Consider the following 288,358-nt stretch of genomic DNA (forward strand, 5'->3'; position numbering starts at 1 on the left):
TTTTTTGCTCCTTTATCCATTTAGTTTGTATTTTCATTCTACCTACTCCACTTGTTCTGTCTTGATTTCATTCATTTCCCGTTTGACCTCTCCTGCTTTACCTGTGACATCACATGATGGACCGCTCCATTTGAAAGGGTGGGGGGAGGTGATGATGGCCACACCTGCCTTACAGTATAAATAGTCTACTGTCAGTTTTGGGACCGTGTAACCCCCAATCAGATGGGCCGTTCCAACATCAGATGGGCTGCAATCGGCCAATCTCTCTTTCATTTTTTTCTCTACAGTTTTTTCTCCAACATTGTTTGTGGTGGCCTTGCAACCCACAAGGTGGGCCTGATTGCCCATGGCCAGTCCAAGCCTGCATAGGTGGACCAATACACTGGGAGCTTTGCCTTCCAGCTTTTCACCATGACCATTCGACACAGTGCCCGCATCAGTGCTAGCGCTGCGCCAAACCGCCTGTCCATATCACACTCCATTTTGCCCTCACTTCTGAACAAAACCCTGAGATGCTTGAACTCATCCGTTTGGGTCAAGAACCCTCACCAACCCAGAGAGAGTAATGCATTGATGCAAAGAACCGTGGCCTCAGACTTGGAGGTACTGATTCTCATTCCGACCACTTCACATTCAGCTGATGAAGTCAACAGAACCACATCATCTGCATAGAGTGGAGATGCAACTCTGAGGTCCCCAAACCTGTTTCAATTCAGATAAACAGTTGCATATTTATCGTACAGACGAGAGAGCTTTATTGGTCTTCTCGTCTAACTCTCAACAAGAAAGCAAATAAGTGCATTTCCCATAATGTCAAACTATTCCTTTAATGCAAGGCTGGTACTGGTAGACTGGTTTTAAGTGTGTATGCAGTATTAGAACTTGACTCCCGATTGAAAGAGTCTGAAATAAATGAGCTCACTTGTCAAGATTATCATGATCAATAATGGAGATAAACAGTACTGATGATGCTCTAAGGTCTAGTTTCGAGTTTGATCAAAATGCTAAGGATCTTATCCAAAGCTATGTCTCGTGAGTGACCTGAATCCAATGCAGTCAGCTCATTTAAAACACTATCTCCTTCAATATGAATGTAATTTACTTTACATTTGACTATTTCACTGTATCTGATGTTTTTGAGCAATCCTAGCTGTGAAACTGTTTGTCACAGGTACTGTAACAGTGTATTTTAGCGACCAACAGCATCAGCTATTCCATTCTTGAGGGCCTTTTGTGTTGACAGGCTTATTTTTGAAAACCTCGACGATGGACACATAAGTATATCAGGTGTTGTAGCACTACCTGGGACAAAAGACCACACATGTCGTGTCAGGCAGGGACAAGGACGGCACAGAGCAGGGATAAGGTGACAGAGACTCATACACTGTAACTGTGCTCTCGCCGCCACTCATTACTGATACCTAATCTAGGGCTTGATTATACAATGGTAATCTACACCAGCATGAGATCCAAAGGGAACGCCGTAGCCATACGCCTGCACTTTGGCCCAACATTATACCCTGTGACTCTGAAACAATGAAACAAAGTGTAATGCAAAGTACCAGTTGAGGATTTTAAATTATATTTGTGTAGTTATTAGGTAGCACTTAATGTACTTGTACCCTATTAAAACTCCCAGTGAATATAAGTATTATTAAAAGGCTATTTGTTTAGGTTGAAGAGGATTAATAGTCTCTGAAAAGCCTTCTTTGTGTTTGAATGTATTCCCCGTAAGCTACAGTGTTGTGATGATGAAGGTTTCAGCCTCTTCAGCATATTTTGCATACTTAACTCAACATGTAACCTCACTTTGCCTCACTTAATCCATGACAGGGACTGGAATATATATTGAATTATATAGATAAGGAGCACTTGTATTCGTTAAGGTGGTTTACAAGGACATTTTTATTCTGTTTGAATTCACGAAATTGTGAAATATCTTGTTTATTTTTCCATCCTGTTTACAAAAAGCTGTTTAAATTCAGATTCTAATGGGGCATGTATACTGTGCATTTGTTTATTTCTAGAGCCCGATTAAGGTTCCCATGTTAGCGTACACACAAGTTAACAGTCACTGATATCAGTCCTGTGTAGTAACTAGTAGGCCAGAGGTAGTATTGAATAATTAAGGGTCTGTTTGCATTCATTTTTTTATTCAGATACTGAATATCTTTTCAAGCCATTGCAGTTAACAATAAGAAAGTTTGGGTGCTGATAAAAAGCAGTAAATCAGATAAGTAATAAGCTTGTTAATTGTTGAAATTCTTCTAGCCTTAAAAAACAACATTATACTCTACAAGTGCTGGAAATTTCCTTTTCAGTGTTTTAGTTTCTCAGGGAGTAGAGAAGAAAGTGTTAATAAGCAAACATGTTTATAAAAATCTGTTTATTTGTTGCTCTAAGAACAAAAGATTAATTTATGATTAAAAACGTATAGATGTTTTTGAGAGGTAATTAATGTATCTGGACTCCTGAAATTCTTTGAGATCAAATTCTAATCCGCTAATGCTTTGTGATTAGGAGTCTAAAGTTCTGCGAGCTTTACTCCTTCTGATGCTACAAGTATTAGAAATGTAACAGAGGAGATTTTTAATTTACTTTAACTGTCTGTGTACCTGTAAAACTTCCATGGAGTTTTGTGCAATAATGAAATGCTGTACACTTGATATGATGTGAATGAGATTTAAGGTTAAACAGGAAGAAAAACTTGACATTTTACATTTTCAGGGATGTGAATCGACCCAGATCACCAAACATAGAGTTTTTTAATGACATTTTAAAATGGTATTATGGTTTCTTAACCAAATAAAACGATGAGTTGTTGGGACTCTGACTGACGAATATGCTACTTTTTTTCCTTTTGTGGTTTGATGTATCTTGGGTGTGTGTGTGTTTTTGTGTGTTTTAATTAAAACTCTCATGTGTAATTCATCAGTGTAACAGGAATATAAAGCCATTATCTGATTAATCTGTTTCTGTTGTGTGTTTCACAGCTGCAACTCTAAATATATAGTATATATTACATAATTCCTTTTAAGGATCATTTAAGCTCATCATAAAGAAAACTGAGACGAGTCTAAAAAAGATCTAACAAAATAAAATATAAATATTAAAAAAAAATATGGAGTGTATAAGAACTGATGGAAAAATGGAAATTTTAAAATCTACATTTCCATGACAACTGCCCTTATTTATTTATTTATTTATTTATTTATTTATTTATTTATATTTGGTAACAATTTATGGTAAGGGTACATGAATGATCTTAAATTCATGCAAGATATGATGCAGGAAAAAGCATGAATGTACAAGAATTAGATAGATAGATAGATAAATAGATAGATAGATAGATAGAAGGGTGGGTTGGGTAGGTAGGTAGGTCGATAGATAGGTAGGTTGGTCGATAGGTTGGTTGGTCGGTTGGTCAATAGATAGGTAGGTCGGTCGGTCGATTGGTCAGTCAGTCAATTGAAAGATAGATAGCCTACATAGGTAGGTTGGTTGGTTGGTTGGTAGATAGATAGGTAGGTAGGTACGTACGTAGGTAGATAGGTCGGTCAGTCGGTAGATTGATAGCTAGGAACGTATGTACGTAGGTAGGTTTGTTGTTCGTTTGGTAGGTGGGTTTTTAATACGGTTCTTAAAAATATGAATCATTACATAAATATATGATTTAATTATAGGGATGAGCGAGTATACCATTATCTGTATCTGCATCTGTATCTGTACAACCAACTAAATTATCAGTACCTGCATCTGTACTCAGAATGGGTGGGATTTTAACCAGACATGGGTGTGGTTTAAACACGAACTGGGTGGGACAGAACCAGAGGTGTTAATTTTAAACCTGAAACTGATCAGACGTTCCTATACATATTATTTATAGCAAAACTATTTACACAACAATCTCAGGATTGAGCTTCCGATCAGTTTTGATCACAAGAGTAAGAGACTGAACACAGCTACCCAAATGAGGATTTTCCTTCATCACCAGTACAGATATTGGCACAGTTTACTCAGTTGATACTTGCTCTCGTAAAAAATACATCATCTGTATTGAATAATCGTTTAATTAGAGCACTCAGCTCAACCCTAGTAAATTGGTGAATTGACAGAAAAATCATCAGCAATTATTTTGATGAATAATTAATCATTAAATGTTTTTTAAGCAAAAATGCCCAAATGAGGAGCTCTGAAGCTCCTTCAAGGGAATGCAGGTGCATGAGATGGGATGGGTCAGTCAACACAGAGGTAGCCTTCCTGACCATGGTGTCTGTTGTACAGAGTGGACAGACTGAGCTGTGACACCCTTGTAATCTTAGAGTAAGTGTTCACAACTCTGTAGCTTTGTCTTACTCCTTGCCTTAAAGGGGAACTACACCATTTTCAAGATTTGACATGTTATTCCACTGGTCTAAGACAGCCCAAAAATATTAGTTAACATGAACAACTCTCTTCCTGATCCAAAAACTAGAGTGCTAAAACTCACATTTGTGATGTCATCAAGTACAAAGTCTGGAGCTGCTCCACAGACAATGAACTGGGAAAGATGTTCTAGATGACACTGTTTCAGAACCAAGAACACTATAATTGACCCTTCGCTAAGTCTCGCCCCCGGATACAGATTTGCCAATCATAACATAGCATCGGGCCAGCTCAGACGATGGTTCAACAACACAGCTGTGCTCCATTGACTCTAATGCAGTCATTTCAGATTTCCTTCATTTTCAGGCTGGTTTTATGGATTTGGAGCTAAATGTTGTGCCTGGGGCACATCGTGTATTAATGATACTAGTTACGTGGAGAGGGTGGAAAAAGATATATGTTTGTTCCCTGTTCCAAAACCAAAATCAAACTCTGAAAATGTTTAGCAAAAAGTCAATAGAATAAATCTCATTTGGGTATTAGAAAGAATACAGATATTCTTAATTTGGGTGGTCATCCCCTTTAAGATTCTCAAAGCAACAGCAGGACAAAATGTGACATCAATATCATCAAAAGATCCAACACAGTTTAACTTGAGGTTGTTTTATTGGCTGCTGTTTCAAAGGTCAAAAATGAACTGTAAAACTGTAAAAATTCCTAAGCCACTCTGGGCCAAGAATTTTCGCTGGTAACAAATGGAGTTAAACTAAGTATTTGTTAATGTTACTGGTGTTTAGTTTCTAAGAAGGACAAGGAGAAAACGCCTTGTGACACAATATGTCCTCTTAAAGTAGGAGACAAGTTAATTTAGCAGCGGAGGCAGAAGCAGAGAAGAGAAGAGCATAAGAGACCCGGAGTGAGAGGAGTCATCCAAACCACTTTCTCAACTTGCAGGACTTCAGACAGCCAAAGGACAAAGTGAAGACAGAAGGGGAGGATTAGAAGAGAGTGGATGAGTGCAGACAGAGAAGTGAAGGTGACGGGGTCAATGGAAAGAGGGTCAGCAGTGTGGAGGGGAGGAGAGGAAAGATGGACAGAGATACTGAGCTGTGATGATATGAGAAGACATTAGACATGAGATGAATAAACATGTGCCACAGGCATGGCCAGGATAGTGACCTTCAGTGGACGAGGCACACGTTAAAGGGGAACTCGACAGATTTTAACATAAACTGTATAAAATAAGTAAACGTATAGCGTCCTTGTCTAAAAAGTAAAGCCAGTGCCAAAGTGCTTTATACCTGCATTCTTTGTAATGGCCAGCAGAGGGTGACTCTACAGCTATTGAAAAGAAGTCTGACTGTATAAACCTCTGTGAGAAAATGACCCAACTTCTCACTTGATTTTTTATTACTTCAGAAAACATATTTCTAATGTGTTTATGGTCTCAACTGCTAGTTTCACGTCCTCCCCAATAGAGTATGATGTTTCATTTGTAAATTATGGACCCATCTAGTGAAAAATCAATCAATCAATCAATCAATCAATCAAACTTTATTTATATAGCGCCTTTCATACATCAAAAATGCAACCCCAAAGCGCTTTTAAAAAATAGACAATAAAGCAGGGGGCATGGCTACTGGTGTGGCCAATGTATAGTTGCCATGTCCATGTGTCGAGGAGGGTCTGGTTTGGTCCACCTGACATTAATGTCATCATCTGCCCATGTCTGTGAGGGTCAATCAGGATTAGTTTCTGATTTACTAAACAGCATTAAACTGCATCTTTTTGATAAGTTGCAATTTCAAGATGAGTTACCTCTGTGGGGTGGCTGGGCTCAGCCTTAGAGATAGGGTAAGGAGCTTGGACATCCGGGGGGAGCTCGGAGTAGAGCCGCTACTCCTTCGCATCAAAAAGGGTCAGTTGAGGTGGTTCAGGCATCTGATTGGGATGCCTCCTGGGCGCCTCCTGTTAGAGGTGTTCTGGGCATGTCCCATTGGTGGGAGGCTCGGGGCAGACTCAGAACACACTGGAGGGATTACATATCTCATCTGGTGTGGGAACACCTTGGGGTCCCCCAGGAGAAGCTGAAAAACGTTGCTGGAGAGGGATGTCTGGGGTGCTTTGCTTGGCCTGCTGCTCCCAACCTGGCCCCTGATAAGTGAATGAAAATGAATCAATGGATGGGTGATATTTTTTAAAATAACATTTAAAAACCCTCTCTGCACAACTCCAAAGTCCTTTGTGGGTATGCCTACCCCCATTTGAGAGTCACTGGTTCAAAATATGTGTGGAATGTATCTTCTGTTTACATCTCTTGACCAGAAGATGGCGCCAAGTCAACATACCTCTGTCAAAACTGCTTATGTCCTGTGTAGAACAGACTTTTATCAGTTCTTACCATACACAAAGCATTCAGGCAAACAGAGCTGTGTTGCACTGGATTAATGAGAAAACCATGTGACAACAACAGGCTTCCTTCGGCGTAAACAGCAGTGCTGATGTGAATTCAAGAAACAACTCTGAGACATGACAGCATAGGCTCAAGGCTTTGGTGATGAACATGACATGAGGTGTGTGTGTGCTCCATGTCATCATGTGAGTTGCTGCTGAAGTCAGCCAAGTAATTTGTTTACTCAGCTTTTGTATAGAATCCAGTCTATTTTTTGTCCATTTCTCCTGCCATAACCTCGTCTCTGCATTTAACCCCTGTTTTATCTCTTCCGCCAAGTCCCTCAGTCTTCCTTTCTAGTTTGACTTCTGTCAGATCAGATAAAGGCATTCCACGTGTCATCTTTGCGTCCAATCTCACATTGTTCTCTCTCCGCATCTGATTTCTTCTCTCTGATGTACTTTGTCACTCCGTCCCTCGGGTGATTCCATGTCATTGTTGTTGTCTGCCATCATATTTTCTGTTGTCAGTCCAGGGCTCCTAATGATAACATCACAAGCAAAAAGCTGACTGTACAAAACACTTGTAGCCAACACTTACTCTGCTTTTCATTCTTTTGTATTGCCCACCCTTTTCCAATATGAGTTAGCCGTCACTTTGGAATTTGGAAAACCTCTCTGTTGGCCCTGGACTTCTGCAGCTCTCAGCTGAATTGATCCTAACAGAATTGATCCTTCAGTTTAGGTCATATAGAGGCTGACATTGTCAGGGCAAAGAGTATATGCTGTGCCTATTATGATGAAATAGGCAAAAGATAACTTGCTGTCCAACCCAATTTCCAGTGACCTCCAGAGGTAAGTGAATGGATAGAAAACCCAATTAACATCAATTTGTGGAGAATGATGACAAATCGTATTTGAGGATCTTGAACTCGTCAATGACAGTCTGTTGTACCATCCCGTCAATATTCACATACCAGCTGATACAGCCCTTCCTCCCACCAATAACAGAAAAGACTCTGTTAAAATGCTTTCAATTGGCAGTGCTATCCGATGATTGCTTTTATTGATACACTCATTGATTTTCCTCCATTCAATTACTCCTTCCGAGGTGAAAGATAACTCCATTACAGGACTTGAGACTTGTAAGAGGTCGCTCTGAATTAGGATGTGGACTTCCCATGCCAAAAAGCTATCAGGCTGATTAGGCTTGTAAGTGTTTCCACTGCTTTGTGCTTGATTCTTCTGCTGATAGTTAGGAATACAATGCCAGCCAAAAGTCAAGCTAATAGCTCAGAGCAGTGGCCCTCCCTGATAGAAACAGTCAGTTAGCAACAAATGGAGATGGAAAGGAAAAGGAAGTGTGGGCAGCCTGAACTGACGTTGTGTCTATGTCCTTGAGATGAACAGTGGAGATAAAACTAAGAGTCCTTCAGTAAGATGTCATCAGCTGCAGAGAGAACAATGTCTTAATTGTATTTGCACGGCACTGAGGATGTTTGGGGACATCCCACTGAATCTGTGCCATTTGCTTGTTGTAACTTGTCAAAATTAAACTTCATTTTTTATCTTTCATTTTTCAACACTGTATCTAACAGTGTCTAACCATTCAAAATGCGTAATCTCTGGCCACTCTGTTTATTTTTTCAATACATTTTCAATGGAAGATGGTTAATGTAAATAACAGGACTGAAATTATATATCCTCATGCAATGGTTCGTATGATATCCTACAAAAAAACATAAAATGGTTTGTAGAATATCAAACAAACTGGCACCCCATAAATTAAATTATGTACTTAACATAAATGAGTTAGGTTTAGGCAAGTAAAGTTTTATGTTCAGGTTTAGGAAAAGAAATATGGTGATGACATACCTTAAAATAACTCAAGTTCACTTGGTTTCTTATGGCTCTGAACACTGGTCCCCTGGGGGATAGTCCTGTGTTGAAAAGTTCTTTGTTTTGTGACCCATCCACCACCCTAAGCACATTGGTCACATGATCGCAGCCTTCCTGATTATGTGGGTTACATGTGAATTACTACCCTGGAAATCCAGAGTTCTCGCGAGAGCACAATTTGAATTTGCTCAGCGAGTCACTCTGGCAATCAGTAATGATGCTTATTACCTATGCCCATGAAACCGAGCTGCACCAATCACATCGGTGTATCTGATATAGGCGGGCCAGAGGCGAGCTAAACAGATGATGACAGCGCTGCGATGACAAAGTCCGGAATCAGTCAGTAAACATTGCAAGATGGCTACGGATGAACGCCAGTTGTTTCAAACTGCTTTGGCCGCTTCAGTGAACGAGTTAGACTTGGCTTTTTCTCTAAAATAGGAACAGAAGATGGCGCTTGAGTCTTTCCTTTCCAAGAAGGACGTTTTTGCTGTTTTGCCGACCGCATACGGCAAGAGTCTAATGTACCAGTTAGCTCCGCTGGTAGCTAAGCGTATACGTCACCCTGTGTATTGTTCTGATTGGTCGTAGTGTTATCCAGTTGCGTGCAGTGATATTTACAAATGCATGCTTGGTGCCGCCCCTCAAGTTGGGCCATTTTCATTACTCATGGCCAGACCCTAAATCTTTCTAGATTTAGGGTCTGGATTTCCAGCCTAGTGAATTTCGGGATCATGATTACATTGGTTATATAGCCTATGAATTGCGGTGCATTTGTTTTTTTGTAGGTATACGTCCAAACAGTGCATAGCTAGCATTAGCTAATACGTGAAATGTAGTCACGTGACATCAATGCTCATAGCATGAGAACACTTAACACCGTCAAGTGGTTTACAAAAACTATGAAAAAAAAACAACAACATAATAACGTCTAAGAAATAATTAACGGGATTGTACGTTGAGACAGATATTCTCAAGTCATACTGACAGTATGATCAAAAATACATAAAATAGCACAAGTGTCACCCCCTACCCCTGGCAAAAATTATTGGAGGCTGCCATTACTGTCTTGAAGAGGCTGTGGCACGCTCGGGAGGGTAGTGGTATCTTGTGAAACTAGACAACCAAGGGCATCCATGGGTATCAACCCTGTTGGGATAGCTTGTCATGAAGGGAGCCAAATAACACTCCAATGTTTTGCAAAATTTTGGCAAGGGAACAACCAGCATGGCCATTTTCAAAGGGATCCTTGACACTCACCTCAAGATATTGGAATGAAAATGGGTTCTATGAGTCTAAACTTGAGAGAGGTTGTTCCCAGTAAATGATTTGTTCCTTACAGTTGATGTAGACCTTCAAATTAAAGCTGAATATTTGTCTTTTCAAAGAAAAAGACAACCAGGCCATTTGAAGAACAGTGAATTCCTTAAGATGTACAGATACATAATACATTAAAACAGAATTGTTGTGGAACTCAAACTGTTAAGTGTACCAGGATCAGTCTGTGCACATCAGATAATTAGTAATACAAAGTGTACAATAAGAAACCAAAGTATATCAGTATGCAATATCAACTCTCCATATTAATATTGTTTTCATCTAGCCTATACACTTCAACAGAATTAACAAATTCCTGAAAGTTGGTTATGATATTTGGTTTTGGTGCACCACCGCAAGTTTTTTTTAAGTGCCCTATCTGGTCAAAAACCCTAAGGGTGCCACTAAATAGAAGGAAAGAATTTACTTGTGGTATTCCCATGGTCTTCAAGTGACTTGATGACGCCACTTCCTGTTGATTGTGATACAGTGTGGACAGTGTGACTTTCGTAAAGTCCCAGATTTTTAGGGGCAGGAATGTGTTAGGGCAGGACTGAGTGAAAACCTGGGACACAACTATAATGTGTATTTTAACCAACATAATATGAATCTCAATGAGAAAAACTGATGTTTTCTCTGAACTGGAAATGGAGTCAGACGGTAATAGGCCACAAAAAGGATACCAGTCATCCCTCCCTGCATTGTGAGGAACTTTTGTGTATTCATGAGTTATCTGCTGAAGCTGTAGCAGTTGAGGAAAACTGCCCTGCTTTGTATGGTAACAAAATACTTTATCTTGTGTGGCAGTGAACAGAAACAAATGTTCTGACCAAAGTGGTCCACAATGTTATTAAAGGCACACTCCAGCAAGTTACTGTAGTATCACACATATATAAAGTCAAGGGATTGGTGAGCAACAGGTTTAAAAAATAATGGTCAAAATTGAAGCATCCTGACTTTGCTTTGACTTTTGTAATTTATTCCATTGACATTGTTGTCTTTTGACTTCTGGTTTCTGTTCCCATAGTAAAAACATGTAAAAAGTCACAGTCCTGAATGGTTAACAAAGCCCACCATACATTCTCAAAATTTGGAACACACCCCCCATTTATGAGTAGATTATACAGCCTGACATCACCAAATCCACCGCAGATATCACATTATAAGACAATCTTCAGCACTTCCTTGTTGCTGACCATATGAGGTCAACAGTATGTGTCAAAAACCCCAGCTACCTACATTTTCCACAATGCAACTAGATAGCAACTTTCCATTAGGGCCTCAGTGCTTCTTAACTCCCCTCATCTTTCAAACTCCACACCCCAAGTTTGTGCACGGGTTGTTATATCATCAGGGTTATTTTCTGTGGCTTTATAAAGCCTCCAGCAGAACAACGGATGACATTACACAGCTGTTTTTACAGGCTCTCCATGACGAGTAAACTGACCTTTATGTGTAAAATTCATGGAGTGCCCCTTAAAAGCAACTTGAGAAATTGATAGCAGAAAGCATAAAAGCTCCTGATTTGAATCCAAAGCCTGATGGAGGAAGATGAAACAAACTGTTGGTGTCTGGTGAGCCTCAAACTCTGTCTAAAGACAACAAAGTGGTAAATATACAGTATGTGATGTCTGAAATCTCTGATCTCTGACCTTTTTATAAAGCCCTGAATCATAGCCAACTCTTTGTGCAGCCAGAGGGAACTGGAAGGAACCAGAAACTTTACAATGAACCTCTGTGCAAAAAAGATGAAGGTTATGGACGTGTTTAACAACACATTTCTCACATGCTCTGCTGCATGATGCGTGAACGACAAAGTCATCATTTTGTCACTAGATAATCTTCCACATATCCACGATGACAGACAGACAAAGATGAAGGAAAAAGGTCATAACACCGGAAAATATGTGGCTGCAGAATAATAGACTGTGGCTGGGCAGTGTTTTCACATAGTAGGAGAACAGGTATTTCTCACGCAGTTGAGACGTCACTGGCATTCAGCTGTAGATATAAAGGGTGACATATAGAGTCAGTGATGCAGTGGGTGTGCCACTGACTAGAGGATGCAGTTTTCAACGTATGTTCATTTATAAAGCTTTGATAGAGATGCTTCCACCCTATATTTCATCCCTTTTAACTCTGAGCTCACATAATCTTCGAACTCCTTCACAGAATGGGTTGTTGCTTCATGTTCCTTTAATCAGAGCTGAACTAGGAGGAATGTCATTCTCTTATAGTGCTTCTTATATCTGCAAAACACCTTAAACTCTGACACTCTGACACTACTGTACATATTTCTCAGTTGGTATACCTGCGGTATCCCTCCTTCAAACACTGCGGATGAAACGGCCAGTCACTGAAGGAGCTGCCCAGTGTTGTCAAAGTGTCTTACATGGGGTGGGACATGCTGTCCATAGGGGATGATAGCTTGGCTATCATTCTCCTTTCTTCCACCACCTCCTCGAGGTTGAGGGAGCATCCTAGGACAGAGCTGGCCGTCTTTATCAGTCTGTTTAGTCTCCTCATGTCAGTTGTTGCTGCATCTTCAAAGGTCTAAATTTCTGGCAAACAGTCCAAAACCCAAATAAATTGAGCTCATAATGATATAAAACAGAGAAAAACAGCTAATATTAATAACTGAGACGCAACAAGGGATTTTTGGGGTGCATTTTTGCTTCAGTGTATCTATCTATCTATCTATCTATCTATACAAAGAGTTGTGAATTTGCAGTGGAGAATGGAGTTATTTTTCCCTTTACTAACAATGTCAATAAGGACAATTGCATGCATTTGCAATGGCATGCATGACTCTCTCTCTCTGTCTCTGTCTCTGTCTGTCTGTCTGTCTGTCTCTCTCTCTCTCTCTCTCTCTCTCTCTCTCTCTCTCACACACACACACACACACACACACACCCCTCCTTGCCTTCCACCAGCCCGTTTGTCTTCCTCTCTTCTCTGCTCACACAATCACGCTCGCTCCCTCTCCAGCTCCACCAGTCCCCAGCATAAAAAAGTCAATTTAACACTTAAATCAGTCAAAACTTCACTTCCTTCAAACTTTTCCTACATTTTCACGCGTGACCATCTACATACGTGGTTTTTGCTGCTATTCGGCGATGAAGATTTCCTCCTCTTCACAGAAGTACGGTATCTTTCCGGTTGATTTGTGACCGTTGGTGCAGCTTTGAGACGGAGCGGAGCGGTGCCAAATGTGCGCGTGTAAAGGTGAGGATGCTACAAGAGGTTGGCAAATATGTTTTCTCTGTTACCTGTGAAAGTATGTTTAAGGGAAAAAAGACTAGACGAATGTGGGGAAAAGGTAAAGTACTAAAAAAAAAAAAAAAAATACCAAGAGATTTATCGTTCTGTTTTCCAGGTCAATTAGGGTTAATTTTGACAAATGGTAAACCGAAGTTCAAGCTAGGTTAGCTGAAGTTAACGTTAACCGTTACCCGCCTGCAGTTAAAGTTTGTCAGTTAAATCAAGTATTTTACAAGCTTTTTAAGTTGAGAGTTACTGCAGAGTGACAAATGTACTCGATAATTATTGGCAGTCATTAATAAGTATTATGAAAACATATTTTCGTCGAGTTTGTAACGAAATAACCTTTTCAGCAAACGTTTAGGGTCTTGCCCTTAAAGTAAGCTTACATTTATGTTAGCCATTAATGTTAGCTTAACGTTGCTAGCATTCAAATTGATATTTAAGGTGTTCAGAGCAACTTGCTAACATTATTTTCTCTTTAATTAAAAAAAAATATATTAATACTTAAGTTGTTTGGGTTATTAAATATCAGAAAAAAGTAAAAGACATCACAATTTCCTTGAACCCATCTCAAATATATTAGCCTAGCTGTAAGTTAGCTTGTTTTCAATGACATTTAATTAGCTAGCTAAGTTAACTATTTTACACAACAGAGAAAACTTAAGAATGATTGCCTTATTTTCCTGAAGTTACTACCTATCAATAAATCTATTATCAATTTTCAGTTATCAATTATTATCTATTATCAGTTGTTTGCAGTGAATTTTCTGACCAGTGGTTTAGTCCACTAACTTATTCATTGCAGTAGCCATTTATATATCCACTGATGTATTCATATGTACAAGCAGCTTTGGATTTATATTGTCCGTGTTTTTTTCACGAGTAAATGAGGAAGAATTGAAAAGTGATCAGCATAACATCCGAGCTTAAACTTTGACCACGTTAACTGCCATGTTCAAATTTTCTTTTACAATTAAATGTATGTTAGATTTCAAACTAGAGACTGGGTGGAAGTGTTAGCAGCAACAACATGAACAGAAACATTTACATACATGTGCTTTTCAAAATCATGACGTTAACTAACAGTTCTTTTGTCCAGTATAAAAACTTTGAGGATTTTGATTTATGGTGTCATCTCTGTTCACTTTGCAGGCACATGGGGTTTGATGTACCTCTGAATTCTGGCCGGGAAAACAAGGAGGAGTGGAGAGATACAACAAAAAGAGGTAATTAGAATGGTTTAAGTTCATTAGACCCTTTGCTACAAGGACATTATAATTCAAAACATGTAGTTATTTTTACACAAATGCTATTAGTTTTAGTAGTTGAGAAGGAGGAGAAGTAACAACCATACGATAGATAGATTGATAACTTTATTGTCCACCTCTGTGGAAATTTGTCTTTGGCTTCTCTCAGAACATCAAAGGCACATACAGACACACAACACAATACACCATTAAAAATGTACAATTTAACAACATACATGATACAATAGTGCAAATAACAAGGTGGGAGCAACATCTTTAAAAAATAATAGTGTTCCCCGATACGTTCTGTGTTGATTACCTGTATGGCACAGGGAATAGAGGACTTCTTATATATGTTGCAGCTGGTTCTCGGGACCCTAAATTGACACCCAAACGGGAGCAGCTCAAACTCCGAGTTTAATGGACGTGAAGCATTGGCAATGATACGATTGGCCTTCCTGCGTACAGCACTGTCAGATATATTGCTGAGTTGTTTCTGTGACTTGCCAGTCACCTTTCCTGCAATGTTAACAATCTTGGAGAGCTTGTTTTTGGTCTTTGCACTCAGGTTGCTGTACCATGCTGTAATGTAAGATGATAAAAGGCTTTCAACCAGGCTTCTGTATGCTATTTCAAGTATGCATACATACACAGTGCATAAGGGTCAGTCGTAGTATGTTCAAAACATATGCTAATTTGTAGCCTACTCGGTTTTTAACCTATAAATGGTACATGATAAGAAGATTACTTGTGTAAGACAACCTCCAGACACCTGGGATCTGTGAATTTTGCAGAGGAGGCACACTACTGTCAATGGATTGACATTACTCTCATAGTAAAATAGCACATGGTGAAGTAATTGAAAACACTCTTTTAAATTCACGACATTACTCTCGGTATAAGAGCAAAATAACAAAATGAGACTCTATTGTACAAGGCACTAATTCCCCTGTAATACTGGTTTGTTTCTGTCTCTTTTTAGCTGGATGACTGATTTTTTTATGCAAGCTAGTGAACTTGCATTGACTTCTTCTTCATGACAAAGTAGCTCTCTACACTAGAGGCTTCTTCTGTGTGTGGTTTGACGTCTTTGAGTAGATGGCTCACAAAGTGACAACAGAGTACCCAGTGGGCTCCATGTCTGGATACACAGTGATGGGTGATGAGTTGGGATAATTACACTTCGAGTCCTTCATTGTCGCATTTCCTCGAGTCAGGACAGAGCATTGGTTTATTTTAGTAAGTATACTGATTAGTATGTAGTGTGGTAATAAAGGCGTTGAAATGAAAGAAATTTATCTGCTTATCATGGTCTAGTTATTGCCCCTGATAACCTGTCGCGACAGCAGTGCTGGTATTGTTTTCATCTTGTGAACCTGTTTGTGTGAGTATCACCGTGGCAAAATGTGGCCTCAGTGACACCTTATGTATACCACAGAAGTGGTTTTGAGTACTTTAGCAGGTGTTCATGTGTCTGTTGTCTGTTCATATGTCTCTGTGGACAGATTTTGTCACCTGATAGCAACACAACTGCACATACTGCAGTCACAAAACTTGACAGGTGTGTAGCTTAGATTGCAGTGAAGATTGAATTGGAAGATGGGTGGGGTCCAAGCAAGGGTGCAGGAAGTAGGGAAGGGGCCGTTTACACTGTGTTGCCACCTTATTTTGAAAGGGGGTTTAGTCATATGTTTACACTGGGCTGCTTCCATGCATTTATAGGTCAGAGTTTGAAGGCGCGAGTGATGGTTGGCTTGATGCAGATACATTAGACGCTACATCTGGATCACCAGAAAGACACACAAGGAGTAAAAGACTGCGGTTAAGCATTTCTGTGATCAAACCTGACGACGCTAAAGTTGGAGACAGACACAGGCAGACTAGAGTGAAGTCTCGGTGACAACAAACTGTCTTCTCTCAGTGTCAGTGACCATGCTGGTGATGTGGAGGAGCTGAGCCCTGCACTCCATGAAACACACATAGAGCAGAGAACAGTGTACCTGTAACTGATATAAAAATATAGCAGCATAGTTTTTCTCTGCTCATTTGGCTATAAATAAATTGCATCCGCATTTTGGCAAATTTCACAATTTTTTTCTATTTTTCTTACCAAATTCCACCATTTTGTTTGTGTTTTCCATATCGCAGAAATCGTAGGGCTGTAGTGAACTCGTAGCAAAGTTATAATTGGCCATGCACTGATTTATGTGTAGGAAGTCTAGTCAAAGGGCAACACACAGACTTGGTGTATGATGCACATCTAGGTGCTTTTTCCTGTTAGTTCTCTAGTTCATAGTATGCCTCTAATCAAGAAAAAAACACCCCCAAAATATACCTATATAAAAAAGGAAGTACATTGTCAGCAAACTTCAAACTTTTTACAGTTGCCTTTTAAGTTAATAGGGGGTGAGTGTTTCACACTCAGGAGATAGGTTTTAGGTAAAACATCACTTTAATAGCTTTAAAGAAAACCACAAACCTTCACGTTCACAGCTAGACGCCTTCGTAGCAGGCAGGCTGCTCTTTAAAGTTACACTCCTCAAATAGTTCTTTTACTGGCACTGTAGGAAACTGGAGGCTGTAGGTCTGGGGCTGCGAGACATCTGGAGAAAATGCAGTGTATCACCTCACCGCATTCGATGTGGCACTGCTCGCAACTTGGGGTGTGGATTTGTTGCTACAATTTGAGACAAGGCAGGTTTTGCAAAGAATGAATGGACTTAATGTGCAGTATTGCAAAGAGGCATATCAGTGGGGTTCATTTTCTGGTCGACTTAACACCGCGCTTGGTGGCTTCACATAGATACTTGCCAGAAAAAGTGTAAACAGCAGGCTCTGGTTTGATGCATGCATGTTTAACAAGAGAGGATGGTGTGTTTATTGCAAAAATCTGGCACCCAAAGCTGAGAGGTAATCATTTATACACGTGGTCATCTTATTATTCCATTTGTGTCTGTGTTTGGAGAGGGTTAGGCGTCTCATAGGATTGTTATGACCTAAAATCCCTGATTTTATTGTTCATAATTAAATGTGCTTTCCTTTCCATTGTTGTGCAGTGGCATGATTCTCTTTGCTGATGAGTTGAGCTGAGAATGAGCAGCGTGAAGGCTTGTTCCCAGCTTCTCACCATAAACGAGACTTGTGTTTGGGTGGTGATAACTTTGCTACCGGGCCTTCAAATAGTACGTTACACAACATGGCCAGATGTGCAGTTTTAGAGGGCATCTTAATGAGACAGTCAGTATTTTTTTCTTTACACAGTGTGAGACATGAGGAAGCATGTTAACAGCAGCTGGACCTGGTTTCTAGGAGTTTCTTTGTCGTTTTTTTTTTTTGTGTGTGTGTCACACTGACTCAATCTGACAGTGTGTCAGTATGCCTATTATAAATGAAGTGTCAGTGAGTGACATTTTCAGTGGCATGGCATTAATAAAAATGTGGGAGCCCTGTATGCACTTCATTTGATCAAGGGTTGCCAGAGTTTTGCATATGGAAAAATAAAGTCACCTGAAAAACAACATTTGAAAATAAATAATTATGAATTTGTAATAAGTAGGACACATTAGTTGCCTGATACGGGACACTCAGTCAGCTCAAACTCAGTGGAATGGACAGATTCAAAGGTCTGGACCCAGGCAAGAAAATTAGGGCAGCAACTAACAATTATTTTCATTATTAAATTTTGTTTTGTTTACTCACGTAGATGTTTAGTTTAAAGGAGTACATTTAAATGTCTTGACAGGGGTCAGCTTTAATATTTTTTTTCAATTGCCTGTTGAGGCAAGTGGGTCAAATATCGATTTGCCCTAAGTCTATTTTTACTTGCTCCTATATTGCCCCTATATTTACATTTATTCCTCCTCGCTCTTGAATTTGTGGCAGACTTTGCTATACATAGGCCAAATCCTCTAACACAACCCAACTAAATTCCTGTTTCCCAGATAATGATGCTTGCTTGCACTTCAGCTTGTAAACTATGTCTGAACCCTCCATCAGTTTCTCTTAAGTGCCCAGTCACTACTGCACATGTGCATTTCTCAACAGATGCAAGGATGAAGCCAGATGTCTCACTCCATAGCTTCATCTCTGATCAGCTCCGGAAAAAACAATGTATTTTATGTTGTTGTTTTTTTTAACCACTTGCCCTATGGGACAATTAAGTTGCTAGATATAGCTACTATAGGCTACTAGCCCAGTGTAGCATTTAACTTGCCCTAGGCAATCCTTATTGTGGCGCTCTGCTTGTTTTGTCAGACCAACAGTCTGTATCAACGATGTATTTAATTTACAGTGAAATGAATTTACTGAGGAAATCAGTAAATCCTCACATTTGAAAAGCTGGAACCAGTAAATGTTTCTTTTATGGAAATAGCCAGAGGGCCTCATTTGGCTTCAAAACTGCAAGGTGATAATAATAACTTTATGATTTAAACCCCAAACACTGAAACAAGCTCCTTTTTTATTTTGCCGAACAGTATGATAACATAATTGACTTCATACAAGCACAGCCCCAGAACAACCTGAAGGCTATTCCTCTATCACCGGACCTTGTTTGCCTTGGTCTCTGTCCCCTGTTGGTAGATGGATGTCAAGTGCATGTTAGTACAAGCAGACGTGCAGGAGCCACAGTTGGAGTATATACTATCTCAGGAAATCTTCTGAACTCGTACACACACACACACACACACACACACACACACAGAAGTCTGAACCTTTTAGATTTCCTCTTACATGAGTGACTCGTGGAGATGTCTGCTGCGTACGCTTTGGACAGATGGATGTCTGCAGGTTAAACAGAGATTTTTCAGGGTTAGGTACAGTATGAGGTGGTCTAGTTCAGTAAAGGTTCAAAAAGGATTTTATCATCTGAATTCAAATGAGAGAGGACAATACTTTACACATTTCAATCATACAGACTGATTTCAGTCTTTGTTTCTCATCTGTTCAGACGTGTGTGCTGCTTCAACTCTATGGCCTCATTTCCACTGCATGCTTTTGGCACCAGGTCCTTTCCTCTGTTTTGTTTCCCACTGCATGTAGTACCCCCTCAGTGTAGATGGGTTTCTCCGCTGATCGCCATAGGAACACAGCATGTAACAGCCATGACATAATCTTTAACGCCACACTCACTGAATCATCAGGAACCAAACAGAGGAACATCTGCACTTCGTCAATTGTATAGTGTAGTGTACAGTGCAGTTTTGCAGGCTGACATTTTTTAAAAATTTGAGTAAATAGAAAAATTGCAGTCGCTATTGATGGTCGCTTGGCTATTTAAAAATAATGGGTGTGTGAAGGATGTCACATGTCGTGCTAGCTCACTGACCAACCAGTGGTCTGCAGTGTTTTAACTCAAGCTCTAAGTATCAGCTCAGCACGCTTGGAACGTCAACCGAGGTGATACCAAAAAGTGCATGGTACTATTCATAACTTTTGCCAATGGAAAACCATGAGTCTTGAAAAATGAAGATCCTGCACTGCTCTTCTTTAGTATCACAATTTATTGGTCATACTAATTTTTTAAGCAACAGAGTATTGTACACAGTTTATTTTTCACATTGATCTGTGAAAGATAGTGCTCCATCCATGTGTACCATCTCTGACATTATATTCCACATATAAAGTCTAAAAAGGAAAAGAAGGAACAAATCAGACACCCCACAAAGTTAGGTCTATTCTCAAAATTATTTACAGAAAATTCTGATTTTATGAAAGAGCACATAAGCGTTGCAGCTTTCATAAATCATTCAAAATTGTTCAACATTGTATACTCGTGTATGAGTGTACCATAAGTGGGTCCATAAGATCCAGGATCCCTCATAGCACAACATGCCATGGTATCTCATTATTTAATCCTTTGGGGTATAGAGTTTGCAGATGAAATATCCAGTATACTTCTTTTCTGTTGAGTATTTCTTCAATGTTACCACCTCTCTCTGGCAGAGTAACTTTTTCACTGTCCTGGAAACTAAATAATGAGATGCGATGTTTGAAGTCTTTGAAATGTACTGCAACTAAACCAAACCTGTATTTAAAGCTAGTGTTTGTCATTATGAACATGCTGTTTTTTGTCTGTATTATATGTGAAAAAACAATGTATTTGAAAGTGAAAACAAACAAAACAGCTTTGTTGTACCCCCTATTCAAATACTTACAATGTCTCATAATAATGTCTTATATTACTGTGCTAGTGCCATTATGGATAATCAGTGAATGGCTTTACTCCTGTTTTTGTTCTGTGAATTCATGTCACGTTCATTAGGGATAAATGGGGATTACAGTTAAAGTTAATTTACATTCCACAGCTGACAGAAACCTGATTGTAAAGGTCTTACATCTTTAGTTTAATGAAGCAATAACCCAATAAACCACAGAAGTTTTTTAGAAAGCGTTTGAAATACTAACACATTTACTGTAATGTATTAATCCCCGTATATCCTGGGTACCACCACCACTGAATCATGTGGAATTCTTCCTCCATTATCATGAATAATCATTGTCATTCAGTATTGTTATTGCATACTTGTTGCAAACAGTACTTGATATTAATGATACTGTAATACTTTTCAGTATTTCATAAGTTGTTTTCAAGCACACACACACACACACACACACACACACACACACACCAAAAAGCTTTTATTTCTCAAACCAGATGAGAAAGTTTTTAGTCTATGGAACATCTGGATGGATACTGTAGTAACAACCTCATGTAAAATGACTATCAGGGCAGTTGAGTTAACAATAGCAATTATGGTTAGACATTCCACCGTCGTCATTACTCTTCCCTTTGTGTACCAATGCCAAGGGTTTGTTTAGACATGAGCGTTGGGGCACAGCTATTAAAGGAATCGAGGATAAACGTGTTGTTATTGTGGGAGAAATGTACTATTTGATAACCGTGTAAGAAAGACAAAGTGTTTGCAGCTAAAATACTTTGTGAAGTGTGCGGTGTTGCTATTTGTAGAATTAAAACTTGTCTATTTATCCTGTGCGCGGGGGAAAGAGAGACAAATTGAGACACACACACAAAAAGACAAGTTAATAAATAGTCTTTTGTTTCTCTCTTCACATGAGACATAGTTAAAGGGACAGTTCACCCCAAAATCCAAAACATTTTTCCTCTTACCTCTTACCTATGATAAGGTTTATCAGTCTAGATTGCTTTGGTGTTAGTTGCAGAGTGTTGGAGATATCGGCCGTAGAGATATCTGGCTCTTCTCAAATATTATGTAACAAGATGGCACTACAGATGAGAGAAAAAAGTATTTTTGATTCTGGGGTGAACTGTCCTTTAAGACAGAAGGAGTGCAGGAAGCTGTCTTGGCAGATATCTTGTTTGTCTTTTAACAGAAAAAAATATTTAGGTCTAAATGAATTGTTAGTAATAACGGGGATACTTCACTTGTAGTGTTGTCTACATGGTACTGAGGTTAATCATTTCTTTTCTCTCCACAGGGGAATAACAGGAGGTGAATGTTGCCTCTCACTGTCTTTTCCCTGCCACTACCATGAGTTGGAGTTTCTTGACTCGCCTGCTGGAAGAAATCCACAACCATTCTACGTTCGTGGGCAAGATCTGGCTCACCGTCCTCATCGTTTTCCGCATCGTGCTGACAGCCGTCGGAGGGGAGTCCATCTACTACGATGAGCAGAGCAAGTTTGTCTGCAACTCAGGCCAGCCAGGCTGTGAGAACGTCTGCTACGATGCCTTCGCTCCACTCTCGCACGTCCGCTTCTGGGTTTTCCAGATCATTCTGGTGGCCACGCCTTCGCTCATGTACCTGGGCTACGCTGTCAACAAAATAGCTCGGGCAGAGGAGCAGGCAGAGGGCGGGGGAGTGAGTAGATTTTCGCGGAGGAAACCCAAGAAGCCTTATCTTGCAGGCAGAAAGCAGCACAGGGGCATTGAAGAGGCTGAGGACGACCAAGAGGAAGACCCAATGATCTATGAGATGGCCGAGGTAGAGAGTGATGGTGGTGGAGCAGTGAAAGGAAGCAGTGGTGATGAAAAAGCAAAAGGCAAAGTGCGTCATGATGGGCGCCAGCGTATCAAAGAGGATGGACTGATGCGTATTTACGTCTTTCAGCTCTTGATCCGCTCTGTGCTGGAGGTGGCGTTCTTATGTGGACAGTACGCCCTGTATGGATTTGCTGTGCCTGCCACCTACGTGTGCTCGGACCTGCCCTGCCCTCACAGCGTGGACTGCTTTGTGTCACGGCCCACGGAGAAAACGATCTTCCTCCTCATTATGTACACAGTCTCCGTGCTCTGTCTGGCTCTCAATATATGGGAGATGCTCCACCTGGGCATAGGCACCATCTGTGAGATCGTCCGCTCCCGCCGGGTGCAGCTCCCTGACGAGGAGCTGTATGGGCTCACACGGGCACAAGGAGCTCTTAATGAGGGGGGATTGAACAGAGAGGATTACAGCAGCTACCCTTTTTCTTGGAGCGCACCATCAGCTCCACCTGGGTACAACATCGCCATCAAGCCTCTCCTGGTATCTACAGGACCCCAAGACCAGCCACTACCCATCACCGATCTCACTAACGCCAAGATGGCATGTCGGCAGAACCACGTGAACATTGCCCAAGAGGAGCGTCAGCAGTACACCAGTAATGATGAAAACCAGTGCAGAGCAGGGATGGGAGATGCCTCCAGAGGTGTTCACAAGGACATCCGTCAGCCTCAGAACAAGCTGGAGGCAGACAACCCAGCCTACAGCCAGCCACAGAGCCACAGTAACAACCACAGCAAGCCTCACCGCGAACGTAAACACCGGCAGGCCTCCAAACACACCTCGAGCAAGACGGAGGCAGACAGAGGCAGCAGCACCAGTAGTAGCAGCAAATATGGAGTCATAAAAGGTTCTGAGTGGATCTGAAATACAGACTGAGACTTGTGTTTTTGTTATACTTAAACATTGCAAAGCCTTCTCAGACCGACAGTATTTACATTTGTGTGTCCACGTACTGCGTATAAACAAAAGACACAGCAAGCAGTTTACATTCTTTTCAATAGTATTCACACCATTACAATAGTGAGGTGATTAAAAGTGATTATTAGTATCAGAATCTGTCTTGTACCAGTCCACTGATAGCTCTGTTCTATGAGGACAAATTATTAAGTAGGGGATATAGCTATGTATAATAGGGACGCACCGATTAATCAGCTGAACATCAGTGTCAGTCGATATTCGCCTTGTTGACTGCCGGCAGCTTATTGACAAATAAGATGCATTCACAGGTGAAAGTGCTCAGTGATTTTCAGTTGTGTCACATTAATTTTGCACAGGCTAAACAACAGAGCTCGAGACCAACAGTGTCCTGTTATTCAGGGATGCCTTTGGGACGAAAAGACACAATAAGCTCATATTGATGTGTCAGGGGATGCACCTTATTGTTTCCCTGATAAGCAACAAATTTGTTTCGATATCGGCAGGAGAGCTAGTTAATGTTAGCTGTTAGCAGCAGGTAGTTGGAACTAACAGCTTTCGGAGGTTGCTTTGAGTTACATTATGATACATTCATAGTCTGTTCTGTCAAAATGAGTAAATGTCATCATGGTGAGTTTATACGTAGTTTTATAAAATATATTTTTGGGCGAGAAACTTGAATAAATACGGAAGGAGAAATTTGTTGATGTCCTTACAGCAAAATATCAAAGATATTCGAGAGGGAATTATATTTCGTAAAAAGGCTTTTGAAGCAGTATTTTAAAAAGTGTTTCTTATGTGAAAGGTTAGATTAAAGGTTGTTTCAAAGATGCGTATGATTGAGTTTGTGCTCGTTCAAAGATAGGGTAATGAAGGACTTTAAAACAGTTCACTTATTTTTTTATGATGATAATTTCTTTGTTTCCATATCCTCAACAACAACAAAAACATTGGCAACAGCACTATCAGCCAAATTGTTTTTCTAAACATCTTCATCAGTATCGGTCCAGAATTTCACAATTGGTGCATCCCTAATAGATAGTATAAAACATTTGGCATGAATAGCATCAGGGAAATACTGAAAAATGCTCATGCCCTTGTTATCATGAGCTCATGCTTTAGACTAATGTTTAACTTCACAGAGTCAGTATAATGATTAGAGCATATTTTCAGTTTTCAGGTTCAGACTCAACAGTACAAGATAGATTCTGCTGCAAACATGTAAGTGAAAACACCACCGAAGATAATGTCAAGGAGATGGGAAATGATGTTGCCGTCCACATCTGTGACAGAGCTGGATAAATGTTAGTTGCCACTTTATACTACAACAATAATCATTTCTTAATTATTTGTCAAACATTAAATTACAGTGGAGTAAAAGTATCAAATGGCTTTGTTAATTGGCTGTTGGAGCTTTTGATGTCAGGCCTCCACGCTGTAACCTAAGGTGCCTTACTTTAACAGTCAAAGTGCTGCGTCCTGTCGACTCTGCATCACTTAATATAATGTCCTCGTCACTATGGACTGAAACAGAAGCTAAGTCCTGCTGTGTGTGTGACTAGTTTCATTACAAACCAGGGGTTAAGCTTTGAACGATAGTGTTGTTTAAGTATGCAAATTTGTATTGTTTTCATCAAACCAGGTCTGATGTGGATTGGTTGTTTTATCCAGCCATACAGATAAATGAGGGTGTGTTTTCAGTCTGTGATTTCACAGTGTCTCTGTATTTTTGGGGGAGAAAAAAGTTTGCTAATGTTTTGACAGATTTTAAAATGTGTCTGTCAGTACAAGTGTTTGGCCAAGTTCAAGACCCTACCCTGTTTTTCAAACTGTTGTCAGTGTCTTATTCTCTAGCTGTTACAATTTAAACATTATTTTCTTTGAAGTTTATGCTATCAAGATTTTCTGCACTATTAGTCCATTAGTTTGTGTTATTTACATGACAAAACAAAGCCAGTGCATTCAGCCTGTTGTGTTGTTTTCCCCCAGGCCTAGTATAAAGAATTCATTGTCAGTAATACATACTTTTATTTTCAGATTTTCAAATTGAAATGTCATTATAAGGCTAGTCCTTTGCACTGTGCCAGTGTTTTTTGTGAAAATTATTTTATGAACAAAAAGTGCATGTTTTGAATAAAGAATTGGTATTTGTCTTGTGGTCTTTGTCTTTGTCACGTATACGTTTATGCATGGGATGTTGAATCTTCAACACAGTTTACTCTATAAATAATTCAAATTGCATATAGTTTCTTAAATTAGATTACTGTGTCTATATATAGACACACTGCCCCCTGCTGGGCAGGAATATAACATGATATGGTATACAACTGGATGTAACCGGCAGAGGAGGTGAACAGAAATTGATGGAAAGCACTTAATTTAAATATAACAAATTTCACTCAGTCTGAATATTTTACACCATTTCCAACTCTTGCGTTCACAAATTAGCAATTTTGGTTGACACTTCCTCTTCGTATTTTGTTTAGTCTCCTTTCCCTTTTTAAGCTGCGAAAGCACGAGCACACTTTCCTAGAAATATGCCACATTTTTATTTTAGAAAGGATTTCCAGAAAACAGGAAATAACACTCATGAAGTAACCTTTAAAAGTAACTAATAGGCACAATATTCTTTGTGCTGCGTTTAGGATACCGTTAGAACCATGAGTAAAACTCATGACTACAGTGACTTTGGGAAAAAACGTACAGCGATGCTCTAAATAATGACTTGTACTGTGGGGTCTGATGATCAGACAGAATTTCAATCTTGTTATTAATCACACAAGGGTTACTTGATTAACTTAAATAGTTAATTACAGATTCATCGCTGGAAATGTGTCTGCTCTATAATTCGGGAGTCTGAAACCAGCACGTGAACGCAGCGTTTTCCGGATGTGACGTTGACGTTATGTTCGCTTCTCCGCCAGTGTTTTTAAAAAAGCGGCGGTTGCTCCTCGAGCACCTTTTGACGAATCAACAGCGTTAAGTCTTTTATCGCAATTATCCAACACTTTTACAAACGTAAGTGGGCTATATTTCTTTCTTTTTGCCCCGACGATGTGTAAAACTGTTAAACAGAAACAGAAAGCTCATTATAAAATAAAGGAACGCTTTTTTGGTGACCCAGGCGTTGTCTATATCGAGAAAAGCTAAGCTAGCTAAGGCTAACTCAGTACAGCTAACCTTGCTAACTAGCTATGGAGGTGGCTAGGTTATAAATGCTTCCACTACATTGTTGTAGTTTAGTAGTAAACTACCGCTACATGATTTTATTATATAGAGCTTTACGGTGGCAAGTTGTAAAACAACTGCAACTTTGTTTTGAGCAAACTAGTCATTATAATATCTAACGTTAACTCAATCTGACAATTGAAAAGACACCACACGATGTTGTTTGACATGTTGTCGTACCTGATTGTGGACTGATACACCGCTGTTTCACCGGAACCTCGGAGACCTTGTGTTAAATTACCCAAATAATTTTGGACACAACATTGCAAAAAAAAGTTCACATTATTAGTATACAGGACGTTCTTGTTTTTTATTAGCTCTTTGTCACATGTGTATACAAACACAACTTTTAATTAATCTGTGCTGTGTTCTCACTTTTAAATAGGATCCTGGTGTATTTCTGTGAAGTTGTACGCTCCTTTACTGCACCAGGATCATGAAGCGTCAGCAGTATGCAGAGGAGCAAGGCCTTCTGGGCCCACTGTGTCCTGGGCAGAAGAAGCTGGAGGGGAAGATCTTTTACCTGGACTGTGTGAAGAAACGCTCAACAGCCCTGCTGCTGGAGGCTGTAGCCCTTCTAGGAGGGGTAAGCATGTGTGTTTGTATATTCTATGCTGTGAACATTGGCTGTTGTTGTATATATACAAGAATTGTTATCAAGGTTTGATCTAGGCAGTGACATTACAACACACTACAACACTGCTTTGTTGTTATCTCCTTAAGTTATCAAAAGATCAAGGTCTGACTATGACACATGTCTCTCTTATTTTGAAGAGGGTCGAGAGTTTCCTGCACAAGGATGTAAGCTTTGTTGTGACTGGAAGCCAAGAGGGCACGAGGGAGCAGAAGAGTACGGATACCAAAGCAGGGGCAAAGGGGACAAGTGAAGAAGCCCAACATCCTAAAGCACAGCAGCGGGAGAGCGTCCTCAGCAGTGACAAACCGCGACCAGGAACTCCTAGACCAGTGGTACTGAGCATCACACATGCATGTTTGAAAACCTTTCACAGTTTACAGTAATAATTTCAGAGATTTTCATTTGACTAAATATCTGTTAAGTTATCATCTTTTGCTGAAGGAGGGAACACAGTGGTGACTGAGCCTATGACCTACCGATGAAAGCCCTTGCATTTGCAGTGTTATGAACTGAGCACTATGGCAACATTCCCAGAAAAAAAATCTAAATTGGTGCACAGTTGTTTATAATATTAATAGCATATATGCCTGCACACACACACACACACACACACACTGTCTAACCATTTCTTCTTGCCACCTGCTGGTCTCATGAAACAAATATGCATTAATCAACCAGCAGAACCCAACCCAAAAACCGCCAATTTAATGCACTGGTATAACAGTGTGACAGAGAGAAGGGAAGATAAGGTGGGAGGTGGATTATTGCATGCAATGTTGCTGTAAGTTATTAAAGATGCACTACACAAGTTTTCCCTAAATAACAATTAATAGACTCATAAGTTCAACCCCTCACAATCATCACTTATGACCCACTAGAAGTGTGAGGTGGTGTATTTTTCTGCTGAGACTCTGCCCTCTCCTCTCTGTTTTTTTCTGTGTTTGAGATGTTTATGGGCATGTAGCCTTATATGGTCTGTATTTTTTTCCAAATGTATGTAATTTGATATTATATAAATGAGCAGGAACTCCGGTTTCAGTGTACATGAGATAATACATCAATATAAAAATGTACATATTTGTGTGTGATTTAATGTATGGATTTCTTGTTAAAGAATTTCTAAAAATTCATACAGAGATATTAGTTGGTACCCTGATTAATATAAATGTGTTGTTGTGAATAGAGTGAATTGTTTTACATTATTTAAGAAGTCGTGAATACTACACAACAGTCCAAAACAAATACTTTTTTTAAACTTCACAACTTTTTATTGATCTTGTTTTCATCAGAAACTCATTTGGACAATATTCCAGTGGATGTTACTATGAAGTATAAGCTAGAATTAATGTATATCTGTGCTGTATTTTTCTCTACAGGCTTGTGGCAGCCGCGGGAAGGCCCTGCTTGAAAAAGCCATTCGCAACAATGTGAGTGTCAGTGCAGCCAAAATATGGCTTCTCTTTTGTGAATATTGGTGATATGCTGAAGACTAACTTTTATTTTTTAAATCTTGACTTGAATCTGATGTCTCTGTGTTGTAGGAACGACTGCAGGGGAGCAGTGTTTTGGCCAATGCCCAATCATGGGGAGTGAAGATTTTGTATGTAGATGGTATCCTTTTGACAAAAGTGTGTTCATGTCTATAGTGCAGTGAACCTCTGCTCACAGCAGATGGCACCACAAGAGTGCTTTTTGCTCTGTGCTGCTTTGTCTTACTGACACATCACAGAACTGGAAACATCTTGTATTGTTCCTTAATGCCATATCAGATGTTATTTTATATTTGAAACAGCTGACTCGAGAGAGCTTCAGCACGACACAGAAGAGGCCAGAGGTAAGGTGTTTGGTCTGAATGACTTATCACTCCACCAGATATCCAAATAAAACCACTTTACATAAAAAGCAAGCAAGTAAATTATTTAGGAAAATTCTAAAAGTACAGGGTTACAATTAAATAAGCTCATATTGTTGTAATAGAATGAACATCTGCCTCTATTCTTTAATATTGATAAGTCTTATCTTATACTTTCTTTGTTCTTGCAGAAAACTTGCACCAAACAACAAGCTTCTCATGTTGTCAAAGGTCAGTTTATATACATGTATGTTGTACTGATGTGTTAATGTACCAATAATACTGTATTTCTGTGGGTATAACAACTTATTTAATGGTTTGCCTGTTCCCTTTTCACACAGCTGTAGCTTTGAGGTCTCCCTATCTCAAAATTGAAGACTTGAGCAGGTGAGTTTCTCCCTTATTCAGTTTTTTGTGTGAGTTTTCTCTGGCAGCAGGGAGGATTTAAATCCAAGAGTAACACTTTAAAGAGCAGTCATCTGTCCTGCCCCCTTTGGCATTACCCTTTGGGAGCTGAGGAGATGTCAGTCTCTTTAGATATGCTGTTAAATGCTTCACTGCGTACGCCAGCTAGTCCCTAACTGTGTCTGTCTGCTGTTTGGTGCTGAGCAGGTAGTGTGCAGTGTAGTGTTGTAGTACTCGATCAGTCCCAAGACGACTTCTGAAGGTTGCTTATTGTTAATTGGTCTTGTTTGGTCTCTGACAACATGGACTCAGGATTTTATTTCAAGATCGGTCAAGACAGCTACTGCAGGGACATCACTAAATTGCCTGTTTGAAATTAACTTCACCTTCTTAAGTAACACTCCTTTTTTGCACAGACAATTTAGTGATGTCCCCGCAGGAGTTGTCTTGACCAATCTTGAAATAAAATCCTGAGTACTTGTTAATGTCAGGGGTATTGCAAAAAGATAGTGAAGTTTGTGCAGCTGAAAACAACACGAGAGAAGTGATAACATAAAGTTGCGGGCCAGACTCTGTAAAAAAGCTCAGTAAAGCCGAGGGAAGCTGCAAATTAAGGTGATAATGAGCTGTAGGTTCATCAGTTCTGTTACCATGGGCATTTGATACATGGTTAGTATAAAATGTCCATTATAGCTGCGTTGATCCTGTGTTTGATTCCAGTTAATCAAGAAAGATGAGCTGGAATGCAGCAAGGCAGAGGGAAATTACTTTCTAGACCTGCCCAGGTTCACGTGGTGGATGTTTAGTATCAGATTAGACCCTTTTTTGCATTTCAAGCATAATGACAGCGATACAACAATGAGTGGCAGTGACCCTGTCCCAGTGTTTCTGCCCTTCTTACCCCACTGGGCGCTGGTTGTAGAGGTTTGCATTTCAGCCCAGATGATTTTCTTAATTGAACTGTTGAGGAGTCCCGTCGTGTAATGTGACAAGGCCCCCCAGCGATGCCGCTCCCTAGGAGCCCAGAGCTCAAGCGGATACGATTTCTATTCGATGAGGCTTTGCAAGCTCCACTGCCTGTTTCTGCAGGGGATCTCTACGTGCTAACAGGTCTTTTCATTTGTCCTCTCATTTCAGTTAATTGAAGTGCTCCGGCTAATGCGTGTAGGCCATTGTTGTGAGAAATTGAACCCATGACATCTGAAGCATTTGAATATTAGCCTAGCTAGGGTTGATCTCAGATAGGTAGACAGTTCTGCAGAGTCTGTTAATATATTTTCAATTTGTAAATGTGATAATGATGACGAGGTGTCAGACACTCTGAGTCAGTAGACTGGCCCTTGGACTTTAGTCACCCATCAGCAGTTATAATTCAATAAGCTATTTATTATATATTTAACTGTGCAGTAGTGACTAACGGTACAGTAATGCTGTGCGACACTGTCATTTAAAAGCCGCAATTGTCTGTGCAGTTATTCAGCTATGCACTATTCTTTTCAGTATCCTAATTTATTCTTACAATACTCTTGAATGTATATTTAACATATGATAATGCACTTATTTCTTATTCTTATCCCTATCCATTCTGTTAAGTATGTGTATTTTTACACACGTTATTGTCATAGTTCTTATCTGATCCTCTATGCCCTCTAGTCAAGTATATCTGACTCTGATAATAATACTCACAATATTTTTTGAATCTGCTGTGAGGCCGGGAATCTCCAGACACCTCATGATTCGATTTGATTTTGAATCAGAGGTCTGCAATAAATAAAACAATAATAGATCCATCTTGATGCATGAAGATTTTTGATTTCTGTACATGATTTATTTGTCACTGTTTGAATATTTGCTGCTTTCAAAACAGCATATTTATAACAATCCATCTATATTATCACAAAGCACTTATGCTATCCAGAATTGTGTGGGGGCTTGAGCCTATTCAAGCACACATTGGGTGAGAGGCAGGGTACACCCTGGACAGGTCACTAGACTATCACAGGGCTGACACACAGAGACAGACAACCATTCACTCTCACATTCACACCTACGGGCAATTTAAAGCATGCATGTCTTTGGACTGTGGGAGGAAGCTGGAGTACCCGGAGAAAACCCACGCTGTGACACCCAATAGAGGGGCTCCAGCTGGCTGATCATTATCATTGTAAATGATCCATAATTATGATTGATCGATGAGCTTAGCTAAGAATGTAAACACAACGCACATGGGTACGTTCATTATGTCCATCCATTAAAAAATATACAGTCCAGTCTGACAAAATTGTTGTAGGTGATCGATTTTTTCCCCTGACCCCTAATCTACAGTCACATGTCAAGAGTTACTGCATTGTATTTTTTTTAATTTTTTTGTCATGTATCACTTTTTGGATGCTATTTTTTAAGCTTTGATGTACATTTTTGTATTAAATTCTGTTGTTTTGTTTTCTAACCAGGAGATACAAGCCCTTGCATATGCAATCTATGACCTTCCCCGATCTGTGGTACGCGGGCCGATATAGCCCTTTTGAATGTCCTCCACCTCGGTTTGAGAAGCAGGCAGAGCAAGAAGAGAATAAAACAAGGTTTGTTTAACTGCCATTATTTGAAGGGTACTTTCAAACCATTGCTTTGCCATCAAATGGTTTGGGTTCAAAAGTCTGCTATGAAGGATTTAACATCATTGTGTTTCATTCTTTGTAAAGTAGGGAGAAGAAAAAAGTTAAAAGCAGCACTCAGGACAAACTTCAAACCCCGCTCAGCTGCAACCCTTCACCTTGGCGGCCACGCAAAAAGGACCTATCTTACTGTGAATGCTGCCAACAACCCTTCACTAATCTGGAGGAGGTGGAAATTCTTAACTTAAGTTACCACGTGTGATTTTTTTTTTTTTGCCTTCATTGTTTGGCTTGTATTAACATCTGTGACTTGTGGTCTTTGTTTGCCCTCGCAGCACTTGCAGTCTAATCAGCACCGCAAGTTTGTGCTGGATCTCACAAACTACAGTGTGGTGGACCAGCTCGTGACTGAAATGCTTCCGGGATTTAACCCAGATCCAGCTGAACAATCAGAGGAAACACTGAACCGGTGAGTTTTTATGATCACCTAGTAATGTCTAGGGTTGACGAATTTGCATCTTCTAGTATAGCGAAAGCATGACCCACCCTACTCTGCCTTATTCTGCCTCAGATTGGTTTTCTAACTTTCTTGCTCTAACCCTAAGAAGTCTCAATCCTCTTGCCTAAATCTAAGCAATCCAGCTATCAGAGGCAATGAGTAATAGCCAATGAGAGTGAGAGTACGGCGGGTCATGCCTTTGCTGTCCTAGGAAACACAAATTCGCCTTGAGTTGGGTATTGAACTTGATAATTTTAAGGGTGCTGACCAAAGTACGGCGGTACTACCAAGTATCAATTCATGTTTAATCAATTGCTACCAGATTTGATTACCTAAGAGTGCACCTGGGTGAGAATGCCAGACTTGTAAAGCAAGCAGAAGCTAGCCATGAAGTTCCATGGGTGGCTTTTGGGACACTTTGTGGTGCTTCCACCTCCTTTCTGAATCCGGTGTTTGCGTTTTTTGGTGGAGACAACCGAGCAGAAGAGTAGTGGAGTGCCCCTAAGCTGGGAACCTGAACACAGAGCTGTGTCAGCTTCTCAGTGATAGTTTCTGTCCCTCTGATCTGTTTTCTTTTCAGTTTTGACCTAGATGTAGCCTAGTACCACTGCTGTTTATGATTGTGTTTTTTAAATCATGTACTTATTTCACAAATTTGTTAGTTGTGTCTAAACAGAGAGCAAGAGGGATGAGTAGACACATACATATACAAGCAGACAGAGATGTATGTGTGTGCTATTGCTTGTTGACGAATGCTTTCAGCCTACAGAAAGAGTAAAGTACCAAAAAAAGGTACTGTTGGGTACTGGTACTGAATTTAAAGTGCCTGCAGTGGTAATGGTATTGGTTCATATGTGAATGGTCCCTAACCCTAGAAGTTTTCTAATGTTGTGAAGTTCCTGTAGTTTTCTTTTTCACTGGACTACAATAAGTTTTGTGTTTAAATTGTTATTTAGTATTTTCTGTGTTCTCCTTCTAGACCATCAACTCCTTTGCCCATCTGTGAACTGGAGCCTCTCACTGATGCAGAGACGGAGCATGCTGTCCAGGCCCTGCAGAGACAAGGTTCATCATTCAATATTCACATTTCCAGCCCTACCAGAGGTCGTCTCGCCTCTGGCCCAGCCAGCCCATCACAAGGAGTTGAGGTCCCCATCCCAAATCCACCAGCCACGCCACCTGCTGACATCCAGCCTTTGAGTCCTAACAAAGACTGCCAGCTCCCTGACAGCTGTCCTCATGGTTTAAGTCCAGTCATGCCTGTTTTGATTGCTGAATCACAAACCCATGACTCGGCAAACCAGCAGCCTGATACTCAGCATCTCTCCCCCTGCCCTGACACCCCATCCCCAGACCCCTACTCCCATCCCCCAGTCCTCAGCCCACAAGTCCCTTATCCCTCCTACGTTATGGAGCCACACTGTCTGTATTCAGACCCTCCTGTCCTCAGCCCTCAACGGTACACCGCAGACGAGGCTGTGGAAGGACACAGTTGTGACATGGACACTGCAGAAAGTGTGACAAATGAAGAAACAGTGAAGGGATCAAACAGAGGAAGTCTTTCAGGATTCAATGAGATCATATTTCTCACCAGTGGTTTGCGGTGTGCTGCGCTGTCACGTAGATCTCGTTCCCTCCCTCGGCACTCAGCGACAGCACCAAACCCCAGAAAGCGCTGTAGATCAGCCAGCCCCGAACACAGCCGGAGCAAAAGGAGGAGGATTACAGCGGAATTTGGCTACAGTGGTAGCTGGACTGAACAAGAGCATACGTCTGCCAAACCAGAAAGTGACATTATTAAACCTGAGGGCTGTTTATTATTTGATAAGGACCCTTGTCAGATAATACAGTCCTGTCCAAACCCAGAGGTCTCCTCAACATGCACTGTGGACCCACATGGCTCAAAACAGACTTTTACTTTGTTTTCTGTTCCTACAGTACAGAATTTCACCCAGGCACCAAATCAAATGGACATTTTAGGTCATGGTGGTACTTCTGTTGCCTATCAGCCATCATGGCAACTCTCCTCAGAAGCAAAGACATGTGATCCTTCATTTCAGTGTCCCAGTGATAAACCTCACAGTGCGTTTTCCAGTCTAGACTCTCAGCGTTCACTGTCCCACTGCACCTCAGTTTGCATCGAGCCAGCCCTTATCCCAGACTTAGCTGCACTCTCTTCATCATCATCAGACTCTGATTGGGACTGTGGCCTGCTGTCACGACTTGGACCTACCTCTGCTGCTCCCCTGTCGCCAACTGAGCAGAACTGTGAGCTCGACAAGGAGCTCCTTCACATGCCATGCACCTGGATGCACGACACCAGCTATGAGTCACGTCTACACACTGTCTTACAGCCGTCAACCCCTGCACCCTCGCTGTGCGGAGAAGAAATGGACCCTTCGACGTTTTCGAGGACAGTGGTACAGATTGTTGAGGTTCAGCACTGATGGTTATATTCTTGATCACTTAAAGAACTGGAAGAACCACTACCTGGAAGCCCTTTTTACACAGATCTCACAACAGGGCTGCAGTGACCCTTCATTACACCGCCTTTGCTTTTTTTAATACAGAACCAAACGACAGGCATAATGTTGCCCCAGTGTGTGATTTTTAGATAGCATGCTGCGTTCCAGAAGCAAAAGAAGCGAGACGAGTAACACAACAGTGTCTGCCTCTAGTGTGACATAACATACACGTCAGGCAGTGCCAGCCAATTAATAACATGGCAATGATAATCATTTACTGTCCGTGTTATATGGCGGTTGATCTCGTCCTGTGCTTGAAGGGTAGGGAGCTCCTGGACCTCAGTGCCTTCCCAGTTTGTGGACAGTTTCAGCTGCTGTTCTTCTTTGAACTAGCTGCTAACTGGTTTTTAAATCTCTCGGCGGTAGGTTGCACATATAACACGTCAAAACGTCACACCTGTATCGTCCTGCTGGCTGTCCCTTTTACGTAGAAGTTGACCTTTTACTGTTAACATCTCTGCTGCTGGCTTTAAGGCGAGACAACTCTGTTTTCCCATTCTGCCCTTGTGTTTTTATACATAACGGCGAGGCGGAATAACATCACATTCCTGCTTTGAACAAGCAATGTAAAAGGGGCTTTTGACTTGCAGCTGTGTTTCCAGCAGCAGGGAACGGTGGGCAGCACTTGAGCTCATCAAAAAAGTAAACGAAGTGTACACTGAATAAATATTTAAAACTTAGTGCAAACTGAAATGTAATATTTAGCTGTTTTTACAGATGCAGATTTTTATTTTTACTTTTTATTTTATGTTGCAGTAGATGTTATTTAGCGGATGCTGCATCTTCCCATGAATTTGAAGAGCATCCATCATCATTTTTTCCTCTCAACCCCTAATCCTCCTCATGCATAGAAGCAATATTCTGTGTGTCATGCTGACTTCACTCTTTCAGCAGCTATGTCCGGGAACACATGATGGTTTTGAGATTTTAATGAGGCTTTTCTGAAGGGGGCATTACTCAATTACGGTGAGTGGTGCGTCTGGATCAGATCCCACTTGCACCAGTGTTGATGAGGTGTCCGTAGAGTGGAGGACTCGCACAACCTGTGAGACTAAAATGTGTGTGATTAATGTCAAATGGCCTTTTCTGCCTTTTGAAGGTTGGCCAAAGGACAGGCTTTGTCAGGGAGAGACAACTGCTTCACAGTAGTGTGCTGCAGCTTCAGGGAAGTTTATTATCTTCACTTGTCTGTTTTTAAAGTGTAAGGTCACCCGGCATTCTCGCTTCACCTGCCTTGTCATTGATCAGCATAATAGACAAAACTAAAAACCCCATGTTGTTCAAAAGGTGCACCTTCTTCTGAATATCTTGCATGGACATTTAAAACAGAACGAAACCACACATGAATTCAATACGTGGAAGACTAGAAGTTCTCTCAGGAAGCTGATGTAAATTCTTGTACAGTGTTTTTAAATAAATGTTTTTATCTATAAACATCTCCTGTGGCATACTTCAGAAACACTTTTTCTCAGGCAAAGCAAAGTTAAGAAGGGTTGTGAGATGCTGAGGATAATTTTTCCTTATGTCTTAATAAATGCTGACTCTGCTCGTAGGCTACAGGAGAGCCAAATGGGGAAGGAAGGATGAGGCAAGGGCAGCAGTGGGTCGATGTGTCCTGTTTGGCTCATCAGCCCAGCTTCGAGCTGACACAAACAATATTTGATATCTCATGTCCAAGCCTAGTTACATAACCCTTAACTATCCAGAACTGTTGGGATGAAGGGATCCTTTGTATGGGTGGGCCCGGCCAAAACCGATTCAGCTTCTCCACAAAGACAGGAGAACAATCCTGCTCTTTAACGTAGAGGTTTTTACCATGTAGACTTTGTTGCTAAGGGAAAAGAAATGTGGGATTTGTGTCTTGTGATAGTGATACAAAGCTCAAAATAACAATAAATATTTTGGTCATAGTAACTTCATCCACAGACTCCCATTAACAAGATTTTGTGTGGGAAAGTGACAGGTGAAGTCATGTTTGATCATTAAAGTTAATAACAGCTCTCTGTTAACGCTGTGTGAACATAAAAGTTCACCAGTTTTATGTCATATTATACAATTTTCCTCTGTAGTTGTCAAATAGAGAGGTTAAGTCCCTCCCACTGGGACTTCAGAAAAAATGAGTACTGAGGTTAACAGCGAGAGACATTTTTTGATCCTGTTTGCATTGTTCCATGAAATTACACGTTTGTAAATTTAAAAGATAATTTTTCAAGTCAAGAAAGTTAGCTTGTCTTAAGACTGAAAGTTTGTATGTGTTTTCATATTAGGAAAGATTGACTCGTACCATACCGAGTAGGATTACCCCCGCTTCCCCACCACTCAGAGTGCCAATCGCAAGATCCCAAGCCCAAACTAAGGAGTCAACCTTTGCCTATGCCTACTATCAACACATTCTCACTCCGACCTTTTTGTTGCATATTGACATGCTTCGTATGACGACATGAAAGGTACCCTGGGAGCAGTGGTTGGGTTTAGGCAACAAACGTAGTTAGGTTCAGGAAAAAAAACAGGGTGTGGCTTTAGAATCTTACAGTAGGCAAACACTGCTCTCTCTCAGGTAAAAGTCTGTGATTGTAGGACCCATCCACCAACGCTCCCGCCCCACTTGGACGTTTGCCACCTTGACTTTCGTTCTTGTCCCGCCGTGTTTCCCCGACATCTTAAACCAAAGAAATGAGAAATGCCTTTGCAACTCTACTTGCCAACCTTTACTCACGTTAAATAGCCTTCCATGCTGGGGCAGGGATTGAGGGATCGAACCATGCCGGCTGTGGTGCCTGTGTGTTACATACCAGGGTGTACCAAGTAACTCTCTTATACAGCTGCAGTTCTCAGCGTGGCCAGACTTGTGATTTTTCCCTCTTTTAATAATTTTCCATTTATTCTGGAAGAACAAAGTTAAATGTGCAATTGTACAAAGCCATGTTGATGTTGGTGACGTAATGTGAGATACAAACGATGTAATTCACAAAACTAAATAGTACTACAACAAACTGTGACTTTATGACTTTGAAAAATTATCTTCTGAATTGAGAAATATATGTGTAATTCATGGCACAATTTAAACGATGTCAAAAAATGACTTCCGTTACTGTTTGTTCTGGCCCTTTCCAAGGCCACTTAGTTTGTAAGGTGTCTTGGTTTTGACTTGTGTTTCTGTTCCTTTTCTGGAGATTCACAGTATTCACATGAGGCTGGGAAAAAGTTTTGCAAGGTTTATTGAAAATCCAAAAAAGAAAAGCAAAACCGCAGGCCAAGTCCTTCCAAAATTTTGTCATCTAGTACGTCCAGCACTGACTCAGTGTCCTATTTCTCTATATTCTAATCGTATTCCTGTTATTACACTTAAACACTGCATAACATGATGAAAAACGTATTACGATCTGAAACAACACAAATCTCTCATCTTTTACGTCGACGTTGTCAACAATCTCTTTTCGTCATGTGCACTAAACTGCCTTAAGGCACCACACCTAGCGTAAATAAGATGCGCCTGTATTCTAACACATAAATTAAGTCTATATAAACATAACCTCAGTATAGTCCGCTACCATACACTATTCAAAATATACAGAAGCTGTTGTGTAAACCTAAATATCATCAGAGCCTATATGTCATGTCATATCAGCGCAGAATTTTTTACTTAATATAAAAACGTGCTTTAATAGCCCTGTTGACTACCATACTTCCTTTTTTTCAGAATAAGGTCCCATGGGTGCCACTTGAAGGGGCGAGACTTTGCCTCCCTGTAACTGTAAATGTTGGTTTCTTGAAGAACTACTTCTCAGCTAGATGCCCAACCTCAAACGAGCGAGAAGAGCACGCGGAAAAACAAAAATACAGAAATCTCTCAACTGTATTATCCAAAACTTTTCTAACTTTTGCATAAAATTGTATGTTTATGTCGGACCAAATCACTCCATAGGATAAAGCTGATAAAGGAAATAAGAGTTGAAGACGTTTAACCTACAGTTGGGCTCAAAATTCTGAGCACTCTTCCAAATTTTTTATAAGGTTTTCTTATATACAGTGATTATTAAAAAGATGTTTTATAAACTTTTAATTTATTGAATAATTCATATGTTGCCTCATTTTGGCAGAAACGCAGTATTTTATGAGGTATAGTTTATTGGGGGTACCACAGGGGTCGCCCTTGGGTCCCCGGACCTGAGCTTTGGACCTGTCAGGTCTGATCAAAGAGCGTGGGTGGGCCCGTCAAGCCCCACGTGCTCCTTGTTTCCACGTCCTCCTCGCGCAGCCTCATTGCTCCAATCAAGCCCAGTTAATCGTGAGGCCAGGAGACGAGTGTGTGTGAGCGCGCCGCGGAACTCCGTGACACTGACACGCACCATGCTGCTGGAGCCGAGCACGGGAGCCTCGTCAGGGGGCTTTTAACTCGCGACAGGCGGGGAGGCAGGTGAGAGATGCGGGCGCCGCGTTCAAAGGAACCCTGCTGTTTTGTTTGTCCTCAGTATCAACAACAGTCCTGCTGCAGCTCCGCTCACGACTCCCATCAGTTCATTTAACGGCGCTGCACCGAGGAAATCCCTGGGACTATGTGAGCATCATGCTCGCTGTGAGATGCCTGCTGTTCGCTGCAGTGTGTGCACGGTGCGCCGTGACAGGTAAGACTTTCCTTTCATGTGATTGCTTACTTTATCACAGGAAAATCGAAGATTAGAACAAATAAATAGCATGTTTACTGTCAGTTATCTCATCCACTCAACCTGTCTAATAACAACACCGTGTAATTGTTGCATCGGCGCCAGCACGCAGCTCCCCACCAGCTGCTGAATCCTGCGGAAATAAGACACAATAATCACATTAACATTCTCCACTTTGCTCTCTGGCATGTTACGCTGCCTGTGCACTGAAGCTCCTCTCAATCCTCTGCAGGTCTGAGGGAGCGGGTGAGTCTGGAGGGGAGGCTGCCGCCTGCAGAGGAGCTGGTTCAGCCCAAGAGGCTCCTGCAACAGATTCACTCCGAGGAGGAGCTGATCCACAGCCGCCTGGACACCCGGGTCAAAAACTACACAGCTGGAGCGCAGGTGAGTTGAATCTGCACCTGTTACTTGTTTTTCACACCTGCACATTATTCCCCTTTATTCCATCTGCTCCTACATACTCTGTACAGTAGCAGAGATCAGATTGTGTCTCCCTTGTAAATGGGTGTCATTCATGTTTCATGAAGAATGGCTGGGTTCTTCCAACATAATGATGAGGAGATCACATTCAGCCAAGGGTGTAGGTTTCCTCTCAGCATTCAGGGGGGTGATTGAGGGGTCCTCCACCAGAAAATTTTGGGTTTCAAACACCTAATTCCCTGTGCTGGTGTGAATTTTTCTGCACCAATTTGATCTTTTTCTGCATCAATTCATGTTTTTATGTGGAGGTGGGAGAATGCACATGTTCTGAATATTTAAGGGTATGTGTCCCCTGCTTCCCCCCTTGAATCTACACTTCTGCATTCAACCATTCAACCTTTAACAGAGCCACTGCCCTCTCTAGGGAGTCTCCCATAAGTGAAACTTAAAATGTATTAAACAAAGGAGGAGTTAAAATGGGTAGATTATAGAAAGCGTGTCCTTCCTGAATGACTTGAGGATGATGTCATTGAGATACACCTCTCTTTTCACATTCTTCTCTTCATGCTGCACAGACAATATTTACATTTTAAATATTCATGTTTTAATTACGATTTTACAAGATTGGTTTCAGCAGGGTTTTTTTGTTTGTTTTTTTTTTAAACTTTTGCCATGTCCTTTGAAGATACTCGCTTAGGATACAGGCTGGCCACACATAGGCGTAGACCTCGAGGGAGTTCAGGGGACACATCCCCCTCAATATTTAGAACATATAAAGACATGAAAGTTGCAGACATTATTTAAAGACATTTTTATCCTAAACTGATGCAGAAAATGAACAAATTAGGGCTGCCACGATTAGTCGACTAATCGATGACATCGACTATTAAAATAATTGGTGACTATTTTAGTAGTCGACTAATCGGTTTGAGTCATTTTTCATAGAAAAGTACTGTAAAAGTACCCCAAAATACTCTTACTGCAGCTTCTTACGTTCAGATATTGGCAGCTTTACACACTCTCCTGTGACAGTGAACTATAACCCTTTGGCGTGAGTATGACATAAGATGACGTAATTTTGGGGTTTGGGCGAGACAGACCGTCATTTTTCAACATTTTAACACATTTTTCGATGAAATGATTAGTCGACTAATTGAAGAAATAATTGACAGATTAGTCGACAATGAAAATAATTGTTAGTGGCAGCCCTAGAACAAATGAATGTTTAACAAATCACCAAATTATTCAACTGTGCAATATTTTCAGTGTAAGACTTTATCATGCACATAACTATACATTTCTTATGTTTACTTTATCATATTCTTGTTTATTCTATTCACGAATAAAGTGTAGGTAAATTTCACACATACAGCCTCAGCACAGTGATGATATATATTCTATTTTTAATATTTTCATATCTTAAGTACGAGTGTTGAACACTGTAGCACAATGCACATTCTATTTTTTATTTTCACTTTAATGTACATTTTATTTTATTTTATTTTTTGTATCGTATTTCTGATTCTGATTCAGAATGCAGGAAATTAAGTGGTACTCAAAATTTCCAAGGGGAGGAACCTGAACCCCCCAAACATCAATGTGTATCCCCCAAATGAAACCTACACCCTTGTAGCCACATATCAACATATACTGTATATTGTATGTCCCCGCACTGTACAGCATGCCTCTGTTTTTCCAACACCATTTACCCTTGAGCCTTAAAATAAAACAAAGAATATCTGGGGAGATTACAAAGGGAAAGAAGAAATTTCATAATAAATAAATAAACAAGTTAAAAACAGTAAACACAGAGAGAAACATTGTCATAAATACTAAATCTCTAGGAAATTGATGCCGCTCTAACTCTAACCTTCACCTGCTCTATGTCCAGACCTTATTCACCCCTGTTTATCCTCTTTTGAGGTCATGTGACTGTCACTCCTACACCCCCACCCCACACGATGCCCAGCTTGCCCGCACCATAACGGGGCAGAGAACACTCAGCCCACCTCCCCCTCCTCCAGTGCTTTCCAGTCCATTAGATTATATTTCACACCTCTACCTGTCCTCTCTCGTTACCTTCACTATAAACACTGTCTGTCAGTCAGCTGCAGGCCTGTCAGTGGATATGACACAGGTCCGACCTTCAGCTACCCTCTGTGGGCAGGGTGCCGTCTCATGACCTCCCTGTTCGGAGCCTGTAGGAGCCCTCCGGAAAATGTGTGCTTGTTGTTTTCCATGGAGGAGTCTGAGCGCTGCCATGCTATGCAGTATGAATTTAGATGTGAGGAAGAATCAGCCTTCAGAGTCTCTCTACGAGCTGTAAACCGCACATTTAAAATCATAATCTTTAGTGTGAATTTGACATGGCAAGTGTGTAAAAATTTTCTGTATATGGATTGTCTTGTTCTCCACCAAATATAACTGAGCTTTAAGGTCACCTGTCAACATCATAGACTAAACACAAAGGGTTGTTTTATGTTCATGATGCTTTTTTAAAATCTTAATGTTCAAATTGTAGGTGTTTTTTCCAGTAACAAGCCGATACTTCTGGCCTAGACTTAAAGCTGCCATAGTCAAAATTTTTAAATAAGTAATAGATATCAAATGATGGAATGTGAAAGGTGCCGCTAACAGTATCAAACACAAACTCATCTAACCGAATTCTGCAGTTGTCCTCAGCTCAACTGAGTGTTTCACCGCCTTTCCACGTATAGTTTTTCTTTCATGACCCACAACTTTACTGTTTCGTTCACTCTTACCGCTCTCGTCACCTCGTTTCTAGCAGCAGGGAGCTGTTTTTAGTGAAAAGCAAAGGTTGCTTTAGACTTTTCGTGTCCGTCATCTTGAAAGCAGGGGTCGTAAAAATTCCATCACAATCTGATATTACCCGTCATTTTCATTTTAGCTGTTGCTGGCTCATAACTGTTGTTTGCCCATCATCCTCCACTGCATCAGACCATCCTTTTCCCGTTTTTTGGGCTCCAAGGTTTCAGTAACATCAGTATTGAACACCGAACGTTCTGTGCTTTGGCTGTGGAGTGGTTGCTGAACAAGACTTCTCTATTTTTTTAGTATTTAGTACGGGTAAAATCGTACTTTATTGTAAAGCCGTAGGTAGTGTATTAATCCGCTCTCTCGCACTGTTTAACGTGAGACTGCTGCGGGAGTGTGAGCTCCACCCCGGGGACTGTTTGTGAGAGTCCACCTGTACATCCACAGTGATGAGGCTAAGTGTTAGCAGCACACAGCTAATGTACCAAACAGTTATTAACGGATTTAACGACAGATTCAAGCCTTTTCTGTGTTGTTGTAAGTTTTTTGGGATTGTTTAACGGCGCGGATTTGGCTGCTAGCCGCTGCTGCTATGAGGCAGGGCAGACACTGAACTGACCAGCCCTGTTTTTTCACTGCTTTTATCAGTGATATCACAATTATTGGGTTTTTAAAAGAAACTTCAGACGCTCAGCTGCTGAGACATTTCGCATCGGTATGTAGGTATAGCCCACCAATGTGATGGCTAAAGCAAAGAGGCAAAGAAGTAACCTCTTTGCCTAAAGTCAACTAGACAACAAGGTCATGCATGTGAGATCGAAGACAAGACTCGACAACAGCTTATTGATATGCACACACCACCAACTGGACAGGAGTGTGAATTACTTGAAGTTACCGTAGATTGCCCTTCGTGTTCTAATCTGTCAAAATGACAGACAGCCTTCAGAGTTTTCCGTCTTTTTTGTAAATGATGGAAAATATTTCGTCAACACTACTTCAGGTGAAAAGGCTCTGATAAACCCATTGCACAGTACCTGCCCAGCACCAAACTGCAGACAGACAAAGTTAGTGATTAGCCAGTGAACAAAGAGAAGCATTTAGCATCTGCAGGGCCAGATATTTACCACAGGGGTTGGTGGAGACCAAACTAGAGCTAAAAGTCAAGTGAATAGTGGATGTATCATTGTCAAATTTCCCATGATATGACTCCAAAAGAATGCTAATGCTCTACACCTTTTGGATGTGTAAATCGCAACTACCTGCCTACAGGATCATTATCTCAACTTTCAGAGGCCAAAAAAAATCGGTAAATGTAGGTTTATCAGTGTTTCTTTCAATCGAGAGATTCAGTTACCTGATTTAGGAAGCTGTTACTGTAAACAAGGAATAAAGGAAAACCTCATCCACAACATGAGAATTTGTAAATTAGTTATTAGTCATGCCATGTTACCTTGAATTGTTTTTCTCACATTCCTTCATGGTAAATGGCAAACATGTTAATTTACTGATTTATTTGGAACCATGTTTCACACCAGCAAAACTATATCAAAACAACTGATTACAAACTCTCACACAACTTGTTCAGTATAATCCAAGTCTCATTTATCCAGTCGTATGTTCGGAAGTTCCTAAACACATGCATTTTTACTTAAAAACCTTATTATTGGAGTCTGGCTGTGAAGAGAGCATACATAAGTTACTTTCAGTTCAGTTTAAAACTTAAGGTTTTAGCAAAACTGCATGTGTTAGAGAAGTACAAAGCATAAGACTGGATAATGAGACTTGGATTATACTGAACAAGTTTGTAAACTGATGTTTTGATATAGTTTTGCTGTTGTTTAGCCATTTTCTGTGAAGGCATGTGAGGAAAACGAAGTTTCCATAACAAATTCCAGGCAACACAGCATGACTAATTGTTTTACAAATGGTCATTTTGAGGGTGAAGTATTCCTTTAAGGCTAATCTCTTCCTCAAAACAAGCAGCAGTTCAACTTTTGGTTTAACAGCCTCTTTTGTTTTTATGAATCCTTCAATGTTTTAGTTGCTAAAATGTCAAAATAACGACAATTGCCCATCATAAATGACCAAGGCCTTCATAATGCTTGTATCGTACCAACATCAGTTTGTTACGCTCATTCTTGAAGAGAGCAATTTTTTTTCTTTAAAAAAATTTAAGCTAATTTACCTGATTTCATTTTTTAATTGTCATCATATTTTGTGTCTACCAACTATATGATTCACTGTCTTGAGCTAAGATACTGTATGGGGTCTCAAAAATGAATATTTGGTATTTAACGTTAGTATAAAAGAATACAGTAATATAAAAAATTCACTCCACAGTCAGAGCTCTTAGGCAGCTTTCTTATCTCCACTCACAGGCACCATTGTAGGCTTTTTATTGTTCAGTATATGGACCCAGTGGAGGTTTAGATTGATACTAAGTGGTTTGCAGAGAGGGCATGGCAATACTAATGAGACCTGCCCTGCAGCTTGGCCAGTAAGTACTGATGGGACTCACCACAGAGCTCCATCTTATAATGTGGATGAGGTTCACCTTGAAGCAAGGTTAGACGGAGCTGATGAGCCCCAACACCCAGTTTTATCCTTAAAAGCCTGAGGGATGGATGAGGCTGCCTCGCCTCTGGGGAGAGGTTACTGGAATAGGACCGCCCTTTATTACATACTGTATGTCTTTGTCTTCATACACACTTACTGTAAATTACTTCATATGGAACATCCATCAATCTTCCTCCATTCTCCACTCTTTATTTCTACATTCTCTTTTCCCTTAAAACATGCTGTACTTTGCATTTGTTTGAGTCAGTGTCTGGGACCAGCACCCTGCAGGGATGTGAGTTAGAGATGCATGGTTTATTGATCTAAAAGTTAGCTTTAGACGTCAGTGTTCTGTACTGACTACCTGCCCTGTTTGCAGACAGAGTCGTGAGGAACCAAAGCTTAAAAATTAATGCATGACCTTGACTTTGAGAGATGTGGGTATTTCCCATATTGTAGTTTGACTTCTGCTGCCTCTGCCTACCCTGGTCTGTGGATAGAAGAGGTGTGCACTGATTTGCAAAGCACTCTGAGACAAAGTGGTGATTATTGGCTTCATAGATCAAACTTAAAATTGACATGATAAAGTATTGGAGTGAGTGCTGCCGTACAAATCTCATGAACATGAAACCCTTAAGAAGAATAAATGCTAATAAAACACTAAAGTTGTGTCCCTACTCCACATGACGTACTAATCTGAAGCAAGTTGTTTTAGGGAAACGGCCACAAAACATCACATCTTTTCATAATGATGAGGAAAACAAAGCATTTGTTTCCCATGTTTTTGTGTCTAAGGGTGTTTTCACATGCAGTCCTTTTAAAAAAAAAAACTGAACTCAGTCCTCTTAAAGAGCACCAAAACACCCCTTTTCCACCAAACACTTTCAATAGGGCACCTTTAGAACCAAAGTAACCCTAGCGTTTCCACTGCAAACAATACTCTTAAATGCGTGTGGGGGGGGGGTTGTTACTCATGGCTCTCACGGCTCTGTCCAGCACTCACTGTATTTCCTCATTATCGGTGACACAGATGGAAGTCTGCACCTCGTTTATCGTCCACAGAACGAGGTTTTAAGCCTAAATGTTCAGAACAAAATAAAACAGGCAGCAGTGAGTCTCTCTCCATGGGATGTTTAAAAGAGTTTGTGCATTTAGTCCTTCCCAGGCAAGCTCAGGGGTTTAGTGTTGCTGGAAACCACACAAGGCTCCACAACGCTTTTTTTTCTCTCAGTGAAGATTAGAATATACACAGTTCACATAAACTGGTCAAAATTAATATATATAAATGCTTGAAGGTTCACTTATTACTAAAAGTGTATGTCATATAAAAACTAAAGTGATGGTCAAAGTTGTTAGAGTGAAATTTAAGGTGTGCTGATGGATTCATCCTTGGGGCGGCAGTGGCTCAGTCCATAGGGACTTGGGTTGGGAACCGGAGGGTCACCTGTTGAGTCCCCGTCCGGACCAAATGTGGAGTGTGAACTGGTGGCTGGAGAGGTGCCAGTTCACCTCCTGGGCACTGCCGAGGTGCCCCTGACCAAGGCAGCCCCCTCACTCTGACATCTCTCCACTTTGTGCATGTATAGGTCCTGTTTGTGCATGTGTGTGTCTTTCGAACCTGTGTGACAGCAAGAGTGAAGAAATTGAATTTCCCTCCAGGGGGATATAGGGATATATATATATATATATATATATATATATATATGTATATATATAAAACAACACATTGTCAACTTGAGCATTGAGTTAACGTTCCACCTTAAAAGTCGCCGGCAGTCGGCCCAGTGAATTAAGTTATTTTTTCTCCGACTGCAGCTGCTGCAAGAGGCCCCAAAACATCATTTCATTTTATAGTTACAGTAAATAAAACTCCCCACAGTATGAGCAGTGGTTACATGACCTTCAAAACCAGCCACAACTCAGCCCTGAGCAGAGTGACCATCTACTATTGACCAATCAACAGACTGCAGTGTTCACAGCTCCACCTTTTAGTACTAGCTCTGTGTGCTAGGTACCCCAACAGAGGGGGGACCAAAAATGGGGATGGTACAGAATGGTTCTATTGGTACCATCCACAACTTTTCACAGTGGAAACAGAAAAAAAAAATCGAACTGAACTGAACCGTACCAGACTGCTTGATGAAAATGGGGCTAAAGTGGACCAACGGAAAAGAGACTCAGTTGTTTTTGTGTTCACATTGTCAATTCATTTAAAAGAGGACTTTCTGGTCAACTTCAGCTCTAATGGGACCTCAATCCTCTTTCTGTTCACACTATAGCCTGCATATGTAATATACATTTATCTAGTTTTGTTTTTACTTAAGTGTGCCACAGCAGTGTGGTTATCAAGCCCCTCGCTTTTGGATGAACTTAAAATTGGAGGAAAACCTGACGTGTCTGTGCTGTAGACTGGTCTTGTTTGATATTCTACATTCCACATCTGGAGACATGCAGTGTTTTCCGGAGGTGGCATCCCAAGGTGGTTTGAGGTGCGGATCACTGGTACGCTTTGCCTTAGAGGGGTCTGAGATTTCTTGGAGTGTTCACGTATGCGCACTTAGAGGGCTGACAAGGACCAAGTGTGAAAATACCCTAAGTGACTAATGGAAACAATTGGTCCAGTAATGAGCGAGGCTGCAACATAACGTTAACCACTCAGGGCGGTTTCACACTGTCAATTTACATCCACTAAAAGTACTTGTTTTGCAACTGACAGGCTCAGATTGTTGTTCCAAATGTCTGACAACAGTATGTAATGGATCCTACAGAGATAGACCTTTTTGTTAAAGAGTAAGATTCTGTTTGTTCAACCAGAAACAGGTCTGAAATTAACATCGCCCCACTGACCAAACTTCATTTAAGTAACCAATAATTTTATCACTGTAAACCACGATTCATTTCAAGTCAACAGAAACAAAATAAAACTACAAAACATGTCTTGGTTCGTCTCTCCGCTGTTTAAACAACCATAGAGTCTGGTGAATTTGGCGATGGCAATTTCGGGTCTGTTTCTGGTTAAACAAAGACGATCTGACATTAAGTTTGTTTTATCCAACCAAATGGCGTTAGATTGTTTAGCCTATGGTAAAAAAGTTCCTCCAAGGACATGACACCTCGTTGATATTCGCATGTGAGTTTAAAAACCTGGCTTTCGCAGCATTTCAGGCAGTTTTTATCGCTGCTTAAATCAGTATCTCAGTAAATGACAGTAAATGAAATCAAATGTAAACCTCAGTCCTTTTTCCCTCCCAACTCCTCGTCCCTCCGTCCCTCCCTCAGCCCGTCCATCTGGCCCAGAGCAGCTTTTTGGTGGAGGCCTTTGGCACATCCTTCATCCTTGACCTGGAACTCAATCAGTAAGTCACCACAGGCCTGCGAAGCATTCACACACCCGCACCACAGAGGCACAAAACAATGTTTAATGCTTTGTTTACAGCAGTCACTGACACAACCGTACTCGCAGGCACATCTTTCTTCATCGTTCTCTCCTGCCCACCTACAGCATTGTACTGTATGTCCTGTGTGTTGGTATTGTACGGACTGGCTGCAGGCTAAATGTATACCTCCCCTCCCCCTCTTCTCACTCAGCACATACTGCTCTAATGGACTGCATTTATGTTATACCAGTCACTGGCTCTCTGAGCACTTAGACTAAATGAATCTTCACACGTTTGGTTTACTTATAAATCAGCCGTTTGTTGATCTAAATTCAAATCGTAATGTTTGATGCAGAATATGATTCTGTTAAACAGCACTCCAGAATAATGACCCATAAAGGCTGCTAATAGTCACACAGTGCTGCAGTTTTGCTTTTTCAAACAATGATTGAATTCATACTACTTGATGATTATTGTTCTTCATCCTCTTCTCTGCAGCAACCTGCTGTCTACAGACTACGTGGAGCGTCACTACGACGAGAAGGGGCAGCTGTTACAGAATTTGGTAAGACTATCTCACAGAAACTATTTGACATTTTGGGAATACGTGGGATGCGTTTCTTGCCAAGAGTTAGAGTAAAAGATCAATACCACTCTTATGTCTGTACAGTATATATGATGTTGAAGATAGCAACAGCTTAATTTAGCTTAGCATAAGGACTGGATACAGGAGAAATGAGCGAGACTGGCTTTGTCCAAAGGTAATAAATTCTACCTAAAACCACCTTTTACACCACATTTAATCATTTCGTACCTTTGGACAGAGCCAGGCTAACTGTTTCCAGTGTGTATGCTAAGTTAAGCTTACCAACTGCTGGCTCATAGGTGCATTTTGAGTTTTGGGGTTCACAAAAAAAAAAAATCTAGAAGAAATATAACATGTACAACAGAGGCTTGGTTTATAGGAAAATTGATAACCAGGATACCAGCAGGTGCATTTTCATATCCTGACTAATATGTCCAAGGGGTTGATTAAATATTAAGAGAATTACTATAGCAACAGAAATCGCAAAACCCGACACTGAACCAGATACAGATCCCAACTATTAGCTTCAGAGCTCGACATTAACGCTTGTAGAGGGCAAATAAACTCTGTATTTTGGCAAATGGAATACCTCACACAGTTGTCCGCAAAATAAATGTGTTGTCTGACTTTAATGTTACGTTGTTTAAAAACAAACTGCGTACCGAGCTGCTTTCATTTGTCTAACCACCAAGAAAAACCGTAAATCTGACAGACTAGACACTATTAAAGTTATGTAGGGGTTAATGATGTCAAATACAACATAACATTACCAACCTTAAATGTCTCTGTACCTGCTATTTTTTTGCTTAGCGGATTACATTAGCAGTTGTGTGGTCCCAACGAAGGCTCTGCTTTGAAAGTATCCTTTTCAGAAATTTTAATATCCAGCCATGAACTGATGTGTCCTTTTGGAGACATTTTGAAATCTATCCATAATAATAATCCTGACACTGTCTTTTGTGATCATTTATCCATTTTCATGTGTTAACAGTTATTATTGTTGTTAGCCGTCCCCTAACCATCCATGGTGCTTTGGGTTGAGTATGTCGACTAATCAGAGTTGTGTTTCTGACTGTGTGAACGATGTTTAAGTTAGAATCCTCCAAGCAATTAAATTGTTACCTGTTAATTGCATGTTTTTTAATGTTAATAAATTGCAGTAACTGTCAACATCCCTGTATCCTTTACGAGTAGTCACAGGGATGCACCGATTATGAAATTCTAGGCTGATACCGATGGTTTGGGTTTTGTTTAGTTTCTTTGTTTGTTTATTGTCAGTTCTCTCTCTTATATATATTTTTTATTGCTGTGAAACATTAACAAATTTCTCCTTCAAACAATGTATTAATTCAAGTCTCTTACCGAACGCTACATTTTACAAGATTGCATTTGAACACATCATGAGAACTTACATTTACTTCCGGCCAATACAAATTTTTACTGAAGAGAGCATGAACGCATCATGATTTAACTCAACACAACCTCAGTCAGCAATCTGTTACGCTAACATTAACTAGCCCCACAATGTAGCTTTATCAGGGAAACATTAGTCTTTCAACCGCGTCCTTTTGTCCCGATGGCGCCAAGGGGAAGATCTTTGTTAACACTAAATGCAATTTTTATTGTCTCAGTCATGACAGGATGCTGTTAGTCTGGAGCCCTGCTTTTTAGTCTGTGCAAAATTGATGTGTCACAGTGGAGAGTAATCAGCCACTGCCATCGGTGAAAGCCAACTTATTTGCTGGTAGGCTGATGGCAGTCAAAAAAAGTGAATGTGACTGGCCAAGACGTGCAGCCGATAAATTGTTGCATCCCTTATTAGTTCTGTATTATAGAAAATAAAGGTAACATTGAAATCCCTACGTGCACTTTTGGCTACGGCCCCCAGGGTTCAGTGAGCCCCCTGAACCTATGCAAACTGTGCCTGTGTGCTGGCTGTAGCGTCATATCTACTGTACAAACATGAGTGGTTTCAGTTTTCTCATCAAACTTTTGTTTCCCAAAATGTCAAAGTAAGCCTTTAACAAACTCTTGACAAATGTTTGCATTCTCATTTCTATCTGAATTCAAAAGCAGTCACAGAGACGGTTTTTCATCACAGCCAATTTGATAGAAATTGATTTTGTGCCAATGCGTGTAACACTGTATCTTTTGTGTCCAGTGTGTAGTGTTTCCAATGGGTGTATCCCCCTGAGTGAAAGTGAAGAGAATCAATAGCCAGTTGCAGAAACATGTGTTTATCTTGGCCTTCAGGGGGACATTCCTAGAAATGACAAATGTTTTTAAGTGTATAAATGCTAGTGTTAAAGGCTGTGAAGATGTTTCGCTCCAGCTGACTGTTGGCTCATGTGCTTTACTGCATTATACTCTGGTTTCTTCCATCAGTCCACATGACATGCCGAATCTTTGGTGTCCAAAAACAGTAGCTGCACATGAACTGAAGATTACTTGATGTCGTCCTCTCTATCATGCATTATAAATTTTGTGCCAACCCAGTCTGAGTCTTGTTTGTTTACGCAGTCTCACAGACAGTTGATGCAGACAGTTTGACTCTCAACACCATCTGGTGGGAGAGACGATCTCTCTCTGTCTGCATCCTGCGCTTTTATTTTAGTCTCTGTCCCTCCTTCTTTCTGTCCCTATCCTCGCTGTCTCTCCCTGTCTCTCTTTCACTCTCTTTGTCTCTGCCAACGACCACCTGACCAATCAGTGCATGGTTGCCATGGGTACCAGCAGTCAGCAGCGGCAGCAGCATGGCTCTGTTTTGTCATGTTGTGAGGGGAATTCAAATCATGTCCATATCCAACACCAGCAAATCTTATAGCCACCCTGTGTCCTGACCTCTGGAGCCAGATGTGTAAAATTAACTTAGACTTAGACTTGCTTTATTGTCATTCAGCAAATACACCATCGGTGCACATATTAAATGAGATTTCATTACTTTGGCTCCTGAGTAGACGCATAAATTATGTAACATACAATAAAATAAATTATAAAACACTGGTATGACTTAAAATAAGTTAAAATTTCAAATAATTGAAATTAAAATTACAGTGCATCACAGTACAATGTGAGAATAAAGTGACCTAGTGATATGATATTGCACTATCAGAAGTAGCAGCATGTTATAGTCCAGTGAGGATCCCATGGAGGGTGGGCGGTGGGGGGTGTGGGGTGTGGGGGGGCTGTTACAGTCCATAGATGAGTGTTTATTTATTGTATGTGAGTGTTCAATAGTCTTACAGCCAGGGGAAAGAAACTGTCTCTGAATCTGGACGTCCTGCTACAGATGCTGCAGAACCTCCTGCCAGAGGTCAGCATGGAGAACAGTCCATGGTGGGGGTGGGTAGGGTCAGAGGAGATGCGTTGGGCTCTGGTCAGGCAGCGCTTATGCCCAATGTCCCGGATAGAGGGGAGCGGGAACCCGATGATTTTCTCCGCTGTCCTCACCACTCTCTGCAGAGACTTCCAGTCAGAGGCCTTACAAGCCCCAAACCAGACAGAGATGCAGCTGGCCAGCAGACTCTCGATGGTGCCTCTATAGAACTCTCTATAAAACAACTATTGGTCGACTATCGGGTTAAAATCCAACAAATGAAGGGATATGGTGTGTGCAGAGGGAGCAAAGAGACGGATTTCATCATCTCTCCATCTATATAATATAAAACAATAATCACAGTATTGAAGATATATTTAGATTAAGTAAGTGCTAAATAATAAAACATACATTATGTTGATATAAAGAGCCCCATAAAATATAAGATGTTTGGAGGCTCAGCCCCGGGGCAATTTATCATTCACAAGAAAGATCACTGAAGTTTTTAGAGCCTGATGGATAACTGCCAAATGTTGTACAGTAGTTTGGTACAGTATCTCTAATAAATAGTATGTCCACCAGTGAGCACGGACAAGTTTATTTTTCAATTGTAAAATGGCCCACTCTGTATGCATCTCTTCAAATTTCCTTCAAATTTCCTTCAAATTTCTCAATTTGGGATGTTAACGGTTAACTGCTGAGAATAATGTTGACCAGTAATGCATTTCAGTCTAAGTTAATTTTGCTATTCTTCAGTTTACTGTACTACACATAAACCAAATTTGGTAGGAGGCAGAAAGCTGGGTTGCCGCATTAATATTTGTTAACATAATGCCTTCAGCCCATCCTCTGGTCTCTACTGGTTAAGGCAGATTTATACTTGCGTATCAGCTCTATGCAGAGCCTACAATGTAGTCTAGGCACGTGGCATTTATAACGTGCGGTGGTGTGTCTTTGTCACTCTACAGTCACACCTCCAGAAACACTAGTCGGCGGTGGAGGATTCTGTGAGGTGCTGTGAAGTATGGTTGATTCAAAACACACCCAAAACACACATTAAACATGGCTTAATAGAGACAATTTCAAACATAAGTACACAAATTAGCTTCATTATAACTCACAGCATTCACAGACAAACACATGGCTCTTGCTGGACACATTTTCCCCACAAATACAACATGCTAATGTTATTAGCACAAGCCTATGGCATTTTACATTGTATAAATTAGCCTAGCGACCTCCTCTTCTTCTCATATTGACACAGAGCAAAAGGATAAATCCTGTCGTAGCTAGCTTTGGCCGATCTGCACTGTGCACCAACTGGGTCTGACGGGAGCTAGTTAGGGGCACCACTCATTTGGCGATTACCACTAGTAATGCCATCCCGACCCAACAGCATTGCTGTGGAAAGATTGTGCCCACCCTCCAGTCTCCCCCCCAGGTCGTCCTGGTGGGTAAGTGGTTTAATTTTGAGCCATAAAACCCCTTTAGCATTGTTAACTGTTAGCTCTGCTAGTACCATCTGCAGTGTCAGCATGGCTCGTGGTGCTAACTTCGTAAACAGTGCTAAAGGGGTTTTTGGCTCAAAATGAAGCCACCTATTCTCCAGGGCTACCTGGGTAGAGACTGAAAGGTGGCCACCATGTATTTGCAGCAATGTCATCCTGCCTCCGGGACAGTGTTACCACCAGCAATAACAATTGAGTGTTGCTGCTTTAAAGATACGAATGGATGTGTTTGACTAATCATCTCTGTAAGTTAGAAATAACAGTAGCTCAAGAATTGATCCTTGGGGAACACCATAAGGTACTGGGTGAGGATGGCAGCCCATTAATCTAACAGATAGTTCTGTGTTGGGAAGATACATTTTCAACCATAAATACAATTTATTTACTCAATATTCTTTTCCTTGTTTGCTGTGAGGGTCCAAAGACACAGGGTGTTTTATGTTGTAAATCCCCCTGAGGGGTACTGTGATGAGATGGGTTTGCCTTTTTGGGTGTATATATAGAACACCGCACCATTATTGATTTAATGTAATTTCGTCTTCGAACACGGGCATATTTTCTAGGTGGCAATTGGGCCCCTCCACCCCACGGGCCCCAGTGCAACTGCACTACCTGCACTGTCTATATTTACGCCCTTGCCCCTGAGGCAAATTGTGATTTGTGATGCTGGGCTGCTATATACAGAAAATTCAACTGAATATAAACGACTCATTCTAAGGTAAACTGGGCTATATAAATAAAATGACAGGGAATCAAATATAAACAGCTTGTTCTCAGATTACTAAAATGCAAAGAGTCTTAGTTTCAAGTGATAAGCATTAAAGGAAAAATACTTGTTATATTATATTCAGTTTCTGCCAAAATATTCCCAGAAATCTTAAACACTGGACCTTTAATGTCAAATGCTGTCGACATTTTTTCTATCAGGTGACGCAAAGCCACGTAATTACAACAGTCTCTACGGAAACCATAAACATTTTTATAAATATAGGGATAGAAATTTAGATAAATATGAAAGGATTTATATGGGTCTATAGTTAGTAATATCAGTAGAGGGGAAATGTTTTGTCAGGGTTTCTTAAGTAATTATTTTCTCTAAAGGTCTATTTATTAGTATCCCATTGTTGGGATAAATGGTTGTGTCTGATTGCTTTGGATGTTGCTTTTCATATGTCAATACTGTAGACATGCAAACACTCACATGTAGCGCTGGAGAAATTACCCAATTGAAATGCACAAATTGCTGATATGGACATTTCATTTTCTGCATGCTGGACTGAGAGCCCAGTGAATGCTACCCCTTCCCCTCCACCGCCATCTCCATCTTGATTTATTTGGTTTTATTGACGTGCCAATAAATTCCTTCTGCCTTTGTGTGTCACTTTTTTATTGGTCCCTGTGGATCTATGCTATTGCATTGAGCTGGTGACCGTCTCGTTCAGATTGAATCTCAATGACACACGACTAAAAGAAGAATTGAATTAGGGACGAGGATGGGCTGGAATTGATGGGAGCCATTTTTATATATTTGTCAGATTCATGCTGAATTTTTTGCTGCTTTATTTTCTGAAATTCCAAAATCTGTTTTGAGTGCTGTTGGAGCAAAAGCACCAACAAATGCCTTCATTTCATGATTGGGTTGAAAACATATAAGATGTCAATACTGTAATTGACAAAATACAGAGATTCTCATCAAAATATTCATAAACTAATAAGCTGATAAATGTTTACCGCCCTCTAACAGCTTGCAGTGTTGCGTATTAGTTATTAATCTCAGTCCCTGGGCAATGATGATAACTTCGGTTTAATCAAACACAATCAGAGGGATGAGTTGTTTCACCGTTCTCATTAATTTAAATCTCTTCATGTGTTCACTTAATAGTTTTGCATCCCTGTTTATGGCTGTATGCTCTCTGAAAAATGAACACAGAAGATGTCTAATATTCCTAACCAATGATTTTGTTCCATCTGGTCTTACTTTCACTTTACATTAGCTCCTCGTGTTTCATTACCTTTCCTCTGCTCCTCTCTCAGCTCAACAATGCTGAGTCAGAGTCCAGACATCAAGCAAACTCCAGCTTTTCTAATGCAGTTAGTTTCCAGTGTCACATTTAATCCTCGTCTCTCCAGGATGTAATTGTTAAGTTGCCTCTATTTGTGTAGAAATATAAATATCTATTTGTGTAGAAATATAAATATGCCTCCATTTGTGTAGAAATATAAATATGTAGACATTATTTGAAGTGCACACATCTGGTCTGAAAAGCGCACTCACTATCAGTGTGTGTCTGCTGTGTCAGGCAATTTGATTTCCTCCATTTAGCCTCGTAATCCTACCTTTTATTTATTTATTATCTGACCCTGGACTAAGTGCTGTGGGCTGTCTCACTATTCGGCATGAATGATTAAAATCCTGTTCTTCCTCAGCAGATGAACTAGCACTGAATCTAAATAAGCTCTATGAAAATTGCAATTGTTTTGTGTTTTTGTACTTAGAATCATCAGTGGTGATTCACTTTAATTTGGGCAGCACTTTTGTCAGCTCCAGTTCTTTTTAAACATGCTATATAAAAAAAAATATCACGGTTTGTATCTGGTGGAATGTGACTAAGCACATTTAAGTAAGTAAATAAAATATATTTATATAGGGCTTTTCACAGACATAGGTCACAAAGTGCTTCACAAGGGGAATATACAACAACAAAGAAATCATAAAGACAAAGTGACTGAGTGAGCCATGTAACAAAAAGGTCTCAGCTAGCAAAACTATTTGCACAGAAGAAAAAAAGAATTCACACTACACAACAACAATACACAAAATTTGATAAAGTACAGCTCTGGTGCAAGTTACCCAAAACACAGGTGTGTCTTTCACTGACGTTTAAAAGAAACCACAGAGTTAGCATAGGGAGCAGGCGGAGCATTCCAAAATTTAGGTGCTAAGGCCGCAAAAGCTCGATCACCACGTGTCTGTACTATGCTAAAGAACAAATTTGAGGTACTTTGATTTTACTTGAGTCTTTTCCTCTCATGTCACTTAATACACATACTCCACTACATCTCAGAGGGAAATGTATAGTATTTCTACATTCATCTGACATCTTAAATTATTTCACGTATTAGCATTTTTGGACACAAAACATACAAATAGCTTCTAAAATATGTTTTGTTTATAGAAAACTAACCAACAGTATATACAAGTGCAGCTGAAATGATTAATCAAGTAATCAGTTAGTTACTGACAGAACATTAATTGGCAACTAATAGTTTTATATGCAGTTAACCAAGGAAATGTATACTTCAGCTTCACACATTTATTTGTATTATTTAAATCTATTTTAATAAGTTTTAGTTAAGTTCATTTTTTTATTTTTCTGCATTGAGAATTTTTACTTTAATACTTCAAGTGCATTTTCCTGATCGTACCTACATACTTTTACTGAAGAACTTTTACTTGTAACCAAGTATTTTTTTACAGTATGGTAATAGTACTTTTACCTAAAGGAACAGTGTCTAAGATTTAGGGAAACTTATTGGGATCTAGCGGTGAGGATTGTTGATTGCAACCAGCTGAAACTTCTCCCGGTTAGAATTCCTTCAGTGTTCTTTGTTCAGGAGGTTTATACCACCCCAGGTAGCCAAAATGACCCAACTCAGCATCAGCCCAAACTCGGCGTGCAGGAAGAAATAAGTCAGGCCATGTCCAGTTACCGAACTCGGCTGACAATTGGACCAAGTAAACTGGCCTGATTCTGGCAGCCGTGTCTCAGCCGGGATGTCTACAACGCCCAATCAGGCCCAGATTAGGCAACCATCGACAGGCCAGACAGAGCACATTTTGGTGCTAGCTAGCCCACATCTGTAACAGCTAAATGTGGGCCAGATTTGGCAAACGTTAATGGGCCAAAGCTGACTCACATTTGGCACCACGGAGCCAGGACACAGCTGAGTCAGCTGACACTCTGCCATAAATGGGCCAAGTCCAATGGGTACTTGGGAGGAGCTAAATTAGACGGCAGAGGATCAGCAGAGGTCTCTTCCACTCCAAAACAAATGGACCCAGTGATTAAAACCAGTAAAAACACTGAAAAAAACATTTTCACGTTCAGTTTTTACCACACTTTTCGTCTTGTCACAGATGCACTGCTTACTACGGTGGCTGACGTGAAATGGCGAATGGCCCCATTTAGAGCCAGTGTTTGGTTTGGTCCATCTTGTAAGGCAACGAAAACGCCACAATTCTTATTATCAGGTGATTATACACAACGGAAAATATACTTAAAGTATTATATTCCAGAGACATCGCTTGTGATCTCTACCTCTCGAAGGTTTAAAAGCAGAGGATGTGATAAATTTCCGACCCAACTACCAATGACGAACTATGATGTTGATGCAACAACATTTGGAAGCTTGTATCTGTTTTGATTTCATCCTCTAAGAACGAGCCAGACTCTTACATTCACCAGTCTGTAAGTTGAAGCCTCATCCCTCAGTTTCATCACGTGGAGCTGGTGGAAAAGCAATTACAGCCTTTTAAGGTTTTTAATTTTTAACAGCTTCCTTAGTGTAATCAGATCAGTGTAAAACACCAAAACAGACTGAATGTATTAACACCCCCTCCCCTGAATTTCATCAAAAGCAAGCCAGCACTGTGTCCTCTGAGATCTGAGGCATCATGTTTGACAGACAGACATGCACAGCTTCATCTAAAGCTCCCCCACGCTGGACTCCCACCTGCTGAGGGATAAAAAGCCTCTGATTTTATCTTGAACGAGATCCCAGCTGAAATGTTTGAATTATCCTCCCTGTGAACCCAGTATAGTCGCTTATTTTACATCCAATGATGAAGCCACTTAATGCATAGATAGAGGTGAAGTCTTATTTGTATTGGGTGGTATATCTTTTGCAAGTTCGTACTTGATTTAACAGGATGTCCGAGAGATTTCTCAGGTTTGAGTTGCAGCTCGGAGTAAAGGTTGACCAAGCATAAAGAACAGCGGCTCCAAGTTGCCTCTTTTCTTTTTGGTCCATCAGCCGTGCCAGACAACAGCAGGCTCAGGTGGCAGACATGACTTATTGGGGTTCATTACAAACACCTGAAACTGACCCTGTCTTACACACACACACACACACACACACACACACACACACACACACACACTCTTCATAGCTACAAACAAAGACGTGACTGTAATCTCCATCCACTTAGATTATAAGAAACTCCTCTCCTGACTGTACACCTGTCTGCCAAGTTTCCTCTCTTCTCAGCAACTTCTGTTAGCTCACACATTTAAACATGCACGTGTTTCTTGAGTGACAGCCTCAAGTCTCCTCTCTCCGATTGTCGTTATCTGATCGTTCCTGTACTGTGAGAGGCAGCGCGGAAACACTATATTCAAAACATGATCATCCAGTCATAGCCTCTCAGGAGATTATGAATAATCAGGTGAAGGTATCTGAAGGCCGCGTGTACTGTTAATACTTTACAGGTGTCCTGTGGCACACACGCCGATAAAGTTTGTCATGTTATCCTGTATTAAAGGGCCATTCCACAGATTTACATGTCAAAGACAAAATTAACCAGTCAGCCTTAAGAAGCAGTTGGATAATGCGATTTGCTAATTAGCAAATTTGCTGTGTGGTGTGAGGAAATTTGTTGTGTGTTTCAGCCTTTAGCCTTGGTCAGTAAAGGAAATGGATGATAGTTAGGCTTAAGGTAACAGTCGCGTGAGCAGAAGGCCTAAAAGAGGCCTCGAGGTCAGAATACTTGATCTTACTAGGCCAGTTCTGTTGCCATAGCTCCCAAGGTTAAGGGGAAGGGAGATTGCCCTATGCACCAGCGGCAGGGAAAGTGAAATATTAGCAATGTAGCTAACATAGCTAACACACACACACACACACACACACACACACACACACACACACACACTCCTCTATGGAGTATCCAGTAGCTATTATAGCCTGAATATCAAGATTATAATTAACTGGAGACAAAACTTTATTTTCCACTACAGCATCCTCTGAACGACAGAACTGTAACTAATATGGAACTTTGTCAGTAGTTGTTGCTTCTAGCAACAGAACTGTAATGTGTAACTTTGTCAGTAGTGGTTGCTACGAGCAACAGAACTGTAACTAATATGTAACTTTGTCAGTAGTGGTTGCTACGAGCAACAGAACTGTAACTAATATAACTATAACTATAACTGTAACTAGTATAGAACTTTTTTAGTAGTGGTTGCTACTGGCAACATTATGTTCAACTGAGACCAGCTGATAGTGACAGAATATTTACAACAAACCAATACATTAGCATCCGTAAGAACACATTATGGTCAGGTTTTTGTATAAGTGAGAGGCACAGTCATTCTGTGAGCTACAGTGTCAGGTCAATACACACTCTGTAATCATTAGATGGGTTATTTTCCGACTGTGATATTTTTTTTTGTGTGTTGCAGAAAAGTGGTTTGTTGCCAGATTCACTCATTAGGTCCAAACTGCGAGGTCTCATACTCATAAGTCGAGGTCAGTGACTGCATAGAACTGCCGTTCTTATTAAAACTGACGTTTGAAGAAGAAACCTACATGTTTACTCGCGCTTTACATTGAAACCAGACCCACTCCCATTTGACCCCTGTCCTTCCGCACTTTAATTGCTTCCTCCATCACTCAAACACACACACATTGTACACACGCAGCTTTCCCTATGTTGAAACTCAACTCAGCTGCAGCTTCTGTAGGTGTAGGTTTTCCCGGACACTGAGTTGTACAGTAGTCACTGATATCCTTCAGTCAACCCACCAGGTCGGCTGTAGGCCCCAGGCTGACAGTAAATACCTGCCCTCATTGTATACAGGGGCCAGGAGATCTGCAAAAGTCAGGGCTTCACAGTCAGCCTTGGTTTCATTTTCTGAAATTTGACATGAACGTGTCACTGGATGATCAAGGGTTCAGTGTCTCACTGTAATTTGTGGTTTGTTTCCAGGGAGGAGAGCACTGCTACTACCATGGGCATGTGCGGGGTCTGCTGGGCTCCTGGGCTGCTCTGTCCACCTGCCACGGCCTGCGGTGAGTCCAGTGCTGAAATCTAGACTGAGTCAGGACCCAAACTTTGGTGAATTTAGGAGATTCAAATGTTCAGAGTAAATTTGCACAAAGCACATTCAGGAGCTCTGTGTCGATTTTCTAAAAAGCCATCAAGGAGAAAATTGACAAATGTTTACAATATTAATTTAATTAACTATGGGCAGGGGCAACACAATGGTTTGAGTTGAAGGTGTGAGAAAGAATAGTATCAGTAACATTGTTAACACTGTGCTACATTACAGAGAAATACAAAACCGTACTAATGAACCTTCATTAATATAGGTAATGGGCAGGTAGCTACTTCCATGTTTCAGATGATATGTCATGTTTGTAGTCGACCAATGAAGATGAGTTTACATATCACCTTGGGTTCGTCCTTCACCTTCTCAAAATGATCCCACACTTTGGATTTCCTGCCCGACATGTTATTAACTAGCCTGTGGAATAACCGCAGGTACCAGCCCTGGAAATTAACCTGACAGCCCTAATGTCTGGTATATTAATCCATACAAAAACCCATATAGCTTGTTTTTACACTTTGAAGGAATTAAACAAATTATTAGTGCCAGCTAGCTGTTTCCCTCTGTTTCCAGTCTTTGTGCTAAGCTAAGCTAACCAGCTGCTGTAGCTTCATATTCACCGTAGCAACATGACAGTGGTATCAATCTTGTCATCTGACTCACAACAAGAAAGTGAATCAAATACTTTCCAAAATATCAATCTGTTCCTTTAAAACATATGTCCTGCAGCAAGGTTTTTAAAATTTAGACACCACAGACTGCCTCAAACATGCCCAGATGTGCTGTAACCTGCTGCTGTGTTTTTCAGGGGGATGTTTTCTGACGGGAACTTCTCGTACGGGATTGAGCCAGTTGGCACTGGAGAGGTGAGTCACGACTTTAGGAGGATAAACCCAGCGGAAACGATCAACCAGTCCAATTAGTAGTAAACACACACACATCAGATGTCTTGGCAACCAACAAGGTTGTGTGGAAAGAGGAATCTCCCAGAAATCTTTCAGACTTAACGAAATGTGGTTAAAAGTCTCAAACAGTCTCACTTTCACTCTCCGTGACTTACCGTCAGTCCAGACGGTGTTACTCTATCTCTGTATGGAAAGTATTGAGTTGATACACAATCCACCAGCACTGAAACACATCTCCTGTCTCATATCTGAGGGAGGCATCATCTCACAGAGGAGAAACTGCAAATCATTGACAAAAACAAGAGGCTTTTTAGATGTTTCAGAAATGCTCAGATTTGATTTTAGCATAGATCTAGTATTAAGAAGAAATAGATGTATAACAGAGTGATGGGAGGGAGCGGGGAGAAAGTGTTTAGAGTGGAAGAGGCTGAGCTTTTTTTCCATTAAGGCCCCCAGTAATCGAAGTACAGCTCAATTACATAGACTGGAGAGATGGATCAATAGCCTCCCAGCTCATCTTCAAACTCTCTCACTCTCTCTCTCCCTCTCCTCGGCTCTCTATCTCAGATGGATCATTTTCATAAAGTATTTATCCCCAGCTCAAGTGTACCACAGTGTCCAGTAGTGTTATTGCCATTATGACAGCCCAGTGATTGATTAATTATGCATCAGAGCACTTTCCTTCCCGTTGATCCATCCCTGCTGCTCCAGAGGACACAGCAGCAGCGTTCTCTCACACAGAGCAGCTGTGGGCTGACACTCAGGATGAGAAGGAGTCATTTCAAGGCTTGTGTGGTGGTAAAACCTCAATTTGTTCAGGTCTACATACTCACGCTCTTTTACAGGAAAGAGCTCTGCAGTTTCGCTTCTGTTGATCAAAGCCTGGTTCAGCGTCAAAGGCCAGTGTCGGATTTGTGTCTGCCCTGATCCCCCATCTGCTGCTGCCTGCAGCGTTTTTTTTTTGTCCTGAGACTTGAATTTGTACTTAAGAAAAACTTTTTCACCACTCATTTCTTATTCCTGCAACGGCCAACAACCACACCTAACCAAAAAGAAGTTTTCTGTCATAAAATACGACCACAGAAAAAATATGCAAACAGGCTTTAGATATTTTTCCATCTTCACTGACACTTAATTATTCCTGTTTTCACTTCTCTGTAAAAGTGAACAATATAATCTGGCTCTTCTGCTCTATCAGCATTTGTTATTTGCTTAAATCACTGAACTCAGTGGGCCTTTATTTGGGACAGGCCTTTATTTTCTTTCACACAAAACCATTGTGCAGCAAACATCGGCAATACAATCAAATTGTTTATTTGAAACAGTATGAATATTAATTGTATAAGAATTTGACTTCAGATAATATATCAATTATGAATCATTCATTTGATCTAGCTCCGATAAACAGCACATCAGAGAGAGTTAGGGCTCTCGAGGATTACGGCACCCAGCATACTGACACACCACTTTATCCTGTTAAAACAATACTCACAACTTGGATTTATTTTTACAATATAATCCTTTGAGGTAGCAAACAATTCTGGTTTCATACATCCGAAGAATGTCTATGAAAAAAGGAAACAGCTTGACAACCAGACCAGGCCTCTAATTGAGACAGGTCTTTATCTGTCAAAATGTGTAGCTACACCAGGCTAGTGAAAGTCCTGCCAAGCGATCATGCTTGACTAATCACTATTGTGTGGTGGGCCACATTTAATGTATTTTAAAGGACAAGCAAAGGGCCATTTAAAATCTGTCCACAGGCCACAATTAGCCCCGGGATGGACTTTGGACATGCCTGGACTAAAGTAATGAACATACCACAATTCTTGTTCAGGTGACTAGAAACTGATGAAAACATAGTTATAGTAAATACTTTATACCATTTCTGCCAATCGAAGACCCTCAATCCTAACACTGGACCTTTAATAGTTAAAATCCTCAGAAATCAGAAAGATATGAAGAAGAATCAGGGAATTAAAATTGAACTGAGTCATCATTTTAAAACAAGCGGCTCAGGGGTCTCATCAGGCCTGAAAGAGGTGATGCCGCTTCTCATGAAAAAGTTGTGATCTATAAAAACAGACTTGATGGGAAAAACTTTAACCTATGCTTACAAACATTCTGGAAATGGGAAATTGGCGACGCAGTTGGGAAGGTGGATTGTAGAAATTTTTTGGCACATGCCATTTTTGGACCTACGTACATTTTTTTTTATGTTGATCCTACACACTGCTTTATAAATAAGACCCCGGGAAAGAAGTTCTAATGTAAAACTTTCAGATTGTTTCAGCAGCAGATAGAAAGGACAAACTAATTCCTCTCCCTATGTCTTGCTCTCTGTCACTTTGTTTTGTTTTCCGGATCGTCCTTCAGGAGCAGAGCGACCACATTGTGTATCGTATGCCGGACATTGACCTCTTCCCGCCTCCCTGTCCAGGTAGGACCACCATCAGGCTCACAGTGACACTCCACACTGAAACTCCTTGTAGCTACATGAGATGATGATAGTTTGATGGGTACGAAATCCCTGTCTCTTGTTTGCCATTTAATCTCTAAATTCTCAGTGACACACCTGCTGTACAAATCCAGCTATAATACAAATTATTTACTTTTGTGACGTCTTAAACTGACTTGATTTTGATGAATCTTTGTGGTGTGATACATATTTGTGTCGTGTTTAGTTGTAAGAAGATTAGACTTTGATGAAACCTGGTAGGATGCAGCTAGTTGCTAATAAGCCCAAATGCTGCTTGATGTTACTTGTTTGGAGATGACGTGTTCAGCCTTGTCCTTGACTCTGAATAGCTTAAAGCAAATGTTCTGTAATGCAAGACTGATTTTGGTTTCTTTTTTACGCACACACACACATGCTGCAGTGCACAGTGCCCTCCTCAGGTTGTCCGGCTGCCCTCCTCGCCCTTGTTAAACGTCTCATTTGGCTGCCTCCTCTCCGCCTCTCCTCTTTGTCCCTGACACTCTTCTGCCTCTCTGGATTCACCCCCTTCCTGTTACCCAACCCCTGCTCTTCCTCCCTTCCACCCTTCCACCCTTCCTCCCTCCTCACCCCTCTCCCCTCCCTTCCCCATTTGGCCAGTTACACTCTCCCCTTTCCTCCTCTCTCCTCTACTGGCTTTGTGATATTGATTTCTCCTGCAGATGAGCGGACTAAAATACATCCATCCACGGACTGATGACTAGCCACTTTTCTCTCTCGCTCTCACTAACTCTGTGCATGTGTGTGTGTTTCCCAGGATGCTCCGTGAACGGCACAGAGCCTGAGGAGCAGACACACGGCCATGTTGAAGGAGACGGTGAGCTGAGGGATGGAGACGACTGGTCTGAAGAGGAGAAGCCCGTCTTCACATCAGGCCTGAGACGCTCAAAAAGACAAGTCAGTTTTCAGAGTCTGTCAGGAACATGTCACAAGTGTCAGGGAGACAGGTTGAAGGAAGTTGCTGTCAGTAACAACTTTCTCTGCAGGATCCTCTGCTGTTGAATCAGGGTTTCACTAAAGCTGCGTTCGTAGAACAGCCAATAGGAACGCCCTCTCTGTCAAATGGTCTGTAATTGACCTTTTGCTAAGCCCCATCTCTTTGTCCAACAAGCTGTTGGCGTAAACATGGAGCCCACACTGTAACTAACTGCACTCCCTGAAGAAATATTATCATATTTTTGGACAAATGAAACAGTGACTCCAGAGAGAAGCAGACAGAGGGGTCTACAGTCTGTGTTTGAAGGATATATCCAGGATGTCAAACTGACTCAGCAGCAACAACAGGTTAAAAAGACAAAGATAGTTAGAAGCTAAAGCCGAACTATAGGCTACAGATCACAGTGTAAAAGTGAACCACCACATCACTGCTGATCGCCACACAAGACAATGAATATAAAGGGAGACTTTGCAGATATTGAACCAGCTGTGTGTCATCACAGTGTGTGCAGATGAACGGTGTTGGACACACTGATGACACAGCTGGTTGAATATGAGCAAAGTTTCCCTGCTTCCCTTCACTGGTTCCTGTACAGCAGGGTCGGCCTTTTTTTCACTGTTACAATCATTATAAAGCAAAAGCAGCATGTGTATACATTCAGCAGGCTATATCTTCAGTAGCTAGCTAGCTAACCCTACACTTTGCAGGGTTTGATTTTGGTTTTGGAACAGGGAAGAAACCTTTCCAGGTAACGAGTATCATTAACACACGATGTGCCCCAGGCACAACATTTAGTTCCAAATCCACAAAACCAGCCTGAACATGAAGGAAATCTGAAACGACTGCATTAGAGTCAATGGAGCACAGCTGTGTTGTTGTTGGACCCTGGTCTGAGCCGGCCTGATGCTACGTTATGATTGGCCAGTCTGCGTCTTTGTTTTCCCTCAGTCCACTTGAATTACAAAAAAAAATTGCCCAGACTGAAGCTGCCTACCCCATCTTTAAATCTGATGAAACTATTGCTGCACAGTGTCAAAATGTTACCAAATAATACCTAACCTATATATTTTTTGTAAACTCTGGAAATTGCTTATTTAGTTATGAATCTTTAATGTTAGCAAGAAAAAGATTTAAAGTTTTTATTGGCCTTTAAAAGTAATCAGATACAGAAGCTGCGATATCTTTCAGATGCAGAACGATTTTCTGCTCTAAGTTTCTATCTCAAGGACAAAGACTAGAGTTTCACCAGCATCAGCATATCTACGTGTGTGTGTGTGTGTTTGTGTACGTGTGTGCACTCTGTATGAGTAATGGCTTCACCTGCTGAGTTTGTGTGTGCGTGCCTGTTGTCTTCATGGGTGTGTGTTTGTCCTGTGTGAAGGTGATTATGACAGCGGACTCAAACGTCTGGCTGTGTTGATCTCTCGCCCCCTCCAGGTGCGGAGAGGCCAGCGCACCGTCCAGACTGAGACCAAGTATATCGAGCTGATGGTGGTCAACGACCATGAGCTGGTGGGTGTGAAGCCTCTTCTACTTTATCTCCGTAATTGCTGCATAATAAGACGTAAGCGTGACTCTCATTAAAATGGGGATTTTAATCAGCTGATAAGACTTTATAATGAGCACAGGAGAAAGATAAAGGCAAAAACAGAGGATCCTTGAAAAGTATTAAATTGAAAACCTGTGGACAACGACATCATTCATTAGCCTGTGCTGTAATCCCCTGCCTATATTCATTTTCAGTGCAAATTCTGAACTTTAAAATCTGGACTCTAATATCCAAAGTTGATTTGAAAAATAAAGCTCAGCCCTAATGTGCATTTCTTTTGCTTTGAAGAGAATTAAATTTGCTGTGTCAAGGTCTTTAAAAGCATTACATTTGCTGAAAGTGTGCAGCAACCCTAAATGCAAAATGTGTTTGTCTCCTCTCGTCAGTTTGTGCAGCTCCGTCGCTCGTCCACTCAGACCAAGAACTTTGCCAAAGCGGTGGTGAACATGGCCGACGCGGTGAGTGAAAAACATACCGTTGCTATTTTTAAATATGAGCTTCCTCTTCCTGTCGTCTTTTTCCTTTTCTTCTAGCCATGGCACAGCTTCATAGACAGTCTATTGTCGGGAGTCTCTTGAGCTTACTCAGGACAGTTGCCATATTTCAGAGCTTTTTTCCTGCGGATGAAACTTTCCTGAGTGGGACAGCTGCCATCCCTTATTCACAGAAAGCCAACAAACTTTATGTGTCTGATTTTATTTTTAACCATCGTAAACATGCCAAACATTTGCTACCATCACTTTATTCCTCTTCATTTAACAGGGTCTTTGTTATGAATGATTTTAATGGTTATTTCTTGTTGACTCATCAAAATGGACAAAATATGTTTTGATGTCTAAATGTATAAAAATCTAGATAATATGAATTAAGCCCAGTTTTATTTTTATCTTCATATTGGTTTTAAGGCACAAACAGTTGCGTCATTATAAGTTACAGTCATTTCAGCACAATATAATCAAAGACCGAAGAAACTCTATGAAGACATTAAACATTAATTGGGGAGGAATGATGAGGACCTGTATTTGGTGAGATGTTATTAAATAGAGACCAAAAAGACAACATTTTGCAGCAACGCTGGTCCATTCTGGTTGCACTCTTTGTTGCTATGGCTCCCACCTTAGGAGCACCTGATCTAGTAGACCTTACAGTTTGTGTTGATTGTTCAGAAATTTGCTCATATGAATTGATAAAAATTAAAGGAATTTGAAGGGAAACTTGGCTGCAAAGGTGGACTGTCTAGACTGTAGATATTGTGCCATAACTGCTAGGTTATACATTATATTATGATGTCTACACCCATTGCCTTGTTGAACTTAGGTGCTGCTGTCATTACATATCTATATTACATTTATTGTTTTTGTGGAAAGTAAGAATTCATGCAAAACATAGAAAGAATTACATATGCGAGATGATTTTGAAAACCTCTTCACTAAGGACAGAGGTAGATACCAGTTAAGTACTGATCTTGTATTTAAAATTCTTGCACATGTCCAACAACTCTATCTTAAAGGGATACTTCTGAATTTTTTATTAAAGTGGGAATCTACGTGGTATTTATTTATAGTAGTGTAACCTACAGTAGATGGTGGTCGGCACGCTCGCATTTTAGAGAGGCAGGCAGTACCAGTGCAGAAGCTGAGCAATGTATTGCTGTGGATGGAGTTGGCAGCAAGATGTGTTTTAGCCACCTAAAATATATAAATGTCAGTCTAAGTGTACGCAATATTTGGAATATTGTTAAGGCTTTACATTGCCATTAGACAGCCCTTTCTGACGGAGGAGCTGAAGCCATTTTCTGTGCTTGCTTCAAAGCCACCAGACTCCACCGGTAGCCCCTTTTACACTGCCTTGTTCAAGACAGGAATATCACGTTGTTACGCTGCCTTGCTGTTCTGTATATAGGGTACGATCGTGGAAAGGGGGGACAGAGTGGTCTCGCTTTTGGGGCAGCTGTAGCTCAGGAGGAAGAGCAGGTGGTCCACTAATTGGCAGTTCGATCCCCGACTCCTCTAGCCCGCATGTCAAAGTATCTTTGGGCAAGATACTGAACCCCAAATTGCTTACAATGGCTGTTCCATCAGTGTGTGTGTGTGTGTGTGAATGGTTATTGAGTAGCAGGTGGCACCTTGTATGGTCTCGGCCACCAGTGTGTGACTGTGTGTGAATGAGCGGATGTGACTCGTAGTATAAAAGCGCTTCGAGTGGTCAGAAGACTAGAAAAGCGCTAACAAGACAAACAAACCGACAGCCTGCAAAACGGGATTGTGGGCAGCACGGGTGTGACGTTTTGATGACATGTTAAGTGCATGACCCACCGTGGGAGATTTTAAAAATAGCTTTTTGCAGTTAGCAGCTAACTCAAAGAAGAAGAACAGTGGCCATAAATGCCCGCAAATTGGGAAAACAATGACATTCAGGAGCTCCTTACCACGTATGTAGTATGGCACACTGGATGGTGACACTGTTGTGTTACATATCACACCTCTTTTCATTCTGCAAAGCTGTGATGCAGTGTATAATCACACACTGGAGCGGAATGATGATGCTGCTGTTGTTTGGTTCTGTGTGAAAATGCAAAGGAGACATTAAGAAGGGACTTTTTATAGCGGCCATATAGCGCCCTTTCTGTGTAAAAAGGGCTGGTAATTTTATCTTGCAGAACACAGAAGTATTCCTGCCTGCCTCTCCAAACTGGGAGCGTGCAGACCGCCATCTACTTACTGTAGTACACTAAATATAGACAAGTACCTCATACAACCCACTTCAAAAAAAAATCTGAACTATCTCTTTAATTTATTTCCCGTAGCTGATGAGACAACTGGGGACAGACCATATTCCCAGTGTCTCAGATGAACAGTCTGTGCTGGAATACAGTACGGTGATAAGTGGAGCCGTCTCTGCTGTAGCATCAGTGCGGGAAACCCTTCACTGACTGGGGACAAACACGGCGATGTTGGTTTCCATGGCAACCGACTGCTGCCTGCCTTCATCCACTCCATGTCTAAAGTAGACAGATACGACTGTCTCCGTTATCTGCAGTATTCGTACAATTTTAAACATTGTATCAGGGAGTGAATGTCAGACCTGCCGCTGGAGTCACTCAGAACAAATCTATGATCCAAACATTCAGCTCTCTCCTCCTCTCCTTTAAAACCTCATGTTCCTCTAAAAGGATGCAGTTTTCTTTGTCATTATTTCACATTATCAAAAGTTAGCCCTTTGCTACAGCGCCCCCTTAGACTTTAGAGGAATACTCAACATGACTCATTCAACCTGTTAAGATCTGAATTTTTCCCACTAACATTTAACTTTTTTTTGTAGTTTATTATTATTTTTATATGTACTGTTGGATAAGTCTCTTTGCAATTTTGTCCCTAAATGTGTTTTCAGTTTTATGGCTGTTTTGTCCAAGAAGACATTCAGACTTCTCTGATTTTCATTTTCATTGATCTGCCGTTGTTTCCAGATCTACAAGGAGCAGCTCAACACCCGCATCGTCCTGGTGGCCATGGAAACCTGGTCCTCTGAAAACAAGGTCTCTGTGGGCGACGACGCCTTGCTCACCCTGCGTGACTTCATGAAGTACAGGAAGGAGAGCATCAAGCAGCGCTGCGACGCTGTTCACCTCTTCTCGTGGGTTCAACATCCTGATTTTAGTTGGTGCTGTTGTTTTTGTTGTCCTTCTTCTTCTTCTTCTTCTTCTTCTTCTTCTTCTTCTTCATCTTCATCTTCTTTCTCTCTGTTTTTCTCCTCTTCCTTCTCCCTCACCACCACCTCCATCTTCTTCCTCCTCCTCGTCTTTTACTTCCTCTTCTTTCACGTTGTGTTCTTTTCTGTCTCCTCCACCACCACCACCTTTTCCCTCTTCTCCTTCACTACCCTCTTTTTTTTCTTCTCTTCTCTTCTCTTCTCTTCTCTTCTCTTCTCTTCTCTTCTCTTCTCTTCTCTTCTGTTTTCTTGTCTGTTGTCTTTTTCTTCTCCTCTTCCTTCTCCACCACCTCTGTCTTCTTCTTTCCCATCTTCTTCTTCATCTTCTTCCATGTCTTGTTCTTTTCCTTTTCCTTCTCCTCTTCCGCCCCCACCACCACCTTTGTCTTCCTCTCATCATCTTCTTCTTCTCTTCTTTGTCTTTACCTCTTCCTCCATATTTATCTTCTTATGTTTCTCCTCATTCTCTTCTTCCTCCTGTACTTCTTGCTCCTCTTCTTTGTCTTCTTCTTCACTGCCTTCTTTTTCTTCTTCTCTGTCTTCATCTTTTCCTCTTCCTCCTCCACCTCCACCTCCATCTTCATTCTCCCCATGTTCTTTGTCTTCTTCCCCATCTTGTTCTTTTCCATTTCCTTCTGTCTCCTCCTCCTCCTCCTCCTCCTCCTCCACCACCTTCTTCTCCTCTCTTCTTCGTCTTCTTCTCCCTCTCTTCCTTCTCTCTCATCCTGAACCTCTTCCTCCTTCTTCCTCTGCTTGTTTTTCTTCTTCTTCTTCTGTCTCCTCATTTGTTGTCTTCTTTTGTGTTCTTCCTCTTTTCTTCCTTCTTATCCTCCACCACCTCCCCCTTCTTCCTCCCTATCTTCTTTGTCTTTTTGCCCGTCTTGTTCCTTTATATATTCCTCTCTTTCTTCTGTCTCCTGCTCCTCCTCCTTTCTTCATCTCCTCCTCCTCCTCATACACCACCGTTGTCCTCTTCTTGTGCACATCTTCCTTCTACTTCTTCTTCTCCTCCTCCTCCTCTTCTTCCTCTTCCTTATCCACCTTCCTTATCCTTCTCTTCCTCCTCCTGTGCCTATTAATACAGCAGTCTCCCTGTCTTCACTACAGTGGGAGGACGTTCATGAGCAGCCGCAGTGAGGCGGCCTACATCGGGGGAATCTGCTCCATCACTCGAGGTGGAGGCATCAACGAGGTGAGACTTGTGTCCTCACGCTGTCCACATCACAGAGACTGGATGTAAATCCTGGTGTCTGTCCAGTGAGCTTCATAAAAATGGTGTATTTATAGAAGTAATGAATCTGGTTGTTGCTGTAAACTTGATTTATCTGTGTCTTCAGTTTGGCAGCGTGGGCCCCATGGCCATCACTCTGAGTCAGAGCCTGGGCCAGAACATCGGCATGCTGAGGAACAAAGAGCGACTGGCTGCAGGTGACTGTAATATTTGGTTATTTCAGCAATGTATCTGCAAATTGCAAGTATCTAAAATCTGTCTTTTACAAATGGCCTTACCAAACTCAAAGAGAAAAGCCTCCTCCTCTGCTGTACTAACAGCTCCCTCAAGTGGTCACCAACTGGCTCCAAAATGTTTTGCTGTGTGCAGTAGTGACCTGTCGTGACCACAGTAATATTTTGTTTATGCCCAGAAGACTGCCGGTGTCCAGACCCATGGCTGGGCTGCATCATGGAGGACACAGGGTATGCTTGTTTTAAATTTACTAAAAATTAATCAGTGACATGTAGTTCATTAAGAACAATTCTCAAATAAAACATGTGTAACATACTTTAAAAATGTAGCTTGTGAAAGAGCCCAACTTCATTCTTATGAGGGCAAAATATTAACATTTTAGTCAACAGGCTATCATATGTAAATCTGACTTTTGAAGGTTTTAAAGGGACAGTTCACCCCAAAATCATAAATGCGCATTTTTCCTCTTACCTGTAGTGCTGTTTATCAGTCTAGATTGTTTTGGTGTGAGTTGCTGAGTGTTGGAGATATCAGCTGTAGAGATGTCTGCCTTCTCTCAAATATAATGGAACTAGATGGCACTCAGCTTGTGGTGCTCAAAGCACTACACAGCAATGTCTCTTTCCAGAAATCATGATCCGGTTACTCCAGATAATCCAAAGACTGTGTTGTGAGCAGTTTCATGTAGGAGATTTTTTCTAACCACACTATCTAGTTCCATTATATTGGAGAGAAGGCAGACATCTCTACAGCCGATGTCTCCAACACTCTGCAACTCACACCCAAACAATCTAGATGATAAACAGCACTACAGGTTAGAGGAAATCTATGTATTTTAGATTTCAGGGTGAGCTGTCCCTTTAAGAAATAGTGCAATTGTTGATTGCTGTATTTTTTGTATCATTTAGTTACTACCTGCCCAGGAAGTTCTCTCGCTGCAGTATAGACGAGTACCTGCGCTTCCTCCAGCAGGGAGGAGGCAGCTGCCTCTTCAACAAGCCCAACAAGGTGAGAGATGGTCAGTTATCAGAGAGGCTGTGCTGGGGCGATTGCGAGGTTATCACACTGAGAGGCTTCTGTTATCTTCTTTCATTTCCTCTCTTAAGCCTTGACCTGCAAAACGCAAATCTACTTACTTTTAATGACCTGTTTCACACAAGTAGAACAGTTTCAGTTTTGGACACACACCTGCCAAGTATCTCAAAGAGCAAATTGTCATAATCTCCACAGTAACACAGAGGTATCGTCTGTGTATGAATGTAGATTTTTTTTTATTGGTTTGAATTTACTTTCATTGTCCATTCTGGTGATATATTGTTTGACTCCTCATGTTTACTTTGTGTCCCTGTAGTTGTTGGACCCACCAGAGTGTGGGAACGGATATGTAGAGCTGGGAGAGGAGTGTGACTGTGGATCACTAGTGGTGAGCTTTAATGAATTAACTTATTTCTAAATGCTTGTCGTAAACACAGATACTGTAGGGACTGATTTGAATTTATCACTCATTCAGGTTTAAAGGGAAACGTCTGTATTTTTCAATCTGGACCCTATTTCCCCAAGTTTTTGTATCAAAAGCCCTGTTTCCACCAAACACTTTCAGTATAGTACCTTTGGAACAAAAGTTTCCACAGCAATCCGTACTCTTTCATGTGGGCGTGGTTGTTGTCACTCACTGTATTTCCTCATCACCAGTGACACAGATGGAAGTCTGCATCTTGTTTATAGTCCACAGAACGAGGCTGCATGCCGACATTTTCAGAACAAAATAGAACAGGCTGCAGTATAAAGAACATTACTTTCCTCTGTAAGGTCCTTTTTATTATGTTGTCAGACACTTATAATCACAATCTGAGCCTGTCAGTGGCAAAAACAAACACTTAAAGTGGACGTAAATTGGCAGTGCACAGTACAGTCAGACTGTAGTTGTGTTGTAATTCCTGTCCATTACATGAGTTCAAAACACCCAAACACTCATCATCTACAGCTGAGCTTTAAACCCTCTCTGACCCACAGGAGTGTGCACGGAGTGGAGCCAACTGCTGCAAGAAGTGCACCCTTACCCACAATGCCATGTGCAGCAATGGGCTCTGCTGCAGGGACTGCAAGGTGAGCTGCTTTTACACATCACTTTAACCAAATTGTTTCTTCAGGCTCTGATTGACTCTTTATTCTGTCACTTGCCTCTGTTCCATTCCCCACGTCTTTTTCCCCCCTCCGTCTTCTTCTGTGGTTGTTTGTGACAGTATGAGCTGAGGGGGGTGACGTGCCGTGAGGCCGTTAACGACTGCGACATCCCTGAGACCTGCATGGGAGACACCAGCCAGGTAAAACAGGCCCCAACACATCTGCAGATTTATCAAGATGATGAAAGGATTCAGATTTCTGAACAGAAAGATGATGCTCTCTTTCTTGCAGTGTCCTCATAACGTCCACAAACTGGATGGCTACATGTGTAATGCAGGACAGGTACGATCATGCTATTTAATTGAATAACTAAATTTAATTTGTTACATTTAATTAAACATATATATCTCTTTGTCTGTCCTTGTCCTGTCCTCAGGGTCGCTGTTACGGAGGCCGCTGTAAGACCAGAGATGGCCAGTGCAGGACGCTGTGGGGCTACAGTAGGTTTGGATTGGATGTTGGGTGTTATTTCTTCATGTCACACGGCCCACTGATGGTTGGGTCGAGGTGCATAAAGTGAAAGACTCTGCTCTTTCTTCTCAGACTCAGCCGACAGGTTCTGCTATGAGAAGCTGAACTCTGAGGGCACAGAGAAAGGAAACTGTGGCCCAGACTCCAGCGGTCAGGGATGGGTGCAGTGCAACAAGCAGTGAGTCAACAGCATGGCTTCATCTAATACATTTTAATCAAGATACAACTTGGTTTGAAGTTGTGTTTTTTTGTTATATGTTTTGTCTCTGGTCTCTGTCAGAGACGTCCTGTGCGGTTTGCTGCTGTGCACCAATCTGACAGATAAGCCGAGGTTTGGTGAGCTGCAGGGGAGGCTCACCAGTCTGACCATCCACCATCAGAACAGATACCTGGACTGCAAGTGAGGCAGCTTTTCTTGGTCGCCTTGAACAACCATTTAAAGGGTTAAAGAAATGCAGTAGCCATACCTGAATTCACCACATGCAGAACAGGATTTGAATTTGTGGATGTTTTTTGGTGCATTTTTGTTTTGGTAGTTGTACAGATCATGACAGGCTGAAAATAGACTCTTAAAGGGACAGTTCACCCCAAAATTGAAATCAGATATTTCCCTTCTTGTCTTGTTTTGGTGTGAGCTGCAGAGTGTTGGAGATATCGGCCATAGAGATGTCTGCCTTCTCTCCAGTATAATGGAACTAGATGGCACTCAGCTTGTGGTGCTCAAAGTGCTAAAAAATACATTTGAAAACCTCAACTGCAATGTCTCTTTCCAGAAATCATGACCTGGTTACTCAAGATAATCCACAGAACTTGTTGTGAACAGTTTCATGTAGGAACTATTTTCTTTCTACCAAATTACACACACCAACTGTTTCACAGTACAGAAGGAAGCGTGCATCTTGTGACAGCCTGAGATATAAACATTAATAGCGTCCCCTTGGCTGAGCTGTAACCTTATTTTTATTTGTTTATTGTTTTGTGGTGACAACTGCAATAAAGCCACTGTTGGTGAATGGCACCCTAAAATGTCGCTAGAAGCTAGTTACCAGCCAATAACGAGCCAAGCTAAATTAATGCTAATAAGCCAGCGTGTTCCCAACTATGGTTCTGAGCTGGTAAGAGAGAGGTAACAGTGGTGGTATAGTTGGCGGGTGTAGTTCAGCAGAAAGAAAATAGTTCCTACATGAAACTGTTCACAACAAGTTCTGTGGATTATCTTGAGTAACAGGGTCATGATTTCTGGAAAGAGACATTGCTGTTAATTTTTTCAAATGTATTTATTTAGCACTTTGATCTCCACAAGCTGAGTACCATCTAGTTACATTATATTGGAGAGAAGGCAGACATCTCTATGGCCGATATCTCCAACACTCTGCAGCTCACACCAAAACAATCTAGACTGATAAATAGCACTACAGGTAAAATGAAAAATATGTATTTTTGCTTTAAGGGTGAACTGTCCCTTTAAAGTTGACAAATATGGTCAAAAGGATTAATACAGGTTAAAGGAGCATGGAGTAAAAAAAGGTTAAAAAAAAAAAAAGAAATCAGTTGCAAAAACGCTTTGAAACAGCACTGATCTATGAAGAATAATTGATCCTGACACCTCTGCTAATCTGCTAATGATCAACAGCTTCTGTCAGTCTGTATAAAATAAGTAATGATTTTATGTGATCATCTGACGTGCAGGGGCGGCCATGCAGTGTTGGACGATGGCTTGGATATGGGCTACGTGGAGGACGGGACACCATGTGGGCCAAACATGATGTGTTTGGAGCGTCGCTGCCTCCCTGTCACGACCTTCAACCTCAGCACCTGCCCGGGCTCCTCGTCCTCTCGCATCTGCTCGCACCACGGGGTGAGTCTGCTGCTGCTGTCTGGTCCCACCCACGACATCAGAGTTCTGCTCAGGGGGAAGTAAACATTAAAGTTTGTTCTCTTTGCTCCGCAGACTTGCAGCAACGAGGTGAAGTGTATCTGTGATCCAGACTACACTGGGAAGGACTGTAGCGTGTTTGACCCCATCCCCATCCCCACACCGCCAGAGGGACCAGAGAAAAGCAGAGGTAATCACACAGAGCACGTGTGGTTTGCCTCCATGCTCTTCATGTAACCAAAATACTGGCACAGTGGATCTTCACCGCTTTAAAAAACCTGCAGTGACAGAAAAATATGCGTACACGGCTGGAATATTTAACTTTTAACTACTCAGAGGAAAACTAAATAATCTCATTTTATTTTCTGTAAGTTAGACTCAAATTTACACTGAATCTGATGCAATGAAACTTGACCAATGTCCCAATTCCTCTCAGTAGCTGTGGTGCAATTAGTCTCCTTATTCTATTTGTTACGTCTCATTAGCAACTCTAAGAACAAAACAAATACAAAATAGAAACGTGAATAAAAAGGGTTCAAATATATGAATCACAACATGTTTAATGCATATATTGAGACACAAAATAAATAAAAATACACAAATATAAAGCATAAAAGCAAATAAAAAATTACAATATAAAGAAATGTGCAAAACAAGCTTCATTTTTGGTGTTTTGCAGAATGTATTTTGTCACTCTGTTACTTGTTCTAGTACATTTGTTAAAAGGGTATTCCACTGTATCTTTACCAGGTGACAGTTTATTTGTATGTCACTGCAAAAACAGAACACGTCTGTACTGAAATGCTTTACCCAAGATATAAATGCATGTTCAACAATAGAGAGGGAAATCCTCCCCCCTCTGGTGGACCACCATCGGACGTCACTATTGTAGTCAATGGCAAGAGACAAATAATTTTTTGAAACAGTTCGAATTGTGGCAGGAATTATTACACATGATGTTTGCCAATTTATAACATAATTTTACAAGACAAGAGAGTTACAGTTTATCAAAAACAGTTGAAGTATAAGACTAAAAAAGTGAGCGTGTGTTGGTCAACTGGTCTTGTTTGTTAACATTACTGCTGATTGTTGTTCTGCTCTGTTAGCGTTAGTATCTGGGTGATGGCATAAAAAGTATTAACAGTGTACTACACATTCACCTTGCAAATGTTAATATTTAGACACTAAAACATTAAATTAAAACAAGCTTGCAACTCATGCCTTTACTAAAGGTGAATTACAAGTTAGCTCCAGCGTGTCCCTCTCCAGCTACCAGTCCCAGAGCTGCACAACTTGATCAATGAGCATGAAAACTCGTACCCTGATGCTGCTTTCATCATTCTTGCAGATTTCAATCACTGTAACCTCCAGAAAAATATTCCGAAACTGTATCAGTCTGTTACTTTTCCCACCAGAGGAAACAAAACACTGGACCAATGCTATAGCAACATTAAAAATGCCTTGAGACTCTCTCCACCCAGCTCACCCTCTGCTCAAACACAAACAATGTAAATACAGCCTCAGACACAGCAGAGCAGACAGTTTCATCACACACAAAATAAGATTTATCAACAGCTTCTTCCCTGCCACAGTGAGACTGATGGCAAAAACAAAGTACATCTGAACCCAAAAAAAGACAATGTGCAATAACCCTCACCACCCCACCCACACTTACTATGTGCAATAATGATGCTACCCATGTGTGTATGGTTACACTGTGAATTCTTGCTGCTAAGTATACTGTAATGTATAATGTGCAATTTGTCTTAATCCCAATTTTTAAATTTGTATATTTTTTATAACTATTTATAATGCTGCGCTCTCTCTCTCTCTCTCTCTCTCTCTCTCTCTCTCTCTCTCTTTCTTCTTCTTCTTCTTCTTCTTCTTCTTCTTCTTGTTTTTATATTCTGAACTTGACTTGGGAAACCCTGCACAAGAATTCCTATGTGCTTAGACTGTCTGGTTTGTGCACAAATGGCGAATAAAATCTTTGTCCTTGTCTTTGAATTTCCTGAGCGGTTTCACACAAAACTGTGACTACAAGAAACTGCAAATTTCTTAACTGGCTAAATTATGTTTTAAATTGACAAACATCATATGTGTAATACATGGCACAATTCAAAAGGGATCAAACAAGCATTTTTTTTTAAATAAGTTGCTATGGTGGACACCAGAAGGGACTCCAAGTCTCTATACATGTATGCCTTGTATTTACACAAGTTACCCCAGTCACCTATTCACTATATTATACAAGCTACTGAAACTAATTTCAGGCCCTCTCCAGCTGTGGGCCGCTCCAGTCATCACTGCTTATAAGCCTATTAACGACAGCAGTGATTATTATAAACAACTGGCGCAGGACATCAGGGCTGTATGTAACTCGCATGCTTTTTCTCCCCCTTCACTCCTTCACTCCCACAGGTCCCAGTGGCACCAATATCATAATAGGTTCGGTCGCTGGGGCCATTCTGGTGGCAGCGATAGTCCTGGGGGGAACTGGCTGGGGATTTAAGTAAGAGCTCTGGCATGTCTCCGTCTGTGTGTGCCTGCTGTGTTCCTCTGTCAGCTAACACACACGCCTGCGGCTCGCTGCTGAATGCTCCTCTGCTTGTTGTCTGATCCATACTCACAACCAGAGACCACGTGGGTTTATTGTTGGTGCTGGTCGACGTGTGGGAGATGGGTTCCCATCTGCGGGGAGGATGGGAGCATGAAAGAAAGTAGATAGAAATCCTCATTAGGCTCTTTGAGGAAATTCTCATCGTTGTATGAGTTGATTTGCCGCTGTGCGATATGCATGATGTTTATTTGATTTGCTAAAAACTGTAAAACCTTGTTCGCTGGACTTTTGAAACCAAATTTGTATCATTTGTAATGAGATAAACGAGATAAGTAGTGCTGAAATTAAGGAAGACGAGAACAGCTGTGCTTGCAAAATGAGATAATCAACCCGTCATCACAAGAAAGCAAAAGGTCGTTTCCTCTTATTACTTATGCACAATGTTTATCAGAGATCAGCAGTGCTACGCCAGCATGCATAGATAACGTTTTGACATCTGTAACAACTGATTTAGGCTGAAATTGTCAGATCAAGAAGTACCCATTATTCACCCTGCATCAGAGTGTTCATCAGTCTAGGTCAAACACAGGCAGAAGTTGAGTCAGTCCCAGTTTGAGCTGAAGACTACAAGTTGTAAAATGAAAAAAAAAAAAAGTGTTGGTGTGGAGTTAGAAAGAAGTGATCTCACCAGACTTCTGTAACTTGCTCTTCATCTTAGCTTGAGGCTAGCAGCTCATGGCTCCATTAGCTACTGCTAGCATAACACACTTAAATCTCCAACTGAACTGTCGGTGGCCGAGTTGTGGGTAATGTAGTTGCCAGGTTTTGACAAAGTAGAAGAATGCATGGAATTAAAATAAAAGGTTTATTTGTATTTTTTATCGGTCCCTCTTGAGTCTGACAGAGTTGACAGTATTGCGATGCTAAATAAGTGAAGTAGTGATGCAGATTTCCTACAATCCCAAACAGATAAATAGATTGATGAGCTCTTTCCATGCTCCTCTCTGCACGCCTGGATCTTCTTTCTGCAGTTTGTTTTACTCACACTCTACGATGCTGTGTTGCCTCATGTTAGCCTTGCTGTGGCATGCCTGCAGGATGCAGAAACTAAAATGCTTGTCTGCGACTGTTATCTGTTGCCTTTAATCTCACGACTGAAGCTTGATGATAGCATCAGACCTGCCTGGGTAGACTGCAGTTCCTTTCTGGATTACAAAACATAAACAAGTTTGAAATGCCTCTCTAATGCTTTGCTTTTAAGGCCTTGGGTTCATTGCATGTTTTTTCTGTCTTTCACTCTGACTCTCGGGCACATTAAACAACAGTTGATGGTCTTACCTGTCGTTCTACTTCACTTGTTGTCTGTCTTTTTTGTCTGCTCCCTCCATCTTGTTCCTGCCTCACTGCGGCTCCAGGAACATCCGGAGAGGAAGGTACGATCCCGCCTTTCAGTGCTGATCCTGAAAACATTGTCTTGAATTACCGTTCATTATGTCAACGTAACGCCATCTGTTTTATAAGAATCCTTCAACTTCTTTATCCGTTGGGAACCTTAAATATATTTCTATATATCTATATCTATTCTGTTTTTTAATTAATGTTTATTTGTATAGGGACACGTATAAAGCATGAACCAATGCCACAAACTACAGCATTTATGTGGCCTATCCTAGATTGAGGTCCCCTTCCATAGATGGTCGTTTAAGATACACCAAACTTAAGTCAGTCATATTTTTGGTATCACTATCTGTAATCCTAGATTGTTTAGTTATTATTTGTACTGCATGTCCCCTCATTAATTTGGTTGCCATTTCTAGAATATAGCTGCAGTGACGACTTTGTAATGTTCATTTCATAAGAGTTTAAATAATAAAAGGTTCACGCCTCTTTTAAGTTTTTGGTTATTTTTGTTATTCTTTTATTCGTCTGCATTACAACTGCAACGATGAACAATTACGTTTATTTTGATAATTCTTTAATTGTTAGTCATTTTTATTTAATTTTTTTTGTAAAAATGTCAAACATTTGATGGTTTCAGGTTCTCAAACAAGAGAATTTCCTCATCTTATGATATTTTAATTTGAACGTCTTTGGGTTTTGGACAATAATTTGGATGTCACCTTGTGCTCCATGAAATCATCGACCTGTTTGCTAGAAAAAAATGTTGGCATTGAATGTTTATGCAAACCATGGATACATTACATTTGCATGCTATTGAGAAGTGGATAAGTTCAAAGTTTATGTTTCAACAGTGCTGTGGTTAACGTGGTTATGGTTAAGCACAAAAACCACTTTGGTATGGCTAAAAAAAGATCATGTTTGGCTTAAAATGCTTGTTTTGAAGGCACAATCTTGGCAGGAAAAGGGGCGATGTCTCAGTAAAAAACACAGCTGCTTTTGGTGGCACTATCCCCGCCATCGGGTTGCTACATAACACCTATGATTGGAGCCCAAAAGCTGACGGGACACAGCAATAACTGGCTAAAACGCAGACAGTTTTGTTTGTTTGTTGGTCTCAAATAGTGGTCACACCATCCATGTCCCCTCCTGATGACAAGTCAGCTCCCATATTCTGTCACTTTAGAAACTTTGATACATGTATGAAACTGCAACTGTAAAGTATCTATGGTTTGCCGAAATGTATAATGCCAATTTTTTTCTGCCAACTGGGTTGACATGCTTATAGACCAATACAGAAGTATAAGTAAGTATATTTCTTAGTGTATAATCACGTGAAAATAAGAAATGTTACGTTTTTGTTTCCTGTTTTGTTTCCAGTGAGCCGTTTATATCTTATCAAAGGATTCCACCATGTTACGCCACTGAGTTTCTACAGTCGCCCAAAACGGGCAAACCAAACACTGGCTCTAGATAGGGTCATTCACATTTTCATGTCGGCTACCGTACTTAGCAGCCCCTCCACGAGAAACACCAATTTTTAACGTGAAGCTGCTTTATTCAGTGTTCTTACCGCTTTAAATGATCGGGTCTGTTTCGAGACTAAGAGACCTCTGTGGATAATCCCGGGCTCCCAGTACAAACCTCCTGACCAATGAACACTGAAGGGATTCTAACCAGGAGAAGTTTCAGCTGGTTGTAATCTACAGCCTCACCACTAGATGTCACTAAATTCCATTAAATCCTACACACTGTTCCTTTAAAGGTCCAATGTGTAGGATTTAGTGGCATCTAGTGGTGAGTTTGCAGATTGCAAACTTCTCTCATGTGCCAAGTGTGTACAAAAACGTGAGTGGCGCTATCTATTGTAGAAACAATATGGCGGAGTCCGTGGAAGAGGACCCATTCTGTTTGTAGATATAAATGGTAACAAAACATGATTCTGATTTTCAGGTGATTGTAAATTAATGACGATAAAGTGATGAATATTATATTCCATTTCTGCCAATATATTCCCCTAAATTCTAGACACTGGACCTTTAAATGAAAAGAAGAACCTGAAAATTAATCTATAAAGCAAATAATCATGTGTCGTGGCTCTCATCAGTCTCTTCCATGTTTTAATTCGTCTCAGCTGTCCTGTTGGTTCTGCCAGATTCCTCAGTGTTTTTCTTCCTCTTCCTCCCTCCTCTTTATTTTCCCCTCCTTATCTCCTCCTCTTCTCTCTCCACTTCATTCCTCTTCTCTTTCCAGATCTTCGGGAGTCTGAGTCGTATCTCTTTGCTGTCCTGTCTTCCTTACACTGTGTCCAGTCCGCTCCGAGGAGACAAAACAAAGATGTCTTCCACTTACAAGCCCTCAGACCTTTTCTGTTTTTTGATGTCATTAACCGTGCTCCGTTTATATTCTCCTCCTGGAAAGCCTCATTATGATTATTATTTTTAACTGCAGTATGGAAGCCAAGAGGACACGTTCCCACCGGAACTGAAAGGCTGTCAGGGATTGTCTGGTTCCAGATGCTGACATTGTCGGTTTTGTTTTCCCTTACACTGGTTACAGCTGATCTTCTGCCATAGCGACTGTTATCGTCCTTTACCCCTTTAAGTGATTTCATGGAAGAAGGCCATGTGCTTTTCCTCGTCGGGACATTTTTTTGGGAAGCCCTTTGTTTCAATACATATTTAACCTCATGGAGAACACAACCACGTCCTCTCAGTGGTGTGACTTTAACTGCAATAGAAGTGTATAAATATCACCAAATAGTGAGTGTTGATATTTTATGTGTATGTGAGGGTTGTTTTTTTGTGCTAGGCCTTCACATTCCACAGTAATAGCCATATGTTTGCCTCTTATGCTGCCTTTCATTATCAAACAGTAGTCCATCCCTAAATCAATGCTTCTACATAACATGCATCAATGTATGAATGTATAGTTCAGACCTGCAAGAACGCTCGCTGTGTCTCAGATGAAGTACTTTTCGGTACTACATGCCGAATGTTTTACCCCGCTGTATGATATGTAATCCGTATACAACCAATATGCATACAAGTATGCTAAACATGGGTGCTGATGTACATAGTGTATCATAAGGTTGACTCATTAAGACAGCAGTGACTCACTGCCGCTCTGAATGGAAGCACAAGTGTGCCTCTCAGCGTAAAACTGCTCATTTCGGGGATGTAATTAGCGAGAGGATGTGAATCTTTGCAGTTTAGAGGAGTCTGAGCTCCAAAATTGTTGGATGCCTGCACTGGGTTGCACCAGCTCTGTGTAAGTTCTCTCCTTTGTAAGAGGTTTGTAACTTAATCAGCTTCTAAAATCGGTTGCACCACGATCCTTGGGGCAAAACCTACAGTTTTAAGTCATAACTAAGGCAAGTGGCCAATCAACGGTGAAAGGTAGGGGTTCATTGTGATAGTTATGGTGCACATCAGCTTTCTGGTCGGCATGAACTACTTTTAATTGAAGCATACTGTAAGCTAGATCGATATTGAAATGCTATATCACTAAATTAAGTCTCGAGTGGTTTGAAAAAATGATGTGTGGCTGAAAAAACTGCAGTTTTATCATTGAGTGTAATTTTGTGAGTTTTTATGATTTATACCTTAACTGTTAACTGTTTAGCTGTTACTTAGAGTTATGTTGTCACTTATCTTTAAGGTGCAACCGCTTTTTTTTTTGTTTTTAGCCATGCATAAATCAATACTAAGTAATAAGTTACATTACAACTGGAGTTCACAATCTCACTCCCAACTCATCAAATTCCAGCTCTTGGTCAGTGGCCCTATACGTGAAACTCATAGACCGCTACCGTGACGTCCCCCATTGATTTGTGAGCTTTCGGCCATCACCATTGTTTTGTATGGTTTGTGACCATATTTGGAAGAGAGGGTGTGGTGAGTGGGTGGGTGGGTGGAGCTGTAGAGCAGCGAGGGGTGGATCTGACTCATAGACTGTAGCGAGGCCTCACACGCAGTCTGTTGCTCGTGCTGGGCATTTAAACACGAGGGCCTATGGGGACTGACTGGCTTCTGGAGCCAGCCTCAAGTGGCCATTAGAGGAACTGCAGTTTTTGCCAATTATGTGTTGAAAAATGTAGGTTAAAAAAGCCCTTTGATTTTAGGTTAACCTATTTAGGTTTAGTAAACAAAGGCACGTGGTCAGGTTTAGAGTAAAACATGGTTCAGCTTAAAATAAGTAACATAACGTTTGCTACTAACACAGTGTGACATACGTGCATCGTATGCTATATATACTAGTGTGCTACGTTGATATCAAAATAACTCGACTGGTTTTGGTTTCACATCAAAGGCTCTGATCAAGTTGTGGTATTTGACAAGTTGGGAGTGAGACTGGTTTGGACTAGGCTAAGTTTGAACTTACTCACAGCTGGGGCAACAAGCTACAGGGCCTCAGAATGGTATAGGTGTGTTGTATGTTTCATACATCCCTCTGAGAGATTTTCAAGCTACAAAATTATGACATAGATCACTGGTTCCCAACCTTGGGGTCCTAAACCACACTTTCATTCATTTCTCTGGAGGAAACTAAGTGAATTTTTTGTTTAAAAGTTTCAATTATTCAAGATAGAACTTAAGAAAATATTCTCACAGGATAAGGGCACAGTGAAGACCTGAACACAAGTTATATTCAGAGAGTCTTCACTCAACAGCCTCGTCCTGCATTAGGAAAGTGCGCAGTAAAACAACTCAAGAGCCAACAGAACAATGACCAGATGTTAGGGAGAAGAAAACACTGAATTCGTCAAAAAAGACCATTTAAAAAGAACCATTTAAATATCTATGATTGTTAAAAAATAAAAACAAAATACAAAATACAGACAGAGAATCGTATAAAAAGCTCCAGAAAATATCAGCAAAACTAATGTAATAGTCACAGTAAATTATCTGCTGCATTGAATATAATACGAAATATCCATAAAATGACACTTCGTCAGGTGTCATCGGTTGATTCAGTCATAGAATGGATGGATCCCTGAAGTAAAAAGGTTGGGAACCAGTGGCATAGATCACAGATTTCCAAGCTCAGATTAACCACAAAATGTCCCTTGATTCCACACGTGTACAAAAATTAATATTTGGCTTCTATGTGCTCAGTCACCCTGAGGTAACCGTAGAAATGGCAATTTGAAATATGCTTTATCTCTAAATGGTGTCAGACAATTTAATTATGACTGAACAGATCATATGATAAGCAATAAATATGTACATTTAAAAGATAATTAATTAGTAGAGTGTGTTCAAGGGTAAAAGTGGAGGGAAAAGAGTCCAATTCTGCAGCTTTTATGTGCATCACTCTCCATTTGTCCTCTCCTATCACAGGAGAGTCTTAAATCAGGTTTAGAGGATGTTACTATGTACGAAGTCTGCTTGAGAAGCTTCTTATCACTAGATAACAATAAAGAATAGCACAGGTGCCAGAAGAGATGATCCAAGTTACACTGCCAGTCAACCCACAGTAGCATTAAAGGAACATGTTGTCATTTTCTCTGCCTCTGAAATTACAAACAATTTTAAAAAAAAAACTAAATTACATTCCTAATTGACTAAAGGTTAATCACGGACATTGGTTTTTGAAGATGTGAACCTTTTTGACTTGTAATAGCATGTGAGGTTAAAAATCCAATCTAAAATGTCAACGTGTGTCCCTTTAATCATACTTGAACTCTTTATTCCATATGTATAAACCTAATACTCAAGGACAGACTCGGCTGAAAGCTCAGGTCACACTGTGTTTACCACCATCGTTTGTGATCATACGTTGTATTTGGACTCATCAGAGGACTTTGGCGCCATTCACACACGGAAGTCGACATTGTTTAGTCTTACAACGAGATAACCAGTATTAGCGTATAATGTAAATACTCATATTACTGTATATTAAAATATATCTGAATAACAGTGACTGTGCGTTGAATTTGATATGTGTCTGGAAAACATCTGCTAATGGAAAAACTTCCAAGAAACTTGGGTAAAATTTATAGTAGAGTTCAAAATTCTGTTTGCATAATTTCACAATAATATATGAGTTACACTTACATTGTCTTATTTCCCTGCTTGCGATACCAGCAGTAAGTATTATCACAGTTTACCACAAAAATGACGGTGATGTTGCAACATATTTACAAACTTGAGCATGATGACATATACGAAAAGTGTTCGTATGGATGAAGCATTATGAAAGTACTCTTTTGTTGTGATAAATCGCTCAGCTTTGATGAGTATTTGTCAAAATATTAGTGTACAGCCATGAAACATTTATTACATGAAATGGAAGTGCATTTCAGGATTAAAACTGTTACATTTCAGTCAGAAACACTTAAGTCAAAGAAAACTTTATTTCCATTTGCAGTATTAGATTTGGCTGTATGGCTCTGTTCTGGGGCCCCTTTAATTTTCTTAGGCCTTCCACGCGCCTATGGAAAGCCTAAGGCGGAAAGAGCACACCTCTCTGCCCATCCACTTGCAAACAAGGAAAGCCTGAGGCTAGAAGGGAATCATGTGATCTATCAGCTGACTCTCTTCCATCAATCAGCTGCTCCATCAGTTGATTGGGCTGTTTGAGATCAGCTGATGTAGCTGGGATGTGAGCGGAGCCTGACATTATGTCCTGCCTGAACTAATGCTGTGCTCAGTTAGAAACATTTCCATCCATCCATTTTCTTCCGCTTGCCTGGGGCTGTTTTGCAGGGCTGGCAGACTAAGCAAAGTCTAAATGTCCCCAGCAATGCTTTCCAGCTCCTCCTGGGGGACCCCAAGGCGTTCCCATGCCCAATGAAATATGTTATCCTTCCAGCATATTCTGGGTCTGCCCTGGTGCCTCCTACCAGTGGGACGTGGTCGGCGCACCTCTAATGGGATGCCAGGAGGCATTCTGATTTCTTGAACCACCTCAATCTCCCCTTTTGAGGTGAAGGCGCATCTCTGCTCTTAGCTCCCTCTGGATTTCTGAGCTCCTCACCCTATCTCTAAGGCTGAGCCCAGCCACCCTATGGAGGAAACTCATTTCAGTTGCTTACATTTATGTTCTCATTCTTTCGGTCACCAAAGCTCATGAAAAGAGATGAGAGTCTTAGCTGGTTGGACATATAAATCAAGAGCTTTGCCTTTCGGCTCAGCTCCCTCTTCAGCATAAAGGTCCAACACCTGCATCGCTGCTAACCGCCTGTCCGTCTCATGCTCCATTTTATTCTCTCTCATGAACATGACCCTGAGATACTCACTCTCATTCATCTGGGGCAGTAACCCTCTTCCAATCTGGAGGGAGCAATCCACTGGTTTCTGGCAGAGGACCATGGCCTCAGACTTGGAGGTGTTGACTCTAGTCCTAACCCCTTCACACTCAGCTGCAAACTACCCCAATGCATGCTGGAGGTTATGGTGTGATGAAGCCAACAGAACCACATCATCTGCAAAGAGCAGAGACGTAATTCTGAGGTCCCCAAACCAGACACGTTCCTTCCCCCTCTGTGATACTGTGACCAAGTCAGTTAAACTTCAAGGATATCAATCTGTCTGTTGAGGAAGTACAAGACCAAAGCCAGAGTGTGAAGGCAGTTAAATCCAATTTAGCACCTATGGGATGATATGTATCGGTGCATCAGATGCTGCCAAGAACCACCTCAGACTGTCCAGGAGCTCAATGATGCCCTGATCTAGGTCTGGGAGGAGATCCCCCGGGACACAATCTGCCTATTCATCAGGAGCATGCCCAGATGTTGTCAGGAGTGCATACAGGCACGCAGGGGCCGTACACACTAGTCACATTATGAGTTGCTCTGATAAAATTATTTTTAAAAATTTGAGCAGTGTAGATTTACGCTGCAGCTGTGATGAACCTGTGCTGGTGAAGAGTTAACTTGAAACTGGCCTGTAGTTTCCCCCTCTTTGTAAACAGGCTGTATTTGTAAATATTTGTAAATATTTATTGAACGTCAGTGATGTTTCTGCAGCTTGTGTTGAGGACTGGGATGTTATCCGTGTCTCTCACAGTATGAACATAAATATGTTCTTAATACAAGTAAAAACTAGATTAATATTTAGTTTGCCATATGTGAATATGAATCACAGCAGTTCAGGAACTTAAACCTGGGGTTAAACACCTGTGAGCTGGGGGAAGTGGGGAGACATCAACCAACACACTGCATGAAGGAGAACAGAATAGCTCAAAGATAAGAACTTCAAAGTTGACTTCAGTTTTGGACGTCTTGGCCCAAAAACCTTAAAGGAAAAAACATCAAGTCAAAAGTAAAGGGAGCAGTAGTTTAAACATGGACCAACCAACCACCCCGGGCTATCCGGGCTAATTCCCCAACTAAATTACTATTTTTCCTAAAGTAAGACAGTGTAGGATTTATTGTAGGAATGTGTAGGAATTATTCTCCTGTGTGGCGCCCAATTTATACATTGTTTTATTGGTGATAAATCTACGCTGTGCTATAATATACTTAACGTAACAGCATCAAGATAAAAACTACAGAGTGCTTCTAAATCTCTGACTTATCTAGATTTTAATAAGTGGAAACAGTTATTACTGACTTTATTTTATTCCTTAAAAACAGTAGACGGATACAAATGAAAATAATTAACAAACTGTGAGGACAGAAGAGGACATGACACTTAAACGTTAAAGACCTGACTGACGAATGATCACTGACATCTTCAGATCTACTGTTGAGTGTTAAACTCTGACTCTCAGCTGTCTTCAGATATCTGACTCCCCAGAGTCTCCTTTGCCCTCCGGTTGTCTCCAGTCAGCGTAGATCGACTCCTCGTAGTCTCCCATCCCCTCAAACTCAACATCAGGGGACTCTGAGGCCAAAAGTGCTGCTCCCTCTGGTCCAAGAAAATCCTGAGAGAAACACCCCAAAAATAATTTATGATTAAAATGACTCTTAGAACTGTTCCGTAACTACTGTATACAAACAACTTTCACACTCTTTAGATGAATCAGTATTTTTTCAAGGCTTTCTCTTATTACGGTCGTTTAAGTTTTCCTTATTTCCAACATTTAGGAAACAAGCCTTTTGTTTTCATGTCACTCAAGAATAGCAGCACAATGTAATGACATCCTGCGTAGCTTCAAAGTTTTAAATTCCTTATTTCTGGTAAATGAGAGGCACTTGTTGAAGGTATATTATGCAGAATATTCCTAAAATAACGAAGTACACAACACAAAAATTAGGGTGACAGACGCTCACTGACAGCCTGGCATTGGCCGATGGCTGACTGTGTTTGGTGTGTCAGGGCCTCAAGAGACACAGCGCAGAAAAAATGCACATATAGCAAGGCAAAATGCCAAATGAGAGTGAATCTGGGGCTGACTTTACTTTCATTAGCAAGTAAAAATGATAATCCTGCATAGTGTACCTTTAAGTAAATATGTTCCTTAAACTCACCTCATCACCCATCTCTGCGTACTTCTCTGCAGATGTCAGCATCTGCTTTTGAGTGACAGTGAGGTTGTAGAGTTTGAGAGCCTCCTGTTTAAACAGAGACGGGACAAAAGTAAGTAAGAATGACAAACTAAATAAATAAGAACTGTTTGATTGGTGGTTTTCAGCAAAGAGAACAATTGATTGATTATATGATGGACTGAAAATAATAAAGGTTGAACTGCACATTTTCCCTTTAACTTGACAGTGTGAATTTGAATCTCGGCCATTTTCTTGCTTTAGCAGTGTTATGTTAGTGTAACTGTCAGATGAGGACAAACTGTGTGTTCCTTAGTTTAGTTTTTGTAATGTTAGATGAGACAGACGACATATTTAATATTTCCTCTCACCATCCTGGGTGTGAAGTGTTCAGCCTGAAGCCCCCACTGTTCACTGTAGGCTTTATAGTACTGCAGGTTCTGCTTCATGACCTGGTCCTCAGATTCAAACAGGAAGTAGCTGTACACACAGGGCACCGCACTGCGGCCGTCGTTCACTGGTCAGAGATAAAACAGCAGATACACAGATGAGTGCTGGTGTTATAAGAGCAGTGATGAAAAGCTCAGTTACAGTCGTAAACTTACTCTTATAATAGGCATACTGCAGGTAGTGGTAAATGGTGGCCACAAATTTCTCCACGAAATAACCCCCGACATTAGGCTTCAAGTTTTCTTCACATCTGAGCTTACAGCGTAACACGTCAACGTAAACATCTGTGGGAAAGCAAAGCAGAAGTTATTCAGTGAGAATAAAACCAGAGACAGTAGTGGAAGTATTCAGACCCTTTACTTAAGTACCAATACGTGAATGTAAAAGTACTTAATTCCAAGGAAAAGTGCTGCATTATAATCCTTATTTAAAAGAACAAGTATTGTCAACAAGATGTGCTCAAAGTGTCAACACAAAAGTACTCATTTTGCTGTAAAATAGCCACTGCGAGTCTTATATTAGAGCTGGGGTAGGCAGAAATCTATCCCTCCTCCTGCAGCTCTCCCGTCTGCGTCTTAAGCCCCTCCCACCAGATGACCACGGTCATATGCACGTGCTTCATACAGTAACCCAGTGTTTCCAAGACATTGATTTATAGCTGCCCTCAGTTCATTCACTCAGCCCCTCCTTGCCCCGCTCTCCTCTGTCTCTGTTTATCAGACAACAAATGTTCACCTCGCTCTCCGCCGCTGTGGAATGCTTTCTTGGGAGGAGAGGGAGGCAGCAGCTTGGGAGACTGACCTTTGGTCTGCGGTCGTAGCAACTTTCATTCATTCATTCACAAAAACATGAAGAAAAAACACATGTACAATTCAAATGAAGTAATGGAGAAATGGAGCACCCTGATAAGTTATCGAAAGCTTGAGAATAGGGTCCCAGACATAAAGCAAATTGTATTTAAAATGTGTTTATGAAAGCGTTGTCTAGATTAAAGAAAAGGCAGTGCATACAGAACACCTAAGGCGAAACAAAACCTAGAGACTAAACACATTTATTCCATCAGTCTTAACATTGGTCAGGTAAGACAACATACAATAAAAGTTGAATTCGGCCAGCATAAGCCCATTTGGTGCAGGGTGTCACAGCGGGCTTGTGGCCAGCAGCAGCTCAGGGTCTAACCTGTTTGCTGGCTGGATTAGTGTTGTGGCGCCCACGGACTGGGTTCCATCTCTGGAGCTGCTGCCCACCGTCCTCCAGGCAAAGTGGTCTTTTGCGGCAGGGAGTGAGGTGGAGGACACACTGTGATTGAGGCTCTTGCTAATGTTAGCTACATAAACGTGAACTTGAAGCTGTGAGCCTTTAGCTCAGGTTAGCAGAAAGCTAAACTATTGGCAACATTTTAGTTTAGTTTATTTGTTTCTTTTTTTTCTAGAGCATTTCATTTTTTGATTGTTATCAGGATGTAAATGGAATTTCATCAAATATAACAGAAAAAACACATGTAAAATAAGTTGCCTACACTAGCTTTAATATTTTAGTTTAGTCTAGTTTATTAGGATCCCCATTAGCTAACAGCCTAGCATCAGCTAGTCGTCCTTGGGTCCAAATACATCTCAGGTAGAGCTAGTTTTATCTGCCTCATATACAGTTAGGTAGTGTGGTCCAGTGGTTCCTAACAGGAGGGTCGGATTTTATTACAAGGATAAATCTGAGAAGTTGTGAGATGATTTATGGGAGAGGAAGGAGGAAAAACAACTTTGAACACTGCAAGCCAAAAAGGTAGATGACCACTGGTTTAATATTTAATATATGTTGCATTTTATTATCTTATTATATGTGTTTTTATGATGAATCTAAATTTAAAAAGTAACTATAGCTGTCAGACAACCGTAGTAAACTAAATACGTCATACCAACCTGCTATGACTGCGTAGAAGTCAGTGTGTGGCGTAAGCTGACTGATCCCTTCACAGTCAGCCTGACAGAGGTCATACTCGTGGAGGTAAAGTCTCAGAGCGTCCTCCATGTGTTCAACACCCGTGCTGAAGTCACCTGAGTTGATGAGTTTCACTCCTCTCACAAAGGAGGCCTAGAAAGGAAACGATTGATCCACGTTTTCACTTCAGAAACTGGGACCAGAAGATTTGTAATGCTGTTGATGTGAGATTAAACTGTACGCTGTGTGTTGTACAGAGAATGGGCAGGTGGTCCTCACCTCATGTTGTTGTTCTTCGTGGTCGGTGAGGTAGCCGCTCAGGTCGTACTGGCTCTTGTACTCCTCCATCAGCTGCCGCATCTCCTGGTCCTCAGGGTTCTTCTGGAGGTAGGTGTAGGCACATGGGATGGCGCTCTGCAGATCATTGAGCTGGGGGAGAAACTCTGAATTACATCAGTTGTTGTTGGGAGGATTAGTGACAGAGACATTCAGTGTTTTGTTTCTTGTGTTGTATAACTTGGTAGGATGCTACAGGCATGGGCGGATTATGAGACAACAGGTCCCTGGGCACAGACAAGTAAAAGGCCCTGCCACCCTTTTACACAGGAGTGGAGACACACACTAAGACTTGGTGATTTTGCCTCTTTTTTGTTGTAGTTCTTTTGTGTTATTTTATGTACCTTTTGGTTGTTTTGTGTGTCTTTGAGGTCATTTTGTGTCTTTTTGTGATTTTTTTTGTTTCTTTGAGGTCATTTTGTGTCTGTTTCTGGTTGTTACGTGTCTCTTTGTGGTCGTTTTGCCACCTTCTGTAGTTGTATTGTGATTCCGTGAGGTTACTTTTGTATCTTTTATTTTTTTTGGTTGTTTTGTGTTTCTTATGTGTTTTTGGTGGTTGTTAAACATATTCTGTGTCTTTTTGCAGTTCCTCTGCATCTCTTTGTGATCATTTTGAGCCTTTTCCTGGTCATGTTAATATGAGTCACATTTTGCAGGCCGGGGGGCGGGCTGACTCTTTGGCCCCAGTAATCTATCCATAGAGGATACCTCAACTCATCTCAACTCAACTTTATTCATATAGCACCCTTCATACAAACATGCAGCCTAAAGTGCTTCACATGGTAAAACTGGAAAGACACAGGCACAAGACAATAAAATATTAAAAAAGCAAACCAACTAAAACAGAACAAACTAACATGAGTGACTCCATAGAATAAAAACAGAGTGAATAGATAAATAGAATAGAAATAAACAGGAGAGGTTAAGAAAATGGTAAAAGCCAATGGTTAAAATTTAAAAAACAAGACTGTAATATTAAAAGTCAGATTAGAAAAGGTAGGTCTTTAATTTATGTTTAAAAATACAGAGAGAGCCTGTCATTCAAATTTCCAGAGGTAGAGAATTCCACAGGTTTGTTGTGTTTAATTCTAAAAAACACTACAAACACTATTTATTACTGGTTATTTTGGGGTATTTTGCCCTTTTAAAATACAGAGGGGACTGGAGAAAGACTATGATAAAGGTCTTGAGCTAGATCCAAAGTACTGGACTCAACTGAGCCGAAGGGATACGACTGAGGATGCAATCTACCATTTAATTGTTTTTCTTTAAAGGCACCATTTTTGTTGCTTGTCATTCAGTATATCTGTAATTCCTGATAAGTAATTTGCGGCTGTATTATTGCTCATATTGCTACTGATCCCTGGAATCCATTTTTAAGACAACTTCAGGTCTGCTGGTTTACTGGAACACATTTAAGGTCTCAGAAAATGAATCCAGATATCACTTTATCATACATCTCTGTGCAAGGCAGAATGAGTGTTTCTTTGGGATCAACATGCAACATGAATAAAACGACTGTATAAAAGAACACAAACATTTATATGGCACAACACAGTCCCTGAGTCTACATACTTAAAATGTGTGGAGTGCTAAATAGTAAAAATAATGAAATAACAGTGATGTTAAAATACTGACTTGATTTTGTCAGTAAATGTGATGGACTTTGTGTTGATTTATCCTCGTTGAGATGGTGTATGTATTTTAAATTATTTTAGTTTTACAAAGTCCTTAAAACTGGCTGTGCTATGTTGATATGAGGTGTCCTGTAACTTTGTGTGTCTCACCCTGGAGTGCGCAAAGTGCAGATATCTGTATGCAGATCTTCTGCTGAAGTCGTACAGGATGTGCCTGCTGGGAGGGGGGAGCTGCAGCGCGGGGAAGTGCTCCCTGCACTTCTTCTGACAGGACGCTCTCATCATAACGTGCCAGTAGACGCGGAGCTCCTGGTTTCCCCCAAAGGCAGGTTCTTCATGTCTGCTGCTGTTACAGTGCAGCACGCAGTACCTCACACTGTCTCTAAGCAGCCGGAGCAAACGCAAACTCAGCTCCAAATATTGGATCGATTCAGTCCAGTTCTCTGCTGCGTAATGATCCAAAGCCAGTCCATACGCAGTGGTGAGCGGCACCAGCTCATCTGTGGGGAAATTAATGAAGCTGTAGTTTTCATATTGCGCGGCTGTCATAAAAACAAAAGTCAAACAAAGCAAAGCGTGTCCTTTGGCGCAGAATACAAGCATGATAAGATAATAACCCACATATTAGTCTGCTCCCTCTGTCTGCTCCGGCTGGCTTCACTGTCTGAGTGGTGGTCTGCTCAAATGCTTAGGGGTCTGTGGGAATTCCGGGATTGGGCCTTTCAGAGGTTAGTGGCTCAGGTTTCTCTGTGCAGGCCTTCAGCTGTCACACACTGCTGGGTTGCTTTATTTGGCACAATGATATGCGTGCGTAAAAGTGACCGCTTGTGCGCATTGTTGACTTATTTGTTGTTTGCTCACTTAGGTTTACTGTCAGCATAAATATGATACATTAAACTGCAAGAACATAAATGTAAGTCCCGTAGTTTATTATAAAAGGTCATTTAGAGTTTTAGGATGTGCTAATTATATGTGTGAATCAGAGGGCTGCGTTTTGTTCTCAGCAGTTGTTGCTCTGCCCTCAGTAGTTTTGGGATTGTTACTATTTGTTCCTCTCATATTGAGACGTCTCCTGGATGTGGGACAGGAAGTGAACTCCCTCGCAGACTAGACTGGACCTCTTTTTCTACTCCACTACTTGAGAGCGCTTCTTCAAAGTTTCACAGCATTAGTGGAAAACTGGAAGTGTGGGGCTCTCAGGCTACTTTACGGCTCTGACTGATCCACGGAGGCGGGTCTGTGTGCTGCTGGATACAGCGGTGCTGGAGAGTCAAGCCAAACAGAAGTAAAGGCGAGTTCTCTTTCAAAATAAAAGCAGGAAATGGACAAAAATAAATAAAATTAAAAATAATAATAAAATAAAATTAAGTAAATGAAATTGAATAAATAACATAGTGATAATAATAATAATAATAATAATAATAATAATAATAATAGTCCAGATGCATTCTTCACCAAATCCAATGCCATTTTAACAACAAAATAATAATAATAACAATGATGATGATGATGATTATATATATATATTAAATTTACAAAAATTCTGAATGCTTTTTAAAATGTGTATTTATTTGTTAGAACAAGTTTGTTGAAAGATGTTGCATCTCTGTCTACATTTTTTGACCCGCACATTTTGCATGCAATGCAGTTCCTTTTTGTGTTGACCATTGACAGGTTTTTGTGCAGCCGAAAATAATCTTTGGTATCATTTTTTGGCGCTCAGGAACATAATTTAAGTTCTACGGTGCTCTCCTGCCCCTTGGTTGCTTGCTGATGGATTGGTTCAAAGAAAGTGGATCATGACTTGTTGGGAATGAGTACCATTGATGATAGCTAACTCAGGATATGGACTGATTGGTGACACACTTTTTAAATATCATCCTTTTCAATCAGTGGGCGTGGGAGATGGTATCAGTTTTCAAGTCAAAAGGCTTTAGTCCAAATGAAGTCATGAGTCAAGTTCAGTTACAAATCTTTTTTTATTTTGTCAAGTCAGATCTAAAGTCATAAAACTTGTGACTCTAGTCCAAGTCACATGATGCAAGTCCACACCTGTGGTGTCCTCAAAATAGGTCTCCACTGAAAAATTAACACACCATTATACACAAGTAATGTATCAGAAATAACATCTAAGTTTTAAATACGTTATAATGGTTTGAATGGCTGACCTATGAGAAAATTGTGTTTTATCTAAATCTATTTATTTAACCAGGAAGTACCACTGAGATTGAAATTCTCTTTTACAAATGAGACCTGGCCAAGGTAGCAGCCAATCAGAACACATTTAAAATGCAACAAATACATCATATAAAAATCCACAATAAAACAACAACTAGTCAAACGTAGTGGCCTCTCAAGAAGAACAAGCTCATGTCTCTGTCACCACATTCTTTATGATGCTCTTAGATTCATCACTAAGTCTTTCTAATTTTAGATCTTTTTGAAGATTGTTCCAAGTCATTTTACCCCAAAGTAGAAGAATGTGGAGGCAGTATTCTTACTGTACTCATTTGTTTAACCCTACTTTTCTTTATCTCCCTTTGACTGTGATTTTATTTTCTAAAGGAAGTACTGATCTTTACTTATTGTGCTGAGCTTGACAGAGGCGCTTCCTCTCCCAGCTCTGACATTCCTTCCCTCTGGCAAAAACTCTTCACTGCAACCTGGAGATTGTCCACGTTTACAGCCTTCAGACACCACAGCTCCACATCTGCACCCTCGGGCCCTCTGCGCAACACGCACCCAGGACTATCTTCTTGTAACTTCTCCATGCTGTGGCTCTTTTTATAATTTACTGTTTGACGTGATTGTGTGAAGATGTTTGCCTGCTGCTTTGTCTTTTTCCTCCTCTCTGCTGTGGAGGGTAACCCCAGCCCTGTGTTAGGAGATGTAGTCGTGGACAGATATCTGATCCCTAAAGTCTGTGTCAGAGAAGCCAAAGACGGAGACTATGTCCGTTATCACTATAACGCCACTTTTGTCGACGGGAAAACATTTGATTCGAGGTGAGTTCATCCGCGTTTTATCTGAGTTTGTGAATGCATTGATTTTTACTTTTGTCCATTTGCTTGCAAAGTTAACTGTGCTGCAGAGGCCATAAGAGCGGATCCACAGTCTGGTTAAGGCTTCTGAAATGTAACAAAATCTGAGATCTGTCGAAATAAGTTTGCAAAGCATGCCCCACAGATGCAGTGACTTTTTTCCAGAGTGCCTTTTAAAGTTGACCCACTTCTGACATTTTCTCTGTCTCTGCCTCCTGCACAGCTACCAGAGAGGAGACGCGAAGGTGGGCCTGCTGGGAGAGGGCCGGCTCATCGCAGGCGTTGACAAAGGTCTGCAGGGGATGTGTGTGAATGAGCGCAGGACAGTCACCGTCCCGCCGCACCTGGCCTATGGGAGCACAGGCGCAGGTAAATGGAAACGTCATACATTGAGTTGTTCGGCGCAAGTAGGAGGCTGCAGATGTGCAGTAGTTCAATGGTTGCAATGGTTAGAGACAGCTCAGCAAATTTTCCAGAGCAGTGTTAATATTTGAGAGTTCAGGTTGGCTCCAGACTGTCAGGGGCCCTGAGGGCTTCAGGTTGTAAATGCCATTTGTTTAATTACATATTTTTTGCCAGTATGCACCAATTAAACATGTCTTGTGCCCTTGGGAGGAAAAAATGAACTTCAGGCACTCATGTGTGGAGCAGGAAGAAATGCAGCTGAATTGAAAGAGAGTCAAGCAAACATTTTATAAGCTCGGTAGGGGGTGTCCATTCTGACTGATAAGTGAATCCACGTGGTTAGAGAAACCCTCAGGTAGTACTACTTCAGTTGCAACACAGCTTTTGTTGTAAATCGTGTAACATGCCTGTGACTATTTTTAAGACGTCTTTTGTTGCGTCCCAAATAAAAACAGACTTTCAGAACATAAATACGCGATAAGGACACAGAATGAGGACTCCATGGCCAAACACTTCAGACAGGTACACCATAGTAATGATTTAGGTTTAGAATGAGTCCAGGCATCTACCAGAGGTGGGGATCATTTACACAGACTTTACAAAGAGAAACTTTTTGGATTTTTAAATTTGATGCAATAAAAGTGGAGAGTGATTACATACCCTTCCTTTAAATACAAAATATCATAATATGACAGCTGATCTATCATTATTATTATTATTATTCCAATTATTATTCTGATTATTATACTTATTGTTCTTATTATTCCCATTAGAATTCTGATTATTATTATTATTCCGATTATTATTATTATTATTCTGATTATTCCGATTATTATTATTATTATTATTGTTATGATTATTTTTCCAATTATTATTCTTATTATTCCTATCATTATTCTTAGTATTATTCTTATTATTCCGATTATAATTATTATTATTATTATTTCGATTGTTATTCTTAATATTCCAAGTATTACTCTGATTATTCTGAATATTATTCTGATTATTCCAAATATTATTCTTATTCTGATTATTATTCTTAATTTTTATTATTATTATTATTATTATCATATAACTCCTGAGCATCATGGGATAGAGATGATCAAACACACAAACCTTATTTTTCTATAAAATATTTCTAAATAGATTCCCATCAAGTTATCACAGACTGATATACATCAAACCTGGGTCATAGAAGTGCTGGTCTCTGAGGCTCAACAGGGGCCCATGACTCATTTTCCCCTGCCCCCCCCCCGTCCCTCAGAGTTTATATAGCAGTTTGGCAGACTTTTCATACAGTCAGTAAGTGTTGAGGTCGACGAGACGTGCATAGTAACCGCTACATAAACAGTGAAGAGTTTACAGCCATGCTGGCTGCTCTGTAAGGCTGTGCTTATGCTGCATTCACATGCTCCTTGGATAATCCCATTTCCTGTGATGTAATGTGGAAACAAAATGGACGTTATAGAAGATGTGTTGTATTTTATTGCTCAGGACATTAAAATGACACGTTGATGACAGTTTGAAGTTTTATATTATTAAGTGATGTTGTTGCACCAGTATGTTCCCTAAAACAGTGGTTCCCAACTGGTCCAGCCACAGGGTCCAGATTTCCTCTTAGCCATTAGTTCAAGGTCCACAAAGTTTAATATATTCAGCATCATACTTGCGTTTGGCCATGTCGTCAAGTAAGTCTGCTGTCTCTGTGGGTTACTATGGGTTACAACCCAACACCATATTAAAAATGACACGTGAGCAAAAAATCGATATGCAATAATACGTTTATTTTCATCACCCAACCATTTACTGTCACCCTCCATGTTTCTGCATATATGACATCAGCTCAGCAACACATGTATTATGTGGCAAAATACGAACACATATTTTATGTGGAAATATTGTATTGATTATCAATTTTTAAATTGTATAAATTTGCAAATACAATTTAAACTTTTAGAAGCTTACTAGAACAATAAAATGTATTGCTTTTTCTGTCCAAATTTTGGATTGGATCCAAATCACGGGATGGGGCATTTGGCCTTGGCAGGGGTCTATGCTCATTCAGTGCCCTTCTGCTAACATTTTCATATAAGCAAAATTTGTCCTGATGGTGGAACTCAATGAGAAGGGATCACCAAAGTCAGTGGGATTCATCCTCTGGAAACCATGAATCCCTGTACCACATTTTGTGCCAAGCCATCTAGTAGATGTTGAGGTAGTATTTCATGTGTAAGTGAAAAGATTGACATGCTGGTGGCTGCAGAGTGTAAACATTGCCACCTGTGGAGTCATTCTGCCACCAAGACTCAACAGTTTACCCTCATTCAGTTTCTGTAACCACTATCCTGTTAGGGGTTACAGGGGCCCAATGTCAGCCTATCCCAGCTGACATTGGGCGAGAGGCAGGGTACACCCTGGACAGGTCACCAGACTATCACAGGGCTGACGCACAGAGACAGACAACCATTCATGCTCACATTCACACCTACAGACAATTTAGAGTTACCAGTTAACCTGCATGTCTTTGGACTGTGGGAGGAAGCTGGAATATTAAAAGAAAATATGACCGCTCTGCGTTGTGTTGAACAATATTAATAAAAATAATATTAGTAAATTAGGTTATCATGTAATGCATGCATCCACTATGGCATTACTTTTCATCTTAACAACTGTTTAAACTCAGGAATCTTTGAGGAATAAACACAAAACAATCTGTATACTTTTAAATAACACATACAGGAACAACAAAGTAAAACACTATAAAAGTGAGAGGTCCATATGCACTCACATCAGTCCTCTTTGTCCTGCGTGGCATGTTTGGAGGAAAAAGAGAGTCACAGGCCTGAAGGGTGGAGTCTGGTTTTGGGGGGAGTGGTCTAGTCAGGAGTGACAGTCTGATGCAGCTGGGGTGGAGACTTGTGACTTAACAACGATGATCAAAGGTGTCATTTCAGAAGCTTTCACTTAAGATAGATTATAGTGACGACAGTTCTCAGCCTGGTGTCTTTGTTGTGTGAGTCCATCTAACCTTCATCTAACCATGTTTACAGGTGATGTGGTTCCTCCAGACACCACCCTGGTGTTTAACATCCATCTGTTGGATCTGTGGAACAAAGCCGACATGGTTGTCACCAAAACCATCACCACTCCCAAAGACTGCAAACGCTCCGTGATGCGCACCGACTTTGTACGCTACCATTTCAACGGCACTCTGCTCGACGGCACCGTCTTTGACTCCAGGTGAATTGTCTTAAATTCTGCAAAATGCTGTTACAAAACACTGACCTTTTTATGAAAGAATATAGAAGGTGATTAGCAACTGTAGCCCTGAGAATATTAATAAACCTCAGTCAATGTTTGAAGCTAAACCTTGTCTCCATACTCTGAAACAAATCCCTGTCAGAATCGAATGACAGCTCTTTTGTGTTTGTATTGTCCAGGTGTGTTCTTTGTTTGACTTTGCGCTTGTATGAGCCCCACGTAGTTACATCAGGAAGCAGACCCACGACACCTATGTGGGAGAGGGCTGGTTAATTAAAGGCCTGGATGAAGGCCTGCTGGGCATGTGTGTGGGAGAGATCAGAAACATCATCATCCCGCCCTTCAAAGCCTACGGAGAGAAAGGATCAGGTAAGCACGAGTTATGGTTCATTGAAAGGGCTAGAAAAGAAGTGATGGTGTTCCTGCTGTGAGGCTAATCCTGCTTCTATGAACACCAGGGAAACAGAGGTGAGAGGGACCTAACAATGTTACAAGGAATCAGCAGGCAAATTCCTGAAATTACATCTTATCAAATAAATGCATTTACTAAACACAGATCATACCACTTGTCTTTTATGTTAGTGCTGTTAAGATGTCTTTTGAAATTTTCCACCGTCTGCTCACCAGGTAAAGAAATTCCCCCCCAGGCGACCCTGGTATTTGACATCCTGTTGGTGGACATTCATAACCCAAAGGATGACGTCACCATTCAGGAACAGGTGGTGCCAGAGTCGTGCACACGCAAGTCTGTGGTTGGGGATTACATGCGGTACCACTACAACGGTACCTTCCTGAATGGAGTCACCTTCGACACCAGGTGAGCTCGGGTCACACTGACAGTGAAGCTGATTGTTTAACCCTTCTCCAAATGTCAACCCATCACTAGTGCTGCTCCAATACTGACATAGGTTGAGTTTTGAACATGACAGAGGACGTGAAAGCACAATTCTTATAAAAGTCAGTTTTAACTTAATATAAAATTGTTACTGCCGACAGCTACCAGAGGAATGGCACATACAACACCTACATCGGGATGGGGTATGTGATCGCTGGCATGGACCAGGCCCTGTTGGGAACCTGCGTCGGAGAGAGGCGGAGAGTCATCATCCCTCCACATCTGGCATATGGAGAGCAAGGAGCAGGTAAGCTGCTGGTAAGCTTCCAGCACCTTGCAGTAACTTGTCTGCCTGAATCGATTAAATAATTACTGTTGATTGATTGTTCTACATCTACAAAGAGAGAGAGAGAGACATGATCACAACCATTACAAGTCACATTCGTTCACTTTTACTCTGTAGGTCTTCTATGAACTGGAAATCTTGGTGCATCTGAACATTAACAGAATATTTCCCAACACTCAGAGTTACTACAGAGACTAAATACTTACGTGTGGTCTGTCCAGGTGGCGTCATCCCCCCCTCTGCTGTGCTGGTGTTTGACATTCACGTCATCGACTTCCACAACCCCAACGACACGGTGAACATCCAGATCACCCACAAACCCGAGGGTTGTAATGAGACCACCGCGGAGAACGACCTCGTCCGCTACCACTACAACTGCACCTTGATGGACGGCACACCGCTCTTCTCCTCGTGAGTCACCCAGACAGCCCTTATTTTTTAACAATCATATGACATCACCTCCTTAATTTGTCCAACTGACCTCGTCCTCAGACACGACTATGAGAACCTTCAGGATGCAGTGCTGGGGGCGGACAAGGTGATCGACGGGCTGGACCAAGGCTTGCGAGGCATGTGTGCCGGAGAGAAGAGGGTGGTAACAGTGCCACCTCACCTTGGACACGGAGAAAGAGGAGGTGAGATCTACCTGAAAGTTGTTTTATAAAATATTTTATTTTGAACCCTGACAGGCTTCTTAAAGTCCTGAGATACAAATTAGAATTCACTTAAATACCAAGAAACAAACCTCCTAAACAGTGTTTTTGTTTTCCATCCATCAGCCAGTGGTGTGCCAAGCAGTGCTGTGTTGGTGTTTGACATTGAACTGGTGAGCTTTGAGAAAGGCGTGCCGCCTGGTTACCTGTTTGTGTGGCTTGGGGATAGCCCAGCAGATCTGTTTGAAGCCCTGGACGTTGACAAAAATGGAGAAGTGCCCCTGGAGGAGGTACGTTTCTGCTGACATCACCACCAGCTACATTATTTCATATGGCAGATGAGGGCCCCTAAAAGTATTTATTTACCAAGTTTTACAAAGTTTCTTTAGTTTCACCGTGTAAACATAAGGTGATTTAGTGGAGTAAAAAGTACAATATTTCCCACTGAAATGTAGTAAAATAGAAGTATTAAGTAACATAACATTTGAATACATAAGTTAAATACAAATACCTCAAAAGCTTTACTTTCCACCACTGCTTACATAGGAATGATAAAACTCCAAACTGGCCTGTGCAGCTAATGATTAATAAGATTTGAAAAGTCCTTATTTTGACGCTATCTAGTGTTAATATTAAGAATAATGCTGCTTGCTGTTTCACTGCTGTACAAAAACTTCTGCTTTGAGAATAATGGAGAACATTGAGATTCATAGCACATTCTTGAGCTTGCAAACAATTGACAAAAATATTCTTACCTCAGGCTCCAGTTGCTGTTCTGGGATTTTCTATGCTATCTTCTACTACATAAAAAGTCATACTATACCACATCATAAAAATGTCATAGTATAAAGTGTGTGATAAAATGTGATAAAAAAAAGGCATAGTATAGTATGTCAAGAAACACAATCATAATATAGTATGTCAAAAAAGTCATAGTATAGTATGTCAAGAAAAAGTCATAGTATAGTATGTCAAAAAAGGTCATAGTATAGTATGTCAAAAAAAATCATGGTATAGTATGTCAGGAAAAAAAGTCATAGTATAGTATGTCAAAAAACACAATCATAATATAGTATGTCAAGAAAAAGTCATAGTATAGTATGTCAAGAAAAATCATAGTATAGTATGTCAAGAAAAAAAGTCATAGTATAGTATGTCAAAAAACACAATCATAATATAGTATGTCAAAAAAGTCATAGTATAGTATGTCAAAAAACACAATCATAATATAGTATGTCAAAAAAGTCATAGTATAGTATGTCAAAAAACACAATCATAGTATAGTATGTTAAAAAAAAAAGCCATATTATAGTATGTCAAGAAAAAGTCATAGTATAGTATGTCAAGAAAAATCATAGTATAGTATGTCAAGAAAAAAAGTCATAGTATAGTATGTCAAAAAACACAATCATAATATAGTATGTTAAAAAAAAAGCCATATTATAGTATGTCAAGAAAAAGTCATAGTATAGTATGTCAAAAAAGTTATAGTATAGTATGTCAAGAAAAAAGTCATAGTATAGTATGTCAAAAAACACAATCATAATATAGTATGTCAAAAAAGTCATACTATAGTATGTCAAAAAACACAATCATAGTATAGTATGTTAAAAAAAAGCCATATTATAGTATGTCAAGAAAAAGTCATAGTATAGTATGTCAAAAAAGTTATAGTATAGTATGTCAAGAAAAAAGTCATAGTATAGTATGTCAAAAAACACAATCATAGTATAGTATGTCAAAAAAATCCTAGTATAGTATGTCAAAAACAATCATAGTATAGTATGTCAAAAAACACAATCATAGTATAGTATGTTAAAAAAATCCTAGTATAGTATGTCAAAAACAATCATAGTATAGTATGTCAAAAAACACAATCATAGTATAGTATGTCAAAAAAATCCTAGTATAGTATGTCAAAAACAATCATAGTATAGTATGTCAAAAAACACAATCATAGTATAGTATGTCAAAAAACACAATCATAGTATAGTATGTCAAAAAAATCCTAGTATAGTATGTCAAAAACAATCATAGTATAGTATGTCAAAAAACACAATCATAGTATAGTATGTTAAAAAAAAAGCCATATTATAGTATATCAAGAAAAAGTCATAGTATAGTATGTCAAGAAAAAAGTCATAGTATAGTATGTCAAAAAACACAATCATAGTATAGTATGTCAAAAACAATCATAGTATAGTATGCCAAAAACAATCATGGTATAGTATGTCAAGAAAAAAGTCATAGTATAGTATGTCAAAAAAAATCATGGTATAGTATGTCAAAAAAAAATCATAGTATAGTATGTCAAAAAAGTCATAGTATAGTATGTCAAGAAAAAAGTCATAGTATAGTATGTCAAAAAACAATCATAGTATAGTATGTCAAAAAAATCCTAGTATAGTATGTCAAAAACAATCATAGTATAGTATGTCAAAAAACACAATCATAGTATAGTATGTTAAAAAAAAAGCCATATTATAGTATATCAAGAAAAAGTCATAGTATAGTATGTCAAGAAAAAAGTCATAGTATAGTATGTCAAAAAACAATCATAGTATAGTATGTCAAAAAAATCCTAGTATAGTATGTCAAAAACAATCATAGTATAGTATGTCAAAAAACACAATCATAGTATAGTATGTCAAAAACAATCATAGTATAGTATGCCAAAAACAATCATGGTATAGTATGTCAAGAAAAAAGTCATAGTATAGTATGTCAAAAAAAATCATGGTATAGTATGTCAAAAAAAAATCCTAGTATAGTATGTCAAAAAAGTCATAGTATAGTATGTCAAGAAAAAAGTCATAGTATAGTATGTCAAAAAACAATCATAGTATAATATGTCAAAAAAATCCTAGTATAGTATGTCAAAAACAATCATAGTATAATATGTCAAAAAAAAGTCATAGTATAGTATGTCAAGAAAAAATCATGGTATAGTATGTCAAAAAAGGTCATAGTACAGTATGCAAAAAAATAAAAAAAAGTCGTTGTATAGTAAGCAATTTAAAAAAATAATTCCATGAAAAGTCATTGTACAGTATGTCATAAAAATTAGGTTGAATATTATGCCATAAAACATGTCATGTAGCTGTAGTATTGTATGTCATAATACATTTTGTGATAAAAGGTGAAAGCATACTTAGCCATGAAGAAAAAAATCCTAATTAAGTGTGCCATAGGAAAACCAAAAGTGACGTGATTGGTTTGTGATGTTTCAACTGCAGTGTTTACCCTCCTACTAACATCTGAAAATCTACTACAAGTCTAAAATTTTATATATACAGTACAGGCCAAAAGTTTGGACACACCTTCTCATTCAATGCGTTTTTTTTATTTTCTTGACTATTTACATTGTAGATTCTCACTGAAGGCATCAAAACTATGAATGAACACATGTGGAGTTATGTACTTAACAAAAAAAGGTGAAATAACTGAAAACATGTTTTATATTCTAGTTTCTTCAAAATAGCCACCCTTTGCTCTGATTACTGCTTTGCACACTCTTGGCATTCTCTGGATGAGCTTCAAGAGGTAGTCACCTGAAATGGTTTCCACTTCACAGGTGTGCCTTATCAGGGTTAATTAGTGGAATTTCTTGCTTTATCAATGGGGTTGGGACCATCAGTTGTGTTGTGCAGAAGTCAGGTTAATACACAGCCGACAGCCCTATTGGACAACTGTTAAAATTCATATTATGGCAAGAACCAATCAGCTAACTAAAGAAAAACGAGTGGCCATCATTACTTTAAGAAATGAAGGTCAGTCAGTCCGGAAAATTGCAAAAACTTTAAATGTGTCCCCAAGTGGAGTCGCAAAAACCATCAAGCGCTACAACAAAACTGGCACACATGAGGACCGACCCAGGAAAGGAAGACCAAGAGTCACCTCTGCTTCTGAGGATAAGTTCATCCGAGTCACCAGCCTCAGAAATCACAAGTTAACAGCAGCTCAGATCAGAGACCAGATGAATGCCACACAGAGTTCTAGCAGCAGACCCATCTCTAGAACAACTGTTAAGAGGAGACTGCGCGAATCAGGCCTTCATGGTCAAATAGCTGCTAGGAAACCACTGCTAAGGAGAGGCAACAAGCAGAAGAGATTTGTTTGGGCCAAGAAACACAAGGAATGGACATTAGACCAGTGGAAATCTGTGCTTTGGTCTGATGAGTCCAAATTTGAGATCTTTGGTTCCAACCGCCGTGTCTTTGTGAGACGCAGAAAAGGTGAACGCATGGATTCCACATGCCTGGTTCCCACTGTGAAGCATGGAGGAGGAGGTGTGATGGTGTGGGGGTGTTTTGCTGGTGACACTGTTGGGGATTTATTCAAAATTGAAGGCACACTGAACCAGCATGGCTACCACAGTATCCTGCAGCGACATGCCATCCCATCCGGTTTGCGTTTAGTTGGACGATCATTTATTTTTCAACAGGACAATGACCCCAAACACACCTCCAGGCTGTGTAAGGGCTATTTGACCAAGAAGGAGAGTGATGGAGTGCTGCGGCAGATGACCTGGCCTCCACAGTCACCGGACCTGAACCCAGTCGAGATGGTTTGGGGTGAGCTGGACCGCAGAGTGAAGGGAACTCCTTCAAGACTGTTGGAAACCATTTCAGGTGACTACCTCTTGAAGCTCATGGAGAGAATGCCAAGAGTGTGCAAAGCAGTAATCAGAGCAAAGGGTGGCTATTTTGAAAGAAACTAGAATATAAAACATGTTTTCAGTTATTTCACCTTTTTTTGTTAAGTACATAACTCCACATGTGTTCATTCATAGTTTTGATGCCTTCAGTGAGAATCTACAATGTAAATAGTCATGAAAATAAAGAAAACGCATTGAATGAGAAGGTGTGTCCAAACTTTTGGCCTGTACTGTATATATATATATATATATCCACTTGGGTCACTAGTTATTGATGCTGCCTTTTGTCTTGAAACATTTTAGTTTGCCGAGTTCATCAAGCTTCAGGTGACGGAGGGCAAAGGTCGTATAAAGCCTGGACTGACCATGGAGCAGGTTATAGCCGACATGTTCCAAAACCAGGACCGAAATAAAGATGGATTGATCAAATCAGACGAACTCAAACTGAAGGTCGACGAGGACAAGGAACGGGAAGAGGCGAGGCATGAGGAATTGTGATAAGGACAAATGCTTTCATTCTCTCTCAGGGATAAACCCCAACACCTTACAAACAAGAAAGGAGAGACTTTTTCCATACATCATCATGGTTTAATATATTCTGCACCACATCCCACATTTTGTTTGAATGACAAGAAAATAGTGCAAAGGGTCTTTTTGTAAAGTTCTGTGTTGTGTGATTGTCTTTGATAGGTGTATTTTATAAAACCAAAGAAGCACCTTTATTCGTCCATAAAAGTCACATTAATTAAAAATTTTCTATGAAAAAGCTAATTGTTTTGTTTTTTCCCCCAGGATTTGTATCCCACCTAAAGAACTGGCATGACATCTGAAATAACCGCACCTCTATACATGACAAAAGAGAGGTGCACCAACATACAGGAAAACTACTGAAAAGCAGCTGATGCAAGACGCAGAGTCCCAACAGTTCTCAATGTCACACTTAAAGGGGAGGTGTGCATATTTTACACATCAAAATCTGTTTACAGGTCTAATACTGCATAACACATGCAAATCTTCAAAACTAGAGGATGGGTACGGTGCCACCAATGTGACTTTGTAAGATGTTGCGACTCTGCATCCTGCACCAGAAATTCATATAACACTATGAGCTGCTTTGAAAAAGAACAGGAAACCACAGAAGTTCTTTGCAAAACAACAGCATTAATAATCAGTGTTTTTCAACAGTAGCTTTTTAAATGACACATCTCTCTGTGATCAAATTCATAACAAATTTTAAGTATTAGTCATTTTAAAAAGCAGGAAATTAACACAGAAATATACCTGAACTTCTAAACACGTTGTAGACTTGCATATGTACTAACACTTAAAAATGCTATTGGATTCGGGTAACTTAAAATATATTAATGCAAGTATTATTAATATTGATGCATTTCTAATAGAATTTAAAAGCGGCACCATGATTCACTGATCTAATGACCATCTTATGATAAGACTGCATTACAATTAACTATTAGTGGCATACAGACATAAAAATGTTGATTTAAAGGATAGTTGTCATTTTTTACAATACCATCACTGACATGGAATTTCTGTTGGAGACCTGAGTTATCAACAATACTAAAGGAACTCCAATCGAGATTTAAAAATGTATACTACTATACCTTTTGCTAAGTTAGTCCATGTTTGTCTTTTCTTCAACACCTATGGTAAAGTGCAACTAGCTTAATATTAAGATCTAATTTATAGCAGCCACAGTGACTACGTTTACATGCAGACTAATATTCCACTTCTAATCCAAATAAGATAATATTTTTGTATTGAATTTGATACGGGTCATGTAAACAGTATATTCTGTTTGGATATTAAGTATTAGGCCTTCTTTTTCTCGAATGTAGCATTTTTGAGTTTTAGGAGCATTGTTTGCACACACAGACAGCGTATTTGGACTATGCATCTCAACTGGGGTGGAGTATTTGCGGCTACATTTAACAGGAATATTAGAAGAATATTCATTTTCATTAACCATGTAAACAGCTCAGTTGAATAATTGTCCTTTTTTTGGAATAAGGGGCAAAAACTGGAACATTTTGTGCATGTAAACATAGTCAGCGTTACAGCTGAAACACTAATAATGGTAATACTGCTATACTGTAGCACTGTGTTTAATGTTGGCATGTCTATCTTCAAAAATGAAAACGTTTGACTGACTGACTGACTGACTTAATAACAACTACACTAGCTTAAAGACTGAGAGTAGCACTGTCATGTTAGATGATTCATGTGTGAAGAGGTAGTATACAGTACGCACAAAACACACCAGAACCTGTCAATGTAAGTGAGGACACTTTGCAGGTAAAGACACATTTACAAAATGTGTTTTATGTCTTTGCTCTTACAAAAGCGTAATGTAAAAGATATTTATCCTCATACTGTAAAACAACAAAGTAAAAATCACAACTTTTTTTCGTGTTAAAAGGAGTGAATTTGACAGAAATTTAGAAGAACACACTGTAGTTGTTTATACTGCCTTTTTTAAAAGGTTGCTGATTTGTTTTTAGAGGGAGGGCTGCTGGTACTGTACTGTATGTGCTTTACGGATTTGAAACAGATAATATAAAATCTACCTGCACTGAGTTCTGTGAATGTGGCACACTGCCATTCTGGTGGTAAAGTTTGTATCAAGACATCCTGAGCATTCCCTCAAACAAATTTAACAGCAGGAAGACAACAGTTTAATCAATGCCCAGCCTTCTACTGCCCTCTACTGACGTTACAAGCATAAGTCACAGATTGTTCTGGACTTTGGTGTAGCTTTAATATGCAGTCAAAACAGTTAAGAGTGTAATAATGAAGAGATAAAAAGGTCCAGTTTCAAGTTCTGGCTTGAGGTAAGTTGTGATGTGTGATTGTCCGGCATGCAACATGGTGAATGGAGTGAACAAGTCTGTTTGCTGCAATGAAGTTCCGTCTTGTGCGTCTTACTTGTTGTCTTTTGATGAGGTAATGTATCTGAGGATACCGTTGGGAATGTCCATCGTCTCGTCCTTCACCAGTACAATGTCAAACGAGTTGATGTACGACTCTTTCCTCTCTTCCACCTGAGACACAAAAGGACACAGACCGTGAGAACCCAACTTCTAAAACTCAACACGTTGAAATGAGGAACCCTAGAAAAACAACACCATACTGGACATTTAGTCTGACCTGGTCGTTGAGGAAGCCGATGGTGAGGATGTTCTCGTGTTCAGACACGCCATCAGCCATAGTCAGGTCTCCTAATGAGTCTCCCAGCAGCAACACGTTGGGTCGACCATGCAGCTCCCTGAGGCCAGCTGCATGTGACAGAGCACCTTCCCTCTTGTTGAAGGTGTGGATCAGTTGGCCTTTGAAGGCTCTCAGAACCCCCTAATTAACAACACAATGTTCAGATTAGACTACTCTAGCAACCTGTCATAGACAGCCTGAACCTGGTGGAGTAAAATCATGTTGATTCTTGTGATGGTGAAGGTGGTATGCAAAGCCATGATAATGACAAACTAAAGATGCATTAACAGGATTATTCAGATTTTCTTAAGTTGGGTTGTATGAGGTACTTATCCACACTGAGTATATTATCTACAGTAGATGATGATCAGCACTCCCCGACTTAGGGCAGGAGTAGCACCAAAAAAGGTAAACAATGTACTGTCATAAAAAATGTCATAGTATAGTATGTCTAAAAAGTCTTAGTATAGTATGCCAGGATAAAATGTCATAGTATATAGTATTTCGTCAAAAATCATGTAAAACATCACGGTACATCGTCCAAAAACGTGAAAAACAGTCATAGTATACTATGTTGTCCAAAATCATGAAAAAATGTTATAGTATTGTATGTTGTCAAAAACCATGAAAAAAAGTCATAGTATGTCGTCCAAACTCATAACAAAATGTCATAATATAGTATGTCATCCAAAATCATGAAAAAAATTCATAGTATAGTATGCCGTCAAAAACCATGAAAAAACGTCATAGTATAGTATGTCGTCAAAAACCGTGAAAAAAGGTCATAGTATAGTATGTCGTCAAAAACCGTGAAAAAAGGTCATAGTATAGTATGCCGTCAAAAACCGTGAAAAAACGTCATAGTATAGTATGCCGTCAAAAACCGTGAAAAAAGGTCATAGTATAGTATGTCGTCCAAAAACATGGAAAAAACGTCATAGTATAGTATGCCGTCAAAAACCATGAAAAAACATCATAGTATAGTATGTCGTCCAAAAACATGATAAACAGTCATAGTATAGTATGTCGTCCAAAATCATGAAAAAACGTCACAGTAGTATGCTGTCAAAAACCATGAAAAAACATCATAGTATAGTATGTCGTCCAAAATCATGATAAACACTCATAGTATAGTATGTCGTCCAAAATCATGAAAAAAATTCATAGTATAGTATGCCGTCAAAAACCATGAAAAAACGTCATAGTATAGTATGCCGTCAAAAACCGTGAAAAAACCTCATAGTATAGTATGCCGTCAAAAACCATGAAAAAACGTCATAGTATAGTATGTCGTCCAAAAACATGGAAAAAACCTCATAGTATAGTATGTCGTCAAAAACCATGAAAAAACATCATAGTATAGTATGTCGTCCAAAAACATGAAAAAACGTCACAGTATAGTATGCTGTCAAAAACCATGAAAAAACATCATAGTATAGTATGTCATCCAAAATCATGATAAACAGTCATAGTATAGTATGTCGTCCAAAATCATGAAAAAACGTCACAGTATAGTATGTTGTCCAAAAACACGAAAAACAGTCATAGTATAGTATGCCGTCAAAAACCATGAAAAACAGTCATAGTATAGTATGTCATCCAAAATCACGATAAACAGTCATAGTATAGTATGTCGTCCAAAAACTTGAAAAAACGTCATAGTATAGTATGTGGTCCAAAATCACGAAAAAACATCATAGTATAGTATTTCTTCAAAAGCCATGAAAAAACATCATAGTACAGTATGTCGTCCAAAATCTTGAAAAAACGTCATAGTATAGTGTCGTCAAAAACCATGAAAAAAAGTCATAGTACAGTATGCCAAAAAAAGAAAATCATTGTGTAGTATTAATATAAAAGTTATAGTATGGCAAAAAAGGTCACAGTATAAGTATAAGTATAGTATGCCAAAATACAGTATGTGATAAAATTGCCATAGTTTGCCAAAAAAAAGTGTCAAAATAGTATACTATATATATATATATATATATATATATATATATATATATATTTTTTTTTTTTTTATCATAATATAGAATGCTGGGGAAAAAAAAGTCATAGTCTGGTATGCCCAAAAAATGTCATGGCATAGTAGCAGCAGTACTAGTCTGACTCTGAGGACAAGCTAGAGCAGTGAAAATATATTAAATATAGTGTACACTTTAACTGATCTTTGGTGGCTACAACTTGTTTTGCTGCTCACATCATTGAGTTTCCATGGCAGTAGCACACCAGTAATAATGCCTGCTTCTACAGATTATGGGTGTCTCTACTGTGGATAATACGCCAACTACAGATAAGTATCTCATACAACATCACTTCAGAGTCTGAACCATTCCATAAGGTGTTTTCACTCATCTCTATTAGCAAACAAGACTAACTGTAGTGTGATTAACAGAACAACAGAGATCAAAAAGAGACGTTCTGATGACACGTAGTATCAAACACCACACCAGTAATAATGCTTGCTTTCATTAGCTTCAACTTAGCTTGATGTAATTCTTTTATTTTGTACTGTTTTTCATGTCTTTACATCAATAAACTGATTTAAAAATGCTTTTGGTATCACCGGTATATTTAAAGTTCGGGCAAACTCACAGTTTGATCAAAGTCCATGTAGTTGGAGATGATGCGGACATTGGGATAAAAGACGTGGTTCTGTCGAATCACCTCCTCCAGGACATCTCCCACACCAGCCGAGAAGATCAGCAGAGGGACCTGCTGCTCCGTCAGACGGTCAAAAAACACTTTGTAGCCGTCCCTAAAAAAAAAAATTCCACACACCACCCGTAAGACACAAGAACCAGTGACTATCTGAGAGAACATTTAAATGACATGGCATGTGAAAAGTTTGAATCATCCTGAGCAAGTGTAGACTCTTTTATAATATGTTGTCAAACAGTAAAACAAGAGGTTACATTGCTGTAATTTATGGTATTTTCAAAATTTGATTTTACTGATGCACCACTTACTTTTTCCCATTTTTCCTATGTTTTCATTTTCTACAATTTTTGAATGGTCTCTGTGAGTGACAGCGGACAATAAACTTAGAATTTTCTCTGTAGAACCAGGCAGTAGTGGGAAAAGTACTCAGATCCTTTACACCAGAAAAAGTACTAAAAGTACACTGTGAAAATACCTCACTATAAGTAAAAGTCCTGCATTCAAAACCTTACTTAGGTTAAAGTCACAGCTACATATGATAATGTTTTCCCAATCCACTATCTTTAAACCACTATACAGTGCCCTCCAAAAGTATTGGAACAGTGAGGCCAATTCGTTTACTTTTGTTGTAGACTGAAAACACTTGGGTTTGACATCAAAAGATGAATATGAGACAAGAGATCAACATTTCAGCTTTTATTTCCAGGTATTTACATCTGGATCTGATACACAACTTAGAAGATAGCATTATTTGTAATGGAACACAAAATTTTTAGGTGAGCAAAAGTATTGGAACATATAAACTTAAAATAGATTAAAGTGAATGAGACTTAATATTTAGTTGCAAATCCTTTGCTTTCAATAACTGCATCAAGCCTGTGACCCATTGACATCACCAAACTTTTGCATTCTTCTTTTGTGATGCTTTTCCAGGCTTTCACCGCAGCCTCTTTCAGTTGTTGTTTGTTTTGGGGGGTTACTCCCTTCAGTCTCCTCTTCAGCAGGTAAAATGCATGCTGTATTGGGTTTAAGTCTGGAGACTGACTTGGCCAGTCTAAAACCTTCCACTTCTTGCCCCTGATGAACTCCTTTGTTGTTTTGGCAGTGTGTTTTGGGTCGTTATCTTGCTGCATGATGAAGGATCTCCCAATCAGTTTGGTTGCATCTTTCTTTAAATTAGCAGACAAAATGTTTCTGTAGACTTCTGAGTTCATTTTGCTGCTGCCATCATGTGTTACATCATCAATGAAGATGAAAGAGCCCGTCCCAGAAGAAGCCATGCAAGCCCAAGCCATGACATTACCTCCACCGTGTTTCACAGATGAGCTTGTATGTTTGGGATCATGAGCAGATCCTTTCTTTCTCCAAACTTTCGCCTTTCTGTCACTTTGGAAAAAGTTAATCTTTGTCTCATCAGTCCATAAAACTTTTTCCCAGAATTTTTGAGGCTCATCTCTGTACCTTTTGGCAAATTCCAGCCTGGCCTTCCTATTCTTCTTGCTAATGAGTGGTTTGCATCTTCTGGTGTAGCCTCTGTACTTTTGTTCATGAAGTCTGCGAACAGTAGATTGTGATACCTTCACTCCTGCCCTCTGGAGGTTGTTGCTGATGTCACTAACAGTTGTTTTAGGGTCTTTCTTTCCAGCTCTCACAATGTTTCTGTCATCAACTGCTGATGTTTTTCTTGGTCTACCTGTTCGACGTCTGTTGCTTAGTACACCAGTGGTTTCTTTCTTCTTCAGGACATTCCAAATGGTTGTACTGGCTATGGCCAATGTTTGTGCAATGGCTCTGATTGATTGTCCATCTTCTCTCAGATTCACAATTGCTTCTTTTTCACCCATAGACAGCTCTCTGGTTTTCATGTTGGTTCTACCTCTAAATGCAGTCTGCATAGGCAAAATCTATCGTACCCAATCTGAAACTGAGCTCAGACATTCAGTGCTATTTATTGTTTGAATAATCAATGTAATTGGGAGACACCTGGGCAACAAAACACACCTGTCAGTGACATGTTCCAATACTTTTGCTCTCATGAAAAATGGGTGGGTTCAAACAAAAGGTGCTATCTTCTAAGTTGTGTATCAGATCCAGATGTAAATACCTGGAAATAAAAGCTGAAATGTTGATCTCTTGTCCCATATTCATCTTTTGATGTCAAACTCAAATATTTTCAGTCTACAACAAAAATAAAGGAATTGGCCTCACTGTTCCAATACTTTTGGAGGGCACTGTATGTGCTGCCTCGTGTCTCGGTTTGAGAGGTCAGTTTGTTCAGGTAACAGCTTGTTTAGTTATTATATTGAGTATAGTTATGTTATGTCAACCTCTTTTATAGGCCCGGTTGTTCATTCGATGGTTTGTAATTTTTCATTTACTTTTTGGGTAATAAAAAAACAACGGTTTTGTCAACAACTCGTGCGTCCTTCTTGCCTCACTGCCTGGTCTCTAACAGTGATATTATCAGCAAAATGTATTTGTGGCATCAAAAGTAAAAGTACTCATTGTGCAGTAAAATGTTCCCTGTCAGTTTTACTATTATATGATGGTTTTGGATTAATGCTGCATTAATGTGTATGTTGCATTTTACAGGTGTAGATGTTTAAGGTTGTGCTCATTTTAACTCCATTATATACTGTTGGCTGGTTGAGTCTGCAGCAATGCATTATATTCATGTGTTTGTAGTGTAGCTGTCCTCTGTGAACCACATATCTTGAAAAAGTTAACTTCTTATGATGTCAGAAAGACAGCTCTGTTTTCAGCTCTGTGATGATGCATTTTCCAGCTGATGCCAGAGGGTTTTAAAGAGTTTACTTAGCTGAAAGGAGCAGCATGTTAAGGAACACGTCATCCTTCAGTTTATCAGAAAAATTCAAATTCACAAACGGCATATTTGGAGAAAAATGGTTTTCATTGGATGAAAAGAAAATTAAAATTCGCCAGCTGAAAGGTAACTTTTAACTGAAGCTGTGGGATGCATGTAATGAAGTTAAAAAGTACAAGACTGCGTCAAATGAAAATGCTGTGAATTACAACTACCTAAAATTTGTACTTAAAGGAATACTTCACCTGATAAATGACCATTTGTATATCAGTTTCTCTCTGTCTGTTACCTTGAATTTGTGGAGAAAAGTTTGTTTTTCCTGCATGCCTCCACGGTGAACAAAGAATCCAAAAAAAGGCAAACATTCTTCATGAACTGAAGTGAACAGGGACCGCATATCAAAACATATGTTTACAAACTCTCACACAAGCATCGTTTATCCGGCCGTGTGCTCAGTACTTCCCAAACACACGCATTTTCACTAAAACATTAGGATTTACATCAGTACAAACAGCATGCATGCTCAGGCACACTCAGGGCGTGCTAGTCGTGGGCAGAAGGATTTTAAATAGTAACGTGAGGAAAATACATGTTTGGGAAGTACTGAGCATACGACTGGATAAATAAGACTTGGATTATACTGCACAAATTGCGTGAGAGTTTGTGAATACATGGTTTTATATGGTTTTGCTGTTGTTAAACCTGGTCCCTGTTCACTTCCAGACTGCTCAGGCATGCAGGAATAACATAATTTTCTTCACAAATTCAATGCACCATATGGAGAGTAACTGACAAACAAACGGTCATTTTGCAGGAGACGTATTCTTGTAAGTACATTACTCGAGCATATGTACTTAGTTACTTTCCACCACTGGAACCAGGGTCTTGGTAGGAGATCTGAGCACAGTGCCTACCTGAGCATAGCGCTGGACTCCTTGACAGCCTGGGCCAGCATGTCCTTCCTGATCCTCTGCTGAATCAGCAGCTCATGGACTTTAGTCCACCTGCAGAGAGCAGCACAACACAAATGCAACATCTCAGCCAGGCTTAGGTTCAAGTCACTTTTCTTTATTCCTCCTTTCATGAATTGGAGCTTCAAATACTGACAGTTAAAATGTTATCACATCTGAGTTTTAATGGTCAACACAGCATGCTTAAGTTTCACAGTATGTTCTAAAACATGATTTAAAGGTAGATATAAAAAAACAAATATTATCTAGATCACTCTGTTGGCATCTTACCACTCCACCATGAGAGGCAGCTTTTCTTCAGCAGTCCTGCTGGCATCAATCTCTATGGGATAGTAGGTGTTCAACAGCTCCCGCATCTGCAATGGACCAACAACACACACTGAATATATATTTACAGATCTTATCTCCAGTGGATTTATCACTATGTATTTGCTGGTCTGTGTTGCAGTGATGGGTGCGGAATTACAAGGCAGCAAACACTAATGTATCGAGCATGGTCTGAAACTACATTTTTTATTTGTAAATGTCACTGTGCGCAAATACAATCAGCCAAGGTTACTGTGGTGGAAACAATTACACAGGTGTAAAATGGTAAGAGAGACTCAGAAAACAGTCAAAACTGAGCACAATTTAATCTGTGAAATTAAACACAGTCCAAAAAAATATTGTGTACGTTACAACAGCCATTTGAAATCATTAATCACAGTTTTCAATAACCAAACTGTACTTATATGTGTGGCACCTTGCACATCGTCCTACAAAACATGACAACTCACTGAATAAAAGTTAAAAAATAACATTTACTGAAAACAATATTCTTTAGCAAAAATATCAATCAATATCAATATCAAAGCAAAGCAAAAATCTTTTAGAATTTTTGTTGGGTGAACACTATCGCATGAAAAAAATATAACTTTATAAGTTTAACCACCTAACATTTTTGTTGCCGGCTACCAAGGGTAGCAACACATTAGCGACTAGTTGAATCATCAAGCACATCCATGACCCAAACCCCTTATCTTTCGATCTGTACATTCATTAGTGACTAAATGACCGAAGCAAACTCACCTTTTTAGTGGAATCTTCATCGATCAACAACCGGTTATCCAGGATGTCTGGAAGAAAAAGAAAAACAGGTTTGTAACAGTATGAGACAGGCACAAGACAATAAAAAAGTAACAAATAATTTATTTAAAAAAAAGTAAAGAATGCACAGAATCAAAGCGAACAAAGCAAAGGTCCAAACTCTACCACATCATGAAAAAACACTATTTGGCCAAGAAACAGAAAGTCTTTTCAAAAAGTCCAAGTGCTTACTGTGTGTGGTGGGAACTCTCTGTCCATTGTAGGCAAACCTGGTCAGCGTCATATCAAAGTCGGAGATTACCTGAGGAAATATGACTCTTTAGAACATAACAACAGTACTGTACTCCGTCACTCAGCAAAAGTACAATGTCCTTTAGTTGACACTGTGGGCACAAGGTTTACATTTGCATGTCTGTATGTACTGATAAAGGCTAACAACTCTTAGTTAAACTGAGCAGTTACGAACAGAAATCACAAAGATGGTAATCAGGAATCAGTCTTCCTGTGAGGTTTATGTATGTATGAAGATTCTGGCAATGGTGCAATCGTCAAATCTGTTTCAGTTCCTGTAACATTTTATTTTAAATGTTCAGTGTGCAGGATTCAGGGCGATATATCTGCAGAGGTGCAAAATAATATGTTTTCTTTAGTGCATAATCACCTAAAAATAAGAACTGTTGTGTTTTTGTTATCTTAAAATGAGGCATTTATATCTACATAGGGAATGAATCCTTATCCATGGAGATCACTGTGTTTCACTGCCATGTTTCTACAGTAGCCCAGAACAGACAAATCAAACACCGGCTCCAAACAGGGCCATTTGAGTTTTTTTGCATCAGCCACCATAGTTAGCAGAGTGTTGGAAAACCACAGATTTCTGAATGTGAAACTGCTTTATTCAGTGTTTTTACTGATCGCAATTCTCACCACTAGATGTCACTAAATGCTTAAATCTTACACAAAGAAATGCACTTTTCTGGTGTCTGTACCTTACAGAGTATCTTCTCTGCTGTTCATGAAAGTGATTTGTAATTAGCTGAATATGAGCATTGGTTCTCAGATTGACTCCCAAGAGGTCAATCTGAGAACTGACTGGCTCAGAATATATTCTTACTTCTGATGGAATGCTGCACAGTTAACTCACCTGCAGGCTGCCTGCACCTGCCCGCTGCATGGCGTAGATTGTCTCCTCCACTCTGCTGCGCTCCCTCATCAGCACTGAGCACTTGGCCAACTCCGGGATCTGAACAGAAGAGTTTATTCTTACAATGCATGTTTATTTACATGCACCTAAGTTTATATCAAGTTCACAGGTAAGGGTAGCAAAAGTCTTAAGTCAGGCATCATCTTTCTTTTAGCATGTGTACGTTAAGACTTTTTTTCAATCAACCCAACCACCACTAAAACTAAAGTAAATGTACTTCACACAACACAGGAACAAATACAACTGAAATTTCATACTGGCATGACAATATTCCAAACTAGCTCAACGACAGCAGGTACAAGTTGACAAAACAAAACCAAAAAAAAAAAAAGAAATCCACATTAAGATATTTTAAAGCTGGCAAATATACTTCAAACAATAGTTATCTGAACTGAAACTTTTATTGTCTTTACTCAGGAGAGCTTCCTCACCTCAGTCTTGGTCAGCTGGTGCCAGATTGCCAGGACAGTCCGCACCGGTGTGTATATCCAGGGAACATGGTATATCTGCATGTAAAGCCAGGGAGAAGACTCAGGTTGGTTATGCTTTAGTTTACAGGTTTGTAATCTTTCAGAGATGTTTTCCTGGATATAAATGGTAATTTGGTGCTCATTTTGTTTTGTTAAAAAGTCACTACAATTCAAGTCAAGTTGATTAGATAAGGATAGAATAAACAAACAAAAACTATATTATGGCTCCAACAAGAATGTTCATTTGGTGTAGTTCAACTTTCTGTGAGAGAAGAGAATTCTTTAGGTTGTCTGCAAAATGTCTTTACAAGCAGACATATAAGGCAATATATGGAAAATAAAGCTTTTAATAATAAAGGAAAAATATAATTAAAGAAAAAAAACTATAAATTATTCACATGGGTTTAAATTGTGCAGCTCCGCCTCGAAGATTTTATAAATAGTTCCAGCTCTTTCTTTATTTTTCACGTTTGTCCATCCCTACTTTAGACTTAACTGACGGGCTAATTAGCATAGCTCACACCTTGCAGCCATACTTAACAATTCGTTAGCTGCTAAGCTAACTGCCTGTCAGTGCAGCATCGTTTCTGACGGTGTACTCAGTGGAATTACACACCGTGTTTCATTCACTACGCACTAACCTATAAAACACATTAAAAGTCGTTGTTGCACCATTCACAGTCATAAAATATTAAAATGTACGTCTTAAAACTTCAATATTTTGTTACTGAGACAACACTGATTAGCTAACGCTGCACAGCTGGCCGGTACAACTCACCATCTTCAAACGGTAACTGACGTGTCCACGAGCCGTTAACTCCGACTGACAATAACCGTTAGAGGAACATAACGTCAAACAACACGGTGTGTGGACTTAATAATACATGTCAGGGCGTTAATAATGAAATAATATACAGTTTACAGTTGACTGGAGGTTTGGGTGATTGTTTACACTATGTTTGTCACACTTGAAGCGTTCCCCCGATTCTACGAGGCCTAATAGACACAAGGTTCCGACGCACTTTGGTTCCTACTTCGCCGAGGGGTTTCCTCTCGCTGTGTCAGGCTGCTGCATCACATTACTTCTGAAAGTATCTTGAAACAGCCTTAAAAGTAGCTACGATAAAGTAAAAACAATTATAAGCCATCAACATTTTGCGAAATGTGTATGTGCTTTTAATTCTCAGAAACAGGGGCTTAAATATATAATCAGGACAGTATATAGATTACAGCTCCAATGAGAAATATTTTAGTTGCTCTTTGTAGAGTCTAGGTAATAAAACTAAACTGTATCTCTACACTAGTAAATGTATTTCCTGCAGAAAATGTGTGAATGCTGACAGCTGAAATTGTAAAACCTTGCTGAAAGTGCAAATGCAATGTATGTCATTGCTGAAAAATCTGAAGACTAAATTGTAAAACTGAGTTTGAAGCCCAACTGCATTACCTAAAGAGGCTAAAAGCTGAAATATTGTACATTTCGGAAGTTGACACCAAATTACTTGGAAGACTAAAATAAGACATTAGTTGTAGTTTAAAAAACATCTAAAAAAAAACATCTAAAAGGTAGAATAGTTGAATAAATGCATAAATATGTTTTAAGAGGATAAAGGTTTTGACATTTGAATGGTTTCTGACGCTAAAAGTATGCAGAATTAGAGGGCGATCAAAAAATGTGTAGAAAAAAATAGAACTATTTTGTGACCTTTTCAAAGCTTAAATGAAGTCTTGAGATAAAAGCATGACGAGTAGTAGAGGTTTAAAGTAGAGTAGGTGGAAAATTTTATTTTTTAAAATTTATTATAACTATTGAAAATTTGATATTACTAGTTAGTGCTTTTATTTTGAAAGTCAGCTTTGTCTAGGCCCCCTCCCTTTCTGTAAACCATATGGGGTCTTTTAATTTGAAAATCCAGCCTTGTCCATCATAGTGTAAATGCTGAATTAGCATGATTTCCAAAACTATAAATTGTTATGTAACTGTTTATATGGACCTCTTAAATCACCATAACTTGTCGTGACAAAATTAAAGATGCATAAATATCTTCATAGGTGACAACAATCTCATATCATTACACATTATTTATTTCAAATGTCTGTACACTTTCTTGCTGTTGCACATACAAATGGAATGACATCATACCTAACACAGTACAAGGCTGCAGGAAATCTGAATATATGTCAGGCAAATCAAATCTGAAACCCTCATACACTACTGTCAATGATTTAAAATCTATGTTGCTGTCTGCTCTGCTCCTGTGGTCATGTGCACTTTACATGAGAAAAGTGTCTTAAAACCTTCTTTAAAATTCAAAAACTCCACATGTATCTGATCATATTAGTCCCATTCAATAATTAATACTATTCACATTGTGTGCAGTATGTTGGTGGAAAACTGGTGGAGAGCTTGGCTGTAGTTAACACAGGCACTAGCAATTTAAACAGTAATGGAGAGATACTGAGCTCAGCGACTGGTCCACACAACCCTGTGCTCTGAGTATTTAAAATACGCAACACTGTACAATGTTTAAGTTAACATTCAAGGTCCTTTAGTGCAGGAAATACAATTATTTCAACTGTATTAATAAGAGACAGCTGGAATATCATGGCACAGTTTAGAACATGGAGAGAACCATGCGCAGAAGCATATCACCCTCCTGGTTTAATGTGTTTCACACATCTCATAGTGCTGTGAGAGAAGTTAGAGGCAGAGTAAAGTCTGCAAGATGCACACAGGCAGAATAAGCCAACAAACAAAATAACACCACAATGCCGAAGAGAATAAAGCTTCTTTTGCCAAAATGTACGTCTCATCATTATCATGGTGGCCTATCTCTTAAGCTACGCAACAACATGGGAAATTAAATAAAGCAAGTTCTGACCAGCTGAAATATTTAAGACATAATAAATCACACACATTTAAACACATCCACAGGAATGAAAAAGGGTGTTGTGCACTCTGTAAGAAACTGTTTTAATGAGGGGTAACATGTAATCAACACCCTCTCCCCCAATATGTGCTTTGCTCAACATTTAACTCTTGCTACAAATACTCTGATATATGATTGTCTGTTTCAAGTGGGGCACACACACGACATATACACTACACACAATCAACATTAAGATATTTCAATCCTTACAAGTGCAAAAGAGCATGATGGGAAACTGGAGGTAGAAGAGAAATTAGATGCAAGCAGCGAGAGGAGTAAAAAGTTAAAGCTCAGCCGGTTGTTGCAGCAAGTTCATCATCCACACACTTAATTTCATACTAACTCACATCACAATAAACATAGACATCATTTACATTTACATGTTGTCACTGATAACTGTCTTAGTTATATTCTATCTTATAATCAAACCACAACACATGTTGACATCTTTAGGTTTTAACACAGACCACATATAAAAAGCTAAGTTGCTCAGCAGTGAGATTAACCATCGAATCACAGTTTCATTTACTAGCAGAATAAAGTAAGGCATAAGCTAATCATGTAAGGCCAAAAGTATAATGTAAGACTGATCATCTGGTTGCATGTCTGACTGATAGGGATGTCAGTAACAGTTAATTTTGCTTGCGACAGCCCAATACCCATTAAAGGCTGAAGTTCAATCAGGAAGACTTTCTTCACAATTCTCTCCATCCCACTCCCACTGTTTCCTCTAATCAGCTGACTATGGGTGTTCGCTCTTTAAGTTATCCAATCAAACTTCACCACGATCTCTATCAGCCGATCAGGTGTTGCTGTCAGCGGTCATTTTAGGCAGAACTGTCGCACCCTCTTTCACCCTGTTCACCTCCAGCCATCGTATCCAGAGTCCAGGACGAGCTCAACCCTATTCGAGCTCAACGAGCTCGAATAGGGGGGGTCCCTATTCGACTACGGATTCATCACTATCCTTTAATATATACCATCTTGATGAGGTCTAATCGCCAAAGACTTTCCACATTTTTTTCATGAAAGACAAGTCTCTCCTGATTGAAATAAGCAGAGCCACTAGCTAACTCCCACTGGACCTAGTTGGTGCACAGAGCAGCAAACACCAGTAGTTCAAACTGGTTTCATCCAAACCAGCTCCAGGTAAACCCATGCAGACAAGGCAATAAAATAAGATACATGTCTTGCGGTAGAAACAACCCATTTATCAGCAGATTAACCCTGAATTGAAGGAATTTTACGTACAAACAAACGTCCATTATATTTACACCTTTGCCAAATGAGTTCACACAGTGCTGATTAAGCCTATCGTAAACAGGGAAAGCTCTCTGTGAGGCTGCACAACTAAACTAACAAATATTATTGAAATTTCAATATGGCCAAGAACAATATCTGAATCGCAGGAGCTGCAATTTTTCGACAAAGGTAAAAGGTGTCTTAACATACCATTACAATGAGAGATGACCCGGCCCATAAATCATATTCCAGAAAGGAGGGAACATGCTTGTTTGGTACAGACCCCAGAAAAAAAAAATCACATCATCATCGTATTTTTTTTCCAGTGAAAATTAATTGCATAAATTACTGTTTACCCACTGAAACTGCAACTCATATCGCAATTTTTTTTAATGGCACGTCATGCAGCCCTCTGAATTTTGCAGCATACCGGAATTGTGTTGTCTAGTGTCTGCTGCAACTGTACAACACTGTTTTATGTCAACCAGCCAAAACTAAAGGGGACAGGAAGTGGAGAGAGAGACCATAGCAAAAGAGCAGCAGTTAGAGGTATGGCAGAAGCTGTGGTGCCAGATCTGAAGAAAAGTGTCTGGTGTGGATGCTCCAGGGAAAAAAGAGTTCAAAGGAAGGATTAAAGAAGGCAAGAAAGACTTGAGGAGGGTGCTCCTCGGGGCGGGGGAGATGTGGCGAGCTCAACTGCAGGCATAGGTCATAAACACATGATGGCAGTGTTTGTGTAACTTCTCTCACTCCCTGAGAGGAGAGACAAAAGTTCCACACTCCGGCTTTAAGTGCAGACAATTCGAGGCTCTCAGCATTCGATCTGAGACCGCAGCTGTCTGCGTAGAGTGAGCGTGCGGCGATGGAGCTGCTGCATCTGCTGCATGCGGTCTCGCTGGCGAGCCAGGTTCTGGGGCGTGGGGTAGTGCTGGCAGCCGTGAAGGTAACGGTACGGGATGCGAATGTGGCAGGCTGCGGCTCGGCAGCGTGGCTGGGGTATAGGCGGCAGCAGCATCCAGCGCTTCCTCTCAGCGCAGTAACGGTAGGCCTCCTTGCGGTACTGCTTGTCCATGTTGTTGCAGTTCCTCCACCCGCCAATGATGAATATGTCTTCACCCAGGTAGCAGACAGCAGCGCCCTCCATGCTGAGGACCTCTGGGGGGAGGCTGTCGAGGATTTCATCAGAGATGTTTCTGCTTATTTTCTGCTGAGCTGCCTCGGCTGTTATCTTGTAGCTCTTAGCGCAACAGGAGGCTGTGTGGTAGAAGTTGGTGTGTGCGACAGCCATTTGGAAACTGCAGTAATTATCAATGAGCGGTAAGGAGTCCACTTCCTGCCACTTGTGACTCTCTGTGTCGTAGCAAGAGGTCACAGTGCTCAGTCCATCGTCATTGTCCATGTCTACAGGAGTCCTGGCCATCACATATATGTAGCGGTTCTCCACGCTTATTGTTTTCACATCTCGTAATATCTTCGGCGCCGGCTCGAGATTGTGCCACTCGTCCTGCTCAGCTTCGTACACAGTGACATCTTTAAAGCCTGGACTGAAGTTGCCATGACCACCGATGCTGTAGAGCAAGTCTTTGACACACGTGAGGCCAAAGGAGTGCTTGCGGGTGGTCAGGCTGCTGACCTGCTCCCAGGTGTTAAGGTTGGGGTTGAAGCGCTCCACCGTCTTGGCGAAGCCTGGCTCCATTGAGCCTGCCACGTAAATATGGCTGTCAGTGACTGCGATGGCGTGTCCGTCAAGGTGGTTGTGAATGTGTGGCAGGTTCACCCAACGGTCCTCAGCGACAAAGTAGCCCACACACTCACTTAAATAGTCTCCACCTTCTGAAACACCACCCACCACCATGATAACATCCATGTTCTGGCCGAGACGAGGCTGGGTTGCCGCCATGTTGGAGGCAGAGAGCTCTAAATCAACTGATTTGAGGTTCTCAAAATGCACGGCGTGGACCTCAAGGGCGTCAGACACCAGCTGCTGACAAGTTGCACTGTCTGCCACTAAGGGCTCCTTCCTCACCACCCGTGTCAGGTAGGTTGGAGCAATCTGAGGCAGCCTTATAAGTCTGAACAGCGCCTCAAAATGTGTCTCTCTCTCCTCTGTGTTTTGGTTCACCCATTTCACTATGGCCTCGAACAACTCCTGTTCAGAATCCACAGTGATTCCTGAGTCTGACAGCCAGTCCCGCACCAAATGAAAAGGCAGTGTAAAGAACTCCTCATGGCAGATAATTTTGTGGAAGTTTCTCCTAATCATCTTGGCGGCTCCCTGGGCCAGCTGGTCCAGGGTGTACATGTGGGCGAGGCTGTGCACTGCTACACAGTTGGAAAGGTTCAGCTTCTTCATCAGAAACTCTCCACAGAAGCTCTTCAGCTGTGCCAACAGGAACCTGTGTGAACAAGTTTTAATTATCAGACCAGTAATAAATAAAAAGAGAAGTTTGGACAAGATGAGATGTTCAGACAGGATGAACTAAGCAGTAAAAGTAGATGGAACAAAAGCCTGCCAACAGTTCACTGAAATATTAGTCATCCCTCACTATCTAAAATAAAAAGTCATATTCTGTCAAAAAACTGTGTAGAACATGGATTCCCACAGGAAACCAAGACACTCTTGTCTGCTAGAAAACCTTGTACGTACTGTAGTGTTTCACCTCTGTGTTTTTGCATGCTTCTCTAACCTTAAAGGTTCTGTGTGTAACGAAGAAAAGAAAGATAGACAATTGCAGAGTCTCATTCCAGGGTCGTCAAGTACTGGGTGCCATGCCATTGTTGCGATGGCCTAAAATTCTGAAGCCCCATTTGTCAAAAACATGGCCCACTGGACAAGAAGTCCATTTCTCCAACAGCGTGTTATCCCAAAAACAAACACCCATTGCTCCGCAGGCCAGTTTCTTCAAAAATACACACTCCCTTCAGTAAGTCTTAGTTTTCCCAGCAGTGTTTGAGCCTCTGATCTGGGGTGCTCTTGCCGAACCTTCGTGGCGTTTCTTAGTGGTGTTTGAGCCACCGATACCGGGCAGTTTTTACTGACCCTTCGTGGTGTTTCACAGCAGTATTTGAGCCACGGAACCCAGCTGTTTTTGACCGACCCATCCCTGCTTTTCCAACAACCACCAAGTATGGGTCTTTTAAGCCAAGTTTTAGGGCTGCTGTAGTATGGCAGAGGAGATATCCACACACCAATGTAACTGTCTGCTGTCATCAGTGCACTGATGGAAGTCAAAGACTGAAATGTTTGCTGCTGTTTTTATTCAGTCGTTATTATTTTTTGCACTCTGAGCACCTTTTTTGTGCCTGGATGTCTTGAATAATTTGACTATTTTCGCATTGATCTCAGCCTGTGGACCGTTTTGTGGCTTTCTAGCACAGTTACACTGGTGTGCAGGTATTTCGTCTGCCATCCTTTCTTTTAAGCCAAAACATGATCTTTCCCTAACCTCTACCAAGTAGTTTTAGTGTCTAAACCAAACCACACCTTCACCACAGCTTTGTTGACAAATAAATACCCATGATTCACAGAAATGTACAATGCCAACAATGTTTTCTGGTGATTGGGTTGTCCAACTGCAGGGAATGAGTACCATAGAGAAACGAGACTTCGGAGCAATGGGTGTTTGGTTTTGGGATAACAGGCTGTCGGAGAAATGGGCCTTTGATCCAATGGAACATTTTTTAGACTAACTGGTCTTCCAACACTTTGGGTTGGTAGTCAAACCGAACCACCAAGAGATTCAACAATCAACTATCCTTCTCCAGAGTTATGTAGCGCACTTTGACTTGCACTTGTCAGTGTTTTTACTTGGGTTGCAAAGAATATCTAACTTCTTTAGTGCTTGTACTCCCCTACCACACAGCATGTACTTTTGGGGCCACGTGTGGCAGCTACCTAAAGTTTTTCATACACATAGGTCACCGCAACCCTTACCGTAACCATGTCTTGATGATGCAATCAAATATTTTAATCTATTAAATGCAATGAGGATCAATGATAACAGTGCATAGTAAGCCTTTTTAAATTCACACATTTTGACTCACAGCAGTGAAAGCAAAGGTGTTACTAGTAATATTAACAAGTGTCCCAGTGAGCCATGACAGAGAGACAGTGAGTCAGCATGCACTACACCAGGATCCTGACACTGAATCAGCTATATGGAATTGAGTCGTCGTTAACTTTAGTATTTCCACTGCTTTTCTAAAGTTCTATTTTTATTCCCCAAAACAAATATTTTGGGAGTTTTGTGGCTGGCACACCCTAATCAGTCCTCAAAACAGGTTGAATTGGGCGTACCATGGGTGTGTAACGCACCTAACAGCAAACAAACATAATGCGTAACTAGCAAAATGAACCACATCTAATCCCAGTGATTCACTCTGGTAATAGTTTTACTGTTCTTGCCATTTTATAGATTAATTAATGATGAAAATAATAATGAAAATAATAACTAGTTGCAGCTGTAGATATGGGTCTCAGGTATTTGGGTGCTGTGTCTACGATTTCCACCAAGGACTTTAAGCACAGAGTCATCTCCCTGGCAGCAGGACTCGTTCACTGCCTGCAAGATTCGGGTTGTATCCTGGCTTTATATGAGAAGAGGAAGTCGTCGCTCATCGCTAGGTTAATTTGGCTAGTTTGGTATGGGACAGTTGTTTTGTCGGTGAATCTTGTGAGTTATAATAGAGCCTAATTTTGTAACATTACCTTTGTTAAATGTTATTGTTGTCCCTGGCTTTATATGGGTAGAGGAAGAGGTCACTAGCTGCTAGGCTAATTAATACAATGTAAAATGCCATAGGCTTGTGCTAATAACGTTAGCATGTTATGTTTGTTTGGAAAACGTGTTTAGTGTAAGACAGTTGTTTTGTCAGTGAATCGTGTGAGTTGTTACAGAGCCAAACTATGTACCTTTACCTTTGTCAAATGTTGTTCTAGTCCCTGGCTCTATATGAGAAGAAGGGAAGATCGCTAGTTGTTAGGCTAATTTATACAAGGTAAAATGCCATAGGCTTGTGCTAATAACATTAGCATGTTGTATTTGTGGGGGAAATGTGTCCAGATAAGGACAAGCACTTTGTTTGTGAATGCTGTGAGTTATAATGAGGTGGATTTGTGTACTTGTGTTTGAAATCTTTGCTATTAAGCCATGTTTAATGTGTGTTTAATGTGTGTTTTGAATCAACTAAACTTTACAGCACTTCAGAGAAACATCCGCTGCCGACTAGTGTTTTGGAGGTGTAACTGCAGAGTGACACAGACACACCACTGCACAAGTATAAATGCTCATAATGGCGTAGGTGACATGCGTAGGGTCAATTAGCAAAAGGTCAATTAGCAAAAGGTCAATTCTTCTTGCATGGTGGGGCCAATAGTGTCAGAGGGGCCATGGCCCCCTTTTGCAGGCGCCCCTGAGTGAAGGCCTTTGGCTGATCATTGGGCCTGTATACATGTCAAAGCTCTTTGCTGACTACTTAAATAAATTCTCTAACATGAGATGTCACGTTCCTCAGGTGTGTAAACTAAAACAAGTCACACTTGCTGGGGTAATGAGAACACTGACAAGGCGTGTCTCTTTACCTGTCGGAGCAAAAACCTGTAGGACAACTGTCCAACACTTCCGTGGATGAGGAAGTGGGGAGATAATGTTCATATTCTGATGTATGGTGTGAAAATAATTTACCTGTCAGCAAGTTCCAACACCTCATGCACATTAGCAGTGGTGACTCTGATCTGTCCTGTGTACATGAACTGTATGACACCCTCCACGGTGTCCGGGTCTGGCCCCGCAGGTGAGCTCCACTCTCTGAGCTCCACTCGTCCCGACACGGACTCTGAGTACTGTCCGCCCAGCAGCAGCGTGAAGTACTGCGACGCGGCGGACAGCACCGAGCGGTGGGCGGATAAGGTCTGGACCCTCTTCTCCTCTGACACCCTGCCGGAGCTGAACACCAGCGTCACGTCGCAGAACAGCCCCGACTTCCTCTGCTCGTTCTGCCGCCGGGAGAGCTCCGAGCAGTAGGCCGCGCAGGTGAACTCCTCGGCCTCCTCAGGTTCCCCGTCACCTGTTAGCGCTCCGCCGCTCCGGTCCTCCGCCGCTTCTGCCGCCGCTGCCATACCGCAGCGGGATAGACTCAGAGGCAAATGAAGGCTCTGAACTATCTTCGGGAAGAACTCGTAGGCATAAATAACACACGTAAATAAACATTCATAAACTGACATGCATGCGCAGCTTTCACGGACCTGGTCGGGAACAGGAGTGCTCACTTCCGTCTTTAAACGTAGTGGATCACAGCTGGAGAGTGAACGGGAGGCTCACACATTCAGGCTGGTATCTACAGCCACACTTGACATTAACAGTCCGGGCGCATATATAGGGAAGGCGGACATGTTATTGATTTTTTTGACGTTGCTTTGACGCATTAACACGTCTTTATTTTGAGGGAAATTAAACTTTGTTGAAGGGATGCGCCGCTTTCGCGCATGCGCATTGCGACTGATCTAACTGCTGGTGATGTGCAGTTGTGCTGTTGCATCCAGTGCCGGAGCTAGAAAATTCAGCTCCCTATGCAAGCCACCCCACCCCATAATAATAATAATATTATATTTACATGTATTTGATACATTATTATAGATATTGTATTTATTAAAAACAAGAAGAGCTAATGGAAAACCTAAAGGAATACACATCTTAGCTGACAAACAATGATCAACAATAAAATACAGTATGTGCAAATTTCAGCTTCTGCTTTTTTGAGCAGTTTTAAAGGAACACTTTACCTGCCAAATGGCAATTTGTATATCAATTGCTCACTGCATGTTACCATAAACTGGGAAGAAAACTTGGGTGTTTCTTGCATGTCTCCGGAGTGAACGGAGAATACAAAAAGGGCAAACATTCTTCACGAATTGACTGACAGATAAGCTGATAACCTAACATGATTGCATCAGGTATGCTCCTCTGACATAATCAAGAGAACATAATCAAATCAGGAAAGCCTGAGAAAGCTATGACTGATTTCCCATCATCTTGTCGTCTGAGTATACGTATAAGGATGCCCTGTATTCACTGTTCTGGGAAGGTTGCACCTTCTCTATAGAGAATAAACTCTTGTGCACAAAGCTATTCAGTGTTGTTTGCTGACTCCCAAGCAGATCAGCTAAAATTGCTACGACACTCGTGCAGTACAATCCAAGAAGTCTACTGTATCCAGTCGTATGCTCTGCTCAAGTGGAGCTTATTAGGCCCAGGCATTCTCAAGCACACAGAGCACCCCACTCACAGGTGGAAGTGTTTTATTACCTCCGCCAAGGTTATGTTTTCGCCGGCGTTTGTTTGTTTGTCTGCAAAATAACTTGAAAAGTTCTGAACAGATTTTGATGAAATTTTCAGGAAAGGTTGATAATGGGACAAGGAACAGATAATAAAATTTTGGTGATCGGTTGAAGCGAAGTGGATAAAATAATAAAATGGCAGGAAATCCGAGCTGCTTGGCGGAGGTCTGCGCTCTCCAAGTGCTCTAGTATTTTAATGTTTTAGCAAAAAATGCTTCTGTTTGGGATCACTGAGCAAACGAACTAATAAGACTTGGAATATACTGCATGAGTTGTGGGTTTGTAAGAAGATTTTACGATGTAGTTTTACTGGTGTTAACCCTTTGTGGTCAAGGGTTTAAATGCTTTAGACTACACCTTTAAAAAACTGTTTACCTTGCCTTGTTTGGTGTCATTTTTTTCAGCACAACCTCACCTGTGTGACTTTATGGTTATTTTTTCATTTTGACAAACTGTATTAACACACTGGACCTAAAATCACACAAAAACACCACCAATAGGAAAGGAGGTGTCAAGTTTTTTTGCTTGCAAGCACTTTGTTAGAAAAGCCCATTTTTACTGTTTGTCACTGCACCAAACGTCACGACAATATTCAGGAAAAAGCATGGCCTAAATTATTTATCATTAGTCTGGTTTGGTATACAGTTTGAAGTTCGCATTTTCGACACAAGTTGAAACGGAGACTCTACGAGGCCGCGTCTCGCTGCTACGTCATCTTAAATCGGTCATGTGATTTGGATACACCTGCGCATCCGTGGTCTCCGGAGGGTTAAACATGGCCTCCCTTGACTTCAATCTATGAGGAATGTTCACCTGATTTGGTTTCTGAAAAAAAATGAAGTAACTGATATTAAAATGTTGAAGATAAAGTATTCTTTTAAGCCCTTACAGTACTTTTGCTCTCGACTCAAAATAACCCCCATGTTCATTTGACCTTGGTGATGGCTCTTCAATCATAGACCAAATCATTTATAAGCAATCATTTTCCTGCTAAATATTGAGGGTACGAGGGAGTAAGAGCAGAGGGGGGCACACCTGGGATGCCACCACCAACTTCACCCCCGGCATGGCTCCAACTCAAACCCAGAATCACACGTATAAGCAACAACTGGCCCGTTAAACTCCACCTCGATTAAAGTTAGGCAAGTTTTTCTCCTCTTAGTTCCTTCTCTCTTCCCCCATCAAATGTGGGAGTGGGGGGAGGGTATGTCCCGGTGTGACAAAGTCCAGTTCAGTCCTCACATAAGTCGCTCCTTGGCTCTGCCTTCCCGAACTCCCTCTAACTTTGCTATCTACCTTCACTCTTTCCTACTTTTCCATCCATCTAACCCTTTGGCTCCCACTCGGACCCCCACACGTATGTGCATCAGGGAGTGTGACATTTAGTCCTAAACTGAAATGAAAGACTGAACCAACCTCTCATAACTATTCTACGAAAGGGCAATTCTTCGGGGGGGGGGGGAAATGGGGTGGTGGTGGTGTAATAACAGCCGTCACAGGACTTGTTTTAGGCTCGTCACCTCTCTTCACAGATCACACTTCTTCACCTACAACAGATTTAGACATTACGCACAAAATGAAAAGTAAAACAATAAGTTCTTTATTATTATTATTATTATACTACTATATGACAGCATATTACAAAAAAACAAAGCATTTTTTTCACAGTTAAATAAAAACAGCAAAACATAGATGAAACACAGCAGGCCGTACAGTGGGCGGTTACGAAGTGTTTTGAGTTGGTGTCAACGATTCTATTACAGAGTCGTTTTCTTATTTTTATTATTAACTGTGTTACGTGCAATAATTTCCCCAAAGTGAAGCAAACTGCTTTCATGGTCCCTCGCCACAAGATGCTTTTAAAGACTCACAGGGCTCATTCATGAAGCAGCCTCTACATTTTCCCGTGTTCTGACAGAAGAGCGACACAAGTAGTTCGATCCATCACACCCAGTGCGAAAGACTTGAGCACCTCAAATCTGCATCTAATTTACAGTAGCTGATGAAATTCAACCACCGGTTTATAACCAGGGTTGTTCCAGGAAAGGCAATAGTGGAGTGAAACTTGTTTAATTCCTTCATCATATGACGATGCCTCCTTTTCAATACATCTAGATAAGCTCTGTAACATCAACCACTGGACCCTTTTTTTTACTTTTAACAAAGACAACAAATTCCTCAAAATAACTTTGGTTTATCTCGTGATGACGAAGAACTTTCCAGAGGGGGTCTAACTTGCAGAAAGACATGGTTTGCTAGTGTTTAAACCAAGGTACGATACTCAGAAAGCCAGAAAAGCATAATTAAGCACACTTTCTTGGAGTCGAAAACAGGCAAATGCTGATTAAAGTAATCAATTTTTATTATTTTTTGCAAGTCGTATGAAGAAAAGGCATATTTTTGTATTACTGAGTTTAAATAAATTTGACATCTGTAGCTGTTACCTCAACAGACTGTGCTACACAGCAGTGAAATGTGCTTTAAATTCTGCCCTTTTTTTGTTAAGTACCAATTTATTTTGTGCTTCTGCAGCTGCTGTAGTTTACATTGCTTTGGGTCTGTGGTCAAAACTGAATAAGTTACATCTCAAGACTTTTAATAATTAGACAAAAACTAAATCTACAAGTATTCTTCCCCTTTTTCTCCGTGAAAAACTACATCGAAAAACTTCTACCAGATCCCTCAGCCAGACAGTACTTCCATTTTCCACAATCACCCAGCTCAGTTTTCCCCAAGGCCGCTGTTGTCACAACCAGAGTGTACAAATACGTTAAGTGAGATGTGTAATGCTGCCTGACACATCTGGAAGAGCGTCTCTCCCTGTGGGGATTACATGGACATATGCTCAGGAAGCACGTAGGAGATGTCGTCCCAAGGATGGCGGTACAGACCCTGTTTCAGCCTCTTCTGGTCCAGGTAATGCCCTGATGTGAGACACACACTAGTTAGATGTCTTGTTTTGGTACTTTGAACTTAGTATCATGGCTCTGTCTGAGTGGCACTCACCGATAAAGCCCATACTGCGGCCGAGGACAAAGATCCCATTTAGTGCACCGATCTCCACAAACTCGTCAGCCTCATCTCTGGAACCAGTTCAACATTCATGTGAGAGACAATACTGGACAGTGTGCTCGCCATCAACACAGAAAACAGGCAATGTACTTTTGGCATCCAATATTTTAACTGAATAAAGTGTTTATAACATACAAAAGCATAATATGTTTTTCTGAATTCACAAGATAATAATGTCATTAATACATTAAAACAGGGATTTTTTTTCTCAACACACTGCAATGAATTCGTAAGCACATAAATGTTACTAAATAGGCGTTTGCGGACCAGTGAATCTTTTTCATATTTCTAAGAATCCCCCTTTTTATTGTGTCCGCACTGCAAGAGAGGTAACACTTTACTTGAAGGTATCTACATAAAGTTGACATGACACTGTCATAACTATGACATGACACTATCATGAACTTGTCATAAACATTATGTACATGTCATAAACGTTTATGACTGCTGTCATTAAGTGTCATTCGGTTTTGTAATGACAAGTTGACACTGTTTGGGTTGTCTTGATTATGACAACTTGACATTAATCAAAGTGACATTACCAGAATTTGTCTTTGTCATGACAAGTTGACATTAACAAGAAATGCACCTCTTTTTGTGTTTATGACAAGTTGACATAATGATAAATACTGTTATGACAAACTGGTAATGTCATCCTGGTTAATGTCAAGTTGTCATAATAAGGACATCCCAAACAAATTTAATGTCAACTTATCACGACAAAGACAACTTCTGGTAATGTCACTTTGATTAATGTCAACTTGTCATTACAAAGACCAAATGACACTTAATGACGGCAGTCATAAACGTTTATGACATGTACATAATGTTCATGACAGGTTCATGACCGTGTCATGTCACTCTTATGTAGATACCTTCAAGTAAAGTGTTACCGCAAGAGCTAGGAACAATCGGAGTTCTTAGAACGCTGTTTTGAAGAGGGTTTCGTAGCTCCTATTCCAGCAAAGGTATTCTGGTGGCACAAAAGGAACCATGAGCAACGCAAGTGTGCTGTGATCCGTCAAATACATGAGCCAACGCAGCACCAGCAACCGCCAATTTTAGGCTCAGTTGAGACCAAAGATTCGCGACGAGACGTAACCATTTTAGAAAGTTGCAGAGAAAAGTTGCAGCGGTGTGAACTGGTCGTCTGAGCTCGACTCAAATAGGCTGATGGTGTCACCTGCAACTCAGTCAAATCTCCAGCAGCTGGTTTTAGAGCGTAAAGCACATCACCTGTTTCTACAGCCAATCAGCTTGTAGTGAAGTCAGTTGGTCCGAAAACGCCTTATGTATTTGTAAACAGCTATAACTCCTTTTGTAGGAACTGAAAAGTGGAAGCTGATGAATAATAAATAATGAATGCCAATATAGTAAAACACTGTTGTTGTAATAATATTACATATGTTGTGTAATTTGATGTTCTTACCGCGTGAAGCCACCACACGTCCTCAGCAGGTCCACAAAGGCGACACCAATAAAACCGTCTACGTTGAGGATCAGGTTGGGTTTCTGAAAATAAGACAGGAAGTCAATTTATCTAAATGTCAGAGGAGTATGAGTACACCAGACAACTTGCCCAGTTTAACAGGAAAAGGAGGAACAGTCGAAGATGTCACATTAAAATGTTGTGCGTTTGTCACTAAAATGATCTAACTGGAAGATCTGAACACGAAGTAGTGTCCTTTACTTATTTCACTGTCCAGATGGTGTCTTTTCTGCCACACCTGTCCCTCAGGACTATTTGATTTCAATAGATTTTGCTTTCTCAAGAAGGGATAGGAATCAAGAACCCTGAGCTTATCGATTCCTTTTATTGATGCCGGCATGTTTTTCTGACAGCTGCGCAAAAACAGTGACGTCAAGCTCATATCTCTATCTATGCTGCTTGAAACAACAAGGAGTCATGTCAATGAGGAAGAAACAGTCCAAAGTGTGGCTTCAATTTATGAGAAAGTAAACAACAGTGCTGCTTGTAATGTCTGGAAAATGCTAATTTCATCTTTCTAGACAACATGGGCCTATATTCCAGGAATGCCATGTATTTGACACATGTATTTGCACAAGTGTCACTGCTTCCCAACCAAGCAGCACATCTGTTGCTGAGGGTAAATGTCCTGTTGTAGCAACATCAGTGCCTCACAGACAGGCTTAATAGATTTCTTCTTTGACTGTGAAAACCTAAATGAAAACAAACACTGTCATTTCATCTATTTAAGATGAGATAATAAAACACTTGCCAACAGTCAATGCTGAAAACCTGCGTAGGCCTTCTGTATTCCACACAGAGAATTGATTGGGAATACGGGAATCGACCAAAAAAAAACCTGAACTTTAGGCAGAATTGATAATGGCACTGGTATCAATAAAATCCTATCAGTTCCCATCCCTCTTCTCAAAGAACAAAGTCTTCACATGTTTTTATTCACTCTTTGTGATTCAGCTGACAAGTACCTTGGAGGTGGTGATCTTCTCTACGTCCAGGGCGTAGTCCAGCAGCTGGGTGGAGGTAAAATGCTGCTTCACAAAGTCCTTCAGAATCTGTACCCGCATGTCGGGGTTGTTGATCTGAAAACAGAGACAAACTGGGTTACGATTTGTGTCTTGTTTCTTGAAATAAAAGATCTGAACTGTAACTGTAAATGATCTCTTTATTTTAGTTCTAACCTAAAGAAGAATTATGCAGAGATATAACCTTAACAACTTTACACTGTAATCTAAAACACCACATCCTTTATGGCTCCTGATGATGCAATTTGAGATAAAATGAAAAGCTGAGCGCTGCATACTGATTTGACTCTGTGGCCAATGCCCATGATCAGCTTGCCGTCCTTCTTCATCTTGTTGACAAACTCCATGGGCAGCATGCCGCTGTCAAACGCCTTGCTGAACTGCTTCGCCGCCGCATCCAGAGCACCTCCAAAACGGTCCCCCTGGAATTCATGAATAAATCATGTTTCAGTATAAAATCAGGTTTAACGACATGGTCCAAGTGACAATGTGTAGTGAGTGAGAAAAAAATGGCTGCACAGTGTAAGTGTGTGTGAGCGGAACTGACGATGGTGAGCAGTCCAGACGTGAGGCTTGAGATAAGGTCCTTGCCGGCACGAGCACAGACGATGGTGTTGTGAGCACCAGAGACGGCAGGCCCGTGATCAGCAGTCACCATCAGGCACATCTCAATGAACTGGCAGGCGTAGCGCGGCAACCTGGACAGAAACACAGTTTATTCCACTGAATATATATTTGTAAAACACTTCTTTTTGTAACTGATGAACACCACCACTGTGATACCAACCTGCGTTGGAACCAAAGCAAGCCCAGCACTCCTCCTAAACCCATCTCCTCTTTAAAGACCTCAGTGATGGGCATGCCAGCGTAGATGAGCTCCTGGCCTCGTTCGTCACAGATGCTCGTCATGAATGAGGCTGGCTTACGGATCAGGCCCAACTCCTGGAGCGGTCAAACAGACAGAAGATGGGTTATTACACAGATAATGAGCAGACAGTGAAAAGATATATATATAGTGTAGCACTTTTTACACAGAGATTGCGTGACAGGGCCGTTATGATGCCTTTTAATTACCCCAGCTTTGCTTTTTTACACAAAACCAAACAATGTCATTATGTTGACCCGGTGTGTGATTTTCAGTTGCATGCCGGCAAAAGAGGCGTGACATGTAACACAACAGTGGGCCTCTAGTGTGATATATAACATACACTTCAGCAGTGCTTCCTAAATAACAACAATAGCATAACATGCCAATAACAATCATTTACCGTCCCTGTTATATGGCAGCTGACTTCATCCTCTCTTTGGAGGGTAAAAAGCTCGCTGATCTTATGGTCTCCCAGATTTGTAGACATTTTCGACTGCTGTTCTTCTCCTTTTTTTTTTTTAAAAGTATAAATTCATCTTTATTTGATACAATAATTATATGGAGTATGTATGTTCTAGATTTTCATTATAAAAGTTGTAGAAAATATATTTCATAGTATATAAATAACATAAAAATAAATTCAATTGCACCACAAATTATGTGAAATTATGAAAATAACATTAGGAAAATAAAAACCTCCAGGGTCTGCTAAACAAATGGAGTGAAACTGAAATGTCTAAATAAATCTAAAAGTTTTTGCCAACTTAGATTTTTTCAATTTTCAGTAGTCAAGTCAAGTACATTTTAAAATCAGTATCTTTAAAAAATATAAAAGGAGGGTAGTCGTGTTTTGTTTTTGTTTTTTTTTAAAAAAGGTATCATTTTTGTTTTACGACTTTGATGGGACAGTACCTAAGTGTGAAAGGGGGAGAGAGAGAGGGGGGATGACATGCAGCAAAGGACTGCAGGACAGAATCGAATCAGCAGTCCCTGCAGCAAGGACATTGCCTTTGTACATGGGACGCTACCCACTGAGCTACTGGATGCCCCAAGGAGTGCAGTCTTTTAGGCCAAATCAATTTATACATATAGAATTTTTCTAAAATAATGATCAAGTCAATTATGTACTTTTCATCAGCTAACGCCTCTTCTTTGAGTTAGCTGCTAACTGCCACGTGCTGCTATTTAAATCTCCAGGCAGTGGGTCGCACACATGATGCATCGTCACAATGGCACGCCATCCCCATCCTGCCAGCTGTCCCCTTATTCACAGACGTCACTTTGATGCTGTTACAACCTCCGCTAATGGCTTAAAGGCGAGACAACTCTGTTCCTCCATTAAATGATTGTACCTTTTATAAAGAGCGGTGAGGCAGTCTGTTAAAGGGGCTAATGTAAGCCTATAAGTGACAAGAAATTGCAGTACAGAAACAAAAGCAAACTGACATGGTGGAGGTATGAGAAGTTGATTATCTAACTGTTAAGTGTCTCATTGATTTAATACATAGGTCTCAATTCTTTACAAAACACAATGACCTTACAATATTTTTTGTTCATATTCTGTTTCATGTGTTTATGCTGAAAAATGAATATTGGCTAATATAGACCGTTACTGGCCTTTAAAATCAATTTGCTATTGGCCGCTGGTTTAAATAACCAAAATAAACCAATATATTTCCATAATTAATAAACTGTTAAAACTTTTCACCTGTCATCACCGCATTACACAATAAAAATAAATTAAATTAAAAAAAATAAGTGAACCATCTTCCAGCACCTCTAAAGCGCTCTAATTTAAATTAAATTAATAAATAAAAATGGATAATCTTGAGATTTAAACTGTTACCATACCACATTCAACAACTATTTAATTCTTCAGCGGCTAACACAGATGTTGTTAAGAAAAAAAAGAAAGAAAAAAAAAGAGGCCATTTTTGGGTTTACTAAGTAAGGAGTAATGGTTACGTTTCTTACCCTGGCCCAGGAGTAATCCATAGGCACTGTTGGAGGAGGCACCTCCTGGGCAGGAATGATGGTCCCATTGGCCACCAGGTCGTCATACACGGTCCTGTTTCACCATAGATTCACAATATCAGTTAAAAACCCTAAAAACAATTCAGTGACAAACTCTGGTGTGACTGTGTGATGAACGTCTCACTTGATGACATCCCCCAGTTCATCAAAGCTCTTCGGTACATAAGCTCCAGCATCCCTCAGAGCCTGGTTCTTGGCTAATGCTGTTTCTGAGGCCTGGTTGGCGCAGGCTCCTGCATGGCCAAACTGAACCTGAAGATGGCAGCATGACACTGTTGAGATATTCCCTCCGAACCACAACAACAAAATCCATAGCCAGTCATTTCAACACAGCCACCACACCTCTGAGGCGAACATGGTGGCGCAGGTTCCGATACACCAGCACACCACAGGCTTGGTTATCCTGCCCTCTCTGATGCCTTGGCAGATCTTGTACTCCTCTGTGCCTCCAATCTGAGGGGTCAGAGTGACAGAGATGTTAAAATGTGAATTGTTTTTAGTCATTGCCTTTTGTAAATTAAAGTTGATGGTCATCTGAAAATATGAACATCCATGGAGCTGCTCTCACCTCTCCCAGCACTATTATCATCTTGACCCCTGGAGTGTCCTCGTAACGGATGACGTGGTCCATGAAGGTGGAGCCTGGATATCTGGACAGATAGGACCAAACACAAGCACTTAAAAGTCTTTCAGATGACAAATTTCTGTGGATGATGTATGATGATGATGTATTTTGTGTCAAGTGCTAAGGCTCTGCAAGTTGTCAGTCATCGTATCAAACAGACCCCATATTCGATAAACAGTTGTGATTGGCTCTACTCATGTCAGGCTGGCTGGAAATCTGTGAGGACCAGAATCAGATGCACCTGCTAGAGCCAATAAAACACAAGCTCACAGATTCATCTGGTTCCCAGGCAAATAAATTATCTAAAAATCCCCAAACTTACACTTTCACAACAGGCTTCAATAAGACAACTGTCTCTGAGCAAATATTTGAATAAGATGCATATAAGTTTGTGTACCTGTCTCCTCCGATGGCCACACCTTCATAGACGCCGTCTGTGGTGCGGGAGATGATGTTGTTCAGCTCGTTGGACATGCCCCCAGAGCGCGACACATATGCCACGCTGCCAGGGCGATACAGTTTGGAGGCCAGGATGTTGTCCAGCATGCCACCTGTGTTGCCGATCTTAAAACAGCCTGGCTTGATGCCGCCGACCTGGAGGACAGAAAATACTGGGTATCAAATGAACTTATCTGTGCCAGGTGAAAGTGATCATTATTCGTCGTACATACATTAATGATTAAACATATCTACACGCTCTCATAACGACACCATGACTGCTGCATTCACAGTTACTGCAGCACTTTGAAACACTCCCTTTAGTAATCGTCTCTGTTAGTGAGATATGTCTGCATACCGTAGCAGGGCCGATGATAGTGACACCTTTCTCATCAGCCATCTTGATCAGCTTCCTTGTCTGAGCTTCAGGGATGCCCTCAGCGATGATAGCAATTGTGTGGATCTGAAAACACAATCAGATAACAGAGCCAACTTTCATATCTAGCTGAATATTTATGCAGCCATGCATGAGCTTATATGTAAGCATGGTACGTCTTTCCACCTGCGGGTACTGCATGGACTCCACAGTGCTGTCGAAGGCTGAGCGCAGTGAAGCAAAGCTAATCAGGACGTCCACCTCGGAGTGCTTCTTCATGGCGTCGGCCATGTTCTTATAGACCGGCACCAGGATCTCTTTGTGGCCCCAGTAGAACTTCTGCTTATGATCCCCACTAGGAAACGTAGAAATTACAGAAATAAATATATACAAATATATTTTTACTTCCCAAGAGCAGTCTGGTTTGCAACTTTGGAGATCTATGGTAACCACTGATGTTACATCGGCTACATTCACAGTGCGGGGCTTAAAGCTCAACTCAGATTATTCCCCCAGAACTGATCTTTCCGGGGTTTCCCACACATTCATTTATTCATGGCAGTGCACTACGATAACACGTGTTAATTTTACAAATTAATCATTTTTTTGTTGGAGCTGGAATATTCATTAGGAGTGCTATTGGAATATGTATAGAAAACCACACTCTCACAAGGCAGAGTGTACTCTAGGCAGAGACGGAGCAGCAGAACGTCAGGCACAGTGAAAGTAAAATTTAACTGTTCATTTCACTGGGTCTAAAAGTTTGTTTTCACTTGCCACTGTAGCAGCTGCTCCTCTTATCAGTCAGTCTAATCTGATCTGATCAGCTCTGACCAGATTGACTGATCAACTAACTCGCAACTCAAAACTCCACAAACTGGGGAAAAACAGAGGAAAAAAACTCATGGAGATTTCCGCGGTGCGTTCACGGACCCGCAAAAATCTTTAATTTAGAGAGGTGATACAGAATGATAAAAGGGACACATACAAATTACTACAAAGGGTGTGAGTAGGATAATCAAATTCTGTCAATAAAAATCTTGTCTTCGGATCTTTTAGGCTCAGTTTCCTAAGAAAAGTACAATAGAGTCGAGCACAGGCATTTCATCAAGATGAAATATGACTTGATAAACGATATGAAGACAAGTTAAAGCAGAAAATTAAGATAAATATATCACAACTAGAAGTTAATACTTGCTCAAAACAGTTGACCGTAGTGCAGGGTGTCTACAGGTATCAGACAATTAAATCATGTTTTAATTATTTAAGCATCACAGGTAAGCAGGTTTTGTAGGTAAGTAGCATATGGTCTTGTGAAGAGGTACAGTAAGTGTTGTGTAGGAACATGGTTATTAGAGTGAATTAAGTTGATCTACATTTTGCCAACAGGTGAGTCCAAGTATAAAGTAAAATGACAGTATTACAGTTTTCTTTAAAGATTTGTAACATTAGAAATGTGGAATTTTACATAGAAAGGCTTCACTCATTTTCACAAATAGATGTATAAATGAATTTAGACAAAATGTTTGTAGTTGTTAAGAGCTCACAAATTCAAATTTAAGACTATTTAATGACTTTTAAGGCCTCATTGTTAGTTAGTATTGTCAGTTATTTACACGGTGATGAAATAGTCCGTGTAGTTTTCCTAACAGTATTTGCATCATGGGTGTGAATTACAACACCCATCACACACCCGATATCAGCAGTGAAACAGTATTTAGGACAATCTGATGTGACATTAAAGTTCCTCTGTTGATTACTTACATTAAGACAATTACTTTTTGTATTACCAGTTTTCTGAAATGCTTTGTTTAAATATGCAAATGAGGCCTTATCTAATTAAATCTGCACATCAGAAAATATTGTCAACAGCCATAAGTAAATCAATTTTCCCCATGTTTGTAGGAACAAAGTGTTATATAAATCAGGCTATAAATGATATATGAACAAACCCATGTGTAAAAAACCTTCAGAATATATATGGGAATAAAACTGAAAAGTTTGGTGTTATGTAAGAGATACTGCAGTAGAGTTTTCTACCTCAGAGTATGAGATAAAAATGGCCATTTTCTGAAAACTAAGACACTACATGTGAATAGGATAATTGTTTTAACTGATAGATATCACCATGAAACTCACTTACATTGAGACCACTACTTTATGGATTTCAAGTTTTCTGAATTTTTTGTTTAAATATGCAAATTATGCTCAAATATGAGCTTATTGTATGTTTTAGGACAAAAATCTGATTTAAAACAAACACCTAAATGTGTTTTCTGGATGTTTTCTTTAGAGATGTACCGATACCACTTTTGCCTTCCCAATACCGATTACGATCCCTGAACCTTAGGTATCTGCAGATACCGAGTATCGATCCGATACCAGCATGTAAAATAAAAATGGATGGGATATCAATTGTTGTATGTCTCAACTCCTAAAACTCTATGTAAAATATTAAGAAATAAATACATAATAGTAGAATGTATGCCATGAAATTTTTTTAATTATTATTATCCAGTGTTGACACAGATCAAGACACAGATTAAAGTGTAGCCACACAATTTGGTAAAGAAGACATTTTAAAGGCTACAGTAGAATGCTTTTTAAATTCCGCTCCGTTTCCGTTTCGTTTCGCCTGTAGCGTGCGTATGCATAATGACGTGAGGCATTACGTGGTATCGGACTGGTCATAGGCTGTACTCGCCGATACCCGATACCGCATTTTAGGCAGTATCGGAGGCATTTCCAAGACTGGTATTGGTGCAACTCTAGTTTTCTTTCCACTCGTCTGTAGAAAAAGATGTGTAACAGCTGCACAATAGCCTGAAATCTCAAAATTGACTAGTGCATGACCAGTTTTGTAAGTTTTGTACTTGAGATCCTGGGGAACCTACGTGAAGGGGTAGACCATGGCTGCCACCGAGGGTTCCTCCCGGGAGCACACGTAGTCGAAGTCCAGCATGCCTTGCACGGCTCGTGTTTGCATGCCCCAGACTATGGTCTTTGTTTGTTTTCTGAAGAGCGTGGTGGCTTTGGCTGTAACAACGAGACGGCAGAGAGAGGGGGACACACACAGAGAGAAAGAGAGCATGAGTCAAGTTAGAGCTGGAAACAGAAATAAAAACCACCACAAGCGTGAGGAGGGGGAGGGGGGCGGGGTCAGGCTGAGGAGAATAGCAGGAATGGGGATGGTAACAAGCAGATTACAGAGAGTACTCACTCTGAGGACAGAGATACAGGAGGTAGAGAAAATAACTTCTCATTGCAATAAAAGCACCACCGCTTCAAGAGGAAGGTCGTGTTTCTCTTTGCTGATGCAGTTTTTTTTGGATTTTATAACCAATGCGCTGTAATTTGGGCACAGTACATATGTCTTTAGCTGACAAATTACATTAAACCTAATAAGTGTGATCAAGTTATTCTCCAGGACACCTCCAGGACACACAGTTGAAAGGATTAATTTGGGTTCCCATGATGTTAAAATGAAAATGGCAGCTGCATTGTCTGAGACAGACAATTAGTGACTTGGTTTGACCATCAAGGGGCCGATGTATTTTTACATTTTCCCCCTTAATATCAATGACTGTATTCCAATGGTGATTTTACATCCCTGTTTTTTCCAAATGCAAAAAGCTTTTTCTACCGTTTGTTAGAAACATCAACCTACCAATGACCAAGCCAGAAAACCCCGTAAGCCTTGATTGTTGGTGACAAAGGTGTCCATTAGTAACTCAATGAATGCATTATAAGCCAAGGTCCAGACACCAAAGCAACCCAGCAGCAGTGCAAGAAAAACAGAGAACCTGAAATATTTAAATGTCCATGGTCAGTGTGAGTTAAAGGGACACAACCCTGCGACAGATGTGGGTGTCACGTTCGGTTTAAAGAGCATGATGTCTTGTTAGTGTACAATGTGGTTTGAAGCATTTGTTGTTAATCACCATCTTGCCACACATTTGTTCCAGTCCTCCCAAGCCTCTCCTCTCTGTCCAGACTCCCTGCCTTCTGTGGTTCTCTGATCTGAGCCAAAGGAAGCTGTGCACAGAGCTACCAACTGTGCAGCACTATCACGGCCTCTGACTGAGGGCTACAGAGCAACAAGTAGTTTTCTAGGGTTTCTGCAATTAATCATATTATTTTTAAGATATTTTTAAGACTATAGACGGAGATTTTTATTCATTCCTGTATGATGGCAAACCAGCGAGGTTCTTTAGACCAACTGGTCCGGCCACAGGGTCCAGATTCCTCCTTAATCATTAGTTCAACGTCCACACAGATTAATACTTTAAGTGTCACACTTGTGTTTGACCATATTGTCGAGGTAGTTTGCCATCTCTGTGAAATAGCTGTTCATTAGTCACTTAATCTACAGCAGGAATTGCACTTCAAAATAAAAGCTCTGTGCCGGAAATTGAATGTACTTAAAAATAGAGTGTGTTCTTTACAAACTTGACATGTTTGTGAGTCACTTGTGGTCCATTCAGAATGGACTCACCAGTATCCACCAGTTGGGAACCACTGCTTTAGACCTTTCAAGACCTGCAAGTATCCTGGTTTCAGGTTGAAGCTGGTCTTTAAAGGGGAAGCAAATGAAACAATCGATTTTGTGCAGCTGTGGTGGGCCATTGTTTTGTCTTGAGGTTCCCGTACAATTAAATTCTGATAATATTAAATGTCTTCTAGGGTTGGGCGACTGGATGAAATAAACTGGCTGTAGGTGGCTGGCTGAGCACATCGCACGTTGTTTTTTTTGGGGGGGTGATTACTGTCATTTTATTTTCAGGGTTCCTACACATTTGGAATTTCAAAATTCCATACTTTTCCATACCCTAATTTCTAGACATCTCAGCGTTTTTGTTTTGTTTTGTTTAATCAGATAATATGTGACATCTGAGTAAATATATCAGTGTGTCATATTTCACATCATATTTAATTATTCTTAATAGGCGATTGTAGCCAAGTACCATAATGGCATGCAAATAAAAACTCAGGTAAGTTCAATGTCTGGGCTGAGGCAAAAAGGCTGGGACTCTGGATGCAAGCGATGCAGTAACGAGACATCGGTGTTTTTTCCTTTAATGTGGCTCAGAATTGCCCTCTCCCCATGTTGCTGATGTCAAACGATTTCACACAAAGCTTGCATCTATCTCTGTGTGCGAATTGGGAATCCTTGACCAACCAGTATTTATATACGGTATTGTCGAGCCATCCATCCAAAAACTTGAATCTACCCATTGTGAACCACGTGAAACTCGTCTTCTTGTCGAAGGTGCGGTGTTGGAGTGAATCTTGAGACCTGGGGGGCTGGAGGAGGGTCATGGGGCAGCGGACTGGACATACCATGTCAATCAGGTAAAAAGGGCGGTATGTTTTCTGAGACGTTTGCTCTTACACAAACTGTGCTTGGCCCGGCATAAAACTCGATCCGGATTGATTAAATTATTTTTGGAAATACCTCATTTTCTATTTTAGAAAAGCGGTAATAGTCTGGAAACATGAATATTTTTCCATACTTTATTTTTCATTTTCCATAATTTTTAATACCTGGAAATTGATCAAATTTATTTCCATACTTTTCCATACTTGCGTAGGAACCCTGTATTTTGCTAATGTAATGATCTGCCTCCAAAGGACGAGAAAGAGCCACGGCTCAACGTGCAGCTAAACACAAAGTGTGAGGACAGGCCTGGCTATGTGAGACTGCCCAGCGACGGACTCTTGTTCAGCAAGCTAACACTTAGCGCAAGGAGAGCGGCAACAGCTGAGAGAGACAGCAGGGAAGAACAGTGAGTAGAGTCAGCATATTTTCGCATCTAACTTTGTAAATTAAGAATTTATTTTGACCGAACCAGAGTTGGCGATTGACTGAACAATGGAAAAACTAAGAGTGAGTTTTATTTTGTGTCTGTCAAGTCTGAATGAAGTGTGTTTTGTGCTGAGTTAACAAGGCAGGTAAGCTCATCTGAGTTCAGTGAAAGAGAGAAACTTCAGTATATTTTTCAGTTTAATAAGGAAAATAGATGTAGGAATATTTCCTTTCTCGACATTTTGTGAGTTTATTTATTAGACTAAAAGCTAAGAAAGCTTGTGGGCTGAAGTGAACTCGCAGCATGACTATAACGGCAAACGCAGGTTGACGTTGGCCGGTTGGTAAATTCAAATGAATTTCCAAACCCAGATGTCTGCCGTGATTTATTTTCAAAACACTTTTATATTGTACCAGGCAATTTAAAGATGATTCACTAATGTCAATTTGGATGGAAATGCTTCAATAAATTTATGTTCATACACATATCAGCACCCCTTCAGGTGAATAAGCCACCATAAGAATGCGAAAAAGGACAGACTGCGGAGGAACAACATCAAACAGACAAAAAATGGGAAGGCAAGGAGAAGTGGACAGAGGGCGGAGAGGGCAGGAGGACAGGCTTTTCACACCCTTCCATACCTCCGCTGCAGCCTGAAGAGGCTTGCGCTTCTGTGACCCCCATGGCACGGGAACACAAAGTACGACAAAATGAGCACAAAAAAAAAAGAGAAAAGGATGAGTGCATCTTTACCTCATTCACTGAACAGTTTGGTGCATTCTGTAAACTGAGCTTCATCTCTGAGAACACTTCATAAAAAGCACACTAGAGGAAAGACCATGCAGAGCTCAGCTGCTACAGAGCATGCTCTTACTGTGAAAAGCCACCTAAAAAGTTTAGTCTATCCACAACAGCCTACAATAAAACTATCTCTAAACAACAGCACACAACTCAGTCTAAAGATGACAAACCTTCTCTTGTATTGATGAGTCTCAGCATTAGGAAACTATACCAAAATCTTATTGCTGAAGAATATAACGTCCCCACTGGACTAATGAGGCTCTGATGCAAACAGGTGGCCTCAAACACAGACACACACCCTCCAGGATTAGTTGTGCAAGCAGTAAGAAGACAGAGGCAGACCGATGTAGAGTGTGTGTGGCAGCCGAGCGCAGTGTGGGCATGGCACACCCATCACTTACCTTTCCAATCGCCCGTGACTGCATTCTTCAGAGGCAACAGTATAGAATGAAGAGCGTCTTAGAGAAATGAGCGTAAGAAAGACGAGGGTGAGTGGACAGTTTATGCAGCAAAATGAGAAGAGCAGGAGGGAGAAATAGACAGAAAATTAAAACGCAGGACAGCAGAGAGGGAGAGGAACACAGAAATACAGGGAGGGAGACACAGAAAGAAAATTAAAATGCAGAACAGCTGTGGGGGAGAGAAATACAGAAATACAGGGAGGGAGAAATACACGACGCAAGGGTAAATGAAATGAAAAAGCAGCAGTGTATGAGTACATATGGAGTCTTGCTGATAAGCAGCTGTGGAGAGGTGAGCGCCACTGTGTTAGCTACCTGCTGGGACACCTGCTTTGCACTTCTTAGCCGGTGTGACATCGTTAGACGTTCTCGGCTCAGAGAATGAAGCTGTCCTTGTTGCAGCTGGAGTCTGGTGCAGAAAACAGAGAAACAAATATGTTATTCCAAACATTTACAAAACCTTCAGAGAAGAAATGGTAGCAGGAAACAAACAATTTCCCTCATACACTAAAATTTCACTAACATTTTTCCATTTCTACTATATGTACAGCATGTGTGAATTTATCATGCAACAATATAGCTTTGACAGCAGGTATACATTGTGAAAAGAACATGGAGGACCACAGTTAACAAATAAAAGAGGAGGTTAAAGAGCAAACGGGCTATATAAAAGGCTACAGCGCTATACAATAGAGCTACTTCAAATACGGTCAAAAGTCCAAACCTTTGAGTGTTTCAACATGCACTGTATCGCAAGTAAATAAACATGAATTGTATTGCAAGTAAATAAATTACCTTAAACATACAACAACTACAGGTGGACAAAAGGTGCGTATATACTTGTGCAATCTCTAATTTTAACTCGCACAAATGCTAAAATTAGTTAAGTGGATTTACATAAGGACAGCTCACAGTTGTCCATCACTGGACATAATTACATGAAAACATGGTGCCTGTCCCAAGCAACACAACATCTGTAACATGTAAAAGAGAGAGGCATAAGACCATTCCTATTTCCCCTCAGTGTGTGACTGAATGAAAATACCTTTGCACTGCTGCTGGCATTGAGGAGGAAGTTGGCCGTATGTGCGTCCATTGGGGGCTGGTTAGGGATTGGCTTGTGGCCCAGAGCCATTCCAACAATGGCCGTCATGTGGGTTTCAGTGCCAAACACATGGATGGGAATACCTGTGGTCTTCCCTGCAGAAAGAGTGAAACAAGTCCATTTAAAATACTTTCTAACAATTTGACTTAGATAAAAACCTGATAACATTTTATTTGGATAGTTTATAGAGTATTTGTAACATTTCAATAGGTGATTAGTTGAAATTCAACGATTCAACTGTTTCGCTTTGTCTGTACATGTTTTTAAAGCATATGTGACAATTCACAAATAAACCTACATATTGTTAGAAGAATTTAGTTGAACTTTATAAACTGCATAAATAGAAGTACTCTACAAAACGTCCGAAGGTGTACTATCCAAATAAAGTGTTACCAAAATCTCTCATATCACCTGTGCATGCATTCAAATGCATCATCATCCCTATTTCCCATCAACTGCGGCCCAATAAAATCCCTTGAAAAATGCTTGACACCAAGTATTTATAAGTTACAAATTATTTCTAGTTCCAACATTTTGCAGGTGATATGCAGTTGGCAATGTCTTGCAAGATTTAGTAACTTTTCAGACCCTCTTAGCAACTTTATTTCTAAAGAGTGAATAGCGACAAATTTATTGACTTATTTAGACTATCAGGTGAAATACTGAAGCATATTCATTACATTGTAATTTATAGGGCTGCCTCCTTATAGTCGACCAAACGTTAGTCGACCAGAAAGGTCCTTAGTTGGCAAGATTTCATTGGTTGCTTAGATGTAGAAAAAAATAGTGAAACTCTGTTAGGAGCTCAGCTCGTCAAAATAAATCAAAACCTATATGACTGGACCATGTGGGAATTTAATTTGAAAGGACAGACACAGGAAGAGGCCACCCTCAACAGTCAGACAGGAGGTTAATTTCCAGGGCTGGTATCTGCGGTTATTCCACAGGCTAGTTAATAACATGTCGGGCAGGAAATCCAAAGTGTGAGATCATTCTGAGAAGGTGAAGGATGAACCCAAGGTGATATGTAAACTCATCTTCACTGGTCGACTACAAACATGACGTATCATCTGAAACATGGAAGTAGCTACATGCCCATTAGCCACTTAGCACAATCATTACTGCTTTGCCGACAGCGTCATTAACAGGCGGCTCGCTCAGTGTGTGACGTGCACTTGTAGATAAAATATAGGCCTATATTAATGAAGGTTCATTTGTACAGTTTTGTATTTCTCTGTAATGTAGCACAGTGTTAACAATGTTACTGATACTATTCTTTCTCACACCTTCAACTCAAACCATTGTGTTGCCCCGCCCACAATATATAATTTCATAATTGAGTTAATATTGTAAACATGCGGGCAGTTTTAGGGAGTTATCTTTGAAAATGACGCTTCACAATAAAAACACTTGAAACAATTCCCTTATTGTCGAACTGGGCTCCTGTGACCTTCAGCTTCATCTCACTCACCTACTTCCCCCATCACCCTCAGCCCCTCCTGATAGTTGGGCCCACCACGTCGAACGAAGATGGTGACCTCGTGCTCCTTCAGAGGACCTTGGTAGTCTTTGATGGCCCTGACAATGCCCTGAGGACAGAGAGATGCAGGTCAGCTATGTGGATCACGGACTGTGGATTCTTCAGAGATACCTGCTCCAGTGTTAAGAGCAGCTCAGACGGTTGATCACTGTGGATAATGCGGTTTCTTTTCATTTTTTACCGGTATTTCTTCACCAGTATCATCAGTATTTTTCTGTAGAGACAGTACTTATTGTTGTCTTGGGTTAACTGAATTTGTAATCTATCATTTATTAGTTATGGCGCTGGATTTACCAAACAAACATGGGAAATGTACTTTATATCTCCACAAAGGGAACAAACTTTAGTTTTCATGTGGTTTTTGCTCTTTATAGAAATGATGAATACACATTTCATTGACCTTATCACACTCTGCAGGCCTGAGATAACAACTACACCTGCTGTTGTTTACTTTTCATGATGTGTCTGATAAATACAGTGTGGTATTTCACCTTGAATGTGGCTGCTACATTGGTGAAGTTGGCAATACTTCCTCCGATGATCAGCACCTTCCCTGCAGGACACAGAGAGAGAAGTGTTGATGATTTAAGGATATGTTTTATGGCTGAAATCTGACGCCCCACTGACATAGTTTGGTGACAGCCATGACTGTCTATTGCTGGCGGCGTACACACAGTCAACAGTGTCCTTGTGACAACACTGTGGGAGAGCATGCAGGTCACATTGCAGAGGAGTGATCACACACTGACTTTCATGCTTAAAGCAAACAGCTACAGGAGAAATGTCTGGTTCGTCTGAAACAGTCAAGATTTCCCAAAAGTGTGTTTCCCCCCTCGCTCACCTCTGCCCTAATTTTTTGTGCAAACAAGACCAGACGAAGTGTTCACTGCACACACCTTGGGAATGTTTCTCCCGTGTCATAAGAGACAGGATGGTTTTCGCGTAGTCGTACGTCTGCTGTTCACTGGGTGCGCCAGAGTACTCGCCATAGTTGGCTAGCTCGTCCACGCCGCCAAGGTCACAGATGGTGTCGCTGAAGAGAAGAGAAGGTGGACAGTTAAGTTCTGTGTCTTGATTCTAGTTCACTTTTGGGTTTAACAGTTACGTGAGGAGTTTTCGTGTAAAAAAAGTTATGCTCACATTCAGTTTCACTCACTAAAGTGCACTGTGTTTATCACTGTGGTCTAACAAAAGTCACAAAGCCTATTTTAGTGTATTTTTTAAAGTAAATCCTGCATTTTTCACTGCCTCTGTTGGCACATATATGGGCACACAAACCAGTCACCAGAAGAAAATGTTTGAATTATAGGTTTCTGCAAACAGCAGATGAGCCTTTTGGGGAGTTTGCTTTGTCAATTATGCTGCTGTTATTTCAGTCAAACAGACAATGCTTTTGCCTGTGACCAGCTATTTTGTGAAATCTAAAGATACATTACACTTGTAATGTATGAGCAGAATTTGTCATCAGGGGGTTAGGCTGTGGGTGCTGTGTTTTGCTTTTAAGCTCCCATCATTGGTGTTTTATAGTGACACCTACCAGGGAAAGTTCAACGAAAAGCCTTTTTTTTTTTACCAGGACATCACTGCTTTTCCTGCTAGCAATGTGCCCCCCAAATGTGGTATTTTAAGCCGAAACATGATCACTTCCTAACCTTAGTCCAGCAGTTTCTGTCTAGCCATCAACACACATTTAACACAGCATTGTTGAAATGTAAAGTTTTAATGTTAAGCTACATAACAACGTGCAAATGTAACATATCCTGATTGCAGAAACATACAAAGCCAACATTTTTTCTGACAGCTGGGTTGTGGCACATTACGACCAACTGTACATCAGTGGAATAGGGGAAAACCATGGGCAGGACGCAAACAAAACAGGGACCCCACTTAAAAAAAGCTGCTCCAAAGTGCTACTAGGAGGCTAAAATCTCCACAGGGTGCCTTAAAACCAAAAACTGCTGAGTTGGCAACAGGAATATCAAACAGGTGTTGGATGCAAAGCACAATTTTTTTTTTTTGCATTTGACAGTGACTGCTTTGTTTCAAGCAACAGCTCAGTGGCACAGAATATTATACATACAGTCTATATTTCATTTAATAATAATAGCTTCTTTTAGCTACAAACACTAAATATAAAGCCTTATAGATAAATGGAGTACCTGTAGACCACTGAAGCCCCTCCTCCGGCCACCATGGTCCAGATCCTACCGTGAGGGTTCAGCAGGGTCAGCTTCAGACTGGCACCACTCTTTGCATCCAGATCAGCTATGTATGCCTCCTACAAGGGACAGATAGTGGTAGTAAGGTCAAGGATGGAGGCATAGACTCAGATTCAAGCTTCTTGTGCACTTCAGTTGCTGACAAATGTCAATTTAAGTAAATGAAGGGGTATGCATTATGTACGCAGACCAAGGAAAAAACATTCAACTTTTACACCTGTGATGATTAAACTGAGAAAAAGACCTGTTTACTTAAAGAGGCTGGAGTATCATAACCCTATAAACCTTAATACACACATACACAGATCTCACCTCTGGATATGCTTCTCTGCCAAAGGGTGGAGGAAACTCCACATCACCCCATTTAGCCTTGCAGATGTAATCTGCTGTAGCATCAATCTTAGCTGCCATGTCGAGGACGTACACTCCATCTTTGGTGACGACTGTTAAGAGAATAAAAGAATAATGAAAAAAGATACAGAAGAGTATGTGACAGTGGTGAATCTGATCATTTAAAATTGATTCTTAATGTGCACACATTAGTAACTTGTTCCCATAAATTGATAATGAATCCTCTTGATGAACTTAATTCATTCTCTTGAATTATTAATGCACAGATGGAGCTGCTACAGTGATAAAACACTTCCTCATGTTCTCAAATTTAAGTATAAACACCAGATCTTGCTCCTAAGAGTCCTAAAAATAGATATAAATACACACAGTAGAGATGCATGTGTCTCTGAAGATAAGAAAAACGTACCTATAGGGTTGATCTCAAGGTAGGTGAAGTAGAGGTCCTCATACAAGTTGAAGAGACCGACTATAAAACTGGCCAAGACTCTTCAAGAAGGAGAACAAACAAGCAGTCAATTAAGAAAACTACACTGAATGAATGTGTTTTCCACAGATTAAATAACATTTTATTGCCAATCACTTTTGGTAAATGCTGCCATATATACAGTCCAGCAGCATTGGGATTCACATGCTGAGCTTTTGTGAAACTAGCCCCACACAGAAATATTTTCTGATTAAAAGAGAGATCAGCATGTTCTCTGCACACTGGGGGTGAAACTTGGAAAACACTACACAAGGTCACATAACAGCAAAGTACACACAAACTACACTGAAGACAGAGAGACTCTCAGAATCATTGGCAGAAAAACAAAGGAACAAACTAGTACATAAAGTCCACAATGACCAGGTTTCTACTGACTGATAGGTGGGACAATAATTAAGTTTAAGTTTAAGTTAAGTTTAAGTTTATTTCCTTTATTAATCCCCCTGAGGAGAAATTCAATGTTTTCACTCTTGCTTGTCAAAGATTATGATAAAGATTATGATATAAAAGATTATGATATAAAACATTGCTGGTTATCACTGTATAATATCTGAAGCTCATGAGGGTGAGCGCCTCTTATCAAAGTCTCTCTGAAATGAAGCTGAAGGACAAAATTATTCAGTTAAAGTCAGCGTTAGCTGCTTAAAAATAATGCACATAGCCACTGTGATGTCACCCATTGGTTTGTAAACTCCTGTTTTGAAGCCTCCAGTTTGGCCATCACCATTTTGGATTTTCATGTTGTGATAATGGCAATATTCCAACTTGCTGATGCAATGATATCATATTGTTACGCACAGCAACAACAAGCAAGATTGAAAGCGACCTACTATCTGCTCTCCGGTAGAGGAGTTAGTTCCAAAAAGGTGAGCAAGTTCAGTAGTGTGGTATCAGTGGCATTGTCAGGCCTGGGCGTCTGAGACTACTGACTCTTTTAGCAACCTGCTGCTTCTATCTCCTGTGTGCATGCGGGACTCGCATTTGTCATAAGCTTGTCATACTGTAAGCCTACTGTAGGTAATACTTGACAAAACATTTGGATGAGTGAATGTTAGATAGTCTTTGTAACATCACGGACTGTAAAAATTGAGGCTGAAACGATATCCAATTTCACTACACGATTACAGCAGCCAAAAGATTTCATAATAATGACATCATTGTGATATCACTGTTGTAGTGAATACCAGAATATCACAACACCCTCTTTGGTCAAAATAAACGCAGGGCTTTGTGTGTGGCTGGGTCTGATTTTCAGTGCTGCGTGACATAGCCAGAAGAGTGGAGGAGAAACGACAAAGCATACGGGTCGAGGTGGGGAAAAAAAACAACTTAGTATTTTTGGAATTTTTCAAAAAGTGAAAGAAGAAAGGGTAAGATATTAGCCAGGGCAGCTGTGGCTCAGGATTTGGAGTGGGTTGTCCACTACTCGGAAGATCAGCGGTTCGATCCCCCGCTTCTCCAGTCTGCATGCCGAAGCATCCTTGGGCAAGAAACTGAACCCCAAATTGCCCCAATGGCTGTTCCATCAGTGTGTGTGTGTGTTTAAAACTCACAGTCCATTTAATCTATGTAGGAACTTTTTAATCGTGTACTTATTTTGTCGCGATTGTATGATCTTGAAATTAACAATTAAATATGTTTTAGTATTTTGTGATATCACCAAGAATATCATTATAGCAAAAATACCCTGAAATGTCATATTATCTTAGGGACGTATCGCCTGCTGCTACAACAGAGACTAAAACTTTTCTGCACCAGTTTGTGTACATACATGTTTTTTTTGTTTTTTAACAGGTAAGTTCATCATACACAGTTCTATTGTATTTTAACAGGTAAAAAACATCCTTCCACCAGCTCAGTGGCCTAGTGGTAGAGTGTCCGCCCTGAGACTGGGAGGTCGTGGGTTCGATCCCCGGCCGGGTCATACCAAAGACTATAAAAAATGGGACCCATTGCCTCCCTGCTTGGCACTCAGCATCAGGGGTTGGAATTGGGGGGTTAGATCACCATATGATTCCCGAGCGCGGCACTGCTGCTGCTCACCGCTCCCTCAGGGGATGGGTCAAATGTGGAGAACAAATTTCACACACTCAGGTGTGTGACAATCAGTGGAACTTTAACTTTATGTCTTATTTACACCAACTAAGTTTGTTTTACTGTTCACTTGGGTGGATAAAATAAATATCACAAGTAAAGGAAGTGTCCGTACTCTTTCTTTTCATCAGGAACGTGTGTGAGGAGCTGCTCCGTGACTTGGGCCTCGCTCAGCTTTTCATCCACTGCAACCATCAGCCTCTGGGCCTTGGCGTCCACGTCGCCCACCTCCACTCCGCCCTCGTGGTGGAAAAGCACATGGTCGCCTTCGCGTGTGGCATAAATACACACATAGAACTCCTCCTCCTGGGGTGGATCAGCGGAGCGTTCGAGCAAACACACAGATACACAGACACATTTTCATATATTTAGTTTGCAAACAGTAGAGCGTGCATTTTCCTGTATTTACAAAAAAGCTGACAAGCTTGTTTGAATATTGTTCCGAACATCCAGTTCCCTATTTTGGCAAAATCAACCTTTTTTTTCTCTCACACATTCAGATCACACGCACATGCTGCAACACTATTCACCCTCAAAAAACTGTGAGGAAATCAGCCAACTAATCACATGCACACCAACCTAAATATGTGACACACAAGATCATTTTTGTATCCTGGCCATGGAGGTTTCATTGACCTATGACTATTTGGGTGTAGGCATAATTAAAGGCTCTGAAAATAAACCTGTTGTGGCCTTCATAACCAACAGGATGTGGAATGTTGAAACACAAGATACTAGCATATGTTACCTGAGGGTGTGGGACAAACGGCTCGATGAGGAAATTCTTCAGCACGCCCTTTGCCTTCCCGATCTATTCAAGACAAACACATTATGTCACAAACCACACACACACATCAAACTCATATTGTTATAGCTCAAATTAAAGTTGTAAGTGTAAGTAGAAGTGCTGTCCCAGGCTCCCAGATTTGATTTACGTGTTTTATGTTTTGTCACCATTAAATACCCTGTGTTGTTTACATGATTATACTTTTATATGTTCACATTACATTTGTTTATTAAGCTTAGAGCACATGATATTAAAAAAAGCAAAGATAAAAGGCATAGCTAGCACATATATTCACTATCTTATGTAATCTGGGGTACCGTGACAGCCTGTTTTGAAGTGTAGCACACGTTTTCATGTTTGGTGGACAGAAATAGACCCCCCTCCTCCACTGGAATTATATAACCTTTGACCTGGCAGATCTAAACATAAGCCCTTGGCCTCAGGCACTGGACAAAGACACCTTCTTCATATATCAGGTCCATATGCTGGGACTGACAGACAAGGAACTGTAGCTTACATTCTCATTTAGGGATGTCAGTTGTGGTTAATTTTATTTTTGATACCCAGACACTTATTATCCATTATCTTTCTGCTAATTTTGTGAGAAACAAAACACAAAATGACGTGGAATGCGAGAGGCCTCTCCTTTCAGTCTGGTGCTCCATTGACTGAGTGAACGTCAGTGCCTGTTTTTCAGCAATATCTATTTAGACAATGTGAAATTTTAATGTTTTGTGATGTAGCCTAATGCTAAACATCCTGCCTTTCAGTCAATTATTAATTGGTTTTGCTGACAAACAGCTGTTTAGCCAGGTCAACATTCGGAAACATAGCACCCACTGCCCACCCTCTGGTCTCCACTGGTTAGCAAATGTTAGCCTTGGCTGCTCTTCACTGTGCACCACCCAAGTCTGGAAGGAGCTAGCTAACAACACTGCTCATTTGCCAAATACTGCTGGTAACAATGTACCGGTGGTGGGACGGTGTTGCTGTGGAAACATGATAGCCACCCTCTGGGCTTTGCCCCAGTTGGGTAAGCTGCTTCATTCTAAGCCTCAAAACCCCTTTAGCATTGTTAAATATGTTAGCACCACCAGCCTAACTGACACTGCTAACAGTGCTAAAAGAGCTAACTGTGATGGTCAACAATGCAAAGGGTGTTTGCTGACAGCCATCTAGTCGGGTCAATGTGTGGAAACATTGTGCCCACTGCCCACCCTCTGGTCTCCACTGGTTGGCTAATGTTAGTACTGTTGCCAACTCCTCAGTAAGAAAAGTAGCTACTGGCTGTCCTAAAAATCGCTAGAAGTCGCTAAATGACGTCATCGCCTAATTTGCATAATTGTCCATATGCATATAATTGTAATGGCTGCTGTAGGAGAGAGGAATAATGTCGTGGGAGAGACAAAAACTGAGTAAAAAACACCCTGAATATGTATAGAACTACAAATGAACCTTCTTTCAGTGATTTAGATTAGACAAAGAAAATGTTACATTTACATCCCGCCCTGACTGTAAACCAGGCCGGAATCTGAGCAACAGATCAGCCAGCGGCGGTTCCGCACATGCGCGATTCACTTGCAGTCTGGACGTGGAGGGGTTAACGTCTCCTGCTCTGACTGCTGCTGGGAGGGAGGACTGGGCCGTCTGTGAGTGATTTGGGGCAAGAGAGGAGTCCACGGTAGCACCCGCTGCTTGTTGAGAAGAATAAGAATGATACGTGCTCTCACAACAGAGTCTCCAGAAGTCTTCAATAACATCAGAAAAAGTCACTAGATTTGTCGCTAGTCGCTTTTTTGAAAAAGAGTCGCTAGAGGGGTCTGAAAAGTCGCTAATTGTAGCGACAAAGTCACTAAGTTGGCAACACTGAATGTTAGCCTTGGCCGCTCTGCATTGTGCACCAGATGGGAGCTAGCTACTGGCGCTGCTCATTCAGTGATTACTGCTGGTAACGACATACCGGTGGTGGGATGGTGCTGCTCTTCTCATGTCGCCCCCGTTGGGTAAGCTGCTTCTTTCTGAGCCTCAAAACCGCTTTAGCATTATTAACTGTGTTAGCCTTGCTGATACTGCTAACAGTGCTAACAGAGCTAACTGTGATGCTCAACAATGTAAAGAGGGTCTGCAGCTCAAAACTGAGCCGTTTACTCACTGGGGCGACCTGGAGGACACTAGAGGGTGGGTACAGTGTTTCCACAGCAACGCTGTTGGGTCAGGACGGTGTTACTAGTGGTATTTGCCAATCAGTGGCGCTACTAGCTAACTAGCTTCCACCACACCCAGTTGGTGCACAGTGCAGTAGACTAAAGAGTAACAAAATTTAACTCATAGACCAACATGGGTAAAGAGTCAAAAATATTCTGACTCGACATCTCTTCAGATGCTGTACAAAGACAATGTGGCAGTCATGTCATTTACTAAGTGGGTGTGACTGTTAGCCTGCACTGTTATCTTAATTTACGACATAATTAGTCTGTAAAACCACACTGTGATGGAGGGAGGGATCCTGTGTCGAGCGTATCTAAAATGCAATGCCTTGTCTTAATGAATTTTCTTTGTGTTTTTTATAACATCACATAAAAACAAATCAATGTTATGTCTGCTGCTATGTGACAAATTTCCATCATGGGGGATAATAAAGTGTTATTTCAAACACATGACAAAGAGATGGAAAAAAGTTATGGGTGAGCTGGTACACCGGCAGAGTAAGTATTTTATCAGAGAAGATTAAATTATGTTATTTTGAATAGGGATACTGAGAAAAAAATTGCTGGTCCTTCACGAGACAAGACAGTTTTGTTTAAACCAACGTCAGACCTGCATGAAAAATAATCAAATCAAACACGTCTGAGTACATATTTCTGGAAGATAACTTTGTAACGTGAGGCGTGTTTAACTTGGTGATTGTCACAACAAACAATAACTTTACAGATACGTTAAATCCTTCCTCAAGTATTAACAACTGTGCGGTGTTGAAAAACTCTCAATCTTTTGGATCTGTTACTCCAGCTTGACTACCAGGATCATATTTCATTGTCTCTAAAGATAATGCTGAGCTGATTTTGATCTACAACAGGGCACGTCAACTACATTTATATGAGGGACAGAATTTTTCTAAGCAGACACTGTGTGGGCTGCACAGACCATAAGAAAAAAATTAAAGGAAATTTTAAATAAGAACTTGTAAGGGGAAAAAAAAACAAAATGTCAAATGAGAGTTTGTCCCCACACCTGTGTTAAGATTTGGCACACGCTGCATTTCTATTTATTAAAGATGGAAGTTGGTTTCAGCTTCAGCTATGCAATCTAAAACATGCAACCAGCAAAAATATGGGTTAATACACCACAACTGTGCGAACTGGAACATGGACAGAAAGACTAAGTGCTGTGGCGTGTGTGTGTGTGACAGAGAGAGGGGTAGAGAAGGTGGAAGGTAAACTATGGCACACTATGTTCCTGTAAATTAATAATCTCACCCAAACCTGCCCTGAGGGCTGTGGGTCAATAATAAGCTCGAAATAAGCTGACTGAATAAAATCATTTCCATCCCCATTGTCTTTGGGATTGCTTTGATATAAGAATAAAAAAAGCTAGATATTATAAAAACAGTCCTTGTCCTTCTCACATTTTATGATTTCATTAATATTCTGCAGGCCTTATGGGAAGCTTTGCAGAGCTGTATGTGGCCCACGAGCCACCAGTTGACAACTGCTGGTCTAAACACTCACTAAGAAAGACAGGTTACATTCAACTCACAGTGGTCTCTTTCATGAGGCGGGGTTTGAGCCACTCCCGGACACCGTCCAGGTCCAGGTTGATGCCCACCAGCCCGAGCTTCCCGCGCCGCTTGATGAGTTGATCTGGCTTCACAACGAGCCGCTACAGAGGAAGCAGGTGGAGGACAGATCAGCCACAGGTAGGTATCGATACTAGTGTGACAAACGAAACTGATACCAGGCTAAAATATGATGCTGGTATCACACAGTTTCCCCATCACAAATAATATGACAAGCTCTCTGTCAGCAGGTAGTACTTGACAATAAATTTAAATTAAGTGCGCACACACAGCTTAAACTAGTGGTTCCCAACTGGTGGGTCCTGGTACAAAAGTGAGCTGTGGTCCTTTCAAAATGGAGTGACTCGTGAACATGTCAAGTTTGGAAAAACACACTTAATCTTGGAAGTACAGTGAATTTCCAGCACAGACCTTTTATTTTCAAGTGCTGTTTCTTGCTGTAGAGTGACCCACTAAGGGATGGCTACTTGACAGAGACAGCAAACTAGCTCAACGACATGGCCACACACAAGTATGATACTGAAAAATTACACCTTGTGGACCTTTAACTAATGACAAAGGAGGACCAGTTGGGAACCACTGGTTTAAATAAGGGGGAAAATGTTCTTGTTTCAGATGTAAGTTAATGGCGAGAGCGCTCTTCATCCATTCATTCACCCTAGCTTCATTCAAAATGTCAAACACAGCCTCAGAGATATGTGGTATCTGCTTATGCTACTAAAGTAATTTTGGTGTATAACAAGACAGAAGCTGAATACTCCTGCTAGTTCAGCTCTAATGTCTTTAAACATTTCCACAAGTACACTCTTTTATTGCATCTAAATGCACAGTCACATGCCACTGTGATCATAATGACATTATGTCAAGAGTTTCAGTGACATACAGCATGTAATTAGCCTCATGATTTCAATATCCCTCCACAAGCTCTGGAGACAACCTAAAACCAAGACAGGCGAGCACAAAGCTCTTGTGTTGAGCCCGTCGCAGCAGCCTCACCTCCGTCAGCAGCCACGGATGCTCCTGTGTGAGGCGGCCCCAGTCGGTCTCAGCGGTGACACTGGCATAGCGGAAGCGGTTCTGCACGGCCGCTGTGGTGCAGATGTACTTGTACAAGAAGTCTTTTCCTGTCTGCTCTGAGATGGCTTTCGCCGACATGGCAGCGCTGGATAGCACAGGACCTTTGGGACAGGGAGACCGACAGTTAATTACATACATCATCATCATCATATATTGATGGGAGAAACAAACAACAAAACAAGCATAGGCACATCTTGAGCACACAAGAGTACGGGCCAAGTCAATTCTGATTTTTAACCAAGATGGGGGTTGTTGCATGCCTAGCAAGCTTGTAAGCTAACTGGCAGTTGCTAACAAAGCATTAATGCTTGTGAAACATGCAGTAATATCTTATACAATGGGTCTGGTTTACGTAGAAGGACCGCACACTCTACCATGCTGTCAAAACTTTCACTATGCTAATACTAACTCTGTTCCGTGCTGGAGGTTTCAGGTTTCTTAGCTGTTGTTGTGTCAAAGTCTGTTCCACCAGCATAACTGTGTCCCGTATCAGACATCATTTGGCTTTTGTATTTGTGACAGACCTAATCCAGCTTGCCTGCAGTCATTCGAATCTCAGATTTTAGGGAAGTGCACAGACATTGTAGTCGAAGAGTGTGAAAACACCTCTAGCGACAAACTTTGCACAGATACAAATCAGTTCAGTTAACGCCAGACATTTAACTGGATATTAACAGGGGTGAGGGGAGGGGGACTTTACACCGCTGCACAATAATGTCTCACAAAGCCAGTCTGAGAAGTCTAGCCTTCATCTAATGGGTTACATATTTAATTAAATTCAAGCCAAGTGCCCCTCTAAAGCTTTGCCAGCAACACGTATCTGTGTTTGAGGTTTTCACAGCGACAAATCCTTTGCTACAAACTGAGATAAACTGTGAAAGTATTCCATATCTGCTGCATGGCCGCACTTTTATCCAACACCCTCGACCGACAACGACATCCAAACCGTACTTGAAACCACTCAGGTCCAAGATCAACAGCTGATTCAGTGCACCCAAGCTTTAAACAGCTGAAAATGAGCTTGTCTTAGAAACTGCATAAAATAATATCCTTCAGGGATAATAAATCCTACATTTACCAGCTCATCATAGCTCCTCTCTGCTTATCTTGATATTAGTTAGCATAAATGCCTTCATTCATCTGAGAGAATAACTCGTCTGTTTGGGCTACGAACAAAGTTAGCCACCGGAAAAAGTGCAGATTAAACATTAACAATGCTGAGTTTTAAGGTTCTTATGTGACTGATGACAGCTTAATTACTCCTAGAAATCTGAGATCCACACTAAGATCATTCTTTCTGCACCTCCTCAGTACTGTTATATATTCACTAAGTCAGCTATAAACTGTCAAATTGTCATCACATACTGTTCATAGAGGAGACGGTAGTGAATAATCAAAATGATAACTCACTTTCCTTTGCTCAACAAACCAGTTTGTGTTTAACAGGGATATTAAGGCTATGACTAACAATTATTTTCACTGTTTCTTGATTAATCGATTAGTTTGGTCTAGAAAATGTCAGAAAGTGGCGAAAAATGTCGCTCAGTGTTTCCCAAAACCCAACATGACGTCCTCAAAAGTCTTGTTTTGTCCACAACCCAAAGACATTCAGTTTACTGTGATAGACGAGTAAAGAAACCAGAAAATATTCACTTTTTTTTTTTTTTAAAAAGATATTTTTTGGCCATTTTGCCTTTATTGGACAGGACAGGTAAGCGTGAAAGGGGGAGAGAGAGAGGGGGGATGACATGCAGCAAAGGGCCACAAGCCAGACCCGAACCCGGGCCGCCGCGACAACAGCCGGGTAATAACACCGGGAGGAACAATTACAAACGTAAAAAGATTAACAAAATGCTAAAATATTAAAACCACTACACTCAACATAAGGCCATTGAAAACATGAATGTTTTAAGATTTGTCTTGAAAGTGTCAGTGGAGGGGGAGGATTTGATTGGCAGCAGAAGGCTACTCCAGAGCTTTGTAGCAGCTACCGCAAAGGAATGATCTCCCTTATAGGGATGCGCCAATCCAATATCTGGATCGAATATCGGACCCGATATCATCAAAATAGATGGATCGGGTATCGGAAAACGCAACCTATACCTGAGGCGATCCTTTCCCTTTAACTCTATTGCGACGTGAGCTACGTCATAGGTCATGGAGTGAAGGAGAGAATCTGCTGTGTGGAGATATTTCACACTATTTCAATTGTTTATTTTTGTTAAAAATAAATAGTTCATCATTGCATTAATCTGTTTCATCTTGTTTCATTTTATCTTAGGAAAGAACTGTGTAGTCATCAATGCCTGATGCCTCTAGTCTTTTCTGTTCAACACAATAACTACAGCAGTTTTGATACATCACCTTTAATTTCATGCCACAGACATGAAGCCAAAGAGATAACTGAATCACACCGAGGCCAAACTCAAAGGCATGTTCACGTTCTAGAAATTATGTTAAATCAGGGACAAAAATAAGAAACGATCCACAAAAACAGGAAAGAAACTCTCCTATTACTGTATATCTACATCCAAATACATGTTAATGTAGTCTCACATAATAAAAGCTATCACAACTTGGCGTTAAACATGTTTGGGAATTTAAAAACAATGCATGTATCTGAGGAAAGATGTGAATTATGGCTGTGCAATATCAATATTGGTTTTAAAGGCTGCATTACAGTAAAGTGGGCGGCATAGTGATGTAGTGGTTAGCATTCTTGTAGCATTGGCGTGAACCCTGGGGGTGGAGAGCCTTTCTGTGTGGAGTTTGCATGTTCTCCCCGTGTCAGCGTGGGTTTTCTCAAGGTACTCCAGCTTCCTCCCACAGTCCATAGACGTGCAGGTTAATTGGTGACTCTAAATTGCCCGTAGGTGTGAATGTGAGTGTGAATGGTTGTGTGTCTCTATGTGTCAGCCCTGTGATAGTCTGGTGACCTGTCCAGGGTGTACCCTGCTGTCACCCAATGTCAGCTGGGATAGGCTCCAGCTCCCCCGCGACCCCTAACAGGATAATCAGTTAGAGAAAATGAATGAATGATTACAGTATTACCAGACTGTTCTAGCTGCCTTTTCGTACATAGCCATTATATCCACATTACTGCTGATTATTTATCAAAGATCTCACTTTGTAAATAGTTTTGAAAGCACAAATAGTCGACCCTACGATATTGTCGCAATATCCATGGAGGTATTTGGATGAAAATATTGTGATATTCTCAATTTCGCCCAGCCTTAATGTGAAGTAGTGTTGCCAAAAATATTGATTTATTGATACATATTGACTCTAAATATCTGAAACTGTTTCAATAACAAGTCAATTTTCCCTTTGGCATCAAAAACTGTATCAAATTTCGATATTTTTTGCAAGGTATTATATTTAAGTCAGAAGTGCGAGTCTCGTGACAACACGGAAGGATTAGTTAAGCGTACACAAAGATAACAAGTTTTACTAATTGTCTTGACATTCAAACATCATTGCATGTTGTCAGACCTGCTCAGCCAACACAGTGCTGCGAATGCTGCCTCAATTACCACAAACATACACCTATATATTTAGAGGTTTCCTTCGGCCAAGTGCCAAGCTCAAATTTAAAAGACACAACCCCTGGCTGGAACGCAGTGTGTGAAACAGCCCAAACAGGTTCATGAAGTACCTTCACCACCACGACAAACCAAACAGAGATAAGCAGCGAGCCTTGATAACATGCATCCTATCTCCACTGCCTTTGTGTGGCTGATAACATTTTACAGTGGTTTCATTTCAGCTCCTGACTTTATGGCACCTGCAACACAGTCTGCAAGACATGTCTGTGACATCTAACTTGGGGGAGTCTGGCCAGGATTTAGCTAAGCACACTATCCTGTCATGTCTGCAGAGCCAGATGTCCCAGTATTTAGCCTGCCATAATCCACGGACCCAGTCTATTGTTTGAAGCTATCTGGCCGTGAAATATGTGTCAGTGTACGTGCTCCTGGGATGGAGGGGACTGGATGTGGAGGCAGCAGCAGCAGCACAGGGGGCAGAGGGGGGGTGCTGCCTCAGACACAGCTGCTGTGTGATGAGAGCTAGCATCACTTTTCTTGTGCAAACTGTTACATCATGTGCGTCAGGCCAAGTGAATGAAGCTCCTGTATCGGCTACCACACCCACTCCACAGCCTCTGCTAGCTAGCCAAGCAAGTTTAATAACTTTAGCTTGACGAGCTGTGCGTGAATAAGGAGCAACTTCCCGGAGATGTGGTGTGTGTAGCAAAACCCACGGAGTTAAGTGAAGGGAAAGGAGATGATGTGGGGTTAAATTAGCCTGTGTTTGTGGTTAATATGACTTCTGCTTTTTTCCCCAACGAGCTACGAGTCAGTTGAATCCGCTTTAACTCTATTTAAAACATTAACAGCAGAGGAAACACCACAGAAAAGAGCTGTGTGTGTCCTGTTTCTGTCAGGAGGGCAGTGACTGCAGTTTTTGGCAGAGAGCATCTCACATCCGCTAACCGGGAAGTCCTGACTGCCTGACTGACGTGCTAACTGCTGTAGCTTCACACTGCTGCAAACAGCAGCTAGCTTACTGCCGAAGCTAACTGACGGTGACGTTCACAGAGGATTTAACGGAAACAGTTACCTTGTCAATGAAAGAAGCACCTCCACGGAGTACAGGGGTCGTGTCCTGGTCAGAAACGACACAGCTAAAGAGTTGCTACTTCTTCTCGTACCGGAGTCTGCTGCCGCCAGTTGCCACCTCACTCTCAAACGTCCTGTCGCACCATAATCTGGCGACTGGTTACACATCGGTGCTAGCTCCTGATTGGCTGAAACGCGGTCACGTGGTGATGTCAGTCACACCCACAGCGTTATAATAAGAAGCCGCCCACAATAAATCCGGAATAAATCACACTGTAAAATTTAAATGAACATAAAGACAAAAACAAGACACGAATGACATAAAAACATTTTTTTCTAAAGCTTCACTTTATTTTAATAATATAAACCCACAATAATATGATAATATATATGTATAATAACACTAACTTTCTTTGTATAACCTTTCAAAACAGAATTACAAATAATGATAATGCTAATTTTATTAATAATATAGTAATAATAATATTAGTATGTAAAATCTAAAATACAAGAAAGAGATGTTCATAAATATTGTGCCCAGGTTACTTTTGGGTTAACATTTCAAGGTCAGCTTAATCATTTTCCAAAACATGTCTTCAAAAGTACACCATTTTGTTTCTCACATGACTTAATGTTATTTCTTTGAATGTATATATTATTTTCTGGTATTTTATTTCAATTTAATTGTTGTATTGTTATAACTGTATAATTTTCAAATGCTTCTGATCTGTCATGTCTTCTTGTTCTTCTTCAGAATTATTTTTTATAGAGGAATCACTGAAAGAATTATTCAATTACTCTTGCCATAAGTAACAGTCAAAAAATACTAGGTTACAAATAAGAGTCCAGTAAAATTGATTTAATTTTAAAGAGCACAAGTATTATCAATCAATTCAATCAATCAATTTTATTTATAAAGCCCAATATCACAAATCACAATTTGCCTCACAGGGCTTTACAGCATACGACATCCCTCTGTCCTTAAGACCCTCACAGCGGATAAGGAAAAACTCCCCAAAAAAACCCCTTTAACGGGGGAAAAAAAACGGTAGAAACCTCAGGAAGAGCAACTGAGGAGGGATCCCTCTTCCAGGACGGACAGACGTGCAATAGATGTCGTACAGAACAGATCAACATGATAAATTAACAGTAATCCATATGACACAGGGAGAGAGAGAGAGAGAGAGAGAGAGAGAGAGAGAGAGAGAGAGAGAGAGAGAGAGCGAGAGAGAGATATGCAGGTAATGACAGTATCTTACAACAACATTAATGGAAGTAATAATATTATAGTTATAGTTCTGGTTACTGCGGTACAATATGTTGAAAGTATGTATTAATACCTGGCAGTATACATGTGTGACAATAATCATATGTGTATAATAACAGAAGAAGTATGACTAATGACTAATGATGGCAGCAGCAGCAGGAGGCATCTGGCGGGACCACGGCAGCAGCACAACCACACACGTCACGCTGTCCAGGCACCGCTGTGATATGAGTTAATCTGAGAGACAGTGGAGCACAAAGGCTCCGGAGAAGAAGCCGAGTTAGTGACATCCAGAATGGCCGGGTTAGCTAGATGCAGTAATAGGATACGAGAGAGAGAGAGAGACGGAGAGAAGGGGCCCGGTGTATTATAGAGGGGTCCTCCGGCAGACTAGGCCTAAGTCAGTCTAACTAAGGGCTGGTACAGGACAAGCCTGAGCCAGCCCTAACTATAAGCTTTATCAAAGAGGAAAGTCTTAAGTCTAGTCTTAAATGTGGAGACGGTGTCTGCCTCCCGGACTGTAACAGGAAGATGATTCCACAGGAGAGGAGCCTGATAGCTAAAGGCTCTGGCTCCTGATCTACTTTTGGAGACTTTAGGGACCACGAGTAACCCTGCGTTCTCAGAGCGCAGTGTTCTGGTGGGATAATATGGCACTATGAGCTCTCTAAGATATGATGGAGCTTGACCATTTAGAGCTTTATAAGTTAACAGTAGGATTTTAAATTCAATTCTGGATTTTACAGGGAGCCAGTGCAGAGAAGCTAAAACAGGAGAGATATGATCGCGTTTCTTAGTTCCTGTTAGTACACGTGCTGCTGCATTCTGAATTAGCTGGAGAGTTTTTAAGGACTTACTAGAGCTACCTGATAATAGAGAGTTACAATAATCCAGCCTTGAGGTAACAAAAGCGTGGACCAATTTTTCTGCATCTTTTCGGGTCAGGATAGGCCTAATTTTCGCAATATTACGCAGATGAAAAAATGCAGTCCGTGAGGTTTGCTTTAAATGAGAATTAAAAGACAAATCTTGATCAAATGTTACTCCGAGGTTTCTTACGGTAGTGGCAGGGGCCAGAGCAATGCCATCTAGAGAAACTATGTCATCAGATAAAGAGTCTCTGAGTTGTTTGGGGCCAAGAACAATAACTTCAGTTTTGTCTGAATTTAACATCAGGAAATTGGTGCTCATCCAAGTTTTTATGTCTTTAAGGCAATTATGGAGTTTAGTTAATTGATTGCTTTCTTCTGGCTTCATTGATAAATACAACTGAGTATCATCCGCATAACAATGGAAATTTATAGAGTGATTTCTAATGATGTTACCTAACGGAAGCATATATAGAGTAAACAGGATTGGTCCGAGCACAGAACCTTGTGGAACTCCAAAACAAACTTTAGTACGTAAGGATGGTTCATTGCGAACGTCAACAAATTGAAAACGATCAGATAAATAAGATTTAAACCAGCTTAGTGCTGAACCTTTTAAGCCAATTAAGTGATCCAGTCTCTGCAGCAGAATTTGATGGTCAATTGTGTCAAACGCCGCACTAAGATCTAATAAAACAAGTACAGAGACGAGTCCTTTGTCTGAAGCAATCAGAAGGTCATTTGTAATTTTAACTAGAGCTGTCTCAGTGCTATGATGCACTCTAAATCCTGACTGAAATTCCTCAAATAAATTATTATCCTGGAGAAAATCACACAGCTGGTCTGCGACTACTTTCTCAAGGATCTTTGACATAAAGGGAAGATTAGATATTGGTCTATAGTTGGCTAACACCTCTGGATCCAGGGTGGGCTTTTTTAGTAGAGGTTTAATTACAGCTACCTTAAAAGACTGTGGTACATAGCCTGTTAATAAGGATATATTGATCATATCTAATATATGAGTGTTAACTATAGGTAAGACCTCCTTAAGTAGCCTAGTTGGGATGGGGTCTAAGAGACACGTTGATGATTTGGATGAAGAAATCACTGCAGTCAATTCTTGAAGAGAAATTGGGGAGAAGCAATCTAAATATATATTAGATTTTACAGCTGTGTTTGAGGTTAGATAGGTACTATCTGAGGGCAGGAGGTCATGAATTTTGCCTCTAATAGTTAGAATTTTGTCATTAAAAAAGCTCATAAAATCATTACTGCTAAGGGCTAAGGGAATACAAGGCTCAATAGAGCTCTGACTCTCAGTCAGCCTGGCTACAGTGCTGAAAAGAAACCTGGGGTTGTTCTTATTGTCTTCTATTAGAGCTGAGTAATAGTTTGCTCTGGCATTGCGGAGGCCCCTCTTATAAGTTTTGAGACTGTCTGTCCAGATTAAACGAGATTCTTCCAGTTTGGTTAATCGCCAATTCCTTTCAAATTTTCGCGATATTTGTTTTAACTTACGGGTTTGACAGTTATACCAAGGAGCGAACTTTCTTTGCTTTTTTAACTTCTTTTTAAGAGGAGCTACAGAGTCGAGCGTTGTTCGTAGCGAGCCTACGGTGCTATCAACAAAATGATCAATTCGGGAGAGGTTAAAGTCGGCACGGGAAACCTCTGTTACTGAAGGTATTGGTATTGAATTTAACGACGAAGTAATCTTTTCCTTAAGTTTTGCGACAGCACTATCTGATAAACATCTAGTATAGTAACTGTTGCTGAGTGGCGTGTAATCGAGTAAAAAAGAAATCAAAAGTAATCAGATAATGATCCGATCCGGGATTCTGTGGAAAGACTTTTAGGTTATCAATTTCAATTCCATACGTCAGAACTAGATCGAGGGTATGGTTAAAACAATGAGTAGGTTCATGTACACCCTGACTGAAGCCAATGGAGTCTAATAATGAGATAAACGCGGTAGCCGGGAAGTCATTATCAACGTCGACATGAATGTTAAAATCGCCTACAATAATAACTTTATCTGATTTAAGAACTAAACTGGATAAAAACTCTGAGAATTCAGATAAAAATTCAGAATACGGGCCAGGAGCACGGTACACTATAACAAATAAAAGTGGCTGCGAGGTTTTCCAGGTCGGATGTAAAAGACTAAGAACGAGGCTTTCAAATGAATTATAATCTAGTTTAGGTTTAGGACTGATTAACAGACTAGAGTTAAAAATGGCTGCAACTCCCCCTCCTCGGCCGCTGCCTCGAGGAATGTGGGTATTATTATGACTGGGAGGAGTGGACTCATTTAGACTAACATATTCATCTTGACACAGCCAGGTTTCAGTGAGACTGAGTAAATCAATATGATTATCTGATGTTAATTCGTTTACTAACACTGCTTTAGACGATAGAGACCTGATATTTAACAGTCCGCATTTAATTCTCCTGTTTTGTCTTTCTGTCACAGAAGAGGTTTTAATTTTTATGAGGTTGTTATGCACAACTCCTCTTTGTTTAATTTTAGATTTAGATAATTTAGGCGGTCGGGGGACAGACACCGTTTGTATAAAACTATTAAAACTATGGCTGGGTAACTGAACTAGAAGCTCAGAGAAGCGTTTAGGACTGCGACTCTGAGTCCTGATCTCAACTCTGGGTTGTCAGGGATTTAAATTACTAATAAAGTTTGCCAGGTTCCTAGAAATGAGAGCAGCTCCATCCAAAGTGGGATGAATGCCGTCTCTCCTAATAAGACCAGGTTTTCCCCAGAAAGTTTGCCAATTATTAACAAAACCCACATCGTTTGCTGGACACCACCTGGACAGCCAGCGGTTAAATGATGACATGCGGCTAAACATGTCATCACTGGTCAGATTTGGGATTATCAGATTATCAGAAAACATATATATCAAAACTACCTTTCACTATGAATCTTTCAGACTTTATACTTTCATATAACATATTGGGGCGGCAGTAGCTCAGTCCATAGCGATTTGACTTGGGAACCAGAGGGTCACCAGCTCAAGTCCCCAGTATGGATTGTAGACTGGTAGATGAAGAGGCACCAGCTCACCTCCTGGGCACTGCCGAGGTGCCCCTGAGCAAGACACTGAACCCCCAATTGCTAGCAGCGCCTGTCCATGAGCAGCTCCCTCACTCTGACATCTCTCAATTTAATGCATGTGTAGGTCCTGTTTGTGCATGTGTGTGTATTTCAGGCCTATGTGTTGATACCCCTCTAATCCCTGTCCCCTTCTCCTCAAGAGGCTCTTGCCTTTTGTCAGGCCACTATTGTAAATAAGAATTTGTTCTTAATGACTTGCCTGGTTTAATAAAGGTTAAAAAAAAAAAAACTTCCCCTCAGGGATTAATAAAGTATATTATCTTCTTCTACTACTGGGATGATGGGTGTAGATTTCACAGGGACACAGAGGGCACATCCCCCTCAACATTTAGAACATGTGCATAAAACCAAAAAAAATGAAGGTAGCAGAGGACTTTTTTAAAACAATATTGAAGACATTTACTCCATAAACTGGTGCAAAAAAAATATACCAGCATGCAGACACTAACATTTTTAGCAGAGGACCCAAACCCTCCATCTCATGTGTCCTCCCCAACACTGAAAAGGAAACCTATGCCCTTAATTAGAATACATAATAATATTGATACAGAATTTCTCTCTTGGCTTGTTGGGGTAGAGCTAATTTAATCTACTGTATATTCTGTTGAGTAGTTTTATCTTTAACAATGCATCAAGCTTTTGAGAAGATTTTATTTTGCATTTAAATTCTTAATCTGAAAAGTACTAACTACGGCCAAATGACTACACTTTGCAGTTATTTGCTCGAAATTCAGCTACATTCATATCTGCATAGTGATCTAATTAGTTTAATTCCTTCTTTTTATTTATGTGTTGTTAACTACTGAAACTACAACCAATTTTGGGCCATAAAACAATAGGATTTTTTTGTATTTTTATGTTACCATTGCCTCTCGACTGTAATTGAACCCCCTTTGACTACAGTTATTTATAATTATTGATGACTGCTATTCATTAACAAATGTACACATAAGTTGTTGCATGCTATTTTAGAAGTTATCTGATTAACTGAGTCATCCTGCTTTGGTTTAATAGCCCTACCTGGACTTTAGCTTCTGAAGGCAGGTACACTCATGGACATTGTATACCAAACCCAAGCTGACATTTCCTGTCGCTTTCCCATTAGTAGTTAGGGTTCACTTTTTTTTGGTTTATGACATGAACAAGTGGCATGTGACTTTTTGTATTGTATATTGTTATATTCCATGTACATTTTTTACAAGGTAGTTCAACTTCTTCCAGTGTTAAGTAATTGGTAACTGACAAAGATATATTTTCAGAGCAGCCTCACCTGAACTCACTAAATGTAGTGAAGTATTTAAGTGCTTCCAGCCTACTAACAGCGTCCCTTTAAAAACAGGTGGAACAAGTAGGGGAAGGGCTGCACTGATGAAACGTGCGTAACGAGTATGGGTGGATGACAGCTGGGTGTGACTGATGCTGACATGACACGAAGAGTCTTTTGTGTTTGACGGGATGAAGAATTCAGTTACTAATATTCAATTTCATTCACTGGCCAGATATGAAGAAGAGCACAGACTCACAAAGCTCCTTTAGTCAACAGGACGTGGCTCGCTGCTCCTTCTGGTAAGGCACCACTAGAATTTGAACGGGACAGATGAGTGGTCGGTGCTTTGAAGAGAAGGTGTACGTGTGCAGATTTTGGCCTGTTAAAAAAAACCTGCACAATTTCAAGGGCAAAGAAGATGGCGTGGGAAACATTTACAAATGAGTCTCTTAAAAACGGAGGAAGACAAACACTGGCGTTTTGCTGTGTACAGGTTAGAATATACAGTACAATAAATATAAATAGACCTCGGGAAGACTGAAGAAAAATATTTATGGACACAAAACGCTTTACATTCGAGTCAAATATACAACGCAGCATGGAGAAGAAAGAAAAAACCCTGCACGAAGATTTTGTATTTGGCAAGTGAGCCAATAAAACCTGGACACGTGCTCGCATGAGACCAGCGTTGTCCTCAACAGGCTGTCCTGAGGTCAGTTTGACATTGAACTTCCACAGTAAATTGGCTCTGGTTCTACAGAGACGTTCAGTCCCAGCAGAACCATAAAAACATATACCATAGTGTGTCTTCTAAAACTAATTAACCATGATGCTTATTCTTCCACGGGTCACCTTTACGAAGGTTGAAGCAGTTTTACAAGATTTTATTTATTGTCATTTAGATTTTGGCAGAAGGGACATGCTCTGATCAGCTGATCCAAACCCCTCATTTTAAAAAAGACCTCTTAAGCAATTCCATATTTACAGAGTTGATTCACAACTAGAGTCTCTGAATTATCCTTCCTAATGTTTTTAGCATCAATGTGAGGAGTAAATTTAGAAGTGAATGCGATAATCAAGAACCTCTCGAGAAAGAATAGTGGGGACGTTTTGTTAGACGCTCGGGAGTGTGAGCGTCAGGAGGTGACTGTGGGTCCAACTTGATTTTGTCTACTGCAGGGCTGCATTTTCCCGCATGCTCCTTCACTTTAACCAAACTGGAAGAAGAAATTTCCAGGTCCGTTGTCTAGAAAAACAAAGACGAAGTTAGTTTACAGGATTAACTTTCTCTGTTGCTTCAGTAAACTTAAAGACGTCTTGAGTGATGTCTTCAAACATACCTGGACTGGAATCAAAACTATATCCTCCTCCTCCACCATGGCCGCCAAAGAAAGCTCTGAAGATGTTGTTCGCATCAAAGTCTAGAGAGACAGCAAAGACAACAGCAGGATTAGCTGGTGATGACAAGCTTCAGGAAGAACAAGATGCGCACACGGAATTGAGGTGAATTAAGGTGTCTGACAAACAGGTGTCATCAGTACAGGGTGTGCATGCACTGCAGAGAGAAACAGGAACTGCCAGACAATCGAAACGCAATTGTCTGGCAGCTCAGGATACAGTCCGGCTATTGGGGCTCACTGACTTCTGTGTATTGTCGGAAGAAGTTGGGTTCTTACTGTTTTCATAGGCTGACTTAGAAAAAGGGATGTTAATTAGATTTTATTGATAACAATGCCATTATCAATTCGGCTTGCTGCTGTAGTTCTTTATTGACTTCTGATTAATTTTCTCTGTGGTAAAAGTAAGCCTACACATCTTTGAAGTCTGGAGCCATAAAATGAGAGAGTATTTGTACAGCGTGTGTTTTCATCTGTGTTTTCTTTGTCAAAGACAAACTGCTTGGCCTGCCTGCGTGGCGCTTATGTTACAATTATACAGGAGACAGAGACACTTTGTTTGATCATGAGGCTCAGTGTTACTGTACAATGCTCAGGTTTATCAGTGTTGTGTCTGAACTACAGTCTCTACCAACAGTGACGGAGTGACTCATATGACCAAGTCCAACACGGGTTTAATGAGCATCAGCAGGTCGGTGATAAGTTCAGCGTATAAAATAGCTGTATCAGTGCTGTGCTATATTAATATGAACATATCTGTCAACCACATCCAGGAGCCGTCTCCATGGGCACCTGATTATGCTTGTTTATCTGTTGGGAGCAAACAGGAAATAGAAATTTCCTGCATGTCTACACCACCTGCACTGTCTAGATGAGTTAGATTGAGGGTGTTATGAAAACTATGAGTGCATCAAGAACAGGACAGAAAATTGAATTGAATTATTACAACAGCTGTTTCATTATTTGAAATATTCATAAAAACATCCAAGGGCACAACTAAAACAGGCATAAACTGTTACAGATTATGATGTTGAGATGTTAAAATATTTAGTTATGTTACTATTCTAACTCACTGTACCCCAAATGAACTTACAAAAGGCCCCAAAGCACTTTTTTAACCCACTGAAACCTAACATCACATTACTTTTCTTGTGCTGCTTTCAGATGCCTTTCACAAATATATAAACCTTTGAACTGCGATCCCAGCAAATTGATGAGTTTTCTGTCAAAAGCATGGGGGAAAAAGGCAATGAGCAATTTGGCGAGAAATGTCCCACAAATGACAAATTAATAGATTTAGAAAATTATTTTTAAAAAAAATGGGAAAAAGCTATATTTATAATCATTATTATTACACATTTAAAATCATGGTAAAGATAAAAATAATACTAAAAATAAAAAAGATAAATAAAATAAAAAATAAATAAAACAAAATAGCAAAATAAAAATATATATAAAATCAATCAAACTATCCAACATTATTTAAGAATTGAAAGCTCCCCCTTGAACGGAGTTTCCATAAATTTAAATACATTGTGCTGATATGACCTCTCCTGACTACAGGACTTTGACTTCAGCTTTTTTACTGTGTGTGCTGTGAATAGTTTTACTGAAGAAAAAGTTTTCAGTACTTATTCTACCGCTGCCATTTGTCTACCAACATTCCCAGTAACGGGTAAAAATAAACAAGACAGTTTGCCTGGGCTAAATCACTAAATCCACCCCTGCTAATAATGAAAGCACTGCGCAGGATGAAGGGAGTAAACATGGGGCGATATGTCCTGTATTTAAAATGAAATCCATCTAAAGTCTGACTACAATAAAAAAAAATAAAGTAGACTGTAGAGCTCCAAATAAGTCTCTGTCAACTGCTGAACTGACTGTTAATTCAGACACTTTAATGCCATAAGGAAAAGCTCCACTCTGTTGGCCTCTTTCAATGTGCCATGCTGTCACTGTGCTCCAATTGATCAATCAGCTGTGCCATCAGCGACTGTATAGATTGAACCAACTCAAAGGGAGGTCGAAAAATGTGTAATTTTCTTGTTACTTGTTTTTGTTGGTTGCTGAAATGGTAAAATTATTATGAATGTAGGCTGTTTAAACATAACTACCTGATCGTGGAGACTTTATGACCATAATTTTAGTTTTAAAAAGGCAAACCATAGCTTTGCTCCCCTAATGAGATGTATTTACTCCCTTTGCTCTATTGCTCAGGCGCATATGGCCGTCGTTTGACTTTTTTTTGTCCTGCACCCAATCCTTATTTTTGGATGTGCGCGCTTGTTTGCATATGGCCGTCTCACCATCACACTATCAAGTATAGTAGCGATGCACTATTGATTCACCTCACATACATACAAGCACACGAACCCTCCCCTCAATCTCACACACAGACACACACACACAGCACAAAGCTGTAAAGCACAAGTGCTACTGTGGTAGCTTTCATTTATCGCACAGATCGCTTTTTGCGTACCATGGGCGACATACATGCTGCACTGACACTGTAACTGTCAGAAAAATTTGCTGGCACTGAATTGATTGGCAAGGAATTGATCAGCTCGGCACCATATGATTCCAATGGATCCAATAATTTGGCACTGGTCCTCAACCTGAACGATTCCCATCCCTACTTCTAAATCTGAGGGATTCTGTGAGAATTAATGGGAAGTTTGAATATTCAGCAAAACCTAAAATTTATAGATGAAATGGAAAAAGCAAAAAAAAAGTCATGATGCATGTCATGGTGTTCTGTCGACAGTATTGATGCCTCTTCTATACACCAGACAGTGAATAATCTGTCACTCAGTTTTGGTAGCTTTTGAATGTAAATCTGTCCAAAGAAAAAAAAAAACAGCTTTTACCTCCACCATCAAAGGAGCAGTCGTCTTCCAGGTCGTGTCCACTGTCGTAGCGGATCTTCTTCTTTGGGTCAGAGAGCACAGTGAAGGCCTCGCCCACCTCCTTGAATTTCTTCTCCTCCTCCTTCTGCACCTCTGGAGTCGCTGCGCTGTGGCGGTCTGCAAGATGATGATACAATTACAACACAGTCCTTCAGATATATAACCATCAAATGCAAACCTGGTATCCTTCATGTCTGTGTAAAGACTGAGCGGTCTACCTGGGTGGTGCATGAGGGCCCGTTTGCGATAGGCCTTTTTGATCTCGTCCTCGGTGGCGTTCTTGCCGACCCCCAGCACCTTGTAGTAATCTTTCCTCTTGCTCTTCTTCAGCTCCAGCTGTGCCGTCTTCAGCAGATGCTTGTGATCTAAAGTGATAAAATGTGAGTGTGTGAAAATCTGACATGGCTGGTGCATCAGTTAAAACAAGTAAAAATGCAAAAATATAATACAACAGCAGCTCACCTGATGTTTTTTCTGTCTGGTAAACTTTTTCATAGTCCCGTACGGCCTCTTCATACTGCTCTGTGTTCATGTAACTACAGGGTCACACAAAGTCACTCAAAAACTGCATAATGCACAACAAAACACACCCATTAGGACACATGTACTCATATAGAAAGTGCAGCATACCACTGAGCTCTTCTTAAGTAGGCCTTGATGTAAGTGTCATCTAGTTTGATTGCATTGGTACAATCTTCAATGGCTTTATCAAGTTTCTGCAGCTGTTGATGAACAAGTTAATGACAGTAAATTGAGTGAAGAGCTAGAAGAGAACAAATAATCAGACAGCATTACTGATCGAATGCCTGCAGCTGCTAACGTGTCGCCTCTCACCTTTACTCCTGCTGTGGCTCTGTTGCAGTACAGTTTAGCGTTGGTCTTGATGTTGTTGGGGTCTATCGTCAGGGCCTCGGTATACAGCTGGTAGGCAGCTTCATAGTTGCAGCTCTTAAACGCCTGGTTGCCCTCCTCTTTCTTGGCTTTTAGGGCTTTGGCATTCTGATTTGGGAGGAGAACAAGTCATCATGTCTCTTTTAAAACATTAAGGTGTTGTCTGTATTTTGGCATGTCTTGAAGAATGGATTTACTTAGTTAGGTTCTGACCAGACGGAGCAAACTTCAGCAGCTTGGGGCGTCTTTTTGTAATGTTTTTCAATAAATTGCTGAGCACCTTGCCTTTTTGCAGGGGCACCCTGAACACTTGCGTTGAAGTACTTGGTTTGTTAAAAGCTAACGTTACCTCACTTTCATCATCGCCCTAGGCAAACTGAAATATCTAAAGAAATTGGAGCATCAACTACTTTTAACATTTTACCAACTGCAATTAGGCCCAACGATTAACAGCAGATTGTCAAGCTGTCCCTGACTCTTACTAATATAAACCTTAAACCGACCATCATCCAGGAGAAGTTCCTCAATGAGCTGGGGGAGCTCCCTGTGATTTCTCTTTTTTCTCTATTTCCCTGTGTCCAGTCTCCATGTGCCCTCCGCCTGTCTGTTTCTTATGCAGATTTGAAGGTACAGATCTGTGAGATTACTTGACAGCAAAAAAAACTGGTTAAGCTAAGGACAGGTGATTTGGTGACGCAGCAAGCTGCAAAAAGCGCTCTGTCTGATCAGGGCAGGCTTTGACAAAAAGACAGTACAGTGGGTCTCTATGGTTCTGTCTAATTGGGGCTGTAATCTGCCTGTATGTGAGCTTTACTTTCTATCCTGCCTGCCAAGAGATGAGCAGTGCAGAAAGCCAACATGCAGAAAAAATGCAAATGTGCTGCACTACACCCAAAAATAAATTTCTAACCTTACCACTCGTGGCAGAATTGGTCAAGCAGTATGGATCACTTTGCTTTTTCATACACACTGATCTTATACAAGACATTCCAAAATACTTGATGGTTTGAAATAAAAATAACTGTACGAAAAACATGTTTATTCTTTTCTTTCTTTCAATGAAACGAGGAGGAAGAAGACAATCTTACCCTGCAGGCTAGACGGGCCTTTTCGTGGTCAGGTGCCATGCGCAGAGCCTGGACAAAGAACTGTACAGCTTTATCGATGCAGTCCTCATAGTAGAGACACAAGCCTCGGACGTAGAGTGCGTCTGCGTTTGTGGAATCCATTCGCAAGATATCACTGTAAAAAAGATCGAAGGATCAGTAAGTCTATTACATCCCACTTATTGGAAAGTTACTAAAGCAGACCCCTTACTCATATTTATAATATTTTATGAATCACTGTAACAAGACACTCATACACCATGAACCTAACACCAGTTGTTCCCACCTTGCTACAGACTGGGCCTCTGGATAGCGTCCCAGCAGGGCCAGACACTCAGCCTTGAGGATTTTGAAGCGGTGACAGGCAGAAGCCACTGCTAAGGCCCGGTCCATGCAGTACACCACCTGGGTCAGGACAAGAGCCAATTAACTACACCTGCACAATCTACTGTAATCGCTGATGAAAGACATGCAGAGATTTGGATCTTTGTAAAATATAACAATTAAAATGGGACTATTGAGTTTGGCGAAAAAGAAAGAATGGGTGTAAAGTACCTTTCTGAAATCACGCTTCTCAAAGCCAAAGTCGGCCATTCGTTCGTACTCCACTAGCATCGATGCTGTCTTATTCTGAAATATAAGAGCAATCATGTGTCAGCAATTTCTTTGCAATGTTAACAGGCGAGTTTGAGTGACATCTTTGACTCCAAGACTATGCTCAATACATGATAAAATGCATTCTTGTACAGTAACAGTTTATCTGCAATCATATGACTATCATGACGTGCAAAATTCAGATGGGAGGGCAGGAAGTAATAAATCCATATACTGTGTGAACTGGAAACTGGAAATAGAGGAACGTGACTACATAAAAAGGTTGGATCAACATGCAGGCAGCAGGTATCGTGAAAATTGACACTCATGTTGAATGTGATCCATACAAAACAGAAGTTAAGTGTTTTTCACCACAACCTGACTGATTTGCACGGTGCGGACATGATTGTCGTTACAAATTACGTCATCCTCCAGACCTCCTAATGTTACAATGTTACACCCAAATTTGACCAACTGGCACAGCCATACGCAGCACAAATCATAGTGCTACCAGTGTTGGTAGCCTGCAGTTGCCTGCCCTCCATCTGGGCAGCGCAGTAATGTAAACAAGCTGTATGCAAAGAAGCTATTACAGTGAGGGGAATGTGAGAAGTTCCGGTGATCCCCACCTCCTGCTGGGCCTCTCTGTTGCTGGGATCCAACTCCAAAACCTTCTGGAAGCAGCGACTGGCTGCCATGGCATTTCCTAACAACAGGTGGCACTTGCCCTCACGTAGATGACCCTGTGGGGTGTGAGAGGCACATTTCCTTCTTATGGTTGCATTAAAAAACAAACTTTATTCTGCAAGTGCAGCTGGGGTTTTTAACAGAGCAAGTGACGTGCAAAGCTGAGAATAACAATGATACTGAAACCCACTTTCATGAAGCAGTCATCCAGCCGCACAGCCTGCTGGGAATCTTCTAGAGCCTCTCTGAAGCGACAGAGCATCATGAGGGTGGCCGCCCTGTTGCCATAATAACTGGCAGTTTTGGGGCTTGCATCTTGAGAGACAAGAAAAAAAAATCCATGTCACGCAGGAAAAATGAGAAGTGGGTACAGATTACAGATCTATCTAGAACAGTGGTTCTCAACCAGGGGTTCAGGGACCCCCAGGGGACCCTGAAGGAGTCCCAGGGGGTCCCCAGAAAAACAAGAAATATTTATTTCACTGTTTGATTCACTACAGAAGTTACCCCAATGTGGGTTGAAGTTAGTGTCTATTCTGGCACCCAACTGGGATGTTATCAGCCCACTGAATGGCCATTATCTGTGGTTATAAGCCTCATGGATATGGGTCAGTGGTAGGCTGGTAGGTTCAGAAGGTGGTATCGGCCCATTTAACAGCCACTACTAGTTTGTTAGGTTTAATTTTAACTTTCATTAGGTTTAAGTGCCAAAACAATGTGTTAAATTTCAGAAAGAGCATGGTTGGGTGTAAATAATGGTTTTACAAGGGACACAAACCCCGGTCTCATGGGTGAAAGTCCTGTGCCAGTCCCTATTCTAGCAGAAGGACTAATTTTATGGTCTGGTAATGGCCCTCTCAGCCTGACAGTAGGTGTGGCAAGCCCCTACGAAACCATATTTATGCTGCTTATCACCACTGATAGCTATTGAATGGCCTGATAACAAAAATTGGCTGATTCTGATCATAAGTTTCACTTCCTATGCACTTACATCCTCAACTGTAGTTGAAAACTATAAAATTCTGGTCTTAATCATAAAACAATCTTTTTAGATTGAGGTCCCTGAAGCCAGATCTTATTAAATGGGGGTCTGTGACCTCATGTGGATCATTTTAGGGGTCTTCGTCACCAAAAAGTTTGAGAACCATTGGTCTAGAGCCATCCTTGTGATAGACAGAGGTAAACTGCAAATATAGTGCAAGTCCTGAGTAATTCAAACAAATAACAGAGGTAGAGCTGCTCCTGATACAGTTTTAAAGCACACAGAGAGAACGTGTGTTGAGAAATACGTCAGAAGGAGGCGATGACTCAACTGTCAATAGAAATTTCACTGTTATTTTTGTTTTGCTGATGTACTGGGAAAGGTGGGACCAGAAGAGATCATCAGAATTCATCAGCAGGAGAGTATGAACAAAAGTTGGTCTATGGGTAAAGAGTAGTTAGATGTGATCTTACCAATGGCCTTGGTATAATAGTTGAAAGCCTCAGAGTAATCTTTCTTGCTGTAGAATGCATTTCCTTGCTCTTTGAAGCCTTCAGCCTGACTGCAGAGGAGAAACACAAACCAAAGTCAAGGTTTAACAGGAGCTTTACAAAGATAAGAGTTATCCGCCCACACAATATAAAGTAAACTATTCAGTGATAAATCAGTTAACCAATTAAAGCCCTTCACAATAAAGATGTACATAAAACAACTGCGTAAAAGTTAAACTATGCAGGATTAACTTAAAAAACAGTGTTCCAGGGCACAGTGTGCAATTGAATTTGGGACTTTATATAAAGATAGCAGCCAGGTGCCAGACTGGAAGCAGCACACGTCCAAGAGGAAGCTAAATAAGTTGTGTACACAGCAATGAAAAAACCCCAAATACAGCAAAACTGTTTACAAACAGCAGCCAACAATTCCTGCATAGTTCACCTTCAAGTCAGTGACATCAAACCAGACCAGCTGGTTTGCCTGAACTCATCTGTATCCATCAGAGAATTTGCTGCACACGAGGCAGAGCCTGAAAGGACTGTGGTGTATAACACCTGGAAGTGGGACAGCAGAGCAGGGCACACAGTCCTGATATGCAGCTTCAGGACTAAACATAGCAGTGAAATTCACCTGCTGCAGTCCTCTCAGGGTGCCAAGTGTTAAAGAGAAAACACTGATTCATATAAAGACGAAGCTACTGCGGTGCTGGTCACCCTGGACATTTTGATCTATAAGATCTTCTTAAGGCAAGTGTGAAAGAGAAAACAAGTAATTCTTGTAGAGACACTTCACTGCTTCTAAAGGAAATGCTTTTTCTGTCTTTCACACTTGCCTGAGGAAAATCTTACAGATCAAAATGTTGTTTTGCACAGAGAAAAAGAGAAATAAACTGCTTATTTAGTAGCCTAACAGTGTGTAGACCTTCTTTATGCCCCACACCCAAGTTAGTGATGGTTATTTACATCTGCCAAAAAACACTACAGCTGGGTACAGAAGAAGAAAATTTCAGCGTTTCTGCTGACAATAATTATTGAGTTGAATGTTGTGCTTTTATTAAATGGCTGTTGGGAGAGGTTTCCCTTCAGGGTTGTGAGTCAGAAAGCCCTGACATTTCACTTATCCCTCATGCTGTTTTATGTGTGTTAATGGAGTCAATTTAAAGTAAACTTTACTGCACTTTATTGGTTACAATTATGTACATCATTTCTGTGGTTTGAATAATATTGTCTCATATCGATAGCAGGCCCCTGAATCTAATTGAAATCATATTGTGGCAGACTTTTTTTTTTTTTAAAGATTATTTTTATTGGCTTTTTTGCCTTTATTGACAGGACAGAAGGTGAAATGGGGAGACAGAGAGAGAGTCGGGACTGACATGCAGCAAAGGGCCACGAGCCGGATTCGAACCTGTGGCCGCTGCAGCGAGGCAATGCCTCTGTACATGGGGCGCCAGCACTATCCACTATGCTACCGACGCCCCGTGGCAGACTTTTTGATTTCAGCAAATATCTTGTCGTTGTCCAAAGAACCAACATAATATAGAAACTGGACATTAACACCCCTAGAAAGTTATGTTTAATAAGCAGCATTATATTGTTTACAAAATTCTTGGCAATTCACATCTCTGAATTACCTAAATTTCATGGCAGAACATATCTATATTGTGTACACCTCTCCCTACATTACATCTGCAAATACAGCACTGAACAGTCCAGTAAAGCCTGCGAGCTAGAATAAAAAATATTGAAAGTAGAAGCTTATATCTAGGAAGTAAATATAGAAACCATACATATAAACACGTTCCCTCTATTTCCAGATTTTCAAAATATAATTTCAGATTGATGCAGAAGAGTCCATTAATTTCTCTAAACTCTTCTTGGTACTAGAGAGCTGAAATGCCTGTTTTGATACAACTACCCTGTTAGTTTAAAGGTGATTTTAAATTTGGTTTGTTGTTATCAAACCAACTTTAAAAAAATCAACACTGCTGCTTAGAGTGAGACTGACTGTGTTGTTTTGTAGACACAGTCATGATATTAGTTAAAGGAATACTCCACCAACAAAATAACCATGTGCACATCATTTGATCATTCTGTGTATCTTGAATTCATGTCACATTCAGAACTCTCACTCAAGTCATGCAGTATAATCTGAGTCTTAGTTATCCAGTTGTATGCTCAGTACTTCTCAAACACATGCATTTTCTCTTAAAAAAAAAACCAAAAAAACGTAAGTATTGGAGTCTGTCTATGAAGAGAGCACAGATAAGTTTCACTTTCAGTTCAGTTTTAATGAAAGTGCCTGTGTCTCTAAGGCACTGAGGATAAACCCTTAAGGTACTGATCATAAGAGTGGATAAATAAGACCTGGGTTATACTGCACCAGTTGTGCGAGTTTTTAAATGGGTGTTTTGATATGGTTTTGCTGGTACATGTGGTCACCTATGCTAGAAAAATAAAAGTTTACTTAACAAATTCAAGGTAACACAGCATGACCAATTGATGCATGAATGCTCATTTGGTGGGTGAAGTATGCCTTTAATTATGTAACAATTTGTTTTCAGTAAAACGTGTTAATTCACATTTGGGGTTGAATAAACTTATATTACCCAGCTAATATATGTGTCAGAACACCAATAATATGCAAAGTGTCCTGTTCCTGTCAGACGCTGTCATTGTTAATTTGCCTATTTACTGACAACTACAATGTCGTATCACAAAACTTAAGTTAAATAAAATGAGACGTTTGGGGAAGCTTTTAAAGTTACATAATGACTGTAAGTTTATCTGATGTTTTGAGCTCAAAGTAAAGCTAATGCTAACTGTCCGTGTCATGAGGAACTTTCTCGAAAGAGGTCAGCCCATAATGCAACATTACTGACCACTAACAGATTAAATTGATGCTTATCTCCTCGTGTTTAGATTGAGCTAAGTGTCCGAACAAACAGACTAACACAATCAAAGAAACTCTGAATACAGCAATTGTTGGCTAGCTGTAACCGAGCATGTGTCAATACTATTAGCTAATTAGCCAACGTTAGGTTCGGTTTTTTTAACAAAGATGCGAAATAAATTTTAACTATGTATGAAGTGTACATACATCTAACCGTTTAAACTACAGCAACGCCGACGCTTACCATTTATAAAAACCAATAAAATCTAACATTTATCGAAAAGTGCCGTTTCCTCCTCTGTGAGCTAGCCTCGTTAGCTCGTCTCCAGGCTAACGCGCTGTTGTGTCCGAGCCCTGTCAGCTAACGGCGGTTGGGCTCAGTCAGAGACTCCCGGGTTATTTTCACATGACACACACCACACGGACACACAGAGGAGAATTAACGTTTAATATTTACCGCTCCATGTCCTCTGGACCGTGGATTTGAGGTTCAGCGTCCACCGGCACGTCGATGTCAACAGCTGCCATTTTTTCTGGAAAGGACTACCACGAAGTGACGTCATTTCCTGTAATTCATAAGCTTTGTGTCTCCCTTCTTTTTTGAGGTCATGAAAAACTAGGCCACAGACAGAAAAATAAAAATCAAATCAAATCAAATCAAATAAAAAAATACGATAAAATAAAATGCGGCGTCAAAAACATAACATATACTGTATTTTAATATAACTTTCCAAAAGCAGTACTGATATCATATGAATATATTTTATTATAAATTTAAGATTTTTGTTATTTTATTTTCTGATATAAATTCTAAGTCTAAATTTTAACTTCAGTAAATATCAACCCGCCCCCCTTTCCCATGTTTTTGTGTCTGTAACTAATGGGAACAACATATTTTTGTTTTTTGTTTTTTTTCTGGAGAGGACGACCACCAATTTACGTCATTTCCGGTAAATATTAGCCTTCTTTTCCTTCTTTTTGGGGTCATGAAAAACTAGGCTACAGACAACAAATAAATACAAAATAGAATGAAATAAATTAAAATAAAATAAAATAAGATAAAATAAAATAATACAAAATCATATAAAATAAAACAAAATAAAATGAAGCATCAAAAATATAACATACACTGTCTTTAACTTTCAACAAGCAAGCCTTATATCATATTAATATGTATTATTCTTAATTTAAGATATTTCATATTTTATTTCATATCATAAATTTTAAAGGGTAACTTCAGTAGATTTCAACATGGCCCCTTTTCCCATGTTTTTGTGTCTGTAACTAATGTGAAAAACTGTTTTTGTTTTTTCTGGAAAGGACAACCACAGGCAAAAAATGAATAAAATAAAATGCAGTAACAAAAATATAACATATACTGTATTTAAACATTATGTCCCAAATGCAGGGTTTATATCATATGAGTATGTTTTGTTATAAATTTAAGATGTTTTTTATTTTATTCTGTCAAGTTAAAGGTGAATTTCAACCGGGCCTATTTTCTCATGTTTCTGTGTCTGTAACTAATGGAAACAACAGTTTTTGAAATTGGTCCAGTATTGACTAAACAGGCTGCCATGTCACCACTAAGGGCATTTGTGCACCATCACTTAACATAGACTCAGTGCATCTTTTCTTCCCCTGACTGGGTCAGATTGTCTTGATAAGTGTCTGACAGCTTATAGAAAGTGTTCATGCAGAGATAGGCCTTTTTGTAAAGATTTTTTTTGTTTAACTAGACACAGCCTAGAAGTAGCTACTGGCAAATTCACCAGACTCTATTTAAATAAAGAGTAATTTCAGTGTGTATAGAGCCAGAATATTTTCACCTCAGACCACATGAATAAATATTTTATTTCAACCCAACCAGGGTTAGTGATTGTTGGAACAAGGGAAAGACAAACAAAGACGGTTTTCGTGAGTTTAATTTGTTTCTGTTGACTTTGAATGAAGTGCGTTATATGATTATAAAATTGCTGTTTATATAAATTGAGTCTAGTGGCTTTAGTGACAGTGATTTGGGGGCTGTTTCGGGTTGAACAAAGAGGATCTTACTCTTTAACAAGAAGGTCTATGTTTGTAGTGTCCTCTTCGTAATATTGTCAGACACTTTCATTTCACACTTACATTTCAGCATTTTTGGCCACCGGCTGCAGCGCTCTTGGTCAATTTCCTAAAATAGTTGTCTCCATTAGTCACTTAGACACACACACACAAAATGAGTAAACAGAGTCCATATTAAAAAATAAATGTTACCAAAAAAATGCAACGTAATGTATAAGTAAGTGATGTGCTACTGCTTTTGGGGCTGCAACTAATGAATGTGTTTGTTACCAATGAATTTAGATGATTTTCTCGATTAATCGTTTGGTCTACAAAACATTAGAGAACAGTGAGGACAGGTGGTTACATTATGTTAGAGCCTAGAGTGACTTCATCATGTCTTGTTTTGTCCAACCAACATTTCAATTATCAATTTAGTTCCCCATTTTCTATCAATCGAATAATCAATACATTGACTATATCTTGCTCCTCTAACTGTTTTACCCAGCTTCAAACCTTACCTGAGGCTTTAAGCATGTAACTACATCTGAAACCACAAGCCTCTACTTATTTTTGCAACCCACGAGCTTACGTCCAGTCATTTCACCTTCACATGAGGCTCCACCTGTTTTGGAGGTGTTGTGTTGATCAGGCTGCTACCACCAGAGGAACCACCAGTGACAGTTGGACATGCAAACACAACATCATCTATCCGAAAGTGTCTATGAAGAAAATTAAACTTGATTTTAAGCAGGGTTTGTGCATCAATAATAAAGATATTTAGATGGCATTTCTGTTTTTTAAATACTACCATTATTATTAAAAGCATGTCAACCACTCTAGATTAATAACTGGTTGTTTGTTTGACTGATATGAATGTATAAAAGTGTAGGAAACAGCACTGTCATCTCCTTATCTGCCAGCCTACACACCCTGATGTGAGGTCTTGTTTGCAAAACACCACTAGAGGGCACTTGAGTATCATAAAGTATAGAGTACACACTGTGTGGCTCATACATCAGCAATGACTTGGTGTTATTTTGTCCCGTACTCAAACAGCAGATAGTTTTCAGTCTCACTAAAGTTTAATGTTAAGTGTCGCTCTGCTTGTATTCATTTTGGTGAGTATCAGTACGGAAGTGTTTTAAAATTGCCAGTGACTCACCATACACGTTAAGTACATTTTATACGGTACACTGTGCTTGATGATTCATTTTCTTCCAAAATAAATGCATTTTTTTTCTGCTTATGATTCTCTCTGACCCTTGAGATCTGAAATAAGAATAGTATCATACTGATACAAGTGTGTGCCTACATCAAAGACCTTTAAAACGCTCTGAGGCCCACCACAGACCTAGTTTTGTCTTTTTTAGGGAGGACAGGGGATATTAAGGGGGAGACTGCAGGTCAATGGTATATGCTACATAGAAATGAAATACATGACCTGAAAGCTGGGAAACTGAAGACTAATTTGAGATGCAGTGGAGCACGGTGTGTCAAGCTTTTCTAGTCATAAATGTGTATCAAACATTGTGTTTTGGTTAGCACCTATCTTAAGTTTGAAAGTTCAGAGTGTACAGGGGCTCGGAACAAGTACATGATGTCCATTCCCATGTTCAATTTTGTCTCATGAGCCATTGCAGCAATTTCTGGATTGACATCATTTGTTACATTTGAGCATTTTAGACCACTTGAGATGGACAATGATCCCTACAAAATACCACATTGAGACACTAAGAGCTTGAGGAACACCAGAGTAAAATCCATGCTGTGATTTTTTTTCTCAAAAACTTCTGACATTTGGAGATTTCTGTAAGAACTGCATTTTCAGGAATTGGATGGCGAGCACTTCTGTTCTGGAAGCTGCACAGAAACCCCTTTATTGTCAACATACCTATGAAAGCCAAACATCCTCTGATTGCCCGAGGTCTCAAAATGTTCTTACTGCAATGAAACAGCTATTATGGGGACAAATATCATCACATACGAATAAAATTGGGTGCATTGAATCCACAAGAGTTTCAGCTTTCCAGTCATACCCGATTTATGCATTTCCAAGACTGTTCAGGGACCCAGCATGCAGAAATATTCTAATACAACAAGCGAATATAATAACTCTGTACTGTAGGCAGAAAGCTGCATAGTTTTTGCCCGAACCTGCAGTGGATTAGCGTAAGGGGGGCATGACTTTAAAGGAGAGACTCGTGAGTACCCATGGAAGTCATTTTCATTTAGATGTCTTAGCTGGACATGGTTGGCATCACTGGATTCCTAATGTCTTCTAGTTTCAAATGATACCAGTACCATCACTCTAGTTCCAAAACTCAGCCCACTACAACCTCTTAAAGACAGGGATGTTGGCTAAAGGTTCAATGTTCTCAATGTCCACAAGTGTAATCATACACCAAATAAGCCAATATTCACTGTAAATCTATAATAAATGGTAAAAGAGGCTCCAAATTTCCATATGAAGAAAGAAACTGACAACTGTGTAAAAAACAGTTCTATTTATAAGTTCATATAGAATACAGTATCGACATTTGTAGCACATAATCATTTACATTATTGCAAAGTGATGCACAGTTACACTAGTCATTAATTTTACCAGGTGACACTTCAAAAATACATATTGCTTAGGATGAGTCAGCACAAACAGGTCGGAGGGGAAAGTGAAAGAATGTGGTTTTAAATACAGCTCTATAAAAAACAGTTTAATAAAGACGTCAAAGACACTTTTAAAGGTCCAGTGTGTAGGATGTAGGGGTGCCGTAGCAGAAATAGTATATAATATTCATACCTATGAGTCATTAGTTTATAATCACCTGAAAATAAGAATAGTTGTGTTTTTGTTACCTTAGAATGAGCTACTTATATCTACATACGGAGCAGGTCCTCTTCTATGGAGTCTGCCATGTTGTTCTACAGTAGCCCAGAATGGACAAACCAAACACTGGCTCTAAACAGGGTCATTCGCATTTTTCCATCAGCCACCGTAGTTCTCCTACACGCTTGGCACACGGGAGAAGTTTTCGTCCTGCAACCTCCACACTGGACCTTTAAAAACTTGTGGATAAATCATTTAATTTTTAAGAAACATTACACATCAGTCTATCTCTTCATATTGCACAAACAGCACCGAGCTGTCGCTAAATCTGTTTTAAATTCTATGACTTAATAAAACCATCTCACTGTATGCGTTAGATGTTTGTCTCCATATGGGGATTATTCTTGGCATCATATCAGGGTGGTGGTTGATTGTCACTTCGTAACAAAGAGAGCAGGAGAAACACTTTACACGGAACAAATGGATGTATTTATCTAAAATAAATTATATAGAAGAGGCATCATTTCAGATGATGGCTGTAAATATCCTCAGTGATCCAAAGTTAAGGATCTGGTCTCTCTTTTCATTGGTGGAGGGCGGTTATATGGGAATAGCCACTTTCATTGGAGTAACACAACTTGATTTTGGTTATAAACTAAAGCAGGAATGAAGTTTTGTACCTCTTCTCCCAGAGTACAACTAGAAAGCTCTGAAAGTGAAAGAATTTTGGCAACAAACACTCAGTAACATTTACACACTCTAGTGTATTCGCCTATAATTGTCTTATAAATAAAACTAAAAGATGCTTGTCATTATGGCTTCCAGAGGGGTCCAGACCCCGGGGAACATGCACTCAAAAGTTTTGTTGAGGGGAAACAGCTGAGCGATGGTCCTTCCATTTTTAAGGGGGGTGGCGACACTGGTCAGACAGCGCTGAAATCTCAATCCACACCAGGGGATTGTGCATACTGTTCTTATGACTTACACCTGCCAAACTTGACACGCTGATAGGATGCCATCGCAGCCGCTGCATAGTGTCCCTCAGGGGGTCCCGTGCTTTGTCCTCACCGACCAAGTTTAACTTTTCTGCCAGTCCAGCTTTGGCGAGGTTAGGTCCACTCCTCTATAGGTCCTCCGGTCTAGCGTGGCTCATTGCTAGTAAGGAGAGAAGATGATAGGTGCATGTGTGGCCCTCAGAGGTCCCGGCGCAGGCCTGAAGAGGGTGGGGCTGATCAGGGGACCCTGGATGATAGCTGTGGGACCTGGTGGCAGCCTTAGGGCCAAAGGTCCAGATGGCATGGTGCACAAGGCAGCTGGATTGAGGGGGCTGGTCAGGAACCCTGCCGGCAGGGCCTTAGATAGCTGCTTCTGCAGGGCCAGTTTAGTCTGGAACCAAAGACAAGAAACACATTCAGACTAATAGACGGAGGGCCTTTTCACACCTACCTTGTTAGGTTGGGTCTCTTTAATTCGATCCAAACCAAAATCACAGGTGTGACACTTCCCCTGGACCACAGTCCGGACCAAACAGCCGAACCTTGGTCTGATGGAAAGAGGTGGTCTTGGTCCAGATCAAATTGAACTGTTTGATTTGTTTCTATAGCACATTTTCTGGATAGTTACAAATTACAGGAAGTTTTGGCAGGTTATCATCATGTGATAAGAGTAGTGTAGCGCCTTGTGCGTAGTGTCCATGTGTGGCTGCGCTCAGAGCAGACAGGTGTTGGTGATCGGAGCAGAAGAGAAATTAGCAGTCTAGTTGTCCAGTGGTGATACATGTACAGTGTAGGTTTCTGTTTGTCCATGAACAACGCAACCTAACAGAATGAGCCGTGGTAGCACATGGAGGAGATGACTTTATAAAAAGTCAGCTGGAGACAAATCACAAAAACTACTACTACAAAAATGTTCTAAGAGGTTGAGAAGAAAGGGATACGAGAAGACGGGCAAGACGTCACCACTACGCACTTGAGGGCAGGGGGCCCAGCGTTTGGACCTTCTCTGGAGAAGGAAGCTCAGCATGGCACAGCACATCTTAAGAGATAATGGAAACGTAACTTTGCGCAGCATGGCTTGACATAGCACGACCAAAACTGAGATGATGAGATGAGATGATGATTGTCTGTACAAAATTTCATTGCAATCTGTCAGTTGTTGAGATACTTCAGTCTAAGCCAAAGAGTTGGTTTCCACATAACAAATAAAGGCACTTGTATATGTTTGTGTGTGACAAATTCTCACCGCTAAGATAGCACTGGGCTGTAGTTTATTATAGGGGGTGAACTTCGCCTTGACAGGCTTCCCAGCCAAACGCTCTTTGTGTCTCCTGCTGCTCATGTGCTAAAAGAGGACAGGGTTACACAGAACAGTGAGTCAGTCAGGGCAGCTCTGACTCACAAACCAAAGAGACAACACACTGGGTAGTTTTCCTTGCAGAATACAAAGATCAGACATCCCACATAGTTTTTGTTTTCTGTTCAGTGGTTTATACAGCAGTGAGAGTATCACATTTATCATATCAGGATAAACCCTTGTACCTGTTTCAGCTGTGTCTCTGAGTTGACAGACACCTGACACATCTCACAGTGAAAGGGCTGGCTGGATACGCCCACAACCGCCCTGGTCTTGCTGCCCATTCGCTGCTTAATTCGGCTGGTGGGCCGGGGCAGTGATGTCATCTTGACCCTGCGTTGTGACTGGCTGCTGTTGTGACCATCAAGCATCTGTTTGTGCTTAGAGCCTGAAACAAAGAGGACTGAATGTCAGAGTCATAAACTGACACTGAGGTCGTATCAGTAGTGTTGTACAACATACCACTACAGTGAGCCTCCAGCTGGGAGCTGGAGTTGACCGTCACTTTGCATGTAGGACAGTGGAGAGGTTGTTTTTTGTTGCTCTTGGCATCTTTAGCTTCCTCCACCTTCACTACCTCCTCTTCCTCGCCTCCTGTGGAGTTCCCCTGAGAGTCAGACTGTGGGACTGAACCGGTGGCCGGGCCGCACCCTTCCATGGGTGGACTGTCTGAGGGCAGATCAGAAAGCTGAGAGCCAGGGGAGATTTGTGGGGACAGCTGAGGAGAGTGGACTGAGGTGGAGTCTGTGAGTGAAGACTGTGAGGGTGGAGCAGGTGCTGGCAAGCCTTCCTGGCCGTTTTCTAGTTGCTGCTGTGCAGGTTGGGAGGAAGTACTTGGGGCTGTGGACAGATGAACATAGACGCTGCACTATGAGCCCATTTAGACTTAGTATTATAACATGATATTTTCCTTGGTATTTTATCCTTTACGCCATAAAGCCCAGGCACACCAAAGCAACATGATAATACCAGTGGAGATGAAGCTTGACTGTCACATCGCCTCAGGTCGCCTGTCTCTCAGCCAAAAAAATGCACTCAAACACACCACAAAGACTTCAGCCAACTAGCACATACGTGCTGCGCTTGTATGAGAGGAAATAACTCTCCGTACCAGCAGGCAGCGGTAGTCTGTATTCATCATTCGAAAAGGGAAACTGGAAAACTGATAGGGTTGATTCAAGACACCAGTTAGCCAGTTAGCACATTTACAACACAATCTTAAATAGAAAGAACGAATGGTATTCACTATGCACCAGCGAACAATAACACAAACTGCCTTCTGCTGAAAAAACACTCAATGGATAAAAATGTAATCTTACCACATATAATTCAATAAAGTTTGTTATGATCTCACGGCCTCTTGACTTTAGTCGTTTGTTTACTTTCCTCACTTCCGTTTCTCTTCTCATGCACTGAGCTGAACTGCCAATCATTCACTGACGGGCTCCGCCATCTCTAAGTGAACATGCTGAATTCGCTGAAAAAAGCCGTCAAAGGCCGACTAGTGCCAATGGTGCGGGACACAATGCAAAACCTTGGGCGACAGTTATCACTGACGGCCAATCTTGACTGATGACTGACTGTTGGCTTGGTGTAGGGCCCCGAAACAAGAAGAGAAATGGAGGTGAGGAAAGCAAATGGCTAAAGTCAAAAGGGAGTGAGACTAAAACAACCTCCATCCATCCATTCAATCATTTTCATCTGCTTATCCAAAGCCTGGGCCAGGGGCAGCAGGCCAAGCAAAGCACCCCAGATGTCCCTCTCCCCAGCAATGCTTTCCAGCTCCTCCTGGTTGACCCCAAGGCATTCCCAGGCCAGATGAGATATGTAATCCCTCCAGTGTGTTCTGGGTCTGCCCCGGGGTCTCCTACCAGTGGGATGTGGCTGTAACACCTCTAACGGGAGGCGCCCAGGAGGCATCCTGATGATTTGCCTGTACCACCTCAACTGACCCCTTTCGACATGAAGGAGCAGCAGCTCTACTCCGAGCTCCCTCCGGATCTCAGAGCTCCTTACCCTATCTCTAAGGCTGCACCACCCCATGGAGGAAACTCAAATTGGCCGCTTGTATCTGCATTCTCATTCTTTTGGTCACTACCCAGAGCTCATGACCATAGGTGAGAGTTGGGACGTAGATGGACCAGTAAATCAAAAGCTTCACCTTTCGGCTCAGCTCCCTCTTTACCACGACAAATCCATCTCACGCTCCCTTCTACCTTCACTCGTGAACAAGACTGAGATACTTGAACTTCCTTGCAAGGCAAACTTGTTATCTGAGGTAAGGTTATTTTTTAGCCATTTAGCAGTGTTACTGTTCACTGGTACACGGTAAATATAATTTGTTATTTCAAAATCGGGTTGTGATGTTTATATGCTAACTGGCCAACTAGTGCCTTGAATCCGTCCTATCAGTCTTCCATTTTCTCTTTTTGAATGACGAATACAGACTGCTACCACCTGCTGGTATGGACAGTTATGTCCTCTCATGAAAGCGCAGATCATACGTGCCAGTTGGTCATTGGTGGCAGTCTTTGCGGTGTGTTCAAGGGCAACCTTTTGGCTGAGACACGGGGAAAGCAACAGTTGACCTTTGTCGTCACTTGTTCTTTGATGTCAGTTTGGTGTGTCAGAGCCCTTACATACACTAGCCTCCACATGAGTTCCCACAGGAGACACTTATGTCCTTACAACTACACCATTGTGAGATATAATCAGTTAATTAATTTATTTAGCTTTGTGATTTACACGCCTGTTGACCTGGGTGGAGAGCTGCATCACACAATAGCCTGTGCAGATACGAATAAAGTTGAATTGAAGATTTTTGCTGGTTTAGTTTAGCATATGCCATCAACAATATGAGCAAGAGAAAGGGCACTCATGAATAAACAGTTTTATAATACTACAACAATGCATAAATTCTAAACAATCAAGGTATGAATATATTTTCCTGACTAATGCGATCCTCTTTTCCCTTCCTGTTCTTATCAGTCTTTTCTGTGCAGCCGACCCGTCATTTTTTCATTGTTGTGTTTCTTTCACATAACCTTGTTATTATAATTTCTCTTCCTCTCACCTGCTTACTTTTCTGCTCCATCATCGCTCTTTAATTTTCATATCTTTTTTTTCCCCTGCCTTCTCAATCACTCTTCCTCCGTCTCTCTGTCAATTGTTCGCTCATTCTGTCACCATCAATCAAAAACCATGGCAACCGCTGAATGTAACAAGCTTATCATTGTGTGGTTTGGAGGAAATTGATAGGTGCTGGGAGAAAATGGGAGGGGGAGGATCAATAATTAAAAGGAAAGCCAGACGGAGTATAGAAACGAAGATGGTGACATATTTTTAGTCGGGCAGAATGAGAAGCAGAGTGAGTTAAAGACAACAAAGTTGCTTCTCTTACGGCTGCTCTTCTGTCGGCAATATTGCCAAAGAACCAATAGCTATAATGTTAAGTATATAGAGAGAATCAATGGCTGTAGCTACCAGTGAGGACACTCATGTCCTCTGTATTTTGTCTGGGAAATAAAGTGCTGTTTGGGTGAATTTTAACAAGCTAACAGGCAGTTTAAAGTGAAAATACAAAGTTACGCATGGCAGGTTTTGGCGACAATTAATGTGACGAGAAGGAATAGCATGTACACTAGAAGAGGGAGGACATATTCTAGCAAATTTTCATTTTCATGCATATAATTGCAGTGAACCATGCACATAAAGGTTGGATAAAGTGGAATATAAAATTGGTGGCCCTCAGGTTTATAATTCAGACTTGAGGGGACCTGGTTCTCAGACATATATCCTTATTTTAACTTTAAAATCCAATTTTTTTTCCTCATTTCTTTTCTTTCTTTCTTCCATATTTAACAGATTTCCCCTTCAACACTCTGTAATTATATTAATTTAAAAGACAGCAACTGCAGAATGTTAATATCAAAATTATGATGACTATTATTTTAGCCCTGTTTTTTTTTATCCATCTATATTTTACATGTATATATACTACTGTATATCATGATCTATCGGTCATCTTGTTTTTTTTCTTTCCTCATGTGAGTGTATTTCTATTTCTGTTTTTGCAACTGTTAAGTATACTGTTTTGATTTTGCAACACCAAAAACTTTCAACTAAAGAAATCAGAACAGCAAAGGCAAACTTTTTTATTAATGTCATAATCAATGCCAGAGGCAATGCTAAGGAGATTTGGACAAACATAAAGAAACTAACAGGAAATGATAGTATAAATAAGAACATTAGAGAGTTGCAAATAAATAGAAAACTAACTCATGATTCAAATGAGAATGGCCACTAACTCCTGTCCACAAATCCAACTTACAATGCCTCTGAATACCGCTACTCCGGTTTTTAATATGAATGAAGTGTCTCAGTTAGATGTAAATAGAGTTATCTGTGGGTTGAAGAACTCAAAAGCCATTTGTCCATTTTATATGGACACAATGTTTCTCAAAACTCATAAACAATCGCTCATTGCTCCAATCACCAGCATCATTAACAAATCTATAATTGAAGGTAAATTTCCAAACTCATGGAAATCTGCAGTTATTACTCCAATCTTTAAATCAGGAGACCCTGCAACAATCAGTAACTACAGACCGATAAGCATTCTCCCTGCAGTTTCCAAAGTAGCTGAAAAACTGGTGGCAGAGCAGTTCATTAAACATTTGAATAATAGTCCATACAACTTAAACCCAATGCAGTTTGACTTCAGAAAAAAACATTCTACTGAGACGGCAATTTGTTTCTTTGTGGAAAATTTAAAGTCTAAAATCGATAGATTTCTTGACTTGAAGAAGGCGTTTGATACTGTGAATCATCAAATTTTATTAACTAAGCTGTCTTATTTTAATTTGTCGGCAAATACATTGCAATGGATAGAATCATATATTGTGCAGAGGAAACAGTGTGTTAGAGTACACAATACTACATCTGAAACTTCTGATAATACTCTTGGTGTACCTCAAGGTTTGGTTTTGGGACCATTGTTGTTCAGTCTGTACATTAATGATCTGCCAAATAGCTGTCCATCAAACGTAACGTTCCAGATGTATGCTTATGATGCTGTTGTGTATGTGCATGTAAAAACTAAATGCCAAGCTGCACAAGATCTATCAGCTGCTATGTCCAAAGTGTCAAACTGGTTGAATCTTTCTCATCTGCATCTTAATGTGTCAAAAACTGTTTGTATGTTTTTTTCTAAGAAGGCAAATGCTGACATAACTCCTGACGTGTATGTAAATGGAACAAAGCTTGAAGTTGTACAGGAATTTAAATATCTAGGAATTATCATTGATTCATAGCTATGTTTTAAACAACAAGTAAAAAAAAACTGTGAATAGAATAAAATACAACCTGTCGAATTTTAGATACATTCGAAATAACGTAACTCTTGACTGTGAAATTATATCTAAATGCAATGATCATGCCACATATTACCTACTGTATAACAACTTGGGCATCAGCATGCAAGTCCACATTAAAGCCTATTGAAATTGCATACAAGCAAGCTCTAAAAGTCTTAGACAAAAAACCCAACACACACCATCATTGTAACATCTTAAAGAAACATGAATTGATGAGTTGGGAAAATATAATAAATTATGCAGATGCTTCCTTAGTGTACAAGATTCTCCATGGACTAGCTCCACCTCCACTCAAAGATTTTATAAAGACAAACTTAAATCGATCGACTAGATCATGATCTAGAGGTGACTGTCTGGTCCCATTCAGAAAAAGTGCTTTTGGGCAGTCAGTTTTTTCATATCGCGCGTCACACCTATGGAACACGATACCAAGTAACGTACGAGACTTACAAACTATTACCTCTTTCAATAAGCATCTAAATCTGTGGTTACTAGAAAATCAAAACTGCACTCATAATGAATCTTAAAATCCACTGGATGTGTTGTATTATCACATGTAACTGATGTAATTGATAACTGTATTTTTAATGTATGGGTTGGTTTTTTTGGGGGGGGGGGGTGTTGCTGGTGATAAACCAGTCTTGTGACCCTGTCTGCTTACATACACTTAGTTATGTATGCAAATGTTGTGAAATAGTACGTACATAATTACAACTATGTATGCTAACTTGTGCAATAATACCTGCACACACACGTCCGTGTGTGCAAAATAAGTGCAATAGGGCAATGTGCAATTTACACCAGCACTTTACAAACTTGTGAATTAGCACTTTGTAACGGGCAATGTGCAATTCTCTTCTTGTATATCTTAACACTCAAGCACTTTAGCACTTGAGCACTTTAGCACTTAAGCACTTTTACACTTAAATCCAACTTTCTATGGTCACTTAATTGCTGGTCTGTCATTAGTAACTTGGTTTATTGTGTAATTTTTATTTATTTTTCATTTTTTTTATTTTAGTCATACTGTACTTTATATTATGATTGTTTTATTGATGTATATGGCCTTGTTGTCCTGTTGTTTGTTGCTGTCCTGTTTTTATGTGTTTGGCATTAATTGCCGCAAGGACAAAAGATGGAAATTAGCCACTGGCTACAATCTTGCATATTTACACTTGTGTGTTCATCAATATGTACTGTCCCTGTTTTAAAAATAAAGTCAAGTCAAAGTCAAGTCAATAATCAACAAATAAACAATTACAAAAACAAAGAATGAAACGTTTCATTTTCTTCACACACAAACACAGAAAAGAATAATCCAAAGTTTTACCACAACATCCACCCCTGGCTCAAGGACGCCTGATCTACTTGGGTTGTTGCACCACATCTTCTGTCTGAACTTGGCACAAAATTAACTCGCAAAGCCATTTTCAAACTTGGCTCATCTTTAGAGCTCAAACGATTATTTGATCAACTGAAGAAAAACAAAAGAAATTGGCAACAACTTCCCTAATCTTTTAATCATTTGGGTATTTTCATCAAGCAACAATAACAAATATTTGCTGGGTCAAATTTTTGTAAAGATTTGCAGGACATTTGAAGATATTTACCTTTCGCTCTCTGACATGCTATGGCCATTTTTCCACTTTGTTTTTTTATTTCACAAACTTAACGATTAACTGAAATTGTGAAAGTTAAAGGGAAACTTTGGTATTTTTCAATTTGGACTTAATTGTCTCATGTTTTTGAGTCTAAGTGACTAATGGGAACAACAATTTTTGAAATAGGTCCAATACTGAGTAAAACCAGAACAGGCAGCAATGTAACCATTTGGGGCATTCGTGCACCATCAATATACGTGTATTAAAGTGTTTGTTTTTTCGACTGACAGTGTGTCAAAATGTTTGACAACATTATGGAAAGAATCCCTACAAAGATAAACCTTTTTGGAAAAGAATAAGATCCTCTTGTTTATCAGAAACAGCCCCAAAAATCGCCATGACCAAACCCACCAGACTCCATTTAAATAAACAGTAATTTAAGCATGTATCCAGGCAGCATATTTTCACATTTAACTAGGAGAATTAAGGGTTTATTTCAACCAAACCAGAGTTGGTGATTGATGAATCAGTGAAAGACAAACCATGTTGCTGTATTTTAGTTTTATTCTGTTTCTGTTAACTCTGAATGAAGTGTGTTTTATGATGATAAAATTACTATTTATTTAAATGGAGTCTGGTGGGTTGGGCAATCAAGATTTTGTGGCTATGACAAAAAGGTCTACCTCTGTAGGGATCCTTTCCATAATGTTGTCAGATACTTAAGAGGAATACTCTGAGCCTGTCAGTGGCAAAAACAAGCACTTTCAGTGGATGAAAATTGACAGTGCACAATTGCCCCATGTGGTTACATTGCAGCCTGATTCACAGATGCCAGCTGCAGCCTGCTTGGTCAATACCGGACCAATTTTAAAAACTGTTGTTTCCATTAGTCATATAGAATAAAACACATGGGGAAATAGGTTCGGGGTTGAAAAAAACAGAGTTACCCTTTAAAGTCCCTGTAATCTAAAGGCCTGCCTATTTCCATCTGAAACTAACTTGAGCGTGAATCTTAAAAATTATTTTGCAGTTAGAAAGATATTTGCTTATATAAAGATAATTTGCTGATATTTCTGTGCATGTGTTGTGCTATTCTTTGGTACTGGCAATGAGTACAGGCCTCCTCCATGACTGGTCCTTCCTGCCTTGACCTCTCCACTCTCTCAATCTCCTGCTGCTTAGTCTGATTTTGACAAGCAAACATTTTGGCACAAATGACTCATACTTTTGGGCCCCTTTTCATAATTTTCTCCAACCTTTGGCATGTCCATTAGCAAAGCGAAAACATATTTCATAATAGGAAAGAGGAACTGTAAGTGGGAGTTGTGTTGAGCCACTGTTGATTTACAACCAAAAATCAAACTCAAAGAAAGTCACACCGCTACATCCCTCTTCGGATAGCATCCCTCTTTAAGTGCTTTAAGGCTCCTCATCTTTGCTTGATGGGAGTAATTACTCATCTGACAGAGCCAATGATAGCAGGACAGGTAATAGCTGGTAATTAGCCAGCTGAGTGGCAGCTACCCAAGCCTTAGTGCTTATGTCTCTCCAATTACCACTAATTACTCGGAGGATGAAGCGAGGGGCGCCTTTAAAAAAAGAAAGATTTATACCTGTTATGTGTCTCAGATGCGAGTCCGTGGGCACCGTTCCTCCTCCCATCATCCCCCTCTCTCGGTCTTTCCCTGTTGCGGATGGACTGTGTCCGTTCTTCTGCCGGTTCCTCTGGGACTCCATGGCCTTCAGCTTGCGAGCATGTTTGTGACCTTTGTAGTGGGCCTCAGCCTGGGTCTGACCATCACACACAACCACACACACACACACACACACACACACACACACACACACACACACATATATACACACACAGCAGCAGAACAAACAGAGGAGAGAGTCAGTGTATGAACTGAATCACTGACGTGATTAAATTAATGAAGGACAGCATGAAATCAGTAAACTGTAATCTTTCCATCTGTTCCATCTCTGTGGCTTCACATGCTTCCGTGGAGTTGGGGAGAAATTATGCGATTGAGCATTTGACTGGGAGGAAGAGCCACACAGCCATTTTGATCGTCATCGTCGTCACGGTTGTGCACAAATGAGCATCATTCGGACTCATGGCATCTCATGACCGTCCTGTGAGCTCATCTTTCCACTGATTCGTTGTGACACAAAATGGTCCGTGTCTGTTATTCTGCAGCACAAAATGACCTCTGTGCCTTCCTCTGTGAGGGGAAACACATTTGTGGCTGTGCGACAACAGATGCATGCAGATTTGGGATCCGACAATGACTGTGGACAAAGCAAGATGTGCTCTACAGAGGGAGATCCAGCGAGTAAGACTGCACCAACAGTGAAACATAACACATTAAAATATTCCCCTACAACACAGCAAATCGATGCATTTTAACGACTTAGATTTACACAACAAACACTAATGAAGTAAAACATTTTGTCACCTGTTTTGTTTCTCATATTCTACCACAATATTTTGCATAAAAACAGACCTGTGTAGCTGTTGTGTTTAATATTCAGTAACATTTTCATGATAACTGAGCCATCTTCATGACAAATGAGCAGACTCCATCTGCTGATAAAGACCTGAGAGGTGGTTAAGGTATTCTGTTTTTGTCATATTTCCTAAAACTGTACATCTTATGCTTAGATTTAATCCATCTGTTTGTCATTCAATACTTCATAAAAATTCTAACTGTTTCACAGATGAAGAAATATTAGTCAGAGCAGACAATTGTTACAGATAACACTAACAGTGACTCTGTTCTACTCAGTTACCGCAGTAAGTCATGACAGCGTGACAGTGAGCCGGCATGAGCATTACCTGTACCCTGAAACTGAGGCAGCAACACAGAATTGAGCTATCATTCATTTCATTATTTACATCTGTGCTTTTTTTTTTTTTTTTTTACTGTGGTATGTTAGTGTCCTCTGTGGGAAAGTCCTATAACCCACTCTCGGAAGGTGAAAAGGTTCAAAGAGCTTCAGCAGCTTGATCAAACTGTACATGACATCAATACAGAACAAGCAAAAGTCATAAAGGATATGTCTGGTTATACGCTGTACTTTTCTTATTGTCAGTAAATCCCATGAAAAGACCAACGATTTTACCAGAGGTGTGGACTTGACTCACTCATGTGTGTCACTGGGGGTTCCATAAGAGGAGATTTTACTATTCCATTGAGGAAAAGTGTTTTTATCCAGTCAGCCTGGTCTATTGACATCAGAGAGCTAAACACATTAATACACATGTAAACACTAAACTCTTCTCTGCTGCTTCTAAGAATATGTCCTGCTGGTGTTGCCATGCTGTTCTATATGGAAATATGTCACTACTGCTTCTAGTGCTATTAAAATTGTATGTCCTTTTATATTGCATCAACTTTGCCTAAATCACACATTTGATGATCATTACATTCTTGTGACTAAAAAAACATGTTAAATTAATTTCTTGTCAATGTGTTCAAAGATGTCTTTTAAACTGTGTGCCCTGTGTGTATTGATATTGTTTGTTTTTTGGGATTTGTTGTATTTTAGGTAGCCCTGTGTAACATCTTGGCCAAGGAACTACTAGTGAAAAATAGCTTTTTGGCTAATTCTGGCATATTTATACCATGTGTATTATTCATTTGCACTGTCCCTTCTTAAATAAACTAAACTAAAATAAACTCACAATTGATGAAAATCCAAAAAGACTTTCATGACAGTCAGTTAACAACTTATTTTGAGAAGTTGGTCAAAATAAAAAACAATTTTTTTTTTTGATATTTTTGAGTAGTATTGAATTAAAATAAGTAGTTAGAATATCTTAAATAAAATAATTTTACCGCTAAATATTACCACAACTTTTGGATAAATATTTGTTGGTTCAACTTAATTAAGCTTTTCAAGGTCAAAGCATATCATGTTGTTTGTACTTAACTGATTCTGATTGAGTTTGTCAAATTATAAAAGACTCATAGGATTTATTCAATAATACCAGAGTTGGAACTACTTAAAAAGATGCATGCACATTGTTATCTTAATTTTCTTTAGTTGAACCAGTTTAGCCCTTTAAAAATGAACACACTATTGTGACACATTTTAAAATATTTACACAGGGATGAATGGGCCTGAGTACCACAGACAGGGAAGGGAAGTTGAACAGACTTGTTCTTTTCATGGGATCCACCAACAATAAGAAAAACATAAAACATAACCAGCCTCATCCTTTGAGAGCATACATTTTTGCAACACTAGTGCCTTTCTGTATACCAAAGACACAAGTGCACTCCCTAAATCAACAAAGAGTCTGAGTTTGAAACAGGCGAACAAGGCTCCAAGTATCCAGCTTCACACGAGGCAGTTAGATAATTTGTCAAGGCTCAAATTATCCAGTTTCCAGGCACACACTGTACACAGTCCAGCCTCTGAGCTCAGTGTGCAGAGGTGATCTTTCAGTGACTGTGAGGGGTACAAGTCTCCCCATCAACACTTTGCATAAAGCTGGGGCTGCTACACAAACAGAAAGGGCACCACTGTGGGTCAAAGTGTGTGGCGGGGGGATACAGGGCTGAGCAAAGGGTGAACGACCCCTTTGGCTACGTTGAATGTCAGCGCACACTAACCATTCAGCGTGATCTCCAACTGAGTCAGAGGGATGATTCTGCTTCCATTTGCATACTACCATACTATCTGGCATGCCAGTGTAGTATGAGTTCACTATGTTCCACCATAGGAACTTAAATAGAGATTAATATGTGGAGTAAGTGTCCCAAGATCCTCTGTTAGAGACACCTGAAAGAGCCTGTCAGGACTGCTTGGCCCCCGCTGACCTTGATTCAAGCAGCGTTATGCATTCACACACCACTGATGCCCAAACTCTTCATACACAGGGAGCACCAACTGTCCTCCACAAAAGGGCAGCAAAATTAAAATGTAACGTGTGATCCCTCAGGCTTGAATCTTTCATGCTTTTTCAGTGAGTTTAGCAGCCTTAAAGGAATAATTTGAAAAGTCTATTCCTTTTTTTATGCACACTGATTATGTAATATATACAGTAGATATCATTTTCACAGCCAGCCATCTTTGTCTTCATACTGAACAAACAGCTCCAGGTTTCCATTTCTTATTCCAGGCTCAACACAATAAAGCACTCTACTGAAGAAGCAAAAATTACTGTAATTATTTAATTTAATGAGCAACTAAATATAATGTATTCTTTATATAACATCCTGCTATTGCCATTAGTTGTACAGTTAGTCCTAAAGTTGCTCCTACTTCAACAGTGTGAGTAAGAATTACTTAGAATACTGAGTTTTATCGCATTACCCAATCAATCTTATTGTATTTTACTATAATGAGGGCAACACTAGCATTTTTGAGTTGAACAGACTAAAATGCATCAATTTTCGGCCCTAACTGCACACCATCATCAGCAGCATTTTTCCAGCATCTGATTGGCTTAATTCACAACAAACAACAAATGATTGCCTCACATCGTTGGTTTGAATCTCGGTGATACAACATACACATTTTTAGGCTTTTAGTGTACTGAACTTAATTTCTCACTTGCAATCCTATTAGCATTTCACTCAAATAAATTATCTTTGATTGATTACTTAATTCTTTTAAGGGCAATCACTTGCCTCAAATATTTTAAGTACAATCAACTAATCCAGGTTTGCAGTGTTCTTATACCTGCTCTTTGTATTTTGCCGACTATAATCGGTGTGCATGTTCATACTGTTCATACATGTTCGTATATTTTACCCATTATTGTTTATCTTACTATATCTTACTACATAATGATGAAAACTCTGTCTGTGGGTATGTCTGTTCCACGTTTTTCTCCTCACTGACTTGGTCAATCCATGTGAAATTTGGCACAGTGGTAGAGGGTCATGGGAGGATGCGATTGAAGAAATATTACATCAATTGGCCAAAGGGGGGCGCTATAGCAACCGATTGAAATTGCAAACTTTGAATGGGCATATCTTATGGCCCGTATGTCGTAGAGACATGAAACTTTGCACAGAGATGCCTCTCCTCATGAGGAACAAATCTGCCTCAAAACTCATAACTTCCGGTTATATTGATTTTCCGCCATTTTGAATTTCTTTGAAAAACACTTAAAATCGATCTCTTCCTAGGAAGTTTGACCGATCTGCATGAAACTCGGCGAATATAATCTAGGGACCAGGTCTAGGTGTATAACATCTCAAGGGTTTCCCCGATCACCACGCAACTTTGTAGGCATATGACCACACATAATCTGAGGGGACCCCTCCATTATTGACCCCATCAAACAAAATGGGGACGCTAGAGAGCTAATTTCTTATCTAGGCCTAACCGCCAAATCAATTTTTACTAAACTTGGTAGATATGTAGAACAGGATGCCTCAAGGTGACTGGAGAAATTTAACTCTAATTGGCAACTGGGTGGCGCTATAACAACAGAAAAATGCTTAAAAATTTAAAGCATTGAATTTATTGTTCATTCATCATTACATTTTGGAAACTATCTCTGTTTATGTGGGTTTAAGCTCCTGGGATGCAGGTCTGTTTGTTAACCACTGCTGGTCCAAACTGTAATATCCTGACAGCTTTGAATTGTCTTTCAATTCAATTTAATGAAGCCCAATATCATAAATCACAATTTGCCTCAGAGGGATTTACAGCATACAACATCGCTCTGTCCTTGGACCCTCTCAGCGGATAAGGAAAAACTCCCCCAAAAAACCCTTTAACGGGGAAAAAAATTGTAGAAACCTCAGGATTTTCATCCAGATATTCATGGTCCTCAAAGATTTAATCCTAATGAATTTGGTCCGAATGACTTATGGCAGAGATATTCAACTAGCTAAGCCCGGGGGCCACCTATGCGAAATGACAGGACTAACTAATCTTTCTTTGAAATTCTATAATTTCATATTAACTGGTTTAGGATTAAATCACTCATCTTTGCCAAGAGACAAATCCAGTCGCTTGTTTAGTACTAATGTATGGTCCTCTACCTTCATTATAGCAATGATAACAAGGTAAATGTTTTGAATAACCACTCAGTCATGTTAGGTTTGGTTCCAGCTGCAACAATCAGTCCACAATTAATCAATTAATCAATGGCCAGAATCTGCAACTATTCTGACCATCAAATAACTGTTTTAGTCTTTTTTTTTTAAAGCAAAAAAGGCGAACATATGCTGGTTTGATACTTCTTAAATGTTAGAAATTTGATACTTTTTTTTTTTGCCATACATGATAAACTGAAAAGCTTTAGATTTTTGGACTGTTGGTAAGATAAGGCATACCATTTGACGACGTATCAAACAATGACTCATAGTTGTTTTGAACATGCGCTGAGGCTGCATGTCCAATATAGAAAATAAACACAAGTGACTGTGAACATGAAACCTACTTTATGTACTACACAAGCAGTGAGTATAAAATATGTCACTAGCAAATTCCAGCCGCTCGGTGCAGCCCCCTGTTGTGACCTGGTACCTGCCTGCAACCTGGCATCCAACTCCTGGGTCAACCAGCACCCTCAGCTCAGCTGCAGGTAACACAGAGGGAGGAGGAGAGAGCCTGTTAGCTAGAAAACAGACTCCTTACAGCATCACTGTGTCCAAAGGTACAGAGCAGAGAGACAAAGAGACAGATGAGGAAGTAAGGGTAGCGTAATGTGCTCGTGCCAGTGTCCTGCTTCCTTCAAGTTTCACAATTCACACAAAGAGGAATCATTGTCATTCCACCAGGTTCCTCCTGACAATATAAATGCAAATATGTATAAACGAACTCCATAGGAATAGGAGCCAAATGAATATGAATAGGGAGTTGTGATAAGGAGGAAAAAAAGCAACAGAACTAGCTGACTGGTTTCCTTTTAAGAACCCACTGGCGGATTTTAAAAGAATGGAAGCTGCAGAGATATACTGATCGGACTGATAAGAAGAAAAGCCTGCTTCAAGGCTGTTTTTGGACAAATGGGATGCAAAATATTAAATGTGTTGCAAATATGAGGACGCCTGGCTGCAAAATTAATCCAAAGATGAGCTTTAAATGACAATTCATAAGAAAGTTAGTCAAGTTTTAAAGGTTCTGTGTGTAACTTTTTCAGAAAATCCCTGTCATTAATGACACCTCTCTCTGAGGCTGTTAAGTGAACGGCGGTCAGCATCTTGTTGCTTGACCACCAGTGCTTGAACTCTGAAGCCATGAGCAAGCATGGGGCATCGTCCAAAACCATGACAAACAAGAGACTGACTGTGTTTGACAGTCATAATGTTCATATAAGGCTGGAAAATAAATTACAGTCATATTTAGAATAACGTTACTATCTGTAATCCATCCATCCATTTTCATCCGCTTATCTGGGGCCGGGTTGTGGGTCAGCAGGCCGAGCAAAGCACCCCAGATGTCCCTCTCCCCAGCAACACTTTCAAGCTCCTCCTGGGGGACCCCAAGACGTTCCCAGGCCAGATGAAATATGTAATCCCTCCAGCAAGCGTGCGCCAGCCAGATCAGCCCTGGAGTCTGGATGAATTAATGATCATTTATCACCCAAATATTTTGCTACCTTAGCTAGCTAGCAATTCATTCTCGTTAGCAAGCAAACTAACATTAGCTAAGTACGATATCACAATATATTTCACATGTCAATGCTTCCTCTAATGTTAGGATTTTGTTTCAGCATGGTGAGGCACTGAAATTATGATATGGACCACTGAATTTGATGGATTTAATGTTTATCAAACAAAAAATGAAACAAGAATTAGCTAGCTAGCACAAACCGCGGACTCTCCTCCTCACTCCCCACCGCTAGGATACTAGCGTTACTACCCCGGGACAGGAGTGGACAGCAGCTCAGACCTTAGCCGCTGTAGCAACTTGAATTCAACGAGCGGAAACCCGAGCCCTGGCGTACAGCGGGCTGGTGGCCAGTGGGTCTAACAGCATCAAAGTGTGCTGGTCCAGCAGGAACTTGAGGTGGTTGAGAGGGTGGCCCAGAATCCCAATTTGAGTTGCTACAGGGTGCTACGTGAAGGTCCGTCTCCACCAGGCCACCGCTGCAAAATGTGTAGCATGTGTGGACTCTGTTGTGGTGGGTGCTGCTCATTTGTCAGCATTAGCAGACTTCATTTCTTAGCTAACATTAGCTACTGTTGCACACTGTTAGCGCTGTAATGAGCTAAAGAGAGGCAAGGCACCCAGGAACACGCATAACGTCACATCCTTTGGATTTTCCTTTCCTTTACATAGAAGTCAGTCCACAGGCTGCTAGAGGTGACAGAGAAAGTCTGGGAAGGTCTCAGTTTTTGAATTAAGTTACCACTTGTTCACCCACTAGTAGGGCCATAACGGTACGTGTATTTGTGTCGAACCATTGGGTACGCGACTTTCGGTTCGGCACGACCCTGTACCGAATTATTGGGCGCAGGACATTATTTTATTTTATTATGTTTTATTTTAATTCCGTTTTTGCGAGCCGAACCATTTAAAATATCTAGTTCCCCGACGGACATAATTGAGGGACGGACTGAGTCCGACCGTAAATCTCCGCCTTCACTTTGTGCAGCGCATTCTCGCATTTTGACAACATGGCAAGTGAGCCTGACGAACCTGAAGACCCACCCACAAACCTTAAGTCCTCCGTTCGGGAACACTTTGCTTTCAGGGTAAAATACGAAGATGGAAATAAACAAGTGGACAAGACAAAAGCAGTGTACCGACACTGCAGAACAGCGGTCGAGTATGTACTTGGAAACACGTCTAACATGCTAACGCATCTAAAGCGACACCACCCGAGTTTGAACGTTAACCGGCACGACTAGAAAGAGCAATCTGGTGCAAACTATGATATCGTCGTTGTTTGAAAAGAAAGAGCGTTTCCCTGACCATTCTGATCGCGCTAAATAACCAACGCCATTGGAGTTGAGTAAAATTGTTTAAGCTGCACTTTAGATATTGAAGCATGTTGTTTACTGCACTTTAACAAAGTGGGAAAGCTAAGTAAGTTCCTAGTAAAACTGAATCTGAGCAGGCTTTAAAGCTGACCAGCTGCACTATACTTTTTATTTTATTTGAGTAAAATTGTTTAAGCAGAAATTTATATTTATATTTTTCATTCAAAAAATGTGTTAAAAAAACAGCAGGATTTTATTTTTCACTTTTATATTTCTATTTTCATTCAAACAATGTGAAAAAGCAGGATTTTATATATATTTGTTTCATTCAAAAATTGTGTAAAAAGCGTTAACTGCTGTGGTGGTATGTTTTAATAAGGTTACCAATAAGTAAAAGATATTTAATAGTTGTCTATTTTTTTCATTACTGTACCCAAAAAAAACGAACCGTTACTTGTATACCGAGGTACGTAGCGAACTGTTTTTGTGTACCGTTACAACCCTACCCACTAGTATAAAGTTACATACAGAACCTTTAAAGTATGAGTGTTGTTTAGAAAAGCTGACTATCAGCAAACATCAGGAGGGTCAGAGGGTGAAGTAAGATAATATTGATTCAACACTTTAGCATATAAAAATGCACCGCAGATTGATGTGATTTACATCTGCAGAAAACAGACAGGCAGATAAGAGCTGAGAGGTCAAAGGTGTTTTCCCCACCTTCCAGCAGTGAATTAAAAAGAAATCCAGACCTGTTTCTGGACTTTGGTTTTATCAGATGAAAGCACAAAGAAGGCTCAAGGGAAGAAACCAAAACGTTTTCCTCTGCATTACCAGCAGAAAGGACTGAACGAGTGTCTGACTTACAGTGGAGTTGAAGCGCAGGTGACAGATGTTACAGGAGATGATGGGTTTCTTCTTGGGTGGAGCCACGCCAAAAGTGTGGTTGATCACTGCCTTCTGCACTGGGTCCATCTGCGAGGTGAAACATACAAACACGCATAGATGAACACGAATGTCCTGTTTCAAGTTGGTGATACCTTTAGGTTTCAGAGAGAAGTGCAAGTGCAGTTTCCCCAGTTCAAGTCAGGCCTTTGGGTTCTCCGATGCACATCATCCCTCCTCTCTACACTACTGTGGTACTACCATCCTAATTTCCTGTCACTTTTTTCGTTGTCCCTGTCAATTATAGGCAACAATACCATAAAAGAATTTGTCATAATATTTAACTCATATTTTTTTCCACCAGTTTTAAGGTAGTTTCTTTAAAAGGACAGTTCACCACCGAAATCAAAAATACATATTTTAACTCTAACATGTAATGCTTTTTATCAATCTAGATTGCTTTGGTGTAGGTTGCCAAATGTTGGAGATATCGGCGTAGGCGTTGGCACTTTGCTTGTGGTGCTTATAGTTCCAAAAGCTACATTTGAAAAACTCAACAGCAAAGTCTCTTTCCAGAAGTCATGACCTGGTTACTCAAGATAATCCACAGACCTTGTTGTGAGCAGTTTCATGTAGGAACTATTTCCTTTCTACCAAATTACACCCTCCAACAGTATCACTGCGCAAAAGGAAGCGTGCATTACTCCTTTTTCTTTCCTTAATTTATTCAGAAAAATACACTGTCTAATTCTTTAAAAACTTGATGTAGCATCCATGTTTGACTTATGTAGACTAGATCTTAAACTCAAACTAATCTCCCTTCACCTTCATGTTCACACATGTTATAGAATATGATATATTATTACATTTTTAAAAATCCCAGGGCCTTCTAATCAAAGATAAAGGGAAGATAAAAGTCTATGCTGCTCCACTGGAAACAACACGACAACATTTAATTAATGAGACCATTAGGGTACACACACCAGGTTAAAACATGTCCTAACAGGTGCTGTGACAGGCGACACTTTGCCTAAAATGTTTGTTAAAAGACAAAAAACTGTTTTTGGATGAACAACCTGTACATGAGATAAAAATTAAATAATACATCATATCAAAATGAGTGTATAAATATGAAGGTGAAGGGAGATCAGTTTGACTTTAAGATCTAATCTACATGAGTCAAACATGGATGCCACATCATGCTATGTCTTTTAAAATATTAGACATTTACCGTGTTTATATTTGTCAGAATAAATGAGGGAAGGAAAAAGGAAATTACACTGTTGAATTCACACATTTTAAATAACCTTTGTCCTCACTTGATATTTTTAATTCCTATAGTGATAGTTGAGTCGTATTTTTAGCATCATGTGTCAGACAGGAATCTTTTCCCAGCCGCCCACATGCCTGATACATTTAGCGCATTCCTCTGACTTGTCTCATGAAGGGTTAAAGCTAAATGTGACTATGGAAGTGCTGCTTTATCATTTAGAGCCAGACCAAACATATGTGTGTGTGTGAGAAAGAGAGAAGTGTTATATTGGGGATGTCTCAATCATATTTTTACCCCCTGATCGAAGCCAAGTTATATTTATGAGTCTATTAATATTTTCCTATATAACAACATGGCTACTAAATGCGCATTCCATGCAAAATAAAGCTGTTTATGTGAGACACGCTTCACAGTTTAATAGTTCTGCTTCAGAGCTTTCCTTTAATAGATTTCTTTTTATAAATACATTGAGGCTAGGATTAAAATATTTTAATCTCAGACCATATTACTAGTCTTTTTCATATTTATTTATATTTTCTTTTAGCATTTTTCTTAGTAATGACAGCAAAGAGATGACAGGAAACAAGGGGAGTAGCATGCCACAGGGGCACCCCACTGAAGTTCAGTTTGATGCAACCAAAATGCTCTTCAATCTTTTCTTGAATTTGGAGGTTCTGTTTGGGACTGAATCACTATAGCCTCATACGTGATGAGTGTTTGCGAGAAATGTGGTATTGTATCCTACCGTGCTGAAATTGGGGAAGAGGCTGAGTGGCGAGGAGCTGTTGACCCTGAGCGGCAGGAAGTGCTCCAGCTGGGCATGAGTCTGCGGCGGTAGGGGTCGACCTGGCAGAGGCAGGGAGCCCAGGAGTGGGTGGACTTGGCTCTGGGAGAGGGCACCTACAGCAGGGGTGATCACATTTGAGAAAACACATCATTGTGACAACCATTTTCTCGCTTAATTCTCTGTCTCAAATGCATTTGTAGAGACACATTTCACCCTGTTTCATTTAAAACTGCACATCCTCACACACTCACAAGGATAAAGACAGACTTTAGCACACAGCATATTAGATCAAGACCCATTCCCACAGTGAATGATTCACTCAGTAAAGCTTTAATGACTTCAGTAATAGCGGGGGATAAATGATGAGAGGCTTTGTGTGGCCTTTTCCTGCTCTACAAGTCCATAGTTTATCCTGACAAATGTATCTGGCCTTTAAACGCAGCACTAGAGTGTAATTGTCTGGTTTCGTTCTTCCTCAGATGCTACAAAGTGGTCAGGCAAAAGGACTGCAAGGTTGTTTTAAGGCCTAAGGTGACCAATTTACTTCATTTTTATTGAAAGTCCCCCTCCACACGTTTTACTAATATTTTATTTGATGTGGTTTTCCCACATAACAGTTAGAAACTACAATTCCTGCCTCTGGGTTGTAAGACGCCATGAATCGGTCAAATTGTAGTCACAGTTTACATCCAAATCTGTCCAGACTCATATGTAGCCGTGTGTTGATACCTCATATATGGGTGTTGTTGCAAAGATGCTATACTTTCTAAAAGACGAAAGCTTCACGCACATCTTCAACCTGCTAGCAAAGATGATCAAGGCAATCGGCACAGGGCTGGAAATTAACTTTGTTGTTTCCAAAATCGACCAGCCACTCAATAGATTACCATTGTTCTTTTTTAGGCTGGTGAATGAAGCAAATTTAGCAGCCACTTGCAATTTTCACCAGCATTTGGCTGGTGGCTGGTGCTAATTTCCAACCCTGAATTAGTACCTGAGTACCTGACCAAATGTCTCCCCCTAGGACGAATAATTACCGCCAAAAAAGTGTTTTTGCAGAACATTATGATGTCCAAGTGAAGCTGATCTTTAACCTTTCAGATACAAAATGTCAACACTTCTTCATTATATTCTATCAGACATTTGTGCAAAATTTCGTCATAATTAGTGTATGAATTATTGAGTAACAAAGGACTTCTGGTGGCGATGCGCCATGGGTAACAGCTAAACAGGCAAGCTGCTGCTCCGTATGGTTAAACATTGTTATATCTAGCCAATCTTCATAACTGAACTATAAAACAAAGCCTGTCCAAGAGAGGTGCGCACATGAATAGGCAACTACGGAAACTTCAACAATCCTAGTACAAAAATGTTGCATTTGGACAAACTAGCTGACACTGCTAATAATAGCACTAGCAACCCAGCGGCTAGCACACAACAAAGATGAGGAGGATAACCCAGTGCTGTGCGGGTTTCTCAACATCAATCGCAACCTGGAAACAAAAATCTACAAGGTAATCAGGGACATAGCTGACGTAAAACGTTTGGTGGATTCTCTCAAAGCTGACGTGGCCGTGCTTTCAAGCAGCACTGATGAGACAGAACAGAGAATCTCTCAGCTGGAGGATGATAACGCCAGGCTTAATAGCACAGTGGCCAAAATGACTGACACCATCGCAAAACTCGGCGAAAGGCTACAGTATCAGGAGAACTACAGCAGAAGACAGTCAATCAGAATTAAGGGACTTATTGAGTAATGGCCAAAACATGTTTTGTGAGATCATATTGACATTAGACCACCAACTTCTGAACAGTTCATCCTTGACTCCCAGTGGACGTTTGTGCTTAATTTAAGGAAATTCTCAAATGTGTTTTAAAGAATGAGAAGGATGCAAGGTCATAGAGACCTTTAACCACCAAAATCTAATCACTTCATCCTCAAGTTCAAGTTGACGTTTGTGCCAAATTTGAAGAAAATCCCTTTAAGGCATTCTTGAGATATCATGCTCAAAAGAATGGTACAAACATACATAAGAACAGAGAAACAATCTCAAAACATAATACCTTGGGCCACGGCTGGCACTGGTGTGAAGGCTTGAAAAACTCTCAAAAGAAATTTGCTTGCAGAAAGTTTTGCTTTCTTCAGCGCATGGTTGACCAGTAAAAGAGCAGTGCACATCACAATGGCGTTAGCATCTTGTTAGCATCAGAGGAAAACATCTGATTCAGCCATACATGTTTGAGCCTCAGTCAGACCCACACTCAGACAAGGAGTCTGGTGTGCAACAAAATCAACAACTAGCAGATGCATCAGAGTGGTAAGTGTAGTGAGCATCTTTTATTTGTTTATGTTGTTTGTTAGCTCGTAAGCTAACTGGCAGTGGCTGAGAATGGGTTGGCTGACACTGTGTTCGTGGTTGTAAAATCTACAGTAGTATCTGCTACGATGGGGTTTTTGGTAGATGGTGGATCAAAGTTCCAGGGTTTGGTTTACATCTAAAATGCACAGACATTGCTACCTTCAGTGGAGGAATGCACAAACACCTCTCTGGTGACAAACTTCACACAGATACAAATCAGTATAGTCAAGGTCAACATTTCAAGGAACATAATCATGAGAAAAACACATTTTTTACTTAAGATATATCCAACTGCTGGCTTTTTGTTGCTTACCCATTTCCTGTCTTCCTGCATATATTACTTTACCTATGAAGTGTTTGTTTTGATGAGCCCTGCAGCAATTTTAACATCCACATTTTTGCTTTGAATCTCTTTCCACATGACCTCTCATCTCATCCTGCTTGATTTTGGTTGGCCTAAATGCTTTCAGACGGCTCTTGCTTCAAAGAGCAGCATGGCACTGACCTTTGTCTAGACCCAAAGTAAACATTGGTGCGCTCACATTAAAATTCACAGTGTCTTACATAAGCATGGTGATTATTGTAATGCCTGTATGTTGAAAGTCCTGAGGTTTTTTATGTTAGAAGGTCATGTGTAAATGACAGAATACAGCAGCAATGAATCGTGAACATGTGAACGTTGGTTTAAATTTAAGCATTGTTGTGTACAACAGGTGAGAACTGAATTTTTCAATGACAGTTCCTTTAAATATCTTTAAGATATTCAGCAATAGAAATTGTAACATTGGAGAAATTGCTGTTTTGTTTTTCATGTAGATTCAGGTATAAAGAAGTGACACTAGAAGCTTGAGCTTGTAGAGTACAAAAAAAGAGGTTCTTGACAGATTTTCCACATGTAATTTCAAATTATAACCATAACTATAAATAAGGGATTTATTTTCTGCCTTCATGTTGTTTGTGCATGCCAGTGTTGTAGTACTTGAGACCGGTCTTGGTCTCAACACCACTTTTTGAAGGTCTAAATTATGTCTCAGACTTGACCATAATTTTACTCGGCCTTGTCTTGGTCTCAGACAAAGTAGACTCTGGATTGTATTTCAAGACTGATCAAGGCCACAACTGTGGGGATATCAATAAATTTCCTGTGCAAAATAAAAAAGGAGCATTGACTAAAGATGGTGAGGTTGATGCCAGTTAATCAGTATTTGGTTGTATTTGCTAATAGACATCAGAGGAAAAATCCCCCACATAACATTAACCTCTGTAATGCCTTTTGATTTTTTTTATCAAGACATTTCTCATGGTACACTTAAAAATACGTACTGATACACAGGTCAAACCACAGTCTGCTGGGTGGTTCAAGTGAGATTGTCAAAAAAAAAATGGATTTCAGGCAGTTCATAAAGCGACAAAGCAGTGTTCTGAGTAAGTTATTAATAACCTACAGAAACGTGCAATAGTCCACCTTCCACCCTCTCTTACCCTCTCTGTGTCTCTTTCTCTTACACAGAAAGCAGCTTTATCATCAGCTGCTGTGCTCAGGCCCCCTGTTATTTGGCTTTCGACCAGGAAAATCTGTTGAAGTCTGACATATTTAAATCTCTGCAGTCTTATTGTCTGACAATCTCTCGCTCAACTTTCCCAGTGTTGGATTCTCCATCTTCTCATTCCAACCTATAGATTATGGCAAACCCAGTGGTGTCGTCACAGTTCGCACTTCAGGTCAAGGACAACCTGATATTTTTTGGCTCCAGCTGAGAACCATTTTTTCCAGTTCTGAACCAATTTATTTTTGGTCAAAATCAGGGCTGCCCCTGACCAAATTAGGGCCCTAAGCGAAATTTTATTATGTATATGACCGTACAACAACTTGCCATTTAACTTGACAACCTTTACTGGCAATAACAAATGTACTGTAGATACAGTAGTTTGGCTGTATGAGTCAAATAAAATAAAAAATTCAACCTGAAATAAATAAATAAATATTAAATAAAAATAACTTCAAACTGAAATAAATAAATAAACAAATCTGAGTCACAAATAGCCAACAATTACTCATCAAAAGAAATTAACTTCCACCACCTCAATCCTCCACCCTTGATTAAACACTGAAAATAAAAGAGGGAGACAGGTTTTTCCTATTTAATCTTATTTTGTTATATTTCTCCCTCTCCCCTCTCTGGAGGCATCCAATCTCCCTCAGCCCTCCGCCTCTCCCACCTTAATTAAACACTGAAAACAGAAATAAAATACAGAGACATTCTTTTCTATTTTCATCTTATTTAGCTATATTTCTCCCTCTCCCCTCTCTGGGAGCATCCGACCTCCCGCCCCACACATCCCCCCGAGGCTCGGCTCCCTCCGTGGAACCCACCCGCCCTCCCGTCCCCGCACACACTCCTGAGGCTCTTTTGGAAGACATGTCGACAGCTCTTCACCTGCTGCAGCTCTGCAAGTGCCTGCCAGCGCACCCCTCTGATTGTTCAGATGTCGAGTGCTGTCAATCATTGCAGCGACGCATGGGCGGTCAGGTCTCTTCTCTCCTTCCTCGAGCTGATTCTATGCACGCCTTACGGTAGCGCATATGCGCATCCATTGCGCATATGCGCAAATGCGTCCCCTCGCGCAAAATATGGTCCCCCATGGAAGATGAGGCCCTACGCACAGCGCGTGTTCTGTGTTTAGGGAGGGGCGGCCCTGGTCAAAATGCTGGAAATGGTTCAAATTTAGGACCAGGACGGAACCAGTTCCATGTTGGAAAAGAGGTATGAAACATACGGGGCGGCAGTAGCTCAGTCCATAGGGACTTGGGTTGGGAACCGGAGGGTCGCCTGTTCAAGTCCCCGTCCGGTCACAAAATATGGAGCGTGGACTGGTAGCTGGACAGGTGTCAGTTCACCTCCTGGGCACTGCCGAGGTGCCCCTGAGCAAGGCACCGAACCCCCCAACCACTCGGAGTGCCTGTCATGGGCAGCCCACTCTGACATCTCTCCACTTAGTGCATGTATAGGTCCAGTTTGTGCATGTGTATGTTCAGACCTGTGTGTAATTGACAGAGTGAAAAATTGAATTTCCCCTCAGGGATTAATAAAGTATATAAATTAAATTAAATTAAAAAATGATGACGAAAGGGGTGATTTAAGAGGAATCTTTATTTGTTTTCTGTGTGTTTTTATAGAAATGTGGATTCTTTAGATCAAATTGAGGAGTACCTATGGTTTGTATGGTTTTTTGTCATGCAGTGCGGAACTCATACTCGTCTAGTCATAGTCTTGAGTTGGTCTTGGTTAAGGTGGTCTTGACTACAACACTGGTGCAGACAGCACAACAAAGCACTACAGATGTATTGTGTTTCTTGAATGTCTGAGTGATAATAACTTGACTTCAAAACTCGTTTTCCACAGCCGATTATCTACAGAAAGGAAACTACTCAAAGTTGATTTTGAAGTGAACTCCTCGTTAATATTTTATGAAATATTTTTGAGGTAAAAACAGCAACAAAATGTGGGATGAGAAATCACTGCAAGTAGCAGTCTTTTCTTCCTGTATAATACAATATCGAGTGTTTTTCCTCCATCTGAAAGACAGCGCTTGACTTGATTTAAAATCTGTGGTAACCGAGGGTGGAGGGAGGTCTGGCCTTTGCGTGACGGAAAATGTCAAGAGGAGTTTGATGAGACAGCTGAAGGGAGCACTGGCTGGTAGGAGGAGCCCTCTGCATAGAAAAACTGAATGAAATTGACTGATGAAGCCAGAAGTATTAACATGCCAGATGACGGCTGGAGGATGAAGAGCGATGACTCACTAAGTTTGGATTTAGGAGAGATATGTGAGGAGATATCTGAAGAGAGTCTTGTAGCATATAGCATCAAACATAGATTATCATAAAGTGCTTTGTTTTTCTTTTAAATACTGCAAACAGTAATTACAGTCCGTCTCAGTACTGGAGTCTAATTATGTTACTTCACAGCACTGAAAAGCGCACCAACAAGAAAGCAATTTTCCCCAATTTTCTGCTTTTTTCACCTCTGGATTTGAGGTTTTATCTCTGGGGATAAAGCAGGTTTGAAAGTCCTTGAGCATTAACATGATTTTACTAATCTGGTCCCTTATTCAGCATGCTTCTTAAAGCCTGAGCGGAGCAGAGAGACATAACAGAGGAAGCGGAAGGGAAAAGAAAAACAACATTTGCTGATTCAAAGCATGCTCAAAGAAACTGTATCTGCAGAGGGAACACTTAATGCTGGCACATGATTTTAGGAGTCACATAAGAAAAGGTTACAAGAGAGATCAAACATGTTGTTCCGTGCAGGTGAGCCGGTGTTTACTATAGGCAACAACGAATAGAGCAGTGGATGTAACAAACCACAGTGTGTCTCGTTTTATCATCGCCTGCAGTTACAAATGCCTCAGGGTACTTTTTTCTGGCAGTCAGTTCATCCAAAGCCTGCCAGAATTAGTTTTAAATCTGATTCAAGCTAATCCAAGCAGAAGCCTTATATGGAAGTGAAATATGAAAATATATTTTGGAAATCAGACGAAGAGTCCACAGGCATGCTAGCAGCTGTGAAATTGTATGTAGGTAGTGTTTTGAGCTAAACTCTAATACCACAGGCACAGTTTGTGTTGGTTCAGGGGGCTCACTGAACCCTCTGCTGGTTGCAGCCAAAAGTGCACATAAGGATTTACACATTTTCTATATATTTTTTATAACACATAAGTAATAAGTTGAATAACTGCTTTGCAGCAGTGATGTGGGTAGATGTTGTGTTTTGGTGGTGTTGGATCTTAGCACAGCTTTCGATACTGTGGATCACAGTATCATGATTGAAAGGCTCAGACAGTGGGTGGGTGTCTCTGGGAGTACCCTTGAGTAATTTTGCTCCTACTTTCAGAAGGAAGTTTCTCTGTGTCTCTTGGTCCTTTCAGCTCTGATACTGCTGCTGGTCCCTGCGGTGTACCTCAGGGCTCTGTCTTAGGTCCTATATTATTTGCTTTAAACTTGCTTTTACTAGGTTGCATTATTAGCCAGTTCACAGGTACATCATATCACTGTTATGCTGATGACATTCAACTGTATGTCTCATTTAAGCTTGATTACACAGACAAATATGCTGTTCTTCACAACTGTTTAATTGCCATCAAGGATTGTATGTCAAACACCTACTTACAATTAAACACAGAAAAGACGGAGGTTCTGATAATTGAGAGTATTTGGTCCCTTTTGTCAGCCATACAGTCAAATTTTAGGAATCTTGGTGTTATTTTTGATCAGACCATGCATTATGATCATCATATCAAATCATTGACCTATTACTACATTACCTAACTATTTTATATTTTGATTGCTTGATTGTATTTTGTGAAGCACTTTGAGAATTTAATTTCTGTGAATGGTGCTATTTCGAATAAATGTTTATATTATTATAATATTTATTATTATTATTATTACCATTATACAGGGATTTGGACAATTCTAATAGTTTATTAACATACAAAACGTCCCCCTCACGGTAAGAAACACAGCAAGACATTCAGTGTGGAACTTATCATTATTGATGTGTTTTACAATGTCTCCAAAAAGTCATCCCAGTTTATGGCTGGATTAAAATGTTTCTGAAAGAGATACCATCACACCCAAGCCCTCGTTAGAGCACAGTGGTTAGCTTCTGGGCAAAGAAAAGAGGAAGTGTCTTGCAGCGTTTGAGAGACTATTAATGTCAGTAATAGTAATAATAGTAATAATAGTAATATAGTGTCCAATTTGTCAGATTTCCTGTTTCCTGTCAGTCCTGTTAAACGCTTGGTGGTGAGAAAGACTCATGCACACAGCTCAGCTGGAAAATCTCTGGTTCAGCGACACAGTAAGCAGTTTATTTTCAGATAACTTCACATTTATGTCAGTAACCTTACATTTACTTTTCCCTTGCACGATAAGGCAACTGCATGAGACATTCCTCTTGTCCAAACACAGAGTTTATTTGGCCAGCAAGCCAGTGTTTATGATGAGCCATGACGCTAATAACTGAGATTTCTATCTGATTTACTGTTAGTTTTTTGTTTTTGTTTTTTTGGAGGGGGATTTTTGCCTTTATTAGACAGGACAGTCTCAAGCATGAAAGGGGGAGAGAGAGGGGATGACATGCGGCAATAGGCCACAGGCTGGAATCAAACTGACAGCCGCTGCAGCAAGGACAATGCCTTTGTTCATGGGACGCCCGCTCTAACCTCTGTTGGGTTTTGCAGTTTGTGTGAGTTTGGATTCAAGTGCAATTCTCACAGTATTCCATCACTCATTGGGCATATTAGTTGGGATTTAAAAAAGCAACTGCTGATATTCTAGTTATTTATTTCATGTAAACGAAGCCCCTGATGTACACATTAAATTTCCTCTAGATTTCTTATTGTGAACACTCAAACTTAAAGTTGAAACTGCACCTATGACTAATACATCATCCACCCAGTTTGTATTTTCTGCTCCCCCAAGTTTAAGTTTTATGTGTCCTAAAGAAAAACATCAAAAACAATAAAAATATTTTGGCAGAGACACAAGTGTCATAGAGACGACAGTAAAGAAGCACCTTCTTTAAAGCTTCCCCCATAAAGTATTTGGAGGGGATCCAGTCTCTTTTCCCACTGCACAAACAGCATTCAAACATGGTTCTGTTATTTCAGAACCATAGACAGTGCTGTTTGTTGTGTGTCATCAGGAGATTTATTTATTAGTTTTGATCCTCACAGCATGCTGTACACCGTGTGATATCACAAAAGGGTAAAACCCTGTAAGAGTGTGAGAGAGCTGCATGAAAGACAAAGAAAGACAGACAAAGCTGTCTAATCTTCTTTTTCAAATTAATGACCCTGATGCTGCTGGCTATTATTCTGTTGAAGGTTACGGCTTTCATTTAATGTAACACCAGACCAATTTTAGCTGGTGATCTAGAAACCTACCCCAAATATTACTATTTCATATTATGGCCATGATGCACAAACACATAGAAAAAGTAAGGTAGGGAATTATTCACATAGAAATAGGTGTAGCTGGATGATTACCTACTGTTTTACTATATAAAAGATTTGCCCCCTCGCCATTTTTAACTGCCCCCTCAGTCACTTCTTCTTGGCACCAGGCCTGATACATCAGTATGCTAATATGCTCACATTGACAATGCTAACAAGCTAATGTTAAGCACGTATAATGTTTACCATGTTTACCATCTTAATTTGTGATTAGTGTTGTATTTATATGGTCAAAAACCGAACGATTGGACAAATCAAAATGTTCATCTCCTGATGGTACCAGATGGAAGTAAAGTCATCACCAAAGGTATTATTCATCCTGAGGGGTGGTGAATGTCTGCACCAAATTTTATGGGAATCTGACTGGTTTCGTTTTAACTCATGTATTATCTATGAGTCTGTTTTGACCCTTCAATAAGCCCCGCCCCGCCCCGCCTCTTCGTTGTTAGCTGCTGATGGTCAGTTAAGCTTTTGGAGCTAGCATGGAGCCTACTGTCTCTAACTGCACTGTTGGAAAAACAAAAAAGTAATTCCAGAGAGAAGCAGACAGAGGGGTCTACAGTCTGTGTTTGAAGGATATATCCAGGATGTCAAACTGACTCAGCAGCAACAACAGCTATAAAGAAAGAAGCTAAAGCCTAAAGTCACAGATCACAGTGTAAAGGTGAAAAACTACATCACCTAAAGATGGAGAGGACAGTTCACTAAAGGAAAACTTTGCTAATGTTCACCCTGCTTTGAAAGAAGAGTGTTTGGTTTTCCCGGAGCTCCCTGCCCATCTGCCAGAGGTCCAGGTGCTGGCGGCACAGGTTGACACCAAACACTGTTCATCTGCACACACTGTGATGACACACAGCTGGTTGAATATCAGCAAAGTTTCCCTGCTTCCCTTCACTGGTTCCTGTACAGCAGGGTCGGCCTTTGTTTCACTGTTATAATCATTAAAAAGCAAAAGCAGCATGTGTATACATTTAGTAGGCTATATCTTCAGTAGCTAGCTAGCTAACCCTACACTTTTCAGGGTTTGATTTTGGTTTTGGAACAGGGGAGAAACGTATATCTTTTTCCAACCTCTCCAGGTAACGAGTATCATTAATACACAATGTGCCCCAGGCACAACATTTAGCTCCAAATCCACAAAACCCAAATCTGACACAATTGCATGAGAGTCTGTGGAGCCCAGCTGCGTAGCTGTCAAACCCTTGCGGAAGGTGGCCAATGCTACGCTTGTTGTGTTTAAAGGGCGGGACTTAGCGAACAGTCAGGCGTGTTTACTGTCATGTTTACATGTCTAATGTTTTATCTTTACACTATACACATAGTGTTTGTGGCTGCAATTTTCGTGGTAGCTCATGCATTGTGCAGAACATTGTGCTTTCTCCTGGAATGAAATATTCTATATTAGGGATGAGTGAGTACACCATTATCTGTATCTATGTCTGTATCTGTTCACCAACTAAATTATCTGTATCTGTACTCGAATGGGCGGAAATTGTGCCAGAAGTGGGTGGAGCTAACGTCAGAGGTGGGTTGGGCCTAATCAGAAGTTATTTTAAGCCTGAAATTTATATGGTTTAATCAGAAGTTGCAATATCTATTACCTAGGAGACAAGTATTTACAGAACAGCCTCAAAATTGAGTTTAATAGATTACAAATATCTACCCAAATGAGGATTTTCCTTTCTCATGGGTACAGATAATGACACATTTTGCTTGTATAATACTCATAAAAAGCACAATATCTGTACGGGATAGTCATTTCATCTGAGTATTAGGCTCAACCCTATTCTATATATTATTTGACTGACTTATTTTTATAATGGTGTCATGCTTTATCAATATGTCCAGCCCAAACAGGCTTACAAGACACCATTATTTAGATGTAATATATAGTTTCGCTTTGCTTTGCTTTGCTTTGCTTTGCTTTGCCACAGGAAAAGTCAGGGGATGACCACAGTCATTGGGATTCACCATCTGGGCACCATGAATGTCTGTACAACATTTCATGATAATCTGTCCAATATCTGTTGAGATATTTCAGCTCGGACCAAAGTAGTGGACGAACTGACCAATTGTCATTACCTTCCCTTCAGCCACACTGCTAGCTGGCTAAACGATATTCACAAAAATAATCAGTGTAATAATAGTGTATCTGTCAAATTAAAATTTTACACTACTACACTACAAAAGATGAACCACTAAAATACTTATTCCCTCAGCTGGTCAATAGACTGACCAACCAACCAGAGCACCAGTGAGGAATTAACCACAGAGCAGTGCTGCGTCACAATCTCAAACCAGAGACACAAGACTGAACAAACTGAAACTGTCTGTCTGGAACACTGAATAGCAAACACAAAGAAAAGTGAATTTCTATCTGATTCAAAGCCATGAATAGAAATTGGCAGTTATGTCTCCGTCGCTACAGAGAAGTGACGGATATGACCAAAAATACAGCCAGAATCATCTCAGTCAAAACACCAGAGGAAGGACAAACAAGTCCTGGCTATCAAAAGAGAAAACACTTCAGGCAGGTTTGGAAGTCCAAGATAGAGGTGTGAGAAATGATGAAGGTGTGAAGAAATTCTGACTCAAAAATCTGTAATTTTGGAGACGGACAGTTAGAATAACGTCACCTGAAAAACATCCAAAATGGGGGACAGCCAAAAGTAACTTCTAATTGACCTAATAAAGCTGTGTGTTTACTAACGTTATCACATCTTAATCTTTAGCAAATATACATTATGTGGCTTGTCTTGCTTTAGCCCTGTTTGTTCAGTGATTTACAGGCACTCGAGCACACCATGTACTCTTTAGATTAGCATTTGAAATGATTAAAGCTGATTAGTGCTGTTTATTTGATCCTGCATGTGTAATGTGCCCCCACAGATCTCTGTGGAAAACACATGCACAAAAACACACAGAGGTAACGTGTCTACTGATTTGATTTTGTTTTTGATGAATTCCAATTTCATCTAAATGCTCCACCAGGACCGTTCGTGTACCGCTGGTGCCAATAAAGTGTATTGAATGGCGTTACACTGGATCGAGAGCAAATGACAGAGTAGCGAGAAATGAGAGAAAGTGAAGGAGAGACGGAGAGAGACAACCACGGGTGGATGAGAGAGTGTTTTTTTTCCCTCCACTAGGCCGATGCGCTTAATCTGCCTGTCAGTATGACTTTTGGGGACATTGATTCCCTCTCCTACACAAATCTGAAATTGATCTCATTAATCTCCCACGCATATATTCACAAAACACAGCAGGGCGAGACGTTTAATTAACTGCGTTTTGCGCTGAACAAACTACAAACTGACATCATCGGTAAGAATTTATACAACATCAGGCACTGTCCCTTTCAAGTTACACGTCTTGTTTGCATCCAGAAAGTGTCACAAAAGCTTCACTGCAGCAACTTTGACAGCATGGACTAAAGCTGTGGTTATATTAGTTTCATCCAATCATGCTGAGAATGTGTTAACCAGAAAGGCCTTGATTAGTTTTTAAAAATAGTCACACATCACATTGGAACTTCATGACCTTGAACTTGTGAACTCAATTACTGTGCCAGTAACCTTAGATAAAAAGGATGAGTAGAGGGATGTAGTTAACCGTTAAAGACAGGAAATAACCTCACATACAAGAGGGGGAAAACAGCAAATCTACCATTAATGTATTCAATTATGCTGATTTAAGACGCTGTGTGTGTTATTGTATATATACATATTATACTCATACCATTGGAAATGCTAACCTTGGAAGTGGCTGGAAATATTCCCATTACTTTGATTTTGTCGGAAGGAAAGATGACAAGAACACTGTTGCAGCTAGTCGGACTAAAGTTCTTTTCACTGCAAAAAATACATCCTCAAACCTCTGGTCTGAAACACCTCAGCTACTACAACTGACAACACAGCAACGTGAAGCTCCAGGAAATGCACCCCACCAAAGGTGAGCCCTAAGCGGCCACGGAGGTGCAGCCTTACACTGGCTAAACAACCAAAACTGGAAATTACCCATGAGCCGCTGCAGCTACAAACAAGAGATGAAGCTTGTGGTTGGATATGTGGTGGATGAAATGTTGCTCCACTGGTCACAGGCAACTGAAGACCCCTAGGTAAATAATAAAAAATTGCACACTATCCAGCCTTAGCTACACTTACCAGCAATTATCCTGACATTAACACAGAGGCACACATCAGAATTTTTGGGCAATACATAATTACCGATTTCATGGGGTGTAACGAACAGGTAATATGACCAGTAGAGTAACGAATTAGTGTTGGCGGGTAGTAATGTTAAACTAATAGTAATGAGGAACAAGTAATACGTTAGAAGCATGAGCCTCTGCACAGTGACAGACTTTCGTCAGCAACTAAGCCAGTTAGTTAAATAATATAATAACGTATATCACAAACAGGATCAATGGCAAGAGGCAACCCGGACTGAGGCCAACACCCACCAAGAATTCATGGTCAGGATCTCAAGATGCAGTCAAGGGGAAGAAGAGATCCTGTTTGGGGACCTCAGAATTGCATCTTTGCTTTTTGCAGATGATGTGGTTCTGTTGGCTTCATCACATCGTGACCTCCAGCATGCCTTGCAGCCGAGTGTGAAGTGGTCAGGATGAGAGTCAGCACCTCCAAATCTGAGGCCATGGTTCTCTGCCGGAAATCGGTGGACTGCCCCCTCTGGGTTGGGGGAGAGTTACTGCCTAGAGTGAGGGAGTTTAAGTATCTCTGAGTCTTGTTCACAGTTGAGGGGTGAGTGTGAGATGGAGCAGTGGTTTGGTGTGACGTCAGTAGTGATGCGGGCGCTGCGCCGACCTATCTTGGAAACTTTTGATTTACTGGTCCATCTATATCCCAACCTTCACCTATGGTCGTGAGCTCTGGGTAGTGACCAAAAAAATGAGGTCATGGATACAAGTGGCCAAAATGAGTTTCCTCCGTGGGGTGTCTGGGCTCAGCCTTAAAGATAGGGTAAGGAGCTCGGACATCCGGAGGGAGCTCGGAGTAGAGCCGCTGCTCCTTTGTGTTGAAAGGAGTCAGTTGAGGTGGTTCGGCATCTGATCAGGATGCCTCCTAGTTAGAGACGTTCGGGGCACGTCCCACTAGTAGGAGGCCCCAGGGCAGACCCAGAACACGCTGGAGGGATTACATATCTCATCTGGCCTGGGAACACCTTGGGGTCCCCCAGGAGGAGCTGGGAAATGCTGCTGGGGAAAAGGACGTCTGGGGTGCTTTGCATGGCCTGCTGCCGCCACAACCCGGGCCTGGATTTGCAGATAGATGGATGGATACATAAATCTATGATACATGTTGAAGACACATGTAAATAAAGAAACAGAATTATCCTGAATTGTATGTAAGATTAGGAAAAATCTTAAATGAGACTGTAACATAATTGCTTTGGCTGCTGAGTTTATATATTTGTTGGTTCCTAATTCAAAGTGGTTTTTTAATTTTGATGTTAACAGTAAATACTTTCAGGGATGAGGACTAAATGACGTATCTGGCAAACATAAGACTATCTGGGGTGACATTAGCTGGAGCTGTTGGAGTGTTAAGTTCCCAAAGTCTAATAAAGACCAGAGCAGAGCTGCTAATGTTACCCTAACCTCTGATAACATCCAGAACTCACTTCCACATAGTGGGGAAATAATACACAGCTGTCACGGATAGTCATGTGTTTATTTAGTTAATGATATTCTCCCTGGGCTTAGCAGAAACCAGCACTTACTGCTGTGGGTAAGCCAGTTTGCCGGACTTGCTAACAGCTGCAGGTTAGAGCAGACAAACACACTATTTGATCCATTACACTTTGCTCTCGGCGGGGGTTTAGCAAACAGTCAATTGAGCTGGGATCGTGTCACTTTCGATTTTCCTCTCCTTTCTTGCTACTATAAAAGTAATTCCACATCTTAAAAAAGGAGCCAGTTCCTGCTCGCTCTAATCTGTATTCACTTTCTTTTTCTATGCAGGAAGATAGCTTCTTCGTGGAGGCTGGGAGTGTAGGTCACAGCAGCCAACCTCCCCGCATTGAGAAGGGATAAAAGATTATGAGCTGGAGAAATTATAGCACCTTGAAAAAAACTGGGGGAAAAGCTTAATCTCTATTATTTCCAGGATTAGTCTCTGGGTGACTCAACATCACAGCAATCACAGAGGGAAGGAAATGGCATCTTTTCATGAAGGGTGGAAAAAAGGGGGGATGAGAGGCTTTCATAGCGGCGAATCAGAGCGAAAGCATCAGAGGAAGGGCTGCTTCGGTTCCTTTCATGGTGAATGCATTTCTCGGGATCATCTGTCTGAGCCAGGCTCTCTGTCTTCAGTCTGAACCAACATGGCGGTGTGGAGGCACGCTCTCATTCCTGACGCCTACCAACCTCCCCTGATGAGCGTCTGCTGTTTGGTGTTAATGCTTCTGACATTAACAGCTGAATTAGGGTTGTTTCTTCATTTCACTCAATTTAATGTGGCAAGGCATTAAAATATTTTGCTGTAATATCACGATCAAAACATGTTTAATGAATTATGCAACTCTTCTAATCTCTTCTCAGCCATTTAAGGAACACTTAACATTTGGTTCAGCTGAAAGTGAAAAATCATCATATTTGCAGATGTTCTCCTGCACAGTGAGGCTATTGCTTCTAATAATTTAGTACTATTTATTATTTTCTGTAAAATAAACTGCTAATAAATGCATGAAGGTGTTCATAAATAAATATACAACATTTATTTTATTTTTTTAACTTTTCCTTTGTGTTGAATGTTACCATATTCTGTTTTAATATTACCTCTACAGTATATTGTGTCAAGCTCCACTCATCTGCAGATTGGAGTGGGTTTGGGGAAGAGGGAGGAACAACTGTAAAATAAAAACTAGAAAAGTGCACTCAGTAGAGTGCAGATCTCTGCCAGGCGACCGCTCAAGCTGATCACAGCCTCTCTATACAATTCTTGTAAGTCCAGCAGACACACTGCAGTGCATTTCAGAAGACCCCGGAAACTAATAAAAACACACACCTCGTCTATTTTTGACAAAGTCAGTGCGTGTTGCGCAGAGCAGATTGATTTCTCCCGCTAACAGGTACTGTATGTGGCATATAGATACGATATAATTATGAGGATGTATTTTTAATAACCAAAACACAGCCATAAATATTTGATCCATGTCGTTCTTAACTGGACTTTTAACAGTATTAACTTTGTCTGTTGGCTGTAGGCACAGCAAGGTATGAAATAAAATCAATAAACACAATTAAATGGACAAAACAAAACACATAGCCTACTTACTTACAGTTTTTGAGCCAAGATAAAGGCTAAAATGTGGCCTACAACAGATGAGGTGAGGCTTGCTGCTTTTAGCCGACGATTTCTGAAAAACTCGTAGCCCCTACCAGCCAGATGAAAGATGCCCAACGTGAAAGAAACGTGGCGATACTTTTGGTAACGGCTCTCAAATGGTGGCCCGATGTTGCACAGTGAGAGAGGTTCAAAAATGGCTGTTGCCACGATCTTGCAATCAAAGACAGCTTGGGATAAAATTCTGAGCGTCTCAAATTTGGGATGACCATCTCACTGTGTGACTGCTGTTATGACCTATGTCTACTGACTAACCAATGGAAATGCAGCATGATATGATGCACTGGTGCTAAACTCAAACAAACAGTTGGAGAGTAGCTCGCCATGGAGGTAAAACACGCTAAAAGAAATGCGTGTATGATGTGTCCTCCAGCTCTTACCATGACCACGTAAAGAAGGACGAAACGCAGAGAGAAATAGCTTAAAGCTTAAGAGAAGTGAAGAGTTAGCAATTAATGACGATATAAAACAGTCAATTCAACAAGCCTGAATCACAGCAACCACCAGAGGTCCTTGAGCATACAGTCATACATCTGCACGCAAAATATTAGGCTGATTGGTCCAGTAGTTTGTGATATCAGCTGTAAAGAGAGACACACACATGATCCCCTCCAGGCTTATGAGTGGCAGAGACAACTAAACTAACATCTCATATAAGTAAAATCTGAATGTAATGACATGTAATGTTTTAAGATTTATCTTCTGAGCAAAAATATCAAACCCACCCACCCAACAGACGGCTGTAATAATAATAGAGCTATTTCACAAATATAATTTTCATCTCACCAAAAAGGTCACAGTTATAGAGACTATTTATTTATTTGTTGTAAGCTTCTCATAAAATGCTCCAGTGCGCCAGACTTGTGTTGAGCTAAAACTAAATTCACATCAGGTCAAATATGTTTTGGGGGTTTTTGTACGTCCTCCCTTTTGGAAACCACGAGTCTGGTAATGTGTTTATATAATATCTGGTGTGGACATCAGGGCATCAACACATCATAAATCTGAATCTCAGTCTATAGTGACAGTTTAACAACCTGTGTTTGGCTGGTTGACAACAGCAATGACTACAGAGTTTCTTATTACATGACATAACATTTTACAACTCACCCTTATTAACACTTCATAAAAACTTATATTAGGCTGTATAAGACATCATGAGTATTCTGAGCATTACTGTGTTAAAACTGCTGATAATATATTTAGTGTAGCTACAATCACAGCATCAGAAAACATAATAAATTGACAATGTCTTAAGGAAGCACTTTATGACTGCATTAACAGTGTGCTGTTTTTCATCGGCATAACGGCTGCTTTGACACATTAAGTCAACATTGTATTTTCTGTAGGTGCAGATCAGAAAATCCCACTCATTCTATCTTTAACTAACAGTAATCTTTCTATTTGCAGAACAGCACTCAGTCATAACAAACGGTCTAATCAAATAGTCAGGATTAAGCACTGCAGGAACGTGGAACTGAAATGCCTGGATGTGTTTCTCCCTCTGACAGGGTTTTGCTGTTAAGCCTGCAAAAGACATTGTCTAATGATGAAAATTGAATGGTATTTTTTTTCCACTTCATAATAGCATGAAGCACACAGCTTCTCTGAGTCATAAAACAGAAGTGGTTAGTGCACTGTGCTGCTGCAGTAATGATGATGCCATTCATTGCTTACACAACAGGCAGCGAGCTCGGCATTTATGATGAGCTCTGGAGGATGAATTAGCATCCATTAAAACTGCCATTGACAGCTCCGCTTAGCTCCCTCCACTGGAAACAAACGGTGGAAGTGAAGGCCTAATTTCCATGATGGCTTAAAATGCTGCCCCCACCTTGCACTGTGTGGTCTTTAAATAAATCATCTTTATTGTGACAAAGTACATTTAGGCCACGACTGGCGGCCAACAGGCAAATTCTCCCGCTGGCTGTCACCGTCTATTTAAACTCACACAGCCACAGCTGGCAGAGCCAGTGGCTTCGTGAGAATTTCTACCTGCGGGGCACCATCCAGCCCAGATCAGGCTCCCCGCGGTAATCTGGCCTACTTTCAACGGGAGCAGTGTGGGCCCATTTTCACCCCAGGGTCCATATACTTCTATTGGATTTGCTCAAGGTGAAATCCAGGACTAGTGTCCTCTGGTCAAAGAGAAATCACTCAGATTACTCTGCAAAGGATACAAGCTATGGCAGGAGAATTAAACTAAAAATAATCAAAAGATCCAAAATTCATCATGTTTCCACAGTCGTTTTATGCGCACTGCTGGCACGAAAAAGCAGATCAAATAGCAAATGTGATGCATATCTGTTTAACCAGAACTTGACAGGAGGTGTTCGGCTCTCTGGGACTTTTTATTTACATTATCCCCACAGTTTCCACAAGGCATCACATTTAGTCTGATGTTAATACTGGCACCAAATTATATTCAACGACTGCTGCGCCTGGCACATTAGGAGAGAAATATTCTAAGTATGTTCTGGTGAAGCATGATTAGAGTTACTCTCAGTGTGATCTTCCATTTACATAGAAAGCAGGTAAACACCAAATTTAAATTTGATGCACATGATGTACTTTTGATTCAGTGGCCATAAAGGATAAACAAACACCAAGAGATAACGTTGATCTGCTGGGAAATGAGCATGAATGCGCTATCAGTGCAGCTCAGATAGAGCAGCGTTTGTTGTGTTTTGTTTCCTCTACCGACCCTTCTGCCCTTCCACAGCGCTCTGCACGTCTTTATCAAGCGCACTTAAAATAAACTGCCACCATCTGCTTGAATTGAGATAAGCCTGAGTCCAATCAGACCTGCTGAACGGCAGTCAGCAGATGTGCTGCACATACTTATTGATATTTAAAGTCTGTCGCAGCTTTATCCGCCCCATGAACTTAGTAATTAGCAGCTTTCTGTCTGGGTGCTCCTCTCTGGCTGTCAGCCTGGTGGAGAGAGTTTGAAGGATTGTAGAATCACAGAAATCTCTGCTTACTGGTGCATCTGGAAAGATGTTTATCAGGATGGAGAACACAAGCTAGCATCAGCAGATGTGTTACAGAGTTAAGAGCTGGGTGTAGGGCTCTCTCTGGTTTTGTTTAAGGACAATAAAGTTTGACAACCCTGAAATTCTGGGGGATAAGTGCTGCAAAGTTACTCAATCGCTTATTTGCATATGACATCATACATCAGAGTGCTGCCCAGATGGAGGGCAGGCAAGTGGAGGCAAAGACTACCAACACTGCACAAATGCCAGTGATTTGCTCCATTTGCGACTGTTCCAATCGACCAAACTGGGAAAAACAAAGCCCTCTTCAAGTTCCGAAAACAGTAGGATGTAAAAGAGAGGAGAAAAAAACTCAGTGAGAAACAGCAGCAGATGGGGATCAAAACTTTTGTCTTCAATCCCAAGGAATGGAGTCAGCTCGTGTCACACGTTAACATTAAAGGGTTTTGTTAAACATGCCTCGAGTTGGATGCAATTACAATGTGCTCCGACAACTTCTCTGTGTTTTTAGCCATGACCAAGATTTTAATGGCATTTCACCAAACCTCTAGGAATGGCTCAACTAGTAAGGAGTAAAATAGTAGCTAAAGTTAGCTAACATTAGCTAGTGAAATATAAGAGACAGTTATACTCAAGCACATTTACTTGCCCCGCCAAAAACAAGACAGCAGTCATTTCACTGCAGAGAAAAAAGTTATAGTCCTCTAGACTCTCATACACTTTCATCTGCTCGCCATGTAATGTTACTAACGCTGGAAGGTCTAGAGGACGAGGGTACTTCTGACGACAATCATATCCACTCCGCACAAATAAGTCAACTTTTATGTGGTCACTTTTCTTTATTTCTAATTTAGGCACTAAATAGATTCATCACTTCCTGCCTCCATCTCAATAACGTGTGCCAAAATAGTCACATGATTGCAAACAAGCTATTTATTATTCACTAAACCCCTCCACGACTGTCCAATCATAGCTCATTAACTGTAACTAGGCATGACACACCTGTTGCCAACTTGGCAACTTTCTCGCTCAATTTAGTGACTCTTTAGACTCTCTTAGCATTTCAAAATGTATTCATAACCATCAGGGAAAATACTGAAATATATTTATAGACATTATATTGTAATTCATTGCAGTCCACTGCTCTTTGGCCAACAGCGTTAGGTCTCTCTTCTCTTGCCACATGCACAGGCAGTCAGTAGGTGTGGGGCAGACAAGAGGATGCTACTTGCTGCAGGAGTGGGAGTTCAGTTTTTGTGAATTTCTATGGTTACATTGATGCTTTTGCTCTCTGTATTGGAAACGTGAGAAAGTGGTGCACAATAGTACAAGCACCATGGAACTCATGGCATTTAAATGTTGTGTTGAGATTTTTTCTTTTGAACCTTTTTTGTAATAGGCTGTAATATCTGCTTGATGCGGACTGACTTGCTGCTGGAGCCAGCCTCTAGTCAATTCACTCACTTCAAGAAACTAAAGTAATGGGCACTTTTGCTTCATTTTTCATTTCCAGAGGTTGCTGCTTGATCTATATCTGCAGTTACAATAGATGGAATCATTAGCATGTTGGGCTAACTAGCTTACTACCTAGTACTTCTCAGTTAGAGTGTTAGCTTATCATAAACTAACTAAATGAGTTTGTGTACTCACAGGTAGAGCTGGGTATCGTTTAAAATTAAAAAAAAAGCAATACCAGTATCGATATCAGTACACTTAAAGTGATACCAAGAGTAATAGAGTACTTCATTTGATATCCATAATGTGAATGGAATGGCATGAAGTAAAACCATATAGCCATTTTGGTGGCATTTCGTTATGCTTAACTGCCAGCCCTGTTAAATACTCTGCACTCGACTTCACCACACCACACACTGTATGGGTTGAAGCTGCTGCTGTGGGAGTGTGAGCTTAAACACCAGAGACAGTTGTGAGAGCCCCCTCTGAGTCAGGTGTTAGCCACTGCTGCTGTGTTCACTTGCGCTAACTTGGCAGATGTTGAGAGTGGCTCTGGAGCCAGCAGCAACAGAAAGTTTGCTGATCCAACAGGGAGTAGGGATGGTCCAGATCAGACCCTTAACGCAAAAAGAATCTAATGCAGATAGCATTTGACTGGAGACGTATTAATACTACTTGGTACTGGGATATTCTGGTCAATACCTAAAGGTACTGGGTAACGATAAGGCCTAAGTCCTGTTCAGGACAGCCCATCCAAAGTGTAACCTTAGTCTATCTCCACTATGTCAAAGCCAGTTTTGGATGGTATCCTAAAAAAAACAATTACGTGAGCTGATTATTTTCCTGTGAAGTCTAGCATGATATCATGTATGTAGCCATCCTGGGTATATTTAAGACTCCCTTCACAGGTTCAAAAATCACACTCACAAATCTTTTCCTACATACACTTAGAAGTGTGACACCTCTGTTTACTCCATGAAAGCCGACAGGAAAAATATGATCACACTAATAGCATCATGTTGGTTAAAACACCCGTCTAAAGGGAAAGCTCAAAGGCTGCATGGGTGAAAGAAACATCACTACGCAACTTAAATCTTACAAACCTCACTGCAGCTCACCTAATCATGCACACATCTTGACAGTGTATTGCATGAATTCTAATAGAGAGCACTTGAATTTGTAGTCAACATTTTGGGGCAATGTCATGTCTCCTGGCAGCTGCATATTTCAGCAGGTTTTGCATTTTCTGCTTGATTTTCGAGGCACGTCACCGGATTTGGGAGCACAATATTTTCATTCACGTCAGCATTTCAGCAAATACCAAAACGTGAATGCGTTTTGCTGACACAGTGTGTAGTTTGTGTGTGTGTGTGTGTGTGTGTGTGTGTGTATGTGTATGTGTGTGTGTATCTTAAATCGAAGCATTTGAGCCATTTAAGAGTTTCTGTAACAATTGACCTCAATAGTTTGTCACTATTCCAAAGAGGGATTAATTCTGAAGAAAAAAGAAAACGTCCTCAGTCAGCAGCTGTTCGTGTGTGGGAGCCAGCAGGAGGTAGAAATACTGCAAAGCCAACTTCATGCATGTCAAAAGTTAGAAATGGTCCTGGCTGTTACACATCCAGGAAGCCGTTTTTCAGTCACCATTGCACATTTCATCACAGTTTCTGCAGACAGCAGGGTTCAGACAGAGGCAGAGCCACAGGCTAACAACTCCCGTTTGAAGGACATGGAAGGAGTATCAGTGCCAGTGTCCTCGAGAGTCCGCTCCCCAATGGTGGCAACACAGAAAAAAAACATGGCTTCAACACAACAAATTGTCATTTTGCCTCAGAGCGCAGGATCTTATTTAGACTACATGTACACTACAAGCAAGTGGGGCCCAAATCTGATTTTTTTTTTTGCTCTCATGTGACACAGAACTAGTGTGGACACAGAAATAGATCAGATCTGGACCACTTTCATATGTAATCCTAAATCCAATACAAACTAGATCACTGGCCATGCTACCACTGTGAGAATGGTTCTATTGGAATTAACGTGTGTTTTATTTCACTGCACAGGAGCAGATCATGCACCATACTGTGTCGGAGTGGTCTATTAGATTAAATTGAATTAAATCAAATCAAATTTATTTATGAAGCACATTAAAAAGAAAAAAACAGGGCTGACCAAAGTGCTGTACAGTAAAATAATATAAATGAAATATTATAAAATTGTTACTGCAAAACGTAAGAGAAATAACAAACCCAAAAACATGCAAAAATAAACAAGTAAAAAATACACAGAATAGTGAGAGCTGAAAATAAAATACGAAAGATAAAACAGAAACCTTAAGGACAAAAAGTAGACTGAAAATGCAATTTATTTTTATTGTAGTGGGCTACCAAAAGTTAAATTTGTATTTGTAATATTAATAATTCATCTAATAAAAAAGAGGGATGCATGATATTGAATTTTTTGCCTATATTGCGAATATGTAACTCAACTGACCAATAACTAATACAGACGTCAATATACATTTTTTCCCCACCTTATCTTAGTGATCATCGAGTCTCTTCTGTAGTGGAATTAACATCATATTATGCATGAATACTCAAATCACGATGGCCCAGCAGCAGATGGAGACATGAAATACAATAGTTTTCAATGTATGAAATATTCATTCATTGTGCAAAATAAGAAGAGGCATGCTGGTTGATTCTGATGGTTCATTTTAAAAGCCAATATCGGCTGATATCAATGACGTGCCAATATTATCATGCATCCCTAACAAAAAATCAATACGTGGCATCTGTGTATTGGTGCAATATTGTCATGTAAAATATCCTGATACTATGCTGTATCGCTTTTCTCCCCCACCCATACCCATTATCCCGAAAATAAATGCCCATAGCTCTGGAGGGCCATTTCTCCTAAAATATCTTACACGCATTCCCGAACAGAAACACATGGATAATCATCACGCAGAGTGACATCATCAGACATTCCTACTATGGCGATCATTTAGGAGCTTACACTGCTATGTCATTCCTTTTCCTCCCAAATGCCTGTTACGCCAATGAGACGTTTTTACTGTTGTTCCAATGTGCATGTATGTGACGCTATTGACTGCATGTGAGGCATTTCAGGGTAGAGATCCGTTCACACCAATGGCAGAAACAAGTCACTTCAAACATGAACGTGCACAGTCTGGGCTGAAAGATCGGATCTGTGAAAATAATCAGAATTGACCATTAAGCCCTGTAATGTGAGCGTAGCCTCAGACTGACTGTTTTGCTATTGAACTGGATAGCCCTCCTTCATATGAATACCTAGGACATGGGACCTTGTCAGGTGCAAATGAAAACTGTGTGTGAAACAAAACTGTGATACAGCCGGTGGCACTCTTTACCTGTCTAAACATTGTATAGAATCACATCACATGATATTCTTCCTGGAGCTGTAATGTGCTCATGACAATCTGCCTGTTGTTTGTGACGGAGTACAATGTTAGGCCTGATTGTGACCATGAAAAATAGGTCACTAATTACATCATCACAGCATTCATCCTTGATGGAGCATAAATATCCACAGCAAACACAACGTAGATCTATAAAAAAGGTCATGATGTCACTCAAACAATCTTCAGGGCACGGTGAATATCCATATCAAACTTCATGACAATCTGAACAGACGTTGTGGAAACATCGTCCTCTGGGCTGACAGTAACAATCCCTCCATGTGCACTATTAAAATGTCAGATTGTGGGGTTTGTGGTGGAAACTGAACCTTGAAGAAGGAAAAAATTAACAGAACCAAATCGAGGAGATTAGCTATTAGGTTTGATATACTGTGATGACAGGATTGCTGCCACAATAACAAACAGCAAGACTCAAAGAATGTAATCTTGGTATCCACAGTATAAAGCACAGTGTGGGGGATGTCTAACAGCTCCCTAGCACAGATTCAGTACAATATGTGCCAACTCATACACAGACAATTTAAAGAAATATGTGAATCGCAATACATTATACAGTCTCCTGGCTGGTGACACAACACAGCGCCTCAGACATCTTTAACCTTGAGCTGATGCGGATGATTATTTAGAGTTCAGTTTATCCTCCCTCCTATTTCTGACTTCATGCTGTGCAGGCTCATGTTTTGTTTTTGTTTTTTTACCAGTTTTTTCAATTCAAAACTGAAGCTGCACATCACAACACCACGAAGAAGAGGGCAAAGGCCACGATGAGTATGTTAAGCAGTCTGTTGCATGCATGGAAAGCACCTACTGTGTGGTCAGACACAGAGGCAGCATAATGTCCCCTCTCTAAATTCAGAGGTTTTTGTGCTTCCATGATCTCCACATAGCGCAGGTGGAAATCTTGATGAGTTTTGTTTTGGAATATGAGTCGCGGGGAGGTCAGTTATCAGTCAATCAATTGCGCAGATCAGATTGATGGATGAGAGGAAAAGCTGCTGTAGAGGTGAGTGACCGCAAACTTTTAGACCCAGCACAGTTAAGTTTCAACTTTGTTTCTGCTACTTTGTCTGTGCCCAGAGTACGCTTTGCTCACTGAGAGTGTGGTGCAGTGAATAATATCTAAAATAAATAATAATAATATATATAATATAAAGTGAATTATCGACTCCCCGTGTCAGCGTGGGTTTTCTCCGTGTACTCCGGCTTCCTCCCACAGTCGAAGACATGAAGGTTGGGGATAGGTTAATTGGTGACTCTAAATTGCCCGTAGGTGTGCATGTGAGCTAGGGCTGTGCGGTATACCGGTTTGTACCGAAAAACGGTATTTATGATTTATGATATGAATTTTTCATATTCCGCAATACCGGTGAATAGCCCAAACAACGTCCGCAACGTTCGCGGCGGGAAAGTGTTTCAGTGGGGACCCATTTCACCGCAGCACACCACAGGCGGGCTAGAGCCGGCTAAAGTGAGAGCATAGAGAAAAGTTTAGAGGCAAGAATGGCTGCCGGTAAGAGTTCTGAAAGCGAAGCAACTGTACACGTTGCTGAAGAAGAACACGATGACCCAGAAGAACTCATACCAAAAAGAGCAGTGTTTCTCCTTTATGCATATATATACACCGCCACTTTTTTTTTCATCTTAGCTCTTTAGAAACTACTGTTATATTATTTGGCGCTACGGACGCTTCATATCCAGGCCTATAGAACAGGTCTATACCTTGTCCTTTTATTAAACAAACTAAATAGCCTTGTTGTGCTATGGCCTATTCAAGTGGGCTGAGCCCGAGCGAAATACCACCAAATAACTTGAAACCGATATGACTTAAAAAAAAAAAAAAAAAGTGATACGAAAATTTTGTCATACTGCACAGCCCTAAAGTGAGCGTGAATGGTTGTCTGTCTCTATGTGTCAGCCCTGTGATAGTCTGGTGACCTGTCCAGGCCCCCATCACGGTAAGAGCATGCATGCATAATATGATGTTGATTCCACTACAGAAGAGACCTGATGATCACTGAAATTAGGTAGGGGAAAAAGTGAATATATCGATATTGGTATGGGTAATCAGCCAAATAAGTTTTTATATATCGGCATATACATATATCGGTGTTGAGCTGTATAGCAGTTACTTTTCATGTGCTTCTGTGTTCTTGCATCATGTTGCAGAATCTTTTAATTGCTGCTCAGGGTTTAATACTGCGAAACGGGATTCCTGAGAATATTCATCCAAACTATTTCCCCTTTCTTCCTAACTTAAATCCTTTCGCTGAAGCATCCACTGAAAACGATGTGCAACTTCTTTAATTTCTGTTGAGCAACACTTATTGAAAGTATTGAGCATCCTTCCATGAATCAGGCTTAAAGCAGTCAGGTCTGAAACCCATAGGTTTATGTATATTTCTCTTTGCTGCATTTAGTGTTTATTGAACTATGACCAGTATGATACGCTGTGACTGCAGCTAAAGTTACCTTAATAACAAGTCAGTTTCCGGGGACTCCTATGGAAAGCGTGCGTCTGCTCCTGGGACAGAAAATGTCTAATTTTTGAAATATATGAATCCCTTCTGCTTGTACTGTACCTTACCCAGACTCTTAACGCTCATTTAATTAGCAGGCCTGAGGTCACAGAGTCAGATCTGATGAAAACAAGTTTAATCAGTTTGCCCAGTTATAATTCTTTTCCAGCATTTTCCTGATAGTCCACAGTAAGCTGTCTCTACTCATCTACTCTACAGGTCCATCCCATCTCTGTAATGTGTTGGCAAAAGTCTCCCAGAACTTAAAGGACCCCCTTGTACCCTTTCGCTTCAGTGTCCTCCCTACGTGTCCAACAGACAGTCTCACATGTCCTCCACAGACCCCTGACATCACCCTGTCACAGTCCTGGTTACCAGATATCTTGAGGCTGCATGAGCTCTTTGGCAAATCCAAAAAATAACAGAAATCCATGGCATGTGTCTAAACCATTAAAATGACTTAATGTAGTTGGTCTTGGCATGCAGCTCCACTCCCAGGGCATATTTGGAAAAAAATTTGCTCTCATTTTGATGCATGATGTGAGTCACTCTAAGCCTCTACATGTACAACTACAAGTTTGATTTAACTTTCAAGAAGAAAATTGTTGCATAAATCTTCATCTTTGCCAGATTTTGATGTTTTTTTTAACTCACTGTCCAACAGCTTATTACAGATTCACATTAAACTCAAAGCTCATGATCATTCAAGTATGAGATGTGCACCACATCTTATTAACTGTACAGATCCAAATCAGAAAATTAAGAAAACTTTTTCTCATTATGATGAAACTGATGTGAGGGACATCATCAGTTATAAATATAAAGAGACCCACTACTCATGCCCATCAATGTGATGTCTTCTATACATTAGAGCTGCACAGTCAATTGAAATATTACTAACATCACAATCTAGCCAAGTGCAATATCAAAATCTCAGGTGCTGAAGTTTTTTAAAGGTTAAATGTGACACAATATACAATTATAAAAAAGCACTGTGGTGCTACAGATTGGCTCCTGCCTGCAAATCATATTCCAGACGTGAGGGAACATGCTTGTTTAGTACAGATCCCAGCAAAAATCACATCACCATTTCCTTTCCTCTTTTTCAGTGATGATTAAATGTAGAAATTACCATTCACACTAAAACCATGACTCATATTCCAATAATTGTAATATGAACTTTTTGCATATCAATTCATACAGACATAGACATACATACATTCCTACAGACCCTTTTAGGGCCGACGTCAGTGGTCGAATTGAGGGGGGATGAGGGGGGATGCCATCCCCTTTGTTAGAAAATTGACCAAAAAGCATCCCCCTTGTTAATCTAGAATCTGTGTGTGCAGGCATGGACGTAATTTGAGGGGGGTGGGGACGCAGGGGACATGTCCACCGCACTTCCCGTATCTGTGCCCTCCGTCCCCCGCATTTTTTTTACAGCCGTTACCACCGTCCAATTCGTTTTTAACATGTGGCAACGTGTTTTTCCGAGCCGTCTTTAAACGCACCATGAGAAGGCGCATACACACACTGTCATGTTGTGATCAGAGTCAATCTACACAGACAAGACGTGTGCTGCTGGGCAGTGCTGATGAGTGTTAACTATGTTCAGCAAAGCAGCCAGCAAGAAGGAAAAACCTTGCACAGTTTCTTCCAAACAAAGCGTGTAAGGTGAGTAATGCTGTTGCATGTAGATAATGTTAGCTAAATGATGACTAATTAATAGATGCCAATATATCAAGTTAAGCTAGTTAACAAGAACACTAATGTTATTGTTACCTATGTTAAATATCTTGCTAGCTAGTTTCATGCTAGGAATAAACCCACTCCTTAATAAGAACTTATGCTCACTATTGCTTTCCACATATTTTTTTAATCTTTATTGCCACAACATAAAGAGCAGGGTCAGGGAGGAGACAGTGGACCAGAGGCCAGCCAGGATGATCATGCAGGAGAGATTATAACTGGCTGAGAGAAAATATCTATAGCATAAAAGTGACTGTGCGATTAATTTCTACAGCTATGTCACCACTACTATTCTTAATTCTATTTCTAAATTTTGCTTTGCACATTTATTATCTATATTATTGCAATAGATAGAAGAGGGACAGGGAGAAACCAGGCAGGTGGCAGGACAGGGACCTGACAGCAGCACCAGTTATCAGCCCAAGGCTTCACAGATTAGGAGAAATTATAACTGGCTAAGGAAATGTCTACAGGGTAAGAGTGACTCTAAGATTCATTTTCACAGCTATTTCAGAGCTACTCTTATGAATACTCTAAAATGTTTTTTGTCTGTATTGCAACAGCAATACTACTGCATTATTTGTGTTTTTAAAGGCAGCAGGTATAGGTCATGCCATTTTTCTTTATCTTGATTAATTTTGCACATCTGTGCTGTCATATTTGATGATGTGTGCACGCAAAAAAATCAAAGCAACATTGCATCCCCCTTGTTAAAAATTAACAATTCGACCACTGGCCGACGTCACAATGAAGTCAGTTTGTTAGCTGGAGGCAAAACACGACTCTTCACCACAGGGCTGTAGGCTACATAGGAGTCTTAAAATGTGGTCTTGTTGTGTTATTGGGAGCCAGAATAGAAGGAGTCATGGCTGAAAACTTAAATTTTATTACAAACAGCTGCCACTGCCTGTCAACAGAAACAAAGACAACTATGGTTGTCGGAGGACTGTCCAAGTACTGGATGGAGGCGATAATCAAAAATTCTCACATATGCAGCGCACACTTCATATCAGGTTAGGGAAAAAGTATTGTAGGGATGAATAACGTTATGTGTATTGAGTGTTATCATGTCCACATAATCAGAAACTGGGGAGGTATTTAGAGGAATATTGGATTTCTCTGTAATGCTAACTTTTTTTTGTGCATTAGCTAACGTTAGCTTCGATAGCAAAACAAACTGGAGGAAACCATTCAAATGTCGTCCTGCTCTGAATAACTGAACGCTACATTCAGCCAGTGCTCCAAAATGATGAAAGGTCCAGTTTGTGCCTCAGGCACTCAGAATGAGTATTTCTGAATGCACCACTCACTTCATCTTCCTCCACTGTCTGAAACAAGCCAACAGAACTTGCTAGCTAGCGCTGGATAATATCTGTGGAGAATAGGGTGTGCCAGGGCTGACGTCAAAACCCGGAAGTTTAGCGTTGTGCTGGTTCCCGGAAGAGAAAGTGAATGTGATTTTTGCATTGCGTTTTGGATTATGTCAGAAAATAAGCTCTGTGGCTAACACAAGTTTATGATAATTACAGGTTTTGTTCAGCAAGATAATCTTCACATATGAACACCTTTCATACTGCATTTGAAGCTTAAATGCAAACGCCAGAAGTAAAAAGCTAACGTTAGGCTTTAACGGACTCCATGACTACTCCACAGTCACATGACTCTTGACATCACCGCCACTAAGCTTTCAACTGATGGCCGCTTTATTTTAAAAACATTGTATAATGAGGAAATTGGACTGTGTAAGCTAAATAAGAAGCTGTAATGGTACAAAATGGCTCAGCCGCGCTCGCAGAAAACGCTGTCAAAGTTAGTGGATGTTTGTCGCGTTTGTGGCGACACATTCTCGCCAACTAAAAGAAACAAACATAATCTTTTACAAGGTCATGACTCATCCGTCCGTCGCCTTGTTGTTTACAAATACTTCCGGGTAGAAAAGCAGCAGAGCTTTTAGCTATATATATAGCCTATATATCACATTTTTCACATCACTGTATCACCGTTTAGACTAATCCAATGTTTGTAAAGTCTATAAACACAATGATTGAACAAACATTACTATTTCTGTGTGCACGTTTAGCTGGGCTAACCGTTAGCTGTTAGCCCTGTTAGCCGTTAGCAGTGTCTGTAATAGGTAATAACTCATTAAACAGTCCGTGGAAAAAGAAAAATTTTCCAGTAGATATCTTAGTTACAACATGATTGAGCTAGCAAAGCAGTTTTGTGTTGCTATGTGTGGTATTTATTCAGTTTTGGGAAATCACGATGTCTAGAAAGCATCAGTGGCTGCAGCTGACAGGGACAGCTAACACTAGCAGCAAAGCAAACATAAGGACGTCATCTGTTAAAAGCCTCCCGTTGTCGGATACGACATGAAACTACTCCAGTTAGCTCAATCATGTTGTAACTAAGACATCCACTGGAAAAAAATATTTTCTTTACGGATGAGCACATGTTTGATAAAACGGAGTTAAATCTCTCGGCATCCATTTTCAAGCTCTCTGTGTGTTTGTTTCCTTGCGGACGAGAAAAGGGGGAGCGCACATTTCTGAGAAGGCGTGTCCTTTTCAAAAATGTAAGAGGCGTTGCTTTGTTGGCGGCCATTTTCGCCGGTGTGTTAAACACACTTTAGAAAGGAGTGTCCCCAGACTATCAGAAGGCGGAGATCCCTGATTGTCAGGTGGCGAGACTACGTAAAACAAAACCTGAAACTCGCTTAAGCTTTTGTTAACCACAGACCTTATTTGAGGCATTTTATCAAAATCCCATTCAAAAATCGTATTGACTTTTAGACGAGAGAACCGGAAGTGCTAAAAGCGCTAACAGTTCCGGGTTTACTGGCACACTCTATTGTTTTGCCTCCAGCTAAGCCCCGTCCACCAAAAAACACCATACTGTTTACTAAATGTAAAAGGGTCTATATAAAAAAAAAAAGTGGCACTTATGTAATAATCACCTTGTGGGGACAGTAACACTGAAGAGACTGTTCACTAATGTGGGGACAGAACTCAGAGCCACACGCTGGAGATGAAATTAAAAATGCCTTTGTAACCCTTTTAGATCACTTTAAACATATATTGTGCATCTATCTAACAATATATGTAAAAGTACTTCCAAAAATCTATTTCTTATTATTCTTATGTCAAAATCCAATCATGTTTTCTTCTTTGAAAATATGTGTGCTCATGTAAACTAGCTTCAAGAATAATATCATCATTCACCCATCAATCAATCTGCAACCTCTAGCCACACAGAGCTAAGATAAGGTTAGCTAGCAACAGCAAGCTACGTCAAGGAGTCATGATTTTCCCAAATACCATGTATATAAGCCTGCTCTCTAGAACTGATTCAGTTATGGAAAGTGAGACAGCTCCAGATTATACGCAAGACATTTTAAAGTGAACTGCTTTAGCGATTAACGTTACATGGAGCATATGATGTGTTTCGTCTCTCTCTTTGATGGATACTACCATCCTGTCAGCGTCACACCATCAGGTCCTCACTGTTATGACAGTTATGACACGCCCACTTTTCAACCATCAAATTATATTCCTCCTAACATTACTTCCCTACGGCCTATCCTGTTTCACTCGGAATTACGTCACAAAACTGAAGCAAGCTCCCAGGAACAGCGTCATGCTTTGATGCCAATTTTACACAGTGGCCAAATGTGGACCAACAACTTCATTGTCTTGTCATGTGATGCCATTTGGCCAAAAAAAACTTTCTCCCATGGACTTCCATTGAGGAAGAAACATCTGTTAATCAGTGGATACATTTTTTTTTTTTTTTTTAGCGTCACAACCCCTGCAAAATGACTGGTTACACTAATGGGAACTTGTCCAATCAGTCCGACGACATTTCCAAAATCTGGGTGAAATCTAGCTCACTTGGTTGAGTCCTTCGCAGCAGCACGTCTTTGATTTCAACCTGTGGCCCTTTGCTGTGTGTCATCTCTTCTCTCTCACCCTCCTTACCCTTCTCACTATCCAGCTTCACTATAATATAACAGCAAGAAAACAAAAAAAAAATAATATTTAAAAAAAAATCTAGAAGAGCTGCATGCTTAAATAATTTTAAATTTTTATTTCATAATTACAATATTTTTTAATTTTAGAGTGTGCTTGCTCTATGGGCTTCACACTGCAAAAGATCCGGGTAATTGTAATACTGCATAAATAGAGCTTTTTTGGTTTCATGTGCCACTGAGCAACTCCCATAGAAATAAATGGGACCCCGCCTCCAACAATATATCCAGTTCTCTTTACTCTAAATACTCTCAAAATGCCATTTTATCTGGACTTCTTAATTATTTTTTAATGGGATTAGATTTAGATTAAGGTCAGAGTTTGGGTTTAAGTTCAGCAGATGGCACATGGTTTAGATAGGAGTGACCATTCAGGGCATGTAAATCAATATAATGTCCGTGTGTGTGTATGTGTGTGTGTGTGCGCACTCCCACAGTCATTACCAGTCAGTCTAATCAGACTCCCACTGTCAGCACAATGACTGATTGGAGTTGTCAGACTCTGTTGGCAGGGTTGAGGTAACGGAGGGCACGTTTTGTTGTAATGCACACAAATTACAGATGGTGATGACAGGATGCCACATTTATTCAAACAGTGTGCGTACTGCATTGAAATGAGCTCCTGAAAATCAAAAGAATTTGGGAAATGAGCATGATGTGCTCAGATGCAAATACAGTGTAAATGCTTTATCCTCTAAGTGACGGAAATATGTTTCCCTACCATTAAAGTATGTTGTGACAGAGACATAATGACCAGGAATCCAGTTTTACATATAAAGATGACAGAGGAAAATAAATGTGTTATAGACAGAATCACTGTGACATTGTGTTAACAACAATAACTTCTGTGTAGACAACTAGCAGTTAATTTAAAATGCAGAGAAATGTGAAATCAGCAAACTTGTTTATTTCTTTCTAAAAAAAAATCTAATAAAAAGAAAAGATGTTTACTGATTTAACACATATTAGATTTTTTTTTAATGATGTGAGAAAATGATCATGTATGAACTTGGCTCCTCACTGACGACAGAGCTTCTTTCAGATACTGCTGTGGCACAAATAAATTAAAACGCTCTCACCGACACGAGGCACTGAGTCAAAGTACAGTAGACTAATTAAATTTGTTCTCTGTGATAATCTGCACTATCAGTATTGCAATTAAAACCATACTGTGCCATACTTATTACCCCACGATTAGAATAATGAGTCATTAACGCTGCTGGATGGTGAATTTGAGCCCCGACGGGAAAATTAATGGTCCCATCTAAACTGACTCATAAACTTCAGTCACGTCAAACATTTTGAAAAACTTCTACATAACACAACAAGGAAATAAAGACGTGCTCCATCTACCTCTCTCCATCCCCGCAGAATACAGATTAATGTCTCACAGCGAATATGATGGGTCATAATATCGCACTTGCTAATGTTAGAGGTTCCCAATAAAGTAGAGTTCAGTCGTGCAGTGGAAGGTTTTATTTTTCTTACTGCATCAGAGAACTGTTTTGCTGTTACAACTAGTTTTGTACTTTGTCACACAGACACTTTATTATGCGTAACTATCAAATAAAATCGAATAAGATGATCATTTCACCCTTACATACTGTTCATATTTTATCTCTGCAGTGAGGGTCAGTTTCACCACGGCCCCAGAATCTCCTCATAACAAGTGTCTACACCAAAGTTTGAACCACAGATCTTTTTTTACAATGAATAAATAGCTTATTTGACATGAATAAATGGCTGATCAATCCTTAATTAATGTTTCAGAGAGCAGAAAGATTGTATTTTTTAAGTTTCACCCCTTTATATAAAAAACTCCTATCATGCAATATCATGTCCTAAAACACCTAAGACATGACATTAAACCGTAATAGGGTTGGGTCGGTTCTTGGTAATACCAATTCGGTTCGGTACTCCGTCTTGGAGCGTTTTTTTTTTTGTTTTGTTTTTTTGAGACCAACTGGACCGCATACTCGGGCGGAACGTACGTGGAGCGGACTCCGCGGAGGTCTGCCTGGTAAAAGTGGATGTCTGCAAGCACTGTGCGCGCAAAGCACGACCGCACAGACTCCGCTCCATGCAGCAGTGTCACACAAAAGACTGTTCGGCATGTATTTTCACATCGCAGGGATTTTTCACGGACATTTTACACGGAGTCTGCTCCGCTTATAGTATGCCCGAGTCTGTGGGCACCTGTGTCTGTCACTTCACCAAGAGCACAGCAAGCAGGAGAGAGAGAGGGGTGGGGGTGGGGTGGGGACTGAGCTAGGGGGTTCAAGTGCGCATGCGCCGAGGCCTCTACTGTAGCCTGGAGTTTGTTTAATAGTGACGGGGAGTCGATAATGGCGGACAATTTAGTCTCAAAGAAATCAAAGAATGCACCACTATGGCAGGCAACCCTTGTTTGCACTGATTGAGTAAGCTGCAAAATTTATTTGTAAGGAATAAAAGAAACAACTTGTTACTGTCACTCTGTTGTCCTAAAGTCGTTTTTTTATTTTAAATGAGTCAATTGCGCCCCCAAGTGGCGAAAAATCCGGTATTACCGACTTGATGCGTTTTTGTTTTTTTTTTACAAAAACCGGACCATTCTTTTTTTTTTTCATACCGACTCAACCTCAGACTGTAATGATATAATATATTTTATTGAAACTGAAAATGGCAAGAAAAGTCTAGAACTGTGGGGTTTATTCTATAACCATTTATAACTATTACAATCCTCATATCTACTATCGAATTATAACTACAAACAAAAAAACGCTTGAACATAAAACTCTATTAGGAGCTGCGCCTTGTCAAAATAAATCAAAAGCTTTTTGACTGGACCTTGTAGGAATTTAATTTGAAAGGACAGACACAGGAAGTGGCCACGCCCATTCATTTCCAGGGCTGGTATCTGCGGTTATTACACAGGCTAGTTAATAACATGTCGGGCAGGAAATCCAAAGTGTGGGATCATTTTGAGAAGGTGAAGGACGAACCCAAGGTGATATGTAAACTCATCTTCATTGGTCGACTACAAACATGACATATCATCTGAAACATGGAAGTAGCTACATGCCCATTAGCCACTTAGCACAACCATTACTGCTTTGCCCACAGCGTCATTAACAGGCGGCTCGCTCAGTGTGTGACGTGCACTTGTAGATAAAATATAGGCCTATATTAATGAAGGTTCATTAGTACAGTTTTGTATTTCTCTGTAATGTAGCACAGTGTTAACAATGTTACTGATACTATTCTTTCTCACACCATCAACTCAAACCATTGTGTTGCCCCGCCCAAAATATATCATTTAATAATTAAATTAATATCATTAACATGCGGGTGACAAGTCGACTAATGGCCCTAAACGATGACTATTGGTCGACTAGGAAAATTCTTAGTCGGGCAGCCCTTGTGTGCGCTATATGTGATTATGCCTTTGCTGTTCCGTGATGCCACCTAAGGCTGGGTGATATGGCCTGTAAGTATAGTGATATTTTTAGGCTGTAAGGATTCACCACAGTGCTGTTGATTGTGGGGATTAATTCAGTGTGAGCTGAAACTAACTAACAGCTCTTCAGTTCATACATTAATAATACTTGCAAGTCGCACTGGTGCTCCATGGTCGCAAAATGCAACTACATGGTTGCGGTCTGAAGCCCTACAGACACAAAAACACACACCTCTACTGTTCACACCCAGGAGAGAAGGATCTGGATGGGCAGGGACATGTTTGTGACATATCATATGTTGAGTCTTTTTTTTCTTTTTATGTCCGTGAGAATCGTTGAAGAGAACGCAGAAGCTAGTCTCATGCCGGTAGCTTATAAAAATGATGTGACAATTTATAGGCTACTCAGTGTTTGCAAAAATTGTTGTTTACATCCCATGTGGAACACGCCGCGATTCATCAAGTAAAAACAATATATTGCCCCTTCTTAAATCCCCCATGATGTTTCAAAGACCAACAGGTGCCTGTCTCGGTGTGAATCTGGGCAACTGTGGTGGGAACTCAGGTAGTTCTCGTGATAATGTCAAAGTCCAACTTGAACTTTGTCACTACTGTTGCATAAAAAATACACACAGACATGGCATCTACATTTTCAACATTCCCTAAAACCACCATTTTCTGAGACGCCCAATGGAGTAGACGTGTGGTTAGACAGCGCCGCATATAATCATTTCAAAATTCAAACACATATTTTTTTGTACGTTCCAACCTAAACTTTACACATAACGCCTCCTAAACCTTTCACCAAGAGGAATGAGAAAACTGCACCGAAAGAAAAAACACTGGACGAGTGTTTGAGAGAGGGGAAGGATTGACGTGCTAACTAAAATCCATGAGGCAAGACTTGCAACGATGGAGACTGGCTCCACAGTGACATCAAAGGAACCCTCGTCACCAGACCTGCTTCTTGCCATCACACACTTAGACAAACCATCAGTTACCTTGACTCGACTCACACTGGTGGATGTAAAATCCATTTCAATAGAAACAACAGTGCGGTGGGTCACTGTAGGAAAGGGCATCACTTCTGGCTAGAGTAATGACATTTAAGGTGTTTTTACTGCTGTTAAATGTCAAAACAGGTCAAATCTGACCTGCACAACACAGCTTCATGATCTGCTGCAGTTGGTTATTTCAAGCTGATCACACAACTGACATTTGTTGCAAATTTACAGCATTTCTGTGGTGTTTTTAATCTCTGACATATAGTAAATAATTTGTGTGTGTGTAGGTGGGAGAATGCATCGCAGTGTTTTATTATGAAAATGCTCAGCATGGCTTTGCACAAGCATAAATAGGATTTTAGTTGAGTGTAGACTTTTGTTTCACGGCCTATAAAATGGAATTGAGAGGTTAGATGTCACAACTCAACCCAGCCTGTGTTGCACTTAATTACATATTCATTTTTTATCACAACCCACTTCCTGTGTTTCTTTTTTTATAATAAATATGTTGACATTTTCCAGCATTTGTTAGCTGACAGTAGAGGGCAACAGAAAAGATGTAGGAGGGGGAACGGGAGGTTGATGACTCAACTCAAAACTAAAAGAGACAAAGTGCCCCAAAGCACTGGAATAAATTATTTTACAATGTCATAACGAGTGTATTTCTTAATGTTATTAAAAAAATGACTTTTAAAACATGAGGCTTTCATCATTTTTACCTATTTTATTGTTCTGTGTTGTGTCTTAAAAACTCTTAAAACCCGGAGTACCCAGAGAAAACCCACGGTGACACAGGGAGAACATGCAAACTCTGAACAGAAGGGCTCCCTAACCCTGGGTTCGAACCAGGAACCCTCTTTCTGTGACTCTTGTTCACTCCACAACTCCACCAGTTTCTCCCCCTTTTCCACACCTGAAGAGAACCTAGACTTGTTCACGTTCTTGTGCCTCCCAGAGTTCCCTACATGTTACGGTCTACCTGGTTTGCTGCTGCTTGTTTGGTGCTGGAGAAAGCTATTGGCTATTGGTCGTTGCCATTGTTCACATCATTGAACTTCACTATTTGTATGAGCCAAGACTAAAAACATGATGATAATATCTGACGTCTAATCGGAACATCAAGATAAGAAAAAGCATGTCTTAAAACAGCTCGGACTGAGTTTTATGACCACTTTACACCAAAGGATTGAGATGTCAGGTGCGCGCACCAACCAAGGTAAAACCCCCATGATTTTATTCAAATATTGGAAACTGTCTGCAACAGTGAAATTGCTTGAAAAGTTGTTTGGTACAAGGCCAACATTAGGCGTCTTACACCACTGGATGCAGCTAATTTCCAATTGTGGTGCAATTGCGCACACTGTACACGTAATTACCAAAACCAGTCACTGTGTCGTACTGCGGGTGAGTGTGATTTGCATCACTGAATATGTGTCATGTGGTATTATGCACAGAAACAGGGCTCCTAATGTGCACTATTGTGGTCCTGGTGTGTTGTATTATGAAGGTTTTATGCAGTGTACTGAGGCAAAGCACTGGCAACACTGCCTCTGTAACTCCTCCAGATTCTGCTGTGCTACATTTCATTTTATGTCGACTACTTTCCAGCAAGAGACGTATGGAAAGATATAAATCTCAAAGCTGAGAAATATGCTCTTTATTCTAGGATTTTAACACATCTTTACGTGTCTTGCGTGTTACACTGAACAGAGAATGAGATTTATATACATAAGCTGTCACTGCAGGATCAAAATGGAGCTCTTGGCGAGGGGTGGAGGGTTGGGGACAGCTGCAGCATGGCCACCAGGCAAAACTCTACAGTTATCTCCTCTCCAACTGTTTCCCCTTGATCTCTCTAATCTGCCATTTAAAGAAGACAGCATCCAGAGCTGCCACACAGACACTTCTTAGTGTTTCTATCCAGGCACACACGGTACGGTGTGTATGTGTCCATAAGCTACTGGAGGGTATCACAAAATGCAAATGTATATACATTATTTCACCCTGTGCTTTATGTTGCTTCTATAAGATGAAAAAGGGCCCTTCTTTCTCATCCTCACCACATGAAGACTGTAGGAAATTAAAAACACAGGCATATCTAGGGCTGCAGCTATCGATTGTTTTCATTACCGATTAATCTGCTGATTATTTTCTTGGTTATTAATCAATTGTTTATCTATACAATGTCCAAAAAATGGCGAAAGCTGCCCATCACAAGATGCCAGAGTAACATGTTTATGTTCCTTGTTTTATCTAATCAATAGTCCAAAACCTAAATATTATCAATTTAAAGGGACAGTTCACTCCAAAATCAAAAATACATATCTTCCTTTTACCCATAGTCCTATTTAGAAATCCAAATTGTTTTGGTGTGAGCTGCTGAGTGTTAGAGATGTCTGCCTTTTCTCAGATATAATGGAACTAGATGGCACTCAGTTTGTACTGCTCAACGCGCCAAAATAAACATTTGAAAACCTCAACAGCAATGTCTCTTTCCAGAAATCATGACCCAGTTACTCAAGATAATCCACAGACCTTGTTGTGAGCAGTTTCATGTAGGAACTATTTTTCTTCATAGCCAACTACACTCATAAACTGTATCACCACACTGAAGGAAGCGTGCATCTACCGCTAGCTCACCTAGCACCACTGAGCTAGCTAACGTTACAGCTCAGCTGAGGACGACGCCATCAATGTTTACATTTCGTGGTGTCATGAGCCTCTTGTGCATGAGTAGATGCACACTTCCTTCTGCACAGTGATATGGTTGGTGGGTGTAGTTTAGTAGAAAGAAAATAAAACCGCTCACAACAAGGTCTGTGGATTAGCTTGAGTAACCAGTTCATGATCAGTGGAAAAAGACATTGGTACCAGAAGTTCAGTGCCGCCTAGTTTAGGTTTGAGAAACTCCCCTGCTTACAATAATGTAGAAAAACAATGCAAAATTATCGCCCAAAGAAAAAAAAAGCTGAAAAAAGAGAGATGCCCATAGATATAAAAATCCATGGACTGGTGTAAGAAATGAGGATAACAGAGATATAGGCCTACTGCCTTTGTGATAGAGGGATGATTGCTCACCGTGGTAGGAGTTTAGGTGAGGCAGCTCTTTGTGGAATGAGTCAATGGCAGACTTGCGTACTCTGTTGGTTGGTGAGTTTAAAAATGGGAACAGAAATCAGCAGTGTTGCCATCTTTAGTCCCGACTTGTTTATCACATATCTTACAAATCACTTCATGTTCTCTGGCTCTCTTTTTCATTTGGTTTAAAACCAAAGAATCATCAAATAGGTGCACTTGCATTCGTTTTGCTAATGAGAGCAGACATCTTTCCTGCTGCACTTCAAGGCAACTCGGCAATAATGTAGCTGCCACGCTGTTGTTCTATGTGAACGCAGTGTAGCACAATGTGGTGAAGCACAGAGACAGCAAGAGAAAGAGAGAGACTGTTCTGTTATCGTGGATACTGGCTAGGATCTTTGTGGTTGCCAACCAATACGGTGTTGAGGGATTATCTCGTCATATTTCCCAAGCCAAGTATCAGTATGTATATATGAGCAGACATCTCTACGGCCGATATCTCCAACAGTTTGAAACTGAAACCAAAAAAAATCTAGCTTGATAAACAGCACTACAGGAGGAAAATATGTATTTTGGATTTTGGGGTGAACTTTCCCTCTAAAGTGAAATAAAACAACGTCCACATACGACGTGCAAGGTACCCTGGGTGCGATGGCTGTTGACGAAGATACATTTCCGTTTTCACAGGAAATTTAAGGTTTACACACAGTCTCTTTCAAAATAAACCCACTATGTCAGTACAACACCGCAAAATGTTGCAGGTTTAAGCAACTAAAGGAAGTAGTTAGGTTGAGGAAAAAAAGAACAGGGTTTGGCTTTAGAATCTTATGGGACGCGACCACCGCTCTCTTGGGTGAAAGTCGGTGTTTGTTGGACCCATCCACCACCACTCCCACCCTCCCCACTCGGACTTTCGCCGTCTTAACTTTTGTCCTTGCCCTGCTGCGTTACCCCGTCGTTAAACTATAACGTCGACCGGCTGTGTATCATTCTGACGCTAAAGAACGGCCTTTTCTTTGATAGAATACCTTTATTGTCATTACACAGAGTGCAAGGAAATTAAAGTCACTGCCGCAAGTCAGTGCCAAGCATCGGATTTCAACGACTTCGGAGTGAGACCGGCAGGTAAATGCAGAAAATTCTCACATGTAAGAAGCTACCACCACTTTTAACATTTTTGCTTGAAAAGTGGCTGAATGATAAATTGATCATCAAAGCAGATTATGATTAATCATTTCATCTCTACATATATCCATCTCGTCGTGCTTACTCTTTCAACTGAATCCATTTATCTAGAGGTCAAACTATGAAGTGTATACTGGTAAACTGGTAGCTATGGATCTTTCTCTGTTTCCCTAATGTAGTCATTATTATCATTATTATTGTTAATAATCTGTCTACGTGTACCACTGTACCAATGTGTGCTGGTAACATTAAAGAGTTTAACTTGCCAAAACTAAAGTGGTTATAAATTTAAAAACCCTAAATGCAATCAGCGTTTTGCTCCCTTAGCTGAAAAACATAAACACAAATGACTAAAAAATCCCCACACTGCCTTTATCTTTAACAGGCTCCAATTATGCGAGCTAATCTGGGCATATTTCCCTCGGGAGGCAAAGACATAATTGCCAGCAATCTGCGCAGTGATATCAGCGCTGTTCTTGTGTGGCTTTAAAATGACTTGACACATCTGGGAGCGACAGTGTTGTATTGGTCTGAACTCCACACTTGGCTTCATCAAAAGGGGTCAATTAGAAAAACAAACAGGCGAGGGACTCATTTTGGATGCAGAGCAACTGAAAGAGGGCAGATGGTGGGCAGGAGACTGAGCCTGCCCTTGAGCAATGATGTGAAGTCATTGTTGTTTGACAGGGGAGTACTCACGCGCATTTAGGCAGATGGATTCCACGGAAAAACAACACATTTCAAGACAAATAAAAGCTCAGCTACTTGCGAGGGTATTGCATTCCCATAAATAAGGAAGGCATACTGTAAGAGTAAACAAACGGTCTTACCGAACAGCATCTCCACGTGTTTTGTGATTCCTCTGCTTGCCACTCTTTTCTGTGTTTGACTCAGGCGTCTCCTGCCAGTTTATCTCCCATCAGAGAAGTTCAACAAAAGCCAACAAAGTGCCTCCTCGCAGATAACCTTCTCTCTGTGTCTATCTTTCCTCCACTTTGGCTCTCTGACTCAGGTGGAATCCTTTCTCGGTCAGCGACACATCTTGGCTGTGATCCAAAGTGTCGTGGCTAAAGAACGATACATATGTGCTTCAATTAAAAGCCCCTCGCTCTGCTGATCACACTGCCCTTTATGAGGCGAGGGAGAGAAACAGCGAGGCGGACTGAGAAGCGGAGAAGGAAAAAGAGGCTGAGAGTGTGATAGTCTGAAGAGCAAGTGTGTATTCTTCTGCGTGCATGAGTATGTAAGAGGGAGTGTGTGAGTGAGGAGGAGAGGGAGAGAGCTGGCAGAGGACTGGCTATCAACAACATGAACATCCCACCTCGCTCCCCCTTCTTCTTCTCCTTCTTCCCAGCACCATTTTCTATTCAGAGTTCACACCTGCCTGCTCCCTTAAGGACATTCAAATGTAATTTCCTTCCTGGAATTACTTGACAACAATAGGCATCATTTATCTGCTTCTATTCTGTTAAGATAAAAGCAGCTGTTCTTCATTGTTCCCCCAAGTTATCAACATTGTAGGCACAAAGAGGAAACATTTATCAGCTTTCAGTCCACATCCAGATGATTCACCCTATATGTTTATGTCAAGCACTGCGGTCTGGTGTTTGCGATGATTGATTACAAGGTCCTATTTGATTAGAATACATAATTCCCACTCTCCTGTTTACATTTCCAATAGGTTGAGCATGCAGAGGTTTCAATCAAAACACCCAAGTCACTCATGCAGCACAAAGTCATTATTTTTTCCGCCACCACTTCAGTGTGACTGATATAATCACTATTATAATTAAACTGCAGCCCAAGTAAGTGGTGGAGTAATATTTAAATGAAGTGTTTGTTCCACAGTTTTCTACATAAAACCTCAGTCTTGTGCTCTGAAGCTTAACCCTCTACTGCACATCATATCTTTAGGCCACAGACAGTCCCTTCAGGGTTTTGTGACACAAATTCAGCCAATCCTTCTGCAACCTTGTAATTCTGTCCAATCCTGGGCTGGAAATTAACTTTTTTGTCCACCTGCCCAAGTGGCTGGAGGTTTCCAAAATCTACCAGCCACTCAACAGACCCTTTTACACAATATCATCAGTCTGTTATCTAGAGGTAAAACACGACTCGCCACCGCAGGGCTGTAGGCTACATAGGAGTCTTCAAATGTCGTCTTGTTGTGTTATTAGGAGCCAGAATAGAAGGAGTCATGACTCAAAACTTTATTCTCTGTAACACTAACTTTTAGCTCATTAGCTAACGTTAGCTCCGATAGCAAAACAAACCAGAGCAAACCGTTCAAGTGTCATCCTCCTTTGTAAGATTGGCATAGTGATCAGCCAAAAGCTTCCTATGGCATCATCCATCCATTAGGTGAAAAAGTATTTCCTGTTGTACCGTTGATCAATGTTTACTTATGTGACACTCTCGGAGAGGGTTATCATGTCCACCTCATCAGATTCAGCCTGAGGCTCTACACTAAAAGAATATTGGATTTAGTCAAAGTAAACACTAACTTATATTTCTATATTAACTAATGAATGGTTAGTTAATCATACCAGAGCAAACCGCTCGATGCTCATCCTGCTCTTTGTAAGATTGGCATAGTGATCAGCCAAAAGCTTCCTATGGCATCATCCATCCATTGAGTGAGAGCATATGCGTCAGCCAGTGTGGTACCGTTGATCAATGTTTACTTATAAAGTGACACTCTCGGAGAGTGAGTGACCTTACATGGTACGTTCGTAAATTCAGCCTGACGCTCTACACTAAAATGAGAGCCCTGTTAGTCAAAGAAACACAGCATTATATTTCTATATTAACTAATGAATGGTTAAGTTAATCATACATTCACTCCGCTCGATGCTCTGCTGCTCTGTTTCCCCAGACAGAGTGAATTTACGAACGATGCAGTATGTGTCATCTTCCTCCATTATTTAAAAGAAGTGGTATTTTCTCTTGTGAGGTCTATAGACAGCCTTTTGCGGTTGTCAGGATGCTTGTGAGTCGTTCACAACTTCACGCTATAGATCAATCAAACAAGTCATCAAATAAAAAAATAAAACTGCTTCATTACCAGGCCACTAGTGGTGCTCTGTAGCCAACGTTAGCTGGCTTCTACCCTGGTAGTCTGCTTTGATATTAGAGGAGCATTAACAAACCCAGAAACTTTGCTGCTGGACACCATTGGGGATGGGGGGGTGGAGGGACTGCAAGCAATGTAACACTAGTAAGCTAGCTAGTTAGCTACCGAGATACAAGCGATTTTTTTTGTTATGCTTGTTCTTAAGAAAAGGACCATACCACATCAAAACTACATTAAACAACGATAATGCTATGTTTTATGTTGCCTGTGGAGCCATTTTGCTGTTGATTTCTCATAACTTGTGCTTCTGAAAAACCTCTGCTTGGAGGGCCATGTAGCCCAAACACTACTCACACAAACGCCCTACCCCTCTATCCCAATAAAAATTGGGACACCCTACCTCAAGACATGATCACGCAAAACAGAGGGGTAAGGGCTACGCCGTAGGGGCAAGGGACCACTGGGATTGGGCCCAAATCGGCTGAGTGTCAGGGTTCCCCATCCCCAGAAACAATTTAAAACTCTGAAAACTTATTTCCAAATATATCATTTATCATAAGCAAATACAGACATACAGATACATGGATATACAATAAATGAAAGCTACTACTGGCCACATAACTTACACATGCAGCATGATATAAATGATTGACATTTTACTCAGACTTCACATTGGGCTATCTGGCAAATATACTGTCATAAAAACATTCACACTAGTTGAATACTAACATATAAACACCATTGGGTGAATTAATTGCTAATTAACTACTTTTTTTTTTTTTTTTTTTAACTCTAATGACGATAATTGATGAACTGGGTGTCAAATAGGTGCATGCATTGGTAGGTAACAGTTTTAAATGTTGTTTGATATCTATTAAAGTCTTCATTAATGAATGCATTTTTTAATATGCTATGCACTTAGTTAAAAGGTGTGTGTTTACATTTTCTAAGACAGCCGGACCTTTATCATTGGCAGTAAGGGAGAAAAGATCTGCAGTTATCTAGGTCTCATCACTTTACAGACACCACACATTCATAATCTTAAATGAAGCAGATGATTCTTTAACCAAAAATTGTGCATATTTACTATTTATGATGGTATAAAAAGCATTTTGCAAAGAGTAGGGTGAGTATGTATTCAGGGAATAAGTATTAGGGGAGAATACATTTTTTAGATGCCTTATCAGAAGATCCCAATCTTCCAAAGCTTCCATGCATGTAGAGAGTCATCACTCTATAACCAGTTACATAAATCATGGAAGCTTAGCATATTGATAGTGCAGCTCTTTTCCTACTCAACGCTAATTCAAACTATTTGAGATCAAGGTACCGACAGCGTGCAGCTCCAGCAGAGTGTTTATTTTAATGAGCAGGTGGGAGAGATTATTGTTCACCTAATAGCTCACTCATTTTCCTGACTAATCTTTGGATGATTACTGTATTGACACACTGCAGAGCCAAGTTTGATTCTGGGTTCTGTGTCGCCTGTTTTGTGTGATATTTACCTTAAATGGCTCTTTGAGTTACAATGTGTTAACCACAGTGATGGTCTTAGCGTTACCATTGCGAAATTATGTGGGGTACATTTTTTTAAGTACATCATTTTAATAAATTTTTTACATTATACTTCAAAAATAAATATGGATATTTTACACCATTAAATTCAGTTTTACAGCTATTCCAGCTTGTTAATAGTTACTTTGCAGATAAAAACTAAATGTACATAGGGCGCCCTCATGGTCCAGGGGTTAAGGCGCTGACAACTGATGTTAATGGTTAACCACAGAGAATATTTTGGAGTGGTTACACGTCAGTCTACAGGTTTGGTGGGAGCTAACATTAGCAGCGCCGCTCACAGAATGCCCCAGGAATGAGTCAAAAACCTGGAAATTAGTTAGCATTTTACTACTCCCAGTTCCCTCGTCTCAAAGTCAATGTTTTTTTTTTAATTGGTTTTTGGTTAGATGACTTAAATAAATAAACTTAAATAAGGTCTGTCATTCACACAAGCTTAAGAGACTGTCATGTTTTGTTCTAGGACATAAAATAGGTCAGTAAATACCCCACTTGGGAATTTTTAAGCTTTTATGTGTGTCGTAAAAAGGCAGCTACTAACGAGTGGCTAAATAATGTGGGATGGGATGTTAAGTCATACGACTGTGGTGAGGTTCATTTATAGTCTAACGTTAGCTTTTTACTTTTGGTGATTACTTTTAGGCTTCAAAAATCACAAAGGTGGTGTTCATTTATAAAGATTATCTTGCCCACTAAAAAAAGTAAGCATCATGAATATTTGTTTGCCACCGAGCCTGTTTTTTGCAATAATCCAAAAAAATCCAATGGAAAAATCCCATAGGCTTTTTGACAAGGTAACCATGGTGATGTTAACTCCCACACTGGCCTGCAGAAAAACCTCATCCCTGGAGCACTCTATTTGGGATTTACTGCTAGTAACACCAACAGCAATGCTGTGGAAACATGGTTGCCACCCTCTAGTCTCCTCTGGTGAGTAAGCGGCTCAATTTTGAGTCATAAACCACCTTTAGCATTGTTAACCAAACACTGTTAGCTCTGTCAGCACCCTCAGCAGTATCAGCGTGGCTAGTGGTGATAACATAGTAAACAATGCTAAAGGGGTTTTGCAGCTCAAAAAGAAAGGAGCCACCTACCCACTGGGGCTATCTGGGGGACAATGGAGGGTGGTAACCATGTTTCAGCAGCAATGCTAACAGCAGTAATCTCTGGATGAGCGCCCTACTAGCTAGCTCGCACCCAACCGCAATGGTGTGAAGCGCAGAGGAGCCAAGGCTAACATTAGCTAACCTGAAGGCCAGAGGGTGGGTGGTGGGCACTTTGTTTCCGAACGTTAATGCTGCTAGCCGGTTGTCAGTCACCAAAGCAAACAAAAACTAAAATAAAAGACAAGATATTTACATCACAAAACATTAAAATTTCACCGCATTTAAATGAACAGTGCTTTGAAACGCAGCGCTAGAGCTCACTGAGTATCAACGGAGTGCTGGACTGAAAGAAAAAGCCTCTTGTGTTTCACGTAATTTTGCTTTTTTTTAACTGGTTAGTTATCGCTTGATGGGTGTTGATCTATCAAAAACAAAAATGACAAAATAAATAAATCATAAGAAACTGATATCCTAGTGCTGACAAGGACAAAAGTTAAGGTGGCGAAAGTCCGAGTGGGGCAGGCAGGAAAGGGTGGTGGATGGGTCCAACAACCATGTGCTTTTGCTGTGTTGTACTGATGTAGTGTGTTTATTTGAAATAGACTTTATGCAAACATTAAAATTCCTCTGAAAACGGCAGTGTATCTTGAAAGACGATAATGCATGAACAGACAGAACTCGACAACGTGTCCCAGAACGTCAACAATCTACGCACCCAGGGGACGTTGTGCGTCATATGTGGACGTGGAAAGTCCATGACCAAACACGTCAATATGTGACGAGGTCAGAGTGAGAATGTGTTGATACAAACCATTGTGTGGGCATTTTTTGTGGGATATCATATGAACTGTTCTATGAGGACACCTTCAAAAGATCTGGGTATTTCTTACAGCATCTAATGGCTTTCAGATAAAACTTTTGTGTTAATTTTCACTGTGGACATGTTGTTAAATATTAAGAGTACACATTAACTGTAAAACTCACTTCTATATGTGCCTTAAGTTGCTGAAGAAGAGTTTCAGTGCATCTGAAAACTCGACTCATTCCAGAAGCAGGTAGCTGGATATTTGTAGAGGCAACACAGAGGCTTGTAGGAACCGCAGGGGAGGGCAGGCCTTCAGTGCATTGTTATTCATTCCACAGTCACTATAATCACTTCAAATAAACACAATTATTTCTCACAGTCTCTGCCCTGAAACCCTGGCCTCACATGTCATACACAAGTGTTGCTAACACACGCAGACACACACAGATACAGACACACACATGCACGCTGCTTGTGTCTGCCCTGTGTGCTCCTTGCTGGCTCCATGTCCACTTGAATAAGTGTGGTGTGGAAACACAACACTGACAAGGCCTGACAGTTATACACTTGATTTCAGGCTGCTGCATTCAAATGAAAGTGCAGGGAGACAGCCTCGAGCATAACGGTTGTGCGTCGGCTACACGCAGCATGCTTTCGTCTAGCTGTGGACCCACTAAACACTGACAGTGCATACCTCTATTTACCTATATGGACTGTGTAGGTGTGTATGGTTGGAAAGACCTTTGGAAATCACTATTTTACTTTACTCTCACTCTAGAAAAAAATGTTTTTTAACAATATATTTTAACAATTATAGGTTTAACATTAACAACACTTCCTAATCAGACTTAATAAATGTAAAAACATTCTGATGTGCACTTCTTTTATCTTGCCAAACATCCAAATTCAACCTCTGAAAGTTACACTTTTGCCACCAAGATGAATCCAGCATTCCTAATGTTTGTTTTCGAATATCAATATGACTCTCCCTCATATGCAGAATCAGGGATGTCAGAGGAGCTCTGAGTAAGCTAGCTAGCGACCCCTGTCAAGCCTTGTCAGCTTACCCAAGTGGGAGCAAGCCAGGCCCCCAGGAAAGATGCCCAGTCTTTCCTCAAATTTTTCCCAATGGCCACCCGCAGTATTGCAGTGGAAAAATCCCTTGCAGCCCAAAAAGTATTTTTCCCACAGACAACAATTATAAAAGAGATGTCTGTAAAACTGTTGACAGGACAAATCCAACTGCAAACAAGGTCAATAACGACTCTTTCTATTATGAATTTTTGATCCACAGAGGTTTCATATCTGTTAATCTTTACTTAGGCAAAGAAAAACTATTTAAAAATCAGTGACATCATCACAGTGTTAAATCTATGAGCCAAGCGGGAAATTGCGGGCAGAGCCAGAGAAAGAAATACTATTGCACATATTCAGTGGGCCGCAAATGGTGGAAGTAATCCCGCAAGCTGGAAACTTTTTTTAGCGTATGCACCAGGCAAGCAACTCCACTGGAATATATAGGTGACATCTTGGGATACATTATCTAGTTCTTAGTATACATCTATAGAGTTAGCTAACGGCACCGCAAGTTCGGCACTTACCACTAGTAATGATATCCAAACCCAACAACGTTGCAGTGGAAACATTCTACTCCCCACCTCCGGGCTCAATTTTAATAAACCGAAAACCACGTTTAGCACTGTTACTATGTTATCACTGTTAGCTCTGTTAGCAGTGTCAGCATGGCTAGAGGTGCTAGCATAGTTATCAGTGCTTAAGGGGTTTTGCTGCTCAAGATGAAGCTGCTTACTCGCTGGGACTACCTGGGGTGAGACCAGAGGGTGCCCACTGTGTTTCCACAGCAACATTGTCCCGCTACTGGGACGGCATTGTCAGCAAATGAACAGTGCCATCAGCTAGCTCCCAGCCAACCCTAGCGCTGCGAAGTAGCCAGTGGAGACCGGAGGGTGGACTGTGGGCACTATGTTTCCATATGTTAATGCAGTCAACCGGCCGGCTGTCAGCAAAGCCAACAGATCATAAAATAAAAGGCTCACTGAGTCAATGAAGGGAAGGGAAGTCCTCTTGTATTTTGTGTCGTTTAATAACCAGTTAGGTTATGGGAATGGGTGTTGGGCTATCGAAAGGAAAATTAACCAAACTGACATCCCTGTACTGGATGATGACTGATGTTCTCACAAACACAACCCAAATGCACTGCCAATACTAAAAAGGTACTATCTACTTGTTTTATTTGGTTCTAAAATCCAGATGCAGCTCCCTCTGAGACCTCTGTGACCCGCCGATGACACAACCACTGGGAATACTGTGAAACAGGCGTCTGATTTAACGCTACCAGCCCCTGAGGCTCTTGGTGCCATATCTGCCAACCACTGAGCCAAAAAAAAAAGAAAGAAATAGGAATGGTGAAAGAGCCAACATCACCCCCGTGTTTCCGTCTCTCTGTCTCCAGCTCCCTCCACTTCTTCCTGCAGGCCCTCAGACTGTGCAGAATGGCCGGCGATGACAGATCAAGTGACATCTTAAAAATGGCTGCTTTTGCTAAGCAGCCTCTGCTGTATGAAATGAGGCCAAGCAGCACAAAACTCCAGCAGATAAATGTCCCATTTCACAGCTCACGCAGTGTGTTTCAGCATGCGTGTGTGTGTCTGTGTGTGCATATGCGCCTGCAGACATGCCGCTTTTATGGTCATTTTTGTGATATATGTATGTTGGTGTATCGGAGAAGGAACAATTTAACCTTCAGAAAAGCATTAGGCCGAGTCAATCTGCAGCGGAGCTCTATTTGAGAAATTTAGAGATTTTCCATTAGTGAGGGGAAGCTTTGTTCCAGACAGAAGAAAGGCTTAATTCTCCCTTTCAGTGGGAGGATTGTTATAAACGGTGCAGGAAATGTTGTAGGTCACCTCTCTGACCAATATTATTTTTCAGGGTTGATTCAGGATGTGTGTTTGAAGAGTCTCAATTTGAAAAATCAAATCAAAGAAGACTGGAAATCCAAGTACAGTCACATTAGGTTACTTTGAAACTTGGATTTTTAGCCAGAGGTGTCGTGGTGCGTATACACGGGTATATATATCTAAAAATAGGCACAGATACATATCAGTGTACATCTTGCAGATTAGACCTGCAGGCAATGATGTTACACTCCTGTTCATGTAATCTGTGGTGTTAACTACACACAGGAAACTTTGGCTCCCTGATCTTATCCTTTAAGGCTACACCTTCTCCCAGGCGACATAAATACCCTGATAAAACAGCACCAAGCATGGAGAGGAGCAATCTTAGGACAGTGTAGGCGTGACGTTCAGGTTGGCCACCTTATGGGTCTTGCAGGAAAATGCAGAAATTAAAGGCAAATGTTTGTGATCTCAACTGATTAACTGGCATCCCTACTCTGTATTCTTTCATTCATTCATTCATTTTCTGTAACCACTTATCCTTATACAGTGCTGGCGCCTATCCCAGCTGACATTGGGCAAGAGGCAGGGTACACCATGGACAGGTCACCAGACTATCACAGGGCTGACACATAGAGACAAACAATTCATGCTCACATTCACACCCACGGGCAACTGACACCTCATTTCCACTTGCATATGTGACTGGTGTCTATACGTATGATGCCTCTAGTGTCCAACGCAAGGAAGTGCATTTCTTTACAGATGGATAGAAACCTGATAGCAACATATGCACTTTGAACATTGCGGGGACAGAAACAGGAAGTCTCAGATTCGTGCCATATTTTGTGAAATATTTAATTAAAAACACGTATAAACGGCTGAACCAGTCATAATGACGATGACCATATTTCAGCAGAACAACATTACTCAGATTCATGATGTGTTAAAAGTAGATAAACAAGTTCTTTTAAATTATATTACCTCACTTGACAATCAGCACAGGCAACTGAATTGAAGAAATAGCTAGTTAGCAGCTTGTTAGCTAAGCTAGCACAATGTCATACAGTCTTTCCGAAATCCAACACAAAAGTTAATTTATTTATTTTTTGCCTTTTCTTTGTACACATACATAAGTGGATTATGAGGAATGAGAGTGACCAGTTGACCTAACCTGCATGTCTTTGGACTGTGGGAGGAAGCCGGAGCACCCACGCTGACACAGGAAGAACTTGAAAACTCCATACAGAAGGGCCCTGGCGGGCAGTGGATACGAACCCAGTACCCTCTTGCTGTGAGTCGACAGCGCCAATTCTCTATATTAAGAGCTATTTACTGATTTGTCTGCAAAGCTGGCATGAACAATGAAAATATGTGGAGACAGCTGTGGTGTGGTTGTTACTGTGGTTTTTCTGTTGTTGTTTTTTTAACCTCACCTACACCTGTGGTACTGCCAGAGGCAAAATAGTTTTTACAGACTGATCTAAGACGATGGATCTCCTCCACAACTTAAAATAGGCTCTTTCACTGTCATTCAAAGTTATTCAAACTGATTTTGAGCATAAAAGATGATGATTGAGATCAGTAATTTAAAAGTCAAGAAGAAAAAAAAAGTTCTGCTTCAGAAATCTTTATTTTTTTGGAATATTCTTTAATCTTTGCTTTTTTTTGTGAAATATTGGATGATTTAACCTCATCGAACCTCAAACAATTACTCAGATGAATCATCTGAGAAGTTTAAAGAGGAAATGTGATTCCAATTAGACTCAGTTTGAGCTGCCAGATACATGAACTATAAGACCAAAAAGTGTAATATTTTCCTCTGAAATGTAGCGAAGTAGATGTATAAAGTAGCATAAAATGAAAAAATTCAGGTAAAGTGCAGTACACGACTACAGTAATTGTGCTTTCCACCACTGGTTACTTGGTCCAACCAAGTAAAACTGCCATCGTGACTCTCCAGAAAAACCCCAGTTTCCTCTGATTGGTCAGTGTTATCGGGTCTTCCAAATCTCTACTCTCGGCGTCTCTGCACCGTCATTACAGCTGGTGGAATGACTGTAACCGCACTGAAGCAGCACTTTCTATCTTTATAGTTTGTTTCATTGGAACTGCATTGCTAGGCAACAGCTTGGGTACATGTTTACTTCCTGCGAGATGATGTCATTCATATACACTGTAAACATTCCAACAGGTTACAAAGGGTGCATCTTATTGACAACTGGAGACTGCTTTACGCGTTGAGTCGGCTTCGTAGCAATGCCAACAAACGAACAAACATACGGTAAAACAACTGTGTTGCTCCGCTGTCCTTCTTTATTTTCTCAAACTGAACATTTTGCAATAAAAGTTTCACTTCCTGTTAATTTGTCACATATGGACAGTAGCTGCACAGGTCCAAAACGTCTTCAACATTACACTAAAATATATTGGACAGCGGACACAAACATCAGGCTCGCGGGTAAGAGTCCAGAGTTTGCTTGGCCAAACCATCTCCCCTCCTACCTGCCAAATGGACCTTTTTGTTCTTTATACTACGGGAGCTGCCGAGAACGTCAACAAATGTAGCTGCCTCGGTTGCCTCATACTACAGCTAAAGGTTGCCTCTGTGCGTTGGTGTCTGACGCCAATGGGCCACTGACCAAGCGTTGGCATTAGAAGAGTCAGGAGTGAGACTGGGTTGGGACTGTGAGCATTTCTCTTTGGATTGAGCGTTTTGATAAATTCAGAATATTTATATAACAGCAATACCTGCTTTATATTAAAAAAGACATCGGAACCTGACTTTTTCCAATATGGGACATTTAAATTACTGGCAGATTAACATGAAGGGGTGCACGTCTAAAAGGGGCTTGTATCTTTTGTTCCAGTAAATTTTCCATAAAAGTCCTGGTCCCACTATGTCCCCATACAGGTAGATGTATTTTCTTTATATTACCTCTATTCTTGAGTGTGCCTTTACAGCATCCACACATATCAGAAATGCCACTTGATGTGACTTTTTATACATGACGTAACCACATATCATTCTAATGAAATTTGAAAACCATAGCCCGTGAACTAAGACGACTCCACAGTGGTCCAGAAGCTTAGCGTGGAGTGTAGGAAGTGGAAACTGCTTTGGTCCGTTCTCTTTTCAAAAGGCCCCCAGTGAGAAGCACCCTATTAAAATCTCTTTTCATTTGAGCAATCACTTCATGCGGCTAAATAAAGGGAATGCTAGTTCAGCTGTGGGGAGGGAATGGGTATTATTAGGCTGGTTTCATCGCAGCACAGACTGAATTATACTAACAGTCACCTTAATTGACTTGGCTCGTCCTCCTTTCCTTCCCTCCACTTTGAAAAAGGCAACAAGGAGAATGGCTTGTGAGGCACTGTACAAACCTGGTGTTTGTGTGTGTGGGAATCTTCCTTCCTGTTTGTAAAGGTTTTATAGAACTTGGCCGCTGTTTCTCGTATCAAAACTGTTGTTGAATCCTGTAATGAGTCATGTTGTTTTACAACATGATATCAGCTACCACATTAAGGGATTCTTAGTGCTCCCCGTAGGAAAAGAAATCCAACAGTTCACTTATCCATGGTGGTTTTTGTTTGTTAAGTTTTTATTGTTGCTGTAGGAAACAGCCAGTGATAAACAAAATACATACATGTGCAGGCCGCCGTCAAGGGGATCAAAGGGTACAGATGACCCTGGCCCAAGGTCAAGGGGGGCCCATGAATAGGTCTATGGTTGACCCTTAACTGGGATCAAGTACACAGTCAATTAACTTACTGAATGAAATCACTGACAATACAAGTTACATGTATTTATGGTTAATAAATGTAATTTTATTTTTAAAACACGTATCAACAAGGAGGCCACTTTTAGCAATGTTGTCTCCTGAGTGAATTTCCTAATGGCTGGCCTGCATGTCTGTATATAGATGTGATTAAACAAATTTTTTTTTTTAATTTATAGATATGCAGAAGTGTTAGAAATGATTATTTCAGGTATCAAATATACCATGAACGATTAGCCATGCACTTTTCCCAAAAACTTAGAAAAATACACTCCTTGTCTATTTTTGATGGAGCTGCAGCAAGTTGCACAGAGAGATTGATTTCTCCTACTAACGGGCACTGTGTGAAATATAGATAGCCTAAGATGTATTTATGAGGATAAATGTATTTTCAAGTCAAAGATTTCTGGAAAACTTGCTGCCCCTACTGCCAGATTAAAAGGAGTGAAGAGTCAACAGTCAGTGACGGTATAAGGCAGTCAATAAATTAGGTTTTTTAACCATGAATTAGGAGTGGGTGATAAGGCCCTAAAATGATATCACAACGTTTCAGGGTATTTTTGCGATAACAATATTTTTGATGATATAATTACAAAAAAAAAAAAAATGTTATCAAGAACATAGAATTGCAACAAAATAAGTGATACAGTTTACATGTCAACCTAAAGCGGCCTTCACATGATAAGAACAACCCGCTTCGCTCACCGCCAGGTGTGGTGCAGCGGTGCGGCAGAAAATCTGAGCGGTGCGCAACGTCAAGGGTAGCGGTGCTGCTTTGACAGGAGTTGCCACCCTCTCCATAGACAAACAATGGGACAGCCAGCGCAAAGCGGTTTTATAGCTGATCATGTGTAGAGGCCTTAACAGTATACCTTCAAATATTCAGTAAAAACTAAACACAAATTATTAAAAATAAACAACAACAGTAACTCAGAGTGAGATTCAGATTCTGCAAACAATATTAATAGTTCAACTAAATAAAATCTACCACAAATTACAAATTTACACAGCTCCCAAATACAAAAAAATGTACCCTGCGATCTATATCTCTATAAATCAACAGGTGATTTCCTTCTTTTAGTAAAATCCTAAATGACTGAGTTGTTTTTTTCCACCTGGACCTTTATGCTCTGCCATTTCTCTTCTAATCATCACGCTGCAACCTGTGACAGGTGTGTGTGCTCACAGCGAGAGAGGAGAGGGAGAGATGCTGTGCTGCTGCCGGAGGAGCAGCTGAATGAGTTCCCTCTGAGCAGTAACTCGCTAAAAGAGTCTGAGAAGTCCAGGGCTGTTCATAAAACATTCAGGGCACCACAGTTTATTCCACACTACTGACGCTGCTCCTCTTTTTGGAACCACAGCAGAGTCGGTAATAATGTCACTTTCAGCCATGCTTGTTGTTGCCGTGGGTAACAGTATGACATCAATATGTCAACAAGTCAAAATATTGCGAGTATCAGGATATGAATTTTTCATATCATTAAAAAATGACACAGGTATTATCGTGAGCAAGATGATATGGTACAACCCTACTGTGAATCACTGCAACCATGAAAGGTCTTTGAGCATACAGTCATAAACATGCACACAAAATATTAGGCTGATTGGTCTAGTAGTTTGCGGGAATAGCTGCGGACAGACAGACAGACAGACAGAGCCACAAACACAGACACACACACACACACACACACACACACACACACACACACACACACACGACCAAACACATGATCCCCTCCAGGCTCCACCTGTTGGAGATAATTCATTGCTAGTGGATTGGCAGAAAATTAATTAATCGTTTTATCAATTAATCGTTTTTACAGCAAAAATGACACTGGTCATAGGTTCTCAAAAAATGAACATTAGTTGGTTTGAGTTTTGGACTATTGGTCAGATGTAACAAAATATTTTAAGATGTCACCTTGAACCTCCAGTAATGTATGAAGGGCATTTTACATTTGCTGACATTTTACAGACCAAATAATCAATAACTCAAGTTAGAAATTGTTAAGTAGTAACACTGAGACATACATAAGTTACAGGTTTAAATATGACAAAGGAGTACAGGATATAAGGCAGTCTGTGTCTTTAAAAGGACCATTCACAGGCTATTTTTTTCCATCTCTGGTCTAGTTGCATTTTTGCTCGAAATGAACCATCTACTATTTTTATACCGGGCTGTTGTTGTATTGTCGTTTCCACAACAGCCTTAACAAAAGAGGTCACACACTGGAGGGTCCATTAACCAGTTCAAACATGGCAGGTGTGAAATCAATCCGTGGCCCTTCACCCTGAGGGACTGACACAAGCTGCCTATGAGTGAGTCTCATCTTAACCGTCAATTATTGGATGAGATAGCACTGACATTGTTGCCTGCAGCAGGTCGGGTGTTTAAACACTGTCAGTGCTGTTGATGTCTGAATCTCAATACGTGCACCAAACGCCTGACAACAAAACAGAAACAAATACCTTCTACCGTCAGTCTGATTATGTCAACACCCATTTGTCTGCAGTACACTGAGGAGTAAATATTGTATGTGTAATACTGTAGTGTGTTCATGATGGTAGGGAAGTACTTCCTACACAATGTCATCGAAATGTGTCACTAAGGGCAGCATTTCATCTGACAGAACAAATCGCTCCTTGCTAGCAAACTGGAGCAGAATGGAGGTCACATTCACACTTTCTCAGATTGTTGTGGCACTTTAAGACACTCATATGGTTCTTCAGATAATAAATCTCTTCAGTCAAATAAATATGCAGACACAGTCTAAACGATGGGCGACAGCTATCCACAATCAGACATAAGCTGTGACCCATTTCCATAAATCTGAGCAGGTTTGAGTATGTACTGTGTTTACTATACAAGAGGGAAGTGACAAAATAAAGTATACTTAAAACAGCCACTGTGTAAACTGGATATAAAGAATAAAACGAGATAATGGGATCACATGTTAATACAGGGTGTAAATGGGGCCAGTGAGTCAGCACATCAACCATTATTAATTTTATCATTAAAAACTGTGCCTTTCCCTCTGTGACATGTTGAAATGTCTTCTGTGAATAGAAAGCCTATAAGGGACCAAGCCGATGGTCAGGCCGTTGGTCAATGTCAGGCTGTCTGTTAACATCTGATGCCCTAGTTTCAGGGTTCCCACACATTTTCATAGACAAAATGTAAAAACTTCTCCATATATGTAGCACTAATCATGGCAACACAAGAACAGGCACTTAGTACAAGATGGATAGAGGCAGGAGTCGACCACACCAGACAAGACCCCAGGTGCAGGCTGTGCAAAGATGCTCCTGAGACAGTTCAGGACCAACACCAATGCCATAACCAAGTGGCTGGCATAGTGTACAGGAACATCTGCACTGAGTATGGGCTGGAAGTCCCAAGGTCATAATGGAAGACACCTCCTAAGGTGGTTGAGAATGACCGAGCTGTGGGATTTCCAAACCCAGACTGACAAACTGGCGATGGCTAACCAACCGGACATTGTGTTGATCGACAACAGAAGAAGGCAGAGGTAATAGAGGTAGCAATCCAGAGCAACAGCAACATTAGGAAGCTTGAAAAATACCAAGGGCTGAAAGAGGAGCTAGAAAAGATGTGGGGAGTAAAGGCAACAGTGGTGCCAGTGGTAATAGCAGCACTCAGGGGTGTGACCCCCAAACTAGGAGAGTGGCTCCAGCAGATTCCAGCTACAACATCTGAGGTCTCTGTCCAGAGGAATGAAGACCTAGGAACAGCTATGATACTGCACAGAACCCTCAAACTCCCAGGCCTCTGGTAGAGGACCCAAGCTTAAGGACGACACGCCACCACTCCCCACCACTCTTGCTCCACCTGCCTGGCGTTTTTCAAACATCAGATTCAAACATAATTTCAGTGATTGTGAACAAAACATTGTCACATATTGATTAGAGCTTCCTTATATCGTCAGCTACATAAAATAGATTTGCTGTCATGTTACATTAAGTATAAAGTTATCACAGAATACTATTGTTACAATTTAATTACACACAACAACATTCCATGACTTTTCCAAAACTTTCAATGACCTTTGCTAATTCCATGACTTTTACAGTTTTTTTATGACAATGTGAATCCAACACATTGGGCTCTAGTTTCCTGGTGCAGCGCAGGTGGCGCAGGGTGGTGAACCCCGCGCAGAGCTAGTTTCGAGCAGCGCAACCCGAGGCGCGCTCAGTTTGGTAGTTTGGCAGACCGAGGTGCGCTGAGATGGGTGTGGCGGCGCAGCAGGGGGAGGTGTCGACAGATCCAGCTTGGCGCAGTGACAGTTTCGTGCCAAAAGGCTTCGCCGAAGGTGCGCTAAAAGCTCGCCAGCTGAAACCAGGTCTACTGTCAGCACAGGGGGAGCGCAGCCGGTGTAAGCCGAAGTTTGGCTGACCGGCGGACAGTGCACACACGTCACCAAAACCTCACAGGCAGGTTTCCAGAATATCAGGCACATTAACAATGTAATAAATACCCAAAAAAACACTATTCAATGCAACTATCTGCAATCAGCACATAAATGTATCTCTGTATCAACTGTCCCGTCACATCTGATGTCAGATCAAAGGAGATTGGCACCGTTTGGCACGCGTAATGGAAACCCAACCTGATTTGATTAACACAGCTGCAAAATAATGAGTTCACATCCCTCTCAGCCAACCACAAACAGCCACAGCATCAGATAGGGAGTATATATTCAGCATCTGTCATCTTAGAAGTCAAAAGAAAAGAAAGAGAGTGAGACTGCGAGAGAGAAAGAGAGAGTACGTGCGCACGCGCACGAGAGAAACGCAACATTGATTTACAACTGTGGTGACCTCCTCCCAGGCTACCTTTGCATCATCAGCCCGTGGAGGTCTGCTCACAGTTCCGTATATTTGGACACTGCGAGCTTGGACCTCCTGGACCAAAACATCAGTTTCCTCCTGGGAGAAGTTTGGCCGTCTGACGCTGCTGCTCTCTTCTGCCATGGCGAATTGAGTAAACTCTCATTACACCTTCGCGCGGCGCATTTAAGGGTGAGGAGAGGGGCTCATTTGATTGGTGTGATGTGTGTAAAACCCACTCCACGCCTTCTCTCCTCCCTCTTTCTGACTTGCGCCAGTAGGAGGGACGGAGGTGGAATAGAGGAGTAGCTGCGCCAGGCGCACGGTGTGCCAAACTTACAAAATCTGCCTGGCCACACCCAGTTGGCAAAGTGCAGGTGCGCTGCGCCCCGCTGCGCCCGGTCTGCGAAACTAGAGCCCATTCTCACTCCAACGTTGTCACATGTTGACGTTTTGCTCATGGATTTATCCTGGGTGCATTGGTTGTTAACATTCTGGGACACATCAAGTGTCAAGTTGTCAAATGTCAAGTTCTGCCTGTTACATGTCTTCTTTCAAAGTACACTTCCGTTTTCACAGGAAATTTACTGTTTACATACAGTCTATTTCAAAATAAACACACTACATCAGTACAACACTGCGAATTGACCTTTTTTTTCTTCAACAACAAACATGCATGGTTGGGTTTTGGCAACAAAAGGAAGTGGTTAGGCTTAGGAAAAAAGAACAGGGTTTGGCTTTAAAATCGTACGGGACTCGAACACTACTCTCTCGGTTGAAAGTCGGTGATTGTTGAAATCAAAACAAAGGTGTTACATTAAGGTAAGATTATTTTTATTTGGTCATAGAGCTCTTTAGCAGAAGTGGTTTGTAGTTCTTTATGTTTTTGTTCACTAGCACACAGTAAATATCCGTCATTCTCTCAACATCAGGTTGTTTTGTTAAAGTGCTAACTGGCTAACTAGCTTCTTGAATCTGTCCTGTTGGGTGTTCTGGTTTCCCTTTTTGAAGGACAAGTACAGACTACCATTGCCGGCTGGCATGAAGCATTATTTCCTTTCACACAGGGGCAGACATAAGTGCTAGTTTGCCATCGGCTGTAGTCTCGGTGTTGTGTTCAAGTGCAACTTTTTGGCTGAGATACAGGTAATATGAGGCAACGCAGCATTCGGTCTTCGTCATTCTTTGATGTCAGTTTGGTGAAAAAGAGAACAGTATTACTTATTTTTTTGTTTTAAGTCGATGTACTGTTGCATTGGGTTGTCTGGTCATTATGTTGTATATTGAAAAAGTTGATTAAAATTTTTTTTACAAAAATAAATAAAGATATATCAGTCCGTCTTTATTATAACTGCTGGATGGCTGTGCCAAAACCACTGTTCAATTCTATTTGGTTTTTCACATTTTCGGACGGCTAATTTCGACTTACACAGCAAATCTTAGCTGTGTCCAAAATCAGTATTACATGCAATATAGGAAGCACTGAGGTAGTGGATGAGGGAGTGATTTCACACACAGCTCTCATCTGTAACTCTGCCTGTAAGCTCAGGGAGGGTGTAGACAGCCATGTCTCCCCACATACGCAATCACTTATTTTCCCCTACTAGAAAAGAAGGTAATTTTCAGAGAAGTTTCTGTTTGGGCATCAAAAAACCAGACAAAAGTCAGCCATTGAACCAGATTTCCACAAAAGCTATTGCAGCTAACGTCAGAGCTCCCCATACTGGCTACTGAAAAGTCAAAAATATAACAGGTAGATACTAGATACACATGGGGACCATGCACACACACACACACACACAAGCTCTGTTTTGATGCTCTGGATCAGTCACACACTTTTAAGTATGAGTGATGATCTGCAAAGGCTATTATCTGACACAGGAAAAAGTCAATAACAATCTGATGATAACAAAATGAGGTTGAAGTGAGGGAGAAATTAAACAATGGATATACTATTAATTTAATTCCGAGCGCTGTGTTAGATTGGAACAGCTAAATATGTGCCGTAAGCCAACAGAGAGAGACAGCCTCATAAATCAGCATTAAAATGTCCCATCTTATTGGCCAGTTGTTCATTAGAGGCTCTTTTTTTCTCACAGTGCTGATTGATCAAGCGGGTCAGCGTGGCAGAGTGACACAGGTGGTGCTGAGTGAAGGTGATTAATGGCCCCTCGTCAAAACAGGTGCGCTGAAAATGCTTGGAAATAGCAGGGGGCTCTTCTGGAATAGTAAATATATACTGGATGCATAACAGCTCCTCATGGTTTGCAGATGTGAACATTTGCAAGATCGTGACAGAGAGAGTGTACTACAAGTCATAATGCATAAACACCTGACTAAACAAGGTGTGTTAGGTACCAGGGTACAGTTTCCAAATCTGCTGAGAGACTATTTCTCCAATTTTATTTTTGCCAAAAACACCAGACAACACAACCTTTACTGGAAAGTTTTTCTGACAGGTTGTGGTGGCTTTTTTTATGCAGCATTTACTCAGAAACTCTTCTGTCTATTCAGCAGAAAATATGCACAGCAATGTAACAGCCAGGATGTCAGCTTCTGTTAATGTTGCTTTTGATAGTCTGACACCTATTAACTAGTAATTAACAATAATAATATTAACAATTAATTTTCATTTAAAAAAAAAAAAAAAAAAGCAAAATGAGATGGAATACAAGAGGCCCCTCCTTTTAGTCCAGCACTGCATTGACTCAGTGGGCTATAGCGCCACATTTCAAAGTGCTATCCATTTACAGGTGGTGAAATGTTGTAAATATCTTGTCTTTTATTAATTGTCTGTTAAATTTCCTGACAGACAGCTGGTGGAAACATACAGTGTCTCAAATGGCATACTTCTGTACTATATATTTTGAGTGCACAAGTGCACTAAGTGTGTTCAAGCTGCATAGTACGGGAAAATGCAGTGTTTTACTGGAGCGCTCAAAACGGTCTAAAAGTTGAGAATGGAATGATGGACATATCTCACCCTAAACGGTCGCCATCTTTGTGACGTAGCTTCCACTAAGTCACAAACTCTTCAGCTTCTGACATGACGGCTGGGGAGAACAAGGAGTCTGAGCTGGCTACAGTGAACACCGCCGCATTTACAGATTTAAGTTACATACGTTTTTTGCACTTAGTAATGTCGAATAGAAGCCGTCAGTATTGTTTGTTGAGTCTGTAATGATTTTGTACTGTGAACAACAATGCGAGTGCTAACACTAGCTTGCTAGCTAACATTAGTTTTGCTAGCTAGCTAACTAGATCCTAGCTACGACTCCTAGCATATTTTAATCAGCACTGATGTTGTGGCGTAAACTTGGTTTAAGTGTGGGCTGAGATAGCGGTCAAATGTTGGCGGTAATGCTTCACCGTCTGTTTGCAATTTGCCGTTTGAAAAGAAGACGCAGAAGAAAAGGTGGTTAAAAAACAAAAGAAAGCTGTCGTCACTTTCGGAAAATGCGTGATTTGAGACAACATTACTCTGCTGAAATTAGTGCACCACACATCAAGTACATAGGGTACTACATTGAAGTGTACTAACAGAAGTATGTGATTTGAGACACACTCATAGTCCCCACTGTCCACACTCTGGTCTCCACTGCTTAGCTAACGTTAGCCTTGGCCTTACTGCACTGTGCACCATCTAGGTTGGATGGAGCTAGCTAGTGGTGCTGCTCATTCTGTGTTGCTGCAGAAACATGGTAACCATCCTCTAGTCTCCCCTGAGGTAGCCCTGGTGAGAACACCACTTCATTTTGAGCTGCAACACTTCTTTAGCATTGTTTACCATGTCAGCACCATTAGCCTTGCTTATGCTGCAAAAGGTGCTAACAGAGCTAACAGTAATGCTAAAGGGGTTTTGCGGCTCAAATCTTACTCAACAGGGTGACCTAGGGGTAAAACCAAAGGGTGGGCACAACCTTTCCACAGCACTGATGCTTTAAAATGAACTATCAGAATGGGCAAGCATGCCCTTTCTTATATTGCACAATGTATGAATATTTCATACATTGAAAAGTATTGTATTTCATGTCTCCATCTACTGGGGGGCCATCACAATAAGAGTATGCATGCATAATATGATTTTTAATTCCACTACAGAAGAGACTTGATGATCACTAAAATTAGGTAGGGAAAAAAAGTGGATATATCAATATTGGTGTCCTTTATTAGCCAAATAAGTTCACATCCATGAGCCAGACCCTGTATCCGCCCCGTCACATTCACTCATACTGTGAGCAGGCAGTGGGCAAATTGTCTTGATATTAAACTCCAACAACAAGAAGACTCAGAGACAAAGCAGGATATGTTTCTAGCACTTGTAAACAGACTCTCTGTGGGGAAAGCATTGATTAAAACACGGTGGATGACAAAATAACGGAAGCTCTGACAACACAACAGCCCTGCGGTAAATATCAATTTGAAAAAGGCTCATAATGTTGTGTTTTTGTTCAGACTGTAAGAGTTGTTGATTAAACTGTGGTCATTTTGAGGCAGTTTATGAGTCTTACAGTCGATGTTGGTGAGGGACTACATGTTGTTCCTCTCTAGCAATAAGTGGCACGTTGTCATTATCTGCCGCTTTATTACATAAAGTCACAATGTTTGAGATTTAAAGGGGCAGTTCACTCCAAAATCCTACCTGTGTGCTATTTTTCAGCCTAGATTGTTTTGGTGTGAGTTGCCAAGTGTTGGAGATACCGGCCGTAAAGTTGTCTACCTTCTCTTGAATACAAAGAACTCAATAACACTCGGCTTCTGGTGCTCAAACCACCAAAAAATACATTTGAAAAACTCAGCGGCAATGTCTATTTTCAGAAATCATGACCTGGAACTATTTGCTTTTTGGCAACTCACACCAAAACAATCTCAACTGATAAATAGCACTACAGGTAAGAGGTAAAATATGTGTTTTCCAGGGGCTCCATAATTGTTCCTATCTCACTGCCACGGCTGAATGGGAAACTTAACTATAATGGAGCCATCATTAATGTTATTAGTTACACCTCTGCTTTTCCTGCTGGAATGAGTCAAAATGTCCCTTCATCTGGGACAACCTGGCCTCTTTCTGTCTCTGTAAGTTGTCTTAATTTGCCTCAAACAGTCAATTAAAAATGGTGATTGTCTGCTAAAGCTCAAAGGCATTCTCATTTCATATTCATCTTAACAAGATTCACTTTCAAAGTACTGAATTAAACAACACTGCACACCACAGCCTCAAAAGTTAACCAGAGTTATGCATAAAAGTTTATTATTCACAAGCCTTTTCTAGAGCTTTCAGCTATGTCACACAGTCTTCTTCATCAGCAGCAAAGTGCTATGGATGGAATCATGACAGCTACTGTGCTCACATGTCAACTAGTCCATCACCATGAAAACTGAGAAAACTCCATCCATAGGTATAGATTAGGGGTGTGCGTGTGATAATTAGAACATATGCCATAATTTTTTGTGCTCCATCTGCTAGACTTCACTCTCCTGCTGTATGTTGGATGGAGGTGTTGGCCACAATCTTACAATGGCAACAGTATACATAAGAATAGCCGCCACTTTGACCATTCTGCTAAGTCGATTCAAATGGGAATTTTCACTTTATTCTCTTTCTATGTCTCTGGTGCATCCCTACCTGAGCTGACGGCCTTTGCCAGTCGGCGCAGCCTCCTCTGGTGCGTCTTCCCTCTGTAGTGGATCTGGGCCTGGGCGCTAGAGTTCAGCTGGATGTTGCACACCTGGCACATTGTGGCACTGCTACTGCCTTGACGGCGCTCTCGTTTGGCCCTGTGCACTGCCACCACTCTTTTCTCCTCCTCATCTTCCTCCTCATCTTCCTCCTCCTGTCCCTCCTGACTCTTGGGAGGGGGGCTGCTGTCCAGCCAGTCGGGGCTCTTTGGACGCTTCATATCTGGAGAAAGAAAAAGGTGATTAATCAAAAGTGTTGATGATTCATGTAATGAATGGAAATAATCTAGTCCCTGTGAGACATTTCTTTCAAAAATGTGTGTTGTTACAGTCTCCACAAGGGGGCAACAGAGCAGCATGGCTCCATTCAGAGCAGGGAAATGGTCTTTTTCTTTAGTGGGATTCAAACTGCAGTTTTATGTGCACCATCATTACAATGCAAACCAAACAGAGAGATTTCATAGGCAGACAGGGTGCTTATCACTTGGTTTAATTGCCATAATTTGACCAGAGTGTTCACTGTCAGTATGTACACATTTTCATACATCATCACATTAGAGGGCTCACATTAAGGGGACAGTACACCACGTTTTTTCTGGTATAACCCCGTCCCTCAGATATGCATTAGCTGAAAAGAAAGGCCTATCTCTGGCACACATCACAGCATTACAATAGAGACGTGTACAGTCTGTAGATAAGTATCTTGTTCCAGCTTCTCTCCATTTATCAGATAATAAAGCCAATTCCCAGGGTACACAAAGCAACATGTTTCTTTGTGTGAGCACACAGCCTTAATACCTGTAATGGCTGAGCGATTGCAGCAGACTGACAGCATAAATCAAGCCGCAGCCATGATGCGAGCTCTGCTGCGAATGTGGAAATGTCACCCGAAGTCTAACTGAATTCTTTGTTTTGGTGCCGTTCACATGATAATGGCATCAATTAAGCCCTCGTGGTGTTGGACATTTTATCCCCCCGCCTCACTCAATACAAATCCGCCATCAAACGGAAACCATCACTTGTAAAAATCTTCTGAAAATTCAATTTGACTGGTGGAAAGATGAAAGTGGAAGGGAAATGTGTTCAGTAGAATTCATCAGCCTCCGACCAGCAACATGGACTTCAAAGCGGCAGCTCATCACCATCATTATTTGAATGATGTTATGCTACAGTGCGGCAGTGGATAGAGACATGAAAAACTACTGGTGATGGAATTAAACAAGCAGGTGTAAGAAAAAAAGACAAATTATGTTTGTGTACAACGACTGTAATATGCAACAGCAAATATGTTTTGAAGGACACAAGAAGCTGACTGGCTTATGTTTTCTAGTAACATAACTGGGACTGCTCTGTACTTTGAAAGTCCAGACTTTCAATCCACCTCTGTGATGAGCCCAAGTTGATGTCTTCATATTGCTTTTTTGTCCATCCTGCCATCCAGAAGAAGAAATTCATTTTTTGGTTGATCAACTGATTTATGTAACCATGAAACTTGAGGCCCAGGCACACCAAACAGACATCAAAGAACTAGTGGTGACAAAGGCTGACTGTTGCATCACCTCACGTCACTTGTGTCTCAGCCAAAAAGTTGCACTTGAACACTCTACGAAGTCTTCAGGCAGCGGCCAACTAGCACGTTGCTCTGTACTTGCGTGAGAGGAAATAACTCTCTGTACCTGCAGGCGGCAGTAGTCTGTATTTGTCATTACAAAAGGGAAACCAGGAGACGAACAGGATGGATTCGGGACGCTAGTTAGCCACTCAGCACATTAACAGCACAACCTGATATTGAAGAACAAATGATATTAGCCATGCACCAGTGAACAATAACACAAACAACTACAGCCTCCCCACTTCCATTTCTCTTTTTGTTAACTGAGCTGAACTGCCAATCCTCCTTTTACACTGCCTCTTCAAGGCGGGAACTACACGCTCTTATGCCGCCTCGTTGTTCTGTATTTAAGGTACAATCTCTGAACTGCTAGCATCGAAGGTAGTAACAGCATCAACAACATCTATGTAAAAGGGACAACCGGCAGGACTGGACCATGGGCAGGACAGGTGTGACATTTTGATGACGTGTAGCGCCTGTGGCCCACAGAGAGAAATTTAAAAGTAGCTAATAGCAGTTAGCAGCTAACTCCAAGAAGAAAAGCAGCAGCCGAAAATGTCTGTAAATTGGGAAAACAATGAGGTCCAGGAGCTCCTTATCCTCCGAGCACAGTACGGGATCAGCCGCCATGTAAGAGGGACAGTAAATTATTGTTATTGCCATGTTAATGCCATTGTGATTGTTTAAAAAGTGCTGCCGACGAGCATGTTATATGTCACACTAGAGGCTGATGCTGCTGTGTTATGTCACGCCTGTCATGCCTCTTTTGCCTGGGCAATACCGGCATACTGTCTAAAATCACGCACTAGAACAGCATGCAGTGTTCCCATACATTGTCATGGATACAGTTTTCAAACTTTTCCATGACTTTTCAAGGACCCATAAAAACAACAACAACAACAACAACAACAACAACTTGCTCAGTGTTTCTCAAACATACCAGATTCAAACACCCTTTAAACATAACTTCAGTTGGCTGGCATTCATGGAGGGAGAGACAGAACGCAGGGAGTAAGCATATGTGATGGTAAACAAACACTGTCACACATAAACACCTATTAGAGCTATGTTGCACCGACAGCTTCAGAAAATAAATGAGCATTTATGTTACAACACAGAGAGCAATCCATGGAAGATTAATATTTCATTACACACAACAAAATTCCATTACTTTTCCAAAACATTCAATGATTTTTCTAATTTCATGACTTCTCCAGGACTGAAATTTCATGGCTTTTCAGGTTTTCCATGCCCGTGGGAAAGCTGGGCATGATACCGCTATTGTTGGGTTCTGTGTAAAAACGCAAAGGCACCACAAAGAAGGGACTTGGTAGCAGCCCCATAGTACGATCTCTGTGTAAAAAGGTCTCCATTCATCTCCTAGAGCACTTCAACATGCTGAATTCACAGAAAAAAGCCTGCATGGGCCAACAAGGGCCGACCAGTGCCAACAGTGAGGGACACACAGCAAAAACTACGTTGACAGACGTTCACCTACGGCCCAACACTGACTGATGGCCAACCGTTGGCTTGGTATGTCATGGTCCTTAGCATAAGTTCAGTCAGGAAGACTCTCTTTTCGCTCTCATTCATTCACAAATTTCTCTGCTTCTCTCTCTGGGTTCTACTTTATCCGTTGATGGGCGTCACTCTAAATTCATCTCTCCAGATTTTGCCATGATAATCCAGAGCCAATCATATTGTTACTGTCAAACTTGTAAAAACTGTTTTCCCCTCTGCTGTTGTCAGTTGTCATTTAAGGACGAATAGATGTCGCAGTTTGATTAACTTCTTTGTCTATACATTGTAAGAAAATGGTGAAAAATGTCATTTTATTATACTGTTTCATCCACAACCCAAAGATATTCAGTTTACTGTCACAGAGACAAAAAGAAAATATTCACATTTAACAAGCTGGAATCAGAGAATGTGACTTTTGCTTTCATAAAAAAATACTCAAACCAATTAATCGATAATCAAATTAGTTGAATTAATAGCTGAAAACTAATCAATTAATCGAAATATCATTGGAGCTCTAGTGTATACAGGTCTTTGATTTGATTGACCACACGCACCAATGAATGCAGGTACATGTTATTATTATTTTAAATATCACGATACATTGATTGTTTCCCTGCACAAATGAGTCAGAGGTCATAGCATAAATACTTTGCTGCTCTCTGGCTGCCTGAATTAAAAAATGTCTCAGACAGCTGCTGGATCAGAGCTCAGACTTTAGTTCTTCCCTCTAAAGTCTTTTGTCCGTAAACGTTGTACCATCACAGAACAGTATTGATGTGTCGACAGCAGACAAGGTCAGTCAGAGGGAGGTGTGGGCCGTGGTTTGCATCGACATGGTCTCTGTATACAGGGATGAAGGAGTCGGTTTAGTCATCCTTTGAGGCTGTAAATTCTTGAGACACATAATGGTATTTATCTGTTTTGTTTCTTTTTGTGTTTTGGGATTATTGTAAGTCAGCTGCTGAAGTAACCCCATGATGTTTTTAAGATATTAATGCTGATTATCATGCACTTAACCCTTCAAAAAAAAAAATTGAGATTCAATGCCAGGATTTTTCTAGATTGATGAGATTTAAGTTAAAATTTACTGTACTAGAATTTTCAACCATATCTCTTGGTCTTTATTAATGAATGAATTTGCTAAATTGTCATGCACTTCCATTCTTAAGTTACATGATGACAATTATGCAAACTCTATTTGCAGATGGAGACGGTGAGATGTGGTTGAAAGCTCTTAAAGCTAGTAAGTGAACCTTATTAAGATCATTTGTTTCAGGTATCAGGTAGAGAAACTCTGACACATGCTGCAGTCTGAAAATAAATGTACAGGAAATGTAACAGAATAATACAATGAACAAGTTAGCAGTAGAGTGCAGATATCCACCAGGAGGCTGTGTGTCCCTCAAGCTGATTGAGCCCACTGTGGACAATTCTTGTAATTGGAGCAGATGTCCAGTGTCCAAGAAAATAATAAAAATACACGCCTTGAGTATTTTGTGCTTTATTTTTGACCGAGCTGTGATACGAATCACAGAGCAGATTGATTTTTTTCATGCTAACAGACACTGTATGTGAAATACAGATACAATATAATTATGAGGATAGTTGTATTCTTAATAGCTAAGCCATATATTTTTGATCGATGTAATTCATAACTGGACTTTTAATGGTATTAACTAAAATTCAATAATCATCATTAAAATTTACAATTAAAATTTATGGTAGAATTACCTATATTGGGGAAAAAATGACCAAATTGACGAAATCTGCAAGACTTCAAAATCAGGCAGAAACACTCCTGGTGTGGTATGACACCTAGCGGAGGACAGAACAAAACCAGGATGCTGCTGCGCCTGGTGGATTGTCCCTTCTGGCTTCCTTACTGCATAGAATGCGGCAAAGAAAATGGAATTGAATTAATCCGTAGATGCTCTGGCTCAAAATGAGCCAAAACGTTTTAATGGATGTTAGTTTCTGAGCCACGATGAAGGCCAAAATGTGACCTGCAACGGACGGTAAGGCTTGCTGTTTTTGGTCAAGCCAATTTCCATAAAGCTTGCAGCCCAAACCAGCCAGTTAAAGGAAATGGTGAGTCAGCAGTCGATGGTATACCACATCAATAAAACAGAATTTTCAATAACTGTGTAACATCCCAACTATGAGAGGTCCTTGGGGCACCCAGTAGCTCAGTAGGTAGTGCTCCATGCACAAAGACAGTGTCATTGCTGTCCCCTCACATTTCGTGCTTCAAACCTGTCCTGTCATGAAAGGCAAAAAAGCCCCAAAAAATAATTCAAAAAATATTAGATGTCCTTGAGCATACAGTCATATATGTCCACACAAAAAATGTGGCTGATTGGCCCAGTAGTTTGCAAGATTAGCTGCAGACAGATAAATACACACACAGGCACACACATGACCAAATGAATGATCCCCTCCAGGCTTACACCTACCAGATATAAATACATGAAACATTTTACACTCTGTTTTTAGTCTCGGCTAAACGTGAATATCTCTATCGAACCATACTGCAGGTGTTAAAATAGCTTGCCAGCACATACAGTGTGAAGTATTTGTGAATTTTGAAATGTAGATACTGCACTGATCCTGAGGCTTATCTGCCTTATGGGTCCATGTTTTTGGAGACATCGAGTCAAATGAAAATTGTCCCAGGTGCCATATGTTTATATAAAATTATTAATTTAGTATTAAATTGGTTTGGTGATGTCTTAACATAAAACACAAAGAATAAAAATTATAATGTATTTATTCCAGGTCAGTCACTGCTCAGCTGCTCCTGTTGGCTGATGTCTGACACAGCACACTGATGCCATTAGTTTAGGTGTAAACCCTCCATCACGCCAGAGCCACCCGAGCCACTCACTCATCTTCATGTGGTCAGCTAAAGTTGGCACCTGACAGGCCAATTACAAAACAACTCTTAACAGGTTGCCGGCCGGCGGGCCAGCAGCTGCTGGTTTCTGCTGGCAGTCTGTATCAAAGCCAGGGTCTCTCTGCCTGTCTGGCACCTGAGCGGGCAGCTGAGATAAGCCCAGTCCTCTGCTACGGACCAAATGGCTTAAGATACTAGAGCTCCAAAGAGAGAGCTGCGGCACCTGCAGCTGAGAGCGCATTTAGTTGTGAGTGGAAGCCCGTCACCACATGTATTTTAATATATTAACTTTTCATTTTCATCAGCGTCACATGTGACCACTACAGGATGCAATGCAAAGTACACATCCTTCAGTGTCACACAGGAAGCATTTCTTGCATTTTTTGTTTATAATGAACTCTTAAACTCACTTCACTTACACTTTCTATACAACTACAGAGGGAACAAGTGATTGGCAATGTGCAGGATTTTTGGTTCTTTCAGGCATCATAATGAACAAAGATGGTAATGTGATTTCATTGTGATCTGCAAGCAATCAGCAGCACTCACTCTTTTTTGTCAAAGGCGAACAAAAAAAAACAGCAGAGTATATTTTTTCTAATCTTGTTACTGTGCCAAGTTCTCACATGAAGCTTTAAGGTATATCTTAAAGATAAGATAAGTGTTACCCACAGTATTTTTTTTTCTTTGGAAAAAGACTGTTATCTATCTATCATCTAACATGAGTTGACTTGAGTGGTAAAAATAAAAGAAAATTAAAAAAATGTTAATCAAGCTGATTAAACATTAAGACACATAAGCAAAAGGTTTGATGATAAATTACTGTCTCAATACTACAATTTATATATCACTAAATACATGTGAAATAGTGCATCATATCAAGCTCCCTAACGATTAGGAAAGGATAAAAGTTATGTTAGCTTATTTTAAGGAATTCCCACTATCAGTAAAAAGAATATACAGCACCATTCATAACAAACTGCAGGTTAGATTTCCAGCACTTCAACAATAAAGCTGTAACAACTACACTGTGCTGTAGGTGCTCCTGAGTCAAAGGCCAAGAGCAGGTGTATTTCACTTCTGTCAGTGCTGAAATGTCAATAAATGAAACTGAAATTGGACTTAGTGAGAACATAAAATTTAAAGTGAGAATGGGCAACAGGCACCATAAATCTTTCTTTATTGGTCAAGCACTTTCTGAAATGGCTGACGGTCATTCAGTCTAAGTTATGTTTGTTTATTTTCACCTCAAAAAGAGGAAATAATTCACCTCTGTGCAGGTGAGACTTGATAATAAAAAAAGAAGAATTCAACTGGGGGCGGCACGGTGGTGTGGTGGTTAGCACTCTCGCCTCACAGCAAGGGGGTTGCCGGTTCGATCCCGGGCGTGGGAGCCCTTGTGTGCGGAGTTTGCATGTTCTCCCCGTGTCAGCGTGGGTTCTCTCCGGGCACTCCGGCTTCCTCCCACAGTCCAAAGACATGCAGATTGGGGACTAGGTTAATTGGTAACTCTAAATTGTCCATAGGTGTGAATGTGAGTGTGAATGGTTGTTTGTCTCTATGTGTCAGCCCTGTGATAGTCTGGCGACCTGTCCAGGGTGTACCCTGCCTCTCGCCCGATGTCAGCTGGGATAGGCTCCAGCCCCCCCGCGACCCTCAAGAGGATGAAGCGGTTAGAAGATGAATGAATGAATGAATTCAACTGGACTGCATGAAAGAAACATTTATGTTAGCTGAATAAGGTAAAAACAAAACAAACTAGGAAAGTGCACCTGGTAGAGTGCAGGGGAATCTTGAAGGAATGAAAAATGAAGGCACAGACTAAATCCAAAAATGGCGTGTCCCAGCAAGCAATGGACCTTTTTCACAGCAGACATTTTGACTTGTGTCAGTAGAAAAAGCACAGGTGAAATTGATAACATTAAGGATAGCTGAGTTCCATTCAGTGTCCCAGTAAGCTAGTAACATTTAGCCAACATAGACAATACCAGGGTCTCCCCTAAGTGGAACGCAGCTGTCATTAGTGTCATTGAACACACCTGTGTTGCTCCTACTCTGACGTGTCAAAATGTCTGCCGTGAAAAAGGTCTATAGTCGTGATTTAAACGTATTGGCTATATTTAGCTCCAATTTAGTCTAGCTACATGTAACCCAAATCTAGCCGATTTAATTTTGAAATTGATTAAATATAATTTTCGCCATTGCAGATGGCTTGCGGTATGATATTCAATCATGTATGGAGAGTCAACAGTAATTAAAATATGTTTATCTCCATTTTTTGGACATGGTCTCTACATAGCCATATAATTGATGACGTCTACACTTTGGCTATGGTTAGACATCTACCAAATTTTCACTGACAGCCCAAATTCAGCCGTGATTTAGCCTAGACATCAGGTCTTCATGTAGATGGCTATTAGACGTTTTTTAAATCAAAAAATGCTTGCTGAGGTGCCAAGGAAAAGAAAAAAATCAACAATTTCTACAATCAAGCTTCCACCTCACCATCTACATCGCCAATTTCCCGTCTCCAAAATGTTGGTAAGCATGGGTCAAAGTTTCTCCCATCAAGTCTGTTCTTTCAGGCCTCGTTTTGTGCATATGCAATGTTTATAAATGGGACGCCAGATCTCTGCCAGGCAGCCAGGTGGCCAGTTTGGCTGATCATTGCCTTTTTCACTGATGCGTTTCAGAAGCTTCCAGAGGCTAATAAAAATATGCGCCTTGTCTATTTTTGATACCATACCATAACTGGACTTTTAATGGTACTGACTTTGTTTGCAGGCTACAGCACAATGAAACAGGAAATAACAATAAACACAACTAAAACAGACAAAAAACAGTTATCTACATACCCTGCCTACTTACTAACTTGTGATAGAAGCACAAATATTATGGAAAAATGACCAAATCAACAAAATGTGCAAGTCTACAATATCTGACAGGCAAAATGCTCCTGGTGCGGCACAGCGTTGTGTGGAGGATAGAACAAAACCGAGTGGCAGTCTGACTACAGAGAATTGTCCCTCCTGACTCCCTTACAATCAAGATGTCGGTTAAGATAACAAAAACTAGGACTAACTCATCCCGTAATGTGCCTAAATTTAGTGGATCATAATTTATGTATGGATTTAATCTGCAGATGCTCCAGTAATTGAATTCAATTAAATTCCTTTAATTGTCCTTGTAAATAAATACAACAAAAGTCAATGCACAGAATAAAACGGAACTCATTATAGAAGTAATACATAAATGGCGATAAGATATCATTCATTCATACTCTAAGCACACACACACACACACACACACACACACACACACACACATGCATGCACACAGGCACACACAAGCAGTGCCAACATATGACGTGAAAATAAAATAAGTTAAAATTATTGCACATAAAATAAATAAATGAATAAGTTATTGCACATGATGCTAGTATAATAAATATTACTGGCTGTCTGATTTCAGTGCAGCATCCAATATGGTAATGGAAATCATCACTGCAACCATCAAAGATCCTTGGGCATACAGTCATAAACATCCACACAAAATGTTAGGCTAATTGGCCCAATAGTTTGCCAGATTAACTGCAGACAGACAGATACTCACTAACACACATACACAAACACACCCCAAACGTATTTCCCCCTCTAGGCTTACCCCTGGCAGAGATAATACGGTAAATATGTCAAAGGATAAATTACTGTTATGTGCTCATTAGAAATATGATTTAATGATATTACCAGTGAAAGATGCACAAAAATGTACAATGAGTGTACATGTCACTCAAAAGAGAATTTGGTTTGCACTCTGCTACAACAGGCTTGCACATTCATTTGCACAGTCTCTTGAACATCTTTTCTGACGTACAGTACAGCAGTATGAATTACTTACTGGTTGTACAATCCATGCAGGAGACATTAGCTCAGTCGGCAGACCCTATGGTTAGAGATGAATCCCAGCGAGCTGGCAGTACGATCTCCATGTGTCATGGAACTATGACACAGAGAGCTCTGGGAGGAGCTCAAGCACCAGACACTCAAAAACTTTATCTGCTGTGCTGTCCTTTCACTAGTGACGCTATCTGGCCTCAGCAGCTCTTTAAATACCGGCACTCATCAGCCTCTCTGTCTGTTGGTCCATGACGAGGGAAGACGGCATCAAAGCCAAGAATATAAGGTAAAGGTCGTAATCACTGCTTTATGTACTCTCTGTCTCTGACCTGATGCCCCTTACAAGGTTCAAATCAGAAACAAATCAGCAAGACCTGAGGTAAGCACGAGACAACTTCTGATTCATAGTAATGTGCTAA

The 288,358-nt window shown here is 40.5% G+C and overlaps 11 protein-coding genes across 25 annotated transcripts in view; 5 read left to right on the forward strand and 6 right to left on the reverse strand.

Annotated features, from left to right (window-relative positions):
- The window catches only part of LOC125880873 (probable phosphatase phospho1), a 10,317-nt gene extending 7,390 nt beyond the window's left edge, over positions 1 to 2,927 (forward strand). Inside the window, exon 2 of the mRNA XM_049563683.1 lies at positions 1 to 2,927. This exon is cut by the window's left edge and continues 2,938 nt beyond it. The gene's annotated coding sequence lies outside the window, so the exon portion shown is untranslated.
- Positions 2,928 to 12,886: 9,959 nt separating this feature from the next.
- LOC125880869 (gap junction gamma-1 protein-like) lies at positions 12,887 to 25,574 on the forward strand. Of its 5 annotated transcripts, none has more exons than XM_049563673.1 (3): positions 12,887 to 13,197; positions 14,389 to 14,462; positions 21,942 to 25,574. In XM_049563673.1, exon 3 carries the CDS (start codon positions 21,995 to 21,997, stop codon positions 23,369 to 23,371), a length of 1,377 nt encoding a protein of 458 aa, XP_049419630.1. In that variant the 5' UTR covers positions 12,887 to 13,197; positions 14,389 to 14,462; positions 21,942 to 21,994; the 3' UTR covers positions 23,372 to 25,574. The 5 variants fall into 5 exon arrangements, with proteins under 5 accessions (XP_049419630.1, XP_049419631.1, XP_049419632.1 ...); XM_049563674.1 differs by lacking the exon at positions 12,887 to 13,197 and adding an exon at positions 13,210 to 13,291; XM_049563675.1 differs by lacking the exon at positions 12,887 to 13,197 and adding an exon at positions 13,413 to 13,612.
- Positions 25,575 to 26,353: 779 nt separating this feature from the next.
- Positions 26,354 to 36,558, forward strand: dbf4b (DBF4 zinc finger B). The gene is made up of 12 exons (XM_049563663.1): positions 26,354 to 26,440; positions 27,036 to 27,236; positions 27,425 to 27,619; positions 28,664 to 28,714; positions 28,829 to 28,898; positions 29,057 to 29,121; positions 29,331 to 29,370; positions 29,481 to 29,526; positions 31,998 to 32,126; positions 32,247 to 32,388; positions 32,495 to 32,628; positions 33,638 to 36,558. The coding sequence occupies exons 2-12, from the start codon at positions 27,087 to 27,089 to the stop codon at positions 35,103 to 35,105; spliced, it is 2,490 nt and encodes an 829-aa protein (XP_049419620.1). The 5' UTR covers positions 26,354 to 26,440; positions 27,036 to 27,086; the 3' UTR covers positions 35,106 to 36,558.
- Positions 36,559 to 39,440: 2,882 nt separating this feature from the next.
- adam11 (ADAM metallopeptidase domain 11) lies at positions 39,441 to 84,927 on the forward strand. Of its 6 annotated transcripts, none has more exons than XM_049563666.1 (27): positions 39,441 to 39,808; positions 40,080 to 40,231; positions 48,878 to 48,954; positions 49,474 to 49,540; positions 61,371 to 61,453; positions 62,300 to 62,357; positions 64,773 to 64,836; positions 65,651 to 65,790; positions 67,268 to 67,342; positions 67,766 to 67,837; positions 70,846 to 71,012; positions 72,195 to 72,279; positions 72,425 to 72,515; positions 72,731 to 72,782; positions 73,461 to 73,560; positions 73,904 to 73,975; positions 74,566 to 74,658; positions 74,796 to 74,876; positions 74,968 to 75,018; positions 75,113 to 75,176; positions 75,280 to 75,385; positions 75,488 to 75,607; positions 76,897 to 77,065; positions 77,159 to 77,273; positions 79,505 to 79,595; positions 81,059 to 81,076; positions 83,493 to 84,927. In XM_049563666.1, exons 1-27 carry the CDS (start codon positions 39,751 to 39,753, stop codon positions 83,527 to 83,529), a joined length of 2,358 nt encoding a protein of 785 aa, XP_049419623.1. In that variant the 5' UTR covers positions 39,441 to 39,750; the 3' UTR covers positions 83,530 to 84,927. The 6 variants fall into 6 exon arrangements, with proteins under 6 accessions (XP_049419623.1, XP_049419625.1, XP_049419621.1 ...); XM_049563668.1 differs by lacking the exon at positions 83,493 to 84,927 and adding an exon at positions 83,295 to 83,423; XM_049563664.1 differs by lacking the exon at positions 79,505 to 79,595 and having other exon boundaries at positions 83,295 to 84,927.
- Positions 84,928 to 89,765: 4,838 nt separating this feature from the next.
- On the reverse strand, positions 89,766 to 95,435 carry LOC125880871 (endoplasmic reticulum protein SC65-like). Its single transcript, XM_049563680.1, has 7 exons — positions 94,983 to 95,435; positions 93,139 to 93,288; positions 92,841 to 93,012; positions 91,080 to 91,208; positions 90,846 to 90,991; positions 90,460 to 90,543; positions 89,766 to 89,912 (listed from the first exon to the last, which is right to left on the reverse strand). The coding sequence occupies exons 1-7, from the start codon at positions 95,433 to 95,435 to the stop codon at positions 89,766 to 89,768; spliced, it is 1,281 nt and encodes a 426-aa protein (XP_049419637.1).
- Positions 95,436 to 97,444: 2,009 nt separating this feature from the next.
- fkbp10b (FKBP prolyl isomerase 10b) lies at positions 97,445 to 108,759 on the forward strand. The gene is made up of 10 exons (XM_049563672.1): positions 97,445 to 97,837; positions 98,097 to 98,242; positions 101,329 to 101,518; positions 101,763 to 101,908; positions 102,167 to 102,356; positions 102,536 to 102,681; positions 102,942 to 103,131; positions 103,213 to 103,355; positions 103,500 to 103,663; positions 108,334 to 108,759. The coding sequence occupies exons 1-10, from the start codon at positions 97,650 to 97,652 to the stop codon at positions 108,526 to 108,528; spliced, it is 1,698 nt and encodes a 565-aa protein (XP_049419629.1). The 5' UTR covers positions 97,445 to 97,649; the 3' UTR covers positions 108,529 to 108,759.
- A 163-nt stretch (positions 108,760 to 108,922) lies between these two features.
- LOC125880872 (7-methylguanosine phosphate-specific 5'-nucleotidase-like) lies at positions 108,923 to 121,446 on the reverse strand. Of its 2 annotated transcripts, XM_049563682.1 has the most exons (10): positions 121,253 to 121,446; positions 120,436 to 120,510; positions 119,945 to 120,043; positions 119,032 to 119,101; positions 118,783 to 118,829; positions 117,985 to 118,070; positions 117,658 to 117,747; positions 113,854 to 114,016; positions 111,196 to 111,396; positions 108,923 to 111,089 (listed from the first exon to the last, which is right to left on the reverse strand). In XM_049563682.1, the coding sequence occupies exons 1-10, from the start codon at positions 121,253 to 121,255 to the stop codon at positions 110,970 to 110,972; spliced, it is 954 nt and encodes a 317-aa protein (XP_049419639.1). In that variant the 5' UTR covers positions 121,256 to 121,446; the 3' UTR covers positions 108,923 to 110,969. The 2 variants fall into 2 exon arrangements, with proteins under 2 accessions (XP_049419639.1, XP_049419638.1); XM_049563681.1 differs by lacking the exon at positions 121,253 to 121,446 and having other exon boundaries at positions 120,436 to 120,516.
- Positions 121,447 to 122,230: 784 nt separating this feature from the next.
- On the reverse strand, positions 122,231 to 133,095 carry LOC125880867 (kelch-like protein 11). Its single transcript, XM_049563671.1, has 2 exons — positions 130,331 to 133,095; positions 122,231 to 127,042 (listed from the first exon to the last, which is right to left on the reverse strand). The coding sequence occupies exons 1-2, from the start codon at positions 130,867 to 130,869 to the stop codon at positions 125,458 to 125,460; spliced, it is 2,124 nt and encodes a 707-aa protein (XP_049419628.1). The 5' UTR covers positions 130,870 to 133,095; the 3' UTR covers positions 122,231 to 125,457.
- A 464-nt stretch (positions 133,096 to 133,559) lies between these two features.
- Positions 133,560 to 167,210, reverse strand: LOC125880863 (ATP-citrate synthase-like). 3 transcript variants are annotated; one of them, XM_049563660.1, is made up of 30 exons: positions 167,052 to 167,210; positions 162,351 to 162,532; positions 161,315 to 161,437; positions 157,520 to 157,582; positions 156,887 to 157,077; positions 154,600 to 154,679; positions 154,152 to 154,282; positions 153,780 to 153,898; positions 152,517 to 152,653; positions 152,112 to 152,173; positions 151,552 to 151,669; positions 150,021 to 150,175; positions 149,291 to 149,384; positions 148,916 to 148,972; positions 148,355 to 148,384; positions 144,801 to 144,942; positions 142,093 to 142,261; positions 141,889 to 141,993; positions 141,490 to 141,686; positions 141,036 to 141,117; positions 140,810 to 140,920; positions 140,592 to 140,719; positions 140,408 to 140,501; positions 138,353 to 138,507; positions 138,113 to 138,263; positions 137,844 to 137,987; positions 137,509 to 137,622; positions 136,484 to 136,566; positions 134,989 to 135,065; positions 133,560 to 134,906 (listed from the first exon to the last, which is right to left on the reverse strand). In XM_049563660.1, exons 2-30 carry the CDS (start codon positions 162,507 to 162,509, stop codon positions 134,812 to 134,814), a joined length of 3,366 nt encoding a protein of 1,121 aa, XP_049419617.1. In that variant the 5' UTR covers positions 162,510 to 162,532; positions 167,052 to 167,210; the 3' UTR covers positions 133,560 to 134,811. The 3 variants fall into 3 exon arrangements, with proteins under 3 accessions (XP_049419617.1, XP_049419618.1, XP_049419619.1); XM_049563661.1 differs by lacking the exon at positions 148,916 to 148,972; XM_049563662.1 differs by lacking the exons at positions 148,355 to 148,384; positions 148,916 to 148,972.
- Positions 167,211 to 173,620: 6,410 nt separating this feature from the next.
- Positions 173,621 to 186,083, reverse strand: LOC125880798 (dnaJ homolog subfamily C member 7-like). The gene is made up of 14 exons (XM_049563532.1): positions 185,991 to 186,083; positions 182,620 to 182,708; positions 181,355 to 181,479; positions 181,107 to 181,220; positions 180,439 to 180,513; positions 180,170 to 180,288; positions 179,866 to 180,019; positions 178,721 to 178,885; positions 178,517 to 178,608; positions 178,349 to 178,422; positions 178,105 to 178,251; positions 177,848 to 178,003; positions 174,924 to 175,004; positions 173,621 to 174,829 (listed from the first exon to the last, which is right to left on the reverse strand). The coding sequence occupies exons 1-14, from the start codon at positions 186,059 to 186,061 to the stop codon at positions 174,792 to 174,794; spliced, it is 1,500 nt and encodes a 499-aa protein (XP_049419489.1). The 5' UTR covers positions 186,062 to 186,083; the 3' UTR covers positions 173,621 to 174,791.
- Positions 186,084 to 190,158: 4,075 nt separating this feature from the next.
- LOC125881214 (zinc finger protein 385C-like) overlaps positions 190,159 to 288,358 on the reverse strand; it is a 142,666-nt gene continuing 44,466 nt past the window's right edge. Inside the window, exons 2-9 of one of the 3 annotated variants that reach the window (XM_049564273.1) lie at positions 277,965 to 278,240; positions 212,531 to 212,685; positions 210,495 to 210,602; positions 201,342 to 201,513; positions 193,215 to 193,592; positions 192,938 to 193,140; positions 192,642 to 192,740; positions 190,159 to 191,786 (exon numbers count right to left, since the gene is read on the reverse strand). In XM_049564273.1, coding sequence (XP_049420230.1) covers positions 191,556 to 191,786; positions 192,642 to 192,740; positions 192,938 to 193,140; positions 193,215 to 193,592; positions 201,342 to 201,513; positions 210,495 to 210,602; positions 212,531 to 212,685; positions 277,965 to 278,240 — 1,622 coding nt within the window. In that variant the 3' untranslated portion in view covers positions 190,159 to 191,555. Of the gene's footprint in view, positions 191,787 to 192,641; positions 192,741 to 192,937; positions 193,141 to 193,214; positions 193,593 to 201,341; positions 201,520 to 210,494; positions 210,603 to 212,530; positions 212,686 to 255,061; positions 255,442 to 277,964; positions 278,241 to 288,358 lie in introns of those variants that run through there. The other 2 variants (XM_049564272.1, XM_049564274.1) reach the window with 2 other exon arrangements.

Source organism: Epinephelus fuscoguttatus, linkage group LG20 (assembly GCF_011397635.1).
Source record: "Epinephelus fuscoguttatus linkage group LG20, E.fuscoguttatus.final_Chr_v1".
Classification (NCBI taxonomy): Eukaryota; Metazoa; Chordata; class Actinopteri; order Perciformes; family Serranidae; genus Epinephelus; species Epinephelus fuscoguttatus.

Coding starts and splice junctions, on each gene's coding strand:
- LOC125880869 (XM_049563673.1), top strand. CDS start 21,995: ATGAGTTGGAGTTTCTTGACTCGCCTGCTGGAAGAAATCCACAACCAT.
- dbf4b (XM_049563663.1), top strand. CDS start 27,087: ATGAAGCGTCAGCAGTATGCAGAGGAGCAAGGCCTTCTGGGCCCACTG. Junction 29,527..31,997: donor AAAATTGAAGACTTGAGCAG/GTGAGTTTCTCC, acceptor TTTTCTAACCAG/GAGATACAAGCCCTTGCATA. Junction 32,127..32,246: donor CAAGAAGAGAATAAAACAAG/GTTTGTTTAACT, acceptor TTCTTTGTAAAG/TAGGGAGAAGAAAAAAGTTA.
- adam11 (XM_049563664.1), top strand. CDS start 39,751: ATGCTCGCTGTGAGATGCCTGCTGTTCGCTGCAGTGTGTGCACGGTGC. Junction 73,561..73,903: donor TCTTCAACAAGCCCAACAAG/GTGAGAGATGGT, acceptor GTGTCCCTGTAG/TTGTTGGACCCACCAGAGTG. Junction 75,608..76,896: donor AACAGATACCTGGACTGCAA/GTGAGGCAGCTT, acceptor TCTGACGTGCAG/GGGCGGCCATGCAGTGTTGG.
- LOC125880871 (XM_049563680.1), bottom strand. CDS start 95,435: ATGCTTGTATTCTGCGCCAAAGGACACGCTTTGCTTTGTTTGACTTTT. Junction 93,289..94,982: donor TGCACTTTGCGCACTCCAGG/GTGAGACACACA, acceptor TTTCTCCCCCAG/CTCAATGATCTGCAGAGCGC. Junction 89,913..90,459: donor ACGCAGAGATGGGTGATGAG/GTGAGTTTAAGG, acceptor TGTTTCTCTCAG/GATTTTCTTGGACCAGAGGG.
- fkbp10b (XM_049563672.1), top strand. CDS start 97,650: ATGTTTGCCTGCTGCTTTGTCTTTTTCCTCCTCTCTGCTGTGGAGGGT. Junction 102,682..102,941: donor ATATGGAGAGCAAGGAGCAG/GTAAGCTGCTGG, acceptor TGGTCTGTCCAG/GTGGCGTCATCCCCCCCTCT. Junction 103,132..103,212: donor GGCACACCGCTCTTCTCCTC/GTGAGTCACCCA, acceptor CCTCGTCCTCAG/ACACGACTATGAGAACCTTC.
- LOC125880872 (XM_049563681.1), bottom strand. CDS start 120,516: ATGCAGATATACCATGTTCCCTGGATATACACACCGGTGCGGACTGTC. Junction 117,748..117,984: donor CTGCCTCTCATGGTGGAGTG/GTAAGATGCCAA, acceptor TGCTCTCTGCAG/GTGGACTAAAGTCCATGAGC. Junction 114,017..117,657: donor GAGTCCAGCGCTATGCTCAG/GTAGGCACTGTG, acceptor TTTTTTTTTTAG/GGACGGCTACAAAGTGTTTT.
- LOC125880867 (XM_049563671.1), bottom strand. CDS start 130,869: ATGTCAGTTTATGAATGTTTATTTACGTGTGTTATTTATGCCTACGAG. Junction 127,043..130,330: donor GTGTTGGAACTTGCTGACAG/GTAAATTATTTT, acceptor TTGTTCACACAG/GTTCCTGTTGGCACAGCTGA.
- LOC125880863 (XM_049563660.1), bottom strand. CDS start 162,509: ATGTCGGCGAAAGCCATCTCAGAGCAGACAGGAAAAGACTTCTTGTAC. Junction 149,385..150,020: donor ATGCCAGCAGCAGTGCAAAG/GTATTTTCATTC, acceptor TTTCTGCACCAG/ACTCCAGCTGCAACAAGGAC. Junction 137,988..138,112: donor CGTCTGGACTGCTCACCATC/GTCAGTTCCGCT, acceptor CATGAATTCCAG/GGGGACCGTTTTGGAGGTGC.
- LOC125880798 (XM_049563532.1), bottom strand. CDS start 186,061: ATGGCAGCTGTTGACATCGACGTGCCGGTGGACGCTGAACCTCAAATC. Junction 180,514..181,106: donor ACAGAGAGGCCCAGCAGGAG/GTGGGGATCACC, acceptor CTTATATTTCAG/AATAAGACAGCATCGATGCT. Junction 174,830..174,923: donor TAGTTTTGATTCCAGTCCAG/GTATGTTTGAAG, acceptor TTGTTTTTCTAG/ACAACGGACCTGGAAATTTC.